The 243793-nt window shown below is 47.6% G+C and overlaps 9 protein-coding genes, 3 long non-coding RNA genes and 1 other non-coding gene across 31 annotated transcripts; 7 read left to right on the top strand and 6 right to left on the bottom strand.

Annotated features, from left to right (window-relative positions):
- The first annotated feature begins 392 nt into the window (after nt 1-392).
- On the top strand, nt 393-19188 carry LOC129736803 (uncharacterized). 5 transcript variants are annotated; one of them, XR_008733882.1, is made up of 5 exons: nt 393-515; nt 1189-1236; nt 1982-2182; nt 2547-2666; nt 13595-19188. It is a non-coding gene; the product is annotated as an uncharacterized LOC129736803 (long non-coding RNA). The 5 variants fall into 5 exon arrangements; XR_008733878.1 differs by lacking the exon at nt 1982-2182; XR_008733881.1 differs by lacking the exons at nt 1982-2182; nt 13595-19188 and adding an exon at nt 11194-12117.
- A 653-nt stretch (nt 19189-19841) lies between these two features.
- Nucleotides 19842-28126, bottom strand: LOC102049475 (cytochrome P450 2H1-like). The gene is made up of 9 exons (XM_055720714.1): nt 27890-28126; nt 26305-26467; nt 25296-25445; nt 23357-23517; nt 22838-23014; nt 22266-22407; nt 21788-21975; nt 21180-21321; nt 19842-20740 (listed from the first exon to the last, which is right to left on the bottom strand). Exons 1-9 carry the CDS (start codon nt 28055-28057, stop codon nt 20559-20561), a joined length of 1473 nt encoding a protein of 490 aa, XP_055576689.1. The 5' UTR covers nt 28058-28126; the 3' UTR covers nt 19842-20558.
- A 9334-nt stretch (nt 28127-37460) lies between these two features.
- On the top strand, nt 37461-42626 carry LOC114016492 (uncharacterized). The gene is made up of 2 exons (XR_003560954.2): nt 37461-38508; nt 42041-42626. It is a non-coding gene; the product is annotated as an uncharacterized LOC114016492 (long non-coding RNA).
- On the top strand, nt 38904-38988 carry LOC114016495 (small nucleolar RNA SNORD45). The gene has a single exon (XR_003560962.1). It is a non-coding gene; the product is annotated as a small nucleolar RNA SNORD45 (small nucleolar RNA).
- BLOC1S2 (biogenesis of lysosomal organelles complex 1 subunit 2) lies at nt 42466-46144 on the bottom strand. The gene is made up of 5 exons (XM_055719795.1): nt 45993-46144; nt 45039-45155; nt 44078-44197; nt 43512-43616; nt 42466-42994 (listed from the first exon to the last, which is right to left on the bottom strand). The coding sequence occupies exons 1-5, from the start codon at nt 46042-46044 to the stop codon at nt 42963-42965; spliced, it is 426 nt and encodes a 141-aa protein (XP_055575770.1). The 5' UTR covers nt 46045-46144; the 3' UTR covers nt 42466-42962.
- Nucleotides 46145-47090: 946 nt separating this feature from the next.
- Nucleotides 47091-67687, bottom strand: LOC102049650 (broad substrate specificity ATP-binding cassette transporter ABCG2-like). 2 transcript variants are annotated; one of them, XM_027808758.2, is made up of 16 exons: nt 67538-67687; nt 64046-64329; nt 63410-63469; nt 62011-62125; nt 59490-59642; nt 58582-58739; nt 57328-57479; nt 55450-55566; nt 54348-54613; nt 53715-53797; nt 53256-53345; nt 51865-51989; nt 51344-51498; nt 49818-49907; nt 48480-48592; nt 47091-47572 (listed from the first exon to the last, which is right to left on the bottom strand). In XM_027808758.2, the coding sequence occupies exons 2-16, from the start codon at nt 64327-64329 to the stop codon at nt 47425-47427; spliced, it is 2109 nt and encodes a 702-aa protein (XP_027664559.1). In that variant the 5' UTR covers nt 67538-67687; the 3' UTR covers nt 47091-47424. The 2 variants fall into 2 exon arrangements, with proteins under 2 accessions (XP_027664559.1, XP_055575769.1); XM_055719794.1 differs by lacking the exon at nt 67538-67687 and adding an exon at nt 66522-66734.
- On the top strand, nt 64899-79996 carry LOC114016493 (uncharacterized). 2 transcript variants are annotated; one of them, XR_008733781.1, is made up of 6 exons: nt 64899-66453; nt 69388-69519; nt 70338-73401; nt 77545-77662; nt 78724-78863; nt 79909-79996. It is a non-coding gene; the product is annotated as an uncharacterized LOC114016493 (long non-coding RNA). The 2 variants fall into 2 exon arrangements; XR_008733780.1 differs by having other exon boundaries at nt 78661-78863.
- On the bottom strand, nt 75866-103177 carry PKD2L1 (polycystin 2 like 1, transient receptor potential cation channel). Of its 4 annotated transcripts, none has more exons than XM_055719793.1 (16): nt 103021-103177; nt 96173-102562; nt 92154-92267; nt 90695-90822; nt 89299-89555; nt 88248-88472; nt 87661-87889; nt 87131-87301; nt 85126-85307; nt 82849-82969; nt 82071-82169; nt 80352-80473; nt 79894-80011; nt 79538-79674; nt 78598-78745; nt 75866-77592 (listed from the first exon to the last, which is right to left on the bottom strand). In XM_055719793.1, exons 2-16 carry the CDS (start codon nt 96465-96467, stop codon nt 77380-77382), a joined length of 2559 nt encoding a protein of 852 aa, XP_055575768.1. In that variant the 5' UTR covers nt 96468-102562; nt 103021-103177; the 3' UTR covers nt 75866-77379. The 4 variants fall into 4 exon arrangements, with proteins under 4 accessions (XP_055575768.1, XP_055575766.1, XP_055575767.1 ...); XM_055719791.1 differs by lacking the exon at nt 103021-103177 and having other exon boundaries at nt 96173-96530; nt 96837-102863; XM_055719792.1 differs by lacking the exon at nt 103021-103177 and having other exon boundaries at nt 96173-97291; nt 98812-102863.
- A 14994-nt stretch (nt 103178-118171) lies between these two features.
- Nucleotides 118172-140654, top strand: SCD (stearoyl-CoA desaturase). Its single transcript, XM_055720859.1, has 6 exons — nt 118172-118543; nt 122293-122578; nt 129953-130083; nt 133963-134168; nt 135427-135659; nt 136913-140654. The coding sequence occupies exons 1-6, from the start codon at nt 118517-118519 to the stop codon at nt 137110-137112; spliced, it is 1083 nt and encodes a 360-aa protein (XP_055576834.1). The 5' UTR covers nt 118172-118516; the 3' UTR covers nt 137113-140654.
- A 24895-nt stretch (nt 140655-165549) lies between these two features.
- Nucleotides 165550-179678, top strand: WNT8B (Wnt family member 8B). Its single transcript, XM_027808754.2, has 6 exons — nt 165550-165642; nt 172000-172033; nt 173341-173479; nt 174867-174992; nt 177173-177315; nt 177738-179678. Exons 1-6 carry the CDS (start codon nt 165584-165586, stop codon nt 178293-178295), a joined length of 1059 nt encoding a protein of 352 aa, XP_027664555.2. The 5' UTR covers nt 165550-165583; the 3' UTR covers nt 178296-179678.
- A 3646-nt stretch (nt 179679-183324) lies between these two features.
- SEC31B (SEC31 homolog B, COPII coat complex component) lies at nt 183325-221635 on the bottom strand. Of its 10 annotated transcripts, none has more exons than XM_055720042.1 (28): nt 221525-221607; nt 218491-218596; nt 216346-216434; nt 213569-213692; nt 212596-212791; nt 211701-211796; nt 210491-210631; nt 208962-209104; nt 208621-208720; nt 206506-206667; nt 204394-204546; nt 203436-203666; nt 201891-201965; nt 201210-201293; nt 200143-200251; nt 199560-199738; nt 198745-198871; nt 197011-197156; nt 195787-195960; nt 194951-195139; nt 194052-194265; nt 193334-193660; nt 192227-192265; nt 189346-189404; nt 187928-188074; nt 187395-187511; nt 185930-186001; nt 183325-185196 (listed from the first exon to the last, which is right to left on the bottom strand). In XM_055720042.1, exons 3-28 carry the CDS (start codon nt 216422-216424, stop codon nt 185017-185019), a joined length of 3663 nt encoding a protein of 1220 aa, XP_055576017.1. In that variant the 5' UTR covers nt 216425-216434; nt 218491-218596; nt 221525-221607; the 3' UTR covers nt 183325-185016. The 10 variants fall into 10 exon arrangements, with proteins under 10 accessions (XP_055576017.1, XP_027664546.2, XP_055576016.1 ...); XM_027808745.2 differs by lacking the exon at nt 221525-221607 and adding an exon at nt 219720-219808; XM_055720041.1 differs by lacking the exon at nt 218491-218596 and having other exon boundaries at nt 221525-221635.
- A 1887-nt stretch (nt 221636-223522) lies between these two features.
- On the bottom strand, nt 223523-227464 carry NDUFB8 (NADH:ubiquinone oxidoreductase subunit B8). The gene is made up of 5 exons (XM_055720487.1): nt 227319-227464; nt 226889-227015; nt 226177-226276; nt 224431-224586; nt 223523-223752 (listed from the first exon to the last, which is right to left on the bottom strand). The coding sequence occupies exons 1-5, from the start codon at nt 227416-227418 to the stop codon at nt 223660-223662; spliced, it is 576 nt and encodes a 191-aa protein (XP_055576462.1). The 5' UTR covers nt 227419-227464; the 3' UTR covers nt 223523-223659.
- A 672-nt stretch (nt 227465-228136) lies between these two features.
- On the top strand, nt 228137-238010 carry HIF1AN (hypoxia inducible factor 1 subunit alpha inhibitor). Its single transcript, XM_055720486.1, has 8 exons — nt 228137-228358; nt 229518-229768; nt 231028-231176; nt 232907-233052; nt 233533-233639; nt 234035-234098; nt 234334-234444; nt 235630-238010. Exons 1-8 carry the CDS (start codon nt 228185-228187, stop codon nt 235672-235674), a joined length of 1047 nt encoding a protein of 348 aa, XP_055576461.1. The 5' UTR covers nt 228137-228184; the 3' UTR covers nt 235675-238010.
- Nucleotides 238011-243793: the final 5783 nt, after the last annotated feature.

The raw sequence follows: 243793 nt of genomic DNA, 5'->3' as shown, positions 1-243793 counted from the left end.
TTGCACAAGTAAGCCATCTCGAGCTGTTGCACGATTTAACCTCTTGACTTCATAGCCGTTCCCTGTGACGGGAAAGCGAGGTGTTACCAGAACGAAGGGGTGCAGGTGGGCCAAGGGAGCGGGGTCTCTCCTACGCCTGCCTCTCCCCCCGCGCCCGGTAGCCGCTCTCGGCGCAGCCCGCACCCCGCGGGCGGCCCCCGCAGAGGCCCGGGGGCCGGCTCGGAGGAGCCCGCGGTGGCACCGAGCCCCTTCGCGCCCCGGCGCAGAGCGGGAGCCCCAGACCCTCCTCGGCCGGTTCCGGCCGCGCTGCGCGGCGGGCCGGGGCCGGGGCCGGGGCCGGGGCCGGGGCCGGGGCCGGGGCCGGGGCCGGTGGGCGTGGGCGGGGCCGGCGGCCGTGGGCGTAGGAAGGTGGGTTTATTCCCGGCCACGCGGCGCCCTGGAGCGGCTGTGGCGGTGCGGGGCCTTCCCCGGGAGCCTGGAAGGCTTTCGGGCCGGGACGTGCGGCGGCGCGCTGGGTGAGCGGGCGGGCTGAGGGCGGCCGGGGGCCGCGGGCGAGCCCGGGCCCGGGCCTCGCCGGGGGGCAGCGGCCGGCCGGGGGGGGCGTGGCGGGCCGGCGCTCGGCGCGGCGGGGAGCGCCTGGTGGCGGCTGGGGCGGCCCGGGACCGGCGGGGCTGCCGGCGGTTCTCGACTCCCCGGCAGCGACGGTGGTCAGCGGGCTCCTCGCGGTGCTGCTTTTTTTTTTTTTTCTCGGCGCACCCCCCCGCCGCCTCCGGGCTGCCCGGGCAGCCGCCGCAGCAGCTCTGCGCGGGGCTTCGTCTTTCCCCCAGCCGCTGGCCGTGGCCGTGGCAGCGGGCTGGGGCTGCCGGCGCCCGCGGGCCGCAGAGGCTGCCTTGGGCCTGCTGTAACGCTGTCGCAGGGGGGTGGCTCAGGCGCCTCTTCCCGCCGTCTGCAGGCGAGAGAAAGAAAAGGAAGCCGGCGGTGGGATCCCCACCCGTCGCCCCCGATTGCTGATTTCTCTAAAAAGCATTACAAAACGGCAAGCGCTTAGCTACCGGGGAGGGCTGGGAGGTGTCTCGCTGATCCTGTGTCTTGACACAGGCAAGCTCCTGGGCCAGAGCAGCCGAAGGGGAGAGGCCTTTTGATTTGCTTCCGAGTGAAACGGGGCTCTTGTTTTTTCTTTGTACCTAGGTTCGTCCGGAACCGTACGCTGACAAGTCAAGGGGAGCTAAACTGGAGGTCAGTCTAGATGTTACTTTTCCACATATGCCTTGTGCTTGTGAGTCGGACTGCTGACTGTGGAGGGATAACGTCTGTAGCTGCCGAGGGCCCGCGAGGTCCTCGAGTGTGCCCGCTGCTTCAGAGTGCTGCGCTGCTGCTTGGGCAGCAGACTGGGAGGAATTGGTGGTCGCTCGTGGTTACGCAGCCAGGCCTGCTGGGCGCTTAAACCAGCGCGCCCAGTCGGGCAGTATTATTTTTCTGGATTGTAAACGAGCCTGAGGTATAAACCCACTTTACCTTTCTGCATGGCGGTGTACTTTGTCAGAGAGCTCAGCCGTACTGACAGAGCTGGCACAGAGTTCCCTTGGGACTCCACATTTGACTGCCTTGTTGAAAGGCTCGAGAGCCTGCTTTGGAAGTCACTTGGCAAGGCACAGCTTTGCCGTGGTTTTTGTACTTGAATTGTGACTGTAATGCCGATGCCACGGGTTAGCCTTTCTCCAGAAGTTGTAAAAGCAGAATGAGCGTTAAGAATCTGATTACCTTTTAACTAAATTCAAAACAAAGTTTTGTGGGATGAAGTGACTGGAAGTCCTGCAAGTCTGACTGGGTATTACTGCCGTGCACGTTATCTGCCTGTCTACCGATCGTTCCTGCCTCTTGTTCTGTTGTGGTAATGCGCTGCGCTCTAGATGTAGTGCATCTTGACTTCCTCCTGACCCCCCGAGTTGTTATCGGTCTTTGCCTTCCTCACGTTTAACAGGGCGTGGGAAGGCCAGAGAGACTGGAAGCCTCGGCCGTTGTGTGCGGAGAAGCTGTCGGCCTTCTAAGAGAGCGTGTAGCCGGCAAGCGCATCGTGGTGCTTCGATACCGAGCTGACAGCACAGGCCTCAATCTTTTTTTGTGAAAAGGGATCAGCAGGAAATGTGTTGATGTTGAAGGGGGAAAGGTGGTGGGGGAAGAGGTAGGAGGCAGCTTTCAACCAATTTTAGTCTTAACTCCTGTGTTCCTGAGAATGGTTCTGGGCTTTGAGGGGTTTGCTTTTGGCTTTTTGCCCTAAGCGCGTCTACCTTTCAGGGTAGCGCTTTCTTGGAAGTGGGAAACGGTCCTTCTGGGACACCAAACCCTGTACCCGAGAGGGCCATCTAGCCTGCTGCATCGTGCGTTTTATTCCCTGTAGGTCACTTGGCCCTAGCAGTACACGCTCTCCCGGTTTGGCGCGTTTTTACCCTGCTGGCTGAAAGGTTCTGTCTTTGCACTTCCTCAGCTTGCCGCAGGCCGTAACACTTGCATGTTCATAGACCGCTTTCCTTGCTCGCTGCTTTCAGATTTGAGCATCGATGCCATGGACGTAGCAGGCGAGCAGCAGCTGGACGTAGAGCACAAGCCGATTAAACAACGCTTGGATAAAGCTGCCAATCGTGTGACTCCAGAAGCAGAGAGACACGGTAAGATGCTATTCTGCCATTGTTGGATGCATGTTCTCTTAGTCTTTCCATCGCCGTATGCCTGCTGTGAGATTCATGGGAACAAGGGACGGCTGAATTCACAGTGTTTTAAACACCACAAACTCTTGAAGAGTTGATAGGACACAAATCTATTACCCTGGCAGATCAGACAAGCTCGTGTGTGTGTATAATGCTCGGTACTTTTGCGAGGCAAGTCTTTGCCTGGTCCCTCTGAAACTGAGAGAGGGACTCGTTGATGCATTTCAGGAGCAAAGCTGCTGAGTGGCTAGGCTTTTCCTACTAGGAATCAAGCAGCTGTTCTGGCAAAACTTGACTCGGGTTGCATCTTTAAAGCCTAGGAGGCTGACAGGTGGGACGAGCTGGTTCGAGGAAAGAGCCTCTCTCCAGGGAAGGCTCCACTGGACTTGACCCTTAAGCCTAAACTATCATCTTACTGCGTTTACTTTGTGTGTGTTAATGCATACCTGATAACTGATGTATCGACTGAAATGTATTTAGTTACAAGTTGGAGTAAGTGGTCCTCTGCTACATAAACCTCTCGTCTGCATTTTTTACATGTTATGACTTAATTGTTTTACTTGAATACAAACCAGGAACGATTCTGGTAGTGTTGCAATGGAATGGTAATGCTGTCCCGACTTTGTCTTTCTAAAACGTGAGCTCCTTATTATCTGTTCTGGGAGATAGTGTAGTTCCGTGTATTGGCATGAACTAAGTTTGCTGATTTGTTGTAACTCGGATTTAACTTTTCTGTTCTTGAAGCTGAAAGGCTAAACTAAGCCAAGAGCTGAACAGTGGGTAGGTACGAGAGCTTCCCCTGTTGTCATGGGGATGTGGTGATGGAGTTCTTGCTGTTGTGCCACTTAGCAGCCTTTCTGTATTCAGAGGCTGTGGCGTTACGAATGTGATGTCTGGGGTCCAAACCCCGCTTTTCTGTATCTAATTCTCTGTTGCCACATGTAGGCCTCCTCCTTACTTGTGTTGCCAGCCCCCGCTGGGATTACTCGGTCTGAACCGGTTGTTCTCGCTCCTTACATTATCAACAGAGAGGAAGAGAAACTTGCAGGGAGCAAACAGTCTCATCCGGGAGAGGCATTTTGAAAGCAATCAAGTTCCACTGCCCGCAACAAGCGATTTCTTCTGCCGTCTGGAAAAGGGCCGTGGCTGGTTTGATTGCCATCACCAGTGTGGCATGTTTAGATTGGAAGTGTCCACCCGTCTTGGTGAAACTCTAGGATTCTCAGTTTCTGTTAGTAACACTTGCTGTTCGGTCAGTTATTTGAGGTGCAACTGTAGCAGTATTGTCTGTTAAAGGAAAAATTTACACCGTCGTAGGTACCAGCTGGGCTTGCTTGAGTCACAAGTCAGAGCTGGGCCACCACCCCAGTGAGTGGCAGAGAACCAAGGGATACAGCACAGCTTATATACACGTGTCAAACCATTAGTCAACGTCTGAAGTTTGTAGGCGTTTCCTTTGGTCCTGTCGGTGCTGCAGATCCATCGCCTGACTCTGTCCCAGGTGATGCATCTTCTCAGTTCCTAGCTCCTCCTCGAGTCGTGATCTTCTTTCTGCCTGCTTTAACTCACATGCTCCTTCAAGCGCGCTTCGTCTTTGAACAAGCAATTCGTTTACTAAATTTTCTAAAAACACTGGCGTTTCTGAGGGTGCCTGTGTGCACAAATTGGTCATCTGTTGTTTCTCTGTTCTCCCACTGATCAACTGGACTGGGTTTTAAACCACCCTTGGACGAGGCCTGGTTCTGCCACTTAGCTGCTTCGGCGCTTTAAATTTCTTAGTTAAAAATACATTTTCTTTACCATTGACCTTAAGTATTATGGAGTAGTATGTGGAGGCTTTTCCTGATCATAGTTGCATTAAAATAGGTAATAGCTTAATGATTTCTGTGGTAGGCGGCGTTCTGTGCCGGGATGTCATCTCATTAATTCCCATTGGATGGCGATAGAGGGTTGAATGTTTAAATTTTTTATTATTGTCATTTACCGTTTCCTTCCTTTTAACACGGGCCGAGTTTTCCAGCGTCGTGTGTCATATCTGCATGCAAGTGGAGGACCATGGTAACAGCATGAAACTTTGCATGTGGGGTTTTACGTACTGCGGTTTCTTTATGGTATCTAAGGTGTGTGCGGTACCTCTGGGTGCTCTCGGAGACAACTCGACGGGGCAGCTACCGATTACATTCGGAAAGCTGTTACTAGTTGCTGTATCTTGAAAGACGCCGTGTGTTGTACAGGTGGTGTTCTTCAAATGGCAGGAGTCATGGCTTTGACAAAGCGTAGGAATTATTAAGCTGCATTCTTCCTGACACTATCTTTTAGTGTAATTACAGGATCAAAACCCATACTGGTTGAATTCTTAAGCGTACTTTCAACTTGTTTGAATGTTGGAAGCTGTAGAAAGTGAGTCTGGTACAGTGGTTTAAGAATGGGTATACTTTCCTAAAAGTTCGTATTTGCTTGGTCATGACTACCATAAAGTATTTGATGAAAGAAGCGAGGTTAATGATTGATTTTATGCATATTTCATACTTTCTAATTTAAATCTCTCTTCCCCCTCCCCCCCGTGGCTAATACAGATGTCTTTAATACTCACTTCTGTCCAGCTGGTCTGCCTCCCAATCTCAACAAAGAGGGTCCCGATAACATTTTTGTCCCCTCAGCAGTGTCTGCGTTATCACCTGCCCCGGCCTTAGTTATCCAAGAAGCCACCTTTTTGAGGCTCGTAAGAGGGTAGTGTGGCGGTGCCTAGACAGTGAGCCTTAGAGGGCTTTTGTAATCCAGCAGACTTGGTCCTGTCCTTCAGGATTCGTGAGTGAAACGGCCTGGTTTTCAGGGGCCTCTCCTAATAGGAACCCGTGGTCTTGAAAATTTTAGACGTGCAGTTCCTTGGCTCGCTTATTCCGAGCTCCAAAGCTTGCGGACCTTTTGGTATTTGTTTTGGTTTTTGGAAAAACAGAGGTCCTGTTTGAGTTTTCTGGAGGCATGTCTTGCCCTTTGGTGGGTTTCAGCTGTCACCAGCTCTCATCTCCTCTTTTACGAGTCCCTCTGCAGCCTTCTGCACTTAAGAACATAAAACTCCGCGGGTTTGTGCCCCAGCTGTACTGTGGCTGTGCATTCAACACACAGGCGGCACAGGCACTGGCAGAATTGTAAAGTCGTGACAAAGACAGAAATTCCTTGGAGATTCTAGCAAGCCAGTGGTTCATGTGTGTGCGTTGTCAGCACCGTCTTTCTGGAGGACTGAGTGTCAGTTTTCCGCTTGGGAGATTCCCACGCTGATCTAGCTCTGCAGCAATGTATAACTGTGTTCCCTGTGTATCTTGGGACGGGATTACGCGTTACGCGCTGTTGTCTGCTATTTGAAGTGGTGTTTGTGTAACAGGTCCGGTATCAGTTGCAACTTGCTGTTTGGGTCTGCTTTAGACAAAGTCTTAACAAAGCCTTTGTGCAAGTAACATCTGACCGGCGCCCCAGCAAGGCTTTCGGGTGGCTGGCTCTTTCTGTGGAGGGTGTTCTTCAGATGGCAAGTGCTGCTCTGCTGCTTGATCTTACTTTGCAGCTCAACAGGCTCTATGCATTCTTTCAGGTGAGCTTCGGGTGCAGGATGTGCAGATTCTGACACAAGATCATTTCATTCATGTGTAGAACAGTTACTGGGCGTAGAGCGGAAGTACAGGATAGTGTTTCTAGACGTGCCTCGTCACCTTGAGTCCTCTGTTGTGTTAGAACTGGGGAAAGAAGAAGAAAAGGCGTTTGATCCAAATGCTTTGGATGCCGATTGCTGTGAAAGCTGTTACGGGGCAGAGGCGGAGGACATTCGGTAACCTTTCCATCTTCTTAGTGCTTGAATCGGTACAGCTAATGTGGCATACGTGTTGGGTTTGGTTTTTTTTCTTTTCCAAAATGTCTGTGAAAGTCCGTGCAGTGAAATCCTCCTGGGCACCTGTTCGTAGAATGGGGAGAGCTGTTGTGTTTTAGTATGCCTGTGCTGCACTCACGATTTGTTCAGAGCGTGCAGAGTTAGGTTGTCTGTTTTGTCTGCGTGCCTGTTCAAGGGCAGTAGCGCAAAGATTGTATCTTAGCAAACGGAACCTTTTCTGGGATTGCTTGGTGTCCAGGGGGGAGCTGTGCAAACTATTTCACCGTTCTGCGAGCTGTCTTGGAATAAAACCCGGTTATGGCTTTGCCTTCTCGCTTCTGCTGCAGGCTTTGCATCCTTATGGGAGCAAAGACCAGACGCCTATCACTCACACAAACGACGGGTGTCATCTGGTGTTTCTCATTCCTTCTACCTGCAAATTTGTGTAAGAATGGATTCGTGATAGTCTGCAGGTTCTGGACTATCCTTAGCTATTATTAGCTCTGTGTGGTAACTTAGTTTGTCACATCTGTTGCAGGAGGGGGCCTGGGAAGCAGGACCACAAGTAACAATCGGTTAGTTGAAAGGAAGGTGCTTGAGCTTGTGGGCCTCAAGCCCTGGTGATAAGGGACATGAGAAATTACTGAAGGGTATAGAAACGGGGACTAAATGCCAAGTTGAGACTATCCGAGAAATAAGGTGGTCGGTTTGTCAGTTTGCTCGAGGAGGTGGTGCAAGAACTGCAGACATTGTTGAATTGTTGAACTGTTGCTGAATTGCTAAATAGCTAGTGTGAGATCTTCGCGCGAGTTGCCACATGGTCCAAAAACTTGCGTATTCTATAACTAATCGGAATAAGATGTAACAATCGCTTATGTGTATATAATAATGCTGTTAGGCTAATTGAAGTGACGCTTGCTTGCATCAAGCTGCGTCCCGTCTCTCAGTCGCGGCCATCTGTCAAGTTGCGTCCTTCCCCAGAGAAGTTTCCATCTTGAGGGATTCATGATTCCGGCCTTCAACTTTTTGTCTTGTCTGTCTTGGTTCCGTGTTGCGCTGGACAATTGTTGTTTTTTTTTGTGGTGAGCGAAGATGTTGTCCAGAGGTAGAAGAGCAAGGAAGAAAGTTTGGAGGCAGGGTTAACAGCAATGTCGGCAGTCTTGCCCTTAAAACAGAGGAAGGGAGGAATAGAAACAGGCAGATGCTTTGTTCACGTGGGCAAGTTCCAAGCTGCTCAGAACTGTGGGAGACTGATGTCGTTTCTGCAGCAGATTTCTTTGCCGAGGATTGACTTGGCTGTCTGAATGGATGGCTAAAGTCCTCTTAAGACTTAAGCGCTGCATTAAAGCAGCTTGTGTCCTCCTGCCAAAATCTCAAAAAGTACGTCGGGAAGCTCAAGCTCCTTCAGGAGCGTTGGACCACCTTTCGGTGTCCAGTCCCTGATGTTTGCTTTGTTGATTTGTTGAAATGAAATCCACTGGGGACTGGAGTCCTGAGCTGGAGTGTCTCTTTATTGCTGTAAAGATGATAAGATGATGACTGTGCTCTTGCAGGTGCTGCGATACTTGTGACGATGTCAGAGAAGCATACAGGCGACGAGGCTGGACCTTTGGGAACCCGGATAGCATAGAGCAGTGCAAGAGGGAAGGATTTATCTAGGAAATGCAAGAGCAGAAGAACTGCCATTTAGCTGGTTCAGCACTTTACATTCCTTCATTCAAAATACATTTTCTTTTAATGATTTTCTCCTTCTGTCTTACTATTTCCATTTCAGGTACGGAATATCTCAGCTATTAAACTAAGTTCTTTCTTGTAACTTTGCTACTAAGCCAGTCACACAAGTTACAGAACATTGCATTAGTGCAATCACAGACACAACTATAAAGATCACAACAGGTATTGTAACTATCCGTTTCTTTAACCATGTTGATAGGTCAGGGAACAAAGATGTTAATTCCTGGATACCAATATGCATGGTTTCTCAAATCTGAAAAAGAATTCCGCAAACCCAATAAAAATCGGGTTACCTGTTCGCCTCCATTCAACAAACTTGTCTTTGTGACATAAGTTCCTGGTAGTGCTATAGTCCTTCCAAAAAGAATTTCTGCCGGAGAAATTCCAATTGGCTGCCTGGGAGTGTTTCTTACATCCCGTAAACCTGAATTTAACGCTTCATGTCTTTTTAACCTAGTCTGTTTACAGACTGATAAATTTCTCTTTGAGAGTTCTATTCATCCTCTCTACCTGTCCTGAGGATTCTGGATGATAGGGAGTTTGTAATTGTGATCGAATTCCTAACAAATGATAAATCTGTTTTAATACAGCTGCAGAAAAATGAGTGCCCTGTCAGAATTAGTTAGCTCTGGAACTCCCTATCTAGGAATAATTTCCTTTAAGAGAGCTTTAACAACTGTTTTTGAGTCGTTTTTCTGAGTAGGGAAAGCTTCCGCCCACCCTGACAATTGATCAACAACAACAATATGTGAACCCCGTTACTTCAGGCATTTCAGCATAATCAGTCTGAAGGTTTTGAAAAGGATTCTTTTGTTGCTGAAGGTGTCTTTCCCAGCAGTGTCTTCATTCTTAAAGAGGCAGATTCTTTACATAGCCAACAGCCCTCACAAATTCTTTTGGCTGCTGCATAAATTCCAGGGGTTGCCCACAGTTGTTGGATTTCAAGAGCAATACTTTCTGGCCCTTCGTGAGCTCTGTTGTGCTGCCAGCAAGTGATAGGTAGTAAATACCTCTTTGGAAGTAGTGGTTTACTTCCTAATAGCCACTGCCTGTCCCGTTGTTGTGCTCCTAGTTTCTCCCAGGTCTGTGTTTCTTCTTCGGGTCGATCTTCGTAGAGATGAGTTCCATCTGGGAGTTCAGCCTTACCCTGCTCAGTCAGAATCAGAGTCACTGCTCAAGTCACTTGCCATGCAGCAGCTTTTGCTGCTTCATCAGCCAAGGCATTTCCTTGAGATACATTGTCTCGGCAGTTGGTATGAGCCTTTACGTAAATCACTGCCAATTCTATGGGCACTTGTATTGCTTCCAATAATTCTTCAGTTAAAGTTCCGTGTGCTGTGGTCTTACCTGAGGAGGTAAGAAACCCACACTCTTCCATAACATACCTGTAGCATGACAAGCTCCAAATGCGTACTGAGAGCCTGTGTAAAAGTTAACTTGCAGTCCAAGTGCGTATTTTGCAGCCTCAGTGAGAGGAAACAACTTCTGCACCTTGTGCACCTAGATTGTGAGGTAAAGGTCTGGCCAGCAAAACTTGAATCTCTAGTAACCGTGTATCCGGTACAGTGCCAGCCGTCTTCACAGTATGATGATCCATCTGTAAAAAACCTCAAATCTGGATTACCTAAAGGTTGATCTGTTAAATCATCTCATGGCTTACTTGTTGTGGTTACCCCTTGTTAACAATTGTGATCATCTTTTTCTCCCTCTGTAGGCAGTGGCATTAAGGTTATTACATCTTTCAAGTCTCACACTGTCTGCAGGTAAAAGCACTGCTTCATATCAGTGTGTACTTTATCACTTTATTGAGAAAGTGTTTTTTCTGTATGTTGGTTCAAAAGTATTTTCACTTAATGGGGTACACATACTGTCAGGGGGTGTCCCAGGACAGCAGTCAGAGTTCTTTCCACTAGCACAGCAGCAGTTGCTGTAGCCCGTATACAAAGGGGAGTTCCTTTAATTACTGGTTCTAGAGTACAAGAACAATAAGCTGTCCTAGACAAAAGTTGTCATTTGGATAGAGATGCGCGGCATCCCTTTTTTGCAAGTCGTATACACAGGTATTCAGTGTCTCTCACACATTCTTCTTCTGTATGACTGGCTAGAAAGATCATCCACATATTGAACTGAAGTAGAATGTCCTGAAAAATTTAGGGTTTTAAGATTGTTAGAAGAGTTTGCCGACGGTGGTATCTGAGTAAGTATTAAATTAGACTCTGGAACTATCGGGTGAGGTAACATGCTCATTCACCACACACAGATCCTGAGCAAATCTATACTCTGGAGTCCAATCTTCATCTATTCTGTGCTTACTTACAGGTAAAATTGGGGTATTGTAAGGGCTTTGGCATTCTCTGAGAATTCCTCTTTTTTTCAGGAAAAAATAAAGTTGTTTTTGAATGCTTGGGATTGCTTCTGCAACAACAGGATACTGTTTAATAGAGGGGAGAGTCCCTCCTTTTGTTTTTATTACCACCAGTCCTGCTGATACTAATAATCTCACATCCTCACTCAAGGTACTCCACAATTCCCAGGGAACTGCATTCAATCCCAATGGTATTTAAAAATGAAGTTCTTTATTTTTTTAAAACGTGCACAATTTCAGAAACCATAGGGATTAAGCAAATCCCGTCAGGCCCTTGAGATACCAGTGTCCCACATTTCCTGCAACAGGTGTCTCCCTAATAATGATATAGGGTGATTAGGAGAAACTATGAATCTTCCCTATGCAATTTTTCCAGCTAAAACAGTTGGAAGGGGTGTCAAAAGGTATTTCACCTCCTTGCCTACTACCCCTTTAGCAATAACTTGTTTCTTCTGATAAAAAAAATTGAATAGAATTCCATTTACCTTTGCAGCAGTTTGTCCACACTCATTTACCCCTGTTCCTTCCAGGTTCATCTCTCAGCAGTTCCTCGAGAATCTTATTCATCTGTTGTGAGTGAGGCCATGGATGATGTGGGGGTGTCAATCCTTGTTCTGAGATTGTCGGGCAAAGTGGGCATTCCCATTGCCTATGTCCTGAACTTCCACAAAAAAACCATGCTAAAGTATTAGAAAGTAACAGAGGCTGCCAATTAGGATCTTGTTTGGGCCAAGGATTAAGTCCTTGTCTTCTCTGAGCAGTTTTTCTATCTTTCTGAAAAATTCTTTCCCCCTGTTCCATTTGGAATAATACTCTCAGAGTTTTTCTAGCATTCTAGCTGGGAGTATAATCTGTAACAATTCCCAATACCATTTGTGCACATCTTTCAGCATCCTCTCTCCATCTCGGCATTTTACTCTGCCAAGCGACCACATTTCCATCTCCAGTGTTCACGTCTCATGACTACAGTGACTGACAGAAGGAGCCTCTGGAGGAGCCCCGGGTCCTGCTCTGGGGTTACGAATGTATTCCAGCCTCAAAGGGTACATTCCTGCAGTGGGAAGGTCAGTTTTCTCTGTCTCTGGGGTAGAGGCAAGTGAGCTTCCCCTTGTTTTAGGTGATTTACCTCTTTGCTGTGCCCAATGATACTGTATATACCAATAATCAATATCCTGGCTGTCAGTGTCTTCTAAAATAATTCCCAAAATTTTTTGTTTATGAGGCTTACAAGTTCCTCTAGGAGGTCACATATCCATCGGTCCTCCTCCTCCAGTACAAGTCAGGAATGGCCATTCGTCCTGGCACAAAATAATCTATTTTCATTTCTGCAAAGCCTGTGCCAGGGATATCTTTCCAATTCTCTAAAACCTCAGCAAGGGGCACCCCCTCTTTCAATGCTGGGCATATTCCCAACCTTATTAAATTTATTACCTTCCTCACCAGTATGTGATTTTTTTTTTTTAAATTTAAACACAGGAGCACTTTCAGGTCTGTGTCTGGAATTACCTGTGTCTAAGTCTCATCAGGTGATCTCACCTAGTTGCCGGCAGCAGAGCGTTGTTAACAGATATGTCCAGAAGAGATTCCTGACTCCTTCCTCTTGTGTCTTAGCGTCCCATCTGGGCTGCCATCTGTTAAAGGAGAAACTCACACCGACATGGGTACCAACACCTGGTCACTCTCCCGTTTCCTTAACACATAACTGAATGTCCTCATTCCAGCTGGGGTGCCAAAACTCATGGTTCCACAGTAAGGAGGATTCACTGTCACTGGGGTCATAACATCAGTCTTGCTATGTAAGTTTTGAAGTGGCCAAGAAGAACAGCACGGCTCTCCTCTGTTTTGTGTTTGTACCCTCTAGCGCTTCCGACAGCCTTGGACCCAGTAGGACACCTTTTCATCTTGAGACCATAGGAGGCACATAATAGTAAAGATGTTTCATGGCTGCTAGTCTTTCTTAAAAGAGGAGATGGTTGTGTGACTCACCCTTCTTAAGCATGGTTTAATGTACCAAGCTTACCCTGCGGCAGCAAGGCTTTCCTTCCGTAACGTGTGCCTGGAGCATGCTATGTTGCCAAGGGCAGCTATGGACATGGCAGCAGCCCAGTACCCAGTAGGAAGTTTTCCTAGCGTGGAAGTTGGACATAAGGATTGTCTGTGTTTGGGCAGACAGGGTTGTAGCCAAGGACAGGCTAGTGCTAGCTAAGAAAGAACACATTCTCAGGGGCACAAGGGTTAGAGGTTTTCCTCCGCTCAGCAGAGAACTGGAAACTTGTGACTAAATAGATTGTGACTGTACAAAACACCCCTCTGGAGTACACACATAGTAGCTGTAAGCCCTAATCAGCACTTAAGGCTCCAAAGACATGTCTGAAAGCAAAGGATGCTGTCAGGGTCATGACTAAAATTGGGATGGTGCCCTCTTAAGACAGTATCCATGCAGCTGTTGTTAACAGCTATTGCTCCTCACTCCTCAAGGCCCAGGGGGATCGAGGGGACGGAGTGACAGTGGATAGCTAAATGTGGTCACATGGAAGTAAACCCATTGTATCGCATTCCTTCTGTACTTGCCTCACGTGGAGAACGCTCATTCTGCAGGGACCTTCATGACCTGCCCCATCCCACCTCTTCATAGTCAGAGTCCCAGTGTCTGGTTTCTATGTCTATAGCAAGGCAAAGAGCAGGCTCAAGAATTGGTTTAAATGTACTTCAGAGACACTTCTACGTGGGTCTGGTTTTGTAGAACTGCTGGCTTAGCCGTGTCTTGTTTTAGCCACAGGTGCATTTGATAGTTGCTTTGATGAAGAGATCCACTCACCACATGCAACCCAGTGTGCTGTTGGAAGGTCTAGGAATCTCTGTGATCGGGGCACTGAAAATTTCAAAGAAGAATAACGTGGCATGTCTCTTTTCTTTGTGTTTCCCTGACAGGATTGCAGGAGAGCCCCAGGGGAGCAATGTGTCAGCACAGAAAACTTCCGCAAGCTCAAGCAAGAAAGGCAAAGGACCAAATCTTGTTCCTGTTGAAAAAGTTGCTTTTCTACGCATAGAAAACACAATGCTATTTTGCAACCACAAAGATGAAAACCTTCAGGAACTCTGAGGATGGAAATCCATCTAGCCATGCATTGCCAACAAGTGCTTAGTGTTTTCAGTGGAGAGCTAAGAAATAGCAAATTCCTGCACAAACTCTGAGTATCCCACCTCCAGGAAGCAGAAACGGGAAAGACGTGTCCCACAAGTGACTCGACTGGGAGGAAATTTAAGAGACTGACTACCTGGCTGGCTGGAGGATTGCGTGACAGTGACATCCCAGTTAGGCCGAGAGCTGACAGCTGTGTTCCCGGTTCTGTCTCTGAGAAACTACTCCCCTCTCTGCTTGAGGGTCTTCTGTGTGGCTGGTAGAACCCAAATCACGGCAAGGATTGCAGATCTTCGGAGAGCAGCACCATAGAAGAGCCATACCTAGGGGTGTGTGAACAGCATTGTACTGGGGAAGTGTATAGTCCAAAAGCAGAGGCACAACTTGGTTGCTGCTCAAACATTTTACCTGAGGAGTCTGTAAGATATTCCAGAGAAGGTACCGAGGTACAGAGGGAGACTGCATCTCCGTCTCTGCAGCATTTTCTGGTGTAAAATACAATAAGGATGTAGCAGGTGCTTGAAAGGAAGAATGCAGAAGAGAACAGAGGAAAAGGAGGGCTGACAGTTGAGAATCAAGGGGCAAAGTATCTCATCAAAGCAGTTTATGCAGCTGCTTCAAAGCTGAATCAATTCTTGAGGACCTGGACTGCAACTGCAAACCAGGGAGTGAAAAACAGCCTAGCAAATACAGCTCTTTAAGCAGAAACAGAAGAGTTCAGTTCCAGAGGAAGATTTTTTTTCCCCAGTACCTCAAAACGGTTCTACCCAGCCGCTCTAACAAGTTATTCTGAAGTCATCTAACTTTCAGAGCAGTACTTCGTGGAGATGCCCATGGTTTTCAGAATGGGCTCTTAAATCATTAGTGGAAACTGCAGCATGTCCAACAGCTGAAAAACGGCTCTTCTAGAATGAAGTGTATACTTTTTAACCTGGTACTCGTGTTCAATAGAAATGTTAAAAGATATCCAATGGGATGGTAATCGTAAGTGTATACAATGGCCTGAAGATAACTACATTGTTGTATTTGCAGCATCTCATCAGAGGACAGACCTATAAGCAACAGTAATAGGCAGAAGACAGGCATGCTATGAAAGTATGACAGGGTTTGTTAATGATGAATGTTTGTCCCTGCTTTCTGATGTTACAGTAGAACAAGGTTGACCTTAGAAAAGGTCACAAAGACTTAAAAATTAAAGTAGTTCATCCAAGTTTATTAGCAGTGAATGATTCTTTTCTGCCTAAAATGCTTAACCCAGAGGAAATGAAAGGAGCTATGGGTTTCCTTTGCACTGCTGGTTTTACTGTAGGCTTCATAAAGTGAGCCTTCCAGGATGCAGCTTCATCCCTTCCTGATCCCACACCCCTGTTCTACTTTGCAATGGAATCTCCAGGAGCTGCAATAATTTTCTCGCTGTTTTGCATTGTCTGCCTTGTCTGTTCAGCGCGGAGGAAGATGTCTGAAACAGGGAAGCTGCCTTCTGGGCCATTTCCTTTGCCCCTCATGGGAAACATGCTGCAGCTGAAGAATAACTTCCCTGAGGCAAGTGGATGTAACTTAAAAGCTGTGTTCTTTTTTGTTAAATTGTTTCAGCTCAGTTTGGTCCCACGTTCACAATACATTTGGGCTCAGTATGTGCAGTGGTGTTGTATAGACCTTATGTTGTAAAATAAGCTCTGATTGATTAACAGAGGTGTAGAGTTCAGTGGAAAAGGACTTATGCCACTCTCCCAAAAGTTCTCCATAGGAACAGGTACTTTTCTGTGAGGCTTTGCCTAGGCAGAGGTGTTCTTTTGGGAGGATAAAACTGAGAAGACAGAAGCGGGAAGAGCTGATGTTTCATTTAATATGGGAGCAATGCCTGGCAGAATCTGGAGAGATCTTTGGCTCACTGGCATTAAATGGTCCTAGTCTCTTTCTGCTGTAGATGATAGCTGTTGCACCTTGTAAGGTCTGGATTATGACCTGGAGAGCAGATGGCTGTGGTGGCATCCTCACACAACTTTCCATCCTTGTAACTGGGTATGTCATCCCAGTGGTACAAGTAGATCCTAAGGTAGCCAGGGCTACTTTCCACCAGGGGCTATTGGCCTCCCTCTCTCTCCCCCTCATTTTCAAAGAGTTGAATTAGGAACAAAGGAAATTCAGGGAGGCTGCCATAAAGAAACTAGGCATCTTTCTGACATGATAGCAAGTTAAAGAATTTTACTTAAAGGCACTGCATAAGGAGTAGTTAAAGAAAGCAATGCAGTACAGACATGATATAGGAATGCTATGCAATAAAATAGGATGCACTGTTTGAAATTTGAAATATAAAACGAGAATCAATGTGACAAGTGAATAGCTGTTCAAATTTAAAGGTAAACGTTACTTTGAAAGATGCTAAAAAGCATTTAACCTGGGAATTATGACAGGAAATATTTTCTACCTCACCTTAGTACAGAGGAAAAATTTCATCTGAAAAGGAAAAGCCAATGGAAAGACCAGTTCATTTTTACCTTCTGCAGTTTCTTACAGCGAATGTTCCCCGGACTATACAAAAACCTAAAGCCTTGCTAAAGCGTAATTGTCCATACTGGTTACTCATGTTTCTAACCTACAGCATGTACAATCATTTTATTCTCTCTCTTGGTAGAAAGCATATGCTGTTTCCTATAAAGGAGGCCACATTTTAGCCTATGAAGAGAGTTCAGGTGAGCCTCAGAGCTTGTTATTTCTTGCAGTGCATGAGTACAGCACAGGAACATCTAAAGGTCATCATTTTTGGGGAATTAATCCACTTATGTAGGGTTTTGGGGATTTTCCTTTACTTTTCAATAGTATTTCAGACAGCTGCAAATGGAACCCATCAGGAAGCTGGGGCAGGGAGTCAGCTGGAACAGAAATCAGATGCCACAAGCTAGGCAGTAAAATCCATAATCTGTCCTTTGACCCCAGTTCTGTGGGCTTCTTGATTTGAACAATCGGTAACCAAAGTGTGTTCATGTGTGTGGGAGGCTATTAAGAGGGCCACACATTGCAGAGTGGAAAAGCTATGCTCCTTGGACTGAGTCTTCAGTGAAAGCAGCCAAGTGGGGCAGGTGAGCTTGAAAAGGCAAAAACACAAGTGTGAAAACTCTCCTTGGTTCCCTCAGCTGCAAGAAAGTTGGAACCTTTGCTCTGTGTGTGCCTCTATTGAGTGCACGGGGCATATACCACAGCACACAAGTATTGTGAGTTACAGTTGTGATGCATGTGAAAAACGTCTCTGTTGTATTTGTTTGGCAAACAGATGATCTGTTTAGAAAGGTGGGTCCCAGATCCAAAGTTCTTCAGTGTTAATCAGTAATCCAGCAGACAGCTTAATCTGTGATACAAAGCTGCTTTCAACTCTTGGGTCTCTAGAGAGTCATATATAGCTTAACATGCTACTGTATAGAGGTATCAAGGACATCTCAAGAGGTCAGAATTTATCTTTGTCACAGTTTAAGCGCAGCTGGCAACTAAGTACCACGCAGCTGGTCACGTACTCTCCCCAGCCTGGTGAGATGGGGAGGACAATTGGAAAAAGCTAAAACCCATGGGTTGAGATAAGAATAGTTTAATAACTGAAATAAAGTAAAATATACTAATAATAATATAATGAGAAGGGAGATAACGAGAAGAGAGAGAGGAATAAAACCCAAGATGCACAGTACAATTGCTCACCGTGCGCTGACCAATGCCCAGCCAGTCCCTGAGCAGCCATCGGCCCCTCCCAGCCAACTCCCCCCATTTTATATACTGAGCATGACATTCTATGGTATGGAATAGCCCTTTGGCTAGTGTGGGTCAGTCCTGATTATGCTCCCTCACAGCTTCTTGTGCCCCTCTGTGTTGTCAGAGCATGGGAAATGGAAAAGTCCTTGACTTAGGGTAAGCACTGCTTAACAACAACTAAAACATCCATCTGTTATCAACATTATTCTCCATACTAAATCTAAAAAGCAGCACTGTGCCAGCTACTAGGAAGAAAACTAATTCTGTTTCAGTCAAAACCAGGACAATCTTTGAAATTATAACTGCGAGAATCACAAAGAACTTTGAGAGCTGTGCATAAAGCCACTATTTTCATAACTTTCCCTTTTAAATGGTGTGGGAATTCACAAATGTCTCAGCAGCCTTCCCTGCAGCCTACAAGGGGTAAGTAACATACATGCACACATGAGGCTCTGGTATGCACTCTGCCCACTACTTTTTCCTCTTTAACAAAAGAAATCAAAGATACCTGATTTTACACCTGGCTACTCTAAAGTGCTTGTATTCACCTTTGATCACTCCATCTCCCATCACCCACATCTATCCTTAGTGTCCAGACATACAATTAATTATGCGCGTCATGTTAATTTACAATAGTAGCTCAGGCAAGGGCTATTGCCCTGTTATGGGTAAAATGCTCAAGTACGTTTGTTTGCCTCATGGGTTGCTTCCCTGAGTTTGTCACTTGGGAACACCTTTGGTGCATTTGAGAACTTGCCAGTTCTTTTCTTTGCTGGTGCTTGCCCATCTGACTGTTGCTTCTGTAGCTGCTTCCACCTTAGGAACGTCTTAGAAACTTGAGCTCACAGAGGTGCTTGCGTTCTGTGAGAGGTATTTGGGAACTAATAGCAACAGTGCACAGAATGGATTAATTGAGTTTGAAAGCCACTTTTTCACATGGTCAAGTGACAGGACATCGTGTCAAGTTTGCCATAGAAAATTCATATAGCCCTGCCTAGGGCACTGCAATGCACTGTCTGTAACAGTACCAGCAGAAGAAAAAGTCTAGGCAGCACTGAGTGCTAGCAGGCAGGGTGAGAGTGAGCAGTATGGCTTTGTGGGGGATGTAGAGCTTGCTAATGATGGTTAATTTTTTAAACTGATGATTTTCAGTTTTGTGGTTAACCAAGGTTGATGAGGTAAATCCTATCCATTAAATGTTTGAAATTTTAAAAATCTGATCCTTACTGTCCCAGGAGGCGGTAGGTAACATTACTTGGCACTAAAGCACCTAGTGAGCATAGTTATAGGTTATCATTGCACTGCTTTTTGTACCACAGGCAACACAAAGTGAGGCTTCAGGACGCAGCTTTAGCCCTCCCCTAATCTCAAAGCCCGCTGCATATCATGGTGGAGTCTGTGGGAGCTAAAGCTGTCGTCTTGCTGATTTGTATTGACTGCCTCCTTGTCTTTTCAGCATGGAAGAAGACGTCTGGAACAGAGGAGCTGTCCCCAGGCCTTTTGCTTTGCCTAGCTTAGTCATGGCACAGCTGAAGAGAAAGTATGGAGTGCTTTCTTTTTACCTGGTGAGAAGACTTGTAATAGTTGATCCTCTTTGGTATATGGCAATAAACTAGATGATATTTTCATGTGTCTTTCATTCATATTTCCATGTTTCTGCGGCATTGGTGTCTTTTGCCTTTGCAATGTTGTGGTATTAGCCCATGGTATATCTAGCTTATTAATACTTTGAAAGGAAGGAAGTTGTGCCTGTTACACTTAAACGGTTAAAGCTGTTACTGAAATATTACAGTTTCTGTCTTTTTTCACATAGCAGATTCAGGTGTCTGTCTTCACTGTAATCACTATAAATTACACGTTACAGGGAATGTGATCAAATTAAGCAATGCCAGTCCTACACCTGTATGTATATGCTTGGTGACTCATGTAAACCTTTTTTATCTGCTTTTTTTCTCCTGATTGTAACATTGCTGAAATGATCTTTACGCACTTCATGAAATAATGGGGAAATGCAAGCTGCTGTTCATCTAGTAAATGGCACTGCGGGGTAGGGTGGTGGCAGGGGTGTCCCAGTATTATTTAACTTGTCCTCTTTTACCGCAGTGGACAGCTCTGTAACCACAGTTGGGGTTCTGGCAGGTCTCATAGGGTCAGTCCAGCCTTCTCCCATGTTGTTACTGAGAACTGAAATTTTATAGATCATTGGCCAGCTCCATCTTCAAGCCATAATATACTCCATATAAACAATTGAAATGAAACAGTCAGATATGTACAAGACTTAGAAGACATTGGGGAATATAAGCTTTGTGGAGGCAGGTTTTTTACTAAAAGATGTTGTTCTGGGATATCAGAAAAACGACAATTCAGTGTACTACTTTATTTTGCAATATAAATTATAATTTCACAAACCTGCTTTGTAATCACATAAGAGAGAACCCACCTGCCCAGTCATCAATAAACCACATCCCCACCATAGGAAAGAATATGTACTGGAGCAAGAATACCGTAGGTGATCATCTTCTAACAGGAAAAAAAAACCCACCACTGTTTTATGCTTAGTTTTACAGATAGGTCACAACAAAGAAAATACAGAGGAGAGAGATACCTCAAGCGGAGTCTGTGGAAACCCTGGAGTACAAGACCTGTTCCTGCTGTGCTGAGAGGCTCAAGTGATAGGCATAGAAGCAGCAGGGCTCTCGGTGCACTAGTCCACACACCCTGACATGTCAGGTTGTCAGGAGCCAGATAGAAACCTGAGCTAGGTGAGGTACGTTCAGAGGAGACCCTATATAATTTTGCACAGGGAGCATTCTCCTGCCCTATGCAATTTCCTACTCTGTCTCTGTTTAGAGCTGGCTTACAAAAGTATCATGCAATTTTATTCTCTAAGCACATTTCTCTCCATAAAGTATCTAAGCAAATGATCTGAGTGTTTCAGTCTCAACAGATCGGAAAGTTACTATTGTTTAACCAGAGCTTTCATGAGTTTCAGAGCTGGCAACTATCTTCACTTGGCTAACGCGGAAGAAAAGAAACCTCATAAGGTCGAGGTATATTTGCCAGACTGGTGGCTAATGGGGAAATGTCAATGTCCTTGGGATCCATAACGGGTTTCAAAGTAAATTTCTGCAGGATGACTGTTAAAAATATGAATAGCTCCATCCGGGCCAGACCTTCTCCCACACAGATGCGTTTTCCTGCAAGCAAAAAGTAATAAAAAGTAAGGTGGCAGTGAAGTGTTTTGCTGGTAACTGATTTTAACCACTGTTCCATGAGAGTTCAGGAAGCAATGGGGGGCTAAGTGTCTAGAACAATGAAAGTGCTCAGTGGGCAAAGGCAGTTTGAAGGCTTTGATTTCTCATATTCTGCTGCTTTTTGCTGCTAGGTTTGGAGAGAGAGAAGTTGCATGGCTGAGTCCCACTTCATACACCTCTTCTTGCAGAATGCACTGGAGCAGCTTTTGTGATGACTAAAAAAGGAGGTCAACTGGCACTCCAGTACAGGAGTCAGAGCTGCCCGGAAGTGACTCTAGCAGACCACAGACATCACTGTAAGGACCACGGTGACAGCCATTAAAATCCTCAAAGCGGTTCTAGGAGACAATAGTCTAGGATCTGAGATAGAAAGAGGTGTTACCTGCAGAAAATGGCATGAAGTAGTCACTCTTTTTAAGGGTACCATCTGCATTCAGGAAATGTCCTGGGTCAAATTTTTCTGGATTTGGAAATTCCTTGCTGTCATGTAGGACGGAGTTCAGCACAGGGAGTATCATAGTGTCCTGAATTAGCAATAAGAAAGTTAAAATGGAGACATACTGAAGCAAAGCAGCACTGAGAAGTTTCCAGAGCTAAAAATAATGGTAGTCAACATTTAGCCCGTTTAAAATTACTTTAACGAATAAAAAAGTATGCCATTGGTATGGCAAAGATTTTTTAAAATGAATTTTAATAGTGAGTCTGATTAGAGTATTTAATATTGCTTCCAGATAATTTAGAACTTTGATTGCTTACATTTATGTGAAAAAAATAGAAAGCTGTGTCTCCCTCTTCACATAGAGGATGAAAAGTCCTTTTTTTGTCAGATAGAAAGGGGTTGGACTCAACTGCCAGAATCCCTTTTGAAACAGAATTATTCCAATTCTATATCACATTTCATTGGTTTTGAAAATTAAATTAAATTAAATTAATAGAACACATCTTTGTTTTCAAGAGATTATGACCTTTCTCAGACATAGTGGAACAGACCTTGGGGATAAAATAGTCTCTGAACTTGGTGTCTTTGATCACAGCATGTGGGACATTAAGCGGAAGGAGATCAACAAATCTCTGGATTTCACGGACTACAGCATCTGTGTAGGGCATGCGGCTCCGATCTGCCATGCAGGGGCTTCGGTCTTGGCCGATCACAGAGTCAATCTCCTTTTGAATTTTCTCTGTCAGGAAATAAGTAAGTGTTGAATGGACAAGTCCCCCATCTGTTTGCCTAAACCTCTCCCCATATTTACAGCAAAACTTGCTTTTTAGTGCACCAGGAATATATGAATGTACTTAGTCTTAGTTCTATTCACAGTAAAGCGATACTAGTACTAACACGTTTCTGCACTGCAAATACATGTTTCCTTAGTTGGGGGACCATTGCTACATGTGGTAGTGACAGGAAATGTCCAAACTGATCCCATGACCTATTAAAATTTTTACAATTGTTTATTTCCTTTTCTATTACCTACTATCTCTGGGTATTTCTGCAAAATCAGAAATCCATGTCTTAGTGTGATGCTGGTGGTCCCTGTTCCTGCAAGGAACAAGTCGAGCGTGGTCCTCCTCAAGGTCTCAGTGGTGAATTCTGAGCGACCATTCCCTTTCTCCTGGAGGAAGATTTGGCAGAACATTCTGAATGACAAAGCTAAGCAGCCTGTTTAAAAAGGAAAGTCCTATACCCATAATGTATGTTTTTAAGCCCATCTCATGTCCTTTCAAAAATATGACACTCACTCTCCAGAACAGCAGCATTTTTTGTACTTTTACTAAATAATATCATGAATCTTTTTTAATATGGGAGGAGCACTGAATTACCTCAACCAGATTGGTCTCCAGCTTTCCTAACTTTGGCTAGTACTGTTAATCCTGTGTTTAAAAATCCTTGATAAGAAAATGGAGAGGAGAGAATGAAGTGCCAAGAAAATTAAGTTCCCCTCTGTATTTGCAAAAGCCCAGTGCCCTGCCACAACTGAAAAGATGCTGGGATTCAAGCAGTGTTTTTCCTATAATCCAATAAATCTCTTGCCCTTACATCACCTGTTCCATTTTGTTAATAAAAGCATCAATAAAATCTCGAGGACAGGTGGGATCCAGGGTTTCCTGGTGTTCTGCTATAATTTCTGAAGTAAAGTGATCAGCTTCTTCAATATTTTTTGCCAGTTTTTGATGAGGCCCAGGTAAATATTCCATGATATTTGGGAAGAAATTGTACAGCTGTAAGAATAAAATGATTGAAATTGAATTAAACTGTTTTGGAACAGTAGGTCCTTATTATTCAACTGGATTTTAATGCCTTTTACTTTATGGTTTGACTATATTCAAGGATAGATTTCAATTGAGCAACTTTTGCAATTACATCCTTCTCTGGACATACAACTCCATAAGGTAAGAAAAAACAACAGGAAGTGGTTATTTCACTGCCTTTTTGGCTTTTAAGAAATGTCTCTAAATTTAGGAAAATCCACTCCAATTAAAAAATAATTATATGACTCAATATTAATCAATAAAATCTTACAATAATTTAAATATGTATTAATTAAATAAAGCTTTACACACCTGTGTTTGTATAGAGTTCTGGAGCTTGCTGTTATCCTCTATCAAATCAACCAAAGTTAGAAATTTCTTGTCCTCATAGTCAAACCGGTCCCCAAAGACGATGGAGCAGATGACGTTGGAAACAGCATGGACTAGGAAGTTTCCAGGGTTGAAGGGTTGCTCTGCAACAGCAAGAATAAAAAACCTCTGGTATCTTTCTTTCAGTATTTCACATAGTCCTCTCCTCTGACACTACAGGGAAGTTTTGCATCCTCTCGAGAGCCAGAATTTTGCAGTCCTTGGAAAAGATGGTGAAGAGTTTATCCGATTTATTCCTCTGTACTTGAAGTGAACTAATTTCCCTGTTGGAATGGCTGAGTACCTCTTCTGTTCTCAACAGAACACTGGCTTATAGATTGTTTATTAGAAATGGCCTAAAGATCACCACCAAGACCCAGTGACCCCACAAGGACTTTGTCTGAGCCATGTCTTTAGGTTATTGAACCCTGTTTATGAGCTCTATTAGCGTAACCTCAGCTGTATAACACTCTCTCAGGGGTTCAAGTGCCTGTGAGCAAAGTCTAGTTTTGATAGCAGAGTTACATAAGTTTGTAAGAAGAGAACTGCAGTGTGAGAAAAAGGTGAGATTAGACCCAAGAAAGAAAGGAAAGGTATAATTGCAGACAGTGATAGGGTGCATCTGAAGGTTTCAAGAGGAGGAACAACAACAGGAAAAGATACTAAGTTCTCAAAGAAAAACAAGGAGTCAGAAAATGGCAACTTGGCAGCATTGAGGATCAGCCTGTTCCAAGGAGGAATGGCACCAGCCCTTCCCTGCCTGACTGATGACTCCCTGGCTATTGAAGACTCAGCAGATGTCTCATCAGGGGTGATGAGTATATTAATGCTGAGCCTAGTAGATAACTAGTCCTAGCTACTTATTATTTGCAGTAAGAGTAAATAATGGCTTTATACTTTTCAGTGGTATATATCTTGTTTGCAGAGTCTTTTAGTACACAGTAAAAGATGCTGTAACAAGGTGAGCCAGAAATGGAGGTTTGCAGTAGAGCATAGGAAATACAGTGTTACCGTGCTAGAGAAAGGGTAAGAGCAATGCAGGTGAGAGTGTTTTCTTTGATTTGTAGCAGGAATGTTTATCTATGAAACCAGAGTGAATTTTCTAGTGAGTCATGAGAAACAGTGATGCTGCAGCATCCTTTTAGCTCTACCTGCTTCCCACCCCACCCCCCTCATCCCCCCGCCTCGGCAGAATGAGCACACATTGAAGACTGGCTGTGGAAAGGAAGCCTGCAGTCCAGTCTGGTACTGTGCCACTCTCCGGGGAGGTAGTTATAAGTAATGTGGTCCTACATACTGCCAGAAAACACATTTATAGGTTGGAACCAAGGGGGTTACCTCATGGCCTGCCCTCAAAAGCAGCTTATAGTCCCTGTTCCCATTGCACACCCCCACCAGTACTGGGACGTATTGTCTAGTGTTCAGATGGACTGGACCCAAACCCAAGTATCTGTAAATGAGTTCTCTGGTCACCCACTTATTCAGGATCCATTTACTTGGAGCTGCAGGAGGCAAGCAAAGGAGTGCATGTTGCTTAGCTACCTGGCAGTGCCCAGCCCTGTCTCCACGGCTGAATTATACCACATCCTTGGCTTTGGGGCCAAGATGTTCCCTTTGCCACTTCCTGTCTTCTTCCTCAAGCAGAACAAGATAAAGGATGCTTTCCAACGCCAGTCTCCAACATTTGCCTCTCCATACTGTCACAGTGCCTTTGACCGACCTACTCCCAGCAATGATAACTTTGCCTATTGGAGCAGGGAGCAGAAACAGCAGCCACATTCCCACTTCTTGGGTCATAGATTTGGTGAAGCAGCCCCACAGCCCTCATTGTCTCACTGCAGATATGCAGAGTGTCCCAGCAGGCACAAAGTCTGTGTCCTACCATGTGTGTTCTTGATCCTCTCCACCAGAAAACAAGCTTCCTCCTGGATTCGCTCCTCGATGCTCTTCTTCCCCATCCCAAAATCCCGCAGGGTGGTGAGTGCAAATCGTCGGAGTTGCTTCCAGACCTCACCATTGCTGGTCACAATGCCTGATACAGGAAGGAAAAACAGACCTTCATGAGGAAACAGGTTTGGGGTTTTTTCCCCCCTGAATGAGACCTACACAGCAAGTACTCAGCATGCAAAGACACCTCTCTGTGGAGTTACACTTCAATTGCTATCTGCCCAAAAACAACTTCTCTGCAGTTCTGGAGCTGACAGATTTTATCTGTCACAGCACTTTGATTAAAACTGAGTCTATTCTCAGAATATGAAAAACTGTGATAGGACATAAATAAGAAGGCAGCACTGGTACTGAGTAGATCTTGGCCACAGACACGTGGCCTTTGCACTGACATAACTGCTCAAATGTTCTACTGTGTGCCTTCACACAGAGTATCATTATTACTTGTACTATAGCACCAGGGAACAGGTACTTTTACCCAGATAAATGCTGTACTGGGAACTCCCCTGGTGAATAATCTCAGGGCCTAACCTTGAACGTGGCTCTTACTGGGATGACCTATATTATTTTGTCTTTGTTCTGCTGTGGACTTTCCTTTTGCTCGTTCCTTAACCATGTATATGTAAACTGTCAATATTTTCAGAAATGGGAGAATGAATGTAAGATCTTAGAGGCACACCTAGTGAACAAAGTTTTAGCCGGAATTTGAAGCATGCTGAAAATAGAAAGGCACTCAATGAAGCCAGCCTGGGACCTTAAGCAGTTCTCTAGGGGACCAATTTACTCCATGGTCCAAGCAACGAGTTGGGCTTTTAGTCTTCTATTCCTATTTGTATGCATGAACATAGTAAGTGAAATACGCCATTCCCTTCACATTCCTCTCAGCTGTGTTCCTGAAGTACTGAAAGCATTGGCTTTGTATGCTAACATTACCAGGGCCATACCTGTGCCTTGGAAGAGTTTTCTTAACAGTGGTAGACTGCCTCTTCCACTGAAGTCATCTGCCTGATCGATCAGAGCTTCTTTCACAACATCATAGCCATACAGCACCACAATCTTTTGTGGGCCTACATATATTGTGAAGACAGAGCCATACTTCTTGCTGAGCTGTAGGAAAGAGGAACAGAAGGAACAACATGTCTGAATGTTAATCCTATGAAAAGAAGTTTGTAGCAAAGGGGTCTGAGGGGCGATGTGCCATTGTCACAGCATCGCTGAGGTGTGGCATTGGTTAGCAGCACAGAGATCCTTCAGCTATGAACTACAGCCAAGGGAAGAGGGAATTGTACAAAAAACAGGGGATATGAATGGAAATGGTGAGGTGTCAAGCCCAAATCCCAGAAAAGAAAACAGTTAACTATTCACAGGGCTTGCAAAACAGTCTGGAATGCTTTTCTACAGGACACAGCAGGTAACAGTTTACATGGGCCCAAAAAGCAGTTACATATACTTAGGGAAACAAGTGCCTAAAGGGTTTTTGAGCACAAACATAACCACAGCTGTCTCTAAAATCTCCTGGGCCACAGACCTCTGGAAACTGGGCAAGTATGTCAGCGGAGAATGACTGCATCCTTGCACTAGTCATGTGCTCTTTCCCAGGCATCTGCTTTTGGCTACAGTTGCAGGAACATTCTTGGGCTACTTGATCTGACCTGGAACACTTCTCAACGTTCGCTTTTTAAGAACAAACCAGATAGAGTCCCAGTCTTTTTTATGGTGGGAAACTCAATCACCTAGTGCTCTGAAACAAAGCAGAATGCCTGAGGGTGCTCACAATTCTCAGCGTTCACAAGCACCAAAGCAAAAAGGAGCTCGTATGGGTATGTGTGCCTCTGATGATAGGCATGGTGATGTTTGCTGTCACCACAGTTTTGCTCTGAAGAACCCAGGGACACCTGCCCTGCCCATCCATCTGTCACCACCGCCTCACAATCCCTTAAGGAACAGATATTCCAGATTAACTCCCTCCATCCAACCCCTCCCAGGCCTTGCAACACACAGTTTTTGTTTGACAGATGGGTAACACCAGCTAGGGGAGGGAATGGACAGCACAGTTCACCTCCAAACTGTTTTGTTTCAACCCCTTCACTCTCTACTTCCACTCCCAGGAAAGCTTACCTATCTGCTAGGGAACAAAGGCAGCAAAATGAAGCAGGGTCCTCCCCGCCAAAAAAAGGGCTAGGCCATGTTGCTGGCATGGTAAGAAGCTGGGTACAGGAGGAGTATAGTGAATATTGCAATAGCATCAGTGCCCTGATTGCAAATCCACTGCAAATTGCAGTACTGCCATGAAGTCAGCACAGGACTCATCTTCACCATAATTTTTGCAAATATATAGACTTGTATATGTAGGTTATTGCGATACATAGACTTCAGAAGTATGTATTTCTGGGAGACCTTTTGTTTCTGTTTGAGTCTGACATTTGGTCAGTGCAAAGTAAGCTCGCGAATAAAGCTGAGACAGTCTGGACCAGACTTTGTTTTATATGCAGTGGAGACAACACAGGAAAGAAGAGGGCAGCCTCTTACCTTCTTCAAGCTTTCAGGCAACTTCCAGGGATTCAGCTGGAGTATGTTTCCAAGAATGGGGACCGTGATGGGACCAGGAGGCTCCTTCTCTTTTTGTGATATGCTTCTCCATGTGGCAAAGAGAAGCAGAAGGCATGAGATGCAGACCAGCAATAAAATAGTGGTCATTCCCAGGAGCCCAATGGTAGGCTGAGGGAGAGAAGTCAAGTGTCAGAAGAGCCTGACGTTGGACCTGTAAATCCATGCCTATTTATATTCTGTGGTATGAAAGCATATGGATGAAATTAGTCAATAGTGCCTTCCTATTCCTGCTGAGATGTGAGGCTACTTATTAACCTGCTCTAGATAAGAATGAACAAACTAGGGATGAACTTGTTTACGCACTGCTTTTTAACCTCTCCAGCTTGTGTTCCTTTGGGTAATCATTCATGTAGGTCTAAAGAAATCATGTTCTAATGCTGACAAAGAAACTCAAAATGCAGAAATATTTGGAGTCTAGCTGCTATCTATATGCTTAAACTCTTACTGTTTGCCCTCATGTATACATTGACATCTGCCAGCCCTTCTAGTATCTGAGCACAGCGGAGGTAGGTATGGTTGAAAAAGGGCATCACTCCAAGTTCTTTCGAGGCATTTCACCTCCACTTCTGGAATGAAATTATGAAATTGTACCCAAGTCACACATGCAGATTTTGAGGGATACACCCAGCTTGTCCTAATCTGATATTTTAACCAAACAAACCATACTGTCTACAGCATTTGCATGGTCACAGATTTTCCCCAAACCAGAAATTCCTACAGCAACCTGTAGTCTCCTTTCTGATGTTTCTAGAAACTAATTGAAGATCCATGGAAGCTGTGAAGATCTGTGAAAGGTAAAGGCACCCTGAACAGAGCTTAATGGAATGGCCAGTTTAATTAATATTGTGTATGTAAAACAACGTAAAATATTAAATGAAATATTATGCTTCCCATTCCTCCTCCCCACAGGAATCCAAAACCCTAAACAGGGTGAGAACTGTGAGTGTTTTCTGGCAGAGAAGTAGAGCACAACAGTGATTCAGTCACCAGAGACTGAAGAGCTGATTCTGGGACTCTGTTGTTGTTTGTCTGTACATCGTACAAAGTGTCTGTAAAGTGCCAGCAATCTACTGTAAACACTGTACTTAGATTCCTACAGCCTTTTGTGTCTGAGGTGCCCCTCCACTGCCATTCCCCAGTTTCCACTCAGACCCAACTACAACGCATGGCATTAGGCTGTATATTTCCTTTTTACATGACTTTATGTAAGGAGCTACTGGTCCTCTCCCAGAGCACATTTGGCCATGGTAGCTATATGGAGATGGATGGAGCAAGTCAGGAAAGCCTGGAGGAAACACCACTGCGCAAGGGGATGTGAAAGGGACTGTGCATTCAGCAGGCACTCAGGCTTGCTGCTGGCCAGGGCGGGGTGGCTAATGTTTTCTTAAAACTAAGTAGGTATTGGAAGGTGTCTGAATAACGGGTACACCTTTCCTACACTAGACATAATTACTAAACAGCATAGCTCAAGTTTCAGAAAACCTGTAATGCAGTAAACCAATGAAGTAGGTACAAGGTGAGAAAAAGGAGTTTAGTAGGTGCAAATTTATTATACTTACTTTCTGATACTGTTTAAGTGACACTTAGCATGAATTACTCGTTGGTGATTAAGATTAAGGCATGTTACTGAAGTTGACTTTTGTGAGTCATGTAATAGTCCTAAAGTCATGTTAATTCAGACCCATTGAAGCCCCAGCAGGGAAACAACAAGGGAAGAGGATGTGGGGTGTGGAGAATGGGAGCTGATAACACCTGCAGCTCAAGGAAGGGAATGGGAACATTACTGGGGAAAAAAAAAACCCAACTAGTTTCATCACTGAAGGAAGTCTCTGTGTAATAAGAGAGAGACATGAAATTACCGTTAAACTCACTCTGAATGAGAATCAGTGCCAAAGGATATTATTTTCATGTGTACCTCTGGTTAACAAAGGTCAGATATTTCCTGTCTATGAAACTGGTGCTCAAAGACAATGCAGCGGATAATGCTGGAGCGGATCAAACGGAGTTGCTCTGTAGCAAAATTTACCTGGACAGCTCTGTTTGAAACAGCTTGTCTCCGCTCCGCGCCACCCCCGCCCCCCCTTTATTTTTCTTGCCTTCCCCCCTGCCTCTGTGGTTGAGAAGCTTTGTGTTTTACAACCCAAGATTCCCCAGCAGGGCTGGGAAGTCCCCATTTCTATGCTCCCTGTGTAGATCCTGCTCCACAGAAAAGCCCAGCACCCCATGGGTTCTGGTTACACTGACCACTCCCCCACTCTTCATGTCAGACATCCAGGCCTCTGTCTAGCACCTGTTGATAGTGGGTGAGCATTAAATGGGTGTCAGTGTCCTCCAGCAGTGCCTATTTCTTCCCACACAGTAGAGAGGGAGCTGTCAGACAGATCCCACACAAAAGACCACATCAGGGACCATTTCAGTCACTCCAAGCCAGCGACACAGGCTCTGCCACCTGCCAACACATTACATCTTTTGAGATACATGGCCAAAATGATGCTTCATTTGAGTGCTCACATCTGTACCTTCATGTCTACAAAACCAGCCAGGTATACTGTGGACACCAGACTTTGTTTTCCACTGAGCTCTCAAAATGGCATTTAAAGGATGGACAGATCTTATGTCTGGCACAGTTAGCTGAGGACTAGCAGATTCTACAGCAGTGAGAAAAAAAACAATTCCCATCTAAATTTAGATATGAAAAATGTAGGTGTACAAATCAGCTAGTCTGCCTTGTTAGTGGAGAAACACTGATGCTTCCAGAGAGCCAGTTGTCTGACTTTTTTTACTGTGAAATGAGTCAGTCATTGGAGAGGTTTATTTGTTTCCCTTGACTACAAAAGGAGCCTCAGGAGACTTGTATAGATTTCCATGTCTGACTTAGGGATCTCTTTTGATGCAGATGACTCTGATTCCCTGTGCATCCCTCCTGATCCTAACGATGTTCTTTATCAGCAACAAATTCTGCAAACCATGGTACAAAAGGCACTGCTCTGAATACTATGCACCAAAGGTATTTAAAACCAGAAGTGGGCAGAGGAATGAAATTGAGAGGAGCTTTCTAGGCCATGTTTGAAGGGATGATTAAATCACTGAGAACAGTCAGTTTTATCATTATCAAAGAAAAACTCAAGTTGCTTGCATGTTCCTTCCCTTTACATTTGGAGATAAGGTGTCTGGAACTTCTGTATTGGCAGCCTTGAGGGTGAACAGCTGCTGTAAAGCCCAGTGCACTGGAAAAACAGGGCTTTGCTTGCAGCATCGCTCCCATGTCTGGACATGGCTTTTCTATTATTTATCTAGTTACTTGCATAATCATTGAAGGGCTTCAGAATGGTGTTGGGATAAAGCCAGAACCTGTTTGGAGGGTTCTGTGTGTTTCACTGGAAAGAGATATAACTGCCAAAGACCTTGGGTCACTTTCAATGCCAGAAAGAGAGGAATTATTTGGGTATGAAAGACTTATTGGTGTATGAAAGACCCATCCTGATACAGTTCACATTCACAAGAAGCACCTGCAAGACTCTGCGAAAGTATCGGCACCACGAGCGCCTCTTTACATAGGCCAAATTTTCCATCTTTCCCTAGCCTTTACAAGGACAAAGCCTTTCTACACTTTCCCCTTGCTAGGGTGAGGCTGGAAGGTGGCTGGGAGAAACAAGACTGGCAAAAGGAGTGTGTTGTGGCAGCTTCGCCTTCCTGCTGCTGTGGAGTGCAGCCCCTGGACAGACAAATGCAAGAGGCTCTACAAGTGGTGAAGCCTGGAAATCTGCCAGTGCTTCTAGAGAACATCTGGTACCCTTTGGGCTTTTGGGAGATTGAGAACATGGAAGAAGAGACCATGTCAGAGTTTTTATTCATTATTTTTTCCTCCACCCTGGGCTGGATATGAAGGGGGCTCTATGGCAAGTAGGATGCCCAAAAAAAGCGAAGCAAACATTAGGCATTATTAGAAAAGGAACAGAGAACAGAAAGGGCACCTCTTTACACCACCATATAAGCCTATGGTGGACTTTTAACTGGAATTCTGTGTGAAGCTGCAATTCCAAAAGGATGGAGTAGACCTTGAAAAGCCTTAGCATAAGGCCCTTAGGATGACTTAAAATCTGGAAGGACTCTTTAAATGGACTAGGTCTCTCTGGTCTGGAAAATATATGAATGGAGTGGATATAGCAGATACCTGTTAAACTGAAGGGTTTGGAGAAGGTGAGAAGGGAATGACTGCTCATATTCTCTTCCTGCATAGAGCTATAGAGCACGAAAATAGCAACTGGCAGGTTTTAAACAGGCAAAAGTAGATGGTTCTTCACACACCATGCCCTTGAGCTATGGAACACCATTTTGCAAGATGTATGTGTACAAAAAGCAACAGGGCAAATTCATGGGAGAAAAATTATTTGAGGGTAATCAGACACAAAGATACCACCAATGGCTCAGAAATCACTGGAGACTGGAGCAGTCTGAAAGCATATTCCTCTGTGGTTGCCATGCTTTTATTCTGTTCCTTGGGAACTCATTTTTAAGCCACTGTTGGACAGAAGTCTGTGCTGGCTTAACTACTGTCATGATCCAGTACATCCATCCTCAGGCTCCTATGTCCTTATGTTATAATGTGACATTTCACTGGACATTTTCATGGAGCAGGTGTTGTGGTTTAACCCCAGCCAGCAACTAAGCACCACACAGCTGCTTGCTCATGCCCCGTGCAGTGGGATGGGGAGGAAGAGAAGTGGAAGAGCAAAAGGGAGAAAACTCATAAGAATAGTTCAATAATTGAAAAAAAAAATGCAAGAAACTGATTACAATGATGATGATGATGACGATGAAGAAGAGGAAAATAAATAAAAATCCCAAACCATGCCTAGAGGAATGAAACCTTAGACAAGTGATGTAAAAACCATTGCTTACTACCAACCGACCAATGCCCAGCCAGTCGCTGAGCAGTGGCTCCCAGCCAGCTTTCCCCCTAGTTAATATGCTGAGCGTGGCATCGCATGGTATCCCTTGGGGCAGTTGGGGTCAGCTGTCCCAGCCATGCCCTCTCCCAGCTTCTGGTGCACCCCCAGCCTGCTCGCTGGTGGGGTGGGGTGAGGAGCAGAAAAGGCCTTGACTCTGTTAGCGCTGCTCAGCAATAACTAAAATACCCTTGAATTATCAACACTGTTTCCAGCACAAATCCAAAATGTAGCCCCATACCAGCTAGCACGAAGAAAATCAATGCTACCTCAACTGAGACCAGCGCAACAGGTTAGCAGAGTAGCCTGTGGAAATCATCTTGCCTGTTCTGCTGTGAATAACATCATCTCAGCTACTCAACTCTTTACTATTTTTAGATAGGCTTTCCTTGGTGTCTTGTAGAAAATCACAGTATCAACCTCTGCCTTATTTCTGGCAGCAATTTGACAAAGGATCTGCTGTGGTCAGCAGGTATTAAGGTTGAGTGATAACTTCAGCATTCAACAATTAGTATAACACCTATATTAATAACATGCCACACAGGTAGTACTACAGATAAGATACAAATCACATAATTAGTTTTCAGATCGCAGAAATTACATTTGACCAGCTAGCTCAAAAAGCTTGGTTAAATATTTATATATGAACTCACTGGACCTCAGACATAACTCAGCTGAAAAAGGATGAAGCCAATGAAGCTCATCAGTCATTTGCAATACGTGGCAAATAGACTTGCTTTGTCACCAAAGGGCCAAGGAAATTAAGTTGGTAACAGCCCTCCTGTGACTCCACCAACACTAAGTTACTTTGTCGCTGCTGTACCCCGTCATCTTCAAATAAAGCCAAGGTGCTTAGCTCTAGGCTATGGTCAGCATCAAGAAAGAGCCGGTGCTTCCCCAAGCCAGGCAGAAAAAAGTCAGGAAATGGGAAAAGTCAGTCCCAGAGCTATACATGCTGAAGAGAGGCGTGGTAGTGGGGGCTGCCAAATTTCTGAGCCTGGCAGAGCTCCTGAGATTGCTGCTCCCAGCTGCCTGCATGGGTGGCGAGGCTCCTCCTGAACCAGCTGCAGAACAACTGCGGTGTACAGGAGACCATCTAAAAGGTCCAGGCACTGCGATATAAAGGAGTGAAGGGGCAACTTTATCAGCTGTCCCCAGCTATAAGACCATCATCATGGGGCAGAGTGCCCACCATACCTTTGCCAAAGTCTGAGCAGGGAATCTGCAGTACAAACAGGACCTGAACACAGACCTGCTGAAACTTGGGCCTTAACTAGAGGCATTCAGCAACTTTAAAAAGTTGCTTATCATCATTGCAGAAGATCATGGAAACATGTGACTTGCTGATAGTCTGTATGTTCTGAAAATGGTGAATGCCATAAAGAAAAGTGACAATGGAAAGATTCACCAACTGACAATTTAAAATTCAAGAAAAATTCAGCAATCATGAAATTACAAAACCTTTGGCTACACTTCATGATACAGGTAATGTCAGTGATAAGGAAAACATATGAGAAATTATGCCTTTAAAAGGTGAAGAAAAAAATAGTGCTGATGCCAAGTGGTATAACATATGCCTTCACTATGTCTTTCAGTCCTGCCAGGCGCAGAGGCAGCGGAGGCAGCAGAGTGGCTTGGGACGATAAAGAAGGAAATCAAAGAAGCAGCACAGCTACAAGAAGTGACTGCACTACAGTGGCACAGCCAGCGCTAGACTGTTCTAGCAGGAGGATGGTGGTAGAAGAGGATTTTTCACCGTGGTGACACTATCTCCCTGTCAATTTTGCAGAAAGTCAGGCTCTAGCAATTTCCTCAGTATCATGCAAGAAACCCCTAGTGCGACACAACACAGGTGTCTGCAGGAGAAGACACTACTGTCTTTCTTCTCATCAGGCTAGTCTTCCAGACAGGTTTCCAACTGATGGATTTACGTATTTTCTTATCATTGGGGAGGCTGGTTTTTGAAGAGAAAATTGCAGAAGCCAACAGCATTTTGATTTCAAGTACAGGCATTTGTAACTGGTATCTGTCACTCGGGCTTTTCTCCTAACCATGCCAAAATACAGCATGTGCAGTAAAAGTGTAAATCATGTTTTCCTACTCTACATGGTAACTGAGGAAGTGTAGAATACTTTGAGAAAGATGGGCTGTGTCAGAAAACTGAAGAAAGTGAGGGAAATGTGTTTAATATACTGCAGGTCATACAGAAGTGCAGAGAACCCAGGACAGGGTGGAGGGCACTGCCTGGGAGGGTCCTTTCTCTGTAGAATTCAGTGCCAAACAGCTAGCTGGTGTGTGTGCAGGGGGTCTGCAGGGTACAAGGACACAGACAGGTGAGACAGGGAAGACTGGTGGTTGCCTTGGCCAAAGACCCCAAGTCATTCCCTGTGTGAGGGCCTATACCAGCCACATAGTGACAGAGGGAAAATGAGAATTTGCAGGATTGAGGGGAAATTTCTGGGACATCTTTTCTACCTGTCGTGGTGGAAATCAGCCATGAAATGCTCTGGCAGCAAATGGTGGACTGATACATGACCTGCATCCCATGAGGAACAAGAACTTGTATGAGCTCACAAGCAGTTCCTGGGTGGCAGAATAACAGACAGTGCTTTCCTGGCAGGATATAAGAGCAGTGGCTTGGAAGGTAATATAAACGATGAACTTGCCAATGAATCAAAGCCAGAGTACACTCAATTAAAGTAAAATACATGTGCACCCCCGCCTGCCTCCCCCCAATTTCTCTGTGAAGTGGTGGCACCTGTCTGAATGAAGGTTTTGATTTTCTCACCCCCATCCCACCGCCAAAGCATGTAACAAGTTCTTCCAGTCTACTCCCCCTAGGGTTTCATGCGTGGGAGCACTTCTGCTGCAGCTCTCTTCCTTGCCTCCCTTAAGGATGAGAGGTAGATCATTCCTTCCTCCCAGCCATCACCTTCTCCTGCACATATCACCTGCTCTGGAAATGATGGTGCCTAATGCATTCCCTCTCATAGACATGAAAGGTCTCCCCTATCCTTTGACTTCAACTCATTTTGAATAGTGGAAAAAGGAGAACGTAAACTGTCATTTATTTTCCCCACCTAAAGGTGTGAAATATATGACGTTGCAATGAAAAATTGTCAGTAAAAAATAAGTACTCCCCTACGTGGCTTCAAATAGCGTTATTAAGTAACTCTCCCAGTAGCGCTAAGGCTAAGGATGCACAATAGCTCAGACAGCACAGCCACTAGAAGTAAAACAAGTATAAATTGGAACATACGAGACACATTGCACAGCCTATCTAATATTTCACAAGGACTTGGCAAGAAGGATATTTGATTTATCAGCGCAGATGGGTTGGTTAAACATTTCTTAATGAACTCAGTTAATCCAGGCATCAGCTGAAAGGGTCCAACATCAGACTTTCTAAATAGCTTTCCGTGAAAAGGGTGAACGTCTGTGACCTCTTTCAATGTACCATGACCTCTTCCATTGTACCTTTCAATGTAAGGTAGAATGACTCCTCAGATTAAAAGCTATTAAGGAAGCACGATTTTTTATTATTTGATCCGGCAATACCACCTGGCGGCCAAGCGTCGGTACTGCAGCCCTGACGCCGCGCATGCGCGGTGGCGCGTCCCCCTCGGCGCTGCCGGCAGTTGTTAACGGCATCGCGATGCCGCGCTGCCTGCGGGGTGGTGCCGCGGGCCCGCTGCTGCCTCCCGGTCCGCTGGCGGCGAGCCATGGCCGGGGGCTGAGGGGAGGGAGGCGGGGAAGCAGGAGGCCGCCCCCCGCGGCCCCGCTCGCCCCGTGCCGCTGCCCCCCGCTGCAGCATCTCCCCCGCAGCCGGGCCACAGCCCCAGGTGCCTCGGCGCTGCCCGGCCAGCCGGCCCCCCGCTGCCGCTCGGGAAGGGCTTGCGGCAGGAGCGGCTCCGGCCAGGGCCGAGCGGCACCGGTCGCGGTTACTTGTGCTTCTGTCCCTTTGCCGGGGGCCGCGCTGAAGCCGCCGCGGGCTGTTCCCCCCCCCCGGGGATGCCGTGGGCTGCGCCGCCTCGGGCTGGCGGGGTTTGTTCCTGCCCGGCCTCGCCCCCCGCGGTGCGGGTGCGGGTGCGGGTGCGGGTGCGGGAGGGGAGCGGGGGCACGGCCCGGTGTGGGCAGGAGCTGGGCCGGCCGGGGAGAGGCGAAGCAGAAGGAACCCGGGGGCAGGCGGGCAGCAGCTGCCTCCTGCTGCGGGCACAGAGGGCCAGGCCCTGCGGAGGGGGGACCAGCCCCGCAGCCCGCAGCAGCCGGGTGCCAGCGTGCACAGCGGGGTCCGTGTGTCACCCGCGGGGTCCGTGTGTCACCCACAGCCTGGGGTGGCCCCGGCGCGGGAGGGAGCGACGCGCCGCGTCCGGGGGGCCGCGTCTTGCGAGGAAGAGCTGTGAGACACCCGGGGGTTACCGGGGGGGGGGAGCCGAGCGGCCGGCGTTCTGCGGGAGGGAGGGAGGGAGGGGAGAGGGGGAAAGATGCGTCTGAACTGTCACATTTTCACAGCGGTGCCAAAAGCGAGAGCTGTGGTGAGTCCGGGTCCGTGGGACCCTGTCTCCTCTCTTGTGTGCCCCAGGCGCCCCTGCCCCTCCTCTGCGCCCCCTCCCCTTCCCTGTGCCGCTGTGATTTTGTGTGTGTGGGGGGGGGGTGACCCGGGCTGGACCGAAGCTGCTTTTCCCGCTCCCCCTCCTCCGCTGGACAGGGGAGGCAAAATAGAACAAAAAGCTCACGAGTCGCGGTAAGGATGGGGAGAGCACTCAGCCATTGCCTTCGCGGGCCTAACAGGCTGAACTTGGGGAAATGAGTGCGATTGATTAGCAGTCAAGTTGGAGCAGGAGAATGAGCAGTAAAAGCAAATCTTCAAAGCACCTTTGCTCCAGCCCTCACTTCTGCTGGGCTTAACTTTACTCCCAATTTTCATGTCTCCTCCCGGCAGGGGAACAAGGAACAGCAGCTGCGGTCAGTTGATCACACATCTGTCTTCTTCTTTCTCCTCCTCAAGCCTTGCTGTCCAAACCCATCCTGTTTTGATTGCCTGTAGCTCTCCGTTCTGTTCTTCCGCCCTGCTTCCTCTTAGCTTGTGCCTTTATATCTCATTCTACTGCTCCCTTCTCTTTTACTCTCTCCGCTTTTGTCCTGCTCCCTCTCCTTCTCCCCTTTTCTTCATCCTGTCTCTGTCCTGCAGCCCATTGCTGGTTTTCCATTTACATCTCTGTCCTGATCTGTATCCATCTCTTTTTAGGTTTTTGTGCCCCCCCCCACCTGCCTCCCCCCAATTTCTCTGGCCTGTTCCCTGGCGTTCTTTTCCTCCCTGCACCTGTACATGCTGCTTGGGGTCCAGGGAGATGTCTGGAGGCGGGGGGCACCTCAGGAAGGTCTGTGTCCAAACAGGCACTTACTACTGTGGAATTCCTGACTTCCCGCAGGCATGGGAATCTCCCAAGCCAACACCAGAACTGTTGTTTTCTTGGTGGTTTTTAAAGGTGACACCATGAAAGGATGGGGTAAGAAAACCTGGTACCCTGAGCACATCATTTCCAGAGAAACATGTTGCCTATACACCTTCATTTGGGGGGAGGACAGGTGAGTACGTTAAGTGTTGACTTCTTTCAGTGCAGCTGTGCTTTTATTAAGAGGAATAACCTCCTCTGTTGTTGAGAGTTAGGGTTTGCTTTTTTCTGAGAATTCTGCCTGTCTGTTCAAAGTCATTGATCTGCGTGCTTTTCCCTTGAGGAAAAGGACCACAACTCAGTCTTACTTATTCACTGTGGCGTGCTCAGTTATAGAATAAATTTCTCACCATAAAACTCTGGTGCTTCCAAACAGCAGCATGGTTGTCTGCATAATGTATCTGTAGTCCCGTCTCAAGGAACGCATTAATGGTGTTACGAATTATAAATAAGGTAGCTTCCTGCCGTAGCAAGACAGTGTGTTGGGTTTGAAACCTTTGGGTAGGACAGAAGGAGGTTGCCACCCTGGGTCAGTGGTGAGTGCGGGCATGTGTCGTCTGATCTAGAGTTGATGGCTGTCATCACTTTAGCTCTAGAATTACTTGGAGACCCAGGGAACTCCAGTTCCCTTAAGCTGCAACCTTGGAGCTTTTCCAGGCAGTGGGATGAAATTCCTGTCACATGCTCTAAGGCACCTTAAAGAGAAAGGAGGCACAGTTTGAGTTTTCTTCCGTGTAGGCATCAGGGAGGTACAGCTCTGAGCTTAGTACTGGCTGCTACTAGGAGACGCTTTCAAGTGAACTGAGTGCGGCTCTGGATACCCAAAGCTGGACAGGGTTGGCAAATGCTGATGTAGAGTTTTGGTGGTAAACTTAACCAGCCTGTCTTAACAAGCAGGCATGTTCTTTGTTCGCAAGCACTGTTTAGTCCCGCCTAGGCTTCCTGAAAGTTTGAAGGGCCGTGGTCACATCTTCCCTTGGTCACAATGAACAGTTGCCTGTGCAGATTTGCTTTTTAAGGAGCATGCTGTGGTTGTATTTTCTCTCTTTGGCTTTGCATTTGGGAAATAGTGTAACAGTTACAGCTCAACTGAAGGAGCACGATACCTCATGTGGCAGAGAAGGAGACGTGTTTTACTAATTTTTTGGTGTGTGTCAGTTTGACCCCCAAATGACATTGTGTCAAAGCTTGTGGCCAGGTTCCACTGTAGATGTTGACTTGTGGTATGAATGACTCCCAAGTGTACTTTAGGAGAGCTCTGTTGGTATAGATGTGCTGAGCAATCGTTCTGCTGTGTGTGTGCCTGTTCTGGTTTGGCTTCCAGGTATGAGCATGCAAAAGATAACTTGCAACTGTAGTCAGCCTTGCTCTAAAATCAGAATGGTTTCTACTGCTGCCTGGATATCTGAGAGCCTCCTGAACGTTTCAGGCAGGCCAGGAGTTGTGCCCCAGTATTTCTGAGAGTCCACAGCTCTGCAGTTCTCTAGAGGAGCACTACAGGTAAGGCTGTAAGATCCCAGAGCTCTTTGCAAGTTACACTAACGGAATTTCTTTGGATATATATTGGGATACATATGCCAGCTGAAAAGGTATTGTTTGCTTTCGTGCCCAGTAAACACAGATCACTTGGGTGGTCATGTACACTTGTCAATTACTGAGGAAATTTCCACCCATTGGATGGAAAAGGAAACAGTTCAGAGGCAATGTTTAAGGTTTGGAGGGGTTTTTGTTTGCTGTAAACCCTGGGGTTTTAGCATTTTGTTCCATATTGTCTGTTAAAGAAAATGTATTTTGAATTAAGAAATGTAACGTGCTAAAGCAGCTAAGTGGCAGAACCAGGCCTCGTCCCTAGCGTAGCCCTAATCCAAGGCTGGTTTAAAACCCAGTCCAGTTGATCAGTGGGAGAACAGAGAAACAACAGATGACCAATTTGTGGACACAAGTGCTCCCAAACGCAGGTGTTTTTAGAAAAATTGGTGTATGTAAATAGGAATTGCTTGTTCAAAGACTAAGCGGGCTTGAAGGAGTGTGTGAGTTAAAGCAGGCAGAAAGAAGATCACGATCCGAGGAGGAGCTTGGAACCAAGGCAGAGACTGGAACCAAGGTGGTCAATCAACTGGGACAGGTGATAGATTTGCAGAACTGACGAGACCAAAGGAAACTTCTAAAAAACTTTGGACATTGACTAATGATTTTATAAGTGTATATAAGCTGTGCTGCATCCCTTTATTCTTTGCCACTCACTGAGGTGGTGGCCCAGCTCTGAGTTGTGATTAAAGCGAGCCCAGTGGCACCCACATCTATGTGAACTTTTCGTTAACACTGGGAGTCATCTCAAGACAGAGCAGGGCTGCCATATACCCAGTTTGATAACACGGCATGGATCTGTGGAGTCTGTCTCCCATTGAGGGTCTGAGCATATACTCCTCATCCAACAAGGGGCGTGGACTTGTAACTCACCGGCAGTGTGCTGCCATTAGAGCATGGACTGTGTCCACGCCGTGTTCCATTCTATGTTCGACACTTGATTTGGAGATTATCTGCCGTGGCCAGAACTTACTTGGCTTGCTGCCATGTGATAGGACAAGACACTGGCACTTAGGGCTTGATACTATTTTTATCACATGGAGACAATCACAATTCTCTAGACAGCAAATGGCCAGCTCTCTGCTGTAATTCCTTGGGATACAATTCTGTCACCCTTTCTGTGCTGGTTTTGGCTGGGCTGGAGTTAATTTCTTCGTGCTAGCTGGTATGGTGCTACATTTTCGATTTGTGCTGGAAACTGTTGATAATTCAGGGGTGTTTTAGTTATTGCTGAGCAGCGCTTTCACAGAGTCAAGGCCTTTTCTGCTCCTCACCCCACCCCACCAGCAAGGAGGCTGGGGGTGCACCAGAAGCTGGGAGGGAACACAGCTGGGACAGCTGACCAAAGGGATGTCCCATACCGTATGACATCATGCTCAGCATATAAAGCTAGGGGAAGGAAGGGGTAGACATTCGGAATTATGGCATTTGTATTATACACGATGGAACCCTGCTTTCCTGGAAATGGCTGAAAACCTGCCTGCTGATGGAAAGTAATCAGTCGATTCCTTGTTTTGATTTGCCTGCCTGCACAGCTTCTGCTTTACTTATTTAAACTGTCTTTATTGTAACCCATGAGTTTTCTCATTCTTACCCGTACGATTCTCTCCCCTATCCCACTGGGGTGGGGAGGGGGTGAGCAGCTATATGGGGACTTGGTTGCCAGCCGGGGTTAAACCTCATCACCTTCATCTTGGCCTCTGCACCTAGCTAGAGTGCAGGGCCAGCTGCATCCCTGCACTGGGGAAACAACCCCTTTGTGTGCGCCAGCATCCACTCTGTCCCTCTAGCACCATCTTCCCAGAAAGAGCTGGTAATCAAAGAGATCACTAGGCTGGAAGATCAGTGGCCTTGTTTCAGTCCTAGAACAACCTGTCCTGATAAGCATTTCGGTGGCTGGGGAGCTCTAGATGATGTCCATCTATCCAGAACCATTTCCAACCCAAAGTGAACCTGTAAATTTTCTGTTCTTAAGAGATGGGTAGAGGCCAGGGAAGGGGACTTACAGGGCATCAGGGATGAAGCTCCCAGCCACATGTAAGTGCTATATGTTATAATGAAAATCTTCATTTTTCCAGGGAAGAGAGGAGCTCCAAGCAGCACCCTCAAGCTTTTACATCAGCAGCCAAACATCTGTGATTCTCGGCAAAGAGAAAGGATGATACTATTAAAAACATTGCTGAGTCTGGATGAATCCTGTCAAGCTCTTGGTTTCATCTACAGATACATGAAACACTAGAGAAACAGGACTTTTAGACTGTCTACCACGTTGTGGTACCACTTCCCAACATCAGAGATCACCAAGCAGGCCACTGTTCAGGCTGCTGCTCACATGCCAGTCAGAGAATATAATTGCAGGAATACTTGATAAAGAGTTTAAAATGTTCTCTTCCATGGTCTCCACTAACTGGAAGTTTATTAACAGACCCTTTGGGGGGTTGGGCGGGGGGAAGACAACTTACATAATCTTTCCAACAGGAATTTGAGATTCCAGAGAGACAAATGCAGCCAGTTGTTTTATTGCAAATTTATAGTACTTCATCTCTCTATTTCAAACAGATAAAGGTGGATATCAAAATGAAGTGTTTCCAACACCATGCTCGTGACTCCAGAGGCCCAGGTATCCTCTCAATGCAGAGCTCAATGAAGAAAAAAAAAAAAGAAGTTTAGGTCCTGCTGCTACTCTTTATAGATTATGGAGGGCATTTCCCAGATAGAGTATTTCATGTGGGACACAGGACTTGCACACAGATAGCCAATATCAACATATGGGTTAGGGACAGGTTTCTACTTTTCACTGCAGAAAACTGAGGCAACAGAACCTCTTGAGAAAAGGAAAATATTCAGTCTACTGAATACAGCCTACTATATTCAGTAGACGGAAGTTACCAGTCTTGATGTTAGCTGGAAGCAAATCCTTGTCAACATACAGAATTGCTGTTGTGCAACTTAAACCAGTCTGACTTATAGCACAAATCCAACTTAAAGATTGTTGTAATTTCATCGTTTCTCCAGTTTTTTGTACTTGGCTTCTGCAGAAGGAAAAAATAACAATATTTTAGGACTAGATAAGTAAAAGCTTTGAATCCTGTAAGCTGCTATACATCTTAAAATTCAAGTTAATTTACAGTAACACTCAGGGTCACACTTTATTACAGCATTTAGGCAAATATAATTGTACAATAAATTTTTTTAAGAGCCAGGTGCTTGTCAGACAACTAATACTTGGGTTCCTGGTGGAACTGTATGAATCCCTCTACCTGCAGAATTAAACATTTGTCTTTAAAATTTGGGTCAGTGCATATTGTAAAAGACAAATCAAGCCTCACTAATAAGTTGTAGTTCAATAACACCTGTACTTGTCCACCTCCATAAACTTGTTATATTAATCTTTTCCCAACACTTACACTTCACATAAGATGTTCATTGCTCAAAAGCGGCACAGGCAACTCGGCAGCTCATATTTGTTAAGTAGAGGAGATTTGCCTTTTTAAATCCCCTTGCAAGGGACTATGCTGCTAGGTAGTAACAGTAGAGGACAACATTTACCAAGTTTTTTGGAATATGCGTCCAATTTATAAGCTGCCTGCTCCAGAGCTGCAACCTGTTCCTCAATTAGGTTGATTTGTTCCAGATATGGCTGAAGAGCAGCATCTTGAAAAAGGAGAAAAATCATACCTGTCAGTTCTCAGTAATTCACTTCCAAGAATGATTCACACTTGAAACACAAGAACTTTTCATTACATTCTTCAATTAGAACAATTTAAAAGCTCCTTCCTTCCCCCGCCCCAAAATCAAGTGTCAGTACTGAGAGCCATGTACTGGCTACAAGTAACAATACAATGTGAATCAAAAGAGGTGTTACTTTCCATCAGATCCAAAATCTGGGGTAAAACAGGACATAAATTCAGACGTGTTTTCTCTTATGCTAGTCTACATCATGTATATAGCTGTAAAGAAATACACAAGATCAGTACTGTATAGCAGCACATCTATTTCAGTGCATTTTCTTTCCTTCATCCCCTAATAAAGAGTGAAATATATGACTCTCAGATGCTTCATTTCCCAAACAACTGTACTGTTCGTTAGACCTCTACCTTATTCGGTCTACTTACATTTTTGATTTAAATCCTTCAGATTTCTACTGATGTTTATAGCAATATCTTTCATTTCTAGGTACTTCAAGCTAGTCAGCTTATTCATGTTTTCCAAGAGTTTGTAGTCTTCACTGGTGGCTTAAAAAGAACAGAGTTTGTTTTAATTAAAAGTTGATGTGGTTTGAATTGGGTGCAGACTCTTCAAGAGGACAAAGAGATTTCAAACCAATAGCTGAACATAACCAAGAATAGTATCACAGGTATTAGTATAATGCTCTACAAAAAAGAGAGGTAATGTTTTGTGAATTGTAAAAATCAATTGGACTGATGAACAGCTATTCACTTGCAATTTGAAAGAAAAAATTACTGTTTCCTCACATTTCTACTCTTATTCTGTCATTTAAACACTTATGTTTACAAAGCTGACAGCACAAATCCAGACTGGAAATCTGTACCATAAACCCTTCAGGTCCATGCACATCAGTAGTGCTGTGGAGTGCTTTCGAAATTAGAGCCTATGGAATCCACTAACTTGAGCAGTGTACTTTGCTCCCATTAATGTTGCACAGCAGTTTATTCTAAAGCATGAATGTTAGAAATCACGCATATGATCCTTGCTCTCACTCAGAGACAAAATAGCTGCATGCGTTCCACTCTCTACTGTGCTTCTCTTCTAGTCCTTCTTAACCTAGACCCCTTTTGTTTGTTTGGTTTTCCATGCACAAGCTTCTGCAAGACTAAAAAGAAGTATTTTTAAGTTGATGATATCCCGCTGAATTATCTGTGCTATTCCCGGACTTAATTAATATGATTAATACCAGTGTTGTTAGTCGTCTAGCAACATGCCAGACCTGAAAAGCCAGTCTTGCTGGATATGATCTAAATAGGTATAGTTTAGACAAACTACACAACAGATTTCTTTAAAAGAAAATGAAAAGAAATAAAAACTTACCCGCAGGTCAGTATTGCAGTGCCTTACCTGTAAGTTCACCTGTTAAATAAGTGGCCATTTTGTTGAACATGTCTTTACAGAGTTCATTGATGTCTGCCTCTGCTGGTTCCTTAGCTTCCTCTGCTGTTTCAACAGCGGGATCCTCTGATCAGGGTACAGGCATGACAGGGTTAGGGAAAAGTTGGCAGGTACAGAAACACACCATCAAGATTGCATGGGCCCGTTTTTTTCCCCTTAAAATTGACTACACCTGCTTCCCATACAGGTTGTCTACCCTACTGAGGGGTAACAAACCTAGGCGGCTTCCTTGAAGTAGCATCAAGATTATTTCAAAATAAGACTTTAGGAAGCATTTAAGAGGAGACAGGCACCTGGCCAGACCACACTTTCAAGTATCAGCCATCTCCCATGCTTCAACGACAGGAAAGGAATCTGGGGACCACTTCTGGGTGACGGGCACAAGGCTACTGATGTGTATTTGTAGTCGCTGATTCAGAATAGAAGAACCGTCCCCCGGCCCGTTTCAGGAGGGGCCACAGGTCCCCGCCTGTGGAAAGCGACAACCGCCGCCTTTCTGCTGCAAGCCCCTTTCTGCCACGGCTGCCTCTGCTCCGCTCCCCGCGGCTCGGCGGCCCCTCTCCCTCAGCCCGACGGGTCGCCCTTCCCTTCGCCGGCCGCTTGTGCCAGCTGGAATGCGAAGCTGCCCCGAGGCCGCGGCTCCCGGCAGGCGGCGCGGGGGTCGGCAGGCTCACGGGGGCGAGCCTCCGCCGGGCTCCGGGGGAGCCGCCCTCCGGCCGAGAGGCAGGACGCCATGGGCCCGCTCCGCACCGGCCCGCACTCCCCCCGCCGCGGGGCGGCCGCTGCTCCGCCGGCCCGGCCCGGCCCACCCCTCGTCGCGCCGGCAGCAGCGAGCGGGCCGCAGCCCAGCGGCCAAGGGCCTACCTGGAGACCCCGACCCCGGCCCCGACCCCGGCCCCTTACGCTTGGCGGGCCGCGCGGCAGCCTCCAGCAGACCCTCCGTCGCGGTCGCCATGGCAACAGGCCCCCTCCCGCGGCGCCCGCTTCCGCCCTCGACCCCGCGCAAGGCCGCGGCCCCGCCCCTCGCCGGCCGGCCGCATGCGCGCCTGCGGGCGGGGCGGGGCGGGCGCTGGCGTCAGCTGCAGGAGTAAGCGGCTTTCATCGCGGCAGGAGAAAGACAAACCGCGGTGTAAAAACGAGTTTACTTTCCACCAGGTGTAAAAGGCAGCGAGGCAGCACAGAAGCAGCGCGGCTTGCGCTTGGCGTGGCTGCGGTGCCGGTTTCATCGTTTCCCTCTAACACCACGACTGAACCATCCATTGCAGGAGCACCAGAAGCACTTCCGCACTGCAGACCAGTTCCAAGCGGTGTCGCTCGCCCGGCCCTCAGGGAGACTCCAGCCTTCTGTTTGACGGCGTTTTCCTTCGGCTTACCCGGTCCCCTTGCACCTGAGGGTCTTGATGCAGCTTAAAAACAGCTCTGCTTTTGCTAGTGGTGTGGAGACAACTGCCAACACGCTGTACTCTGTCCTGGGGCAGCTGTGCTTAAGTGTTGCTGTAGTTGCCACAGCAATGTCTACAGGGTTTTTTTAGTCCATACTGTTAGTAGCACTATATATAGATAGTGCAGCTAAGCATTAAGTCTGTTAAAAAGATTTGCCGTTGCTAAGCCTACAAATATTTATTTAAAAAAAAAAAAAAAGGGGGGGGTGTTTACTCCCCTCCTTTGAAGTAGTAAATATATTTTGGGAGGGGGGTATTGTTTCAGTTGCTGTGGTGGGGTTTTTTTACAGTACAACAGTATATATTTCTCACTCTTCTCACATGAGCTGCCTTACACCACTGCTGTTCACTTTTTAATCAAGCAAAAGTTGTTTCTACAAATAGCTTCCATTGAGAAGCTACTAGAAGTATAACTGTTCTTGCTTGATAAGAAGCACTTGTTCCCTGTACTGACTTCAAACGCATCTCCAACATGCTGTGAATGGTCTCTGGCTCTCTGATGATCAATGCCTAAACGCCATCATCACCTTATACCATTTGTGATGGAGAAGCTCACATGTTTCAAAAGAAAATGCTTCCCTTTTATATAGGAAATGTTCAGTTGGCCACAGAAGAATAATGCTTTACAATATATAGTTCAATATGTACTTAAGGAATTATGAGAATTATATTCTCTTACCAAAAAATCACTTATGCAATGTACATTCATGCATTTCTTCTTAGAAATCAAAATCATACAACCATGCAGAGATAATGCTCCAGAAACAAGGGGACAGGGTTCCCATCTAAAGTCCAGTGAAGTCAGTTGAAATCTTTTGGCAATCTCCAGCAGGCCCTAACAAGCTTTGCAGTTCCAAGACCAGAGAAGCTGCAGGGCAAGGCAACACAGGAGCCTATGTGAACTTTCTCATAAACCGGAGTTTTGCATAGGCAACAATAAGGAAGATAACAGTCATACAGAAGAGAGCCACTATGTTTTCCCACATTTCCCAGCTGGTAGGTGAGATTCCTTGGCTGCACAGGTATGCTTCACCAGAACACCTGCAGAAAAGCATGGGACAGAAGTTGGTATTACTATGTGGTGCATGTCTTCAGGTGTCCTGTTCCACAAAGATCCTTCTCCCCTCAATTCTGCAAAACAGGTGCCAAAAATATAGTAACTTCATAATCTATCACTAAAAAAAGCTTAAGGGACAAACCTAGATCTCTGGTTGTCATAGTTTTTCAGTAGTATCCTAATTGTTTATAGATAGCTGGCAATTTATGAGTAAGCCTCAGAACCACATTAAACCGTGGTAAGTACAAAAGCATTAGTTTCACACAGCAGTCACTGGGTATCCATAGCAGGAGTTTGGGGTCCAAAAGCTGTGGAAACAGTGCTCTAGCACTGTTCCTGCAATAACCTGAGTTTTCCAGCCCTCCAGCATGTGTCATGAAATACATGCGTTGCTACAGCTTAAGGTATCAGTAGTCAAAGAGTATTTCAAATGGGGCAATAGCACTAGGAAGATAGCTTGGCGCTCTGCTGTATCTACAGAGAGCTTAGTATTTATGAACAAGCTCTGAGGGGCAGGCATGATCGCAGGTTTGCTGCATCCCTACAACTTTGTAGCTGCCCACACATTGCATTTCTATTGCTAAGTGACCCTGGGCTTCTTTAAAAAAAGAAGACAACCAAACTGATAAGCCAGGGCTAGGCTATCAAAAACAAAATTTAATGTAGCTCATCTGCCTATTTTTAGGAGTAAAGTTTCATCCCTACTTCACTCTTGGATAATTATGAACTTTTACTATATAATCCTAAAATACATTATTTTGGGATATACTGTTGAGACTGGCCTGTGAGTGGTTATTCTGTGAATAATACAGAGATCTGAAATAGTCAGACTTCTCTTTAGGCAAGCCATCACAGTTCAGGCCCAAGAACCACCATGAGTTAAAGACTTACATTTCTCCTGAAATACTGGGGGAACAAATGCCTGCATCTCTTGCAGATACTGTAACATTTGGATGCTTCTCACCACAGAAGTAGAGATCTCTGAACTCATTCACTTGAAGAGCCTAGGGAAAGAGGTAGTCATCAGATCTTTAGAATTAGTGATTTGAGGTGCTAAAACTGAAACACTTCAAAGGAACTTCATTATTAAAAGACACGTATCACCATTCTTGTATATGTTCCTTTTTATTTTGAAGCTCTTAATCACCATCTTTCTGAGAAACTGCTCCAGGTTCTACATGCAGGATGGTTTGGTGTCTGAGTCTTTGCCTTCAAAGTTACAGTTCAGTGATTTAGCTACAGGTTTCTGTCTTGCCAGCCACAAGTTCCTGTTCATCCACTTTCATCTGGGTCAGTTTGCTGACTCAGAAAACCATGTGGCTGCTGCTGACACCTCAGCACCAGCACACTGAAGCAGATGGCAGTATCAGCCAAGGCAAGAGGGAAAGAGTTCCCTTGCACTGGCATCCTGGGCTAAGTGCAGTCTCAGGCGACACTCCCATGTTCAGCAACACTGATAAAATATCTCAGTGATACACTAACAGGGGAGGGTCTCACATCTCCCCCTTTCTTGATCCTACCCTTCTCTCCCACTGCTGGTCAACATGGTCCTGCCCACACCAACCTGCACCAGCTCTGGCATTCATTTCACTCATTTTTACTCAAAGGTAAGAAACTATTCCTCCCAAATAGGACTGGCAAGGATGAAGACAGGAGATGGAAGCACAACCCTTACCAGTGACCAGTGGTGACCTGCTATGTCTAGTTAGTGTGTTTCAAACAGCTGCACCCTTTGCTTTCTGGTACCCCAGCTCCTTATTCAGAAATGGCAGTAAGTCATACTTCACTTAGAGGAAGCCACGCTGAAGACTGAGACACCTGAGCACTATGGCAAATCCTTTAACCAGCTGGACAGTCATTAACTTGAGACTGGCCACTCACACAGCAGTCTCTGGGAGAGGCTATACAATATTTGACTTTATTCTAAACCATAGGGATCAACTATTCAGGCTAGAAAACTAGCATCTCATGGACAGCTCACTCTGCTGCTTGTACAACCAGCACTAATTTTGTGGCACTGAGGATTTGCTCAGTCTCTGAGACTTCCACCTCTCACACTGAGATTAACTTTTGCTTCCTTTTGGGGGTTGGCTAGTTTGTCTTTTACCACGTTCATGCAAGAAAGAAACCAAATCTAACTTTTGAGGTAACTAATTCATACTCAAAAGTCTCCAGGAAGCAACAATGTGCCTACATTACTCACAGGGGCCGACGCTACCTTCTACTCACAGTGAGGCCGTATCGTGGGATGCTGAAGTACTTGAGCCAGTTCAGCCAGCCCATTACGGAAGGGAGGTTTACTAAGAGGCCTGAAAAGATCTGAAATAGAACAGAAGAGACTCAGAGTCACAGACTGTGGTTTTACTGCAAACAACGCCACTCCTGCACAGCTAGAGGTGCAGTGGTATATAGATGGGCCTCCTACTGCTGTTAGGCCTGTGCCTACAGGCACAAGGTCAAACCAAACCTCACAGCAGCCCCAGCCAGCTGGCCCAACGGCACACCCAAGTACTCCAGCTGAACTGCTAGCAACGAGGTCACAAAGGTTTTCTACATCCACACGTGAGTTAAGTATGTATGCTAACAACTTCTTACTCTGGAGGACTGTATCCTATGGTAGAGTTAACCAGAGGCTAAAAAAGGATGACTGGGAGGTGAAGTGGAGAAACAAGAAGAAAACCATAGGGAGCCTTAGAGACTGTTACCGTTTCAGCTTTCTCCTCTGACCTGCACCTTTTACCTGTGCTCCCTCCTGCCTGGAACAAGGCTTGCTCTTTTACTTCTTAGTACAACTGGACTTCACAGCTAAACATTATGCAAAAGTGTTTTTGTGCTAACCCTGCTGTCTTTTCAGGATGTGCATGTGCCATTCCTTATATACTGTGACTTAACTCAACGTACATCAGCTGCTTGTCATTATGCATGCACATTTCTCACTCGCAGCAAGCATTTGATGCAAGACACTACCACTTAGCTTACTGCAAAAGCAGGTTAAGCTGCAAATCAAATAAGGGATGCGCTGTGGGCTCAGAATAGGTACACAGGCAGCTACCAGGAATCACCTGATAGGAGGTACTTTTTGCTCTAAGGTAACTTGATAGGCCTCACAGTCAAGAATTTTCATCACTGACATTACGGCTTTGAAAAAAACTTCACATCACTCATCTGTGTCGTCAAAATTCCTCTCTCTCTCACTTGCTCTCTTCCTCAGAAGTCCTTGAAGAAGAGTATTGAAGTAATTTCTGGAACCCAAGGGCAATACTGAATTAAAATAAAGGGAGAGTATGCTCCTGCTAATCCCACTGGGCAACAAAAATTAATGCAATAAAATCAATCTATCTAAAGTTTATTTCAAGATTTTTTTCCTTTTAATTGATCTAGTTGATTGCTTAGATTTCTAATGCTGGAAATGCAAGATTTTAAAAAAAAACAAACAGTTTTTGTAAGGACAATTTAAAAAAAATAATTTCTTTTCGGGGGGCGGGGTGTGGGGAGGGGTATTTACAACGTTTGCAAAAGCTCTGGTGGCATCACACCTACAGAACTGCACCTGAGCAATGATTTGTACCCTACATTACAAGTTGGCAGAAGTACATCTTTGGCTGTAGTGACAATAAAATCACAGGCATGGGGTTGACATGCTACTGGACTGTGGATTCTCAGCCTGCTTAGAGCTGGCTCAACCCAGTCCTGTCAGCCTATCTCCGCTGCTCCTCACCTCCACCAAAGGAGCACACACATCCTTATATACTTACAAGCATCAGGACAAAACAAATAGTGATGAGCAGATTGGCCACAGCTACCACATCCATCCCAGCACTGATAGCCAGAGACATGGCTGTGGCAGTGTAGGACACCAGTACCAGGGTCAGCATGAAGAAGAAGAACCGGCCTGTAACAGCTTGGTATCCTGTCAAAAAACAGAAAGGGAAAAATGCAGCAAACCACCAAATTATCGATCGCAGGGCAGTACCCTTGGACTCCTACACAAGACAGGGGAAGCAGGAAGAAAGACCAAGTCTGGAGCTGGCAGGAACTATGCATGCTCTAAAGGCCCAAAGAGCATTACCAAAAGATGTGGTCAGACAGGTCCCTGTCTTAGATTGCTGGTTTCTTTGCCCCTGCCCCAGAGTCCTCCAAAGTTGTGATGCCAAGCACTTAAATCAGTTGCAGGTTCAATGAGTTTCATGTTATAGATACAGGAACTGAACTCTGGCAAATCAGAAATCAAATGTGTTAGAAGGTGGCAAGTTCAACAGAAGCATCAATTCTTTACCAATCATCCAGTAGCTGATGCATGAGAATATGATGGCTGGAGCAGTTCTCATGGGCAGCAAATCTCCTATCATCAAGGCCAGGAAGTAGGCAGACACACGGTAATATCCACTGGTGTACTGATGGCTGTGAGGACAGGGAGGAGGGGAGTTGTACAGGTTCAGAGGTTCCGCATGAAATGTCTGGTTTATCCTGATTCAGTTTCCGTTCTCTCTACCACTGAACTTCTCTATATGCAAGCTGCTTATTTTCCCACTTTGTAAAGTCAGAGCTGATCTATCTCATGGGCCCTGCAGTTATACTGAGAGCCCTCCGAGGAAAGTGAATGGAAGGCTGTGTGACTGCTAAGTAACATACTAGAAAAAATGCTCCTGAATCTCTTTTCAAAGACAATGATCCTTAACACAAGGACCTGGGAAAGTATTAAGACTGCTATTAACCAGAGGAACACTTCATCCACAGCTAACTCATACAGCTACTTCCAGGGGAGAAGGAATGACACCCAACAATGGGAAAACACCTTTAAGACATCAGCTCACCTCTGGTTTACAAGGCAATTAAATATCATTACGATTGTTTTGCTGCTTAATGGGGCTTATGAAAAGATGCTTTAATTGGTGAGGTGCCAAAATCCCTGTTGACACAGCTGGTAAACTAAGCTGGTAAGCAGGGCAGACTGGCAAGGGATTCACTCCTGAGCAGCTGTTAGATTGCTCTGACCAGTCTTCAGTCAGACATGCACATTCCAGGCACAAATTCCCTAATTCTTCTTTACTGCATAGGATCAGTCTCTTGCCCTTTTATCCCATGAGCTGGAGACTATTCCAAACTACACTTTCAACACATATGTGTATGCATGTAGTGTGTATATAATATATACATGCATTTATATACATATGCACACATACAAACACACATAGAGAGATGCACTTGATTATTATGGAGCTCTTGCAAGCCAGCCAGCAGCCCTCTTCATCTAAGCATCCCTTGCGAAGCTTGTCCAAAAACTCTCCCTTCATCTTTGCACAGTCTTACCACCTTAGGACCACAGTAAGACAGCGTTTCAACCCTGTCAGCAAGAGGGCAGGCAGGATTCACTGTCTACAGGATTCACGTGCAGACTTCAGAATCAGCTGTTACCAAAAGTGGGTAGGAAACACACTTCTAACTGTGACATAGCAAGCGAGTAAAAGCATTTTATTTCTCCCCTACTTCCCCACGTCTTAGCATTTCAGCTTCCTGCTCTACAGACCAATTCAACATTACTATTACAATCTGATGTTGCAAGGGAACAATCAAGTCTTTGGTGGAAACCATTTTGTTTAGCCTGTAAGATACATCCTTGCCGCCTCACTCCTGAGTATGAGACAGTCTAAGTGCCTCACTACTTACACAAACAGTTTCTTGTGTCTGATAAACAGCTCAATTGCAGAGACACTGGAAAAACACTGGTTTGTGGTAACAAAAAACAAGGATCCAACCCTAGAAGGCAAAACACAACAGTCAAAAAGTGAGGAAACAGTCTAGATTAACACTGGCAGCCTCAGACATCATACCATCAAGCCAATGCTTTTCTGTCTCTGTCCATAGAATAGAAATATTTAATTGTGCTCCTGTAGATCTTAGCTGTGAAAAACAGGTTTACACTTTTCACACCTCCTTTGTACATATGTACAAGCCTGACAGAACTGTGGTCCCTTTAGGACCTCCAGCAAAACCATGCTGCAGTGCACTGAGGCTTGCGAACCCAACACTCCTTTGTGGTCCAAGTGGATCTCAAGGCCTTCCCTGTGGCTGGAACCTGTCTGCTACAGATAGAAAAATGAGCAAAGCTGCGGCTTTCCAACTTACCGGTTCTGAATGCCACTTCGATCCAACTTTACACCAAAAAAGATAGCACCCACAACCAAAGCAAGAATTACGGTCACTGCAATCTAGAAATGGAAAGAAGAAAGGGAAAAGGGAATCCTTCAGATAAGTAAATAGGGACAAACTTATTATTAAGGCACATGTAAGGTTTAAGACTCACACCTGCCTAAAACCGCTGTTGTGAGTCAATGTATACCTATGACACACACAGTTAAAGGCATTATGGCAAATTTTCAAAGTTTATCCTCTTCAGTTTTCTCCTTCCTCTGGTCAGGATAGTTTAGTAGAAGCACACTCAAAAGAATAACCCAGCTTAAAATGTCAAGTGAGGCACAAAATTAATGCCACCCTAAAAGCTCCCCATGTAAACCAGAGAACGGAGCATTTCCCCCACTCCCCAATTTTCAGTGCAATAGCTCTTGTGCTAAACTAAAACAGAGGTGTTTTTTTCAAAGGCGACAAAGGTAGCTGGGCATCTCGCTCCACTGAAGTGGCAGTGGTACAGGACTTCCCTGCTTCCCTAGCTGCCTTTGAAAACAAAAGTCTGTCCTATAAACTGCAGATTGCAGGACTGGGACCAGAGGGAGTCTGAGACTTTTAGCAGTTGTTACGTACTTGTGCAATGGAAGCCTGTGGGTTTCTGATGAGGTTTTTCAGGGAACACTTGGACACCCAGTACAGCTGGGTGACAAATCCATTTGCATAGGTAATCTCATGCCCCTGCTTGGATACTCTCTGCTTGCTTCCCCGTTCAAGCTCTACTTTCACCAGTGCTTCCTTTGTGCCCCGATACAGGCTGGAGTTGAGATATTTCTGGTGCAGCACATCTACCACACTGCTGTCCACGTTATCTTCTGCCACTCCATCTTCACTGCTCATCTCTGAGTGAGAAAGACAAGATATGGCTCGTGATTCTCAATGAACCCTGCCTTCAGATATGGCCCATCAACATGCTCAGCCAACCTTAGCGGCTGAATAAAAAAAGCATGAATGGCCAGAGAATTTGAATTGTTCAAGCTTTAGCTCTGAGCTTAAGAGGCTAGCTTGAATGAGAGGGTTCCCCAGTTTTTAATCAAACCTAGCTAATCTGCCTGTTCTTTGTGGCACAAAAAGTACCATATTCTTAGAATGAGGAACCAGAAAACCTGTGCTTCACTGAATTTTGGGGAAAAAAAAAATCAATGTTTGCTCTGATCCATTTCCCCATCCCCAAAAAGCACCATTACGAAAACTGTTCCCTTATAATCCTTCAGTCATGGATATGCTATAGCATCCCCAAACAAGTATTTCCCAACATTTCACTTGCCGGATTGTAAGCAAGTCTGTTCTTTAATCTAGTTCCAATCTTTCTCACTGCCCTGTAAATCCCTTACTCATTAGTCTATCTACTCTGTCTTCTCTGCAGCAGCCTCTTGTGTGACTGAAAACTTCTGTCTTCTGTCAGCTGTCTCTTGAGACTAAGCAATTCTAGTTTTTCAGTTTTTCCCACACAGGTTTTGTAAATTACTGATATTTATCATTGCTCTCCTATATTACTACAGGAGAAAAAAAATACCTTTTAAAAATTTTAAAGCAAAGTGTATCTATTAGCAGGAAAAACAAAAAGATAATGAAGTATCCTTAGACTGGAAGAAATGCAGAGAATGAAAGCCTGCCATCACCATATACAACTTCCCTTCTACACCAGCCAACAGTGGATTTCTCATTCACAATTTACCTTTCCCTGTGTTCACAGGTCTGTGATCTTCCTTGCTTGCTGCCACAGCAGTTGAATCACCATTTATGATATCAAGGAAGAAGTCAGCTGGATTGTTGAAGGGTTCACACTCATATCCTTAAGAAAAACAAACCCAAAACCCACACATGCAACATCTTGGTATTGCACAGAGCAAAGCTTGGAAGGTCAGGTCTAATACTGCAGTGCTCTTCCACAACCCTGTTACAAGAAAACTTCACTGTTTTCCATAAACATTACTTTACAGCAGTAGAATGGACAGGATTTAGGAGGTGGTGAATCTGAGGTATCTATAGAGAACTTCAGAGTCTCTTCTCCTCACCTGAAATTAGTGGAGAATAAATCTGTAACTTGCTTCTACAGAGCTCAGCATGGATAACTCCTGCCTCCTTCCCAGTGCTGTTCTACATGCTACTCTGAAAGACACACAGTTCCTCAGTAGAGGCTGCTGGATGTCTGCTCTAGAGCCACAGATGCTTGCTCTAGAAGCCAACTCTTGTCTGTGTTTTTTGTCACAAGGAAGAGGAAGGGCTGTCCAGGAGTGGCTTCTTATGATATGGTTCTAGCTATGGGACGAGAAAAGAGGAAAAAAAAAAGCAAAGATGCTTATTCTATAGCATTCCTGTGAGAAAGGAAGTGAGGTGGGATACTGAGAGGAGAAGTAGAAGTGGCATGCATGGCCAGCAGGACCAGGGCAATGCCTGTCCACCTGTACTCAGCACCACCAAGGTCACACCTCAAATGCTGTCTCCAGCTGTGGGCCCCTCGCTGCCAGAGGGATGCAGAGGGGCTGGAGCATGCCCAGAGCTGGGCAGTGGGTCTGGGGCACCAGTGTAATGGGGGGCAGCTGGGGGGGTTCAGCCAGGAGAGGAGGGGGCTCAGGGGGAACCTTCTCCCTCCCTACAACTGCCTGACAGGGGCTGTAGGCAGGGGGGTTGGTGTCTTCTCCCAGGGAGCAAGGGACAGGACAAGAGGGAACAGCCTCAAGCTGCACCAGGGGAGGTTTAGATTGGATATTAGGAAAAATTTCTTCACTGAAAGGGTGGTCAAGAACTGGACCAGGCTGCCCAGGGAGGCGGTGGAGTCACCATCCCTGGAGGTGTTTAAAAAAACACGTAGATCCGCAGGTGGTACTTAGGGACATAGTTTAGTGATGGACTTGGCAGTCCTGGGTTAACAGTTAGACTTGGTGATCTTAAAGGTCTTCTCCAACCTAAATGATCCTATGATTCTAAGTAGTGAATAGTTAAAGCATCTCCCTTAAAGCCAGGGAAAGCTTACAATCCAGTATGTCCATGGCTGCATTCAAGCTAGACTGGAAATTCACTCCACATTCTCTGTCCAGTCAGAAACCTTCACCCTGCTTACTTGGAGAGGGACCAGCCACCCAACAGTGCAATTATTAACCCATCTTAAGACACACCATTATTTTGTCCTCTCTGTTGCCCACCTGCGTTTAGACTACAGCAGATTCTTAGACCAGCCCCTACAGATTGCTGCCCACCTGCAGGCTGTGGTTCAAAACCCACTGGGTCCACCACCCAGGCCTGGTAAAACTACAAGCATCATCTTGTCTGTTGTACATCATGCTTCTGAATGTCCAAGCAATTCTGATGTTTTGTCCTGATGCAAGGCAAAACAAAGCCAGGAGAAAGCCATGCTCTGTTGTCTGAAAAATTTCAGTTTTATCATTTTGTCTGTTCCCTGTTCTAACATAGCACTGTCCAGACTGCACGTGTACAGCCTCTAGCACCCTAGTGATAAAACAGCACACGACTATTAACCAGTGCTAGGGTAAGAATCTGCCCACAGATTAAACTCATTAGCCAGTTGCCTTTGCTCTTAGCACAGAAGACTTACCAATAGAATTAAAGTACTCTAGGGCCTGCTTTGCAGGCCCATGGTACAGCACCTTTCCCAAAGCTAGTAACGTCAGACTGTCAAACAGCTTGAATATGGAATAGCGGGGCTGATGGATGGAAAATACGATGGTTCGTCCTCTTCTTGAGAGCCTGAAATAGAAATAAAACACCTCTCAAATACACCACATTTTGCATTTCAGAAAGGTCATGTTACCCAAGTGAAAATTAAGTATTGAAATCCAAGGCAAATACTTGTCAATTTCTCAAGGTCTCAGAAAAGGTGTAGTTCCCTTCTCTGTCACTGTGTCAGATGCTGCCTGCAAGACCTTAAAGACAGCACCCCTCATTACAGCAGGCCGTCATTGCAGTCCAGGTAGACAAAGCATTACGCTGTCTGTAGCTAGCAAACGTTGAGGCCACAGCTGTGCATGAACCCTCCTTACATGTTTTCTATACCAGGCTTCAACTTGACTAACAGGAACAGCCCTACTGCACTCAATGGCAGTACCAGGCTTTACATACCAGGCTGTGGAAGTCTGGCCAGCTGAGATTTCTTTTAGCTGTTCTATTGAAGACTTAGTCTCTAGAAAAGTCAAAACTAGTTTTGTTTCAGGCTTGTCAGATGGTCTTTCAAGTAGGCTTTAGCACTGATGCCCAACAAGTATCCTTGCTGCTTAAAGACCACTATCCAGACAGAAGAGCTAAATGTTGTCGCCCCCGCAAAACCAGACATGCTACAAACCCAGGAGGAGGGTCAGAAACCCTTTCTCATTAAATAAGCCTCGTCTGGTCCTCTTTGTACCAGAAGACAATTCATCTCCAAAACCTAGGAGATGAAGGTAAACACTGAGAGTAATTTGCAAGTGAAGTCTGGTCTGAGTTCAAGCCTGCTGCCAGAGCAGAGGAAGAGACATTTTAATAGACTTATCTGGAAGGCCAAGAAATTACGATTACAAGGCCTGACCTCCCAGCCCACCCCTCTTTGGGCCAAAGGGAAGCTGCCCAAGCTGCCTCTGCATTTTGGGCTCCAACCCACTGCTCGCTGTGGAAAGATTCCCATCAATTTCAAAAGGCTTTAGACAAGACCCAAATGAATAATTTGCTACCACATCTGAATCTATTTGTCTAGCTGCTTTTTTTTTTTTTTTTTTAAAAAAAGACCACTGTAGCTACTTAGTCATAACAGCATTCCTTTTTCTACTGATGAGCTGACAACAAAATTGAAGCAGAGCCCTGAAGAACTGACTCTTACTTCTTTAAGAGGATGAGAACTGCATTGGCTGTGCTAGCATCAAGGCCAGTTGTTGGTTCATCCAGAAAAAGGACTGGTGGCTCTGTGATGAGCTCCATTCCAATGTTGGTTCTCTTCCGTTCCCCTCCAGACACTCCCCGGATCAATTCGGTTCCTACCTACAAGCAGAAGAAATCAGATATTTGCAACAGGGCCTGGTCAGTGCATGTCCTGGAACTCAAGGCACTCTGCACCCAGAAGCCCTTTTCATTTTCAGAGTCCCAGTAGTGAACTCCACAGCCAGCAGAGGATGATGGGCCTGACTTAATATGAGGGACTGTGTAGCAGTAGCAGAGCCCAATTTTCAGAGGTTCCAGGCACCTTATGATTTCAAAGAACAAGGATGACACTGACAAACAAGAGTCAGAATGAGGCCGCAGCAGTCAGAGGTGGTATTGGTGTTCAGGGATGCCTCTTGTTGGTAGCTTGTCTGCTGCTCAAGAGTAGTGTAAGTAATGTAGAAGTAAGAGTAAAACTGCTGCTGGCAGGAACAAGCTCTGCACAGAACTTCTCCATCACAGTCCAGATTTCCATCCCTCACAACTTTCAGCACTGTAAAAACATTTCCATCTTGTCCCACAAAGCCAGAAAGCGACTGAGCAGCTTTCCAAGGTGCAATGACTAGGCAACCTTTTTCCCCCTCTGAACTTAAACATGCTGGACGTGGACCAAAATCTTCCCCTTTTAGTAAGAAATACACATACCTCTTTCCAAGTTACCTTCTGAGCTGGAGACTGATGTGCAGTATGGTTTAGTCAGGCTCCTGCTTAACTTAGTGTAGCTGCACTATATATGCATACTGCCCAGAGCTGAGCAGTTCAGTTTCCAGGGGTAGTATGATTTCCAAGAAAGATATTCTCACTGCTCACCTTAGCATCAGCCACTTTGCTTAATCCCAGCTCACTGATTATCTGGGTGACTCGCTCTTCCTTCTCTTTAATGCTGATGGAGCTGGGGAGTCGCAGGGCAGCAGAGAAGTGCAGGTTCTCCCTCACCGTCATTGTGCCCATGACAACATCATCCTGAAAGTAGCATAAATGGACAGCTGGAAAACCTCCTTCTCAGTTAGCTAACTGGGCACCAGAGTCCCTGGAGTGGCAGCTGCTGGATAAACTGTTTGTGGACCACAGTGGAAACTGAACTGAGGGACAAAAACTTGCTTCAAAACTTACAAGACATGAAATTCAAGGTCGTTCAGTAGCAGTCAAAGGGAGAATGCAGCTCTTCAGCTCCCAGCTAACACCAAGCCTCACCTCAGCCTGCCTTCAAACCCACAAGTTCAAGTGCAGACAATGCCATTTTATACCGCAAGTGCATTTTCCTTATCAGCCAAAGGGAGGCAGAGCAGGCAGCTGGTTTTGTAAAGAGTTAAGCCTCTGCCAGTCCAGCTGAGGTCCACAGACATTGCCAGTGCTCAGTGTTCAAGGCAGAGGGGAGTCACCAAAGTCAGCTCTGCTCGAGGTTACAAGCCATTATCTTGTGGTGGTCCAGAGCACCTGCCAAGTTCAGCTGCCAACAAGGAGTTCTCCCCAGCTCCTCGCTGGCAGCAGCTCCTCCGAGAAACAAGAACATTTCACCAAGTTGCTCCTGATTTTTTCCATGTCTCAACTATCTATAACTCCTGGGCACGAGACCTTACTCTAAGGCCTAGCCCTTTAGAAAAGCTTCAGCTGTCATGTGCGTTTTGAGTAAGAATCAAACCTATCCAGCTGATGAACATCTGGGCAGCCTACACCAACCTGTAACAACCATGAGCCAGAGTTGATGTCACGTCTGTCCAGAGCTCCATGCCTCCCCATCATCCCTGCTATGACAATAGAGACAATTCTGCATCCCATCTTATGACAGGAGAAGGGCTGCAACACCGGGCAACTGCTGAGAAAAGATGCCTGTTAATCGGCCACCTTTCGAATCTTGTGCCATTTTGGAAGACCCAGCCACTAAGCTCCAGGGCAGCAGATTCTTGCCTGCTTTGGGACTCTTTCCACATCCGATGCAGTTGATAAGCAGCACAAAGGACATGCCAGCCAGTCACATTTGGTACTGGAGTTAAGAGAGGAAGACTGAACGTGCTGCTCTGCTAGAAGTATGTGACAGATTGCTCGGGGTGTAGTGTTATGATAAACTGACTTTGCTGCCAAAGCTGGTTTAGGAATTTCCTGCTGTCACCTCCCTCCCCACACACCCTCAGTCTCTCACTCCAGCTTCCCATTCTCCACCCTCAGATCCACCAATACAACTGCTGGGTCACCACATTGGAAACTAAACTGTAAATAAATTATGATTCTAATTTTAATTAAATTAAAATTACCCTAGTACCAAACAGAGGCATGACACCTTCACTTGCAAGGCATAAGTGGAGAGACCAACAGCAGTTTTATAGGGATAACACATGACTTAGCACGTGTGTATGCTCACCTGCAGAAAACTGACCCTCTAAGTATGTATGTATTTAGGTCCTAAGTGTTGTCTGTAGTCTTGGGCCATCTTTGTTGATCTAGGGAGTATTGCACAGGGGCGGGAGGGGAACGAGACCATTTAATGTCTCACCTGGCTGCCTATCATTTGAAGGTAAAGTTTGGTTGCTTTCAACATTGGAGAGACAGATGTCTCAAACTGGGACCACTTGCAAGAAGCTTCCTGGCCATTCATGAAACACTGATGATTTGGGGATCTTTGACCTGCAGGACCAAGACTCAGCATCAGTCTCATCACATGCACTCTCCCAGAGCCCCATAGCTGGCAGATCTCAGAAAAGCTGCCTGCTTCACATCTGTCTGCAGTCAGAAGCCTGGATGGTTTCCAGATTTGGCTGCTCATATGGCTGCCAAGAATCCCCTTCTCCTCAGCTCCCCCAGGGCTTTGAGGGTCTATTATTGGTCCAGGCCTCCACCCACTTCCGCAGATTCAGCTGGCTTTTCCTGTCTCAGAGTGGAACGAAGCTCTGTCCCAGCCAGCCAGAATCAGAGGAAGAACAGCAGGGACCTATTAACTTCCTAGAATTATTGTCTGATAGCTTGAAGGTACTTCGGCCAGCTAGAACTGCTTTTGAGTTTTACAACAAGAGATTTTGGGTGTTGCAGGTTTTTTCCTTGCTTTTTTATGTTTTTTAAACTCTTGCTAGTACTTCAGGGAAGAGCCCAAAGAACAAATCACAGTAGCCCAGTGGTTTGGGCATCTCTGGTAAGACAAACACCTCTGTGATTAACTTAGTTGGAGCAACAGATTGCTCCCAGAAAAATACTAAATACTGTAATGTTTATAAAGTTATCAAACTAGACTTGGTAGGGATCACTGAAAATTACCTAACCTAGTAGTTCAAGCTTTGCTCATCTTATGTGCTCTTCCCTCCCAAGGGATCCCAGGCTGCCACTGAAGGCAGTTACTCACCTGCACAACATACCCCGAGATGCACTTGAAATTTGGAGGTTGTGGAATGCCATCTATAAGCACTTCTCCAGACAGGCCTGCTGGGTCCTTTCTGGCAGCCAGCACATCTAGGAGACTTCAGACAAACACCAGGCATTAGGTTTTGCCACAACAGCTGCTTTTACCTTTGACTAAGTACCACCAGTCAGGACCACAGTTACAGCCTGCTCACGGGGCAAACCAAAGGGCACAGAAATGGGCTTCCTCTGCTCGAGGGCTTTAGCTCTTTGTACAGAAAATCTGGTGTAGAACACAGGATTTCCCAGCACAAGGTGTGCCACAGCAGTATGGTAGTATACAGACCTTCACAATTCACAGCAGCCAACCCCCTACAGACATAAATTCAGTCTCCGTATGAACAGCTAACCTCAAATACACAGACACAAAAGCACCCTGCCAAGTAGCTGCAGCCTGCTTTCCAGCCAGGGGAGCACAAAAATAACTACTTTGATCTCAAGGATATTAATCCAAATGGGTATAAACAAGACTAGCGTTAAGATTAATTATGTAAAGAAATTTTCTTTTCAAGTATCACTGAGTTGTCCTAACTGCCAATGCAGAGGCCAGCCTGTCTGCTAGCTAAGTAAACACCACCCTGATGAAGTGCTGTTCTTGAAAACACCCTGATTAGCCAGCAGTCTCCTTACAGAGAGGAAGATCAAGGGTCATCACAAAGACACATCTTGTGTGAACCCTGGCCGTATCTGCCAGTCTCTGACATTCTCAAAGGCAGAGAGTGACAAAGAGCTCTCTTACCGTGGTTATATGTGAGAGAAAACAGCATCAAAACTGGCTGGAGACAGTCTGCAGGGTATTTCTCTGTGCTTTCACCCGAAGAACTCCAGCACCCCCCCACCAGGCCACAGCCAAGCTGGGGTGAGGATCCAGAGCATCCTATAGACTGACATTACACCATAAGCCTGTCAGTTTTCAGAGAGGGGTTTGGCCTAACACCTTCAAGGAAATCTTGCTGCAGTGACTTCACAGGGGATGACATCTCTCCTGCCCCAAGGGAGCTCACATCCCCTCCCCACCCCATTACAGGTACAGGACAGAGCCTACACCTGAGCTCCAGTCACCCCAGTTCAGCCTGGTATCTTAACTCAGGCCACCACCAAAGGTACTTGCAGTCACCTATTGACCCCCAATTGGAGCAGATGAGGAGTTGTGACACCACTGCAGGGGAAGAACTCCAGCAGAACTGACAGAGGGACACAAGGTCAAACTGCATCACCAGATTTCTCGCAGGCATGCAAAGGTCTGAGCCTGCAGATCCCTCACATCTCCCCCAGCCCTCAGAACCCCAAATCCTCTTTGAGCAGCTGCCTGTCCATTTGAAGGAGCAAAAGAAAGTACTCACGAAGATTTGCCACTCCCTGTTGGCCCGAGAATAGCATTCAAGCCCGGCTTCATAATGCCACTGGAAGAAGGAAAGAGTTATTTCCAAATGGAGGCCTGTTCACATGCATCTCATTGCAGAGGTAAGGTGTGAACAAAATGCTGTTGAAAGGAAAACTTAAGAGATTGTTAAAAACTTTTCCTTAAATCTGAAATCAATAAGTATTTTTCCTTTCTTGTCCCAGACTGCCAGTCAGAACACAACCAGATCCGGGCATAAAAAGCAATCTACAAAAGACAGAAATTGTCTTCCCTGCTGAGCTGAGTCTTGAAAAGGAGAAACAACTGCTCTCTGCTGCTCATTTCCTCTGACTGCAGCTTGAACCATAGTTAAGGGAACCCTCAGCTCTTCTGGCAGAAGAGGTCACACAAGTTTGGTCCTAACTTGCTCAGATCAATAACTGAAACTGTTCCAGCTATATCCCAGCTATTTTGCCTAGAAGCAAATTACAAAGGGCTCACATGAAACTGCAGGCTGGCAGGAGAACAGTCATTTCTTTACCAGCACAGCTGGATCTGGAAGGTGGCATTGGGGTCACTGATTCACAGCGGCAGATTAATACCTGCCCTCTGGTATTTCATTTACGCAAGAACTTACTAAACATTGTGAAGGATCTTCTTGTCCACAGTTTTCCGTTTACAGAGGAATCCACTGGACTGCTTGACAGAGTACTCGATATTATGGAAACTCACAACAGAGCCCCGAGGGTATCGGAGGGACTCTCGTGTTGGAAGAGAACGTTGGAAATTGTCTGCTCCTTCCTGTTCTCCAACAGAAATAATGCTGTGATCAAACGTGTCTGCCATCGTGTCCTTCTTACACAGGTTAAGCTCCACTGCATGAAGTTTTTTGAGGTCACTGTTGTTTTGAGCAGTTTCCATCTGTTGAGACAAAGAACACAAAAACATGCAGCAAGGGAGACATGCCAGCAAAGATTTTTGCAGAAAGTGTCTTGGAAAAACAAGTTCACACACACTGCACCAATCCTTACATGTGCCAAGTTCCCAAAAAGATGGACATCCTCATTGGAAGATATCCAGTAGTCCCCAATGGCATAGAAACCCACAGATCTAGAACAATACACATAGCCTTTAAGAACGAAGTACATGTGTTCTTGAAGTGATACTAACTGAAAGAGCATCTAACGAGGTAAAAACTAAGCCTGTCAGTGATGGTCACCATCTTGCTCAGCACAGTGGGGACTACAAATGCAAGGTGCTACCACTTCAGCTAAAGCACCCCTTCTTCAGGTGTAACACGCTTACCCTGCCTCATACCCCCACAAAGTCAGCAGAGAAAACAGATTAATGAATCTGTATGAAGAATCACAGGAAGAAAAACAGTTGTGCTTATGAAAACGAAGGCCAGTCACATGCACCTAGTTTGCTGGCACAAGGTCGTGTCAGAGATACCGATATGATCAAAAGAAAAATTAGACGTGCTGCTTACTGTGCTTCAGTCACACCAGTATCAAGACACTTCACAACTACACTTAGGAAAAGCAATTTGGATTTGTCCACAGCCACCATTTACCCTGAAGAACAGCAGGAGCTCCCCCTCCCACAGGGAGGGATGTGGGACATGCCACAGTAAGAAAAAACACGGTACAAACTGGTACGTTAAGGAAAATTAACTGTAGTATGTATTCGTAATCACAAAGTTATAAAACATTCTGGCTCATGCAGACAAGCTGCCTCTGTAGCTCTGGAGTACCTGGAGGCAGGATATGTGAACAGCAAAGGGAGAAACTGTTCTCCCCATCCATGCATCGGAGCCTACATTGTAGGAAATACGTCATTATGGGTATGACCATTAGTACTCACTGATTCACATCTTAGTCGCAGCAACAGAGCTCTCTGGTCAAGGGGCTGCATCCCTTTCTGTTGCTGTAACTGATGGAGACCAAGTTTGGATCCCTTTACTCATTTAAAAAAAAGTTTAAAGTTCTTGCCTTGATGTTGCATGTGAAGAACTTGGAAATCCTGCAGGCCCCAAACTCTGCAGCCTGTGCAAGGCCTGAGCATAACTTGCACCCTGCCTTTCAGCCAGGTGCCCTTGCAGCCATAAACTTTCCTGTCCCCTTTCCAGGGATTTACAGCAAGGAAGAGAGGAACTACTACATGCCTCTTCTAGAAATTGAACATTACAGACAGAGTAACACAAGTTAGTCTAATCATTTACTTCCCTTCTACCTACTGACATGAGGGTGTTCGTTGGAAAGCTAAAGATCTACCGTGATGTTGCACAAAACCAAGCTGGTTACCAGGCCAACTAAGAGAGCAAGGACAGAGACCTGTCCAGGAAGCTGTCTGTTGCTACTTACCTGGCTTTTGTGGGAAGGTAGATACATCCCACCAATCACCCTTTTCCCACCATCTTCACTTCTTTCCTCCCAGGACCGAGAGGCTGATAACCAGCAGGACCAACAATATTCACCACCGTGGGAGTACTGGATTTCTCAGGGACAGAGAAGGTCAGCCTTTTAAGAAACTGGAACTACAAGAGCCAGATTTAAAGAAATAGGAATTGCCCTTTCCTCTCTGCCTCTTTCTAAAGTTCAAGAAGCTATAGCAGATTTTTTTTTCCTGCACAAGTGAAATTAAAGTGGCCGGGAGAAGGAAGGGTTGTTTAACTTGGATACAAGCTGAACTCTAAGGCTGGTGACCCCTGGGAAAGCCTTGCTAAGGCAAAACAAGAGAGGATGTGCTGGTTACATCAGCAAGAGAAGGCTTATATGTTTGGAAGGTTGCACAACAGAACAGAAGGAAAAAACCAGAATGGTCAGGATGACAGTGACACAAGGGTCAAAGACTCAGTTAGACTTTTGAACATTTGGCTGCCTCGTATAGCTCACATCTGTTTGCAAAGGTTCTGCAGTTTACAGCACCATAAACCCTTCCACACGAGCTTTTGAAAGCTGCTGAGGAGCACCGGCAAGCCACACCACTGCCGCGGGTGCGCGCAGGGCTGGCAGGCGGGTGGGAAAAGCTCCGTAGAGGCTACAGGTAGGGTCGGACTGAGAGCCCCCAGCTCCCGCCACCCAGCCGCCCGGCCACCCGCCCAGCGCCGTTACCTCCCGGCTGCCGCTGCGCTGGCGGCGGCGAAGCTCTAGCGGCGGCGCTGCCTCGGCGGCGTTTTGTAAGCGGCTGCGGGCGGCGGGTTACATAAACCGGCGGCGAGGAGCGCCCGGCACTGCCCCGCGAGGGGCGCCGGCAGCGAGGGAGCCCCGCTCCGCCAGGCAGCGCGGCACAGCCCCGCCCCCGCCCCGGCCCCGGCTGCGCGACCCCTGGCGCGGCGGCGCTGCGGGAGGCGGCTCCGCGCGCCCCGACGGCCCCGACGGCGCTAGCTCCGCGGTGGCTGCGCGACGGAGCCCCCGTGCGCCGGGGCGCCGAGCACTGCCCCCGTCACCCCGCCCTCCCGGGGCGGGGAGAGCAGGGGTCGGGGGAAGGTCTCCCGTTGAAAATACGGGTACAAAGGGGTACAGCTGGGGCGGGGGGGGAGGTAGCACCCCACCCCTGCGCTCACGCCTTCTGGAATGGTCGTCACACCCAGGGGTGGGTCCCATCCGGCTCGGTGCGCTGGGGGTAGAGGCGGCCGCGGGAGCACCCCGGGGTGGCACTGCCGCACTCGTTCTCACCCCCCAGAGGCGGAGTGCCTTCCGGGGGTCTCCCCGCCGGCCGCGGCAGGCTGCGGGAGCCACCCCTCGCCCATCGGGCTGCCCCTCCCTGCTCCCAGCTAGGAGCATGTGTGAGCACAGGAAGATCGGATTCCCTTTGGTTTGTTGTCGGGGCCTCTCCTCAGCCTCCTGTTCCCAAGCACTATTGTCTTTATAAAGAAGCTCACTCTCCCCAGGCTCCTTGGTGTTCTGAAGGCAGGAAACACCCACTTTTACAGTTTATAAATACGATTTATAGAAGAGCTGTCAAGTCACCACATCGACTGCCTCTGGTCTGACTGCCCTCTGCAGTTCTGTACGCCATTGCTGTTTTCTAACACCACCCCTTGCTAGATCAATGTAAGGCTCTGCTAAGACAAAGGGTACCTCTAGCTACCCAGTCGATACCAATAATAAAAACTCCAAAGGCTCACCTATCCCCTTTCCAACACCTGCCTCCCTCCTGGTGTGCTGAGGCACTTGATGCCGTTGATGCACCAGGCAGAAGACATGTCTCGTGCAGCTGTGTAACTCTACAGGGCTGACAGGAGTCCAGAGCAGGTGGGATTATGAGGGTATTGGAATAGCCTTGAGGATTTGTCAGGAGAGCAAGGTTTGCCGTAGGTACGCCCAAGGATCAGGCTTGCTGAATAAGAATATTATCTCCAGTCACTCTGTGGGCCAGAAGGGGACCTGTGTTCCTGTTTCATTTGTGATTTCGCTTCTGCTTTCGAGGAAAATCTGCCTACATTGAAGACTTTTGTCCTAGTGTATCATCAAGCATGCTCATCTCTCTGTCTCCAAGCATATTTCAACCTTATATACTCACTACCCCTCAACGTGCTGCAGTGACAATCCACTTGCGTACTTAGTACAATGAGGACAAAAAGCCTTTGTGCTTGGGAGCAGAGGTGTTTTCTGAGTTATGAACCTGCCACTCCACATAGCACCTGAAGGAGCACGATTAAAGGTTCACGTTCCTCTTGATAGTTCCAGTTGCGCAACTGCTCCTGAGACAGAGGTGATGGGTCCCTCCATGCTGGTAATTTCAGGAAACTGCTTCTCCCACACTTCATGGAATGGAAAAACCACTTCTCTGCCACTTGTGCCTAAGCACATCCAGATAGCCAGGAAATAGACGGAGACCCAAGACACGGGGAGGAACGAGATCAGCCAGCTACAGCATCTGGCTGGAGGCTCTGGCTTTCCTCTAGCCCATTCTTTAAGCAACAGTTTTCTGGGCTTCTTCAAGGGCCTTTTGACCTTCAGCCTGTTTCATCTCCCACCCCAGCTGGGAGTATTTTTCAACTGTATCATTTTACTGATCCAGTTGATCTAGCCCATGCTGTTGCTGAGGGAGAGTTCTGCCAACATGGGTAGAAAACAGTGGCCAGGGCTGTGGTTCTTTAAGATGAACACTCCTAACAAGCCTGAGGAGAGCCTGGTGCTAGGCACTGGACTTTTCTCTCACCGCAGCACTCTGTAGGTTGGTGGGTGCCAGTGCTGCTTCGTGCTGCTCATCCACAGAGAGGGTTGTTTGCCTTGTAAACTGTCAGACTTTACTTCTGATTAAAGGATGTGGTCTTTACAGAAAGACAACAAAGGTGTTAGTCAGCCCAGCATAAAGGTCTAGCAAGCACCAAGCTACAAAGCCCGATTTTTTTTTTACTGAGTGACTTTAAACAAATAATGCTACAAGCATTGCCTTGATAACACTGTGATAGCAAGGCAAAAGCATCTTGGTCATGTTTCAGATCTCATGCAGGTTTTAGCACAGGTCTGGGGTCTTTGCTCTTGCACTGTAGGCCCTGCTGCCTTGAGCCTCTGATCTGGCTGCCACCACAGGGCCGTAGGGCTGGAGACACCTTGTTACTGTCCTGGGCATGGGGGAAAGGACCTCGCAGAAAGTGAGGCTTTGAGGCTTTGAGGACTCCTCCCAAAAAGTGTCATTCTCTTTTGCAGCCAATTTGAACATTACTCCTTCCCTATGGGTTCTGGTCACACTAGACATGTCCAGCACACAGAGTGGATAAAAAGTTACTGAGGACTATGAGTTCCACTCTCTGCTCAAGGTCCTGGTCCCTTCTCCCCGTCTTCTGGCAGTCATCTGCATTCTACAGCATCACAAAAACATCTGTTTGAAGGGGGTACTGAGGGTTCCTTCTAGTCCAGCTTTCCACACAGGCTGAGACTTACGACCACCACTTGATCAAGTCAGACATGGCTTTACCTAGCGGAATTGCCAGACACAAAATTTCCAGAACTGTTTCTCCACTGCTTTCAGGATGCTGCTTTCATTGCCCTGAGGATCCAAGGTGTTTCTTAATTCTGCCCAATGCTGAATTTCATAAAGCTCATAAAATATCATCCAGGAAGAGAGTGCATGAGAAATATGCTCAGAAGGAACTGCGTGCTGGTGAGTCCTACTACTGCCTTCTACTGAATGCAGCAAGAAGCAGATCCCAATGCTCCCTATACAAAAGCAGCTCTGAGATCAGTACAGAAGACAGCAATATCAGACACAGTGCGTGACTGAGAATATTTCCTAGCTCTTCTTTACCAAAACCTCCAGTAAACCTTTCTAAAAGACACACTCTGCACAGATGTGTACACATATGCTGAATCTGCTGCATCTACAAATTCACGACCCTAGGCACAAAAAGCCATCTTACTGTTCCTTTTCCACCCTGATTGCTCATCATGTCAAAATTTGTGCTGACTGGCCTTCTTTACTTGGTTAAAATGCTGTTTGTGTTGGGGAAGTTGGCTTTTGCAAGACTTGTGGATTATGTAGAAGAAATCTGACGTAGTCAAGTTTTGTTAATTATTTAGTCCATTCATAGTAGCAGTAAATTCTTAATTGGTTAAAGATAAGAAAGGATTCAAGCAAATCTAAGAGTAAAGAAAATCAATATTGATCTAGTGCACTGCAATGAGATATCATGGGCTTGACTGACGAAAGTCATTAATAGCGAAACTACAGGATCAACAGAACTACACTTGGGTGTTATTTGGGTAAAGCAAGTAATCAAACAAGGATATAATATCTGTACTCGAAAGTATCTAGCACATCTAAACCATCGTTGCAGTTCATCAGTAGTTAGAAAGCTAACATGATAAAGGTGCTCAGATATTTATAGCTCCAACTTGCTGTTTTTAGTAATGTCACAGAGAATCTTGAACTACCATAAGATGTACAGTAAAAATACAGAGAGACACTCCTTTCCTTCACAGTCTAGGTAGATGAAGACTGGAAGAAAACACGGGTAGAGGGAGCAGAAATGGTAAAGTCTGGTGAGAAAGCTGGAAATAGAGACCTAGAGCAGGGCTACATCTTAGCCACACTGTAGAGCAGCTGCTAGGAAGGTAAGCTTTGGGAGCCTGGTAAAAAGAAAGGAGGCTCCCATGTCCTCTCTAAGAAAGCACATCTGGAGAGACAACAGTCATGACTGCCCCATGTTCTTACACCTTTAGGACAAGGCCTGGGACTGCAGACTAAGAAGCAGCACCAAGCTAAGCTGGGGCAGCAACCCACGTTCCCCAGTGCAAGATTCTCCCATGCTCAGCCCACGCTCCTGGAACAGGACTCCCTCAAGTACTGTTTGCATTGCTATTTGCAAGTCAGGGATGGGCACTCCATCCTTCTGCTTCCCTTCTGAGGGCCTCAGCACCCGGAGGAGGTTAACAGGATTAAAGTCTGTTTTATCTGTCCCAACTTGGCACTCCAGAGGTCAGCTCCCTCCCTAGACATGAATGTTGACAAACATAATAGTACATAGACATTTCCCCTCCTTCCTCAGGAGCAAAGTCCAGGCTGTTCCACCAGCCATTCCTAAAAACTGTTTAACTTTTATCCACTCCCAAGGCCTGAGCTACTGCCCTTAGTATTTGTTGTGGCATCCCCAAAGAGATTTAGACTTTTTTTGCAGTAGATGCTGTACGCTCAGAGTCCCTTCCCCAAAGCGACACCGCACAACAGCAGAACGTGAGATAGTGTGACAGTAAACAGCTTGTATTCTGGAGCAGGAGACACAAGAAACTGAGCTGTCTCACCCATAACTTCCTTCTTTCTTTGTGCCTTCCTAGATGCTTAACAGTGCTGTTTTGGAGATTTTTTGGTTTTTGGATTGATGGAGAAGTACCATGCCACATCCTTCCAACACAGGCCAGAGCATCGTGATGGGTGAAAGAAAAAGGCAAAGTGCAAAGACTCAGAAATCTCAGCTGTCTCCTACTCTGATGCAGACTGCAGGAAAATCATGTTTACCAGTAGGGAAACTGAGGCAGAAAGGCAGGAAATCACCAGGTAGCAAGTGTTATTGAAGAGAACCCAAAGCAGCAGGCCAGACTAGATGCTTGGATATTGGTCTTGAAGATGAAGGCGGTAACACAGATGAAGGGGAGAACAGAAAGTAGGAAGCGCTTGGTGGCACAGCTCACCCAGTAATGCCACAGGAAAAAGCCCAATGCTCCTAAGCTACGTATGCCAGAGTTCTTTGTACTCACCTTCCAGCTGGCCCAACTGGTTATGTTTGACTAGGTCCCAGGTGCACCTCAATATTCAGCTATTTCTTTCAGCAGAGCCACTGCCTGGTGTTTGTCTTGGGCACGGTGTCTCAGGGGTTTTTTTGACAGTGCTGCTCTTCTCCTCTCCTGATGGAATTTTTCTTTCCTAGTTTGGAAACTGCTGTGTAAGTGGAGATGACTAGCACATGCAAAAGGGGCAGAGGGACCCCAGAACTACACAGGAACCACTGAAGGGTGGCTAGGTGTCCTAGGGCAGGAGGCAGTTGGCAGAAATTCAGGAGAGGCAGAGGGAGTAGAGAATCGTAATAGAAAAGCTAAGATAGGTCTGAATGGAGAGTAAAGAGTCTGGGTTGTGTGTGTGTGTGCATCCATGTATATGGAGTTTTTCTATGTCTGAGCTGGCCACTTGTTGTTATTTCTGATGCTTTTTGCAGAAAAGGACCCCGCAGGTGGCCACAGCCGACAGAAGTGATCACTTGGCATGGCTTCTCAGCCCTTTCTCAGGCAGCACAAGCACAGCCAGCTTCAAGCTCCTGCCTTGCATGTTGCTCTGATGGGCTGTTTCTCAGGCTGCTGTGCCTTCTGGCACTGGAAGTGAGCAAGCCAGCAGAGAAATGACTGGTGTCTTCTGGGGACAGCACCGGTCAGGATACAGCATCAACTAGAGCTGGTTTGGAATATCCTGTGCCGTAGACCCCTGTCACCGCCAGGCACATGGGCTCTCTTGGGAGCTTGCCTGCGTGACCTCAGGATGGAGGCCCGTCACCTGAACACGCACATACCCACGCTGTTTTGTCAGCTGAGCGATTGCATTCCTCCTTTAGCACTCCTTGGCCAGGGTTGGGCCTTACCTCACCACACCCTGTGGGCCAGCACCCCTTCTGCCACCCGCTTGGGCACCTGGCATGCATACAGCATGGCTGGCCGGCCACGAGCTGCACCCGGCATTTGCCACCTCTGAAACTGGGCCATAAGCAGGGCTTCTTAGTTCCTTAAGCGTCAAATTCTGCCACCTCTCTCCAAAACCTGACATGTTCGTTTTGACATCACTTGGCCTCTGAGTTCAGGAGGCGGGCTGGAGACCTGGAACCCACTAAAATTCATCCCACTTCCAACACCCTCCTAGCACCAGGCTCCTTGCTTTCAGGTTTGGAGGCCATGAATTAGGGCTTTTGTGACCAGCAAACGGATGGCACGGCACTTCATCTGAGTTTGTAATCAGCTGGCTCATCAGATGGTGCTTGCTTCTCTGTTCCCTTTTCCCCTAGTTACTGATAAACTCTGTGAATACCCACAGTTGTCCCCTGATGTTGCTCTTTTCTTTACAAGTGACTTCTGCTAGGATGTGTTTGTAAAAGAGGCAGGGGCAGGGCAGTCTCCAGCCAACAACGTCCTGTGCTAAAGGCTGTCCAGGTAGCAGCAGCTGTAGCATAATAGTAGCACTTATTAAGGACTTTTCACAAGACTGCAAAAAATGAGCAAAAGCTTGTTTACAGGTCGGAGGGAGAACTGTAACCTGCCAGAGGTGGACAAAGTCTGCAACAGATACTCAAGTGGGAGGATCTAGTATCATGAAATGTGTTTTGGAAACCCTGGATTTTGCTTCTTTTTGCCACTGACAGACTAATTTTCCTGTGTCTCAGTTCCTCTCAGTAAAACAAATGGGAGATTTGCTACCGACCTCCTCTGAAAACTGAACAGAGGTTCTGCAGGCACGACGGGTTGTGAGTGGTGCTGACTGACATCTGCTGGGAAACTCAGCGTGGTTAAGGTAACTCCAGAGGCTTGGCTGTATTGGGGGTGGGGGGCGTGTCTGTCTGGGGATTTAAGCACGAAAAATTAGGTTTGCTTATTGTTGAGACAAACGCATCGTATTCTTGAAGAGGCACAGAGAAGTGCCACCGCCAGGAGCTTCCCATGCTCACAGCCATGGCAGGCTGGGGCTGCCCCCGGCCACATGCCTGGGCCTGCCTTCAGGCATCTCGGCGTGCCCCTCCCTGCGCTCAGCAGCGAGTCTGTCTGTGCCTTACCCGTGCTTTGGCACCACGGTTGGGACACTGCTGTCTTCCGCCTTGGTGGGATCTGAGAGCACGTTAAGGCAGCCTCTGCTTTGGAGCGCACGCAGCACCTACCAGAATGGGGCTCAGGCGCCAGCCACTGTGACTGCCAACTCAAATAACCGTGGTGGCGATATCTCTTCAGAGCACCTCATACTTTTTCAAACCTCCTCCCGAAGATTTTAACCACCTCAAGGCTCTGCTGTGACACTGCAGTTTAGAAGCCCCACCCCCCAGCCCCCCGCAAATTGGAACAGAACAGAGTCATGCACCTACTATTGAGGAAAAAATACTTTACTTCCCCCATCAGACAACTATCATCTAAATAATACCAGCTCCTGATGTGAGGCCTGACAACGCACATCTGAAAAGACAAGCTGTATGAACTTACCATTCAGTGTATTTATGTTATTTCTCAACCAGATTGAAGACACAATTGACAATTATACACAACTGACAATTATACACAAGCGATTCCTGGGGGCAAGGCATTTCCTTGCCCTATTCTAGGACACATACGCCGTAATGTATTGACAAGGAACAGAGAAGACACAGCTGCACAGAGATGAACAAGAGAAGACATTAATGCCGGCACAGGCTTATACTGGTGACAGAACTTGTTTTACACTGGGCAGCACTGGCACCTCCAGAATCACAGCACAGGGTGAAGGGAGCAGTCCTTCTGCCGGGAAGGGGGAAAGGAGTTTGCCGACCTGGCTGTTGATGGACCCCGCGGATCACCGCAACCTGCGGTTTTTGCCTGATCCCAGCCAGAGCTGGTTCAGGGCTCCTCCACAGCGCCGGCTGACTGCTGCCCTGCCAGCCCGAAGGAGAGGAGGCTGCCAGGCTGCTCCTCTCAGCGGGGAGCGGGGAGCCCTGGCAAGCTGGGCTTGCGGGTCCTGCAGTCGCCACGGGCAGGCAGAGTGAGGGGCAAACACTCCTCCCAGCAACGGCCCTGTGGAGGCCTCCATGCTCTCCCTCCGCAGGGGAAAGCTGCCTTCCCCGGTTTCAGGCATGAACAAAACCTGCAGCACAAACATGACCATTTTGCTCCTCCGGCTGCCCTAAAGAGCAGACCACAGTGCCTGTGATCTGGTTGCTGGAGGCTGGTGGGCACTGTCCCGTGAATCCAAGCCCAGCTGCCGCACTGTTGTGCTCTTGCCTCACCTGTCTTCCCTGACACTTATGGGGGTCCCTGTGCAGAAAGGAGCAGGGTGGTGGAGGTTGCACCCTGGTGTGCAGTGACGGCAGAGCTCTTGCACTGAGCTGCAGTGGCTGCAGCATCCCTGCCTCACTAGTGAGTTATCTGTGGGGCTGGCTTTGTGGGTGTTTGGCACAGCTCAGGAGGAGAACAGCAACACTGGGCATTGCAAAGAGGGAGGTCTTCTGCCTGCGAACAAACAAGCAACACTCCCTATGTGGAATCTGAGGCTGTATAAAGCCAGGCCTTACAGATAATCACTTCTACCTTCATTTTCTTGGCAGGACATGATTTCAGGATCCTGTTGTCCTCACAGCAGTTGTTGCTATGTTAAGGAGCTGAGGCTCAGCCAGCAATGTATCTTCCACTGACTCTATCGGCACAGAATCACCCCCCTGAAGCAGACAGTTGCTACTTGGAGCTCTCCCATGGTGCCAGACTTTGTTCTTCACAGATCAGTATCCCACGTACTTGATAACTATGTGTAACACAGACTCTGGACCTCACCCAGTATTCTGAGTCTATGGCAAAGGCAGGCGCTCCTTCAGGGATTTCAAAAGAGCAGCCTATATTTCTGATTTTGCAATTAGGCCTCAGTAACCATAGTCTGCTATTGAGAAAAGATCTGAAACAAAGTCTTAAAATGAATTTGAGAACCTTCCTCTATGCCTTTCAACACAGAGAGCATGCAATTCATTAACTGCAGAGGTCTGTGTGCACTTTTCAAGCCCGCTAAAGACCATGTCACTCCTGTCTTGAATTACAGTTTAGCATATGGATTTTCTGTTTACTTAAAATTTGGAGGAAAAAAATAAAAAGGCGTATTTCAGGACGCTCTCCTGACATAGGCTGTTTCTTCTGAATAAGACAATAGCTTCAATGCTGAGAGCAGGAGGTAAGCAATGTCATTGTTCTGAGTTCAGCTGGAAAAGCTGCAGGCAAGAAGCTCTTGCTCAATTCTGAATTCATTGGAACTGGGAGTCAAAAACCATGGCAACGTCTCACAGGTAAGTCTTGTGCACAACAGCAGGACCAGCTGATGGGAAGTGAGCTGTGAGACCCTGCAGTTCCTGCATCCACAGCTCCTGGCTGAAATCTAAGCTCCTTGTGGGATGGGTGATAAGGTCTCTCAGCACCTACTAGGTTCTGACAGCTGAGCGACCATCTGCTTCAGTTTATCAATGGTACCTTGTAGCTGTGATAGCCCCAGAGCCTGGGTCATCTGAGGACAGGGCTGTTCCAGAGGTCCTTCAGACATTCCCAGGGGGGCTTTCCCCCAGAACATAGCGACACATCCATCTTAAAAAGGTGGCAATACATAATGCCAATACACAAAGTCCCCACTAAGCTATCACTGCACTGCACAGCACACTGAAGTGTAGCACTAGTGAGAGTTGTTAGCAGTGGTTTGGTGCAACTCACATTTCTATTTGCTTTAAGCCTACAAAGCCTATTTGAGGTTAACTATTGTGGAATACCAGTGATTAAGATATTTGAAATACATTTACGGTGGCCCCATAACAGCAGTGATAGTCTGTAACAACTACAAGGAAAGAGAAGTCAGCAAAGTAAAAAATGGCTGGAAAAGAAGTATTTTGCATGTGGTGGAAAAATTCACATTCATCTGATTTTCACAATATTCTTCAACTCAAATGGTGTCAGCACCCACAACTGCAAACCAAATTGTTTCCTTGACAAAAAAGTGAAGCATCGCAACTTTGTAAATATGGTGCTAGCATTGTGAAGTACCTTGAAATGCAATTTAAGGAGCGTGAAAATAGACAACGTAAAGAGATTTCTTAATGTCAACAGCAGTGTTAGAAACCATATAACCAGAAGTCTGTTCCCTAATGCGCAGGCCTAGGACTCTGCCAGTCACAACTTCTTCTCCATTTATGATATTTCAGATCTCCTCCCAATTACATTGGGAGTCAACTCTTATTTTAGTATCCTCTTAACATTAGAATCTAAGGTACAGAGTGGGTTACCAAAGCATTCTGGAAACAAGCTACAACAGAACAAATCTGTTGGTAACCACATACACAAAAAACCCTAAATTTGTCCTTTCCATTTCACGCTAATGATTATACTCTGCTTTGTTTACATGAAAACCACATCTTTGTCCTGAAGGCAATTGTTTGTGCTGGGAACAAGTCACAATGTGCCGCTCTGGACACAAGTGTTCACAGTGTTCCAGGGTCTCTACTTTTTGGGAAAGGATAGATAAAAGACTTTGCCTGTCCAGAGGCAGAAACCCAATACATCACCTGGTTCCAAATTTCCACCTACTCCAGAGATACATGGGCAGAAGTTCTAGCTCTGTGACATTATACGTCATTACACTGGAAAATAGCATCCCTGATTTTTCACATCACCAGTTCCTGGCAACAGTGGTGCCTGTGTCAAGCTGTCCGGATTATTCTAACAGTAGGGAAAATACTGACTGTGACTTAGTACTGTAGGAGTGAAACTGGGAACACTGGGCTGTTTGCTAGAAGCGCACATCAGACTGTTGCTGGGTATTCTTGGGGATCTGAGGCCCTGGCACACTTGACCTGGGCAGTATGGAATAGACCCTGCTTCGGGAAGAGTTGCCACTCAGGTTGTTCCCCTGTATGTGTTCCATCCCGCAACCTTCTGCTGCTTCTTTTCCCAGCTGGTCTAGGCTCTGGGGGAGCAGCTCTTCCTGACTGGGTTCTTCCTGCTGTGAACCAGAAGAAAGAATGACCTGCAAGCCAACAAGAAGTCTAGCAACACTCCAGAAGAGAGATAAGGTGTGCATGATACTTAATTATCTTCCCATATTCTTCCAGAAATTAGTACAAGCCTGCCCATCTATTAAAGGTCCGATATACTGTTTGCTGCAACACTGATGAATGCACATTCAAGCATCAGACAAATGCGGAGAAATCCATCCTTTTTCACCCTCTATGAGAATGTTCACAAAAATGCTGTGGCAAAGCAAATCTGCAAACACATACTTGAATAAGCTTTCAGGCATGTTCACATGAGAACTAGGACCCCTCAAAACACTATCTCAGATGGGAAGCGATCACAAGACTACCCTGCAAAAGACAGGCTTCTTTCTGACTCAGCTAGGTCACTTAGTGCTGTTTGGCTGTTCTCATTATCAAAGCCATAAAAACATGAAGTAATGCCATGGCTCCCATATGCCTTGATGTCTTTGACTTTAAAGCTGAAAACCCAACATATGCTGGTTGACTGGGTAAAGGAAGTCTTTGGCAAAGGTCACAATTGTTCAATGAGATGCTATGGGAACACTGCTAATAATCTTCCACCTCATGTGTGATAAATAATCCACAGGCAAGATGTTAAGATCCCAGTCCACAGCACTGTCGTTAGCTACTCTTGCTGGGAAGGACAATATGATTTTTAATATTTTTTATATATTTGAGGATAAGTGGGTACAAAGCAACTGCCTCCACTGCCATGGGAATGAGCTTGGCCTCAAAGGAGCTGGAAGGTGTGTTTAAAGGAACCATGGTTAACTGAGGGGACATGAAAGCAAGAGGCTTTGTGTCATTTTGCTTGAACAGAACAGGCTTGATCACACAAAATGCTGACCCTGCCCAACCCTTTCTGTCTTATGTCAATGGGTACTGGAAAAGCCAAGATGACACCCTTTCACACAGCAGGGCTGGTCACCTGCCCTGAAGCTGGTTCAAATACATGGTGGAGGACTACCAACCTTGCTAATGTTATCCATTGGCTTGCCCAACAGTTCCTTCCTTTTCAGCTTGTTTCTTTCCAGCATGTCTAGCTTGCTCACCACTGCATCAATCTTGGAGCCAATGCTGTTTATGGACCGTTCCAGCTGCAGCACACGTTGCAGGAGTCTGGGGGAAACATGGAGAGCATTTGCAAGCTTTTTCTTGTGATAAACGGCAGGATTTGAAGCAGATATCTCATGGACAATGGGCCAGACCTCAAACAGGAGTGAATGTTCCACATCAGGTAACTAATTCATACCCACTAAAGACATAACTCCCTGCTACATTGCGTTTTCATCTATAATTAGTGGTTCTGCTTATGATGGGTCCCAACCAGTTTGGATCACAGTCCAGCCACAATATAATCCCATTATTAAATATTGCACCTGCCTCTCCTTTGATATGGCCCTATGTGGATTGCTTAGTGTTTCCCAGTAGCAGAATCAGGATCTCCTGATTCTCTGTGCTGTATTTATCCCATGCTCCTCCTGTGGAAGAAACAGCCGAGTGTTATTCTCAGACCTGGAGAATGAAGGCCAGCTAGGCTATAAATCAAGAACGTTTATTCCCACAGGACCTTCTGTAAAGGTATCAACCTCCCCTGGCCCAGTTATCCGAGCTACCTTCTGAACTGAAACATGACAGCATATTGCCAGTGGCCAGCTGACAGCTGCAGAAGTTATTCAAGAGGCAGAAAACAAAATTTCTTACCTCAATCTTTTACAGGAACAAGCAAATTACATTACAAGAACTGTCCCAGTTCTCTCTTGATCTGCTCATTTACACATGTGCAAGATAAAAAGGGGCAAGATCTTACTGAAACTGCTTAACACCAGTGTAAACAGTTAGATAAGGAAGCAGCAGGAAATCAGACCCCTCATTTGCAGAGGGATTAAACTACTGCCAGCACAAACATACACTTGGAACTCTTCTTTGGAAACCCAGTTGGCTTTATTTGCGTGGTTATTTGTTGCTTCCATGTAGGTCAGATTCTCATCCAGGTTGTTGTCACCACAGGATTTCCCCAAATTTTCGATCTCTGTATTCAGGGCAACCTAGAAGATAAAGAAACTGCTGCAAAGTCAAATATTAACACTGTCAGCTTCACTGTGAATCACACTGAGCTTCACAGGCAAAGATACGGTCAGCTGCTATCCAGGCAGGGATGGAGCTGTATTTGAGTTGCCTGCTTAGTTTATACCACAAGCTATGCTTAGACCACTTTGGAGTGATCTCTGCCAGACAAAGGGTTTCTTTCCTTGCCCTTTTTTTACCCTTTTTGCTTCCAGGTCATGCTTCAACTGCTGTTGCTCCTCTTCATCAAGAATGCGGTTGCCATCTTTGTCGAACCTGGAGAAGGCTGCTGTGATCTCATGGTCTGGATGGCCCAGTCTGAAAAAGAATAGAAAGAGAAAACTCAAAGCGCTGAAGTTCTGACAGTGCGGGAGTACCCTTTTTGAAATCAGTGTATTGTTTCCTCCTGCCAGTGACAAACCTAAAACATGCCAAATGGGAAAAGAGACAGTAACACAAACCTATTTAGAACAGGCAATTAAACATGTGAAGAAAGATGAGAACTCTTTGGGGATTTTTGTTTGGCTGGTTTTTTTGAGTTTTGCATTGCCCAGATCTGAACTAACTGCTCTTCCGATCCTGAAAACCTGAGAATTTAGATTACCTGTATTACCAAGAGAAAGGGCTAAGCAGGTATCCCTCAAGCTGACTCACTTACTCCTTCAAGCTGTTCTTGAAGTCTTCAAAGTCTAGCTCTTTTGTTCCATTCTGCAGTGCTTTCTGCACATCGGAAATCCGCTCCTTCTTCAGCTTCAGCCTCATGAGTGTCCGGTTGTAGCTCTGTTACCAAAGGTACAAATGGACACAGAATCATGCAGGAAGAACAGTGAAAAATAGGGCAAAATGAACAACACAATATGGGTCAGCAGTTACTAAGTAATATAGGGAGATTTTAAGCTAAGCAGAAGTACAATACTGCTGAATGAGCCCCATTTCTAAACCAGGATTGCACCTTTAAAGCAACACCAACATGGTGGCCAAGTGTAGAGGAATTATAGAGGAATGAAGGCAGGTTAATTAACATTAATAATATAGAGCTGTGGGTTTGTTTCAGGGGCAGTGGGTTGTCTGACGTGGATAATGTACAGCTGTGACTAAGTGGTTAAATAGCTCTAAGGGGTATGGAAGAGGAGCACCTGTAGAGGAATGAAGCTGGGATAATTAACATTGATAACATACAGCTGTGGGCTGGCTTCAGGGGCGGTGGGTTGGCTGGTGTAGATAAAGTGCAGCTGTGGCTGGTTCTGTTAAGAGGTTGGGCAGCCAAGGAAGAGAGAGGAGGAAGCAGCAGAGAGAAGGGAGAGCAAGTGAGCGCGTGTGTGCTGGGATGAGGAGAACCTAGGAGAAAGCAGCAGAGGGACTGGCATGAAGAGTATCTTGGTATGAGATGGTAAAAGACCTTGTTGCAGCTTGATAGTTTGGAGAGTGCTGCAACAAGCACCAGATGAAGAGAGACCTGGAAGAAGCAAGGGGAGGAGAGAGAGTGCACCCCAGATGTAGGAGAGACAAGGAGAGGCCCCACGAGAAGAAAGGGGCCTGGATGAGGAGAGGCTGGCTGGAAGAGGGCCCAGAGAAGGAAGAATCCAGATGCAGCAGAGGCAAGAAGCAGGGTGGACTGGCCTGAAGGGGTGAAGAAACAGCATGGACAGTAAATGAACTGTTGAAACCTTGTGGGGATTGGCGGCCATGCTGGGGCAAGGCGCAGGGAACTACTTATTGAAGTTAACCTGGGATGGGTTGGTAAAAGCCTTATTGCAGCCGGCTAGTTTTGGGAGTGCTGCAACAGCCAAGATCTCAGTGAAGTTTGAACTCTGGTTTTCTCCTCCTGACTCTCCCTTTATCTGATCTCCCAGTCATCAGCTGTTTAAGATACTGTCTCAAATACTATTCTATGCAGAATATTAGGCCCATAGTACATAGGTCACATAGTTGTGACCTTCCAGGACCTCTTCTGGGATATGCCCATGGGAATCCAAATGTAACCCACTAGATTTGCACCACTGTAATAAATTGCTAAGCTGTGCACCACTGCGCAGCTTAAAATACAACATGCTGTTTTATTGACCAAAGTATGCTCTCTCAAGGACTGAAAGAGCTTTGTCCAGAGACTATCCTGGGAAGAAGTCTCTCAGAAACACTACCAGCATGCTCAGGGAACAAGATTCCCCCAACCCTTGTTTTCTCCTCTTCCCATTTACAAAGGATCTGCAAGCTTGATTTATCCCAGAAAGGAACTGTAATGTCTGTGTGCACCAAGAATGCAGATCTGAAGTGGGCAGCCATTGTTTCTCTCTAGTAAATTTCACATAGGTCAGGGACCTCCAGAAAATGTTTCAGGATTTAGCTAGAAAGTGGCACAGCTTTCACTATCCATCACCTGCTTCAAGATGTCTGAGAGCTGCAGCTCATCCTTCTGGCTTGAGAGCTCCTCCTTGACTTCTGAGTAGGTGTCATTGATGATGGCCAGAAACATGTTCTAGAAAAAGGGAAAGAGAGATCAATAAGCACGAGGCATCTTGCCTGTTCCAGCAGCTGAAGCAGCAAGAGACAGATACAGATGTGCAGGGCTTCGTTAAACAAAGAGCTGTTTCTACACGGGGTATCCCGCGGGTGGTGTGGAGACCCACTTTAGCCACACAGTGCTTTCTCACTGGGGAGGAGGTCCCTGCAGTTAAAGCAGTGGCTGAAGGTACATTTGTTCCCAGCTCAAATACCATCTTTGGTAGCCTCTCCTGCAAGATCTTAGGTTAAATTTGGATTCCTGGCACTGGGTGTTCAAGCTGGTCATTAAGAGCATCCCCCTGCACCCATTGCCTAGGAAAGACAGACACTGTACCCCACACTTTGTTCGCTGCTTGCTACAGAGCAGCTTAACTGATCTCATTGAATTCAGTTACCTTATCAGTAGTATTACCAGTCAGTTTTAGTCTTTACCTTAAAGGATGTGAATATGGCCCTTAATAGCTCTGATCATCAAATCCCCCATTTCAATGACATCCTCTTTGTCTACCTTGGCCTATTTACACTGCAAAGCTATTGTAACAGAATCTTCCTTTCTCTCTAAGCCTTTGCACTGCATCTAACTTGGGGATTATCAGAAGTGGTCTCCCAAACACTGCTGTCAACGCAGGGTCAAGGAGGGTGTTCTTGCTTACCAGGAGCACAAAGAAAACAAAGAACACATAGGTGACAAAGTAAATAGGCCCAAGGACCCTGTTGGCATTGTCAATGGAGTTGTAGTCAAAATCACCGAGAATGATCCGAAACTGGGTGAAGCTGGAGGAAAAAACACAAGGTCACACAAAAGCACATACATTTATCCTACATCCTCAGACAGTCCTGAGGTGAACCCTGAACCTGTCTGCAGCCCAGATGGTCACAGGCACAAGCCAGAGCAGGGTCTAAGTTACTCAGTCCTACTGGTGAGTTAAATGTACCCATAGTATTTTCAAGGGTGAAGTGAGCTATCTGGTTAAAGCAAGAGCTGGCTGGAAAGTAAAACATAGTTTCCACATAAATTTCTGGTTGTCCAAAGGGTGTTTTGGTCCAAACAGGAATTAAAAACAACAAAAAATTTCCCTTATAAACACATTTGACTCACTGAAGCCTTCTCTGGCACAAGAGTTCATGAGACTGTGAAGGTGATGTTAGTGCTCTTCAACCTTTTGTAATTCATAGCCTCTATAAAAAAGCAATTTTAAGTCTATTGATCAGAAATTTGCTTATACTTGTAGACCCCTTAAAGGCAGGACCTGGATGCCAGAGGTCTGTAGAACACAGGCTGAAAACCATTGCTGTAGCAGATACTTCCCTTAACATCACGCGTTGCCTGAGTAGTCCCATGGACTGAAAGACTGTCTGAGATCGGATATCTTAACTCACTTCCCCAGCACCCCCTTCTGTGCATGCTCATTCACCCTAGTCATCCCCCATCTCAGGTATATTGATACGTTGTCTGTGGGACTTCTCTGGAAGCTGATCAGTGAAATGACCATTGTAAAAAATACCCTCAAATTAAAAACGAAAACAAAACCAACCCCCCCCCCCAAAAAAAAAAACAAAAACCCAGACAGAAAGACACAGACTGTGAAGTCACATACAGTGAAAAGGACCTTGAGAGCCCAGAGCCTGAAAACCCTCTGAGAAATGCAAAGCTCCATTTCAGATTCCTTGCATTTGGACTGTTTAGGGGGTTGGGAATGTTTTCCAGGTCTAAGGAAGGGAATATTGCATTGCTTCCTCTTCTTTGGTTTAAATTGTCCCAATTCAGTGATGCTGATTCCAGTAAGAAATTATTTTTCTGTCTTCTGCTTTGAAAATGTCTACTTAATCATTTTTAGACTATTACATAGTGTATTTTAGAAAAGTTAATGCTGAATTTGTATTAAAATTAGCATATTATATGATTACCAACTTCCAGAAATTAAGTGGAGCTGCTATCTTATCAAAATCAGATATATTTATAAATAATATAAAAACGAAGTTTCTGACTTTTTCAGTGATTAAAGCTATCACCTTGACAAGATTCATTACTTCTGTGAATACCCTGCAGCAATTATTAATTTATTATTCATATTAGTATTAATTCATACAAAGATTTGGAAAGAAAATGCACTATCAGATGAAAACCAGAAAATTTTTCATGCAGCTGTTGTGCAGACACTGAAACAACGTGATCAGCAAGTGTGCTTGGAAGCCAGAGAATTTCAGAGCTTCTACATGGGCTTCTTTCTCACTGAAAAAAACAACCACCCCTCACTCTGAGCCTACCTCAAAACACTTGTTTTGAGCTATTCAGTTCTTACTACCAGAATTACAGAGAACTTTAACCTAACTAGGCCTAAAGCCATCTGCTGGTGTATAAATTCACACATTTTCCAAGGTCTTAGTGACAAGCAGTGCCATTCTACTGCCTTTACAGACCCATGACAGGTGAGAAGGTGACAGAAGGTCCTGCAGAACAGAAACTAAATTATCAGCTGAGCTATGATGCTTTTCTGCAGAGATGTTAAATCACTGCATATTGGGTACCCTTGGTGTACCTAACAATTCCACATCAAGGGAAAGCTGTCTAGGCTTCAGGAAACTGAAACTTTTCATTAGATGCTCCTGTGAAAAGGCTGGGATTTCCATTGAATTGTAGGGCTGCAAGGAGTCTCCAAGTCTGGTAGAATCAGCTACTCACATCACCCCTACTGATAAAACACCAGACAACCAGAACTCTGTCTGTAACCCTCAATTTTCTCACCAGGTCCCTTTGTCTGTGAAGACGTCACAGCTGGAGGACTGTGAGCAACTTATTAACCATTGTGGCTTTATTGCAATGAAATACAAGAGGTGTCTGACTGACGTCCAGATTTGCAACTGGAGGGAGGTTGGAAAGCAGTTAAAATTCTTTTGATGAAGTGATGGAAACATGGTTCTGCACTTACATGCATTTAACAAACGTACTGAAGTTTTCCACTTGTGTCCCAAATAGAAGGTAACCCAGCTGGGCATAGGCAAAGAAGACAATGAAGAACATAATGGCAAAGCCCAGGATGTCCTTGGCACACCGTGCCAGCGTGGAGGAGAGCTGTGTCATTGTTTTGTTAAAGCTAATATACTTGAATATCTGCAAGAAGAAAGAACAGGGACAAATTTCGGCCAAACCACCAGCTAGGTCAGTCTCTGTCATATATGTGCACGCTTACTAAAAAAAAAAGTTCGCTATAGTACCAAAGCACTGAGAAGACACTGAGCTAGAGGAATGGTGGCTAAGTGTGCAGGCTATTTGTCCCAGGTGCGCCACCACCTTCCCGTGGGATCAGAAACATACAGCTTTGTTCCCTGTGTCAAAGGAAAACATAAAGAGGGACTGCTATAAGGACAAATGTCTTGTGGCTAATGAGGAGCCCCAAGTACAGTGTGGCTTTCCAAAGTGTCAGGATGCTTTGGTTGAAATGCAAAGTCCATGCCAACAAACAAGTCATTTCCAGTTGTTGGGTGGCCATCATGAAAGGAAAACATAGTTTTCCATTTATCATCCAAAGTACTAAAATTTGGATGAACAAAGTTACATTTTTGTGGTGCTTTGACCCTGGCTGAATGCCAGGTGCCCACCAAAGCCACTCTAACGCTTCCCTCCTCAACCACACAGGGGAAAGAAAATATAACAAAAGGCTTGTGGGTTGAGATAAGGACAGGGAGATCACTCAGTAATTACCGTCATGGGCAAAACAGACCGGACTTGGGGAAGATTAATTTATTATCATTCAAACCAGAAAAAACTTCCCCCCACCCCTCCCTTCTTCCTGGGCTTAACTTCACCCCCAAATTCTCTGCCTCCTGCCCCCAAGCAGCACAGGGGAACAGGGAATGGAGGTTACAGTCAGTTCATCACATGCTTCTGCCGCTCCTTCCTCCTCACACTGCCCCTGCTCCCGTGTGGGGTCCCTCCCATGGGAGACAGTCCCTCCATGAACTCCTCCAGCGTGAGTCCTTCCCGTGGGCTGCAGGTTCTTCACACACTGCCCCAGCGTGGGTCCCCCCACAGGGTGCAGCCCCTCAGGCACAGACAGCTCCAATGTGGGTCCCCCACGGGGGCACAAGCCCTGCCAGCAAACCGGCCCCAGCCTGGGCTCCTCTTCCCACGGCGGCACAGGTCCTGCCAGGAGCCTGCTCCAGGGTGGGCTGCCCCACACTGTGGGCTGTGAAGGGTCACAGCCTCCTTCAGGCATCCCCCTGCTCCGGTGCGGGGTCCTCCACCAGCTGCAGGCATATGTATCTCTGCTCCACCGTTAACCTCCACGGGCTGAGGGGACAGCCTGCCTCACCATGGTCTTCCCCATGAGCTGCAGGGGAATCTCTGCTCCGACACCTGGAGCACCTCCTGTCCCTCCTTCTGAACTGATCTGGGTGTCTGCAGGGTTGTTGCTCTCACACGTTCTCACTCCTCTCTCCCTGCTAGTGCAGGGTGTGTGCGTGTGTGTTTCCCCTTCTTTATATGCTATCCTAGAAGCACTACCACTGTGGCTGATCAGCTCACCCTTGGCCAGTAGCAGGTCTGTCTTGAAGCCAGCTGCCACTGGCTCCATCTGACACAGGGGCAGCTTCTGGTATCTTCCCACAGAAGCCACCCCTGTAGCCCCCCTGCTACCAAAACCTTGCCACACAAACCCATTACAATTGTACACAGCATCCTGTAAAAGCACTTTTACACCTCAACATCTGAGCTCATCACCCTGTCCATTATCTCTAAATAAGTGGCCTCAAAATGCAGGGTGTAAAGTTGACTGAATTAATTGCAAGACAGAGCATATGACTTGGAGGAAAATCACCTGTGATACAGCTGTTACCCTCATTCACTCAGAGGGATGGAAAAGTCAACCCCCAAGCTGTCTATAGGAAGAGGTCTGAGACTGGAGGCCTAGCACCTATTAGACCCCCTAACAATACCTTAATCCAGGCAAAGAATAAGTTGACTGCATTCATATTGTTGTACTGTGTCTGCCAGAATGCCAGGAACTCAAAGTCTGCGTAGATGTCCGGGTGTTCCAGTAACTCTCCCAACAATCTGTTCACCTCAATGGTGCGGAAGACGTGAAACCCAATAGCAATGATGGAGAGCTGCAAAAAGGAAGAGAAAGAGTCTGCAGCGACTGCTGTACCGATGCTTTCCACAGAAATTGAAGTGTCCACTCACAACTGCAGTCTACTGGTGGGGGATGGAAATAAGGTCTTAATGCACTGAATAATGCCCTGATTTCACAGCCTCTCAGGCATCTCAAAGGAGAGAATTTTCTCCTAACAGCTCATAGAAGAGCGTGTATCCATTTACTCTGCTAGTTCATTTTGCTATTAGAGTAAAACATGTGCCAGCTCTTGTCTTATCTAGACCAGTTTCCCCATTCCTTCATTTATTTTGGCTCTTATACCTCTCTGCTATTACTCCCCCTCCAAAAAAAAAAGTCTGCAGGGATCCTCACCAGAATGACCACCACATCCAGGATGTTCCAGATGCTGGTGAAGTACTGAAGCTTGTGGATACGCAGCTCCAAAATCTCCTCCACCACATAGTAGAAGATGAAGACACAGAAGACAATTTCACAGGCAACAATGAAGAAGTCCCATGTGCTGACATATCGTATAAGCTTGACTGTCCGGATTTGCCAGGAGGGAATGGCACCACCAGTGGCTGGAAACTCAACCACTAACCTTGAAGGGGACAAGAAAACTCTGATAACTACAGACAGGGGAATGAAGGCTCTTAGGTAATTTTAAGAGGCATCAAATATGAGCATGAGCTATCCACCAAACCATGAGTGGAAGAGTTGTGTATGTGTTTCTGCAACCTTCTCTGCTGCTTCACATCCATGATAGGAAAGGGTGAAAGGTGAAGAGAAGCGTAACTGGTTGTATCAGGAAGACCAAGCCTTCTTACTAATCCATACAATATCTACTGACACCACTCAGTCCTACCCCCCCATGGACCATATTAAAATATTTGCATTTTTAGAAACTGCAGCATTGAGGAAGAAGCAAGAGGCAGAATTTTCAGGGGAACTTGGCTTACCTCAGAACGCAGAACAGATTGATATTTGCATTATACACAGAGAAATCAATGAAGACAACTCGTGTACCCCGATCCAGCCACAACTTCTCCTTCAAGACTCCCAGGGCTTCAGCACTCTCTTCTCTGGTCAGCTTGAGGTCTATGTAGTATCCTCCCCCACTGTAACTAGTTAGTCTTCCCCAATGAGATGAGCCACCCAGCTCCTCCTCAGAATGATACCTCCACCTGCAACAGACAACCCATAAGCAAAGGCATCACCAGCCCACAGACTTGAATATGACCTTGTAGCCAGAGGAAATTAAGACCATATCTTCAAAGGACAGAGCAGTTTTTATTCCAGACCTGAGCCTACATCACTTCATCATCATCATTAGATTTCTGACCTAGTGCTTCCCAGCAGTGACACAACATGACTTGTGATACTATGGAGAGAAAATGAGAAAATTCTGCAGGTTTGTTGGCTATGCCACAGTCTTGTTTGCATGAAGGTTACTCCCAGAATCTGTTTTATGACCTTCTACCACATTGTGCACAAGCCTCTGCTTAGAAAACACTTGCACTCATATTTCCTTATGAGCAACAGCTTCTTGTTCACAGACCAAGACTCATGCAGCAAGCAAAGAGTTATTAAATGCAGCTACCTCACATCACTATAGAGAAATAAGTTTTCAAGATGAGAGATGCACTCCCCTCTCCCTGGGTCCTGAAATCCAGGAGGGAAGCAGATAGCAACATCCATTTGATAGAGCTGGTCCCACAGGTCTCTATCCTCACCCTCTTAATAAAACAGGAAACAATTTCTACCTAAATCTCCACCGGATTTTTGATGTCTTTCCCAACAGGTCCCACTCTGCCACTCATTACGCTTTTCATTAAACAGACACTTGGCCTTACCGACAGACAAAAAGGACTTGCTGCCTCTGACTGCAAGGAGAATTCCAGTCTTATGTGAGAAACTCACCCCTGGCAGCCTGCAGCTCACCAAATCTTATTTTAACTAGAAGAGACCTATTTGGATTTTCTAATTCTGAACAGCAGAACATGTACTTACGCTGTTCCGTTGATGAGCCCAAAGGAGACCCTTTCTTCCTTGTCATCTGAGTATACGTCATAGCAGCCTGAGATTTCCTCCTTGAAATCATCATGGACCACGCAGGAATTATTCTTCACCTTCAGCTGTCGCATGCGCGGGACACCCAGCAGCAAGTTCTCATAATAGATGTATGACTGGGTGCTGTGTGCTGCTAGGGACTCGTTGTTGTACCACTTTGTCCAGTAAAGATTATCCAGAAGAGGCCCTTGTGCATACTGCAAGAGAGGGAGAGAACAAATTCATCATAGCCCACATATCAGAGGAATTTTCTTAGCTTGATATAGGAAGACCTGACCCACCCCTCTCTACTCCCCAAGGCAAAGCAGTAGAAGCTTGTGTTGGATGTATGCAAAGGAGGGGAAAGACCTGGTGGTAGAAGAGGGGTGCTGGGCAGCAGGGTTGTTGTTGGCTCCTCACAGGCCTGTAACACAGTTGCTGCACCTTGCTGGGCTATGAAGGTACAAGAGCCCTACAAGTCTCTTTGTCCTTTCCTCTTCAGTGAACACAAGTCTCAAGGAATTGTTTTGGCACAAGGTGCGACTTACGAAAATGGAGTGTGCCAGTGCCCTGGAAACAGTGGGGAAAAAACAATAGTGCTATAGATTGCTGTGGGTTTTTTAATATGACAGAAAAAAGACAAAGCTGAAAATTTCTGGCTGACTGTCAGAGATAAGTGATTGCAATATCTCAACAGCATTCTCTGTGGCTCATATTATTCCTTCATGAGTTCTTTGACAGAAATGTGTTAGAACCCAGACATCTTTTTACCTCTTTATTCTCTTTGATAAAAGTCAGTGCAAATTTTAATCCAGCTTCTTCATAAAGAATCTATAGATCAGACTAGCCCAGGCATTAATTACAGGCAGGTTAAGTATGCTGTTCCCACAATTGCCCCTGAAAATGGGCATAGGCCTATTACTAAGACATCAGCATTAAGACATTGGACTGCAGGATTCAAACTCATTTCTACCACAAGGAAACCTGCAGTAAATCGCTTGGCCTTTCCGAGCCAGTACTCCCTATCTGTGTAATGAGCATCATGCCACAGCAATTTCTTTTTGTTATGTCCTGCCTGCTTAGTTGGTACGTTACTGGGGAAGGGGCTCTTCTGGGCACACATAACACTTAGGCTAGCCAGTATTCTGGCTGCAGTGCTCAGAGGGATAAATCGTATTTTAAATCAGTGGAATTTTTGCATGCAAATGATATTGTAGCTAGTGCTAGTAGCTGGCAAAATGCTGTGGCAGCAAAATGCCTTACTGAAATCACTAGGTAGCGCATTCAGAGGGAACTGAATAAGCCAGTCAAACTGAGATTTCCAGGGCTCCCCATGCAAGGCCAGGTTTGTACTTACTGCCCAGAAGTCAGCCATGCTGCCGATGGACTGGAAGGAAACACGGCCATCTGAAGAGGTCTGCAGGAAGAGCTCAGACATCACTTTGGTGTAGTAATAGGCATTGGAACTTGTCATTCCATATGTCACTAAGAAAAGACAAGAGGAAGGTCCTCCCTTATACCTGAATATTGGAGCTTGATATAAATACATTCAAATATTCACTTTCTGTGTAGCTTATATTATCACAGGTAAGATAAGTAAGGCGCAAGAGATGAAATCTCGGGAACTCTATAATCATATTACTTTCTGCTTTCTTAGGGATTTACAAACTTATCTGTTGCATGTTTCAGAATTTAAACTGTCAGACTGACAGACTGTAAGAGTTTAGAAGCCCGAGAAGACCACTGGGTGATGCAACTGAGCATCCTGGGTATTAATTTTTGTCCTTGGACAATATTTCTGAGGGAAATTTTCTTTTTCAGAACAAAGTCCACAATCTGTATTTTGAAGTTCTGATGTGAAGCCATGAAGGTACAGAGACTGCCTCATTTTCCCAAGTGGAAAGCTCCATGTAAGTTCTCATTTGCCAAGAAATCTCTAACAGGATTAGGCTCCAACTTCCACAAACACGTTTCAACTCTGAATCAGAAAAACATCCATCATGGTGATGATTAAGAACACGTCCTACTCTTGAAAGGGCACCATGAAAATAAAGCAGCTGACATTCAAGACCTGCCCCCTGACAGTTCTGGATGAGTCAGTGTGCGACCACACATATCTGTGTGCATGTCTTGGTTCTTTAGGAAGAGTGACTGAACCTCTGTCTCCCTGGGCCAGCGTGATAATAACTCCAGTTGGTATTGTCTGTCTATCTCTCCTGCCACAGGGTCCATGAAATGTAATCTTCTCCACTGCCCCATGCCACAGGTGCTCATTTGTGATAATGAATTAGCCTTCCCAAAAAACAAACAGCCATTGTTCTACCCACACAAAATCAATTAGCATTCAGTACAGGGACACATTAAATTCATCCAAGAACAACAGCGTGAGCTACCATCTGCTTTATCACCTCAGTCACCCCTCCAGTCTCAGAGAGGAAAATATGTCTGAACCCTGTGTCTTTGATCCCAGGAAGTTTCTAGAGATGCTCTCTGGGTCTTGAATATTTGCTGCAAAACTAAGAAAAGACCCTGAGTAGATTCTCCCAGGACTGTGGGATCAATGGCCAGTACCGATAATTTGGATCAGAAAATACTGCTTAAACCTAACCAGTATCAATTAGGTCTACAGCAATGGTCAGTTATTTTACTTTTGTGTGCAGCAGCTATTCTGTAGATTAACGACATACCTGCTTGCTGCAGTGAGTGCATTTAAAATAAATTTAATGCCTACAGCAGAGTAAGGAAGTATAATAAACACATTATTCCCCTCAAGCTGCGCACAAAAAAGCCACCTATAAGATATGACAGCTACTTACATAGACAGATGTCCACCAAAAACATAATATAGACTAGGAGCTCTCGCAGCGTGGTCTTCACATAAAGCTCTCTGTTTTCAGCTGTGTTTTCAGTCAGTGTAGTGCCCCACAGACCTGTTGGGTGTAAAGAAGAAATTGAAGAGTTTGGATGGCCCTTCTTCAAAGGCCATGAGAGAATCTGAAGTCCCATTCACAAAGAACACTGCTGGGAGTTGGATTTTTGTAATTTTGTCAATAGGCAAAACCACTTTTCATTTAAAAACTTGACTAAAAGCTTTTAAAATATGTTAAATAACCCCTAAAAAGAACGATTCCAGCACAAACAAAAGATTTGGGGCTGACCAAAACTGAAATTTATTTGCTTTCTTACTTTACTAAATCACTCTCCAGTTTTCTGTTCGAGTTCATTATGGACTCTTTTATCTTTTCATGCTTGTTTTTCAGCTTACTCTTTGCAGAAATTCAGTCTTTGTCACAAGGACTCTTGAAATCATAAAACTGAATCTCAGTCATCCAGATGCCAACAGCTGAGCTTCTGACTGGACTTTCCATAGCAGAACTGTATCTGATGTTAGCTTTACAACTGTTAGTCCTTTTAGTGTGTATTGAACCATCAGACCCCAAGTATTTGTCCCTTGCTTACCTAAAAACTCCTGCAGATTTCTTGTAGGTCATAAGACTCAATCAAATAACCCAACTCAATATTCTCAGCATAAAATTTAAAGCCAAATAATCTTCAGGATATCTATCAACGGAGCTCTGCTGAATTCAGCACAGTTGTGTCAATTGCACCAGCTGGTGATCCAATTTTTTCACTCAGTGAAAGCAACACATTAAGCGGCATCACGGTTGATCAAAAAGAGAGAAAGGCTTCCTTTAAAAGAAGCCTTGATATTTTGGGTTTGATGAACTGCCCAATACCATTAGTGCATTTGTTTGCTCTTTTTGTAATGGTTTTCTGTTGCAATTTCTGAAATGCTCCTGAAGCTGAAAGGCATAAGAACTTCCACTTCAAAGCCCAATGATGGAAGCCATGTCAATAACACCCTTACCCTTGCTGCTTTCTGCAGCTCCTAGAGAGCTCAGCCCTGATGCCCATCTCCAGTAGTATGCAACAATTGTCTTCCTGCAAGCCAGGATCAAACCTGATCAAAGGCCATATGTTTGAAGTCATCTCCGGCAGAGGACAAAGTGCTTTTTTCTTTGAAGAAAATAAAAACGATATAGTGGTCTGTGTGCATTTACTCCTGTCCTTTTGACAGCTCTTTTGCATCTCAACAGATTAGAGAGCTTTTTACACCATCAGCTACCACAGTGACTGTTGCGGCATCCACCCTCACCCCAGATAGACAAACCAGTCGCTTGTTCTGGACGTGCCAGACCAGTAACAGAAATAAGAGCCTGGAAAAGATCTGGATTCACTCATGTGCAGGCAAGAGCATCATATGGTCTACAGGAATCTCCACAATGGAGAAAAACAAGGGGAAATAACCCACCCATCAGGTGGGTTCAGGTCATTTTTAAATGACCCCCTTCAATTCTAGGTACGACTACATCACAATCTTTTAATAGGTTTGCTTGTTTTGCCTTGAGGCAGGGAACTCCTACTATCCACATATTGGGAACAGAGGCATAGACCTTCTTTGCTTTGGGAATAGAAGTGTACTCAGGAACACCTAAATTCAGGGACATTCAAATATCTTTGAAAACTTGGTTCAGAGATTTGCCCAAAATTATACCTGGAGGGCATGAGGCTGGCCCCGTACCCTTTCAGATCGCATCCAGTAATTGTAAAACTGTATCAGCTGAGTTTCAGCTCTTCAGGAAACATGCCATGAAAATATACCACCTCACACATGAAGTATGTCCCCACCTGTGTCTCCTTCAGCACCACCTAACCCCTTTGGGATGCAACTGTTTTGGACATGACATTTCGAATAGAAGGATACTCGAGACTAGAAGACATCCAGGCTTCCTTACGGCATCTTGCTTGACCATCCAGCACTTACAAGGTAGAGCAAAGAAAAAAACTCAGAATCCCGAAAAAAAGGCAATCAATGCAATTTGTTTGTAATTCTTGCCTTCCTGTTAGTAGTAAGTTACTGGTAACAATTAACGTTAACATCTACATTATTTTCAGAGGCTGCTTTTAAACCAGACTTGTGACCCAGGTGAGTGATTAGATTATGGTCTCGGGTGCAACCGGAGATCCTCTTCCAAAGGCAGTGGAAAACTCATTGGCCCTCATGCCACCCAGATACTCAGCAAAGTCTGTCTGCAGGCTGGCCGTGAAACAGTTGAGATGGCAGGAGGCAGACAGGAACCAGAGGACACAGAGTTGCTTGGACATGGTTTAGAGCAGTAGCACTAGGAGCAGCAGCTACTCATTGGTAGTCCAGCCCAGTAGCTGGTGAGGACAAGAACTCAGTAAGCCAACTATGACCGGTAGCCCCAAAGAGCCATGGACCTGTAACCCCAAGGAATGGTTTTGAAGCAAAATACCCACAAACTGTCCTTGGCTAAGCGACTTATCTTTACCACTTCCATTTTCCATGTGAGACACTAGGGCGATTAAATGGAATGGAAGAGGGAGAACCAGAAATATTTGGAAAGGCAATGAAAAATAACAAGGACCTAGTAAAGTTGTGAAGGAAGGATGCAAATTCTTCATGGAAGAAGTCCCCACCTCTGCGAGGCTGATAGAGGCCTTTCTTCTGGCTACACTGGCTTTTGGATCTCATCTTTCCAGTTCTGGTCTGTCCTACAACCCTATTTACCACGCTTGCTGGCAGGACACTGCTGCAACAGTTACAGAAGAGAGAAACACTGTAGGTCCCGACAGGTATTTTTATTTGCATACTCCAGTTTCAACCTTGGCATCTCACAAATGGAACTTTGATGTTAAAGTATGGATTTGTTTTTCCTTTTTAAGTGTCAAACTGCCTAGAAGAAAAGGATATCAGAATAAAACAGGTAAGTGATACACTGCCTCTAAGCAATCTGTAATTACCCATCAAGCCCACCCAGCACTGTTCCTTGGCCAGGAGAAACCTCTCAAGCCTCAGCACTGGCTTACAGTCTAACACTGTTATTTCACATGGAACTGCAATGACAAGTAAGAAAGAATTGGTTATAGAGTGGCTGTGTAATTCAGGACCAGGCTATATTGTTATCTACTCACATGTACTCTTAGAGAGTGCAGCTCTGAGAAATACTCTTGCCTTCCAAGTCAGGAAGGAAAGACACACTGGCAAGAAAATAATAATTTCCACAAGAAATACACTTTCTTGCTTTGTCTTCCCTGGTTTTACAGAATTAGGACTTTATACCTTCTATAAGAAACTGTTCAGCAAATGCTCTTGCCCAGGGCTGTATCCTTACCGGACACCTAACTTTTTACCAGGTTTTTGATTGCCTCTGAATAAGCCTAGATAATATCTAATTGCCCTTTGTCTTTTAAACTGGAAACTGACACCCCTTTCCTTCAGCAGTCTTCAAGCAAAGTCTTGTCTGATACGTTCCTGTTACCCTTTGCATTTCAATCCTGACAGCGCTAGATTTTCTCTGGTGGATATTTACATCAGTTTTTAAGTTACTGTAACACAGGGGCCAGTACCACTTCATCTAGAAAATGCATACAAAGACAGAATAGTCTCATCACCAGAGTGATGGCTCCTGTGGATTCAGGACACCTAAACTCTGTCCAAAGCTCTGCCAAAAGTTTCACTGCTTGAACCTGAACACACCACTAAGTCTGTCTGCACCTCCTGCTCTGTAGTAAAGATAACAGGACAGACCCCACAGCCATGGCAAGACACACGGAATGAGGATGCTCCTTCCAGGTCAGCCAAAGATGATCTCTGGAGTAATGCTAGTCTATACGGCACAGGTTCCTGGGCTACACAGACACTATGAGGTTTTTACCTTCTGCATTGCAGTCACGCACCCCACACACCCCCATACCATTGACTTTCCCCAAGGGCTAGTAAATCCTTTCTAGTGAGATGTCAGAGTTTTACCTCGGATGCCTCTGAAGATGTAGAAGCAGCACTTGAGGAAAGGACTTGTCTTCCCATTGACAGCTTTGCTCTGCTCTTCCTGGTAGGGCAGTGGATCCCCCACCTCTTCAAAGTTCTCATAGGGATTCTCCAGGATGGACTTGGGGTTGTAGATGGTTTGAATCTTCAAGGAGGTAGTGGGAGAACCACTGTAAATGGGATTGTCCCAAGCTTTCTTCCCCACTGCTTCCAGTTCATGCTCCTCTGAGGCTCTAAAGTGGCTGTCAGCTCTGTTGTTTAGACGAGATGAGCTCATAGCTAGTTGCTGCCAGCAGTACTTTTTAACGGGGATTGAGAAGATTGCCTGCCCAGGCTGGAGCTGTAAGGTAGCAAAGAGAGACTCAGTCAATGCCAGATAACTTGCCTGCCTCAGCAACCAGGGGAGGGCACATCGACAGTTTCCCACAGCTAGCACACATCCTCTGTCTCTTATAGCAGCTCAGCTAGTGACACCTGTCACAGGGGTGGCACTACCCATTGTTAGGAACCACCATCAGCCCTATTATCCCAGGGGTCCTGGGAACACTGGCACTTCCAGAAGGCTTTCTCTGCTTCCCAACAAAGATAACAGACCTAACTGCCATTGTGAGAAGAGGAGGCTGCTAGGAGACAGCCCGCAAGTTACCCTGGCGGTGGAAGCGTCTGGGATTTAGTTGGACCCCTCAGGCAGCCTGCGGCCCATATCGGCTCCAACTCTGGCGGGGCACAGCGAGGGCTGGTGGCCGCAGTGGGAGATCGTGCAAGCGTCGTTGGGGAGCAAGGCCATGCGGGGAGCCCTTGCTCCGAGGGTCGGGAGAGCCCCAAGTTTCCTGGGAAGCCCCGAGAGCAGAAGCACTCTGCGCAAGCGGCAGCGCGAAGCTGGGCAGGCGGTGGCGCCAGCAGCCCGCGCTCGACTCCGGCAAACGTGATCCCCGTCAGCAGTTTCCACAGCATCCTCTTTGCTATCTCACTGTTAAAAGCAGGAGCAAAGAACAGGAGTAAACTCCTAGTGTTCGTTTCGGAAACCAGGGACTCGATTCTTCTGCTTTTGCAGAATTTCCGTAAGTCCGTCCTGCAGTGCCTGCTGGCCCCGAGGCAAGCCTGTGAAAAAAAACCAGGATTATAGGCAAAACTGGAAATAATAGCAGCTAGGGGTTGCCAGCATTCACCCACTGGCTAGCAGCAAGTAGTCCCAGGTCCCAGAGGTGCTGGAGGCCTGGGACTGTACCCCTGCAGGAAACGGTCAGGTGATGGCTTAACCCTGGGACAACAGTCTTGCTGATGAAACGATAAATGAATGTTTAGCCAGAGCCTGGTCCTTCCTCAGGTCTGAATACACCATTTGGAAGAGATGCCTCTCTGCGGGCACCGACGGTAATTTTTTCTGATGTTACCCAGGGAAGCAACACGACTCTTGCACCTGCAGGACCACAAGGCTCAAAGGTACAAGCAAGGGTGTTTTCCCTGGACTATAGTTTGTATAGGTGATGTTGCCAGGCCACTTGGGATGTGCAGCAATGTTCCCTAGATGTCACCTACCTGATGATGGCACTGAGCAATTGCTTGAACAACAATCAGGCAAGACCTAATTTGTCACAGGATGCTAAGAGGGCAGCAGCTAGTTGGAAGACCAGGCCAAGGATCCAACCCAGACTGCCTGTGAATTTGGTATTATTAGGGCCTGTTGTGGCTTACTGCTTCCTATCAAAATGAGAGCAGTGGAATGGAGTCAGTGGGATGAATGGATGGAAAGCATTTGCAGAGCTCTCCATCAGATGGAACACTGAGGAATGAGACCACAGTGAAAGGCCGCATGTGAGGGCCAGGCACCCCATCGCACCCTGGGGAGCATACAGCAGATATCCCTGCCCACGCACAAGAAACGTGGCTTACGGTGCACAGCTGCTGCTTTGGGGGAGCATGCAGGTTTTTTCACAGTGCATCTCTTGCTGCCTGTGGCACAGCACCGCTTCACATCAGATCACATCCCTCAGGGCCCAGCTACAATACAGGTCTGCCTTCTCACTGGCTAGGGCACAGAGCAGGTGGTGAAAGGGAGGACCTTGATCTGTGTTGAAAGACTGAGTCACCCACCCAGCTTGGAAGACAGGTCACATCTATGTCACACGATTTTGAACAGCCTAACACAAGGCAGAACAAAAAGAACTCTATAATTAAGGAAACACATGCAGTGCTTTGCAGGCAAGCTCCGGTGACTCATGTGTTTATACAGGTCTGTAAAGGTCCTTTTCAGCCAGTAAACTTGAACTGTACTCTTAGTGCATGCTTCAGTCTTGGAGGGGAATCTAGGTGGGACTTGAGTTGTATAACTTTGAGCCTTGCAAAATGGTACAAGCACTTCCTCACTAGGAGGCAGGATATGCATTTGCATAGGAACCTGCATTGTTTTACACTAGATAGCACAGGGAGATGTCAGCTCATGGAGAACATGACCCAGACTTTAAGACCTCGTAAGTCACCATGCTATGCATTGTCCTCTGTGGTGTTTGATGTAAAACCCTGTGGAGCATGGACCAGCTGGCTAAGGATCAACACGTCTGGTAACACCTGTCAGCATTTACCTCATCTTTATTCCTTCCAGTGCCTTGGGACTTACTCACCATCGTTTCATTCTTGTGAAAGCCAGCCAACAGAACTTCTCTTCTCCATTATTTTATTTTCTCTTTTTTTTTTCTGAGGTCCAATTTTCAGCAGAAATCTTTCAAAAGTACACAGGGAGGGCTGTTTCTAAAACCAGAAACCACTATCACAGTGGAGTTCAGTATATTAGGATAAGAAAAAGGAGCACAGACCCAGAAGTCTTCCTGTCAATAAATTCCTTAGAATACAATGAGGGTCAGAGCAGTTCCTGGACTGACAACCCATTTGCTGCACGCAGAGGTTCCCCAAGCAGAAGAACTGTCAGAAAAACTGCTCACACCCAACTACAAGCGAACAAACACAAAAAAATCATTATGTATTCACTGCATTTATGGTAGAGGAACTCCAGGTTTGCTGCTCCTTTTTTCACTGGCTTGTTTCTAAGAGTCAATTCTGATACTGAGGGGAGCCTGGAAATCTATCCTGGGGCAGAAGCAAGGACCAGGAAACAACACAGTAAGTGTTCTGTGGTATAAAAAGCCACTGTGAAGAGATAATTTGGTTTTTGCAGCTGCAGAGATGGAGGTTTAATTTAGACACCAAGGGAAGCCATTGCAAAGGTGAGAGGAAGAAAGCCATGGAAGACTCCACCTCAAGAGGGGATACATTCTCTGCTGTGGGAGAATGTTGTTACGAATAGGTTAGGTGAGGGTCTCTTAGAGATGATAAAGAGAGAAAGAGAAGGGAGGTGGGCTAGATGATCTCTAACAGCCCTTTCCATAATGGAATTAGGTGATGCCAGGATTAGGCGTCCAATCCCTGTCAACTGGCCAGCAGCTTCATTAACTTGTGAGCTATTCATCCTGAGCATCTTGAGCTTTGCAATAGGCTACAGCAGCATGCTGCTGGAACAGCATCCTGTCAGCTGGCTTGCATTCACCCGTGAATGAAACAGTACTTCCATGCTGGAGGGAATAATGACTTTTTAAAATTAATTAAAAGATTTCATCTATTGGAAATCATGTGAGAAGAAGAGTTACATTTAAAAAAATCCAACAAATAAATTTAATCATGGTATATTGTTTGCATAATGTTGTCAGTGCTCTGATTTCATTCAAATTGCTGATTCAAATGGCTAATTGAAACAAAATGCTTTACATAAAAAAAGTTATCTTGAGGTACACACAAACACCCCCACTGCAATTTTCTGTCGGGAACCCCAGCAACTGAAGGCCTTAGAGCCACCTCTGCAGCACTAAATAGAACAAAACATAAAGATACTGTCTACTAAGTAACACTGCTATCACAAAAAAGTCAGTCTGTAAGAACAAGGAGTATCTTTCATTATACTGACATAGTCAGGAAACAATGGACTTGCTTCTGCGTGCATAAACCCTCCTTCAGGTTCCTGCAATTCCTCTCACTAACACAAAATAAAAGGCTTCCATTTCTAGAAATATGTTTTCCCAATGATATCTTCTGGCCTAATACATTGCCTTCCCCATGCCCCTTGTCTTGTTTATAGCAGTAACTTAGCTCGTGAACAGCTCTAACAACTCTACTGCTGCAACAAAGTTAAATGCTACAGCTCAGCATCAGCTGGGCAGGCATTGCAACTGTGCGGAAGCTTTACAACCTTTAGAAACTGTTCTCAAATAATCCTGTGCAAAGATGTCCAGAAACAGGACAGAATGTGACAGTGGGAAAGGAACACACGTGCCAGCTATACGCCCAATGCTCATTACTGTTTAGCAATTGCACGCTTTAGTATTCACAAATTTCATACATTACTGTGAGCCTGTAATCAGCCTGTAATCTCAAAAAAAGAGACCTGCCCTTTCTCACCGGCTTGTCACAGGGTTGCGAGCTAATCTCACTGGAGTAACAGAATTTTTCTCTCAGTGGCATCATAGTTTGGCTTACTTGCGTTTGTAATTACAGGGATATCCTCTCAAAGGTTCTCAGGAAAATTGACATTACAGCACTTAAAGGGTGGGCATGCAGGAGCTTTTGCAGTTTTTGTGCAGTGGTGTTTGGTTTTTTATGTTTGTTTTTAACTGTTCCTCTATATGGCTAATCTATGATGCTTATACAGTACAAATAAATCTACCGTGCATCTCTGCGGGAGATGACAATTTGCTTTACAACAAGTGATTCAACCTGCTATAAAAAAGTTCAACCACCTTCTGTACAGCAAAGGATAAAAGGAAGTATGGATTTTTGTCACATCTAAAAAATCCAAATAGCAATTAAAAAAATACATTAGCAGTAGGTTCCTTCAAACATTCACTGTGAAATTAGTGCCTGTCATAATCATTATATTGTTACATATGTAACTGTTTTACAGGGGAAATAGAAGGCACAGATAATTTTGCCATCAACTTGTAGTGCGATGATTACATGATACACAAGTGCGGTGAACACAGGGCTGCCTATGCAGAGCCAAAATAAAATTCCTTTTCAAAAAATCCAAATTAAAAAAACCTTACAAATAACATAAAGCAGAGAAAAAGAGGAGTGAACATGTATAACGACACAATTAGAAGCTTCTTCAGTTTCATGATATGCTGTTTTCCTAAACAAACAACAAACCAAAAAAAAACAAAAAAAAAAAGTCCAAAGGAGTAGATAACCTAGATAGCAAACAAGTTATGCAGCAAGTACAGTTCCTGTTACTTGTCAACATGAGATTCATCCATTGTAGCACTGGATGTCAGGCCTTAGGATACACAGTACATTGGGAGGGAATCAATCACAGTAAAACACTCAAAGATAGTGAGATGGCAGATGTAATTCTCATTAAAAAGTACATGATTGTTGCCTCTCTTCAAGTTTGTCCTAGCTATACTGGAATATCTCTATTAATTCTAATTACAATAATGTCATAAGAATTAAGTGGGGACAGAGGGCAAAGCTTTGTTTTGACAAAGTGCAGTACAGCCTAAAACGTAATTTGGGAAACAGACCAAGTGGCACATTTAACCCAATCTGCCTGGAGAGAGGAAGAATTCACTGTCCCTGTATTAGACACTATCACTCAAGACCAGATTTCCCCACCTTGATATACTTTCTCTGGAAAGTGCAGATGTTCAAGCTTGCCAGGTGCTGCTCCAGTGGGGTCTCATAACACTGCAGGCATGGGCAGCACTCCCTAACCCGGCCAGGCAGCAGGAAATTGTCTATATCTGCCATCTAGCCGGATATTGAGTTTTAGGGTCACCTGTAAAAGCCCACTTCTCATAGCTGTCCATACCAATCCAACTGCACCACACAGGCAAAGTCAACTTCACCCTCTACCCTACGCCTAACTTGTACCTGTTCAAATCCACATGCTCTGCAACAGTACTCCAACATCATTAAATGCCTACGTAAAGATTTCCACTGTAACACTCCAACATCAAGAAGCTCTAGCATGAAAAATATCACTTTCTCCTTAAGATTCCACGCTACACTAGCTACTGATGAACACACTGTCCTCGCCAAAGCCAAACACTACACCAACCAGTGCCAAGTTCAAATCACACATGCAGTGCAATACTATAGGTGTCAGTTAATGCAGAGGTGGGCTTGGAAGCTGCAGAGTGTGCACCCTATGGTTTAAAACAGCATTTTATTTGGGAATCTGTGTTCTACCTGGGAGAAGCATATAAGCAGAGGCTGTTTAAAGGCAAGCCAGGAATGGCCCTCCATGCCTCTGAAGCTGAGGGTAATAAAAGGTACCTGTGTTGTGGCACAGGATCTCGTTCGCTCGCTTTTCTATTCAGTCAGGCGCTGCAAGAGAGAAATATTTAGGTCAAGATTAGCAACCTCAACATCCCTGTCCCCAAGCCTGCAGGTTTCCTAGGAGGCTTGAGCAGAGTTCTGCCTTCTCCCACACTTTACTGGGATGCGCTACTGCAGAATTTTCTGTCCTAAACACAGTCTTGACCTGAGACGCTTCGAGGCTCCTGCCCCTGCATCCCTTCTCTGAGGTACTTCAGCATTTCCTTCTAAAACGACGCCTCAGCGCCATCCCCTCCCTGAGGTTCCTCAGCACCTCCCACTGAGGCTGAACTTCCACCGATTGTGTCCCTGCCCTCAGGTTCTTCAGCCCTTCCCGCCGAGGCCCCTCCGGCACTGCCCCCCGCCCGAGGCGCCGAGGCCCTTCCCGCCGAGGCCCCCCCACTGCCGCGGCCCCTGCCCCTCGCGCGCTCCAAGGACCCGGCCCGGCGCCGTTCCCTCGCACTCACTGCGCTGCTTCCACCCCGGCGTCATCACGGGCCTCACCCGCAGCCGCGCCGCCCGAGCCCTGCCCAGCGGCCCGCCCGGGGCCACCTTTCCCTAAAGCCGCTCCCGCGTTTCCCGCCTCTCCCCGTGCCGCGGCGGCTGGCGGAGCACCGCGGCAGCTTCCCGCGCCCGGGCTGCCCTTCGCGCCACACGCGGCAGCAGGCGCGCGCGGGCCCGAGCGCGCCGGCCAATCCCGTCCGGGCCCGGGCCCGGGCCCCGCCTCCCCCCGCGGGCGGAGTCGGGAGGCTGCGCCACCGGCAGGCCTGCGGCTGGGGCGGCGGGGTTTGCGCCGCTTGCGGTCTCCGCTCGGAGCGCTTCGTCCTTCCAGCTGCTTTAGCCCAAACCGCGACAAAAATCCCCGTTGCTGGCCGCTGTGCCAAGCAAACGCACCTCCGGACAGCGCTCCGCTCTTAAGTCCTTAGTGTAATGCGCAGAGAGCACTGAAGACTTCGTAAATTCCCCAGACCAGCAGTACTGAACACGGGATGGGAACTACAAAGCTTTTGGGTTTCATAGTCAGGCAAACATTCAAACAGTTTGCAGAGAGCAGGCGCTTGCTGGGACACCGAAGGTAAACGTGCTTGCCAGGCAGGTCCAAGGGGACCACCTCTCCCGGTGGTCCGGGATGATCGGAGCTCATCAGCCACTGCCGAAACACCCCTGCGGGGAGCTTTGTCCCTTGGTTAGACATGATGCTGGGACACCCGTGACAGGCCAGCTCTGTGCTGAGCAAGGACTGGGAGCCCAGCTCTTCCTCAACCTGCCCCCTTGCTGGAGGACCAGGACTGAAGCTCTATATAGAGAGCTGCTATCTGGGTCCTGAACAGTCCTTTTAATTTTCTTCCAGGAGATAGTCATCACAGAGGTTTAAGGTTTCCCATGTGTCTCATTCCTGAGAAACTTTGTGCAACAAAGTTATAGCACTACACAGCATACTATAGTCACTCTTTGCTGCAGCTAAAACAGGGATACAGCCATGGATAAATAATTCTACACCTAAGTTCCCATTTCCTTATTCATGGCACTGTGTTCATTCTCTTGGCAATAAACCATTTCCAGCAGCTTCCCATGCAACACAAGCATTTAGTTCCCACTTCCAAGCAACATCAGCTGAACTAGAGCTGGTGGTTATCCCTGGGGATTGCATCAGGATGAGAGGATGGGAAAGTGGTGGTGGCAGTACTAGGCAGCTGTTAAACATCAGAAGTAAAAACAAGACTTCCAAGCAGAGTACCTTGGTGCTGAGTAAACTGTTTATGCTGCATTTTGAAAACTTTCCCAACACAGTGTACAAACATAGATGTGTTTTCATCACTTTTCATTTAAACCAAGCCTTCTCTGGCTACTTTGCATCAAATGAGTGGATTTTCTCTGCATTTGAATTACTTGATACCATTCTTATTCGGAGAATGTGCAGAGGCTAAGGTATCCAACCATCTCATGAGAAACTTGCTGAGAAGCCAACACGAAAGGTGAAAGCTGCTATCTGCAGATCAAGATGTAGGAACTGCATTAGTAAACACTCCTACGTGTCTCAAATCCGTCAAGATAAAACTATCTGAGGAGGAGGAAGAAAAGGTGAAGAGGGAGAGGAGTGCATCTTAGCCAAGCACAGATTGAAACTGAGTTATGGAAACTTGTTAGTGTTGTACAACTTAGCAATAAGTTTTCATAAACAGTTGTATAAATATATATTTATTGACATTTATATATTTCATAACACACTGGAGAGCTTTCTTGCATTCGTGTAACTGTGCAGTGGCCCTCAGTGGGGATTTTACTGGTTGGTTGCAAGCTCACTGGGAACGGCATGTGAAAATCTAGCTGAGTAGAAAGAAGCAGGTGTAGGAGAACGTTACAAGGTCCTTTACAAGACAATGGTCATTTTTCCTCATTTCAGAACATAGTAAATAAATAGTCTTGATCTGTTAGTATGATTTTGATGATGAATAACCTTTACTGTTGCTGAGCCCCAGGGTATTGTTTTCTTAAACCTCCACTGCAACACATGCAGATGTGTATACGCGTGTGTGCATGTTACCACACACACCTACTACAGAATTTTATGTTGAGTTCCACATCAGCTAAAAACTTTAAAGCCTGCACTTCCACTCACCATGCCCTCTCTAAACTTGAGGCCTTGCAGGCACCTTCCCCCCTGGTTTTACCCAGGACGTTCAGCTTGGCAGCCTCAGTTTGCTAAAGTGAATGGGGTCTGGGATGGGACCCTCCATGCCCCATGGCTCCCACTGGCTGTTCAGGGCCTTGAGCACTCCTGCACCAGTAACTCTCCAGCAGCCACCCAGCTCCAGTAGCCCCAATCCCAGTGGGGCTGGTCCAGCCTTAGTGAACCCTGATGTGACATGATGGCAATGAAAGAACAACCAGAAGGTGGCTAACCACTCTGATGCTGCATCTCTGCAGCAAGCATGCTCTGTGCTCCTAGGAGCTGTCTGGGCCAACCTTGTACTGGCATTACTGAGAGGAAAGTCTGTCTCTGAAACGCTGTGGGCAGGGATGAACACCCAGGTGGGCACCACACCTAAAGAAGCACAAGAGGCCTGGCTTGAAAGCAGAAGGTACTTCATCCTGTGCAATGTAACTAACTGGCTCTGGGGTGGCAACCAACCAGCAGTTCACTCCCAGAGGTGACCCATGCTTAGAAAGTGAAGCGGCTTTCTTCAGGGTGCTCAAAGAGCTGCTGCCCACAGGCTGGGCTGCTGTCAGTGCCAGCGGCTGTTTAGTTACAGGCTGCTCCTCTGGCTCAAGTTCAACACAGCCAGCAAGAAGAGGGACACATGCAGCCTGTGTCCCATAGCATATCACAAGCAAACACTTTCCAGTGTCCCTGGAAAGGCAAAGCAAGACTCAGATCAAGAATTTTTTCCCCCAGCTCAGCTATCTGCCAGATGCAGGTGAATCCTGGCATAATACCCCTAAGAACAGAGCAAGATGCGAGCTTGTGCTGAATAAGTATGATGAGAGAAGGGGTTGCTGATCACTCTTCCTTGGTTTGCTCCTGGAATGGCACTGGTTGGTTTTTAAACACCTGTTTGGAAGGCCTGTTCCTCTGAACTCTTCACCCTAGCCACTGGCTATTCAGTCAGACAGCTTGCTGCTTTCCCTCAGCATCTCTGTGCACAAAGTGAAGAACCAGCCCATAAGCGGTGTGTTAATACAACTAGAGGGAGTTGTTATACCATAAAGGCCTTTCCAGCAATCAGGAATCCTTCGGCCTTGCATAGCCCATTCCTTTAGAGGACGCACAGGTTACTTGAATAGGAAAGAAAATAAAAGCAGACACAGAGGTGAAGAAACTGGCTGGATCTTCAATGGCAGACAAAGACAGTAGAGAAAGGAAGACCTCTAGACTCCATTCCCACCAGGTTCCTCGCAGATGCAGCCTGCCTTTCTATAGACCAGTCCCAGAAGGAAGAGGTCTTTGTCCAAAAATTTAATCCCTTGTCTGTTTTGTCCCAAAGCGGCTTCCCCTAATAGCACTCAGTGTGCTTCTATAAGGTAGTGTAAGGAACAGTGTAAGTCTACAGAAGTAGGAAGAGCTAGCTGAAGAGAAGAAGCTTACAAGATGGTACAAGCCTAAACTGGTGAACATTGTGCTAATATATAGGCTAACACACAGGAAAAAATAACAGGAGGCATCAATAACAGGGGGCACCAGAAGCAAAAAGTGAGACGGGAGTTCCCATCAGCTATGTTAACAGAGGCGAGCATGGTGGGAAATGGCATCACTACACCCAGCTTCCTCATGGAATGCCATTATTCTTATCATGGGAGACTAGTAAAAGGAGGTCTCTGTTGTGACATTGTTCCTGCTGAGCTCGTGTTCCTGCTGGTGTTCCCACCTTTAGATGCACCAGCCCTTTTTAAAGCATTTCGTCTCTGAAGTATAGGTAAGGCCAACGCTCTTTTCAGTTTATTCACAGTAAATCTTGCACTGAAATATTGTACTATTACTTGTACTTCAGAGCTTTTCACCTACTCACCAATTACACGCTTGTTAGTTTAGTGAAGCTCTTAAACTCACTGTTGTGACTACCTAGGTTTGCTGGGCAGCTCCCAGGGATGTTGCAGCGTGTGGCTCCTGGCTACAAAACTGGCACAGGGCTGCCCTGTTTGGGAAAGCTCACTGGGAGCATCATGGAGCTTTTCTGACTTTCTAGACGCATCCCGTGGGGACGGCGTTCAAATCCCTTAGCAGTCCGGGCCCGGCTTGCCTCAGACACTCCTCCCCTCTGGCCGGGGTGCAGTTCAGCCGCTGAGGCCCGTGGGATGCTGCAAGGGCTGCGATCCTATCCTTCCGGTTTTGCTGCGCTTCGGCGACCCTGCGGGAGTCAACGGACCAGATCCGTTGCTCGGTTTCTCCCCTTTCGCCCGTAAACCGCCACCACGTGGAGCTACCGAGGGCCGCGCGGGCCGCGGGCGCGTGGCAGCACAGGACCGCACCCCACACCGGGCGCCGCTCCCCTGCCTGTGGCTGCCCGAGGAGCCGGCGGCCCCGCTCCGACGGCCGGTGGGTCCCCCCGGCCCCGGCCACCGGGGGGCAGCAGCGCTCCGCGCTCCCGCCGCGCACGGCAGGGCCCGGCCCCGCACCGGCGGCTGGCCAGCGGAGTTGGCGTGTGCCGCCCGCTCGCGGGCCGGGGGGCTGCCGCGGTGCTGGGCCGAGAGGGAGACGGTACCCCGGGGGGACAGCAGGCCTCCTCGCCCGCCGAGCTCCCCAGCTGCCTGCCCGCGTCAGCCCGGCTGGGGGGCGCCGGCCGGACCACAGCCCGGCCGGCTGAGCGCGACTTGCCAGCCGGGGCTCCGATCGAAATCTCACCGCAACGTAACGAGCTGCCCCTCGGCCAGCGCAGGGAGGAAGCAGGTCATCGCCCCCCGTCAGCCTCGGCCTTGCCTCCCCTCACTTCTCCTGAGCCCGCCACCAACCGGCTCCTTCAGGCTGAGCACACCCCCTCCTGTTTTCCTCACCCTCTTCTGAACTGACCCCAGATTCGCTCCCTCTTCGAGGGCATCGTGCCCACAGCTGAGCATATTTCTTCAGCTGGTGCCTTCCCGGTGTCAGGATGACTTCACACAGGTCTGACCTCTGCTGCTCCTGCTGCCACAGCCCAAGCTTTGTTAGCTTATTTAGCAACTCTCTGGCACAGCTGACTTGGGTTCAGCTGCAGCTCCACAAAGCCTCCTGGGTACTTGCTGCCTTGTCCCCTTTGTGCAGTTCGCCATTCCTGCCTGCGTGCCCCCCTCCTCAGTTGGCTCCCACTGCCTGGGATCACATCCCCCAGCAGCCACAAGCACTGGGAATCCCAGTCCCACCAGCACTCATCTTCCACACCAGATTGGTGGTGTCCTCTGCCAAACTCAGTCAGCTACTGCCTGCTCTGTCACTGAAGTAAAGAAAGTCAAGATGGGCAGAGCCAGCAACAGCCCCAACGAGACCCTTTCTGTTACAGCCAGGACAGAGCAGCGGAGACACTTGCCAGCTAGGTAAGAAGCAGCCAGCATTCCTCAAGAGCTCAGCAGAGCACTCGGCTATCAGTCCTGCTTGCAAGTGCAGGTGGGATGAAGGCAGTGCAATTAATTCCACCTGGGAAAGCCTTTTCTGCCAGGTTGCTGCACCCAGCACATCATTCACAGACTGCAGCATGAGTAGCAGACGCATGGCATGGAGGATATACCACAGACCCCACCAGCAACCACCACTCACCTGCTGAAAGTTGCTGGGTTCTTAGCAGTTTAATCATTGCATGTTGAGAGGGGCTGGTCAAGAGACTTTGGGAACACTTCCACCTCTCAAGGCCTTCTGGTAGGGGCTGACAATGCAGATATCCCATGCAGATAATTTAGGGAAAGTCCAAGGGATGGAGCTGAGGGGATAAAACTGGATTAGTCATTCAAACTTACATCCTAAGCACTGGTTAAGTGTCATGTAACTCATTCCTGGCCAGGGGAGCTCACCCTGCCTGTTCCTGCCGTGCCTGGAGGAAACTTTATCAATGAGACAGGCTGAGATCAGGGACCTCCAGAGCAAAACCCTGAGCATCTCTGATGGTTGCTGCAGGAGTATCCCTCTCCCTCTGGGGTCAACTGCTGATATTTTGGTGCTGGTTTTCCCCTGGTCTGTGACTGAGACTCACATTAGTACCCACATGCTGAAGAGGAGAGACCTTGTCTCCAAGGGACAAAAGAAGTGTCTGTGACCGATCCAGCAGCACCAAGGGAAGAGCTGGGTCCCTGCACTTCAGGGCCTGGTACCTCCTGAGTTCCAGCTGTGAGCCCCCAGGGAGGAAATGCAGAACAAGGAGTTCTGACATCTTTGGTAACCAAGGCAGGGATCCTCTGGGCACCAAAGAGCGGCCCTAGTCCTACCCAAGCATGTCCCAAACTCACTCCACTGATTTTTGGGGGGATGGTGCTGGCAAAGTCCTGGCTAGAGTGCAGAGAGCCAGATTTCTCAGGAGCTGCAAATGATTCACCACCTTTCTACCTTTGCCCACCAGTTTTATCCAACCAAACCATTGTTTAGATGAGGATCATTTGTCCGCACTACAATTACATCAACTCAAACTGCACAGTCCTATGCTGCACAGTACTTGTTTTCCTCTATTATTCCTTACTGTGTCATTTCAAATAATCCATGAAGGCCCAGTTTTATAGGTAGGAAAACAAGATAAGAAAGGCTCAGGTGGTCATTTGAAAAGCCAGGGGCTGGCATCAGTTTTGGGATTAGATGCTACCTGTGCTTGATATTCAGGGATGAGCCAATCACCTGGCTGAGCCAGCTCTTTAAGAATAAACTTGACTGATTGAGAAAGAGGAGGTGAAGAAGTCAGGGCCCTACCAACCACTGGCAACTTTGTGTGTTTGCACACCAGCTAGCTGTTATGTGTGTTCCAGCATTTTCCAGACTCATTCTACCCCAGCATTCAGGCATGTTAACTGGGATCCTGAGGCCTCTGTGGGGTGCTTTCAGCATATTACAGAAGCTGTGATCAGGTGGGGACATCCTTGGGAGACGATATTGCAGTCTGTTGTTAGTGGTTTGAGAGGTGCCGTCCTGACAGGTATCTATTTCCCCAGAGCTGCACAGCCCAGTGCCACATGTGCAACTGAAGCTTTGCTGGTGCAGGACAGGGTAAATTTGCCTAGATGCTCCCTGCATGATATTTTTTCTGTTTGGGGAGGCTCTTTAAATTTTAGGGTTGCTAATCTTTAAATGTAATCCCTTTTGCAGAGTTGTTATTCCCAAGGCACAACACAGAGCCAGCAGACTATTTAAAAAGCAGAATGGCACAATGGACAAACAAGCAAAACCTCATAGTTAAGGTGTCCCCAGTGTCAAGCAGAACCAGACGGTTACTCCATGTGTCTTTCCTATGCTACTATTTCTACATCTACAGTTTGCTCTGCTCTCCACTGCTGCCTCCAGACCCTTATCTGCAGAACTGCTATCTCACCAACTTATTCTCCCACTGTAGGTTTGGACAGCTGACTTTTCCCCTCAAGCTAGAACTTTGTACTTGTCTAGTGAATTGCATCCTATTTGTTCCAGTCCGGGTATCCCATTTGCCAAGATCTTATTGGAAATCTAAGCAGGGTGACCTCCAACACGTTTTCCATTCTTCCTAATGTAGTACAGTCTGCAGAAATAGAAAGCTTGATCTGTCTTCTGTCACATACATCAGCAGGAAAATTCAGAGATGTGCTGCAGGTATGGATCCCAGAGCCATTCCAGCAACCCTCAGGCTGAAAGTAGGTAATCTTAGCCCAGTTTCCCAAAACCTCCACAACCATCATCACCTAGGCAAAATTAAGAGGATAAGCACAGTTGTGATGATGTCATGTAACTCTACACCAAAAGCCACACAATTCTGATACTTCGCCCTTACCTTACTTCCTTTCCTCAAAGACTCAGGCAGTCTGGCATTATTGACTAAAGAAGGCTGAAGTAATTTCTGTGCCAGTGTGGTTGTTCTTGAAGTTTATACCTACACTCTCTGCACACATGACCTGCTCAAACACAGCTCAGATGAACCAAAATGCATACCTTCTAAAGCACACCAAATGCCTGTTGTGTGACTGCACGTGGTGGTGGATCACTCATCCACAGCAGTTCTCCAGTGCCATGGGGACCAGACTTTGTAAAAGGCCTCTGTAACTGAGTTTTGGAATGAGATTCTATGTTAGCACCGTCACAAATCTAACATGAACCCAGAGGTCTGCAGCACTTTTCTTTAAGTGAGGAAGTAGATGTGGAAAAGGAAGAGTGTGTTTCCAGCTCCATTCTTGAAAGGAGACAGGGTAGACAGGTTCTCTAAAGACCTGGAAAGGCAGCAAAACCAGGCAGGCAGGTAAGGGCTTCATTCCCTGCAAGGAGACCTAAAAATGTTTCTGGCCAGAAATGTAACAGCCTGTAGCACCTCTCTCCTCCATAACTAAGAAAGTCCTTTCTTTGGCCAGCCACACACACTGCTGCAGTCTGTCACACACCATGGTGGAGAGGCACTCTGCACAGGTGGGAATCCTGAAGGATTTTCAGTTGTAAATGGACTTGGAGAAAGGACACAGATACCACCCCTGTTTTGCAGACACAAGAAAATGCTGCTCACAAGATAAAACTCTTCACTGGGATAAGCAAAGAAGGAAAGGAGGAAAGCAAGGCTGGCTTCTGGAAGAATACAAACACAGCTCTGCTCTAGTCCCATTGCCCAAGAGGAAAGAAAGCATTCACTTTAAAGGAGACTGAGGTATGGATGCAGGCAGAGTTGGGGGTGGCAGACAGGGAGAGGCACACCCCATCTCTGAGGTTTTCCTTTGTGTGCCACTGCTAAGCCTAGAGTAAGGAAAGCTGGGACAAGGGTCCAGCAAGTTCCTCCTTTGTCCTCCCTGCTTCTCATACCAGCAGCATGTAAGTGTTCTCTGGGCAGCCCCACCAGTTTCTCCCTGCCAGGTTATGCCTGCTTCCCCTAACAGGAGTCTATCAGAAACGTCCCCAGAAGGAGAAGAAATATCTGGGATTCAACTGGAAGCTCAGGAGGGAGATGTCTCCCCGGTGTCTAGATCCCAGGTTATTTTTAACTTTGGGAAATAACTTTAACTTTTTAACTTTGTTTTTGTTCTCTTAAGTGTTGGGCAGCCCCCAAATGCCTAGGCTGCTATTGCAGCAAGGAAAGAGGGCCAAAAGCAATAATGCAGAGCACACACGCGCAAAGATGATGCAGAGTGGCATGGGACACTGCACTTTGCCCAACAGGACTGGCAGCAAACTGACCTTGGATGTGCCCCCAACCTTTCCCAGTGCTGCAATTCGCTCCTGCCTGTGCTGACTATGTGGCAATACATCCCCAGGGCTCATGCTTACAGCCCCGCAGCATCGTCTCTCTCCCCACACACAGACGGAGATCCACCCTTAGATGCAGCTGGCATCTTGGACGTGTTAGCTGTATCCAAACCTGGGTGACACCATGGAGCAGGGGACAGCGTGGCACTGCCCACGCCACCCAGGCTGGGTCAGGAGATCTGCCGCTAGGAGGTGGCATTTCCCCAGGTCCCTGCCTGGCGCCTCCACGGTGCCGGCAGCAGGGGATGCTTGAGAGGGTGGCCTCAGCCTGAAGAGAGGGGGCAGGAGGTGTGGGAAGGCAGGCACAGGAGGCCTGGAGTAGGAGAAGGGACAGCTGAGGTGACCGGAGCAAACTGCAGCCCAAAGAAGGGAGGCTGCATAACCGCAGAGGCTGTTGCTGCCCAGTGAGCGCAGGCTGGGGCGGGTGGGGAAGGGCGCTCGGCATGCCGGCTCCTTGGCACCTGGCCTGCCGTATCTGATGTGGGTAGAAAGACACCAGAGAGCACCAGCACTGAAGAGAGGGTGGCAACACAAAGACTGCTGTGTTCCTCTGCTCCCCATCCCTTTCTCCCCCTCCTCTCCCAATTTATTTACCCGAGTTCAGAAGACAGCCTCACAGTCCCGAGGGGCTGGCTGAAGTGGCCAAGGGGTGGGCTGTGAGGTCATCTTTAATGAGGGCAAAAATCCAGTGTCAACAATGCTGCCCATTGTATGGCCCTGTTTAGACAATACCGGCTGGGTTCTTGCTTCTGGCAGCCCAAGGACTGGGAGCAAAGCCTGTTTGGGGTAACAGGAGGGGAGGAGGATGGGCAGGGGGTCTGGCACTCAGTCAGGTAGCAAGGGATGGGGCAAAGTGCAGAGATAAGCACCCCGTCCCAGTCATCAGTGTGTTATCAACCTAATTCTCAGGTGCTGATAAGATTACTGCATCAATGGCAGGGGATTTAGCCATCCTGGTCACAGCCTGGAGGCATGGCCCATCAGCCTAGTTACATCTGCTTTCCCTTCTGACCCTGGCAATGAGACATCAGTGATTACTGCCGCCTTACCACTTCCCTCCAACCCCACATTTCCCACACAGGAGCCAAAGTGAGCACCAGCTTCTTTTTTCACCCCTGGCCCTTCCCCAGGCAGTTGTGGGAAGGCAGCTGGGGGTCTGGCCACAGCCACTCTCTTGGGAGCTCCCAACAGCAGCTGTTAGCTGAAGAGCCCAGGTCATCCATGTTGAATTTAGCCATGCCTTAAGGGTGAGGATGGAGCAGGGGATCTTCAGGAGTTTGTGGATCCTTTGAACTTATGGAGCAAGAGATGACGCTTTAAAGAGGCAGGGAAACATGCTAGAAAGCAAGCAAGTGATGAGCAAGATGATGCCAGTTCTCGTAAACATAAATCTCACTTTTGTTAAATGCCATGATATCAGACTCCTCGAGCCTCAGTTTCTAGAGCCAGGTGACTACACAAGAGTCTTAGCTTTCCACTTCAAAAAGAAAAGCCGTTTGCTGCCTCTCCTGGACAAGGAACAGTGTGTGAAAATACAACACAGGGTCACTAGATTCCAAAAGAAAGCACAGGGGAGAAAGCAACATTAAACAAGGGCAGCAACCCCGTGAGCTGGCATCTGAGGTCCTGTGACTGACGATCTTGAAAGACCTGCAGCTGCCATCACCTTTTGAGCAGGCATTAGCTCTGAACTCTGGTGGTCTGAGCCAGGTCTTGTCCCAGCTCATTCTGTAGCCACAGACCCCCATCTCAATTCTCTGCAACATAGAACTGTGCCTGGAAGCCAACCTGTCAAAACCAGGGGGACCATTAACTTCTGAAACAGCTGGCAGAAGTAGTGGACCATGTTGGTGTTCATCTGCTCTGCAGAGAGAGCTCAACGCCTTTGAAGAGCAGGTTCTCTGCAAGGGGATGGGGAGAAAGAAAAGAGGACTGGTGAAATGACAGAAAATGACCCCTGCACTTCTTGGATGAAAGGCTCATTGGCATGGTTCTCCTACCCCCAGAAAAAGGTCTAAAGCTGGAATTGCTTCATACCTCTTCAGGAAAACAATGCAAGAAATGCAGACAATAATCCTAGGATAATTTTTGCAAACCTTTATTTTTGGCAGAGGGTAAGGGATAGGGGGTCAGCTCTTTCCCTAGTTTTTAGCTTATTCCCTCTTTATTTGAGTCTCCTCCTTTTTTCAACTTCCAGTTGTGAAATAGAAGAAAAAGAAAAAGGAGAAGACAGGGAATGCTGTTAAAGAAGATAAGCAAACAACATGAAATAAACTTTGCAAAGCCTTTGCAGCAATCTTTTTTTTAGTGTTTGGCTTCTTCAACATTTTTGGAGGGAGTAACTGACGAGATTCACTACAATTTCCAAGATGCTGACACCAGATGAAATCTGCTTGCAAGACTTACTGTTAAATGGAGAACCAATACTTTTTTCTTTTTCTTTTTCTTTTTCTTTTTCTTTTTCTTTTTCTTTTTCTTTTTCTTTTTCTTTTTCTTTTTCTTTTTCTTTTTCTTTTTCTTTTTCTTTTTCTTTTTCTTTTTCTTTCTCTTTCTCTTTCTCTTTCTCTTTTTCTTTCTTTTTCTTTTTTTTCCTTTTCCTTTTTTCTTTTTTCTCTTTTTTTCTTTTTTTTTTTCTCCTGAGGGGAGAGTAGGAAGGAAAATGTTTTGGTGAAACATCCTTAGCTTTGATGCTTTTCTTCTCCATCCTGGCATGGTGGTAGCAAACCCAGGCTGATTAGTGCACCCCAGGAGAGGAATGCAACCCTTCTTTCTCATGTGGGCTCTGCTCACAGAGAATGCCTTGTGATAAAGCCCACTGCTGGTTTGTGCCTCTCTTTTCCCCAACCTTGATAAAAAACCTCTGAGAGCCTCTGAAAAGAAGTACTCTGCAAGAGCTTTTCACTAGCACAGTGCCTCAGTTTGGTCATGAATCTGTGGGGAGGGCTTCTCAGTAAGGCGGAAACAGCCTTACATGAGACCATGCATTTCTAAAGAAACCCTGTGCTGAAGTTCATGGCCTGTACTGCCCATGGCATGGCTCTGCTCATCACTGCCACGGCCCTGGCATTGCATCAGCTCATTTATGAAAGACCATGACCTTAGGCAGCAGTCACCAGGTGCGGAAGAATTGATTTAGTTTCCTGAGGATGATGGCTGAAGTCGAATCTTTGCTAAACAGCATCGGTGAACTCCACCAGGTACGTATTTCTGCTGAAGGCTCAGCTGGGCAGCTCTCCCTGGAAGGAGGAAAAAGTCTGCCTGGAGAGATAGAAGCTAGAGCAGGAAAAGCCCAGTTTAAGCTGTATTGCTGTGTCTGTACCAGACATTTCTGGTTTCCCACCTAGGCTGCCCAAGGACTCCCCCTTTTGTCTCCAGCCTTAGGCAGCAGAGCTTGAGCCAGGAGTCTGCAGCAGAGATGGAGATGGGCAGGGTGCTGGGTGGGGGGGGCAGGGGTGCACAGGGTGCTGGCTATCACCCTGGCCAGCAGCCCTCCGCAGGAGGGAGCCTGGCTGGCACCCCGCAGCCAAGCCTCCAACCCACAAAGGGCCATAAAACCTTTTAACAGCCAAGGCTGGAGCTGCTGCAATCTAAAGACTGGGAAAGAAAACTCCCCTGCGTACCTTGTCAGGATGTCAGTGCCTGAACCTCGTGGCCATGTTTGGGAGCGTTAACCTGTTTCAAAAGTGATCACACTGCCAGCTGGAGAAACGGGCCATGCTGTGAAGGGCCTTCCTCAGGGCTGTCCCAAGCATGTGAGACTTGAAACCTGGCAGGTGAACACAGCCCAGATGATGGTCAAGATCCATCTCTTCCTCTGTGCAAGAAAAGTGTGATGGTCACCTCCCACGATAACCTAGCAGGAGAATATTCATAAAACTAATTCCTATTGTGTGGGAGCAGCCAGACACGGTGTTAATGCTAGAGGATGACAAAGTCTAGCTGTCCTGTACGTTTCCTCTTACCTGCACACCACATCAGAGGAAAGAAACTGGTGGGAAAGGGCAGGGCTCTGGTGGGTCTGACTAGCTGCAAAACTGCAGACACTGAATCCCCAAAAACCTCACTGTCACCCACTGGTATCATTGCCAGTTCTCCCCCTGGTTCATGGCATTTTGATTATTTTTCCCTATGTGGCATGAACTGCAGATTATTTTTTTTAAATCCACAAGTATCAGCACCTGCTTTATTTTATTATTAATAATAATACTTTAATAATAATATAATATTAATATTATTATTATTTCCTGTCTGTTTTTCTTTTGGAAATAGCAAGAGTAGGATTTCCTTAGGGTAGTTTATAGCACAGTTTATAGTTCTTCCAACACTCACATAGAAAGTAGGTAGAATTTTTATTTAAAACATCCTTTCTCCCCAGTGTTTGGTAACCCTATGTTGTTAACCAAACGTTTAATGGAGAGTCTTAAAAGGGACGGTTAAAAGTTTCTCTCTGACTCATAACAGCTTTCACCATCTAGGAACATCTTCTGACACGGGCTCCCTGTTTCAGTGCTGTGTCTCCAAAAGTAGGCAAGACACAAGTTCCTGATGTAAAACTTAAACACCGCCTCCTCTCAGACCTCTTCATCCATCACAGTGCAATGAAAAAGGAGAGGCATATTCTTCCCCCTTTCTGAATACCTCTAAATGCAGAGAACAACTGGGCTACTGTTATTTTTCATTGTCGCTTTTCCCTCCCAGCGATTACAATGCAGCTCACTTTTGACAGCTGCCACTGAATCAGCCCTGCTACGTCTGAGCAGGATCAGCCCAGGGACAGACTCTGCAAGGTCTTGGTTGCCCACCTGCACCTCGCAGATCAGCTCCACAGCTGCAGGGTAGCCTCCCAGGCAGGACGCATGTGAGGGGATACAGGCACACTTTGAAATGGCTTTTGACATCCTTGTTACACTCCCAGAATGACTCATGTGTCAGCGGGGGACAGAGATTGAACACGGGACACAGCATGAGTGGGGGAAGCAGCTGAAACAGGTCCTGGCCAGGGTGGTGGCACTAGGGCACCCCAAGCCTTGGTGCCAAGGGGCTGAGGGTGCCTGGCACAGCGACCACATGGTGGGGTTAGGGGAGCCGTCTCCAGGCTCTGCCACGGGCAAGGTTGTACTTGTAATAGCCCTCTTGTTCACTTGTAATGGTGAAGGTCTCCTTGGGATAGAGCTTGGCTTTTCCTGTTGCTGGCATTACTGGCTAGTGAGCAGGTTTGTTACAGAAAACAGCCGACAGCAAACTGAGCGGCTCCTTTTTCCTTCCACCCTCTGCCAAAAGGGACTGTTTTCTGGGGGGAAACGGCCAGGATTCTACGTAAAACGTTACAGCCAACATTTTCCAGACTGTTGCTGCGTATCGAGATAAACACCTGAACAGAGTACGTGCTGACCCGGACACACAGCTGTGGGTGTGCTTTCCCTGGCAGAGATGGACCATTTTTACTTACTGCATGTGTGTGTGTAACACGCTTCTCACGCAGACCCCCTACACGGCGCGGAAGTTTTGCGCTGAAGCCCCCTCCCTCCCCGCCGCAGCAGCTGGCGAGGGGGCGCCCCGACACCCCCAACGGCCGCGCGGGGCCGGGGCCGCGCGGGGCGCGCGCCGCGGGGAGCGAACAGCAGATTGCGGGCGGCCAATGGCGAGCGCGGGCCGAGGTGGCACCAAATTTCCCGCAGCCAATCGGCTCGCGAGGAGGAGGGGGAAAAAAAAGAGGAAAGAAAAAAAAAAAAAAGCGAGGAAAAAAAGCAGCCAGGCATCATGAGAGAGCCTGGCCCTCGCCATCCTACTCTTCCTCGGCATCCTTCCTCCCGCCCCCCGGCGCGCCCCGCCCCCCCTCCCCTCCCGGGCACGCCGAGAGTCGCGACTCGCCGCCCGCCGCGCTGACCCCGCGCATCCCCACCGTGGGCAGGGGGTCACCGGGAGGCCGGGGCGCGGAGAGCCCAACCCCGCCAGCCCCCAGGCGAGCAGCCCCGCTTAAATACCCCCGCGCCCGCCTTCCGGCCGCACAGCTCGCCGGGCGAGGGGCCGCCGCCAGCCTTCTGCCGCCGCCGGGGACCTGCGCGCCCGCCTTCCGCCGCCGAGGACCAGAGACGAGGCCGGCCATGCCTGCGCACTTGCTGCAGGAGGAGGTGAGTGGGGGGCTGCCGGCGGGCCGGGGGCTGCCGGGGCTTTGTCTTCCCCTCACCCCTTCCCCCTTCCTCCCCGCGGCGCCGGCGGCGCTGCCCGGCGGCTGTCTTGTGGGAAAGGGGTCTGGGCATCCACGCGTGTCCGTGCGCGCTCGCGCACGCGTGTCCGCGCCGGTGCCCTCCCGGTGCCGCTTCTCGGTGGCGCGGCGATGCCGCTCGGTGCTGGCCTGGGCCATCGCCCGAGCCTCGCGGCGCAGCGTGCGCGAGGCCGGTAGCGGCCTCGGGGTCCCTGCCCGCGGCGCGCGCCCCGGGCACGCCGGGCGTCAAATGCAGGTTTGTCTTGGAAACTGCCGTCGCGGCATGGTGGTAAAGGCTGTCCGGGAAAGGCTTTTGTGCCAGGAGGTTGTGGCGGTTTTGGTAACGCTCAGGCTGTGATTATTTTTTTTTTTTTACTATTATTGTCTTAATTTTTTTAATGATTATTTTTTACCAAGAAGAGGCTTTCACTTGCAGTGTTTCTAAGTCAAATGTGGCAGCAGGGAGCGTCTCTAGGACAGACGCAAGGTGAAAGCAGCCCAGATGAAATGAATGACTGTTGTCTGCATTGCCTGAGCTGAGCAAACATGCAGTGGGGAGACTGCCCATTTTTGGCATAAGAAGATCTGAGTAACAGCCCGGCACCAGGAAGATACACAGAGCTGTTGCATCTTTAGAGATTTTCATTTTATTTTTGCCCTTCCTGGCAGCCACCCTTTGCCTAAGGGGAGGCAGGGGTTGGATTTTGGTATTCCTGCTCCAGCCTTCTCATCCTTCCCCCTTCTGCTTGTGCTGAGGAGTGGAAGTAAATCACAGCCCTGCTGTCTTGCCTGTCACCAGCACACAGGGTCTCGCCCTGTCCTTTTGTGCACGTGCTGTGACCTTCCAGGGATGCTGTGATGTAAAGAACTTTACTCCTCTGCCCACCCAAAACGCATGCGAAAGGCAGTGAGCTCAGACCATGTTTCATGGCCTTGGCATGCATTTTAGGGCATATCCTGGAGGCTGGAAAGAATCCTGTCCCTGGGTCACGTTGGGCATATTCAAATATACTGGACCTGAGATTCAGTGCCCTGGGGCCCCAAGGCTGAACCCAGCGTGGGAGCCTTTGAGCTGCAGTTGGCTGGGTGCCAGGATCACCTATGGTGTGTTCAGCACTGGTAGGGTGAGGGGGGCAGAGGGGGAGATGGGGAACACATCTGTTCTGCAGATGAGAGCTGCAAAGTCATTCAGAAATGAGGGAGAGCTCAGGAAAATGGTTTAGCTGACCTCATCCCCCTCTCAGATGCAGACTCTGGATCAATCATATTCCCATTTTCCTTGGTGGAAGCCACAAGAGCTGCTATGGCCATAAGGGGGTAAAAATCCTCTTTCTTCTTCATTTCTCTGGTCTAGCTAAACGGTTGCCCACTTTCCCTCCCACTTCCCCCCCCATGCTCCCCCCACCAAGTCTGTAATGATGGAGCTGTGTTTCACAGCTGCTTTATAGCCCTTCTGATGTAAGGGTAGTTTACATGTGAGAAATGACCGGTTCAATTATATCAGTGTAATTCCAGCAGCATAGGTATGCTGGTAAAATTCCTCATGTTGTGGCTACTACAATTCTGGAAGAAGAGTTTGGTTTTTTTCCTCTGCTGTTTTCTTTGCACTCTCCTTCGTCCTCCTCTGCCCCGTGTAACTTTGACAGTGACATAAGCTGTTGCAGAGGAGAAAAATGCAACACCAACCCCACATTCTTACTCTGGAAGCAGCATGTCCATATGGGGAGTTACCCATCTAATTATACCACCAGATCTCTCTGGGGATTTTTTCCTGCATAGACAAGTCTTAGGTCTTTTTGGTAGATTGTCTGCCAGCCAAGGAAGAAAATTGTGCCTTCCTGCCAAAATGCCAGATGAGAATATCTGACACTTTGGAATGGGCAGGACTTTTTCTTACTAATCTCTGGATTAGAAGAAGTTTCTCACGGCCCTTTTGGTGGGGGGATTGCCTCTGAATTTGCCAGCAGCTCGGAGTATCGTACCCTCAAAGCACTGACTAGGAAAGCAGGCAGAGATGGCCAGCAGTCAGGATGCAGAGGAGCTGGTCCCAAGCTCAGCGGCTGCCTGGGTTCAGTGACAGCAGCAGGATACTTTGTGTCCAGTTTTTTTCCCTTCTAACCTTTGATTCCAGAAGGAAAAACTTACGGGGCTCCTTCTGTAGAGATAGTTTTACTTCCCAAAGGTGGGGAATCTGTCAGCTTTGCCAGCTCCTCCCTGTAGGAAGGTGTGTCTGTAACCCTCTCGTTTCAGCCCTTGGGAAAGGGAGGAGTTGGGGTGGCCACGTAAGCTGCCTGGCCTGATTTTAATGCCTCCCTGAAGAAACCAGGCCACGGCAGGATGGTGGTCTTTTACAAATGCCAGGTGCCTGGGTGGAAATCTGCTGTTGATTCAGGAGAGACTTCTATTGGGAAAGGAGCTTTCCCAGCTTGGCCGTGCTCCCTGGAGCCACGGTCCCGGCTCCCACTGGCCTTTAGTGCCCCTTTGCGTGTGGAAGTCGTGGTGCGGGTGTGGGGGGACCTGTCCCTGGGGCAGGTTCCCAGGAGGCCAGGGGTCACATGCGGTGTTCCCTCCCACCACTTGTGTCCGTGCACTTGGCACCCCATGGGTCAAGCCCCGCCGGGGCCAGAGCTCCGGCCTGACAAAGGGCTGCGAGCACCAGCAAGCACGCGGCTGTCATGATGGAGATGGAAATCAGTGATTCAGGGTTCAGTGACCTGTCTCATTAGGGCCAGTCCTGCCCGCTCCTTTCGTCACGCATGCCTGGTCGGGCAGGCTGTCACTCAGCCAGGGCAAACAAGCCTGTGCAGAGGGAATGTTGTGTCACGGTTACAGGAGGGAGCCAGGAGCCAGGCTGAGCCAACTTGCAGCTTAAAACTTCCTGTCAGCGTGCTCGTGGCCTCGGCTCAGAGGACAGCCTTCCCTGCCTCGCTTTGTCCAGCGTGGAAAGTGGGAGTGGGATAAGGGGCTTAGAAGCAGGCATGGGGTGGGAGTCATAGGTCTATCACTCGGCTGCTTCTGCCCACTGATCTCCGAGCACATCAGCCTCACCATGTCCCAGCCTGGAAGGTGAGGCAGGGGGAGAGGAGGAGTCACCCCAGAGGAATCCCCCTATGGATGTTCCCAGTGATCCCTGGTGGGGTGACACAAAGAGGCAGGATATCAGGAGCGGCCCCATGATTTACAATAAAACTGTGTTTCAGACAGGTTTTATTTATCTCCCTCCTCTTTGTTCATTCACAAGATTTCCTTTATTGTTGTCTGCTTCTACACAAGTCCAGACCACAAGCCCACCTAAAAACGCCCACTAATAAAACCGAAGGAAAATGAAAAACCTTGCAGCCTGCAAATGATCTCGCCCAAGCCACTGTGGAAAAAGGACTGGCTTTCAGGTCTTTTTCTGTGCCTTCTGCACCCTGTCTGCCATATACCTCCTCTCCCTATAACGATCAGGCCCCTTCCCTCTCGGGCCATGACTCCATGGGGCCAGAGCATGCTCTTCTCTGTGCCAAGGGCTCAGCTGAAAGAATGGAGCCTGCCAGGGAGATGGCAGGCTGTGAGTCTAGGTAGTGCCAGCCTAGCTGCTCGTGTTTCTACTCCCTGCATTGGTAACCACCAACTTCTTGTTTTGTTTTCCTTTTTTCCTTTCTTTAAAATGTCCATTGCCACCTCTGCAAGGAGTTCTCCTCCGCTTCCAGCACCACCACTGTTGGCACCCTTACCTCCCGGGTGGCCAGGAATGGGGATGCCATCGTGGGAAAGGACTTAATCAATCATGAGGACTTGGCAGGAGACCGGGGCATGATAGACGATCTCTTTGATGAGACCTACCAGGAGAAAGAGGGCCCCAAGCCCCCTGTGCGATACGTCTGGAGGAATATCATCCTTATGAGCCTGCTGCATCTAGGGGCCATATTCGGGTTGATGCTGATACCTTCTGCAAAGATCCAGACACTGGCATGGGGTAAGCATGTTCCTCTGTTTGTTTCTTGGCATCTGCAAACCCAAAATCTGTTGGGTGGTATTTTTTTTCCCTACAGGCCCACAGACTCAGGGAGGAGAAGGAAGTAAGTGGAGAGTTCCTGTTAGAAGAAGCTGCTTGGGCAGCTTCATAGCAAGTTGTGGGAGGTCTTGCTAGTGTCTCTTGGAAGGTCACGTGTGAGGGGGAAGGATCTGACAGGGGACTGCTTGGCTGCCAGAGGAAGAAACTGAATTCACAGGCATTAGGCTTGGAAGTAGCCCACACCTGAATGTGCAGCCACTTGTGGAGCGAAGCACAGAGAGTGTTTCATGGAGCACTGTGACAGTCCCAGAAAGCTGGGAAGAAAGATGCTAGCAAGAGCACCTTAAGGGGTGCCTGGGGAGGCAAGATATAGGGTGTGATTTGGCATGAGGCTGCTGCCCAAGGACAAGACCCATTCCTGTCCTTGCCAGGGGAGGGTAAATCCCCTCAGAGCCTCCACGTGAGTCTGCGGGGAAAGAGACAAAATACAGTTGTGCTGAAGGTAAACATCAAGAGTTAAGTCTGAATCTCAGGTCTCTCTATCTTAAAAAAGCATGGATTAGACCCCATCATCCCAGAACTAAGCCTGACAACTTTCATAAAATAAATAAGCGGCTCTCCAGGCAGCAAATTCCAGCGGAAAGGACAACCCAGCAGAAGGTAGCTAGGCAAAGCTCCCCTTTCTCAGAGACCTTGCCCTGGGTAGGAACCAGACTTCTCCTTTGACTACTTGAAAGGCAGCTGGGCCCAGGGCCCAAGCTGTGGGGGAGCCTTGCTTTCCATGAGCCTTTGTGTGGACCCCTGGAGGAGTCAAGAAGTCAAACGGTTTCCAGTGGGGAGGTCAAGAGCCTGCATCCAGCCCCTGCCTTCCTGTGAAACAGAGCATCCTGAATCAAAAAGCAACAGTCTCTAGTTTGAGACTTGCTGGCACAGCTTTCAGTGTCAGTGGTGCTCCCACAAAGTCACACCCTCAGGGTCACTTGGTCGGTCAATGGCTTTGAGCAACAAGCATCAGCATTGTGGCTGGACTGGCTGGCCACTGCCTCTTTTCCTCCTGGACCATCTCGGCCTCCTGCAGGCAGAGGCCTGGGGGATGAGCATCACTGGGAGCCACAGGACTTGCTCAGAGGCTGGCTGTAGCATCTGCAGAAGCAGAGACACCGGCATGTTCCCTGTGCAGCCCATGTGGCCTTTCAGGGGGTCATTGAGAGAAGACTTTGCTGGGCCTTTCCCTTGTGGAAACCTGACAGGCTGCCCTCCTCCGTGGGGTGGCAAGGCTGGACAGAACACGCAGCCTCAGTATGACCTTGGAGGAGTGTTTCAGGGCTCTTGGTCTTGCTCTACATGTTCTGTCCCCAGGCTCAGAGCTGACAGCCCGGGTCCTCCAACCCCACCCAGATATCTTCAGGGCTTTGCGGGGAGGAGGAGGAGGGAAAAGGTGAGTTGGGTTTATTAGTTTCATTTCAAGCTGCTGAGGTGCACCGTGATTTCCAAATCCATCCAACCCTTCTCCCTTGAGCTCCCCTGAGATGCTTGAGTGTGCTCGAGCATCTTGATCCAGAAGGTTAATGCTGCTTTGCATTCTGCTAATCCCCAGTTTACCTCAAAATGGTCTCTGAGGCAGCGTCTTTGCCACCACGAGCCTGTTTGAGATGTCTGTATGGCGTCCCATGGTATTTCGTGGGCATCTGCCTTGCTTTTTACTTGATGCCAGTCTCTCCTGCTCTCCTTCCTCAGTAAACTCTGATGTGAAGTGCCAGTTGCTCTCCTGCCACTGTGAGGCACTGTGAGATTCCTTGGTGGCTTCTGGAGTGACAGATGTTCTGGAAATGGGAGAAGGACGTGGAGTTTGGGGGAGCCGCACTGTTCTGGGCTGGCTGGAGATCCATCCTGCTTTATTAAAGCTGGAGTAGCTTCACAGAGCTCCCTGTCCTGCATCCTTGGCACTTGTTCTGGGAAAGGGCCACCCTTCCCTGCACCCTGCCACCAAATCGGAGCTTTCCCCTGTAGTCCATTCTCTTGTAGTGCTGACCAGAGCTGGGATACTCTGATCCTCCACAGGTCTGACTTCTCAGCAAGGCTCCTTGCTCCTTTTTGCCTTGCCCTTTTCTTGGTTCATACCTTCCTTTAGCACATGCAAGGCACCTGTGGCTGTCATCTTGGTGACTTGCTGTTATTTTCCCAGCGCCACCTGGTAGTGAGGAGAGGACGACAGTTCCCATTTTACGCATAGGGATAGAGCAGCAGAGAGTTATGTTGCTCCCAGTGATACACCATGAGCTCATGGTGGAGAACTCTCCTAGTGGTAGTTCCGGAGCTGCTGGGGGTTTTGCTTGTTTGTTTTTTTTTTCAGATCATTCCTTCCTTAGGCTGTGTACATACGATATAAAATTAACATGGCCCCAGATGTTCTCTGCTGTGATGTTACAGGCAGCTGTGGTGCCTGGAAGCTGATCTACCTTCTATATTCTATTCTAAGGAGCAATCCCTTGCTTACACTCTCTTCATCCAGGCCACTGTCTCCTTGATGTTCCTGTCCCTCTGAAACCAGTTATATTGGTGACTGTGTCCTCTTTTGTTTTCATTTCTCTGTGTGCTAATTCCTCTTTGTCTCTCAAGCTCTCCAGCCCTGCCTTCATCATTGTTTGCTGTTCTGCGTTGCTGTGTGCATTGTATCCCCTGATCTCTTTTCTGGTACAGAGCTTCCCAGAATGAGCTGGGATTGATCAGGTGAGAGCTCACCATAATGAGAGCTGTCCGAGCCCTGCCAGCGCTCGCTTTCTAGCCAGCTCCCCTTCTATTTACTGTCCTCTGTGCTGCACTTGACAAAGTCTTGTAGTCTTCTCAGGGCTCATGGGAAGATTTCCGTCATTTGCCAAAAGGCACAGAGACCAAGGCTGGGAGGGCAGGACACAAAGGTGATTGGCAGTTTCTCCTCTAACTGCTCTGAGCCTCCCTGGAAACATGATTTGCAGGTTGTCTTCCTGGCCCTCAGGTGCAGCAGACTGACGATACTTTGTGTTAACCCCCTATTGGCCTGGTCAACAATGTCTGTAAAACAGTGATGGTTCCTCTTGACATGGTGCTCTGACACCTCAGTTTCCTGCAGTGCCAGAAACGTGGGGTGATACCGTTTGCTGTTGCTGCTGCATCGTCTTTGCACCAAGGGGAGTCTTGCTGGGTAATTTAGTCAACGCTGACAGCCTGAAAATCTCAGCTAGTGCTACCCCCGGGGATGTTTACAGAAGTTAGTTGTTACTTTCCCATCAAGACTACCTCTGGCAGCACCTCCCCTCTCTGGTGTCCTCTCCAGGCTTAACTAGCAGGTGGTGTGCTTCGCCTCTGAGTGTGGAGGGGAAGTTCTGTTTTTGCCAGATTTTACAGTGGAAAGCTGTAGTTTTCCCTTGCACTGAGCAGAAGCCCAAGGACACCTGCTGGAGCAGGGACACCTCTTTGTGTAAACATCCTTGGTGTTGACTGCAGGTGACAATGCCTTTAGCACATTCCTGACTTCCCATCATAACTTGAGGTCTGAATCTGGGCCCTAAAGAGGTAAAGGCTGGTGAGTCATATAGACATGACTGAATCTGGAATGTTTTGGGTTTAGTTTTTGGAGCACTGGGTGTATATTACTGCCAGAGGTCATAATTCTTTGTATTTCAGTTGAATGGGTCATTGGGAGCATCACCTGTGAGCTGACAGTCTCTTGGATACTTCAAAGCCTGGTGTGGAAGATGACTTTGAAACCTCAGCTGATGGAGTCCTAAGTCCTTCAGTCTGGGGCAGCATCACAGGGCAGCTGTGAAAATCTGTGCTGCTTTGTTTCACCTCTACTCTTTCCAGTTTCATTCCTAGTGGATGATCTTGGAGGAGCTTTTCTTCTTCCCTGTGAGATGCTGATTCCCTGGCTGTGCAGTGATCATTGTTGTACTTGTTTGTGGGGATGAACCCTCTTGAGTCATTAGGGTGCTGGATTCTTCTGTTTTCCACCAGGCTTTTCAATCTTGCTGTCTATGTCTTGTCACTGTCACAACTCCTAGGTATGGCTGCTGAAGCTAATGGTCCCCAGGTAGGGCTTGGGTTTCCGCGGGGCTGGGTGCCTGGGACTGGGGATATGCCATGTATGTGTAGACTGAGAATCAGTTCCTTTCCCACAAAAAGTGTCTGCTCAGTAGATAAACTACAGCTGCTGTATATGAGCAAGAGGAAAGGCAGCACAGGATTATAATTAGAGTTACATTAGAGAGGCCATTACATTGACCTGGGACGCAGCTCCAAGAGAAGTCAACGTGAGCTGTGGAGGTTCATGGGCTTTGGATGAAGGCTGTGGCTGTTCTGTGCTGGGGCACCTGAAAGCAGTGGATATTCCTCCAAATTTCTAACAAAAGCTTTCAGGCAAGGCTCCTTGAAAGCAAGTACTAGGTTGTGTGGTTTCTGGGTCTGTTGGTATCCCCCACTACACATCTCTTGTGATTCCATGTGCTTGCTGATATTTCTTCATTGCTGGTGTCATCTTTTCCTGATGTTGATATCCACAGGCAAATTCTGAGAATTGCCTCTATAAAAGAGACACAGATGAGCTTCCTTCTTGCAAAGCTGAAATACCACAGTCCTCTGCCAGGGTTGTCTTCCTGGAGGCCTCTGTTACCAAAAAAGTCCCAGTCAGCATGTGAGGATTCACCAGAGAGGGAAGCCTGAACTCAGGACTATAAATAGGGCCTGTACTCACGTAACCTGGCATTTACTTTCTAGCACTATTGAAGATCATGAATGATTGCATAGTTAATTTCTGTCCCCAGTGCACCATTAACTCAAGCCTATTTGCCCCACAGTGGAGAGCTGGACTCTTTCCCTAGCAAGTTGTCCCCCACATCCAGTGGAAGCTGCCGTTGTTTATCATGGACTCCCTGTCTGGTGTTTTTCATACTGTGTAGGCTGGAAGTTAAATCCAGCCTCCTGGATGCTGCTCTCAGCTCTGCCATAAACTTCTTATCACCGTTGGAAATCTACCTCAGCTACTGGGGTGTGCACTGTAGGCATGAAGTTGCCCAGAGGTTTTATGAAATGTGGTTTGCAGGGTACAGCTGCTTATGTTCGAGGGAGAATGGTGGTGAGTCACCCTTCTGCCGCAAGTAGGAAGTGTCTGAAACATCCAGGAGTGGGTTTCATTGTTATTGCAGTATCTGAGGCCAGAGAGGCTCTGCAAATCAGAGTCGTATGTTAGGTACTTTTTCAAGGTTTGCTCTTCTGTATGAAGCTGTGGGGATAGTAACTGATTTAAAATGAGTCTCAAAATCTAAAACCAACAGGGAACTGGTCGTGAGTCAGCGTCATGGGGCTGTGTGAGACCTTCAGGGTGTCCAGCCTAAGTGCTGTCCTGCCAGTAAGGCCAAGGGGAGACCTGAACTAAACGCCCTGCTCCAGCATCCCTCCCTTCTCCCTGTGTAGGCTTGGCCAGCTCTGTGAGCTTTGCTCAGCTCCATTGTCTCTTGCAGAGGCTGGATCCTGCTGTATTTGCATGCGTTTTCATCCCTTCTTGCACCCTGTAAATCTGCTATGATCAGTGAGTGTTTGGCTCCTCCAAAGGACTGCAGAGGTGCGCAGAGACATGAAGCAGGGGTGTGCTAGTCTGCGGCTTGCACCGTGTTCAGTAGTAGGTGGGGAAGCTGAGGGAGAGGATGAAGATGGGACATCAGTCAGATCAGCAGACAGGGAACATCACTGTTACACAGCAGGATGGGAATGAGGAGCACTTTGTGCAAGTTTAAGGGGCCAGAAGAGGATGTTAAATCAGACAAGACAGACTTTTAGCAGATAAGAGATTAGGTTTGGAATGTAGAAAAACAAAAAGGAGGTGACAGAAGGAAGACAGAACAGGAGATGATAGGAAATACAGCCTGGGTTATTTTGAATGAAAGAGCAGGGCTACAGTGCCTTGTCCATGTCTCGGGGCTCTGATTCCAGACAAGTTTCTGGCAGAGTACCTATTTCCTAGGTGTGAGATAAGCTTGATTAGAGGCATTTGGCTGGACTGCATGGTATTGTCAAGCATACTAGCGATTCCTATCCATGGTTTTATGAGTAAGAATAAGGTGCTGTTTTCATGATTGATCCAACTGGCTGAAATCTGCAAATTTATACCAAGGAAGGTGTTTCCCCAGGGGGACTGGTAAGAAGGCATCCCTTCCCCCAGGGGACTGAATGTGGATCAGTTGACCTGTGCACAGATGTGCACCCTTCCCTTTCCATGTCTGAGCTTGCAGGGCAAGCTGTTGAATGTCCTCCATCTTTCTGCCGAACTTCCTGACACTTCCTTCCTAGAGAAAGAGTTAATCTTCAGATCAAACTTTCTTCTTATCCCCAGCTTCCTAGTGTAATGCTGCTATGACTCTGTTTGGGTCTCTTCTCCATTTTAGTTCTAGGACCACGTGCTGGAAGCCAGGTTAAATTACAGAGGTTGCGTGAACATACAGACCAGGGTGGACATAAACACATGATCCAGAGGGAGAGGGATGTGGTTTTTTTTCCTGGCTGCCAGAGGGGCAAGGATTTCCCTCTGACCTGTGTGGAGAGGGAATGCATGAAGCACACAGGCATGGCTTGCAGTGAGTGGTTGGCCTTGAAGTTTCCTTCCTTAAATGGTGCAGGAGCTGGGCAGAGGTGGGGATCAAAAAGACCCTGGGAACAGGAGCCTCTGGGAAAATTTTAAGTCAGTGGCGGAGCTGAAGGTGAAGCCCAGACTTCAGTGGGATGGTAGGTTAGATCTTTCTGGAGCCAGCTTCTGCTCAGAAAGGGAGCAGAAGAGAAGCCTGACCCTGGGCTTGAGCTGTCCCCCTGAAGAGCTGTAAGATGATCTACTACCTCCAGGTGAAAAGAATGCAAAAGAGGTTAGTGAGGAGTGGTGAAACAGGAAAGCAGGACTCTTGATTATTTGAGCTGGGAGGAAAGGGAGAAGCTGTTTCCTGGTGGACCACAGAGCAGTTACCAAAGGGCTACATGGAAGTGGTGGCTTTGTACAATTTTGGTGGTCCTGCATCATGACAGACGGCACTGTACTGAAGCACCAGCCCTTGAGATAAGTCTTGTAAAGGGGAGCTTCCTCCCTTGTCAGAGATGAAGAGCTGAAGTGATTTGCCCCACGTTGCTCAGGAAGCCTGTGGTAGGGTAGCTTGGGCACTCTCACTCACACTTTTATTGCCTCAGTCTGTGCTCTCCATGGGTGCCTCTCTTGCTTATACAGCTTTGGGGGACGGCCTGCCTTTGAGTTGTTCTGCCTGAAATTTTGCTGCAGGCTGACTTGCTCTAACTGCTCCAACACTTACTTTTCCTCTTCAGCTGTTTTGTGCTTCCTGGTGAGCGCTCTGGGGATAACAGCTGGATCTCACCGCCTCTGGAGCCATCGGTCCTACAAAGCCACGCTGCCCCTGCGGATCTTCTTGACTATTGCAAACTCTATGGCCTTCCAGGTAAGCATCTCCTCACCTGTGCCACTGGTCCTCAGAAGGCAGTGCCCCCCTGAACCCTTGTCTCAGATATGGGGCACAAGCTGATGGAGAGGTTACTCTCTCCTGCTGACTCTTGTTAGGAAACAACCTGCCCTTTCCATCTAACACTGCGATGCTGGAGTCCATCTTGTCTTCACCTTTTCTAGTACAGAGGGTGACTCTGAGACGAACTGGGAGGGGAGAGACCTGTCAGCCAAGACCAGGGGTAGGATAGCTCTCCAAAGCGGGAATGTACCCTTCCCTCAAGGTGTAGGCTCCCTGTGCTTGGTGCAGGTCCTGTGAAAGAGGTGTGGAAGTGCTAAGTGCTTTCCTGGTGTTGCCTCACCCTCTTGCTGCACAGCTGATAAAGGGGGAGAATCTGCAGGGCCTGGGGAGCCAGGCTGTGGAATTTGCTGCTGCAGAAGGATCAAGAACTTGCTGAGATCATACCGTTAGGGGGATGCTTCTTTGGCTCAGAAGAGTGGTATTTAGGAATAACCCTGTTATTCCTGAACAGTCACACCAGTGGCTTTCATAGTCATCCCAGGTCAGTGGTGTTTCAAGGAGAGAAGGGTTGGGGCCACTGAGAGTGGCACAAGTGACTGCAGGCAGCTGATAAGCACCTCAGGATATTGCCTAATGCTAGGAGAGCACTTCAGAGTCCCTAACAAAAACAAACCAGGAAGTCCTTAGGGACTGTAGAGTGTAGCAGAAATGGCCCTTTAGAAGAAGCCAGAGTGAAAACCCAGATTGGCACGGCACAGAAAAATCCTGGTGGTCTGTCTGGTTTGCTGCTGTGAGGCAGCTCTAGTGGCACTCCACCTTCCAGCTGTACCTCAATGGGTTTCTCACAGGCTTGCTCACGTGCAGGAGTGTGCGCAGAGACACCCCGCCCCCCATACATGTAATCAAAATAGGGTGGGAATGGTTTCTTTTAGCCTTGAAAAACTTTCTAAAACATCATTGACTTCCCTATCCTTCGTTAGCACCAAACCACAGTCTTTCATGAGGAAGAGGAAGGACCAAGCTGCTAATTCCAGCTACTGGTCCAGCACTCAGAAAGGGAATGGGATGGGTTGCTGTGTATTGGCTAGTGCTGTACAAAGACCATCTTTCACAGGGTTATAGGGCAGAGGGGGAAAGAATTTGCTGAGCTATTGCTGTAGGGGATAGCAGCAGACAAAGATGAGAGACAGACAGATATTTCAGCTTCAATAGGAACTAATCCAAAGTTTTACTGAAAATTCAGTACCATTCCCCATGGATTTTTTGGTTTTTTTATAACAGTTACTTTCAATGACTTCAAGAGAAGGTTTGTTTTCAATTTACCTCACTCCTGTTGGCGGTAGCAACTCTTAAGACTGGTAACTCTTAAGGCCAGAGAAGACTATAGTTCATCTTACCTGAGGTCCCGCAGAAAATGACTGTTGGCTACTCGGAGACCTGTGGCTTGTGATCTCAGAGAATTTGGGAACTCTGCCCCTAGTCAGCTCCTCCACCTGTGCAAGACCAGGCAGCGGCAGCACAGAAGCTCTCCTGGTTATATAGCCTGTAGCTGGAAACTCCCAGGGAAGGAGGCATTCTCCCAGGCTTTGCTTAATGGTCTCAGAAAGCCATGATATTCAGACAAGGTTGTAGTTAGAGATGGTCCCAAAGTAAGATCTGTAGAAAAGATAACATGCTGAAGTTTGGGTCAAGATAGTGACTTTTCAGCTTTGACACCCCTGATTGTGTTTGTAGACAGGGTGTGGAAGATGAGGTGGTACCACGCTCCAGCTGCGGTGCATGGTCTCTTTCCAAATCTGTGTCTCTTGCCGTCAGCAGAAGGATTTCCAGAGACAGAGAAAGCCTCCCAAGATGTGCAAGCCCAAGCTGTCTGTCAGCTTTCAGGCTGCACTTTCTCGTGTTAGGTGACACTATGTATTGTCTGGAATGTGAGAGGCTTTGGGTCACAGGTGAAACATTCTAGCAGGAGTAATGGCCCTGTTTCTCTGCTTACATCATGGTTTAACCTCAGCCAGCAACTAAGCACTACACAGCTGCTTCCTCACTGCCTTCCACGCCCCCAGCGGGATGGGGAGGAGAATCAGGGAAAAGGTAAAACTTGTGGGTTGAAATAAGAACAATTTAAGAATAGAAATAACATAAAATAAAGTAATAATAAGAAGAATAACAACCGTAATGAAAAGGGGGGGGGAGAGAGAGGAATCAAGCCCAAAAGGAAAAAAAAACCTAAAGCATCAAACCAAAACCCACCAAGTGATGCACAGTACAACTGCTCACCACCTGCTGACCAGTGCCCAGCCAGTCCCCCAGCAGTGATCAGCAGGCCTGGGCCAATCCTGCCCCCCCAGTTTTTGTACAGAGCATGACATTCCATGGTATGGAATACCCCTCTGGCTAGTTCACTAGACTAGTTGGCTGGACAGGTCACCTGTCCTGGCTGTGTCCTGTCCCAGTTTCTTGTGCCCCTCCAGCCCTCTCGCTGGCATGGCCTGAGAAATGGGAAAGTCCTTGACTTGGTATCAACATAAACCATCAGCAACTAAAAACATCAGTGCGTTATCAACGCTGTTCTCACACCAAATCCAAAACACAGCACTGTGGCAGGTACTGAGAAGGAATTTCACTCTGTCCCAGCTGGACAGTGTACTAGTGGGGAATGCTGAGTGACCGAGCCCTGGCTAACATCAGTAAGGGCTGGTGACACTTGGAGGTGCTCAGGATTTGGCTGGAAGGAAGGCAGCAGTTCCCAGTGTTTGGAAATAAGTGAGACTTGAATCCTGGCCCGTGTCCATCCTTGCTGTGTTGCGTGGCCTGCAGGTAAATCATTTTATCTCAGTTGAAGGAGGAGGGGTGGTTACAGCACTTGAGAGGGATTTGAGCTGCATCTCTGCTACAGGTTCTCTGCCAGGCAAGAAATAGGGATGATTATGCAGCTTCCCTGCCTTCAAAGTGTTTTCAGGAAAAGTCCTGTGTACTTAGGAGATTAAGGAGCAGGCAACAGATGTGTGCTTGGATCTGTGTTTCATGTTTTGTAGGATGGTGTAAGACATGGCTTTAAGCACATTGAAATCCTGTTATAAAGGAATGAGCACAGGCTCATTAAAATCTATTCTCAAAACTGGCCAAAATAATCATTTCGTAATACAAATGATGAAAGCTTTGACATTTTCCAAATTGTATTGATTTTGCAGCTTAGCAGAATGGATGTGGGGCTGAAGGGGGTATTTTTGATGACTCGTCAAAATGATATGTTTACTCTGTTTCTGAAGAGGGGCCTTAATTTTAAGACTATTCAATTTCCAACAGGGAAAAAAAAAACCACCAAAAAACTCACCCCCAAGTTAAACAGATCTGATTTGGCAATCCTGAGAAAAGCAAGGCAGGCTGACCCATGGAAGATGTCAGGAGGAATGGAAGGGGCAGGTCGATCAGTCCCAGCTGGCCCGTGCAGGCATGGGGACAGGTGACCAACAGGAGCCAAACGTGTGAGGGAGGAGGCACTGACCAGCCAATGGGGGCTCGTGGTTGCAGGGGCTGGGGAACAGGCTGACCAGTTGGAGCCCGTGATGCTGCAGAGGGTGTGCAAAGCAGAGCCCGAGGTTAGCCTGTTGCACCGAGAGAGAAAACGCAGCTCACCAGAGCAGGGGGTTTCAAAGACAATTGAGCTGATGCAGCAAAGAAGACCCAACCTCTTGTTTTAAAAGCCAAAACCCCCAGACCCTAATGAAAGATAAAGTGACTGAGACAAGTTCAGGTCAACGGAGCTTAGGTGTCTGAATGTTTCAGGCCCTTTTGTTAATTTGAAGGGAACATCTCCAGCCCTGGCCCTAAGTCTCCACTCCTGTTGCCTTGCAGAATGACATCTACGAGTGGGTCCGGGACCATCGTGTCCATCACAAGTTCTCCGAGACAGATGCAGACCCACACAATGCCATGCGGGGCTTCTTCTTCTCCCACATTGGCTGGCTGTTGGTGCGCAAGCACCCGGATGTCATAGAGAAGGGCCAGAAGCTGGACCTGAGTGACATAAAGGCCGACAAGGTGGTGATGTTCCAGCGGAGGTGAGTGGTGGGGTCAGCCCCAGCGCAGAGCCATGAGGGATGGAGTGGGAACCCTGCGAATGGGCTGGGGACCCCAAGCACCTTTCATGGAGCATGAGGGGATTGAGGGCATCATGTGAGAAATGTGCATATTAGGTCTGCCCAAGGCTGTGCTGTGGGATAAACTGAGAAATGAGCTGTGCCTCTCCTATAGAAAGTATTTAGGAGCAGGTGCTACCTCCTGCCCTCACACACCCCTTTCTTGCCCGCCTACCCTTTAGCATCTTGCCAGCAGTGAGCTGAACTTCCCACTACAAAGCACCTCCATAGCCCAGCTGCTGCTTTGGCTGGACCAGAGCCTACCTGCAGTGCCTCTGGGCCATCCTTGAAGATGCTGTGGTTCACCTTCCGGGCCATGCCTCTGCCCCGCTCCCATCAGTCTTCTGGAAATAGTGTGGTGAAAGAGGACTTGAAAATGGAGACATGAGAGAGGTGGTAGCTGGGAAGGACAGTCTTGGTTCACGGGTGCCTCTTGGATGGGGTATCTCTCAGCTGTCTGGGGCTCTGCTGGGACTGATCCCCAGAGGAGGCAAGCCTGTTACCATGGCTGTGGGGATGAGGGACTGAACCCATGTAGTAAATACCCTCACTTGAGAGGTCCCTAGTCCAGTCCCAAACAAAACAAGCAAGATTTATGGCTTTCCTCCTTATTGTGCCTGGGATTTTTCTTGTGGGTCATCAGAGAGGCTCAGCTTCCTCTACTCCCATCTCTCTAGTGTGAGGGACCCTACATGTTCGTCTGTTTGGTGGCACAAGTGTTCGTTGCTTGCACTTGTTCCTGGGGTATATTGGTAGGCAGGGCCAAGTCTGCAAGGAGGAGTTGCAGCACTGGGCTGCAGCGGGAGAAAGGACCTCTGCAAGCAAGGGGCTGCCTCTGTGGGGACCAGCATAGTTGAGAAGCAAATGGCAGATGAGGCCAAAAGCAGCAGCTGGTGTCTGGACTTACGGTGATTGGGACATTGCCTTGTGCACATGTGAGATTGAGACAGGGAGAACAGGACTTTAGTTTGAGCCTCCTGCCCGATGACAAGACTTGGGAGTCTCTAGGCATGGCTTCTGCGCATCCAGGACAGAAGATGCGGGCTTGGGGGTGAGGTATTTCTGCACTTGATTTTTCCCTGTACAGCCGAGCGCAAATCCTCCAAAGGGAGGACTGAAGCAATCCCTCCTGTCCTGCCTGTGCCACTGAGCGCTTTCCTCCTGGTCCCTTCCTTTCCAGATACTACAAGCCTTCGGTGGTGTTGCTGTGCTTCACGCTGCCCACTGTAGTGCCCTGGTACTTCTGGGATGAATCCATCATCATCAGCTTCTTCATTCCAACCATCCTGCGCTACACCATAGGGCTCAATGCCACTTGGCTAGTGAACAGTGCTGCCCACATGTTTGGCAACCGGCCGTATGATCAGCACATCAACCCCCGGGAGAACCCCCTGGTCAGCCTGGGGGCCCTAGGTATGTTGAACATTCATGTCTTTTGCTGCAAGTAGACTATAGAGCAGAGACTGCCCTTAGGGGCTGCAGCTGCTTCTAGGAATTTCTGTGAATCCAGGTGTCCCCATTTCCTCCTGCACCCTTCCCCTCCAGCCTTTGCATCTGGGGGTGCTTTCCAGGCTGGCCAGTGAGTGCATAAGGGCAGTGGGGTTATCAGCTCCCACCAGCCTCTCTCCAGGCTGGAAGGGACTCTGCTACACTTAGCACCTCCTTATCTCAATAGCAATATTTTATTTACCCTGCTCAAAGGTCTCTCTGCCCCATTCACCAGACTGAAAAACATGCTGCAGTCTCTGCTTCTCTGTCTTAGATTTCATAGAATCATTTAGGTTGGAAAAGACCTTTGAGATCAACTTGAAATCCAGCAGATGCACATTTGGATGTGTTCTCAGGGAAGCTGGTTATTTTGGGGGTACTTGGGGATGAGACAAGCGAGATCATCTCATGTTTTTTCCCAAAATTTTGGGGACATAGGAATGTACATCCCACGGTCAGCGTTTGGCCTGAGTTGTTCTCCCAGTCCCAAACCCTCAACTGGCTTGCATCACTGTACATCACTGGGGCTGCACTGGTTTCCACTATCAAAGGACCTGCTTGTGGATTTTTAGTAGTGTGGGACTTGAACTGCAGAAACTCAGCAGGGTTAGGAGCAGAAGTCCAGGTGATGTCCCTGAAGGGGTGAGCATTGAAACCAGCATTGACAGTGGGTGGCTGACTGGGGTAGATAATTTTGTAGAAGTCTATCTGCATTATTCCCACCTGGAAATGCCCTTTGGATTTGGCATTAGGACTGCCAGTATTGTAGGAATATTGATTGGCTTGGCTTGTTGGGGACTTGCTGCAGGTCAGGCTGGTAGCTCAACCAATACCAGAAAGTGTCTCATGGTGGCAGAGGAAAAGCTGTTAAGATTTCCTTGGTGGTTTAGTGCAGCTGGTGAGCCTGAGCCTTTCTCAGTTCCTCACCACATGCTTGTTTTCCTCTAAGGCACCATAGGTCCTCTGTGACTGTCATTGCCTCCTTTGGGTCAGCCTGGGCATGCTGGATCATTCCCAAATGCTATGTGGTAGATTGTAGAGAGGTGAGATGGGGCTGAGAGGAGAAAGGAGCCTGGCCTCAATCCAGAGCCTGTTTTTGGAATGTGGTTCTTTGGGCCAAGATAAAGGGGCCATCACCTCGAGCTTCGCGACATCCTCTCCCTGGTCATGTTTTGCAGGAGAAGGCTTCCACAACTACCACCATACCTTCCCCTATGACTACTCCACCAGTGAGTTTGGATGGCGCTTCAACGTAACCACAGCCTTCATTGACCTCATGTGCTTCCTGGGGCTGGCCAGCGATCGCAAGAAGGTCTCCAAGGAAGTCATCCTGGCTCGGAAAATGCGGACTGGAGATGGGAGTCACAAGAGTGGCTGAGTTCCTGATCCCCTTCACACACACATCCACACCTCTCTTTCCTCCCTTTTTTCTCCCTTTCTCCCTTCCTGACTCCTCTGAACACGCTGGACAAAGGTTTAATGTTCTGTTTACTAACTACTGAATAATGCTACCAGTTTGCTTAAGATAATGATAATGAGTTTTAACTCCCCTCCCACACTGTATTTTACGTGATGTATTTAAGATCTAGGACTCTGCCTTTATAATGCAAGGCCACCCCTTCCCTCCTGTGATCTCCTTTTCCTTTCCATTCTTTCTTTCCAGCCCTGCTACCCTGTCTCCCACTTCACATTGCCCCGGTCTCTCCTGACAGAGGAGCTGGTAGGCAGCAGCCGTCGCAGCCAGCTACATACCATGGAGTTATGAAAGCCTGTACCAGCCAGTTGAAGAGTTGAGCCAAAGTCAGTGACCCTCTCCCCACCATTTTGCCCCCAGAATTCCTTCCTCTGTCCCTTCTACTTTCTCAGGGGCAGCTGACAGATGTGGCATGGCTAAATCGCTCTCCCTGGGAAAAGCAACCCTGTCTCCCCTTCCCTTGCCATCAGAAAAGAGAGTTGTCTCTTTCTGAGATGCCTCTTGGGAAGCATTCTCCCGCACTACATGGCCTCTCTGGCTGGGGAGAGGAGAGCCTCCAGACTTCTGGAGCTCCAGCCAGGTCCACCGTTGGCTCAGGGGAGTCTGGTGGCAGCAGCGGGCTCTGAAGGGTGGTCTTGGTGACCTTATTACCTCCTCCCTCTGGCACTACAGCCTCTCTCCCTGCACTGCCCACTGTGTGCTGTGCCAGGAGGGACTGAAGGCAGAGCCTGGCCCTGGGCTCCATGGCCCCTTTAGAGAGCCACAGCGAGGAGGGGGACAGATGGAGGGGTGTACCACTGGCTTCTGTGGGGCAGCACCAGCCTGGGGTGCTTCTGTTCACCACCACCACTGAGATTTTTGCCAGCAAATGGGAGTTTGCCAAAACAGAGAGGGAGAGAAGGATGTAAACCAAAGCTCTACAGCGGAGTTAAGCTGCTTTATGAGCTAGAAGAACAGGGTCTCTGGTGGGTGGCAGGTGGATGTCCTGGTGTCCGTACCTGCCCTGCTGATCCGCATCCCGTGCTGAGCACAGGGCTAGGGAGTGCCTGCAGGCATAGGGAGGGGTGAGGGTGTCCACACGCGTAGGTGGCTCCGTCCTCTAGGACTCTGCTCGGTCAATTAACAAGTGCCTGAGAAACAGCGATGCAGAGCCAGGCGGTACAGGGTCTCCGGAGAGTCAAGACCTCCAAGGTGAGGCACTGCTGCTGGTGTGGGCCACCTCCAGGCTTCCCTACCCAGGGTCCACCGAGGTGATTTGACATTCCCCCTTGCTCCTCTGAGGGAGTGGGAAGGGGAGGTGAAAGCAGCTCCTTGTTAGTCCCTTAGCTTGCCTCCCAGTCCCCTTGGCGAGCTATTTTGCCACCTCGCTCCTTTGCCGGTGAGGAAGGCAGCGAGGGTGGCTGAGCCTGCAAAAAGGTCAGTTATATCACCGAGCCAATGTGGGTACGCAGCTGGAGGGCATGCTGGGGAAAGAAGTCCTTGTGGGAGCTGTTTCCTGCAAGTTGCAGAGACTGCAGCTTGAGTTCAGGCTTGGGGTTAGGGTCTGTCTGGGTCTCGTGGTGCCAAGGCCCTCGCTGGGCTGAACGTGCTTTTTTCCCCCCCAACTGTCCCCATTATTACTAATTTTTGTTCTTATTAGTTGTACCAATAGTATTGTTTTTGCTTAAATGCATCAAATGGAGCTGGAGGAAAGCACAAGAGGTGGCCGGAATGAGGTGACACTGAAGTGGGGTTTGCAGTGTCTCCCTTACTGGGGCAGGCTAGGGAGGGCAGAAACGAGCAGAGATGGATGCCAGCATCCTCTCTGCAGCTTTGCTTTCTGCTGCTGTGCAACGAGTGAGGAGCCAGGACAGCTCTGTGATGTTCTCCTTAACAAAAGCACATTTGTTACTCAGAAAAGGCGGCCGCCTCCTCCCCTTTCCTCTCCCTGCCACCACCATGGCCTTGTTATTGCTCAGCAACGGGACCTTTCAAACTTTTGAGCCGTCAGGAGCGATGTGGTCTCCAGCCAAGAGGTACAACAGGAAGGAATGGAGCAGGGAGCCCTTTAGCAGCTGGTGTCAGGAGACCCTGAGCATCATGACTGCCTGAAGGCTGGCTGGGGCTAAAGGGAGTTGTGCCTAGCGTTGTATCCTACCACTTAATTAAAAAAACAACAAAAAAAAATAGAAAACCAAACCTCAAAAAGAAGATAAACTGTTAGCTCTGTAATTGCTGGGTGACTTCGGTCTACTCTAAACCCATATGAACTCATAGTGATATCCAGAGAGGATGAATTTGCTCCAGCTAGTCAATTTGAAAGGGGTGTGGGGAGGGGAGAAGGTGGGCAGAATGATTTACTTGCTGCTGGTGCCCCTAAGGTGTTGTGTGACGTACCCTACAGTAGAGAAGCATGCTGTGACATGCCGCAATATTTCACATCCTGTCAGCAGAGAAGCAGGGTTTGACATCAAGGGTTCCTTTCAAATCTGAAGTGCTTCTTGGGGTCCAGAATCTGGAATTAGGGTGGAAGCTGAGGAGCAGCAACCAAACAGTCCTGGTGTTTGCCCAGTCACTTTAACAGTAGATTGGCAAATATCTCTGGGTGCCTTAAATCTTTCTTTAATATACATAGAAGTATTGACAGCTATTTGCCGTAACTTTTTTTTTCTTTCTGAATTACGAACATTTAAGGGGTTTCTTAATTATTTAATTGCCTACATTGAATTGTGGGTGCAGGTGATTTTGAATGTATTTGAGTTAGAATTTTTGTTAGATTAAGAAACAGATACAACACTTTAAGTAGAACTTTGTTTGAGATATATATATATCACACATCTATAAATATATATATTAATTTTTTTTGGTGGCATGTTTGTATCCTGGACGCATTGTCTGTATGTTTAGCTTAAGTGAGTCTGTGAGAGGTGGAAGCGGAGAAGGCAGCAGCGGGACCTTGTGGCTAGAACAGCTGTCTGTCCTCCTGGGACCTGTGCCCAGCCTGGCTGCTTGCTCACTGCATGACATGAGACTAAGTCACTTAAAAGCGCTCCGTGCCTCAGTTTCCCTGCCTGTAACAGGGTTGTGCCAGCCTCCCGGCGTGTGGCGAGGCTGGGAGCCGCCTGGCCGAGTGCGGCAGAGGGGGATGTACGCACTGGCCCGTTTGTTTTCCAAAACTGTTCCCAGCCCCGCTGGTATTTTGAAGAGCAGATGTCCAAGTGTTGGGGTGTTCAGGGATGGATTGGAAAGTTGAATCTGCACATTGTCTGAGCTCTGTCACTGTTGAAATGTGAGTAGGATATGATTTTTCACAGCTTAGGGATTTCTGCATAGTAGTATCTCTGTTTTGTGTACTGGAAAAAAAACCACCCAACCTTTTTGAAATAATTTCTACTAATATGGAAACAGACATCTGGTTGTGCTGATCTGAAATTTTATTTGTTCATAATAAAAACGTTACTTTAAAACGTGTTGGACTGATGGCATGGCGGGCCGGGCTCCATAAAGCAGGCCACGCCTCACGGGGCCGGAGAACGCAGCGTTCCAGCTTCCGAACTCTCCTCGCTGCCAGAACCCGGGAAAAACACCCCTGGCTCTTTAAGCGCGGTGAATGAGCGGATTATCCCGGCCTCCCTACGGCCGGGCAGGCGGCCCGGCCCGGGCTGCCCCTGCGCCGCGGGGTTACTGCCGGTTACCCCGGCCGCGCTGGGCCAGCGCCCCGCGGCCGCACATGCGGCACGACACGTAACGCCAACGCCGCCGGGCCGGGCCGGGCCGGGCTGGGCGCCACCGCCGGGCGGGTTCCTCAGCCCCGGCGAGCGGGAGCGGCCCTCCCGCCCGAGCGCTCCCCACCCCCCTGCGGCGGGGGGAAGGGGAAGGAGAAGGGGGAATCCCCGCAGCAGACCTCACTCGAGCTGCTGCCGGCTTCCCCGCTCCCCCACCCAGCCGCCTCGGGCACAGCTCGCGGCAGCAGCAGGGAGCGAGGCCACCTCCGCACGGCAGCGGCTCGCCCCACGCAGGAGCCGGCGGAAGGCAGGGCCTTTGCAGCAGCCCCGCCGCCCCCAGCGCCCGGGGACCCCCGCCCCGGCCGTGCTCGCTGCGCTGCGGCATGCCGAGCTCTCCGCCGAGGCTGCCCACGCGTGCGGGGCACCGCCGGGGCCGCCGGGGGGCAGGCGGAGCGTTACTGGGGAGGAGGGCCCGGGCTCTTCCACCGGCCACCTTCTCCCACCTGGAGGCGGATGATCGGCCCAGGCAAGGTGATGTGCGGCTGCCCCGAGCTGTGGAAAAAAACCAACGAAACGTTCTGGCTCATCTGCTGGCCACAGAAGTAGGTCCCTGGAAGTGTCGGAGAGGAGCTGCTTCTGATAAGCCAATGCACACTTGACCCCAGCTACACCAGCACAGCCCCTCCTAAAACAAGGGAAACGGCAAAGGCAAACCTTCAAACCTGATTATTCAGCCAAGCCTAAAAATAAAGTTAATGATCCCTTCTGCTTGGATTTCATGAGAGTGGAACTCGGATCTCGGCCTCTCCCTCTTTGTGAAAGGCTGTTATTAAATCCCCTGCCTAAAATATATTTTCCTATATTATCAAGCCATCCAGCGCCAGCTCAGTGTTTTGAGCTCACTGCCTGGAAGTGTTCCACACATGGTTATTACTCCTGCTTTCCTATGTAATCCATGGATTTGAGCTGCAATTCCAATGCACCCTGACTGCTTCTCTGAAGATCCCCCACCCACCACGGATGGGGAGGGAAGGGAAGGGTTAACGGGCCAGCCTGCTCCGCTGGGTAGGAGAGGACAGGCAAACAAGTGCCTGCCTGTTCATGCCCAGGCAGGGAGCGCAGGGAGGGCTGCGGGCTGGCCCAGAAGGCTGTCAGCAGCCAGGTGGAGAGTTTGCTGCATCTTCTTGCTCTGGACTCAACATGCAGGAGATGCCAGCATGGTCTTTGCGGGGGGGGAACCAGGTTCCAGCTGCTGCCCCTCCCCAGAGCCGGGATGCAATGACCACAGCTGTGAGAAGCCCTCTGTACTCAGCCCAGGTCCCCGGGAGGAGAACCAGGGAGGGCAGGGGGTCCTGCCAGGAACCACCCAGCAGCCAGGGCTGGGTGCCAGCTCTGCAGCAAGCCATGGGTTCCCACCTCCGCGGGAAACCAGCAGCTGCCCTCCAGGAGGGGCGAGGACCCCAGGAAGGCTGTGCAGACCTCCTGGGGAGCAGGGGAGAGAGCAAACAAACTCCCAGGAGGCATGTGGAGGAGAAGGCACTGCAGCAGCCCCACCTGCCAGACAGATGGAGCGGGTGGCATTTGCTTAATAACCCCCCGACCCCCCCTTTCAGACCCACGGGTGTTAGTTGTGTCCCAATCCGGTCATTCTGTGACTGTACTCAGAGCTGGTATTGCATGGAAACAATCAAACCCTTGCTTGCTTGGAATTCTTAACTGAAAGAACAACCTGTAAAACTATTTCTTTTTAAACTGCGTGGAAAGATTTCTTCTTTGCAGAAGAAAATAGTATTTCATAATGGAGGCCATAGTGATAACAGCTGTTACATGCCGGTTTGGTGTTGTAACAAACACAGCTGCTTGTTTTGCCTTTTTCTTTTTTTTTTTTCTTTTTTTTTTTCCTTTCAGTTCTCCTGAAATAGCTTTCTACAAGACCTTGGTTCTTCAGCACTCAAACAGAAGAAATGCCTATCCCCATTGAAAATGCCTGTGACCTTCAGTCACTTTATAACCTGACCAAATGAAATTGTCATTTTAACAAAATGACTATAAATATCCCTTCAACTACAGAAAGATTTCACATTCTGTCACATTTACACAGATACATAACATTAATGGCTTCTAAGTTAATCATCAGTTCTGGTGGCACATGCCATGTGAATTTTAACATTCAGAAACAGGGAGAGACTTACATGACCATAACATTGCTCTTCTTCCTTGCCTTTTTGAGCTGCCTAATTAAATACTGGTGATCCAAATATCATGCATTTGACTGCCATTTTCTCACCTAAAATAAATTTGGCCTAACCCTGAATCCCAAAGAAACTATGCTTAAATACGTTGTTCCTGGGTGACCACTGGGAAGTCCGTCATTAGAAACCCAAGATAATTAATTTAAAAGCCCTGAAAGACTACAGTTGTGGCTGAGGTCAGGATGTTTTCCAACCTGAAGCAGGTGATGGAGCATCAGGCTACCCTGCAGTCACCTGCCCACTATCCACCTTCAGCCAAAATTCTTCCAGGATGACTTAGAGTTCAGGTGTTTCTTTTCACAGAACAAAGATAATGGGGGCAGGTTTCAACAGACTTCAGCAGTTTTAAAAGTAGGTATGAAATCCACTCTCGTTAAATAAGCATCCTCTAGAGTCAAGACAGACAGGGAGGCGGTTCCCACAGTGACTCACAGCGGCCATCTGAGATACCTGTTTAGAAAAGGGTGAATCATCTGGTGGTGCGGCATCTGTAACTTCTATATACGGATACCTGAATTGCTGGGTGCCTATCTTTTAGATGATGAGTTTGGTGCAATGAGTTTCACATCTGGATTTTAATGAGGACAACACTCAACTCTCCAGCAGCAACCCACGAAAGCACGAGCTCTGAGGACTCAGAGTGCAAAACGTCCTCTGAGGTACCCTGTGGCTTTGGTCTGTGAGTCGGCTTCCTTGTTTGGAGCTTCAGAATGTCCCAAGAATTACTGGAAACTTGTAACTGGAAAATTTTAGATGTACTTGACAGATAAGAGTACTTTTGTTTTTTAACAAAGGAGTTGATAAACTTCTGGAAATAGTTGCCACAGGATGTCATGACAGCAGACAGCATCAACAGGTTTACAAAGGGTTTAGAAAGACTCACAGTAAATGAGGTCCATAACCAGATGGTAAAAGCAGGGATGTGCCCTCTTACATACACGAACGCAAAAGGCTTGTGGACACAAGTCTGAGGGGAGCAGACCTCAAACAGTCCCCAGGCTTACAGCCCCCCCCTAAAACAGCCGCTCCAGTTGCCACTGAGGGAGAACACGACATGGTGCAGGATGGATCGTTGGCATGAAGGCTTCACACCATTGTCAGGCAGGTACAGTGGGATGAGGAATAGTTGCCAGTAGTTACCCTGCTTTAAATTCTGCTCTCATGATGGCCCCTGTCACAGCATGGGGACACAGAGGGCTGGAATCACAGCCCCAGGATCCCACCTGACTTCGGAGGCAACACTCCTATTCCTCTATGTATTCCTTCCAGATCTTCCAGTTTGCTTCCCCCAGGCTTTGTTTTTAATACTTGGAGCTTCTGAGAAGTTCAGACATCAAGGTGGCTGATGGCACACAATAAATACAGAATCTTTGGGAATGAAGCTCATAACTTAGTTTGCCACTCCTGACTAACGAACACATCTCAAACTCATAAATTAATATGTTCTTCGGACTAATGACCGCATAACGTGCTGGGATTGATGTTGTGGAAGATGTTGCAGACACGTGGGAGTTTTCAGGAAATATCAAGGCTCTTTAGAACCGCTACTAACAATGCACTAGCTTTGTTTTAATATCCATGTGGGATTTATTTTCTGTGTTTATGAGATTTTTCTTTGTCTCTAGTCTCTCCAATTTCAATTAAGCTGAGTCATGTACAGGCAGACCATAAGGGATTGTATTAGAGGAGCATAAAACCTGGAAAATTTTGTTTCACAGGAATCATCTATATCACTGCTAGCTTTCATTTGGATTCAGAAAGGTGAAAAATTGAAAGGAAAACTTCCCAGTCTTTTTGGGTTTATCTGAGGGCAGACAAAAAGCTGAGATCTCCTGGCTGTCTTGTCTGGTTGATTGCTTATGAGGCGGTTCTCTTTTTCAGCCTTAAAACAGTGTCTTCCTTCCTTCCTTTCTGGTTTGACTCCTTCGATTACAATACACATAATCAGCACCTTTGCACACAAATGCAGCTGAAAAGTCTTTTCCAAGCGAAAGCTAGAAGCGTTTATTTTTGAAAATACCCAAAGCAGAACATTTTGAAACGGCCAGAACATTTTTTCTCCTGTAAGATACTTCTGGTTTCAGGCAGTGCTTCAGTTATGATGACCACATTTTCTGCTGGCGAGAATTCCCCTCAGTGGAATTTAGCTGGTCAGAAGGATGATGCAGTTTTATACTCCTTGGGCTTGGCCAGCCTGGAGTCTGACACATTGCTAATACATTTGTTTGGTTCTCACTCTGCTGTTGGCTTCTGACGTGATACTGCGCAGGTCTCCTAATCCTCCAGGAATTGGTGTGGATGCTGCTTTCCTCCTTTCCAGATTTTCTGCTGTGCTTTCTGGAGGAGAGGCTTCACATTCCACATCTAGCACAGGGAAGCCAGTGTGTGGTTAGGGATGTTATAACCCAAAAGGCTGTGGTAGAAACCTTCTGTCTTATCTGCTCTGTTTAGAGTTCTGCCGTTGCTGTTTCTGTAAGGTTCACAAGGCAGGTCCATGGGCCATCCCTCGGCCTTTGGGGAAAACCAGAGCAGGATAGTATCCTGTCCTTTGTTACTGCAGAAACCCTTGCCAGGACCAAACTCCTGTGCGATGAGAGATGCTGGAACACTGAAGCTAAAGCACCCTCTCCCAGGAGGAGCACACACAGGTTTTTCTCTCAAGAGACTCAAATCAGTTCTAACTGCACGTTTAAATACTTGATGCTTTTGAATGATTGATGGGTCAAGGTATAGCTCTCCTAATACCTGGTTTGTTTTGTGCCTGCATCCTCACCTGGGTGTCCTGAGCTAACAGAACAGCACAGACTGGTAATAAATGCTTCTGCTATGGGAACCAGACACATTTCATTCCTTAGCAGCGCATTTACTGTCAGCTGCTTCTGCCTGAGCAGGTATAGGACATACTGCAAGGATCACTAATTGCCCGACACATCTTTGTCAGTAACGAGCTCCGCTGAATTTTCTCTGCCCTGCTGAGTTACTTTCATTCATCCCCAGTATCACGTTGTGCTCTAACAGATTCCGTTTGGATGTAGAAATCCTTCTCTGCCTCCTGCCCAGCCATGCTCGGCTGCCCAGCAGCGCAGTCACTGAGCTGGGGCACAGGTGGGCTCTGAGCTCAAGGAATGCTAAGGACAGTCTCTTTGCCCTTTAGTTGCATAACAAAGATACACCTTCCTTGCATATGGCCAGCACATACAGATATTTCTAACCCAAATATTTTCCTGGTATAGTGTATGGTGTCAGTGCCAATGGGCTACAACCTTCTCTGGGGCCTATGACCTTCTCTGGTCTCCAAGAGGCAGGGCAGATAGCTTTCCTGGCCTCATGACATCGGCTCTAGCACAAACACATACTTGTAAATGTGCTCGCTGTTCACTGCTATACCTAAATGCATAGGACTGCTCAAGGCATATCAAATAGTAAATATTTATAAGGTCAGGCTGGGATCAGACATTGCATCTTTCATGCAAACCCCACTTTCAGAGCACATTAGCCTGTTAAATGCATTGGCTTCCCTTCTGTAAAAGGCTACTGCGGAGAAAAGAATCCATTTCTGGTCATGAGGGGGCCCCAGTGCCAGCAGCAAGAGAGCAGTGACTTAGCTTAAAGAAAATTAACCCACTTAAAGATAATTCCCGCAGTCTTCCGTGAAAGGTACCGAGACACTCTCGATTGGCTGGCACAGATGAAGCACCTCCCAGTACGAGCTCAGATTTGTATCTACTGAAAAAGCGCCTCTTTCCTCCTGTACTTGGAAGTAGCTTTTCCATGGCTGAGAGGACAGGATTAGGCAGCTCTTCCTGTTGGGGGAGACAGGGACATTGACACAAAAATGTTCTTACTGCAAGATAGCGATTAGGAGGGTACCATCTCTGAGAAACACGCAGCAGAGGCTGGGAAACAACCTGGCTGCTGAAGAGCTGTTTGACTGAGCAAGCTGGGAAATGGGAGCGAATTCCAGTTAAGGGCATGACAGATAACAAATGGTGCAGTTGCCGTGGCTGGCAGGGTGTCTCTCAGAGTGACATGAACAAATAAAAAAAGAGAGAAGGCACTTGGCACTACAAACCCTCAGCAAAGCCCGTGCAGAGCATGGTCTGTCAATAAGGGCTGCACGTGCCTCTGATTTCCCAAATGACAGCTCTGTACTAAGACGGGTAGGAAACTTGGCTTTGTGCAACAACCTGTAGCACTTAGCACCTAGGTTCACAGCCAGTGACTCTTCTTTACTGACATGTCGACATGGCCTTTTCATGCTTTCCTGCTGGTTTATGCTTTTTATCATACGAAGCACAACCAGCCAATTGTTTTACATTTATAATTCTGCATGGGACTCTGCTGGCATTTTCTGTTAGGTTTCAAAAGCATTCAATGTAAAGACATGCAACATATGGTAACCCACACTCCCGCCGACCTCACCTCCACCCTCACAAGGTAATAGCTGCACAGCTAGCTGTCAAGTAGAGCAGCACAACCTTCTCAATTTTCCCCACTGTGTTGTCTGAATGAAGTTATTCATTCAGAGTGTTTCTGCATTCTGGTTCCTTCTAAAAAGCCAACTCCTCCTGTTTTCTCGGTTACCCTAGTCAGATCCCCGGTGTGCCTCCTGACTGCCCTGCAGCTGACATGACATGGGGCAGAGCATTGGGCTGCTGGCAGACCAGACTGACTAGGTCCTCTCTCCCTGCTGGCTGCTCCAGCCGCACGGAAAGCCAGTCCTCTGGGTAAGATGGGGAGCAAGACCTGAGGGATCCTGCAGTAGGGAAGGGCTCATATAATGGTGATCAGGAGCCCACAGGCTTCGTTACAGTGTCCCTTTACCCAACCCCTATTCCCAGCCACTTTGGCTGCTCAGGGCAGGAGCCTTTTTGGAGGGTCAGACTCCATGGAGGAGAAAAGGTAGGGCTGGAATTAGGAAGTTTCAGAGCACTCACCCCTTTCCTCCACTGTGGACACCCAAGATGATCAACACTCCTTTCTCCAGGCTTGCTGGCTGGCTTTAAATTCAGGCTTGCCAGCTACACAGCATCTACCACCCAGATTTCTCTGGAGACCCTTGCTGTGCAGCCAGGAGGGCTTCCTCTCTCAGCAGCAGGAGACCAAGGCTCGTCTGGGTGAAACCAGGGAAAGCCAACCAAGACCATTGGTGACGCTGCCAGACTGAGCCAGTGCTGTTCACAAAGGAGCCAGACTAATTGAGATCTGCTAAAGGAGTAGACTATCTCATTAACCACATGTATAGGAGAACCTCAAGCAAACCTATTCATGAGTAACCAGCGCAGCATGCCGTATGGCTCAGATCCCAAAGATTTCTCTCCTGGTTTGAAAGCTTGGGCCATCCCACTCTGCTACATTCACACATATGGCAGAGATGTAATTTGCTACCTGCTGGGTGCCACACAGTTACAGTGCTCCTCTTAACCCTTCTAGAGACTGCAGGGAACTCTGTTCCTCACCAGCAGTCAGGCTGGGCATTACAACACAGCTATTGGAGAAGGGCATCGCTCCAAATATGAGACAGCTGGACCACCAGGAAAAACCTCTTAATGTTCAGATTCAATTCCATAAAGTGTTAGAAGGAGTGGCCTGAAGACAGAAAGGCTGAGACAGGACGAAAGTCCATGGACACCATTAAAAAACAGGAACCAGGCTCGGTCTACCTGAAATTGTTCTGTGTTTATATATCTCTAAAGGGTATAATTGAATAGTTTTGTTCAAAAGGGGAGCCAGGAACATTGGTCATATGGTTGGTCACACGCCCAAGCACACACTTTAAAATGGGAAGGGAATTACATCTTTGTGGATGTAGAGATCCAGGGAACAGCAAAGGAGAGGGTGACCCCGAACAGTCTGCAAAACGCAAAGGAGACCTGTGGCAGAGACCCTTTCTTCATGTCACATATAGGCTCTTAGACCAGTTGGAGTAGAGAAATGTCAGCTCTATCCATGTAAAGGTGATGGTGTCAATATATCTGAGTACTGATCCATCCAGCTTATTCCCTATGAATTGGAGCCCACCTCATGCCGCAGTATCACATACTCTGCCAAGGGCATTTTATCTTCTACCACCCCAATAAAGCACTACCTCCTAGTATCATAAATTCCCTCAAGTTTGTTTGTTTAAGTTCTATACCTTTCTACAGATTTGAATGGAGAAACAGTTACCAGAAAACATCACAGGCCAAAGACAAGAAAGATACGTGCTAGGAAGATATTACGTGAAACTTCCCCAAGGAGTGATAAGCTTTGGAGACTGATGAATTTGCAAGAACTCAGACCACCAGACTCCAATGCTGTACAAGGCTGCCAACACAAATTAGCATCTACAACAGGTTGTATAAGTTGGATCACACCCTGGAGGGCAGTGGCTGCTATACACAGCTAAAGAATACAGAGTTATGTATAGAGCTGGTGAAACAAAGTGCCCTCTAAAGGAATTTCTAAAGACGTACCTGGAAGCCAATGGTCTGTCAGGATGACCTTCTGCTTCTCCTGAGTGTGCACATTGGGGCTGGCCTCCCAACAGTTGCTCCAGCTAGTAAGTTAACAGGAATGAGTGGTGTGTTATGTGAATAGTCACCTGCTATTACTGATAACACCTTGATTCTATCAACAACAGCAGCTAATGAATAAAAGATATGTTAAGAAATAGCAGTTGTAATCTGTGTTTTCCCCTAACACTATCCCCTATGAAGGAAAAAGGAATTTACACCACCTGTTTGAGGGAAACATGCTAAAGACAGTGTGGCATTCATACCTCTTCATGGCAGGACCTGCAGACCCAGCTAGGACAGCCAGTGTTAGCACAGGACAGCAGCTTTGACCAAACAAGCCACTAGCCATGAAACGGTTTGTTGAAATCCCAGCGATTTCCCAAGCCACTGATTGCTGGAGGGAATTGGTGGCTGTGAGGAATATGTTCCTCCTCCTGAAATGTGCTATAGGAAATTCGGTCAAATCCAGCCCTGCAGAGGGACTTGACAGGAGCCATGTGCACGATTGTATGGGCAAGATCTATTCAAAGGGAGAATGTCCCACCTAAGAGGCAGCTAACCGCTGTCTGCTCCATCACCCAGGCACTGTTATCTCTGCATGCTTCAGTGCCTGGCTGGGGACCATGAACTGGCAGACCCAACTGCCACTTAGTTGCTCTACAGACATGGGTTGTCGCTTGCATCTGCTATTTTTCTAAACCATTTCCATAGGTGACGCCTCGTGGCTGCCACTGATGTCCAGAGAAACTGTGCAGACTCAGCACTTCTAACGCAGAAAAAACAAGTGTTGCAAGCCACACTGCTGCGAAAAAATGAGATCCACAACATCTCAACTTGTAAGCCTGCCTCTTCAATCTGCCCCCAGGTAACCTGCATTCCCATCTCTCTAGGGCTGTCCAGTCTGTACCTTCACTTCAGGAACAGATTTCTCCATCTATAAAAAGAATGTGAGGATGTTTGAGTAACTATTGCAACAAAACTAGTTTTATTATGTCAGACCAAAAGTATCATTTGATTAACCACAGCCGGCAGCAGATGCTTAGAGGCCTATAGAAGAAGAGTCAGATTATATCTGGACCTTTGTTTTTAATAACTACCAACGGCCTCATCCTCTGTGAAGCGCTTCTTCCATGTAAGTGCTGAAGGGCTTGAGCCTGATCACACGGTCTTGCAGGTCTTGCCCCAGAGAGAGTTTATAACCCAAGAGACAAACCCCCTGGTATGCAGATGCAGGCTCAGAGCTGCCTTGCAAAAGGCAGCCCAAAGCATTCACGGCAAAGCTGAGAATCAAATACAGCCTCTTGACGCTGGGTTGTGTTTTCAAAACTATCTGTCCAAAACATGATGGAAATGATTAAACTAAAGAAACAAAGGCTTTGTCTGGTGAAACTTCCTTCCAGATTTTCTGGTGGTGTTCCAGCCTTGATCGCTGAAATTTCACACTCACACCTGAGCTCTGCGAGCACATGAGCGTGGTGTTAACACAAGCCTAGCTGAAACGCCATTCAAGCAAAACTTTCTGCTTGGTGAGCGCATTTCCTGTTGTCTCCAGTAACTCCTTTAATCCCAGCACGTCTATATCAGCAACATCATGATTTATTAAGACATGAAGCAGAGTTTTTCCAGTGATTCCCCCCCCCAGCCCCCGCCATTGTCATCACTGATGAGGTCCTGGCTTTGAGAGCTTTCTGGGTTCAGGCAGCAGGAACTGGCACCCCCGGCAGGCTGTGGTCAGCAGAATTTGCAATCAGCAGCTGACTTCCTGCTGTCACCCACCCGCACAGGCAAAGAAACGCTTTGCTTTTTTGCCCAGCACCTTGCTTCAAGGGCAAAAGAAGGTCCCCCAGCCAGTGGGACCTTCTGATCCCACGCATTGCTTACAGCCACTGGATTTGTTTAATGTCCAAGCTAAATTAATAAGCTAAATTGGGTGTGATCAAAGAACAGGGGAAAAGTGAGCTGGCTCAGCTCTGGTTAAGTGATATTAGTCATGAATTTTTATTCACTCAATGTTTTCAAAGCTTGCTTTCCTTTTCCCCCCCTCTTATCTCTTCAATCTGTGTGAAACACTGGTGATGTCAATCCTGCTGAGATCGTCCTGAAAACATTGCTTAGCTTTGACACTTCCACCTCTACCTCAGACTTCAAGGAAAGCCTGTGGGATGTCAGCAGCTGTAAAGCTAAAGGGACTTCTTTTCCATCCTTTCTACCAGTGCCAAAACACTGTCAAATCCCCACACTTCAAGCAGAAGCCTTCCTACTTCAGAAAGCAACATGCCTTTCTCTCTACCTCACCCTGTGCATCAGCAAGCAGGGTAGCTGATGGCATGGCTCCAGCGCCCTCTGCACCGCTGCTGCCAGCAACCCAAGCAGGTGCCATCTCTGGTGGCATTTGGAAAGCCATAGGGTATCAGGTGAGAGTTCTCCCAGGCTGTATCACCAGACTTGCCAGGGAGGAGCTGGCAAGAACTTTAGGATTAAATCCCATCACTTTACAAGTTAAATTAATTACAGTTCATATGGAGTGGGTGAGGGAACCCGTACGAAGTAATTAAGCACTACACCTACTCAAGTTAAACCCCAGTGACATCCACGCCCTCCCCTCAGAGAAGTGTCTCCGATCTGAGCCTATACACAACAAGGTGAACATACTGGCTCCTCCACCAATGGGGTAGAAATTCCCAGCTCCCCTTTCCCTCTGTCAGTCTCATAAGGATAAAAGTATTTTTTTCTTTTTGACCTGATGCATGAAACGTGAACTGGAGTGAGGCTCAAGAAATGTGAATGCTCATTCCCACTCTGCCACTGACTGGCTGAGCTACCTCAGCCGTGTCCTCTTGTTCCTTCTCCACAAAAAGGACTAATCCCACCTCACTGAGCTTTATGCAACACCCCGCTGCTGCACAGCTTATGTGATACTGATGCACCCAGTAAAGGAGTAATTGGACCTGTCCTAGGTTGCTAGAGGCTTGGGAAATCAGTTTGTTTTGAACCATCCCAGGACCTATTTGATTCTACATTCTTGCCCAAGACCTTTTTGCAGATGGAAAAAAAAAAAAGTCTATTTCAGATCAAAATGCTTTTAAAGATTTGACATCATTAAGGAATATAAAGGTTTGCAACTGGTTTATTTGCTTAATGATAAAACTGCAGAGGATGTAGCCACTGGAAGCCTTTCAGCTAGGATATCTGCTTTTCAATATCAGAGAAGATATGATACCTCTTCCAATCTAGTAAGATTTCCTATGGATACTGTTTGAAGATCTAACATCTGTAATTTTCCCTCAGACAGGGCATCCTGCCAACTGCCACAGTGACATGGTCATACTACCAAAAGTGCCAGATTTTCTGTTTGTCTGCAAGCACCAGAGTTGCCAAATCTTTGGCTGACCACAGAAACCCAAGAACAGTAAACTTCGTGGGTGATAAGATTGATGCCAGGCAACGAGGAAACCGCTGACTGATGCACGCCCCATGGCCTCTGACACGGGAGGAGCAAGGGGTTACTTCAGTGAAATGACCTGGTCGGGCACTGCCAGCACACAAACACCCGCCAAGGCTGGAATCACCCAGCCAAGATAGCAGCCCAGCAACAGGCTGCATCCGAGGGTGGCCTCAGCCTCCAGCTCCCTCACATGACAGTTCCTGAGCTCTGCCCCTCCACCCCAGTACCCATGAGGTCATATGCTAAGAAATATTCCTGACTCAGCCAAAAAGACCCTGCAGCACACCTGCTGTGGCATAAGGCAGAGCCTACAGATTGACTATTAAGTTGTTCAGAGACTTGGGGGTAAAAGCTGCCCTATGCCCCTAGAAGAGGGCACAGAGGCACTTAAAATAGCAGCTATGTCCCCAGAACTAATTAATGATCTTGTAGATCCTAAATATGTCCCAGCAACAAACAGAGAAACGCCACACCAGAGATCAGACTGCCACATCACCATGAGGAGATTGTCACAAGCCTTCACTGCACGTAAGGCCAGGGACAAAGGCACTGCTTTCCTCCAGGGCAGAGGACTCTTAAACAGTCAGAAATACTTGCAGGCTCTGGAGCCTCAGGATTGCTTCAGGTTCCTGATACCAGAACCTAAAAGCTTCTCTTTCACGCTACACAGAGCATAGCTAATCTCAGAAGAGAGATGGAGACAAGGGAGAATTCCAGAAGATAACTCCCTACTCAAAGCATACTTTCTCTCCTGAGAGCAGACCGTGCATTGCTGTGCTCCTCTTCCCCTACACTGTACCAGTTGCAATAGGTAGTTTCCAAATATATCTGTTTCCCCTTTTCTCGAACAGCTGCTTTACTAGCCTTCTTCAACTGCCTAAACCACAAACAGCATTTCTGAGGCTTAATCTCTAAACCTGCACTAGAGTTTTGGGGCAGCCCACCATTTTTCTTAGCACATAACATCAGGGACATCCTACATACTCTCACACCTCCAAAAAAACTTTCAGAGACCTTTGTCCCAGCAGGCTTCTTTTATAGGAAAGCCACACTATTCAGCTGCCTTCCATCCTCTCCCAATCCCCCACACCTGGAAGAGGGAGCAGGCGCAGCTGAGGTTTAGCCCCAGTCCCCATGAGGGGTCAGGCCACCTTTCCTCAGCAGAGAAGTTACAGCTTATGCTAATTTCAGTACAAACTCTGCAAAATGCACAGGCCAAGATCCCAACTATGCCTGAAAGAATTTATTAATGTATTTGAGTGAGCCTAAGAGAATGATCCACCGTCTTAACTTTGCATACAGGACATCCAACCCAAGGTTTATGCATGCAGAAGGTGATTTTGGAAATCCTGCCAAAGATACTGTTTTCAGAGGGCAGTGGCTATTAGAAAGGGCTTTATGACTGTGGGTTTTTTTCCTTAGATGTTTCTGAGTTCTGCTCCTGGAAACCCACCAGTAATCACTAGTTCCTTGGGAATTCTGGCTTTTGTCCTCTCAAGATAACTCAGCAAAGAGGGAGGGAGAACAGCTTCAGATAAGTTCATGCTACATACCACATATCTGTGGCCACTTTTGCCCTGTTTTTATAGGGCTTAGCACATTCTGAATGTGTGTGCTTTGACTCAGCTCAGGTGAAGTCCCAGCAGTGTCTGCTGGTGGTCCAGACCAGCAAAGCCACTCAGCTCTCCATGAGGGGTATCACACATAGGACATGCTGGAGCTGACATCATGAGAAGACATGGCAGTGGGCATGGTTCCCATTTGTTGGGACCTTGAGGGCAGAAATCTCAGAGGAGCGAGTGATTCTATTGGAGGTCCTGCAACCTTCCATGTGACATGTAGGACAGTTGTTCCTTTGATGCTGGACATGGTAGGATGCTGCTGAATTCTCCCCTACTACATTATTAATGCAGTTGCTGTGGGAGAGAAGGCGGGGGGAAAGACCCACCAGTGTGGTGGAAATGCTGACAAAGTCCTGATAGCAAGATCCTTCTTCTGAGAGGACACTTTGCTGTTGGGGTCAACTTAGCAAATAAGATGGCTTTGATTAGTCAGTTGTTTTCTGGGCTGGTATGGCCACAAATGATTGCTAACTGCTCTGGCTTTGGCCAGACGTTTTATAGCGTGCCACATTATACATTTATTAAGGGAGTGAAGAAATCATAACTGGATAAAAATAGCAAGGCTTGGATTAGAAACTGGCTAGCAGATGAGGAACAGAGGTTCACTGTTGCTTCAGGATGCCTAGTGTCGCCAGAAAGATCCTGCACAGTGTTGATGTGGGTCTGCTAAGCTGGGGCAGAGGAGACACAGAAAACACAAGACTGACCTGAGGAAGCACGGTGAAAAACACCACCAGGTCTTTCTGATGACTGACTGATGTCTTGATCAAGAGAGGCAGTAAGCTGATGACATAGGTGCTGTCTGGTAGAGACCGCACACAGGTCTGCTGGCAGCCCAGCAAAGCTGGAAGACCAAGCGCTGGAGGTGAGGTGCGCAGTGGGGTCCACTCTGCTGCCATGCAAGATGGGAAGTTCACTCTTTTAATGACAGCTGGAGCAGCATTATTGGTGCTCACATTGTTTATGGGAAAAGGACAAAACCTCCTGTTTAAAATGTCCTTTGTCAGGCTTCTTTTAGTCAAAAGGGAGTTTCACTTATGAACTGGTACTTCCCACCTCCCGTGGTGTTTCTAGTGGGTGGCTGAAAATGGAGAAGGGACTGGAGGGTCCAGTCTCCTCAAACCTTTGGCTTTTGCTCCCTCTTCAGATGGGTCAAGGGTATCCCTTTGTAAGGAAGGTACCGGTTCATTCTCTAGTGCCAGTGTGCTTGTAGCCCTGCTCTCTAAGGAGCTGCTCTTTGCAGAGAACTGCCACAATTACTGCAAAACCGCACTTGGAGATCCAAGTCCAGGAGCTGACCTCTTTTTCCTATGCAGCGGAAAGCTTCTGTAAGCAGCGGGGAGGGCGCACACATCGTGCCTGGGGCACAGTGCTGCCACCTGAAAGGCAATCAGCTCCTCTCGCAGCCCCGATGTCACACCGTCCGTCACTCCAAATCCAGAAAGTTGTTTTATATACACACACTTCCCTCTGTCACTTCTTATCACACATGTGATCGGGAGTCAATGTGGCCAAAAGATTGTTCAGGTGAATTAATTCATATCAAGACTTTGATGCTTCTATTAAGATAGTAAGTGAAGGCTGCCATCAAGATCAAGGTCTCCATTGTGCTGGGTGCTATAGAAACCGATGCTGGGAGATACCTGCTGTCTCCAGAAGCTTACAGTCAAAGTAGACACTTGCATGAGGAGGGAGACTGAGGCATGTGGAAGAGGAGTAATTTATCCGCGGTCAAAGGCTGAGCTGGAATTAGAAGCCCCTGTGTTCTGAGCAGGATCTGCAATCTCCTTCTAGCATCACCATTTGCCAATGACTGATAGAGTCTGTAAATGCTCATAATGAAAAGCCTCCCAGAAACAAGCCACACAATTCTTGAGGACATTTTGTTCTTTCTGTGGTACAAACCATGGGCGGGTCAGGGCTGTTCCAGCGGCTGCATGCAATGCTTTGGCCATAGCAACAGCAGGCAGATCGTGGCTGTAAGAATGACTCCTGTCATATGCAATCATCTAGCAGTACACCCTGTGGTGCTAATAAAAAAAGCCCTACACAGAATGCACAGTGTGCATTATTAGCCAAAGTAAGAGCTGAGGCAGCATCACCATCCCGATTTGGAGAGGGAACTGCAGAGAAAAGGGGTCCAAAGTTGGTGCCTTTGGTGCCACTGTGTGTTACATATTTTTCTCTGCTCACCCGGATGGGATCAGGTCTGAATCACGTTGCTCTATTTCTGAAAACTGAGGAGAGGAAGGGTGGGACTCTGCCTCTGAACCCTGACTGCGATGAAATCTGACAGCAGAAAGTCTGGGTGTTAGCACAACTTTCACAGTGGCAACGGGTAAGGACAAAACTACCTGAAGTACATCATCCCAGAAAATACTGCCCAGTGATGGATTAATAAGAACATTAGTTTCTACTAATGTGGTGGCGGTTGGGGTTTTGTGCCACCTTCTCTCTTCGTGTAGCAATGAATGCCTTGACCTCTAAACATAGGGCTTGTTCCTACTTTGAATGTGTTATGTAAAACCAGTGCAAACGTTGCTGTTGATTTTCATGCTGAGGCCAGACACAGGTCCCCATATAAACTCTGATGTGTGGGAAGAGCTGACTACACGGGAGCCTCTGTTGCTCCTGAGGCAGTGCCATCCCCGCATACTGGGGTGTCAGCCCCTGGCAGCCTCTGTCCAGAAGCCAGGATGTTCCTGCATCTTCTTCGGTAGGGCATCCCCCTTCTCAGCACTGCCATGTTGTGGGGGTACCCTCAGCCACCTCTTCCTCTCCCTAGTAGCAGGTGATGCTCTGGTCTGTTTTCAGTGCAGATGTATCACACAATACACCATCTTGCTGCCTGAGCCTGTGCAAGTCATGAGCTGTGCCATGCCTCAGCTACCCGTCTCTAGTCAACGCCGGACCTTTCGTAAGTGTACTGAGAGGTTGCAGTAGATCGTGTCCTGGGATTCTGCAGTGACAGATGTCAGATAAGGCTGACTTCGTAAAGCATTCATACAAAGCAAGCTTGACTGCGGTCAGCTGTGGCAAATGAACATCACCGGCCAGCACAAGGTTTGCCATCATGCATTGACCACCAAGCAGCACCTGACCAGTGTGAAGCCCTCTTTCCTAGCTGTGCTTCAGCAGGGGCACTCAGACAACAGTGATTATTTCTAGATACATTTCTCTTTCCTTCACTCTCTGGGTCTCTGTTTTTTAGGGCTCAGTGGAAAATCTTGATCAGGCCACAGACCATATTCTTAGCCTGTAACCAAAATGTCTGGTCCCTTTAGACATGAAAAGAAATACTTCCTTCAGAGTGTTAGTGCTTCAATAAAGCATCTCTTTGTGGTGGCCCTCGTCAGCAGTAAAACCTTGTCCAGGCTGACAGTATGAAAGCCAAGGAGCTTGTCCCCAGCAAAAGTGCTGCTGTATTATTTATGTAACAGCTTGTTTCTCAGGACACTTACAAAAGAGGTCAGGGTTGTCCAGCAACAGTGTGTCCACAACATTTTTTGAACAATCAGCAATAAAAGTGCCTCACGCTTAAGACACTGACAAGAAGCTGGATCCTGGCTCTGTCAGCAATGGCATTTTGCAAAGGATTGGTGATGGATTTTGTGGTGCCAGTTTATCCTGACCACCTTGGGGCTGTTTCTTAATCTTGGCTGTCTGATTCAGCCTCCAGGTTCCTCGTCATCACCATTTATTGGGACTGACTATTTTGGCAGAAGAGATGGTGCCAGTCAGTGCAGATGACACTGGGAAATGCTGGAGCTGGAGCCAAATCCTGAGCCCTGGGTTTTATTGGGAAATGATTCAGCTTTCCTTACAGCTCATTGGGGGCCACAGCACCCCGTGGGCTGATCTGATGTTCACCAGTGAAATGCAGCCACTCCCAAGGTGAAGAGTAGCAGCAAGCAACACAATGAAGGCCAAGAGAAGTTCTTGGCCAAGGAGAGAGCAAAAAAGATCCAGTATTTTAACGCAAGAATGCTGAAGGCTCGAGATCTCTCCGGCACCACAGCCAGGACCCACGCTCAGTTTTGGCCAATGCAGAGAGGACCTATGTGCCTTCGCAGCCTTGCTACCTCCTGAGATTTATGGCAAGCCTTTCGACATTCAGTCTTCATCAGCAAGCCTGATCGCCTGCAGCCCAAGACTCAGTTTGCCTTGCATGCGAGAGAACAGCATGTTCCCAGCCCAGCCAATTCCAGAGGAAACAAGCCCCAGGAGTACCTTAAAGGCTTGGACACAAATAGCTCTCACTGTGTATTATTTTCAAGCCAGTCTCATGATTCTACAGGCCTGGCTCATTCCGGGTAAATGCCAAGGGTTAGTTATATTAGTCATCCACAGGCAAAGAGGAAGGACCTCCCTGGACTTAAGCCAGTGCAGTTTTTACCACTGTTTTAGGGCAAAGAGCTAAGCCAGATTTGCAGGCCCCCAGCCTTAGGGTTTGTCCTAGGACCCGTTAGGGGTGCATCAGCAAAAAAGTGTGGCTCCCAATGTTCTGTGCATGCTGTACATCCACCTCCCTGCCAAGGACTGCTGAGCACCAGGTCCATCCCCAGCTAAGGCTGAGTGTTGGTGAAAGACTCACTGTGGTGGTGGTGGCTGGCTGGCAGGGTGGTGAGCTGTGGTGAGGGGCAGCTGCACCATGGCACACTGCGGCACTGAACCACTCATCATCAGCTTTGGACCTAACCCATGCTGAGGCCTCAGGGTGCTTGGTCTGGAGAAGGGGGCAGGAGGAAAGGAGATTTCTTAAGCCCAGATTTGCTGCAGAGCCTGCTGGCTGCGCTGGATGCTGCAGTGCCCAGCACGGGCACTTCCCCTGCATCCCTGCGACCCGAGGATGCTCTGCAGCGGCAGCACGGACCCAGGGATGCTCTGCAGCGGCAGCACGGAGCCCCAGCCGGTCTCAGGCCAAGCCAGGAGCACCATCTGCCGGCTCCGAAGCAGTGAGCTGGCTCACCGGAGGAATAAATTACAGGATGATTCAGAGCTATGCGTGCCACTGCATGGTCATTAGACCACGTAGCAAATTGGAGATGAAAAAGATCACAGGATTGCGTAAAACCCTCAGCTAAACCTCCTCCAGTCTATGTCACTAAAGGGGCTCCAAATAAGTCAGTCTGTCTGCACTAGAGCTGAGCAAAATCACTTGGGTGAAGGATATCCAGTAGTAAGTTGTCTGGAGTTATTTACAACTCCTGCAGAGCTTGGGGATGGTTTCAGCTAAAACAAAGTCAAAGCATGTCACTGGGCAGTTTTCTTAATAAAAGGGCTTGATTTTGTTCGGTTTGAAATGTGGTTTTGTATTCAAATATTCCTGATAATAATATTGAGGGGAGCACGGGGAGCCTGAAAGAGAAACAGAACGTGTATCCCTGGTGCAACAGTAGACCCATTTAAGCAGCTCCTGTGCAGATTTTTCTTGGGTTTTTCAGGTCTGCCAAAGACACAAGCTAGCAATTACTTACACCATGCTGCTGAGCCATCTTCCTGCTTCACCCACCTCATCCTCTGGTCCACTGAGCTCCACACACCTCTCAAACCCATAGCCCTTTACACCTCCAGTGAGTAATCGTTCTGTCCAGTACAGCAGGGTATCTCTGCCTTTTATCTTTCTTTTCTTTTTTTGTCTTTCTTTTTTTCTTGCCATGCTCCAAATCTTCGCGTGCAGGGACTAAACATGTTTCCCCCTTGAGAGACAGAGCCCTTGTGGGTGCTGAAGAGAGGCTCCTCTTGTAGAGCCACCTGCGTTGATGGCTGTGACATTTACTGCCTGTGACCCTGAGCTTGTCCATGGTGGCCCAAGCAAGGCTCTCTGGATGATGGCAGCTGTGCCCAGGATGAGCAGTAGCACATGGCCTGGGCTTCTGGTCCCCAAAGGGCCGTGTTGGGGAGCACTGCAGCTGCCACTCTGCATAGGAGTGCAGTTTTTCTTCGAGGTGCATGGGGACAGGGGCAAGGTGTGGCTGGCAAGTGGCCAGGGTATGTTGCTAGACCTGGGAACTCAGTATGGTCCTTCTCGCCTCCAGGGTTATCTCACCTCCTGCCAGCCAGCCAGGAATGTGCTTCAGCTTGCTCAGTCCTGCTTCTCCTAATTACACCTTCCTGGAGTACTGTACATAATTTCCCTCCTACCCTTGCTGTTCTTTTTATCCAAGGCAATCCTGTTTGTTCTTTAATGGCCCATCACCCCTCACTTTCTTTTGATTTTCACCCCCAGATACCCCACCTCTCAGCGCTTCTGTCTCTTTCCCTTCCCCAGTCCTCAGCTGCCTGGTTTGGTGGGTGCTGGAACACGATGTTCTGGACCCATATCTGTTTTCCGGGCTTTCAACAGAAATACTATCAGGCGCAGTGTGAGCCTGTGCAAGTCACTGGCATGACAAGTCAAGACCATTCAGAGGGAATATCCTCTAGCACTGCAACTGAGAACATGTGATAAAGGAATCATTGTAGCCCAGGCTAAAGATGAACCAGAGCTTTTGAAGTGCTTGCTCTAAGCTCCCTTGCTCCAGGGCACAGCCAACTTCTGTGTACCATGGCTAAAGAGGATGTTTCCCTAGGGACCTTTGCCTTGAAACTGCCTGCCTTGAACATCAGACCCATCAGATGGAGGCTGGGGCCAGGGCACAGGAGGCTGGATCTGTCCCCAAACCGCTGCCCAGCTCTGGGCCTCAGTTTTGCATCCTGTAAAATGGGAAGAGTGTGGGAGCTGTTTCACTGAGACACACAGAACTGCAGGATGCAGAAGCGCTGCGTAGGTGTCCATGCCTTGAACCAACCCTCTGGAGCCACTGCAGTATTTCTGACCCTTCTGATGTGACATAATTTTCTTGGTTTCATGTGCACACCTTAAGCTTTTCTCGAGCAGCTGAAGAACAGCCTGAACATCTGACCCTCCTGCCATTCCCCACAGTCTAGCAGAAATCACCTTCTCTGAGATGTGATGGATGTGTCCAGTCATGCAGTTCACTGCAGTGGGCTGTCCCTGCGTGATCCGTGAGGGAACCTGCAAAAATGAGGGTACGTTCAGTATTGGTAAAGCACAAGCAGACCTTGTGGGAGGCTGCTCAGCATGTCACCCATGCAGGGGGCAGCATTAGGGACCAGAAAGGCTATGAGGTAAAGCTTTATAGCAAAGAGGTCACGCGGCTGTTTGTGTGTCCTGGTGTGTCAACACCATCCTTAACGGCACAATCTCAGGTTGAGATATCTAAAAAAACCCAATTAAACAGACAAGTCTCTGGGCACATCAGCACCTTTCCTGCCTTTTCAGAGCCAAAACGCTCAAAAAACTTCTTTGCTTCTTCCATTGTGTATCAGTCGATCTAATAAAAGCTGTTCATTTTCCCCAGCCTTTGTCTGGCTTTGTTTCTGGAACTACTTGACTGTAGGAGCAAAATAACACAGGGCGTGTCCAGTGCAGGATTGCAAGCAACACTGAACACTTTCTTGGGGTGCTGGGGCATTGCTTTGACAGGTGTTAGGCACTATCAAAGCCACATTTAGCTGGTGCAAAAGGCAAAGCTGCAGGCAATTCAGTTGAAATCTGCTTACCGCCCTGGGGAGCCGGACCTTCCTGAGACTTTTTCTGCTCTTTCAGGGTTGAATTCTGTGTTTCCTAGACAACGTTAATGTCTTATTTTGATCTCACACTTTTTGCATATTTTATAAACGAAGAGACTTCATATTCCCTCTTGACCTTTAAAAAAAAATAAAAATCTGTCCTTTGGGCGTTTTGCATTGACACCAAGAGACTTTTGGGATATCTGTGAACCAGACTTGGAATTTTTACCCCCACTCCTCAGTCTCATTTTTCATATCCATCAATTGCATTGGCGCCAGGGCAGAAGGCAGCGAGAGCGTTAGAGGCTTTATTTTTTAGTTTTTCTATGGTTGCTTGTACAAGCTTTTTAACAACAGTTCAGATCTTTGCTGTACTCTGGAAATTAAGCCTAAACATATTAATGTTTTAGTTTATCTTTTTAACAAACTGAAAAAAATTTACCACAGATGGTGGTAGGTTCTCTATCCTCCGTTGTCCTCAAACCCTGCCTGCCATTCTGGGAGATGAGCAAATCATCAAACACACATTACAGCATTCAATGCAAAGCTCAGTAGAGAACTGTATTGGCTAATGGGTCAGATGAGATATTATACTAGCCCTTCTGGCCATAAAATGTATTTTAATGCTCTCTGGGCCCATTTCAGAAAATTTACAGCACTTTTGTCTGTAACAATAACAAAATTTGAGGAACATTATGAAACAATTTTGCATCCCATTTCTTTGGGGAGTACCTCATAGAGTCTATTAAACAGCCTTTGAGAGCCGTAATTAAGTGCTTCGAAAAATGTTTGGGACCGTTTTGTTTCAGGCTTTGCCTCCAGCCTTTTTGGCTTGAAAAATATGCTTGTTTCTGGGAAAGTGACTGTTGCATTTAATTGAAGTTAGAAGTTGACTGGGGAGGCTGCTGGTTCTGAAGCACCCTGGTGCTGCTGGTGCTTCTGTGAGCTTGGAAGAAAGCCTAGCTGCCTCTTGTAACAGCTAATAAAAAAAAAAAAAATCCTCCTCTTCCACCTACAATAATTTTTCCCCCTTATTTTTGCAATCCCCTTACTTAATTTGTCCTGGAGTAAACAGAAATAGCTCACCCCAGAAAACCCAATGGCATCCTTCCTTTCCAGTTGGTCAAGACACGCTTGAAGTGTTGCATGATTTCAAAATGCTGTTGCTGCTAGACCTGAGGAATGAGAAAACTCTGGTTTCAGAGTCCTAAAACAGACACTTGGAGACTTACAAGAAATAACTGGAAAGTCTTCCGCTTCCTCCTGCTGTTGGAAACCAACGTCAGTTGCAGGGTGGCAGCATCCCTCGGGCACTGTCCTGGTGGGGCTGAGCCCCCGCAGGGCACTCAGCCTCTGGGCAGCCCCTCGGCTCCCCAGGGCAACTTCAGCCTCTGCAGCTGCTCCCTGCACCAGGTCCGGGACAGCCTCTGCTGGCAGGGAGAGCGCAGCTACTACTGGTGCTTGAATTAGGCCACGAAAACCATTAAACTGTGCTAAACATCACAGCACTGACATTCTATTTCAATGTAACAAATACATAAATAATTAAAGGACTTATTTCCCTCACCTTTCAGTCTCTCGGCCCTTATCTTCTGGATAAATATGCAAGCTTTTTCTCAGTAACACCTTGGTTTTTAAAATGCTCACAGCTCTAGGATCTGGGGCTTTAATTAGTGCAAATACCGTCAGCCTTGCTGTAATAGGATGCAGCTGGGAGGCACAGCTGGCCCTGGGATTAGTTGCTGGCAGCTGCTTTTTCTCCTCACCTAGGTGCTTGCACATTGCTTGGGGCAAGGGTCCCTGCTGCCTGGGTGGGCAGTGCCCTGGGCAGAGGCAGTGTTTATCCATGGTGCCCAGCTGGACTGGGCACGGGGTGGCCAAAGCCTGGCCAAGAACACATCTCCCCCAGACTGTGCCGGCTGGAGGGACCTTCTTTCACCTGCAGTGGCCCCGAGCAGAGCTCAGCCTCCGGCCAGCTGTGCCTGGTGGCTCTGCTCTAGGGTCTCACTCCCCTTCAACTCCTGCCCTGGTCCAGTCCTCCTGCCTGGCAGCTGCACCCCGCCTGAGATGAGTTTGACAGGTCTTTTAGCTGATTACGGCCACAGCACAAAAGCCTACCATGTGCTGCGGAGAAGATGCTCCTGTGGCTGTGGGACAGGGTGGCAGAGCTGGTCCTGCTGAGCTGGAGCCAGCTGGAGCAGCCGCTGTGGGTGGTGTGATGCTGACCTGGATGTCCCACGTGGCCAGGAGGCACGGACTGGATACACTTGCAAGTAGCTCCAGCAGCTCTCGTCCTGGGAGAAGCCCTCACTGGGACACTGCTGACCCTCCCAAGCTGAAGGGCCCCCCCCCATGCACTGCATAGGAAACTCTGAAAGCAAAAACTTAAGGGGGAATGGGAAGGTTTATTCTGAGGCCTTTCTCCCAGAGTGACTGCAGTGTGTTGCAAACAGGAGGTGGGAAGAAAGAGTGGATCTCTGTGATAAAGGAGGAGCAGATGGAGGTGGGAATTGGCCCCAGTTCCTCTTTGACTCTCAGGGGAGACTGAGGCAGAGACGATGACATTCAGGTGCCTGTTCCCTGGCTTTGTCCCTGTAGCACGCTGCATGCCTGCAGGCAGCGGGCACAGGTGACATGGACCCAAGCCCGCACCCCAGGGTGCTCCTGCCCCAGCAGTGGAGGAGGTGAGCGTGAGCCGCGAGCAACCCTTCCAGTTGCCTTTGCAGGGGATGGAGAGGCAAAGCAGTGCTGGTGGAGATTGAATCTAGTGATTACTTTAAGGGATTTGCTGTCTCTTTCTTTATCCCCCCCCCCTCTCTTTTTTTTTTCTTTTTTTTTTTCCCCTTTTACCTCCCTCTTATCCCTTTCGTGGTGCATTTGTCTTCGAGGAACCCGGGGTGTTCTTTTCATCAGTTCAATCTCTCTCTGGCACTTGAGTCCTGATTGGCTGAAAGACTTAGGGGAAAAAAAAATCTTTAATTAAGTAGATAATCTCTTCTTAGGAAGTTCTGCAGCTCCATTTCACCAACCCCCTTTAGCTCTTACTTTAGGATTGGTTACCCTTTGCAGAAGTTGAGATTCAGGGGGCATATTCCTCTTCATCACACCAGGACTGCCAGGTGGAAATTAACTCCAACCCTCCCCTAATTTTGTTGTGTTTCTTTTTCTTTTTTTTTTTCTTCTTTTTTTTTTTTGTTCTTTTTCTCTGATGGTGGTGGTGGTACCCAAGGTTTTTTTTAGGATCTCCTTTCTCCCTCTTTATTTGGATTTTGTATTTCACATGGACCCTTATCTGGGCATCTTCTTCCTCACTCCCTTCTTCCAATCCTGCTGTGCTTGGTGAGTATTGAGAGCACCTTGGTCTGTGTCCCAGGCAGGTGCTCTTCCCGGACACCCTAAGGAAATTCCTCTTCACCTTCCTAAATGCCCCCTCTTTCCCACTTAGCTCAGTTCTGGTCTTTAATGGGACCAGGTATTTAACTAAGTCCCAACACACTCATTGGCAGAGATGTTAGAGCTGAGAAAGTCCCCCTTCTGTCCCACACCTCCCAACAATAACTAAATGGGCCAAATGATGAGCTGGGGTAAAACAGAGGAAAGCAGACATGGAGGATCTAACCCCACACTTCCAACTGGGAAGACAACCCAGTGGCAGAGCCAGGGATTTCTGTTTTTCCAAAGGCTCGCAGTCAGCTTGTGTCTTGTCTTAATCAAATCCAGTGGGGCTTCTCCCGCGCTCCCTGAAAAGGACAGTCCCCGATTAAGAGTTCAGAGCCGGCAGGAGGGAGTCACATCCACAGGAGCATCCCTCCGGATGAGCAGTCTGGGACCCGGGTGCCTTGGCAGGCACAGGGTCAGGATTACACATGTCTGAAATTCATGTATTAGGATTTCCTGGGGAGAAGCTTTTGATACAGAGATTGTTATAGCTTGGTTCCCAGCCACCTGGGTCCCACCAGACCAGTTCCCCCCCAAAAAAACCTGCAGTCATCTCCTGTGGGCCCCTTGCTCTCTCCTATGGGTGGTTTTGCATTTTTTTCCAGAACCACTTTATAAGGGCAAACAGAAAGAGATTACACTTGCCTTAAGTCTTGTATCATTCCTTGCGGAGTGTGTCTGTCCCATGCCCAAATGGAGAAGGACTCAAATGTATGGCTCTGTAGGTATTTTTTCCTATGCGATTTTTACCGAGCATCCAAACTTTATTCTCTGTTTCTGTGATGCCGCAGAGAATCTGCTCAGTGGGTTACAGACTTATCTCTAACAGCAAAGAAAGTCTTTTCCTCTTCAGATGCTAAAATCCCCTGCCTCTCCCATAGCAGATCTCTAGGGTTATTACCATGGGTGAAGAAATCAAAATTACTGAAAAGAGAAACTCAAGAGTAAACGAGAACTCATTCCTGTTAGACTAGGAGTGAAATTTATTTTCTTTCAGAGATTTTTCTACTCCCTTCATTAAAACAATGTGCAACAATTTGCATACGGCTAAACATGACAGAGCAGCAAACTCGAGATAGATCTCCCTTCTGAAACAAGGGGAATACGTATGTTACGTGGAAAGGCTAGGCAGGAACTCATACTGATTTTATTGGGTTTTTTTAACTCCTCTGTGTGTGCCTTGCTTATCTCAATACAAACAGGTTTAGAATACTTCAAAAGATAAAAAAAGAAACTGATGTTTTAAAGAAACCATTCCAAGATGAGTAATTTCAGAGCACAAAGTAGAGTTAAATACAGAAATTCTAGGCATTTTCAATGGAAGTTGGATGTCTAAGTTCCCTGTCTGCCTTTCAGAAGTTTTTATCCAAGAGAAAAGTTTATGGATCAAGATAGACCTGCTTCTCTCCACATGTTGCTCACAGGTCTTGATTTTCTGAAGGAAAGGAAAATTGAAAACTTTATTCAAAATGATCTTTTTACAGACCCTGTCCCTTAACTCTTGAGGAGAAAAAAGCAAGGTTTGTGGGAATCATAGAATAATCCTGCCTGAATTTTTTCCCGGTCTTTATCTGACTGAGCAGCTTAAAATGCAGTAAGATTCTTTCTTCCTGTGATTTAAGCACAAGAATTGGGAGGGGGGGGGGCAATACAGATCGACCACAATTTTGTTATGTATATATGTGGCCATTTCCCTTCTCTGAGCGTAGATTAGATTCTGCCGTGTCAGCTAGGTTGAATGATCAGCGTGTTTCTAGATAAGCAAAATATCAGAGCCACATTTAGGAACTAAAACCCAAATAAATATAACAAATAAGAGAGAAATGAAGGAAGAAAAAAAAAAAAGTAAAGCTTAAAATGTTAATTAATTGCTTCACAGTCTCCTATCTCGTGGGAATAATGTAACAATCTCTAGTGCAGCAGTTTGTTTTTACATGGTTTTTTACACTTTAGCTGTGGGATCACCTTTAGGTTTCAGTATCATTGGTTTTCTAGTAACTTGGGGGAGTTTGTACTTGAGGACAGAACTCACATCCCGAGTGAAATTGTATCCATTTTCTGTATTTACAATAATGACAGTAAAGATCTAAATACGGGATGGGATTTTTTTTTTAAAATTTTCTAAAGAGCTGAACCAGCAGCACAGTAGCATGAGTGGGTGATAAGGTATCAAATACTTTAACAGAGATTTGATAAGGCTCTTGGGACACATTAAACTGGGGATGGGGGCGGGGAGGAGTGCTGATACAGGTTAAAGTTGTAACTGAGCAGAAATTATCAGAGGCTTGTTAGTATTTGGTATACGTAAAATATAATGGGGCAGCTGCTTGGCAGGTTTATTTGCTTTTGGGTTCAACAAAACTATGATGGAGACCTCCTGCTATAAATATTCATTAGCCTTGAGATAATTTCCTAATACCAGATGCAATGAAAATCACTTGCCCTAGATTTTCTTTTTACCTGGATGCACAGAGTAGCAGCAAGGGAAGCAGTGTGTCCTGCTCTGGGCCCTGCATGGGCTGGGAGGGGGCTGAGGAGTTCAGTGGGTCTCATCTCTCAATCTGCTAAGGTCTGTCACTGCTCCATGTCCATGTAATGCTGTCCTGGAGTTCGAAGGTGGAGGGAAAGGCTTTAGATAGCTGGAAACCCTGTAAACTTTCTGGGAGGAGAGAAATATTTTTAAGCCTTTCTTTTCATGTGTGTGATTTCAAAAAGTTCTGGGTTAGTGTGGTGACACTGAAGTCATGGGAATGGGACTGGTTTGGTTCTGTTGTGGGTGCAGCTAGCTAGCTAGTTTAGGATTACATTTGACTTTCCTTTTTAGTGGTATGGAAAATCCATAGAAATAAATAAAGAAATAAAAGTCACGCTACAGACACAAAAATGAAGAGAGATTCATTTTCAGAATGATTCCTATTTGCAGCCCAGAGGTGACTCTAGCGGTATTGTCAACATATGTGGGACAAGTGGCTTAATTACTCTCTGCCTTTGCTGGAGACTATATCCAGAATAGACATGCATTTTTCTTAGCTAGATCATACAAGCAAAGGCAAAGCACACAGATTTTTGTCTCCATTATTATCTTTCCTTCCCTCTCAGCATAAGTAAGAAAAAATTTAGCTAGCCTTCAGCCATACAACAGTCCTGTTGCCACCTCTCCCAAATCTACTTGTAGCTGCAGGAGTTGAATGTGGGGGGGTTAAGTGTACCCGTCTAAATGAATCCTTTACTTGTCTAAGTCCCACAAACCTGCCCAGCAGCATGCCTGCCTGTTGATCAGATAGCTCAGGGAAAATGCCTTCTGTCTCTCCGACTTAATAAAAATGTTTAGAATATCCTGCTGGGAAATTGCTACTGTACCATTTGCTCAGCTGCAGATGGTGCATTGGCATATCCTGAACTTGGCCTTTTTGTGAACCTTGAGGTTTATCCTGGGAGGATCAGATGCTCTGCTTCAATGCAGTTATGTCAACTGACACCTGCCAACAGGCTGCTTTGCTGTAAACCTTGAACTTGTGGATAATCATCCTCCTCCAAAAGCCACCCTTGCAGTGGCTCAGATGTTCCTAATCCAAGATGAGGCTAGTGAGGGTTTGAAGCAAATCCTTCCTGCGCACTGTGAATTTGGCTTTTCCTACACAGGTGGGAAGCGATGCAGATGGGATATATCTCTTGTTTTGGCCACAAAAGCAAGATAAGAGAGGACTTGCAATTCTCTAGATCTTGCCTGCACAGGGGCATTTTAGCAGAGTTTTGTCACAGCTGCTATCAGGGGCTCAGATTCACACTCACACCATCCTGAGTGTGGTCCCCGTAGCAAAGCACTTAAGGTCAAGGCAAAGGACAGGAGGGAAACCAGATGGAAAAATGACTTGTTCATGCTGCTACCCAGTTGCATTAGGATGGGGACCCATGGAGCTTACACAGTCTGAATAGCCCCAGGTTCATGGCCCTGTGTGATTCAGGTCACCCAATGCTCTAATCACCCTGCTACAGATGCTGTCTCTCCAAGTCCCAGGAAATATTTAATTAGCTGTACAATGCAGAAGCAGCTCCCAAAGGAAAATTCCTCTGCAAAACAGCCATCGACTTCATGCTAAAGTACCCACAGGGGCTGGAACGCAGCCGGGTCTGAATCCCAGGCCTGGAACAAAGGGATCTCCTGCTCTCACAGTGCCCTGGCAACAGCCCTCTCCCTCCGGTTTTGACCCAGAGGAATCTTTCCCAAAGTAAGCTTCATCAACATGGACACACTTACACACACACACAAAAAAAGAAAAAAATAAAAAAAGAGGTCAGACTTGCCAGAGTGAAACTTTGCAGACTAATTCTCTCAAGTCTTTCTAAATTGCGAGGTAAGAGCAAAAATCAGGGTTTTTTTTTCATTTTGACCAAGCTAAAATAATGAGACCTGCTTTTTGTGGTATATCTCAGAGAGGATCTCCATGAGGGCAATTCTAGCAGAGGTAAAACAGGCTTGCTGACCACAGGGGCAGTTTTCCAGGGCAAGGAAATAACCGGTCGAAATCTCTCATGCATCTGATGTCTCCCTGTGTCCATGGCAGGGCTGCAGCATGGCAGCATGTTGTCCCTCAGCTTGGCACAGCAGTGCCTGCCTCTGCCTGCACTCAAGCCCACCCCGAGATGCCCCATACTCTCTGATGGATTTGTAGCACAACAGGACAGTGCCTTCCTCTCCCTTATCAAGGGTACCTGTGGCTCCAGACAGCATCGCCTGAAAACACACAGGGAGGAAAAACCTTGTCCTAACCCACACCTTTCTCCCCCACATCCAGCTGCAGTCCACCCAGCTACTGGTACTTTTAGGGAATGGAGTGGAGCTAGAAAAGCAGCAAGCATCATTGCATGGCGGGGAGCCCAACTGCAAAGCAGAGCGTGCTGCTGTGCTGCAGGGACAGTGTGGGTGGATGCTCTGCGAGGGCTAGCTGAAAAGGAGAGGCACCCTTCACTGGGGGACATCCAGCATTTGGAGCAGAACATCATCTTGAAAAGCAGCTGAATAGTCTGGTTTCTCTCAGTGTGTGCTCTAGCTTTTTCCCCAGTTGCTCAGTCACTGCAAGGTCTCCATCCACTCATGCCACCTCTCTGCCCTCAGCATCCTCCCCTGGGGATAACAGCACTCACCCATCTTTCTGGAGTGCCGGCAGGGAAGGTGCTCCAGTCACCCGTGAGAAATAGCGATGAGGGTTATTTTGCAAACCTGGAGAGACTGAAGTGTTTGCAGGAGAAACCTCCCTTTTTTTGTTTCATTTCTGGCTAGGGATATTTGGGGTTGGCTCTTGGGCCTTTTGAAAGCCTTGGTCCTTTCTGCCGTGACATAGTTAAGCTGGATTCACCCAGCCATTCTCCAGATCCCTGATGGTGGTCACTGCACCACATGGAGCCCTCACACTGACCAACCGCTGGCATCAAAACAGTCTTTCTTGCTGGAGAGAGACTCAGACTGACCAGCATCGGCTCTGCTCTGCAAGCCCTGGGGAAAGGGACAGAGACCAGCCACACTACCTTGTGGCCCCTGGAGATGATCCCTCCACACCTCCACTGCGAACAGCAAAAAGTTTAATTTTGGCTAGGACCGCTCCCCTTCCCACACCCCCAGTCCCCCCCCATGCAGTGCCCAGCAGGATGGGGAGGACAAGTGTGTTTGTGCTCAGCCATTACCAGGACATGACCAAGAGGAGAGCATGGGCAGCCAGAGCCGGCACCACAGGAAAGCAAGGGACAATGACCTGGGGGGCTGGTGCCAGAATGCACGCTGTGAAGGAGTGTGGCATGACCTCCTCCTTCGCTCCGTGTGGTCCAGCAGGGAGAGCAGTGCTGGCACATGGTCCAGCTCCTGGGGCAGGGGGCAATGCTACCCTGAGTTAAGTGAGCGGCAGTTTGGTAAGGTAAAAAGCAAGGCTGGGAGAAGAGGAAAGCACTAAAAAAAATGGGGAGATTGGTACAGAGGGCAGCTGTGCAGAGGAAAGCACCAGGAGGGAGCAGCAAGGGGGCCACAGCCCAGCACAGCCTGGTTCAGGGAGTGGGGTAGCAGGAAGGAGAGGGCACCATCCTGAGCAGTGAGAGGAGATGGGGGGAGACCAAAAGTGCCTGCAGCCAGGAGACAAGCAGGCTGCGGGGGGAGGGGGGGGGGGGGGGGGGGGCACGCAGGGTGAGAGGAGAGCCCTGGGATGCCAGGCATTCCCCAGGCCTTTCTGCCATCACCCCTTCCCTGCTGACACTGTCTCTGTCTTCCAGGTCAGTGAATAATTTCCTGATGACGGGCCCCAAGGTAAGAGAAATCCCTTTGATCTCTGCCCCTGATTCTGCTAAAGCCAGGGACAGGGGGCTCCTCCTTCCCACTCCCCTCCACCCAGCCCGGCCCAGTGCTCCCCTCACCCCCTGCTTTCCAGCAACAAGGCAGAGGAGGACCAGAAATGAGCTGCAGCTCCCCAGGCTGTGTCAGCCCTGAAAAAAATTGGCCCTCTGGTCCTTTCAAGCTGGTTGTGGCCAGATATTGGAGATGTGTCTATTGGCAGCAGCTGAGGCTCTCAGCTGTCATATATTGCTTCCTGATGATCAGGTTAGCATCAGGACCCACATTCATAGAGCTGGAAAGGTACTTTCTGTAGGGCCTGCAAAATGCACTTCCCAGGGAGCACGACAGGAATTGCCAAGACCTTGTTCAGTATTTTTGACCTCCTGCCTTGTTGCACCTCTCTTTCAGAGGCTTTTTTTTTTTTTCCTAGACAGGACCAGTTGTAAAATTTGTCTGATTTCTGTCCTGCCCGTTCCACAGGAACACCTCCGTGCCCACCTAGCTCTTTTTACAGCCTCAGTGCTATGGTGGAGCGACCTTGCCCTGAAGCTCTGGCTGTCCCCCTAGGGCCACAGTGAAGGAGGAGGCAGGCTGAGGTGCCTGCCAGCCCGGAGCCCCTGGGCTCTGAGGAGAAGGCTCTGCCTTTGCTCTTGCTGGAGAGATCAGGGGTTCCCCACTGCAGGGGCTGGCTGGCACATCTCCTAACATGGCTAACAGCCGATGGCTCAGCCTTCTCCCCCCAGGAGGCTCTGGCTCTGACCTGGCACAGCAGAAAATGCATTTGCTGCTGCTGGTGGCAAGCTCTGCTCCCCAGGGGAGCCAAACCTGAGAGACCTCCTCAGCTCTGCACATCTTGTCTTTGTAAGATGGCATGAAAGTTGTTTTCAGTTGAAGGCCAGCCTCCTGGGGAGCCCGGGCCCATGTTCTTCCAAGTGTTTTGCGCTGTGCTTCACCTCCTGTCTAGAGCTGAGGGCAGCAGGACCCGCGGTACGCGGTGCAGAGCAGGGAGGCTGTGCCTGCACCGGCCCCACGCTGCGCGGGAAGCGGCTGGGGCCTCGCCAGCTTCGTGTTGCCTGTGATAGAAACTAGGGCTGCTGGGTGACTCTCCTGGGCCCTGAGAGCAGCCTGGTGACATTCCCAACCTGTCACCCGTGGGGCTGTCCCTGCATGCTGGCCTACGCGTCCTGACTCAGTTTTGCAATTTAACGCTGTGGGGGGAGCGGAGGCCGAAGCGGGGCTCGCACCATGCCCCCTCCTGACCTGCTGCTCTCTGCTCCTAGGCCTATCTCATCTACTCCAGCAGCGTGGCGGCTGGGGCGCAGAGCGGCATCGAGGAATGCAAGTTCCAGTTTGCCTGGGACCGCTGGAACTGCCCTGAGAGGGCACTGCAGCTCTCCAGCCATGGTGGGCTGCGCAGCGGTAAGGAAAGCATTGGATACCACTACCGGGACCCCCTCGCTGCAGGTTAGAGCCCATGGGCCCCTCCTTTCTTCCAAAGTGCCTCCTTTTCTTCCCCATCCCCACTTGGATATGCCTCTCCTGGGACTGCCCCAGAGGGATCTTTCCCGGAGGCCCTTCACATGGCAGCTCCCAAGCACGCGCTGGGATCTAGCTTCCAGGCAAGGCAGCCACATGGTGCCCGTGTCACCTCCGGACCTGCCCAGCCCCGGCTGGCACGGGACAGGAGTGTCCCCCCAGCCCTGACACAGCTGGCTCCTGCCGAGGCACCACGCCGACCTGTGGCACAGGCTGTGGCACGTGCTGTGCCTCAATGGTGTCTCTCACCAGGGTGTCCCAGGGAGGCTGAGAACCACCGTGGTGTGGCAGGGTGGCAGTCAGAGGGATGTGGCTAAAGCGAGCAGTGAAGGGTTCATCTCTGGCTGTGCTCTGGCCGACAGGCAGGAGAAAAGTCTTCCCACAGCTTCCAGATGTCAGAGTCACCTTGGGCAGAAGTCCAGCATCCATGACCGGTGCCACTGCAGGGCATGGGGCTGTGGTCGTTGTCACTGTACCCCATTCCTTACCTGTCTGCAGGCGCCAGGAAATGTTTCAGTGCATGCCTGCTCCCCACGTGTGATGCCAGGCTGAGCTCACACCTGCCCTGTGCAGGCAGGACCTGGCTATGCAGGAGAGCCTGGGGCCTCTGGTGGGGCTGGCAGCAGATGAGGGACCAGGGCCCCAGGAAGAGGTGGGCAGAGTTTTCAGAGTGGGGCCTTGAGGAGGCCATTGCAGCACACTCTGGGGCTGGGAGCAGGTCCCTGAACCATTCCCCTCAAGGTTACCTGCTCAGATCTGGACCTTGCTGCTATTAAACAAAAGCCAAAGGCTCAGTGAAGCCAGCTGGTGATCATCACACGGATCCTGGCGGGTAGGTATTGTCACAGCTCTGAGCCCTGGGCAGTGTCCAGCAGCAGGTAAGGCTCGAGGGGGCTCTGGGGAAGGCCTCTGATCCTTGGAGGGGGCCTCTTCTCCTCTGGGGTGTGTTAGTGGGGCATGAGGGACACCTGGCTGGCTGTGCTGCATCCCCACTGCTGAGCTCCCACAAGGACAGCCAAGTGCTAAACTTGTCCACAGCCTTGGAAAAGGCAGAAGCCAGCCCGGATCAAATTTGGGAGCTTCTGTCTTTGTGCAGTTCAAGCGAAAACAAAGCTAATCTGACACACAGGGCCCCCTCTCCACCCCACAGAGCCCAGCCCATTGCAAATCTCTTCCTGCACAGTCTTCTGCATGGCAGGAGTAATTTCTAACACTGGTCTTGCTGTGAAATCTTCAGCACATCTCCTCTCCTTGTATTTCCACTTGACAGCAAACCGAGAAACTGCGTTTGTCCATGCCATCAGCTCCGCGGGCGTCATGTACACGCTCACCCGGAACTGCAGCCTGGGGGACTTTGACAACTGTGGCTGCGACGACTCCCGCAATGGGCAGCTGGGTAAGGAGAGCTGAGCCATGTCTCCCTCTCACGTCCCAGGCAGAAGGAGACAGCTCCCCACCTCTCCTCCATCAGGGCCTGCAGAAACAGCTCCTCTTCCCAGTCCCCGTGCCTGGAAATAATGCCCAGAGCAGAGTTTTGCCTGGCTCAAACAATGGCAGCTCAGTGGAAGCTAACAGCGCCACGTGCAATTCACACCAGCTGATGCCGAGCCCTTGATGTTTTTCATTGCTTTCTAAATGAGCAGGAAAGTCGAAGGGGGTTGCAGCTTCCCTGGTTCAAATCTAGGGCAACTATTTTAAGCTGCTGGAGGGAATGACTGTTGTACAGGCAGAGGGGAGGATCCGACGCCGTGCATCTAAACAGCAGGTCTGGTTAGAGCAGTGCTGGTCAGGGACCATGGGACTCCCAAGGCCTGCAGGGCCAGGGTGGCCCCAGAGCAGAATTACCAGAAGGGAAAGCAGGGCAGCATTCATAAGCCCCTCCAGCATCTGTCAGCGTGGCAGGCATCTGGGCACATAGCCTGCACCCTGCTCCTCTCACGGTGGTACCCAGGCTCGCAGCCACTAAATACTCCTGGGGTGTGTGTGTGTGTGTGTGTGTGTGTGTGTGAGCCCCAGGCTGTGCTGCTTCAGCTCTCCACTCAGCTTCCACAGAAAACACTGACGTTTGGTCTTTTGTTTTAAATGGGAAAGGGCCAAATTTCTAATCATCAAAATCTTTTAAAAGCCATTCCCCACACAGACACACTGGGCAGTCAGTATGTGTCAGTTTATGACAAACTTCTCTAGAGTGTCCGGTATGTAGTAATAATAGTTTTTAAAACAGCCACTGCTGCTTAGGTGTCCTGGGCATGGGGTAGCCCATCTCTAGCAGAGCAAGACTTTTGGCCAATGACACACCAAATTTTATCTTCTCTGGAAAACTAATTTAGTCATGCTGCATGCACTTCTTTTCCCCAAAACATATCTGTTTTTCATGAAAATTTTCCATTGTGAACTTAAGACCTTGGAAGGCAAAGGAAACTTTTGGGCTTGTCCAAAACAGTGTGATTCAATCCTAAATGCTGTTGCACTAAATGGAAGTTGGTGGAAGGTTTCCATTCTCCCTTTGGTTCCAGCTCTTGATTTGACCTTTGTCATCTGCAGCAATTACCAGCCTCCCGTGAGGCACCCCTGCCTTTCCCTGGGAGAGGGCAGAGCAATGCTCTGGGGAAGTCCAGGCAAGAGCCTTCCAAGACAGGCACAAGGCCATTAAACCACAAGTCCCAAGATGTACCACCAAGGCATGTTAGGGTCAGAATGTTCCAGATTTCAAACCTTCACACAGAATTTAGCATTTCTCCCTAGAAGGAGAAGCAGCAAACCATATGACACATTTCCAGTTAGCCGAGCTAAGTTATTGAGCTCCCATGTGCTAGGAGAAGTACCTTCCACATCTTGCCATGCAGTTTCCCAGTTCAGTGCTGACTCCTTTGTTTCTTTATGATAACTGGAAAATCAGACCCTTCTGAGATACCAAACATTGTCCCAGGATTCCAGGTGTACCAGAAAGAGGGCCTCCCTGATACGTGTGTGCCAGGCTTTCGTTGTTTCCCGGCAGAGGAGAATCTGTTCCCTCTGATCAGAGTGCCTCCACCAGGTTGCTAATCCACGGTAGCAAGTTGCTGTCCCTGTGAGTCAGGCTGAACCAGCTCAGGTCGGGGTTTGAGGGAAGGTCATTAAAGACCCAAAGCCTTATCTATATGGCTACTAATGCATGATAAATACTAATGCATGCATCTCCTTCTCTGGAGACATTCAAAACCTGCCTGGACATGATCCTGTGCAACCTGCTCTAGGAGAACCTGCTTTAGGAGGGGGTCGGACTAGATCTTCAGAGGTCTTTTCCAGCCCTGACCAGTCTGTGATTCTGTGATAATTCTGAATCCTGCTCTATAGAAAGCCTGGAAATCCCTGTTTGTCACTTCAGACACGTTCTTCCCCACCTGCCTGAGCCACTCACTGCCCAGACCTCAACAGTAACGGCACGAGCCCAAGCCGGGGGCAGCAGGGGATACTGCCAGGCAAAAGGCTGGGTTTGCTCCACACGTTCTGAGACCCTTTCTTGTCCCCAGAGCCACAAGCCAGGCAGGCATGGGGCTGATTCTCTGACAGCACACATCTCATCTCCTTTCCTAGGGGGGCAAGGCTGGCTGTGGGGAGGCTGCAGCGACAACGTGGGCTTTGGGGAAGCCATTTCCAAGCAGTTTGTGGATGCCCTGGAGACTGGACAAGATGCCAGAGCTGCTATGAACCTGCATAACAACGAGGCGGGTAGAAAGGTGAGCCCCTCTCTCCCTCCAGACCTGGCAGCGCATGCCATGTTGGCTCTGGCTGTTCGCTGTGGAGAGTCACAACTTGCTGTGGCTAAAAAAAAGAAACGAGAAACGACTGCCTCACTGAGGAGGGGGCGGCAGCAGTGCTGACACGATCGGTGGTGGTTGTTCCAAAGTAGCAAACATCCCGCGACTGCGCTGTTAGTGGCTTCCCGCTGTTCCCTGTCTCCCAGTCAAGGGGCAGTACCCTGGGGAAGCAAATTTGCGAGCTTTAAGCCCACAGCCCCCGGCAGGAGCGCTGCACAGGCAGGGCTGATGGCAGACCCTTCTGCAGGCCTGGAGCAGTGTTTCTCCGTGCACTGCAGCACAGAGGTGACTCCTCTGGGCTTTCTCCTGTACCCCCCTCCCTCTCTCTCCTCACCCTGTAGGCTGTGAAAGGGACCATGAAGCGAACCTGCAAATGCCACGGCGTATCAGGGAGCTGCACCACCCAGACCTGCTGGCTGCAGCTGCCCGAGTTCCGGGAGGTGGGTGCTTACCTCAAGGAGAGGTACCACAAAGCCCTGAAGGTGGACTTGCTGCAGGGGGCAGGGAACAGTGCTGCCAGCCGGGGAGCCATTGCCGAGACCTTCAGCTCCATCTCCAAGAAGGAGCTGGTCCATTTAGAAGACTCTCCTGACTACTGCCTGGAGAACAAGACGCTGGGGCTGCTGGGCACGGAAGGCAGGGAGTGTCTGAAGAGGGGCAAGGCACTCAGCAAGTGGGAGAAGCGGAGCTGCCGGCGGCTGTGTGGGGACTGCGGGCTGGCAGTGGAGGAGAGGCGAGCCGAGATGGTGTCCAGCTGCAACTGCAAGTTCCACTGGTGCTGTGCCGTGCGGTGTGAGCAGTGCCGCAAAAGGGTCACCAAGTATTTCTGCGTCCGCAAGGAGAAGCGGGAGCGGAGCAGGGGTGCTGGGGCCAGCCGCAAGCTCAAGAGAAAGCTCTAACTTGATTCTACTCTTCCATGGTTCGTTCTGCCCCTCTCCTCCCCTGCCCTCCCCACCAGCCCCCAGCACCACTTCCCTTTGGCTTAGTTTTAATCTCATTCCCAACGCCACCTTGCTGGGGCTCAGGCAAGGTGAAAGAGCTGGCACGAGCCCCTGGGCCTTGACATACAGGGCACTTCCCATCAGTGCATGGGTGATAACTTCTGGGAAGAGCCTCAGGTGTTGGCAAAGCAAGACGAGATTTGGTCTCTTCGATTCAGAGTCACTCTGTCCAGCAGCTATGGTTTTACCACTGCAAACACCGGCGGTCTCAGTGGTTCCTGCTCTTTTGAGCTCGTCTGTTCCCCAAATGAGCACCTGCTCTGGGCTTTTGAGTAAGTGAGATCAACACTTAGGAAAACACAGGGAAGCTGAGATAGCACCACCAGAGCTTGGCAACTCAGCAACTTCAGAAAGAGAAGAGGCTTCTTAAAAAAAGAGAGGCACTAGAATAAAGTTGTTACTGCATTTATTAAGCCCTGTGCTGTGAGGGAATAGAAAAGGCACACAACTCCTTCCCACAGCCAGCCAGCCTCCGGGAGGCCCGCAGCATTACCGCCCATCCTTTGGCAGCTTTACTAAACTCTCCAGGCCTTTACTTTCCCCACATTTGAGATGGCAGCAGCAAAATTGACACGGCTACTTGACCGGTTCATTAAACAGCTGTCCAAAAGAGGAGTCCCATCACTTGCTTTTTACATGCTTTCTCTGTAACGCCCAAGCCTCCAGGTCTGGTCTCCCCAGCATCCCTGCCAAAGCCCTTGCCTGATGCCACAAAGATGCTTTCACACTCCTCCAGTCCCTCTTCCCTCCCGAATCTCTCCCAGAGAGGAGCTGCCAGCTGAGCCCATTCCCCACCTCCTGCTGTACTTGCCAAGCACTCGTAACCTGTCAGCTAACTAACTAAATACTTCCCCCTAGTCTGAGAAAATAATGTCAGTTACTATTTAATGGTGTTGTAAATAGGAAAGTGAAGCACTTTGAAGTTTAATTTATTGCACAGTTACTGTGATGTATACGTAACAGTTTTTCCTCTACCGCTTGTTGTATATATTCTATAAGCTAAACAAGCAGCAGGAAGGTTTTGTTGATACATCTCCATTCCCTCACCATGGCTGGGGTAGGGAGGGAAGAAGCTGTCAGCTGCAGGACCTGGGGAAGGTCACCGCACATCACAGTGACATCCCCAGGCTGTGAGGTTATCGTCTGCTTTGCTGTTTGAAGTGTCCTTTGGCCAGATGAGAAGCCAGCAGAGCTAAGTTACTGGCTATTAGACCTATCTTGTAGCCAATATTTGTAAACCAATAGCCAATGCAATAAACCAGTAGCCAAGTGCTTGCAAAATGCTGTTGTGTCTGAGTAGTTGGGTGTTTTTTTTCATCCAGCCACATGTGTGGATGTGTGTAGTTAGTTCTGGAGACTAAAACCCAGCTGCTTACCTGCCTGTTTAGCCTAACAAGAGGTGACCAGTTCCCTCCACACAGCACCGCTGCAGTTCCTACCAGGAGGGGAAAGGGCTGGCTCTCTCTTTGAGCTTGCTTGAGGCTGCATCCAACTGCAATGCAGCTGCCAGGAGGAAAGCGGGTGGGAGGGGGCAGACGGGGCCCAGTTGCCCACTTCAGAGATGGTACATTAAAGCTGCTCCACAGTCTGTATGTTTCTCTTGGTTATCAGATACCACCTCAATCTCAGGGCTACTTCGTTGGGGGTGGGAAGTTGGACCCAGGGCAAGGTGGGGTCTCAGCAGAGCAAGAGCATTCATGTCAAGCAAGAATCTGGCCCTTCAAAAATGGCAAGAAAATATCTTGGCCCATTCTCAGGGAAACCTGAAACACTTCCACTTCACACACAAACCACCAGCTGATTCCACAAAGGTCCGTATTACTACAGTGACCCTTCCCTCTGTCTCCCTTGCGTCTCCGTCAGCCGTTCCTCCATCTCCCTGTAGTGAGAACACATCCCTGCACAGGAATTGACAAGATGGTAAGAACCTCTTGCCCAGCAGCAGGAGCTCCAGCACGGGCTGCTTGAGGGCCACTGCAAGGCGGAGAGGACAGCTTCTACCTCCTCATCCCTCTGTGCCCCCCGAGTCCACAGCCAGCTGGAAGCATAAGAGAAGATGTGGAGGCTGTTTCCCATTTCGGCCCGTTGCCCAGCACATGGCAAGCTGCATTCCCCTGTCCTGGCCCTGTGGCTGAAATTGCGGCCCCATGGCACAGCCCGGGATGTGCCCACCGGGGCACAGTGATGCCTGTTGGTGATGGGCACATGTGGGGAGCACTGCGGGTGCAAGCCCATCACCGCGTGCTTCTTTCCTCTGGAGAAAATGGCGACCAGGCAGCTGCAAAATGTGCTGACCTCAGCAGCGGGTCGGGGCTGGAGGGTCCCCCCTCCCTGGTGCACTGAGCTCTCAGCCGCAAGGGCCCTGCTGCCATTGTGCGGCAGGATTGGATGCTTCCATGTATTCATTTCTATTTAATGAAGGCGCATTCCTCAGAGGAGAAATATTTACATTCAGCTTCCCAGGTGGTCACCTTCGCCCAGATGACACACAAACAGGCAGCCCCCCGCTCCCTTTTCCAATCCAAACCTCTTTAGAGGGCTCAGCGAGGAGGGGAGGGAGGGGAGGGGGGCTGCTGGGGAAGCAGAATAGAGAAGGGAACAAAATGCTAATAAATCAGCCAGCCAGCCCTTATCCCCTCCCCTCTGTGGAGTCAATGGAAAGTGTCATTTCACATGCTAATCCCCCTCCACTCTCTTCACAACACCTTTTCCGAAAAGTGTTTGGGAAAAGTCCTTGTGGCCCGTTTACAGCTCCCTGCCGCTTCGGATTCCTTCTTGTCTAAGGCCGCGGCCCCGTGTGGGTCTCTCCCTCCAGCAGGGCTCCTTACAAAAAAAAATCTCAACAAAGACTTTGGAGTTCATCAGCCTCCCACTGAAATTCACAGCTGCTGAACAAACTAATCCCCTCTCTTGGTCTTTCTTCCTTTCAATGGGTTCTTGGCTTCAAAGACACTTTGGGAAAGGACTTTGTGGGGACTCACACTGCTCCCTCAATAGAAGTTAGTGCAAGCATTATCTTCAGAGCAAGTGGCTTTACAAACAAATACTGCCTAACAATCTCTGCCCCTCCAGCTCCCCCAAACACACAGAAGCCTAGCCTGCAGACATGATGTTATCTGCAACAGGATTAAAGCTCTGTTCTCTGTGCCCGGGGACCCTTTCCTATCACACCCCAATTCTTTGTCAACCCAAAGGCCTTCTCACCCAGCAGAAAACGCTTTCTCTGCCGAGTGCTGCAGGGATGCTGTAGTAGCATGTGCCCACGCAGGAAGCAGCAACACTGAGGAGCCGCTGTCCATAAACCAGCGGCTGTTACTGGCCAGCAGAGACAGTGCTGTAAGTGCAGGAGCACGGGGCTTGAGAGGACATGTACTGCACCAGGGCCACAGACACAGGGCTTCCACCACAAGCCTCTCAGAGTCCCTCGCATGGGTCACCCCACTTCCCCCTGCCTGGTCTCCCTACCAAGAGTTTTCGGGACAGCGCTCTCGCTGGGGAAAACCTGAAGAAAACTGAGCAACAGTGGGACAAAGGGGCAAGCAGGAAGGACTGGCAGCACAGGCTGGATAAATAGCTGGTCTCTGCCTGAGTCCATAGGCAGCGGAAGCTGTGTGTGCTGGAGGGAACTAAAGTCAAATGCACCCGAGAAGTACATGGAAAAATCCGTACTTACTTCAGTGGTACAAGCAGCCCGAGTTAAAGAAAGAGAAGGGCTGGACTACACAGGGTACTCCAACTGGACCCAGAAAGGCGGAATCTAAGAAATACCAGGCTTGTTAAATGATCTCAGAAAGCTAGGACTTTCCTTATATGCTCATTAAGCAGCAAACGTGTGCCTCCAGGGCTACCTGCTCACCTGTATAGCATCAGAAGGGTTTATAACACAAGTACTGCCCTTGAAAATCAGCTTGCACCTTCCTGATGGGGGACAGCTGGGAGGCCAGACTGGTTGCTAACTGCTCCCAGACTGGGCTGCAAAAGCTCGGCAAAACTCCTTTGCACTTGGCATTTGCCTCTGCCAGCAGCAGATGTGACAAAGGCTGGTTTTCCCTGAATGCGTGTGCTGTGTCCTTAACACCCCAGAACTCTCATAAACCCTGGTCCCTTCTCAGCAATGGCCCCTTCAGATCTTCCCCATCCAAACAATTTTTCTCAACCTTTACTTCCTCCCAAGTCCTCCACCCACAAGCCAGGTAATAGTCCTGCATATTTCAGAGTCTCCCACACACTGACTGGCTGGCCTATACGGACATACTAGCTAACTGCCAGCAACAAGAAAACCAAAAACTTTTTGAGATTACATCAGTCGTTTTGCAGAAGCTAGTTTGATTCCCTCCCAATTTTATCTCAGTACTGATATTTCACTTTAGCCTCTTCACCTCCTTAAAAGCTTGAATGAAATCAGCCAACAGATTCAGAAGTTGTTAGCTAATGGTAAGAGCTGGCAATTCAGTGGTACAAATCTGATTTCCACACAGGTCAGACCCTCAGCCTGTCTGCAGTGGCATGGCTTCAGTGGTGTAACATCTCATCAAAGGCTCTCTCTTTACTTACTGACACACTGGCAACTCCAGATGTCAAGTGTAAAAAAACCCAGCACTGCTGAGACTCCCCAAGAGAACCTCAGCCATCCTGGGCACCTTCTTGTGTCTGACGCAGAGGAACAGTCACAACTGAGGTAGGTGATCTGAAGAAGATCGGTTCTCTTGACCCTGCAAGCCTTAGGGCGCAGGTACAGCTTGGGGTCACACCACACCAGGAAGGCTGCTGCCCATGGCAGCAGAGCCCAGAACTTGGTTTGCTCCATGCTGTTCTCAACTGACCCTTCACCAAAGCTGAGAACTCAGCTCGCAGTGGGTGGCCCTGCAGACTGAGGGAAGTCCCCTGTAGCCAGAGGTGACAAGCCTATGAAAAAAAGCTAGCAGCATCACAAACCACAGCTTTTATTTCACGGTTCTGTGATCTCTCAGTGCATCAAACCACAGCAATAGAAACAACACAGCAGCAACAAGGAGGCACTTTGACCTGGAAAGGACAGAATGAGACATGTCCACTCCCTTCCTTCGCTGATTCTCCTCCCTCCTAAGTTTCATGGTAGAGCAGGCTGACTCGTGTGAGTCGCTGAACCACAGGCCCACAATGGCATCATCAGTCAAGCAGCAAGCAGAGGCAGCAGGGGCTGGCTGCAGCCAAATGTTGGGAAGAAGCCTTGCTCCCCGCTAGGGCCAAACGATTACGTTGCCAGGTTAGCATGAAAAAGGGTGAAAGACAGGAAGGCAAGGAGGGTGGAAGAGAAGGGAAGACACACACACAGAGATACGCCCCAAAATCCCACCTGCCCTTCCAGAATTCTTTCCCAGGACAGATATACTTCATTTGTCTATTTTACCCCAGAGGAAATGCCAGTGATGAAAAGCCTCCACACAGCCATATCCTCGAGACCTAAAAGCATCACCTCCTGCAGCGTATCTCTACCACCGTAGTGCCAAGGGGCCTTTCAGAACCACCTTGGCATGTATTATTACTGCAGGCAGAATGAATGCACTACACTTGGAACAATGAGCTGTCTCCCCCTGCTCAAGTCTGGGCTGGTCAGAGCAGCCAGAGGGGATTCTTTATGAGACCTGAACAATCCCTGCTGCTCTTGAAGCCCCTAGATAGTCTGGAAAGCCCGATGTAGGAAGCCTTTAGATAACACCAGTGGGTAAAAACCCAACTGTGCTAACAAAAAGGAAGTGAAAAAGGCCAGGAGCCAGAGAGGGCAACTTTGGGCTAAAAGTTAGCCCAAAACCAGGATGCAACTGGCTTTGAGGAGGAGCACACTGAGCAACCCAACCCGCTAGCACTCCTGAAAGGGAGAGTCCCAGGAGCTGGAAGGGGGAATCAGCCCTGGGCCTGAAACATAAAGGGCTGAAGCCTGCAGCTTATGAGGGAAAAGATACGACGGGACAGAGGGTAAACAGGAGACTTGACTATGAAGAGAGGGCTGGGTGAAGAAAGAGAGAAAACCAAAACTAGCCCAGAGCAGGCTGGTAGTTAGCCCTAGTTGTAGCAGGATATGAGTGCAGGTGGGTGAGAGGGTGAGTTAAAGATGAGAATGAAGAGAAAGGAGGAACAAGAAGAGAGATCTTCACTGCAGCCCAGCAGAGCAGGGACACCCCAGCTTGGCTCCCTGCCGTCACTCAGACAGTTTACACTGCAGCAGGGAATAGAGCCCGAGGCCCTTCTGTCTGAGGGCACTGCAGGTGCCAGCCCTGCTTGTCTCCTAGAAAAAGCAATGTCAGCCTGGGAGGGAAGGAGTTTCCCCTTTGTGCCAGGGATATAGGGAAGAGGCAGGATCTCTGTGCAACCTGGATAGCCTGAAATTGAGATCCCTTGGGCTGGGAAGCAGCCTCAGACTAGTAAGAAAGGAGAGAGAGAAAGAACAGTCTCCAGGAGTCCTGGGCACCAGTGGGCTGTCCGAGGAGCGGATGGGGCCAGGCACACTGGCCCAGCACGGTCCCAGGCACTGGCACAGACTTATTTCTCCAGTCAGAGGGAGAGTCCACAACCTGCAGCACATCAACAGCTGAGGGAGTCCACCAGCTCTCAGTGCGCCCTGTTCCAGCTACTCCACACTTCACACATTTAGCTTGCCAGCAATGGTCATGAGGACTTTCAGGATGGGCATGAAACCAGACACCTCACTGAAACTGCTGCTGCTCACCACTTGGGTGTGAACCAGGAGACCCTGTTGGTAGTTTCTAGCCTCAACGCAGCGGGCAATTTCATGGAGACCCATGAGGATGGCTGGAGAGAGCTGTGGGGAGGGAGCAGAAATGAGTCAGCATGCTCAGCACTGTAACACAGGCCCCCCTCCTTTCCTCCACTCCCTTCCCTCCCATTCTCTACCTCATCCTCACCAAACAGCACCTACACAGTCAAGCCCTGGCAGGAAGGATAGCTTGACTCTTCCTTTGGTTTCCCAGCCTACAACAAATGTTAATTTAATACCCAGGCTGGGTTACAGTGAATGCAAGTCCTAAGTAACAACATTTCAGCACTACTTGAATATCTGATGTGTTTGATGCCATAGGTCCATCTAGCACAGATTCCTGTCTCTGTTCAGGCCTAATATGGACACAGAGAAAGCATGTATGTTAAAAGGATTCTTCCTTTGAAAGCTATCCCTCCAGCAACTGGAATCAGCAGCTTCAGAGTTTTCTAACCCAGAGGCTACACCAGGTTCACACTTCACTACCCCCAGTTGCCCCTTCCCATCTGGAACCGGTCTATATGTCAGTATACCTCCTGCAGGTAAAAGCACCCTGCAAATACCTCCCTAGCTTCTCCTTACACTATGTCTGTGCCAAGTGTAAGGAAGAAGAGATAAGGCTTGGATTCAAGATGCGTTATCAGGTTTTGGCACTCCCCTAGCTTTCTCAAGAGGATATGCGCTGGTAACACTGGGATGGACACCAAGGCCCACAACCCAGTGCAAAGATGGGATCAGGAACCCGGCTGGACCACAGGGAATGGTGGCATCTACTTACCGCCTGCTCACGGAGCTTCTCATACAGGCACTCCAGACGCTGCAATGCATCCTCCAGCTTCCTTCGGGTTTTCTGAAGTGAAACAGGTATTGCTAGCTCTGCCAGAGCTTCAAAGCCACCTCTCCCAGAACTAAGCTGTTCTTGCTCAGTCCGTCCCCACCTCTGTTCTTCCCACAGCACCTTACAATTCAGCTGCATCTCAGCCCCTGCCAACCAGGGACTGTGAGACGAGCCAGCCATGCCCTCACCGTGCACAAATACATGCAGGCATTCTCTCCCCAACACAGGAAGCTGGATTTGCCCCTCTTCCCATCTCCCAGCCTAGGCGTTCCTCCCTTCTGCCAGTGCTTGCAGACCACAGGACAGAGTGACTACTTCCAAAGCTTGACAAACACCCACTAGTTGAAGGCAGCCTCACCCTGACTGCCCTAAGCAACAACTTCCTCCTGGTCTCCTTGAAGAAAAGAGGAAATATCCTTCCCACTCTAGGTAAGCACCAAGGGCCCAAGTACTGAAGCTCTGGTGGGGCTGACTCCATTAACGCTACCTTAGGTAACCCACTCACAGGTAAATCATACCATGGACAGGAATGCCTCGCTCTGGGAAACACTGAGACACACGTGGCAGCCTTAGGAGCTCAGATGCACTGCTTTGCTGTACCAACCCAGCTATTCAAACTCCACGTTAAGCTGAGTGCTTAAGCCCAACCCAACAATCCTTTCTCTGTCCAAAGAGGTAACCTTTAGGTCATTCTCGCAGCAATTGCTACACTGCACTCTCAGAAAGCACACAGCCAACATGCCGAAGCTGCTGCCACACACAAATTGTCTGACTCTGGGACAGCAGTTTGGGCTCAGTGTTCATCCCAACACCCAGTAAGCAGAGGTATTCCAAAAAGCTTCATCGTGCCCCCAAGCTCTGGGAAGACTTCGCAACTTCACACAATGCTGCAAGCACTGCTTTTCTGCTTCCAGACAGTCTGGCCTGATACATTCGTGCAACGTGACATGTATACAAACAGCCTTCCAGGAACCAGCGTGGAGAAATTACAGTGACTTGGACACAAAGATTGTCTGGCCTTCTTTCTAGCCAGGATAGCTCAGCTCTTCCCCCCAAGTTCTGAGGATAGCTGGTAATACTAGCTCTGTAGGAACTACCTACAGATCAAGCTGGTGAAAAATGAAGTTGAATTAGTTGGGTCATTGCTTCTACTTTCCTCAGAGAAAAGAGCCAGGACAGAACCATCGCTCCAGAAAAGCAACAAGAAGCAGCAGATAAATGCTAGAGAATGCATCTCAGCTCCCAAGAGATGAACAAGCTTATGGCCTAAAGGAAGGAGGCAGAGAGATATTAACTTGATTATAGGGACAAGACTCTTCCTCTCTTTTCCCAGCCAAAAGAAGGAAGCACCAGTCAAACATCTATGAGAGCAAAGAAGCCAAAGATCAGAGAAGGGAGGACTTACTGGATCAGTGGCAACGGCAGAGCAGCGTCGCACCAACCCTTCAAATGTGGCCTTCAGAGCCTGGTGCTCAGGGGGCACCTCTTTCCTCTCAACCCTCTCCACGGGTAGCTGGTGATACTGAGAAGAGAGAGAAGCAGCTGAATGAAACAGGAGCATGAAAGGCTGGAGCAGGTAGATACCCCTCCTGCACTATGAACAGAAAGCATTTTACCCCTTTGCAAATCCAGAGAATACCTGGAAGCACAGAGTTAGATTATCATCTTCAGACTGTGGTATAGCTTCAGGCCTCTGCGGATTCTCAACTCCAAAAACAGGCTGACAGCCTGCCTGGCCTCCCTCCCTCGCTCCCAGCTGTGCCCAGGTGTCATTTCCACCCTGGCAATTCCTCTAACACTCAGGCAGGGATGTCTTATAAGGGCTAGGGAGCAACACAAGCCCTGCAGCTGCCAACTAATAAGAATCTCAAAAGCTGAGTTGCTTTTCTACTTGACAGGGACTTGGTGGCTGGGGAACACCCCACTTTCCATGGGTACCTGCACGCTGCCTTCCTTTGGTGCTCCAGGGGGTGACTGGCCAGACTCTTGCAACCTGGACAGCTGAGGATGGATCCCTTGGGGCTCAGCGGGCAGGCTCATTACTGGAGCCGTGATGGGGGCTGGAGGAGTAAATTTCTCAGGCAACTGTCAGCAAAAAGAAAAGAAAAGAAAAAGAAGTATCAAGAAAACTAAGTCCAAGGAAGAAGGGTTCATTACACTCTCTGCAGTCAAATTCAACTTCCTTTCTAATTTGTAGAGTGCCCAGTTCTCAAGATGATGTGCAACACATCCCTGTTCTTTCAGCTCCCTGACTGAGAGGGGGGGCCTTTCCTCTTGCATCCTAGATGAACAGTCAAAGCGACAGCAAGAAAAGTCCTCTGGAATTGCTCAATCAAACAGATCCGATGCCCCTGAAAGCACTAGTCCTCAGAAAGCTGCCTTGGCTCTGCGACGGCACGAGTCCTGAATGTAGAGATTAGCAGCAGTAAAGTGTCCAACAGAGCAAGTGTTGGGGAAAATCCCACAACATGGGGGGAGAATCCTCTTGCAAACACTTCATCATGCCCCTGCTAAGCCAGAGAGTCAGGACAGATTCACTCCGACCGGGCGAGATCAAAAGGAGATGGCTTTAACAAGAGGCTAATCCTGTTGTAGTGAGCACAGCCTGAAGCAGGTTCCCAGCTATGCTGCCAGAAAAAGGGCGAGAAGTCTGTTCCAAGATAAAGAAGAGGAGTGGGGGGTGGGAATGGTGCCAAAGAAGCTTCTTGTCACACCTGCCAGCAGGCAGTAGTGGCAGAAATGGGGTACTGAGAGCATTTGCTGCAAAAAAGCTCAGTTCACGGGTCCTCCAGTACAATCACTACAAGGCAGAGAGCAGCAGGGCAGGGCCAACACGGCAGGCAGCTCACAGCTACACCAGTCCCAACCTATTTCAGCAGAAGCGGCGCCTTATCAGTTGGTATCAGCATCTGAGGAAAATGACCGTGGAACTCACTGTGCTGAGGGGAAATGCTGCCCCCAGCTGTCAGGTGTGAAGTGAGCACCATCTCCCCAGCCACTACAAAAAAAGTCGTGGGCAAGGGGGTAAGAGTCATTCCATATTTCCAGCAACAAGTGACTGTACTCAGCCTGCAAGTACTGACAGAGGATTCAGCATCAGGGATTATAAACATGTTAAAACACAGCTACACCACCCGCCCCCCCCCCCCCCCCCCCTCGAACAGCACGTGGGTTTGGAAGGCAGAGGGTCAAGACGGCTTAGACTCCAGCCCAGGCTATGCATGTAATGCAGAAGTAGACAGAACAACATAGAATGAGACCTGCTGAGTGTGACAGGGAGCATTTATAGGAAAGTATTTGTTGCGTGGAGCTCCCTGGCTAATTGCAGCTGACATACATTGCCGCTGAAAGCTTACCTTCTTCTTTTGAAGGCCACCTCTTATAGCAGAGGGATCAGTCCAAGATTCCTGAGCTGCTAGAAGAGACAAGACCCAAATGTCAGACTTTGAGAAGGTGGCCATAGCAACAATTCATAGTCACTTGCATGGCTTGGAACTCCCCTCAACAAAAGGGCCCATGGCTCCAATTCCCCCATCATCCAGTTCCCACGTTCAGACCATTTCAACCAAGGAATTTCAGGCCCAGCTCACATGCGCAAGAACTGGTCTTACTTCCCTTTCCCTTTCTTAATTACATTCATGCACAGGTTTCATGAAGCGATATCCAATCAGATTGAACTGGCACACACCCACTTCCCCTTCCCCAAAAGCTTTTTTGCAACTACCTGAAGCCTTCCGCATTCTGCACAGGCTGCAGAATTCAACCTCAGGGTCAGGCCTGAACCTTGGTTGGGACCTGCATGAGCGTGCACATCAGGGTTCAGAGAATTCCTGGGGTTCCCCAAACATAAGGGCTATGTTATGGGTGAGAGAGGACTTCTCACCAGCACTCACATGAGTGCCTCATGGTGGCAGTCCACAGCAGTGCAGAGTACTGTGATAAAGGGGGGAAAAGTTTGACGTGCGTTGACATTTTCCCTTTCCAAAATAATGTTCAGAAACAATGCCTAGCAAATTTTGCCGGCTTCTCAACTAAAAGGGAATAGACAACCAGCAAATGCCTTGGGAGCAAAGGGGCGTCTCATCAGATGCTTTTGAGGTATCTAGCCTCTAACCTCACTCCAGGTAATTAAAAAAATCCATCAGACAACATGATATCAAAAGACTTGTGACCACACTTCATTCTGTGAAGGTCAAATTCCAACTACTTTGTCTGCTGTTGTTCTGTAAGGGTACCTGCATCTCTAGACAAACCCCCAGTATTAATAACCTCAGGCCCATGAGACAGGAATAATCTGTGAGAAAGCGGCACAATTCTACGCGGCAATATCAGAGTTGCTGGAGCTCAGTGCCACACTTAATGAGCAACTGATCCTGAACTGAGCTTTAAAAATCACAGGGGAAAGATGCAAAAGGTGCTTCATTACTTTAATTACCTTTATTATTAAAATTCTGGCAGCTTCTTTTTGCCCTCCCTTTTCCCATGATTTCAAGACTCACTCTCTGATGAGTTTGGATCAGTAGTTTAATTAAGTTGGCACTTACTTCTAGCTTGGGGATTCTGTGCCCTAGAACTCTGCTGGCCCCCACTGAGCCTGTGGCCTAGCGTCCCTGGCACCATTCCAACCCAGTGGCACTTTGAATCCTCACAGGAAACTGCTATTTAAATTATAGCCTTTAAGCCAGGCACTTAATCATCAGACCTGAGACAGCAGGACCCTGCTCCATTTTGCTGGGATGAAACTCTATCTTGCCTATGCTACTTGTGAACCAGGATTTCTCGCCAGCCCTGAAAGGAGTACGCCACAGCAGTCTCTAGCAATGCCTGTGCTAGAAAAAAACAGATCATCACAGGCTGGGGTCAGGAATTATCCCAGCCAGAAAGGAGATCAGCCAACATGTTGCTGTCCTTCATCCTGCCCCTGACGCTTCCCACAAGTGTGGGATTTCTGCAAGTGGAGATCTCTCTCCATTGCACTAATGAGAATGTGTTCCTGAGCTGTTCCAATCACGCTCAGGAATTTCCAAAGCAAATGTGGCCAGTGAGATTGAATGGTCATACAGTCCCTTTCCAGGCTAAAGAAAAGTACCCATCAAAACAAAAACAACAGTAGTAGGCAAGAACTTAATGAAGCCTGTTTGCACTTCTGATCTGGGCGTGCCTTATGCTGCCATGAAAACTGCAGGTAAATGCTGCCAGGAGAAGTGAACTTCCGAGCAGCAAATTCCCACAGGGCATCTTCAGCCTGACAAAGCGCTTGAAATCCTTGCTATGGAATCATATGAAAACACTGGGGTCTTTTGTTTCTCTGCTGAAAGGATAACTCCCTTTCTAGAGTCCCACTCCACACAGCAAGGCTTGCTTGGGTACCGAGTACTCCGATTTCCTGAATAAAGCTGAGACTCCCTAGATAATCTTTTGTGCCTGGCAGATGGTCTTTGGTGCAGCAGCCACTGTGCAGAGACAGTCCACTAAGACACTGAGCCTTAGCCCACTGACAACAGACTGGAAGATACCTACTCTCCATCATCAATAAATCCCAAGGACAGAAACCAGCACAAAGCATCAGTCAGAAAACCTCCAAGTTCCAAATTCTCCCCAGCAGATGGACTGAGATTCACAGCCAAACCTTGCCCTGTAACTAAAAGCAAAAGGGCTTTCCAGTTCCCCTTGAAACAGAGCCCCCAGATACTGCTCAGGAAGCTCTACACCACTGCTCATTCTGGGATCCACCTCTTCCAAACCACCTGGGGAAAGCATAAGCACAAATAAAGCCACGCATAAGGCTGGGAGTGTAACAGGGAGAAAACAAGGGATGAGTTACAACCACTGGCCTGTTCCTTACCTAGAGAACCAAGAAAGGAAAAGGGGCTCCTTCCCTGTCCTGCTGGCCCAGCAACTGCCTGAAGAACACAGAGACTGAGAATGCTCTAATTCCTCCACAACTGGATGAAAGTATAGAAGGAAGAAGCTGGAGTCCCTGCTTTCTGTATCCAAACTCATCAGTAAGTAAGAGTGCAGCACTTCCATTTCACTTCCAATATCCCCAGCTGTCTCTCAGTAGTTCTCAGGACAAGTATGTCCACTACCCCAGCTGTATAGCTCCCCAGGCATGCAAGGAAACAACAAATAGCAATAAGCATGCATACACAGTAAAACATGCGCACATCCCCCACATCTCACTGCAAGCAGCAACACTGTCTCCCCCACAGATCTGGGGGCTTCTCCGGATACTACCTGCATGATTCCCGTGGGGATCTAGCCAGGGGAAGAAACCTGAAAATCAAGGCAGGGTGGAAGTGTCACCATCACCAACAGCTTTTACTCAGTGAGCAATTCCCTGGACTACTATCCCTGACAGCTTTTGAGAAGGAATTTCTCCAGCTGTAGCTTAAAGCCTTTGTGTGGTCCCCACAAGCTTCACACAGTGGGATTTGCTAACCTTGGTTAAACACAGCTTAGCAAAGGATTCCAGCTGAAGGCAAACCTCAAATCCCCAGCTCCTTCACTCTCTGAATACATGTGTCTTGAAGAGTCACCTGCTCAAAAAATCTAAGGATCATCAGCCTTGTTGTTAGGGATCTCCACAGCCTGGCTAAGCCTGTCCTCCAAGACAGGAAACAAGGAATTTACAAGCACCAGATGTGTTGATGTTTTGGGAAACAGAATGAGGGAATGCCCATCTGCTGGGAACTAGTTCCAACAACACTCTCCTTTTCTTCATCATGCTAGCAAATGACTTCACAGTACTTGCAGGCTGGGTTGGATTCAAACTACAGACCCAAAAGGGAAAAGCTCCAGGTCTACACCACTGCACAGGGGAATCCAGATGTGATTCCTATGCAAGCACTTTATGACAACAGGAGAAAACAGGAAGAACTAGAGCCCAACAGAGAAATTTCATCCTGGAGCTAAGCAAGGGGTATGCCACGGACAAAGAAACAGCACCCTGCTCTCCCAGGATTTCACATGCACTTCTTGTGCAAGTGATATAAGCAGAGGCAAGATCAGTAAGCCTTCCAGCAGGCATTCCCTGGGAACTACCACCCTTTCACTCAGAGCATATGCCTCTGGAGTGGATGACTCAGGGTGCGCTGGGGACGTGAAGACCCAGCATCTTGTAACCACAGCCTGGGGGACAGAGCAGATGAACAGGCTGAATGAAACCATCATCACTGCTGCGCTTCACCACCACAGCAAGACTCAGCACAATGTGCCTGTGAGGTTAGCTTTGGCACCACATCCAGCCTTCATGGTGACACCCCCAGACCTCAAAAAAGTCCCTGCCCATTATATACTGCAAATCCCAGCCAGGAGTGTCCTGGACACACAAATGGTACTTACCTGTGGGAGGAGGAGGAATGCTGGCTGCTGGCAGGGGCTTAGTAGATGGAGCTCCAGGACCTCCCTGAGGGTAACCCATGTTCATGGGGCAATTGAAAGGTGCTGAAGAGAAACCTAGAGGAGACTGGCTTGCCACAGGGAGAGGACAAGCTGCAGGAAGCTGAGATGATGGGACTGAGGCTGGAGTGAAGACGGTGGGTCCAGGTGGTGGAACACCAGAAGGTGTCATGGGCATGGACTGTCCTGGCAGAGAAGGCTGGCTAGGGAAGGGAGCAGGACCAACAGGTCTGACTCCTGATGGTCCAAATGGTTGAGACTGTGAGACAGCTACAAATGAGAAAGAGAGTGTATCAGCTTCGCTTGTTTCATGTGCAAACTACTCCTGACGCTCTCCTTCAGGCTAGTAAGTCTCCTCTTCTCCAAGCCATACCTAGAATATCCATGCTGGGTGTATCTCCCATAACCTAGGCTAGATCAGTCAAACTCTGCGACACAGTTAGCTGTGGCTTCTCCACCCTTATATATGCTTAATATCAGTGGACATGCAGCAACAGTTGCTAGAGCTAGATGTTTCAGAAGAACCAAGCCTCTCAGACAGCTGACTTGTTCTTTGCAAGTACAACAGGCCTGTGAGAAAGAAAGTAGAGGCGCCATCTATGCTGAAGGCTTTAGTCTAAGAAAACCTGGAGAATGGACATGACTATGAGACAATGCTTACCTTGCCCTGAAATGGTTGCTGGAACCAAGCCTAAGTTGTACTGTGGGTATGGGGACCCCCTGGAATAGACACCTGTTTGTGGACCCGTGCTGTCCCGGGGAGGGGTGACATGGTGAGGTGTCATAGACATCGCTGGCACTGGCTGAGGCGTGAAGAGGGAAGGCACTGAAGGCTGAGAAGGTGCTGAAGGGGCAAATGATGACTGATAGTTGGGCTGCAATTAAAAAACAAAGAACTCGCGAATAGCCCACAGTCATGTGCAAGCAGATGCAGTTTCTATCCCTGTTGCTTCTTGGGCAAGAGAAGACGCTGCTGCTGTCAGTGCCCTGGATGGATTGGATCAAAGGCCCCCTCCCACCACATAACTTGCTCAACAAGCTGGGCACCACACTTCAGAATATTCTGTGGCTCTCAAAAGGATTAGTCCTCAGCAGCCAGTTCCCATACAGTGACTTCCTGGAAGCACAACCAGAAGAAACAATGAACCAACAATAACGAAGCAGTAGAGGCTGAAAGCAAAACTTCCTGAACAATCTTCTGGTGCAAGAACTGAGATGAAGCCACACTATGCTAACGTTACTGAGATACGAGGGCGAGATGGGCATAGGAGAGTGAACTACAGCCCCCATTTCCCCCAGTATGTGAGATCTCAGTGGATCACTACACTTGTAACAGACTCCTCTGGTGACTACATGTGGGACAGGGCCTTGTGAAAAGTTGCCAGACAGCCTACTTTTGGATTACCACAGAGCTTGTGTTTGCTCCAGTGAAGGGCATCACTGATGAGTTCTCAATGATGCCTGCAGTGTGCATCATCTCATATGACTTCATACGCCTTCCACAACCCAGTAGCCTTCCTCCCCCTTCCCAGGCCATGAATACCTGAGTTCAAGGCCTACCTTCTCTGGATGTCTGGGACCTGTTTTGGAGGCTGCTCCTTCAGGGGCGGAACCACCTTTGGCTGCTGGAGATGTGTGTTTAATGACACCCACATTGACACGAGTGTAGGGAAAAGGGGGTGGCTGCTGATCACCCACATTTGCTCCTTGAGCATGGAAGAGCCGGTCTCGGAGCTGTTCAATCAGGAGCTGAAACAAACTATGCTTTAGGAGAAGTGCCTTGAGAGTTTTGGATGGAAGGTGCTGGGGATGTATTCAAAGCAGACCCTAACGTAAATGACTGAGCATCAATCTGCAAAACTACCCATTTCTGCAACAGCTACCAGGAAAAAATAACCCACAAACTGTAAGCAACAATCTGGGACATCACCTGCCATACTCCGAGGCAGATGAAGTCTCACTGATCCTCCCACCAGTCTTTATAGAGTATTTCCTCCCCAACCCCTATCCATGTTCGGAAACATAGATTTGTTTCAAACAACAAGGTGATCTCCCCATTCCCTTCCTCTACCACAGCCAGTTTCAGAAATAAATGCAGCTTCACTGGAGAGCTGCTTCCCAGTGTTGTTCTCCGGGAACCATTTTACAGTTCTGTAGCTCCCTTCCTTTTCCATGAATGAAAGGCACTACACAGAAAAGGCAAATGAAGACAAAAGCTGTGTCCTAGAAAAAAACCCACCAAAACAAACTAAAAAACCCAAATCACACCTCTATTCTCAAGTTACCATAATTAAGGTGAAACCTTAAGTCCTGATGCTGATGTCAAAACCCAATCTCTCATACACAGTATCATTTTTCCCTGTAGACTGCCCTTTTCCAACCCATTTCTCACTCACCTCTTTAGAGCTTCTGGGTAGGTAATCCATTGCAGCTGCCAAGCATCCTTGTGATGCCAGGAGACTGGCATATTGAGTGATCCTTTCTGCCAAGACAGGGCCTGGTGCTGGTCCTGCTGTGCCTTGGAGCATCTCAATGGACCTGTTCAGCACCATCACCTTCTCTATGAGATCCTGAATAATCCAGGGGAAGGAAGAAATAGACCACTCAGAATCTGACTCGCTTTACTGGTCCATCTCATGCTGAGACAGTATCAGATGGCTCTCCCCACTTTCAACTGACATCAGGTCCAATGTGAACAGAAGTTACTCTACTCTGCACCAGATACTATCACTAATGACAATTTCTTCACGTGCACTTCTCAGAGAAAAACAGGAACCAGGAAGCAAACCCTGTCACTGCTACCTTTACAGTAAGGGAAAAAAGAAAATCAGAAGCCACAAGGGACATTCCAATCAACTGTGATATTTTCACTAGGAAGTTACTACTGTAACTCTAGGAGTTACAAGCTATCAGTTTGGAAGAGGAAGGATTAAAACCATACCCGGAGAAATTCACCAGGAAAAATTGCTACTGCTGACAAACAGACCAGAAGGTTTTTAGTTACTTAAAGCTCCTTCAACTCCTAGAAATCAAGGTAATGATTATATCTGTAGAATGACACATGCATCACCGGCTGATAACTGAAAAGTGGGAGGAGGTCAGCTTCAAACACAACCAGGAACACTGAAGATCCCTTTCTGTTGCTGTTGTTCACTACTGGGGTTGCAAAACCAGGGAACTCTGTAGTAGAGGGCATTACCTGCAGATACCAGAGCGGGAGACTTGTTCTAGTTCAGTCTAGTGACTGGTGGACACAACAGGGGTTAGTGACTTAGCCAGGACTGGTTTACAGGTAGGTAACCACACTGGCTTAGAAGCCTTGATTCACCTGCAAGCTGACTTCCCATACATGATCATTCTACTTGCAGTGGGAGTAACGCAGCCTAGACTTTGAATTTATGTGCAGTGTAACCAGCACTCTCTAAACACACAAGCCCTTAACGCTTAAGGGTACAAGCTTTCTTTAGACACGAGCCTGTACTCGAGGCTAGAAGAGGATACCTTGCAAACTACGAACAGGTCTTCACTGTGCTGGAAGCCAGATACTCCGATGGGATAACGCAATCAGGTCTACCAGACAGGTCTAAAGAGGAGTCAAACCAAAGTTATAGCACCTGTACCTGCAGGGCAAGGGGTGAAGAAGTCTCGTGGTTTTTTACCCAGCATTCCACCAACCTCTCCACATTGCCTGATGAGATATAGCAGAGGCAGGCATCATTGGAGAGGCCTGCATCTCCCTCTGACTCTAGGCGGGCACCCAGCATGTCTAGAGAGGAAGAAATAACAGCCAACATTTAACACACTCTTTTTCAAGAGCTCATTAATCCTCAATGATCATCTTTTAGGAGTCATACTCTGGCTTGGCATGAAAAGTTATTGTCAGCTTTGGATCTGCACCTAACTAGAATAACAGAATCATAGAATCATTTAGGTTAGAAAAGACCTTTAAGATCACTGCGTCTAACCATAAACCTAACATTGCCAAGTCCCACTAAACCATGTCCCTAAGTGCCACATCTACATGTCTTAAATACCTCCAGGGATGGTGACTCAACCACTTCCCTGGGCAGCCTGTTCCAATGTCTGACAACCCTTTCAGTGAAGATATTTTCCCCAATACTCAATTCAATCCTCCCCTGGTGCAGCTTGAGACTGTTTCCTTTCATCCTATGACTTCCTACTTGGGAAAAAGAGACTGACACCCACCCTGCTACAATCTCCTTTCAGGTAGTCAGAGAGCAGTAAGATCTCCCCTCAGCCTCCTTTCCTTCAGGCTAAACAACTCCAGTTACCTCAGCTGCTCCTCCTAAGACTTGCTCTCTAGACCCTTCACCAGCTTCATTGTTTAATTCTTGGATAACACAGAGAAATGGGCATAACTAAGGAATCCCAAAGCCAACCTGGTTGAAAAAATAATTTTTTCATCTATCTGCCAATTTTTATTTGTCTACTGAGACATATAAAGCAAAGAAAACCCCTAAACATGACAGATGAATTCAGTGAAAAAAATCTAACTGTTTTTTTCTCTCTCTAAAGAGGTGTGATAATCTCCAGGCAACAGTAGTGTCCAGTGTCCAGGGACAGCTAGTAATCTGGCAGCTGTCAATGTTTATCTAATGACATAAAAAAGAAGATAAAGATAAGCTGGAACCATGTCACTATCACCACCGCCACCACAGCCGCTTTCTACACTTACAATCTGGTCTGTAAAAGTTGTCATGTTTTCTTGCATTTCAAGTTGTGTCATCTTACTTATACAAAGTGCTAGCATTTCTCCAACAGCACTTAGCTGTTCCTGTAAGCCAGGAGCTAGTTCCCAGCCAAGCAACATAAGTAACTCTTATCACATTCAGTCACTAGATTGCGTCCTAATTCTGACTCTCAGCACAACCAGTTGCTGAGCATCCTGGACTATTAACAGAACTGAGGAAACTACTGAAGCCATCAAACTTTCATCAATCCCTGTTTCTGAGCTTAAAAGGGAGGGAAATGTGCTGGAAGCATAAAACTCTTTCAGATGGAGTGAAGTCACCTGACCTTTTACTGTCAAGGAAATCCCCTTTTCTCCCCAGAATAAAATATAAATATCACTCTCTTAGTGTCTCAGCCTATCCTGTTTTTTCCATGCTATTGGTAGAGGTGACAGGAAATATCAGCATATATAACTTTACACCATGACTCTCAGCTACACATCTACCGTTCCCTAACTCAACAGTCCATAGTTACTAAGTTCCAGCTCGCTGTAATGAGTAAGGAGTGCTTTCCTTCCTCCACTGCATCCACTTTTTTCCGTAATCAATCCAGGAGTGCCCTCTCCTAAGGGAAATCGCATCAAAACATAGTACACTGCATACCACAGAGCTGGGTGTAGTCCTCATGCTTTGAGTATGTTAACAAGATGGCCAGGGCCTCCTTCCAGCTCTGTAGATTGCACGTGCAAACAATATCTTGCCACTTCTGCTGCACAATGGAGGAAAGCAGCTGTAAGAGAAGCAGAAGGCCTGTTAATCACTGAAGACAAAAATAAGCTGACTGCTTAAGCAAGTGCACCCACAGCAATAGCTCAGTTTCCAGCACACTTCCCACTATGCAGCAACTACCTCACTGTACATTAAGGTCCAGCAATTCCAGCATCCCAGTGCTAACAGTAATTGGAACCGGACGCCTCTAAAGAAAGTAAAAGACCCTGACAAAGCACTTAAGAGAATATGAAAACAGTTGCACTAGGCAAGACTAAAGATCTATCTAACATATCCTGTTTCAGAGCAGCTAGTATCAATGACTGCAAATATAATGTTAGGATATCCCAAACCCTGTTACACTTCCTCATTTGTAAATTAATAAGCTAGGACCTTCTTAGCTGAGCTGTAAAGGGGCAGTATGCTCCACAGGTTACAAGCTTGGGGAGCTGAAGCAGAAACCATTAGAATAAAAAAAAAAAGGGGGGGGGGGGAAACAAAGAACACAGACATTCTAGGTGGGCAACATGAAGTTGTCATAAAACTACAAAGGTATGAGAGTAAACGTTGAGTCAAGAGAAGACACACAGATTCTGCTGACACTCCAGTTCCTGCCAAAGCATTTCCACATATATTCAGACAAATATTTGCAAAGATATCACACACTTTCCCCAGCTCAGTGGGTATGGGTACACAAAACTATCACTTACCACAGAGAGTTTTGTCTTCTGCTTGGCAAAGTAGTGTTTCTGGGTCTCCCTTAGGAGATTCTCCCCACCAGCTATAGCCAAGATGATGGCATCAGCAAAGCGCTCTGCTTGCATGCACAGCTCCACCGCACTCTCAAAATTCCCCAGCAGAAGGGCTTGGCTGATGAGTCCATCTGTATCTATGGAGGTGAGAAGCAGAGTCAACCCACAGGAGCATCATCCATATGCATTGATGATGCTGATTTACAAGAGCAGGCAGTAAATACCAACAATACGTGGAAGACCAGCTAAATGAAAATCTCAAACACAAATCACGTTTTGCACTTTTAAAAACCCACTGACTTGACTGTAAGTCTTTCACCATCTAGAAGATTATTCTATATTTTTAATGGGTCTCATATCTGGGAAGAGTTATTTCTCTGCACAGTGCTGAGATACGCTGCATGACACTGGGAGGGATCATGTGTTTTAAAAGTACCCATCTGCTGGAGTGGACCAGATTCTTCCTGGTCTCTCCAATTTTCTGGTTTTCCCTCCTCTACCCTTTCCCTAAGTGAGCAGAAACACACTTCATGTAACATACCTTCTGTGACAGGAATCTCCAATGTACTTATATTCTGTGGGATGAGGTTGTCAAAAAAGGCTGAAGAGGAGGAAGCAGCAGCTACAGCATCACTGGAATTTATCAGAAGCTGTGCAAAGAGTGCAAGAGGCTAATTAATTCACTGAACACGCAGATTCTACCCCAAAGTTTAGTGGATTACAGAGTGGGATGGGGCTGCTCCCATTTGCTTGAGCATGCTCATATAAATCTGATTTCAACTTTGAAAGCCATCATGCCTCCTGTCACCGCTCTATAAATCTGCACAGTTTCACCAGGGCAGCAACAAGAGCAGTGCTGCCATCGACAACGCTTAGGAGATGGATGATATAGACAGGCAAAGCCAACAGTATTACTGGTCAGCATTCATCAACTCAACTGCCAGCCCTTGAGCAAGCTGAACAATTTTGGATGGAATAGGGACAAGCCCAGCAGGTGGTATCTGTAACTAACAGGTAGGATCACAGCCATGCTTTGTGCTCTACTGAAACGTAGGACACAACTGCTGCTCCTAGAATATCTCAGCCAGTATCTCAGGTTTGTGAAGAAGATTACTAATTTGAGGACAGCAGTTTTAGATACCTTAGAGGAGCAAAATTTACAGTGCATGGTGAACCAGGCCTTGGAAGGCATGTGAAGATGTACCCATCCCAAAATTATGTGAGAATACATTTCAAAGGATAGAGGTGAAAAGGAAAGAAATGCAAAATAAATACCACAACAGAAGCTTCACAGAGGAAATCCAGAACTGTAGCATGAAGTTAAGCTGGGGTGAGGCTAATTCTATCACTGAAGAAATCAGCACTGGTGAAGCAAGCCTTCTCGCAGTGTTAACAGCCAGGAGTCCATCTTCATCATTTGCTGATTTGTTTTAAAGCCAGAAGAGACTGCTATGATTGTTTAGTCTGACCCTGAGAGGGTCTGACAGGCCTGTGAACTGCCCTCTGCAATGGCTGCATTTAGCCCAACAACTTGCAGTTGGAATTAAACCTTCCTGTTCATTCTGCCCTCCACTGCTCTCCCAGGCTGGCAAGATGTATAAAACATACCTGATCTGGCTGTGCAGCATTTGTCTCATTTGCCTCAGGAAGGGGCTGTTTATCTGGGATCCCATTACTCAAACAAGAGGTAATCTAGAAAAGTAACACACATGTACAGTGAGACCCTTATAACACCTGGGCAGCAAAGCTACCACGTGACTGGCAAGCCCCAGACACAATTCCCCCAGCTCTTTCACCTGTTCAAAAAATTCCACCTCTCCCTATTCCTGGCTGGCTGCCTATCAGAGATTAGTTATCCTTTTCAGAGCATTGTCCATGCTGCTGCAAGAGTTTCCTCCCCTGCAGCTCCATCAGTGCTATGCCAGACTGTCTTCATCTGTCACCTTCTTCCTGGCTGAGGAATCCCCTGAGATGCAGAGAGCTGGATGCTAGAAGCAGCTCTCACAACTGCACTGTTGTTATACACTTCCCAGAGCGTCAACAACTGGAAGCAAGGTAACGGATGTCAAGACCCCTTTGGTTTGATCCAGCACAGATAGTTATACCCTTACAAGGGCTCACATTTGCTTTGTAATGGGGGATACTTGAGGTACCTCCCGGCTAAAATTTCAAACAGTTTGGTCTTTTGTGTGCTATGAGATCACTCACTCATCTCAGTAGGGACCCTAGAACTCTCCTGCAGCAGCTTTAGTCCTATAAATGTTTCCCGCTATTGGAAAGACCCCTTACCTTCTTTTGCAGGTCCTCTTTACTGTAGCCCAGCAGCTTGAGGAGTTTAGTCCTGGACTCCTGTTCCAGATTCACCTGAGTCCCAAAGGATATTAAAAAGACAAGAAAATACGTAAAATCCTAGAACATCTACACACTGCCAACAGTTGGCTGTTTCTGGCAGCAGCAAAGTTTAGAGCTCAGTTTATAGAGAAGAAACTCAACTATGACAAGCCCACCTAATGACTACTTTGGGGAAAATCTATGCGAAGTTATAATCATGATAAAAAGGTGAAATTCAACTTTGTCACATAGTCTCAATTGAGGTACGACTGTGTATCAGGGCTATGACTGTATGAACACCGAGTGTATTTGGTCATTAATTCCCTGGACAGTCTAGCAATTGCCAAGCTAATCTCTGCAGAGAGACAATGGACTGATTTCAGTCTAGATGAAAGTGAGACAAGGTGGTTGCCTGAAGTCCTAGCTGGCTTCACAAAATTAGTTAACTGTCACAGAAGATCCCTGAGTGGGGATTTCAGACAGGCCAGAGATTCCCACAGGCTGCATGCAGCCTAATTGACAGGTGCTATTTATAAGCTTTAATGCAAGATTGACATTCTGCAAGGAGAATCTGTTTGTCTCAGTTAAGTCCTATGCTGTTCCTATTACAGAACTGATCAAACTGTACACAGATAAGATACTTGTAAACAGTCAGTAGAAACTGCTCTTGAAGATGCAGAAATGGTCATGCAGAACAGTCTTTTGCACAGAAGCTTGGTCTGTAGTTTAAGACAATAGTAATAGATCTTGAATGTACCAGAGTGGTCTCACAGGACCATAGGCCAGCTGGATTATAAAAAAAATAAATCACTAGAATGATAGTTCAATGTAACTCATCTGATTCAGCTGAAAACATTGTTGGAATGACTCTTGCAATGGAGACTACTGTCACCACCTAGACATCACTCAGCCATCCTATTCAAGAGATAAGATTCCCCATGCAAATGTAATACTATGGAAAAGATCCCAGTATTTTGCCACACACACAGTCTACCTATGAGTGTGTGGAAGCCACTACCAAGACTAAGCCCTCCCTGTCCAGAAGGGCAGCCACTCCTCATTACCAAACTTTTTCATATTACTGAATTGTCAATGAAACCATCGTCCTATGTAGGGCTACAGTCAGTCCTCATACCCCCACAGTTCTCTCCCTTATTCTGGGGAATCTCATTGCTCATTTGGACTTTGCCTTGAGAAATAGTAACAGACAGCATGCAGATACAGCTTGGCAGTGGGCTGAGATGAGAAAATCCTGTTTAGCACCTTGACAGGAAGCCCAAATGAGCCCACTGAAAAGACCATTCCTACTGAAAAATAAGACAACCTCCAAAACCTCAACTGCAAAATTTTTTCTTTAGACAACTAACTAACTAGACTATTCAGTTCCATTTTAGTTCCATCTTAAAGAACACGAACATAAAGGGCTAGAGAGGACCATAATGAGCACATTTCACCCAGCACCGTATAAGTACTGACCTCTGTGTCTCACTAGAGCCATCCTACCTTCAAGAAATTCCAAAGGTTCTCATCAAATGGCAACTTGGCTGTCTGGATCTTGCCCTGGCAGTAATCAAGGAGGTTGCCTGACTGCAAAGCCATCTGCAGTTCTCTGGATCGGAGCAGGAATTCAGTTTCAGTAGTGACTTGACTGATGAATACTTGATGTGGGTAAGTCTGCTGCATTTGCTGTCCCGGAGCTTTGGTAAGACCAAAGGTAATCAATTTTCCTCCAAACTGAGAAAGACAGAGGGAGACACAGTCAGCATTCTTACAAACAAAGGTAAAAGCAACTCGCATAGCTCTTCATTTAGCAAGGCTATGATCACAAGGAATCCAAACAGTTTAATGTGTACGGATAGTAGGAACATTGAGGGAGTTCACATCACAAGCCCTTCAGCTAAAAGTCAATAACCATGACACTCCTGTATGTGCTATCAGCCTAGACAATTACAAACGCCAGAGAGGCACAGAGGAAAAAAGTACCATTTGGAACTGTTTGTTCTTTTCTGACACAGAGAGGCAGGCTGCAATGACAAAAACTATCATGTGAATGGCAAGCACTAGAGAGACAGAGAACAAGTCAAGCCACAGGCTAAAAGAACCATTCAAGCCTTTTGATTTAGGAGCAAAGAGGTGAAGAAAATTAAGTAACTGGTTAGGAAGAAAACAGAGAAGAATGAGAATGCATGTCCTGCAAGGACAGCTTTTATAAGTCTTCCTTAGCTTTGTTAACTCCTACTTAAAAGCTCTCATTCTCTGCTACAGGACTCTTTCTTGTTGGAAATAAAACTGAATGCTGAGCAAAAGACCTTTGTTCCACGGGACACCACACTGCAACTTGAACAGACATTAAAACACCCAGGAATTGGAAGATAAAAGATTTCTCTAGTGTAAGAAAAGGATCATGTCAACAAATGACACATCTATTGCAGTTTAAGCTAAGGATGCCCCATTCACTTACTGCAAATGAAACCCCCACAGGTCTGCGAATCCACTTGGGTGGCTTTTTTAATGGTGGAATCAAGGTGGTCTGAGCTACTTGCTCTGGCACTTGCAGAGGAGGAAGGATCTGTCCTGTGCCAAAGGGATCCAGGTTGTTGAAGGAGGAAGAGATCTAGAATCAGAGAAGAAATGAATAAGATATAACTCAATCCCTCTCCACACAGAGTAAGCACAAAAAAAAAAAAAATTACTTAGTAATTAGTTACTTTCCTTGCTGATGAAGAAAGAGGCTATTACAGCACCTCTTCCTGGAATATCACCAAGTCCCTATGTGAAAGAAATGTTATTTCCAAACAGTCCCAAAAACTATTTCTCAAGAAAGCTTCACCTTGACAGGCTTTCAAGTAATTTTTCCTTTGCAATGTGCAAATTACCTATGAAATGCTTCTTGGCCTAGCACCCAGCTCATAAATACAGGAGTTACAAAATTACTTGCCTTATGCAAGACAGTGACAACATACGGTCAAAAGTTGTCCAACTTATTTCTTATTTTGCTCACAAAAGAATGCTGACTCCCCTTCTGTTGCTGGAGTCTTTCATATGTGTTAGTTTTTTAGGACTGTTCCATGCTTTTATAGTTTAGATGAGGCTGGTGAAATACTCTCTCCAGACCTTCTTGCCTAGACAAGAGAATGTCAAAAGTGGCCCCTGATCTGGATTTCTGACATTTAGGAAGTCAGTGAGCATACATACAGTGCTATTCACAAGCATTCTTAATTTTTAACATTGTTGGCATGGACCCTTTTTGTTTGCTAAAGATAACCTTGTTCAAGTTTGACTAGGCCATAGGGCATAGCTCCAATTTACAGCTGACCAGCATACCTGAAAGGAACCAACATAAGGCTGATCAAGGTAAGGTTGCCAAACAAAGAATCACAAGCAATACCTACATGTTTTGTCTTTCAAGACCTTCTTATGGAGAAACCAATTTCAAAGAAAGACCACTTCCTGGAGGACCAGCTTATACCTAACAGATCGATCACGCTAAACCTTCAAAAAGTAAATACATACTACTAGGGTACCAGTAACATCAACCATCAGGGACAGAGTTTCTGTCCTGATACCATGGAATCCAGAGGAAAGAGACATCCTGGTCATGAACTCACCACCACCATAATTGTCATTATCTCCTCCTATTTGTGCTCTTACTTGTTATTCTGTTTATGTAGAACTTATTCTGCCCTACTGTTCTCCAATTTTGAACAGTGGAAGTGTGGCACATGCAGATGAAGAATGCACAGAAAGAAAATTCTCCATGGGTTAAATAAACCCTTGATCTCCCACAGCTGTAGCTTGATACAGTATTTTCTGTCTCTTGCAAATCCTAGGAAACTGAACTCAGTCAGCTGTAAACGACTATATAAATAACAAAAGCCAGCTCATACTTCTATTCTGTTAAAATCTGTATTGTAAGGCATTTGTTGGCTGGAAGAGAGGGAGGGAATTAAAAAGACTAGACAACAGATTAAAACTAAAATTTTAGACAGTACTGACATTTAATCTGTTCAGAGTTCGTCCATCTATTTATTTGCTAAGCAATGAGTTTCAGTATCCATGTATTAACATGCTCCAAGCTATAGTCAATTGACTTGAGGAAAATTGCCAATAGTGGCTTATAAGCTACTATTAAAAATTCTCTTCTCAACTAAAGATTAACATACTGCATTAATTAGTACCAACGTATTTAATTTTAGCCTAATGACAAGACAAACTTGTTTGTTACTCTAATAGGTGTGCTGCTTTATTTTTAGTCTAGTAGTAATAACCATAAAACATATATAACATCAAAACTACACTTGATCTTGGTTCTCTTTACACACTTCCATGAATTTTGCAAGAAATACTGAAACATCTTTGTCAAGAGGCAATGTAGTCCTTTTGGGACTTGGTGGATATTATTAAGTCCCCACACAGGTAGCTTCTGGTTCCTGTACCATACAGCTACGTCCCGGTGGGTGGGACAGACTGCATCACTTAAAAATCATATTGTTATACATGCATACTTCTAACAACTCTCAGAAGTCAGGTAACTGCCAATCTGCCAATCCATAACAAATTCACAGGACTTTACCTTGTCAGCCTGCGTCTTCTGCTGAGCTTCTAAGTTCCCACCCATAACAGAATAAATGTTGATCCACCCATCAAAAGTGGCAGCAGAGAAGACTGAAGGATTCCTAGGACACCACTGGACATCAAAGCACCACTGACTTCGAATGGGCAACTCGTAAACCACCTACCACAGAACGAGAGAAGGCAGAAGCACAACACGCATAGTCCCCTGCTTTCCCCAAATTACTTTCCCACAGCAAGTGTGTCACACTTTATTTACATATCACCATTGTATACAAATGTGTTATTATTGCTTCTTGCAGGACACATTTGTAACCAAGTTATAGCGCACTGAGCCCAAACAGCAGAAAGCTGCCATACAACAGGATTCTGATTGTAGAACAAAATTCAAAAGCAAGAAGCCAGCTTTGCCATGCCATGCTTTCCAAGTACTACTGTATCAAAGTACTACAGCATTGTCGCACCTGCTGTTGACAAAGGCAGATACATCAGAAAACAACACTAGAAATACAGAAGCCAAAAGGCAAGAAAGCGTCATGGGCAAGAACACGTAAACAGAACATGTAAACAGAACAGAGTAACAAGCCTGACACAGGAAAATAGAAGCCTATAGAAAAAAGTAGAACAACAAAAGAGGGCTATGATAGCTTCAGTTGAACTATGAAGGATATTGCAGCCAACAGGTTTCTGGTCCAGCACTCAAAAATTCAAAGTTCAATTCATGGTCCAGTCACAGACTTCCTGCCTGATGTTGGGCAACTCGCTAACACAACCTTGACTTTGACCCTCCAGTTGGCAACATGAAGAGCTTTCCTTTATGCCTCACAGACACAAAGCAGGGAGAATGACAGCTTCCTTCTCTGTGAGAACATGATCTGCATTTTCTGCTCCCAAGTGTAAAACATTGCATTTGCTTATATTAAAATCTAGACTGCTAAATTAAAAAAAAAAACAAACACAAACCCCAAAAAACCCCAATATCCCCAAATAAAGAAACCAACTCTTCCCCCAAACTTACCAGATCAGCCATTCTATATAACTGTATTGTCCCTGCTACTGAAAACCTTCCCAATTTTTGTACCACCTGAAACTTTTCTGTTCATTGGTACTAAGTCAAGAAGAGTCCTCTAACAATAGTTTACACATAAATGTCTAACTTGAATTTGGAATCTGCAAATCTACAGCAGCATGCATAAGGATGAGGCAGCTGCACTAAAATTGTTTTTTAAAAATTTTCTGCTAAAACACAGCAAAAAAACTGTTGTAAAAATCAGGCATCACAAACATTTCAGAGTCTAATTCCCTTCGAATCACTAGACATCTGAACAGAGTAAGCATCAAATCCCATGAAAACACAACAGCATAATTTCATACTTTTTATGAAATGGATTGATTTTTTTTTCCATGCCTCCAAGGCAAAGGTGTTCAGCTAAGTGAAACTGTCCTATGAAATAAATCCAACCTGGGGCTGCCAGTGGGACTTTGTTCAGTATTGTTACTTTCCCCATGTTATCATCAAGATCAACTGTATGAATTTTCTTCAAAGTTCAAATTTCATTTTGATCCAGAAATTCAGCACTGAGTAGATGTGCAGAAAAATTTTTTACAAAGTCCTATTTTAATTCAGGTGATACCTAAATACTTCAGAGTTGGTAATTTTGAGATACATGACTAGATAAGTGTATACATGTGAAACCACTGTACTACGAATAAAGTTTACGCACATTTAATTAATTGTTCCCCTCTCAATGACTGTAACAAATGCTCCTCATTCTCCTTCAAGTTTCCCCCCAAAAACTAACTACCCTAGGAAAAGGAAGAAGAAACAAATGGACACAGAGAACACTAACGTGTGAACATAGCAAGAGCAATCAATTAGCTGAAACTCAGTTTTATTTAAAGCTTTCTTCCCTCCATGATCTCTGGACACTGCCTGTCTCTGTTGGTTTTAGTCTGGACATGGACATCACTCTTCATACACTCCAGACAGGAAGAGTGCAGAAGACATACTGGAGGAAATGACGTTGGCCCTCCACAGGGATACAGAGAAGGGACACACACAAAGCACACAACTCTATAAAGCAGACCCCATGTACTTATAGCTGTGGTTATGTACCTCCCCCATGTTTGGGTTCCAGCACAAGATCCGGTTGTCTTTGGCGCTACTCAACAGCAGTTCAGGGTCAGCCTGGCACCAAGAGACAGAGAGAACTCCCCTAAAATAGATTAGAAAGAAATCAGTCATATTTCATAGCCCACCCACTCTCCCCCCCGTCGACAAGAAAGCAGCACGCACCATCACTTAAGCTTGGAAATTCTAGTTCTCATGCTTACCCTCAACCCAATTCACCTGCGAAACAAAGCAGGCCTAGCAAAAAATCATAGTTCTCCTAAGGTGATGTCTGCCTTTCAAAGATGGAGATCCTTGAAAAGGCAATACAACAAGCAGGCCCTCACCTTGTGTGCCCTTCCAGCTGGCTCAGCGGAGAGGTAGCAAAACGCAAGTCCCATATTTGGATCACTGGCAAGCGGTCATCCTCAGAGGAAAGGACTAGCTGGGTTGCAACTTCTGGATGCCAGGCCATTCCTGAGCAATGCATCTAGGGACAAAAATAGCATAAGCTGAAAACTCAGCAAAGCGAGCTGGCAATAGCACAAACGGCCCAGAGCCACATCATACACCACCAAGCTGTCTGGTGCAGTTGGCATACTGGAGTGAAGCGATGCCATCCAGAGGGACCTTGACAGGTTTGAGAGGTGGGCCCATGCAAACCTCATGAAGTTCAACAAGGCCAAGTGCAAGGCCCTGCTCATGGGTTAGGGCAATCCCATGGGCTGGGTGGAGAATGGATTGAGAGCAGCCCTGAGGAGAAGGACTTGGGGGTGCTGGATGACAAGAAGCTTAACATGACCTGGCAGTGTGCATATGCAGCCCAGAAAGCCAACCGTACCCTGAGCTGCATCAAAAGAAGAGTGACCAGGTCAAGGGAGGTGATTCTCCCCCTCTGCTCTGCTCTCATGAGACCCCACCTGGAGCACTGTGTTCAGCTTTGGGGCCCCAACATAAGGAGCACAGAGACTTGCTGGAGCGAGTCCAGAGGAGGCCACAGAGATGAACAGAGGGCCGGTGCACCTCTCCTATGAAGACAGGCTGAGAGAGTTGGGGTTGTGCAGCCGGGAAAAGAGAAGGCTCTGGGGAGACCTCCTAGTAGTCATCCAGTACCTAAAGGGGACGTACAAGAAAGCTGGAGAGAGACTTTTACAAGGGCAGGTAGTGATAGGACAAGGGGCAATGGCTTTAAACTGAAAGAGGGCAGATTTACATTAGATATTAGGAAGAAATTCTTTATTGTGAGGGTGGTGAGACACTGGAACAGGCTGCCCAGCAAAGCTGTGGATGCCCCATCCCTGGAAGTGTTCAAAGGCCAGGTTGGATGGGGCTTTGAGCAACCTGGTCTAATGGAAGATGCCCACCCAATTGGCAGGGGGTTTAAAACTAGTTATCTTTGAGGTCCCTTCCAACCCATGCCATACTACGATTCTATGATTCTGCACTTAATTTGCCTAGAATGCTTGACATAAAGCAAGTCTAGCAATGTCTTGCTGTGGGAAGCAACTGCTTCTACCTTCTCTACACATCAAAAAAACCACTAACCATACAGAAGTTAAGGACTAGTTCAAAGCTACCTAGGAAGACAGCTGGGATTAAAACACAGGAGGCTTCTCATAAATGAACTGCAAACATAAAAATTGAATGCAAGATTGCCCCCCCCTTTTTTTTTTTTTTTGGAACAGCTAGGGGTCTCATTTCCCCATTTCATTAGGGGAAGAAAAAAATGAGAGGTGCTTTGATGCTACAGCTCCAAGAGAACCAGTCCCAACAGCTCCCACAATAAAACCACTTGATCCCAAGAGCCTGTGCCCCTGCTTTGCAGTCACATGTGGCATGTTGTAAGCCAGTTAGAAACAGCCCTTCTGTCACTCACTCTGTTGCTGTGGTCACTGACTTTGATGATAGGCTCATTCTTCCTGAGGTCCCAAACCACAGCCTTGCCGCTGGGGTGAGCGGAGGACAGGATATGCTGCACCTGCCGATTCCAGGACACCACACTGATGTCTTCATGAGGCTGCCGAGACAGGATAGGCCACACATCCATTATCCCCATGCTGAGGGAACACTAACCACAGGATTCTGCCACTAGGTTAACAAAGGGGTTTGATGATATATAGATTCCTCTCTTCAGTTACTGGTCAACTAACTGGAAATAGCAGCAGAACTGACCGAAAAAATTAGGAAGCATGGAAAGCCCTTTACTCAGAGAGTACAGTGGACAGTCAAATTCTAAGGGGGAAATGTCACCTGAAAAAGCACCTTTGCATTTTGGGAGCAGGTACTGGACTCTGCATTGGCCAAATGTGTTATAAATCAGTCCAGAGAGAACTGCAGCTGAGAGAACACAGACGCTGACCACCACTCTTGTGATGAACTTCAACGGAAAGATGACCTGGTGCAACATTTCAGAAGTACAGTGAGATGGAAAATGATGAAGCATTCAAGGCAATTGTCATTACTGTATCTACCACAATGCAGAAGACAGGCAAGGAAATAAATGGGAGGCTTACTGAAGGAAAAACTTGGCCTGGCCTGCTTTTAAGCAAGTTTACTATAATTTTTCCTCTTTCAGGACTTGATCACCCTGAATAACATAGTCAGCACCGGATGACCAGAAGCTTCTTCCTCTTCAAACTCAGGAAACATTATCTGGGAGTAATAGCCAAGATGTATTAAATGGCTCACTGGTTCTGCTAGGGATATTACTTTCATGAGATATGAAAAGCTTCAGCTGAAGCCTGAAATATATTCATTCCTCAGAGAAGGTCCACTAAACCTTCTTAATCCATCACACATGCCCCAGCTGGATCACAAGATAAACTGGTCAGTTACTTGATTCAAATCCACAAAAAGCTTATCCATCCATGCAAAGTGCATCCTTCCAGAGCTTGTCAGTCTACCTCCCCTCCCTTTACAACACTCTTTCCATCTCCCCAGAATGAAGGCGATCAGTCACTTCTGATTCATCTTTCCCCTGACAGACATCAAGGTCATTCTCCCTTCACAGACTGACTAAACCAGGATGACTCTACACGCTCACATATAAAACTGCAGGGGTACTGCCCAGAGGAAAACTCATTTACCTGTGATTTAGCCCCTGGAGTCATAGGCACACTAAAGTTATTCAAGTCCCAGATGAAAATTTCAGAATCATTGGCTCCAGAAGCCAAGAGGTTACTCTGCAGAAAAAAAGAAAAGCTCAGCTGAGTTTCCTGCTTGCAGGGAAAGAGGATGGATTGCCTAAAAATAAACGCAAGCAAAAAAACCCAGAGTCTTCCAAAGTCGGATGACAGTTGCCTTTCACAGCCACTGGTAAGCAGAAAGATACTAATCGGATTATAAACCAAGCACATCTACGGCCTCCATACCTTCAGCTGTACCATGGTACAGACCTGTTTAAAATTTGTCTAGCAAGCTACATGTGCAGTGGCTGCTGTTACTCATCATGGAACTCTGCCACATGCCTAGAAGCCACTGTCTCTGGCCATTTAAGCCTTTGCCCTGCATTCTGGCACCAAGGGCATTTTTTCTGAGAAGACGCAGGCTTCCCAAAAGGGTCTGTGGATTGTTTTCTATTTGCCTTTGTGCTACCACAGGAACCTGTGTCCTGTTCACTACTTGCTTATGTTGCAGTCCTTTCAAATGTGACCAGAGCCCCACTGAATTAAACACCAACTGGACAAATTAAAAAAAAAAGTTCTGATTTCAAATTGGTAATGATCTAACATGTAACACTATTACAAGACACAGTTTTACAAAGAGGTAAAAAGCTTGATCAAGGTCATGGGGGAATTCAGTGGCAAAGCTGTGAAGAGAGCCCAAATCTGAGTTCCAAACCAGCTATCACAACTACCATGCCTCCTGCGAGTTAAAAACTGTTCCTTCGGTTTAGAAATCTCTATACATAAGGGAAAAAAAGTGTATTTTTTAACATGAAGGTTAACTTTCTTTTGTTCTAAGTATCTTAGCGTTGCATACCTGGAAAGGGTTGAAGTCAAGAGCTCGAACAGGACCTGAATGCTTCTCTGTTTGCCCAATCACAGGCTCGCTCTTTGAAGCCAAGATGCGGTGCACGCTGTACATCGTCAGTACACCATTATCCCCTCCACCAATGATCACTCCAGAGGATTCTGGAGACCCATTTCCAAAGTTACCCCAGATCAGCTTATGAAACCTAAAAAAGAAGAAAATAAGGCTGGCATAGGCCACAATATCTGGTGGAAGTCAGAAACCCTCTGCATTACCAAAAACCACACCCATGTTCTGACCTATCAAATATATCCATCAGTGGGCATCTTAAATAACTGTTTCCCTTTTAGGAGGACTGTGGCTCTTGCATGCAAAAAAAGACAGATGCTTCCTGCCAAAGATGCTTAAAGGGAACTCACAAAGGAAGAGCTTATCCCTCTGTTTTGTTTAAAACATTTAGGTCATAATATGGGATTTGGTGGGTGAAATCCTCTAACCTACACTATACAGAAAATCAGATTAGAGGACGATGTGCCTTCCTTTCTAGAGCTGTTACCTGAAAAATGTTACCCCCTTTAAAATTTGCTAGTTAGAGATGAAGGCTGTGTTTTACACTGGGTGTAAATGTCACCCACTCTGGTGAGCCTAAGCAATCACTTTGTATAAAAAGCTGGAAGGTGATTTTCACTGTGCCTCTAGTCTATTGCAAATCATTAGCCCCAGCAACTTCATATGACACAGAACGACTCTACTGACTGACTACCACAGAAGTCCTTTCAGATATCTCCAATGGTCCAACTGCTCTACTTTTACATCCAACATGATCTGTGTAAACAAAAACATTCTGTTCTTGAAAACTGAGGTTAACTGATGCAAAAGATCTCTTTATACCCCAAACCCATGATTTCCTCCTCTCCTTTCTTGTATCGGAAAAGCCCTTTACTGTTCCACTGATTGATACATTAGTATGAGTCCCTAGTACCTGTTTGAGGCAGGAAGTGTTCCTTTCTGCTTCAAGTCCAGGGAGGGATCCCTGAAGTCAACCTCAAATATTTCCAAGGTGGCATTTGTACTGAAGGATGCATCCAGTTGCTGGGCAGATGTTCCTAGCAGAAGCACAAGGGCAACACAAGTGGGCACTTTTTCCAGGAACATAAGACACAAAAAGAGCAAGGCACTGGAAACCTATTCTTCAGAGTCAACACAACCTTGGTACCGTGCCTGTTCGAAGGAGGACATGTCTGATATATATATATATAATTCATATACCCTCTTCCAAGCAAGCACAGCTTCTGATATTAAGTCCTTATCTAAATTACAAATGCAGTCACATCATGAAATCCAGCTACAATTATGATCCCAAATACTCCTGTATACTGCTCCTCAACCATGATCAGGTGTCTTAATAAGACCTTCTAAACCTAGCCTACAGCTAAAGTTCTTCAACCTTAGACAACTAAACACGCCCCAACGACCCACAGAGAGCTAGCAGTCACACGGTAGTGGCTTCCTTCCCTCTCCCTAGCCTACCGAATAAAAGCTAAAAATTGATTTAACGTTGCCTAATGGGACACTGCCAGGCAAATAGTCACCCAGTTACAACAGGAATGCTTTATAATTGCCTATGGCATGGAAAGTGCCCAGGAGGCTATTAAAAAGCAGTTCCAAGTTACAAAATTGTGCAGTTTCTGATCTAAAGCAGACTGAAGCCAAGACCTTTGGTTCAACCAAAACTCTGGTCTTTTTAGAGGAACTCAAAATAGACTATCTGCCCCAAAAAGGGTAATGTTGTTTTTAAGGCAACAGTTGACATTTTGTCACTTTTTTTTGACAGTCAACCCTGAAAAAAAGAATCAAAACAATATGGTAGTGCTGCACAACCCAGGCAGGAGACAAAGCTAACTAGTTCTCATGTTGGGCAGACAACTGTGGTGGTTTGACCCTGCCTAGATGCCAGGTGCCCAAAGCTGCTCTATCACTCCCTCTCCCCAGCTGGACAGGGGAGAGAAAAAAATAACAAAAAGCTTGTGGGTTGAGATAAGGACAGGGATGACAGGAACATCACTCAGCCACTACCATCATGGGCAAAACAGACCAGACTCGGGAAAAATAGTTTAATTTATTACCAATCAAAATCAGAGTAGAATAATGAGAAAATGAAAAGTCTTAAAACATCTTCCCCACACCCCTCCCTTCTTCCTGGGCTTAACTTCACCCCCAAATTCTCTATCTCCTCCCCCCCGAGTGGTGCAGGGGAACAGGGAATGGGGGCTTCGGTCAGACCATCACAAGCCGTCTCTGCCACTCCTTCCTCTGGGGAAGGGCTCCTCACACTGCCCCTGCTCCAGTGTGGGGTCCCTCCCATGGGAGACAGTCCCTCCATGAACTCCTCCAGCGTGAGTCCTTCCCATGGGCTGCAGGTTCTTCACACACTGCCCCAGCATGGGTCCCCCCACAGGGTGCAGCCCCTCAGGCACAGACAGCTCCAATGTGGGTCCCCCACGGGGGCACAAGCCCTGCCAGCAAACCGGCCCCAGCCTGGGCTCCTCTTCCCACGGCGGCACAGGTCCTGCCAGGAGCCTGCTCCAGGGTGGGCTGCCCCACACTGTGGGCTGTGAAGGGTCACAGCCTCCTTCAGGCATCCCCCTGCTCCGGCGTGGGGTCCTCCACCAGCTGCAGGCATATGTATCTCTGCTCCACCGTTAACCTCCACGGGCTGAGGGGACAGCCTGCCTCACCATGGTCTTCCCCATGAGCTGCAGGGGAATCTCTGCTCCGACACCTGGAGCACCTCCTGTCCCTCCTTCTGAACTGATCTGGGTGTCTGCAGGGCTGTTGCTCTCACACGTTCTCACTCCTCTCTCCCTGCTAGTGCAGGGGGTGTGTGTGTGTGTGTTTCCCCTTCTTTATATGCTATCCTAGAAGCACTACCACTGTGGCTGATCAGCTCACCCTTGGCCAGTAGCAGGTCTGTCTTGAAGCCAGCTGCCACTGGCTCCATCTGACACAGGGGCAGCTTCTGGTATCTTCCCACAGAAGCCACCCCTGTAGCCCCCCTGCTACCAAAACCTTGCCACACAAACCCACTACAACCCAACCCATCAGTTCCACACAGTTCCACAGTCATTTCCACACTAAACTCATCTACTGCTAACTCAGTGAACAGGCCAGCTTTGTGCTTCAGGAAATAAAATCACTGTAACCATAGCGAATAGTATCAATAAAATGCAAATGTAAGGTTTTGCAGAAGTATTGAAAATTGAATGTGAACTGTAACAGGCAACTTTAGGGAGAAGAGGTTTCTATTATTTGATTGTCAAACCATGTGATAATGGCTGAAGACCAACAAAAGTAAAAGTGAGCTTAAATGAACATGACTAGAATGAACTCCCCCCTGCCCCCGCCCCCTGCCATACCAAGTACGTAACCTTATTTTGTTTTCTTTTTCATAGCAAACAGGTGTTGGGAGTTCATACAGACCTAATTAGATCCAAAAAGCCACATATTCACTGTTTAAAAAATCATTGGCCTTAAAGGTGTCAAAGTTGGGTATAAAAGTAATCCTCTACCAGTCACTTATTAAAAAAAAAAAAAAAAAAGAAAAAAGGCTGTAATGTTTTTGGTATATCACTTATAAGTTGAGATATTCCCAGCCTTAGTATTAAGGTGGGGATTGTTGAAAGTTAAAACCAACGTAACTGTACATAAAACCTCTCTGTGGCTCATACTTTAATATTCACAAATTGTAAAGAACTGTACCTGTTGCTAGATAAATGGGGTGGTTGTTTGCTGGACTCCATGCCTGGGCAGCTGTTCGCTCAATTTCCTTTAGCTTCATTTTCTAGACTCTAGAAGAAATTTGACACAGTGGTTAGAACAGCCAGATAAAATCAACACGAAAATAATCACACCAGTAACAAAATATCCCCCTTACCAAGATATCACAAGAAAAAATTGCTCTTAATACAGAGAAGTTACTTGCTACTTCCTGAGGTAGTGAATACAGTTTTACTGAAATTAATTAGGGTATTTTAGAATTCATTAAAAGAACAAAACAAAACACAATTCCAACAGTCTGATCCTAGATCTCCTTCCACATACAGCTCTCTTTTTCGTATACCCCAATTACAGGAGAGTTTTAGAAAAAGGAAGAGGATCTAAATTAAATGACATACTCAAGTTTTCAGGCTGGTTTAAATCAGCTGCAGAAATTAATTTAAACAAATTATTTGCAAAACACTAGTTGCGCTCTCTGAACAAACCAATGTCAGTATCTACATAGACAAAAAGAGAGCAGAAGGAATCTCAGGGCAGGCTAAATTCCAGGCAGAAAAGTGACGTGGCAAGAAAAAACAAAGTGCAATGCTATCATGTGCCAATTCAGTTACCGTACTTTGTTCTCACTCCTCTGAGAAGCAAAAGGAAAAAAAAAAATCATTTGACTTTCTGGTTGAGTTTGTAAATGGTAGGTGAGAAGAAGTGATACAGAAGTAACTGCTGGGTTTCAATCTCAGCTCTAAACCCGATTATTTTTATTTACTCTGGATAGATCCACTGACACCTGTAAAATGGGAATACAATTTCCCCTTGAGAGAGATTAGTTGGGTAATAACATGGCAGTATAATTGAAAGTCAAACATCAACAGCAGGCAACCAGGATGCTACAAAACTGAATATAAATACAAATTATTGTTCCACGTAGGATCCCATTCTTGCTGAGGAGAAAGCACACAGTTCCTCTCCATCTCAGACCATGCCCAGGCCTTCTAGGTATGTCAGCAACATAAATGATGTGTGGACATAGCATTCACAGGCTAGTGGGGTCATTCTTATCAGCAGTTCCTAAACCTTTTGAGCTTGGCCGCAGTGCAGTCTTTTAACTTCAGCTAAACAGCGCTCCTTAGGAGGCACTCAGATGATACCATGCTGAATAAAGCAAAATTGTCAGCAGGCAGCACAGCAAAACACTCTGCATCTTGCCAGCAAACTGTGATTAACCTCTCCTGGTTACTTGACACTGTCTGCATTAGCCAGGCTGACGATTAAACCACAGTCTGCATCACATGGCCTTCTGTTCAGATGCAGGGCTACAAGTGTCAGTGCTTCGCAGTTTGGCTGTACTCAGGCCACAGTACGGATGTTTATTTGTAACTAAGTTCATAAAGGTAGCTTGCTGTGGCCAGCCTGCTGTCTGGCCAAACCATCAAAAAACCCAACAAAAAAACCCCAACAAACCAACGCAATTTTGAAAAAGCCTTCTGTCATCTTGTGGCTTACATGAAATTATGGCCTCCTGAGGCCCACACAAGGGGAAATCTGGTCAGCATTACCTCCTAGCTAATAGCTCCACATCCTTTTTAGGGTTTCTTCACCACCACCAGTCAGAAGACAAGGACATCCTCCCTCTCCTGCATGCACCATCAGCATATGCTGTTTGATTAGAATTTATTTAATGCTTTTCAGCATTAGCCTGCAGCAGTATCTCCCAAAGTTCAAACTGCCAACTTAGCTGAGGTCCAAAGGAATCTGAACGGAACTTTTGTACAATAAAACAAGTGCAACTATTTCCTCACTCAGCCTAGGAACAGAGGTAAACAGGTCATCTCATCATCATCACTATAACAGACCTCTAAAAAGCTTACTTGCCAATCTTCCAGCACATATTTTGCAGGGTACTCATTAGAGCTACGCCACATTCTCTCTGCCAAGAAGCTTCAGCACCTACTCATCTGTCTCGCATACTAGTGCAAGAACACTGTCCAGGTCTCCTCCCTTCATTGGCAGAGGAGAATGAAAATATCCCCAGGAGGAAAGTCAGGCAAGCCTGCTAGCAACAGTCTACTGCACAAGGTACTACCTGGCTTCACTGATGTGGGGAAGCAGGACAGCTGGGATGTTCCTTACCAGTCCCTTTCCTGCCTCTTCTGCCTCCAGTTACAATCCATCAGCTGTAGAAGCTGGCTGTACATACAGGCCTCACTGCTTCTTGGCTTTTGAGAGGGCAACTCCCCTGCAAACATTATTAGACAACAGCTGAGTCCTCTTCCCTCTAGTAAATTAACCGGTAAAGAAACAATGAAGTGCATAACCATCACAAACTGAGCCAGGTGAATGGTACAAGCTCCCACTCCTCACCCTCTGTGTTGGGCTGACTGCACGGCTAGCACAATTTGCATTTAACCTCACAAAAAATGTGCAGAAAAGTACTAATCAATTGTCCAGCTTTTCTTGTAAATAGGGCATTTTGCAAGAAAGTCAACATTACTGTTCTCTTTTCACAAACTTAAGTCAGGACAGAACATGAAGGTAAAGTGCTGTCCTGGTTTCAGTTGGGATAGTTAATTTTTTTTTTCTAGTGGCTGGTGCAGCGCTGTGTTTCGGATTTGGTGTGAGAACAGTGTTGATAACGCACTGATGTTTTCAGTTGTTGCTGGTTTATGTTGATACTAAGTCAAGGACTTTTCAGTTTCTCAGGCCCTGCCAGTGAGAGGGCTGGAGGGGCACAAGAAATTGGGAGGGGACACGTGACCCAAACTAGCCAGAGGGGTATTCTATACCATGGGATGTCATGCTCTGTGCATAAACTGGGGGGGGAAAATTTGCTGGGGCCTGCCAATCATTGCTCAGGGACTGGCTGGGCACTGGTCAGCGGGTGGTGAGCAACTGCACTGTGCATCACTTGTTTTCTTTTCTCCCTTCCCTATGGATTTCATTCCTCTCCCCTTCTGCCTCCATTTCATTTTAACTGTTATTTTTATTACCTTTTTTTATTTTATTTCAATTATTAAATTGTTCTTATCTCAACCCTTGAGTTTTACATTCCTTTCCAATTCTTCTCCTCATACCTCTGGCTGAGGGGGAAGTGAGTGAGCAAGTGAGCAACTGTGTAGTACTTAGTTACCACAACAAGTGTCTTGATTGCTTTCCTATGTCTAGATGAGTCACAACAAGCAAGGCGCTATTTAGAGTGGCTCAACATCAAAAGAACTGCAGAAGTGCTGGATTATAGGTAACAAGTACACAGCGTCCCTGGTCCTCAAGGTAAAGCAGTAGTAGTGCCAACAGACTGAGGAGGCCCACAGGAGATACACAAGAAGCCAAAAGGTCACAGTATCACTCCATCTCTTAAGCACCTCCTCCTATCAGTCCAGCTCCATTGCAGATGAGGTTCTGCAGGGATGCAGCAGCACCTTCTTCTGAAGTCAGGTAGGCTCCGAGTTTGGAAGGGAAAAAAAAAAAAAAAAGGCTGATTTGCATCATTCTCTTAGAGAAGTGATCCTTATATATGCTGTGCATGTCTGTACCCAGGACAGGACTCATGATCCTCAAAGCAGGAAAAAGCCCTTCCTTAGCAACCTCTTGTGGCTGCCTGAGAAAAATTCACAAGTATTGAACTCTTCTTCCACAGGAGAATTTTTAGGGAGACGTTGCCACCTGCTGTCATCTCCCAAAATAGCACCTAAGACTTCTGAGAAGGCTCACGCTTTTCTCAGGACCTCTGATTAATCACGACAATTCCTCCTCCTTCTACAGACACCCGATTACAGCTCTAACGTATTAACGAATCCCAGCCCCAAAGGGCGTCGCAGGACAGCAGTGGCGTTTCCCCGCAGCCTCCCCAGCCACGGTACCTTAGGAGGTACCAGTGCCTGCACAGCCAAACCTAGCAGGTCAGAGCACCCCGCACCAGTGGGAAGTGGGAAGCACACAACTGAGCAGTGACAAGTAAAAGCACACGTTCTCAAATCATGGTGGACCATGCAAATAGGGCTGACAGAGGCAAAAATTCCTCACCTACATTAATGTGAAATACTTGTGGCTTTAGAGTACTCTGTAAAAGATCATGGTGGTTGTTGTATCAGTTGACTAACCCTCACAGCTGCTGCAATAATCATCCCTGGTATCACTCTAGGGAGGCCTTTTTGCACCACTCGAACACTGCCAATTAGAAATCCCCTCCTACTGACTTTCCCAATTCCCCTCCTGCCACTGGGAACCCAACCGTTCCTCTTCAACCAGCTCCTGCCGATACTGGGCTTCCAGCACAACATGGCACATACAGAGCTCACAGCCTGACCCTCACCCTAGCTAAAGGTGAAACTCGGGCAGAAGAGACAACACTTGTCCAAGGTCACCCAGCAGCCACTCTTGAGAGCTGAAAAAGTCCTCTCAGCCACGACACCGCAGTTAAGACACAAGCCATCCCACCAGCCTCCACCTCACGACATCGATCTAAAAATCGCTGTCCTGCCCCTCGTGCTGCTCCGACGCTCCTCTCGCAGCTCCCCAGCGCGCTGCAGCCAGGCTGCTCTCGTAAGTGCTTATTATAAACCCCAATTACAGGAGGCAGAGACGCTAATCCCAGCTAATCGTCAGTGCTTGCAAGGCGGGGCGGTCGCAGGGCAGGGCTCTGCGCGCTCCTCCATGACAGCTCCCACGGAGCACAGAACTCCCCGAGGTCTCCGAGCGCTTTCGGAAGCACCGCCCGGTGCCACGGCCGGCACCGGCGGGAGCGCACACAGGCGTGCCTGGCCAGCCGGCGCCACGCAGCGGGAGGGCGAGCCTAGAGACCACCGGCCGCGGGCAGGCTCTCAGCTACGCTGGAGGCCTCGCCGCGGCCCAGCTCAGACTGCGTCGCTCCCTCCAGGTGCCCCGCTGCCCAGAGGCCGGCCCGCGGCAGAGGGAAGCGGCTCCGGGGGCAGGGACGGAGCCGTGGCACCGGGGGACGGGCCACGGGACGGGCAGGATAACAAAGGAGACCGGGCCAGGGGGGATATGGGGGTGAAAGGGCCCGGCCCCGGGTCGCGGCAGGGCCGGGCTGGCCCCGGCCGGCCCCCTGCCCTCTGTGGCGGGGCCGGAGGAGTGGCGGGGCCGGGGCGGGAGCAGCCGCTCGCATCAGACCGAGCGCAGCGGGCGAGGGGGTGCGGGCGGCCCTTACCGGCTCGCTTGCCGTCCCAGCCGCTCCGCGACCCGCGCCCGGACGGTTCCCGCAGCGCAGCCCTCACGACGGTGGCCGCCGGGAGCCGAAAAGCCGCCGCCGGCGGAGCACCGCCCCCAGCCCCGCCTCGGCCCCTCCGCGCAGGCGCCAGGTGGTCCGTTCCGGGGGGCTCCAGCGCCGCCGCGGCGCTCCGGGGGCGTGCGGGGCCGCGCTCGGTGGCTCCCGACGGGGTTCGGGGCGTCCCTCCCTCAGCCGCCGGCCGCCTTTTCTGGCCTTCAAGTACCTGAATTCGCCCCGTGGCTGGTCCGACAGGCCCGCGCGGTGGGAGCCCCGCAGGCAGGGCCGGGCCGGCGCCCCTCTCGCAGCCTGCCTTGGCTGCCGGTTTAGGCTTTCCTGAGAGGGAATGCAGCAGGGAAAGGTGCACAGCTTAGGGGTACGCTTTCCTAAAGGCATTTTAGTTGCCAGGGAAAAAAAATAACGCAGAAGGACCCAGACCTCCTTTCTTCAACTCTTTCCTGTTTTGAAAAAATTTGCCTGCGCTACGAACCCCATTTTTAAGGATTTCTGTGCCATATTGCCAGCCCAGCCCTTTATGCCTTCCACATGAAGAAAAACATGAAGTTACGGTTAGGGAGGGATTTTGTGCTGAACTCCCCAAAGGAGGCGGCAGCCACGCGGGGTGGGCCTCAACCCCCCTCTGCGCAACTGCTGCACTGTTGTCTTACATGGCAAGATAACGCATCTATTACTGCTTCGATCGTTTTCATTGTACTGGAAGACTCTCACAACATCGCATATGGTGCTGTCATGTAACTGCTGTGGAATGGGAATTCTTACTCAAAGTCGTAACTAAGGAGAGTTTTCTCCTGCATAATGCTTTGTAACAGAACTCAGTTTCAAGGCCCCTGCAGCTCAAAAAATACTTGAATGACCCTTCTGGGGTAAAAATCATCATCCGTAACTTACAAGAAAGCATTTCCGTTAACTAGAAGGTGACAGCTTACAAAAGCCAGGAGGAATGGTGACTGTTCAGCACCTCCAGAGAGGTTAGTTTTAGTTACACACATACTTCTAGCATGTAGTGACATAATTCCCTTGAACATACACCCTTGCAGAGAACCCTGCACAGAGCTGAAGCTAACTGCCCTTTAGAATCTGGGGTTAAAAATCTTCATAGATTGAAAATTCATTAATCAGTCTTCAAATATATGCTTCTCATAAAGCACAAAACTCTGAGTCGTGACGGAGTGTTGAGAACAGAGTACAACATCCAGTTTATAGGAAGCACCCAGAAGAGCCAAGCCCTTAGCCTCCTGTGATCACCCACTCCTGCAGCCAAACAGCAAGGCCTAAGACATAGCACAGGGGAGCTTAAAGAACTTTCACTGTAGATCAGTACTGAAGGCACCGTCTCCTCCAGTAACAAGGGGAAAAAACTTATGTTAAAGGAAGAGTGGAGCTGGACAAGTCTAGTAGCTTAATTTTATGTCCAACTTTCCCAAGCAAACTGCTGATGAAGGCACAGGAGGCCCTAAACCAGTGGTTTGCAGCAAGACAGGCAGACTTCATGGGTCAGACATAACTCCAGCCCTGGACGACAAGCTCAGGCCATACAGGAGCAACTTGGGCATCTGTGCTCTTGGACCAGAGCCCATGCACAGTAGAACAGGACCGACAGTTATTCATGTGGTACATGACTCCCGAGCACCGTACTTGCCAGCCTGGTTCTGCCCATCATTTCAGATTAAATAATGGCACTCCAGTTCACCTCCAAGCAGGACCTGCAACAAGCCACTTGGTAACAGGCAATACCTCCTACACAAACAGGCTTAGCTAAGGAATGTTTGTGCACAACATGCATAAACTAGAAGCAGTTTTAGGACTACACTCAGAACTCTGCCCCACTGATACTAGCCCGTTTAGAAAAATAGCCGAAGGTCATTCGATTTCATTGGCCATTGTTCAGTCTTCTCAAACCAACAGCAGACAACTAGCACAGTAGATATCATCGATATATTTCACTGAAGTTAGTGGTTGAATGTTGAAGAACAAGCATTAACATATGCCACAGTGAACAGTTAAGATGCCATCCCCAGCAGAATTGACACAGGAGAAACATAGCGCTTCAACAACGTTCAGATTTCATAGTGTGTCACCACTGGTGGCTCTTTATTGGGGTCTCCTCCTTTCTCCAGATACAGGTCATTGAAGGGATATTGCTTCGGTCCCTACAAGGAGCAAGAAAGAATGACAAATTCACCATATTTATCCAAGCAAATAAAGGGGCAAGGGGAGAATGTCTCATCCCATCCCACCCAAGTCAAGGCTTGTCATTTAAGACTTAAATTTGTATTTCTTAAGTGCTTCGGCAGGAATATTACAGTACAAGGAAAGTAAACTCAGAGATAGAGTTCCTTGTATAAACTCATGTCCTTCAAAAAAAACATCAGGGTGGTCTGGCATTTAATCTCAACCAACAGTTCATCTCGTTCGTCTCACAGCACAGGGATAATGTATTGCAAAAACTGTCTGTGTATTCAGATGCATTTTTCAGGAGTACATTTCAAATGATATAGACCATGAGGTATAACTAAAAACACAGGGCAAGAGACAAGATAAAGCATCTCTCTTGAGCAGATGCACACAGTGAAGGAGAATTACTAGATCAAAGAAGGGATACTGTAAGCAGCACAGCTTAAAATTAGTTGCCTGTGAACAGGAACTCCTCACTATGAAACAGAACCTGTCAGCTGAGCCAAACCAGTTAAGAGAACAACTCAGGCTAGATGAGGCTGCATTGGTCCATCCCCTGCCAGCAGCAGGGGTTTGCATTCATGCTGATCATGCAGCTTCAGCAGCAAGAAACACAGCTACTTCTCCTCCCTTTACACAAGGGTGTCACTCACCACAGGCCTGTAAGATGGGTAGATCTCTCCAAGACCAAACATGATCAGCATGGTACTCAAAAAGACAAGGAAGTGTTTGCGCATGGTGTGCCAGGCAACTGGAGTGGGGGATGTATCAACACGGTTCCGAATGTACATGTCAAAGTCCCAGTGCATCTAAAGAACAAAGAAAAAACGCTGCACGTTTACCAACTGTGCTCAATCTGCTTTTATCAAGGAAGAAGTGCTTTACAGCATGCATGAAACTCCCAGAAGCTGTTTCATCTCCACCCCACAAGTGGAGATCAAGCCTCAGAGGAGGCAAGTAATTTACCTACAGTCACAGCAAGTTGTCACTTACACATTGGTGTAACTCAGGACTTCAAATTCCATCCTATGCTTACACCAGACAATATGCTTAATTTTAGGATAGCAGCAGCTTTTATTTATATACATAATCACCCCACCTTAGATTTGTTCCAAGCACTGTTGAAAAGGCATGGTATAAACTGGCACCCTCATTTATGGAAGTTCAGTCACATATCCAAAGAGAAGTAGCAGTGTTATTTCAGAGCAGCAGTTACCTTGCCACTTAGAAGCTGGTTCCTCAGAACACTAAGAGCACCTGCTACTGTTGCTCTGTGACAACAGCCAGGCTGGTAGCAAGCCTGATTGACACACAGAGGTGTTCAACCTTCTGCCTTTAAGTATACATAGCAAAGTCCCAAGCACGTTCTACCTATAGCCTCCCTTCCCATTAATGAAAGCAGAGAACTCATTTACAGCTCAAGCACTGCCTCTAGCTCCCCAGCTTTCCCCTCTGCACAGAGCCATTTGCTGTCAAACCCAGAGCACCAGACTGAGCAGAACCCAGCTGCCTGAACAGAGGCATCAGCTGACCCCTGGAATGCACCAGCATACTCCACCTGGCCCCTCACTGCCAACCCCCTGCAAGGGCACCTGTACAAGCCTTACTGTACCAAGCACCACAACAACACCAAATCACCGTGGGTTTTTTCTTGTGCTTTTACAGTTGTTACATGCCCTTTGCTGTGGTAAGCACGCTATGATGCTCTGGCATGTTTATACTATATATCACATACACATGCTTACATAATCTCTGCTTTTAGTCATGAGAGCTCAGGTCAATTACTAAGTTCAGTAGTCACAGCTAGACTGCAGTCATTCACAGACAGACTCCACACTAACTGAAAAGTTACTCCTGACACGGAGTATGAGGAACTTAGATTTTGAAAGTTAACATATATGCTCTATTCACCCATTTCTCTTACCGATATCTTGCAAACTTTCTTCAGAGAAAACCTCCCTATTTGTATTCTATCCCAAAACAACCCTGGAGTAATAAAGCAGCAATAGGCTACTTCCATTGTACTGAAAGGACTTTACTAAAAAACAGCTTCTTTGCTAAATCATTCTGAACTAAGCTCTCTTACTGAGTTCAGATCAGGTAAAGAAAATGGAGGAGACTTTCCTATTCCTACAGAGAAACTTAAGTTTGTAAAGTCTCCCTCCTCATATGTAAAAAGGCGTTAACAGTCCTCAGCACTTTCAAAATATTTACACTGATGGCCACAGCCTAACTTTCCTTCCGACTGACTGTCCCTGCTCACATAGGCAACACACACCTGCACTTGGCGATGCAGTTACACAAAGAATTAAACAGAAATCACTAACAAGATGTGCATGTTATTGTTTAGTAACAGTAGCATTGATCGGCAGCTTGAAAAGTGCTACTAGCATTCCTACCGGCTCTCCCCAGTTATGCCTCACGTCTGGCTGGTCCCACTGGTACCAGGGGTCTCGCTCATGAAAAGACTTATTAGGGAGCTTGGGATAGTCACCATACCTGTAAGAAACAGATAAAAAACCCCAAGCATACAAGAAATCTATATTAATGTAGATATGTTTTATAGGAGACACTATAGGACAGGGCTATGGAAATCAAAGACTTAAACATTACCTTGGTTTTATAGCTCCTATATATACAACATTTTTATAATACATACATGCAACTAGCACAACGATCATCACTGTGATACCAGCTACTGTAACAAACAGCATTCCTCAAAGGGGGCTTTTTGGGCTACACTAGCTGGAAGAAAACACAGGCTTAACTGAAGTACAGAACCCTAGCTCTCTTGCACTTTGCACATGTCAAAGTATTTTCCAACATTTAAACATCTCCTGAAATCTTTATTCCAGAGATTACTTCAGTTCATCCCTCTCAGCCTTGCATTCCAACAGCCTATAAAGTCTCTCGTACAGTATTTTATTCACACAGGCCTCCAGCTCATTCCATTTGTTCCTGTTATAAAACTCCGATGTGTGCCTTCAAAGCTCCAAGCTCACGGCACAGCACCTCTGGGCATCGGACCGAGCCTGCCAGCGCCAGCCCGCAACGCGGAGCTGCGGGCCTCGGCCTGCCCTGCCCGCGGGCACCGACACCCCGGCCGCTCACCCAAAGCCATCGTCGGGGTAGGGCTCGTAGTCCTCCACCCGCATGTTGTACTTCCTTGCAGCGGCTGCCCGCTCCTCCGGTGTTCGTGGGTACGGCCCAGGCATCAGGTCCTTGGGCGCCTCCGAGGCTGGGGGGAGAGCCACGGGGCAGCCTGGCTGTGGGCTCGCCGGCAGCCACGGCCAGGCCGGGGAGGTCGCGCCACCCCAAGGGCCCCGGAGCCACCGGCCCGCCGCCCTCCAACCGGCACGCCGCCCCCCAGCCGCCGCCGGCCCGTCGCCACCAGCCGCCTCGGCCCCGCCGGCCCCAGCAGCCCCCAGCCGCCCCGGCCCCGCCGGCGTCCCGCCGCCTCAAGGACACCTGGCCCCGCCACCTCAAGGCCCCCGGAGCCACCATCGTCCGAGCCCCCCGCTCCGTCCCCCCGCTCCCTCACCCGCCCGCGCCCCCATGGGCGCCGCCGCCCCGGCCCAGCCCGGCCGCAGCCCGGCGGCCGCCCGCCGCCAGAGGACACCGCGCAGCCCGACCGCCGCCATCGCCCCGCCGCGCAGGCGCGGCCGCCGACACACAGAACCCCGCCCGAGGCGCCCCTCCGTCCGCCGGGCCGCAGCCAGCCCGCCGCCGGGGCGGGGCCGGGGCGGTGCTCCAGGGCTGCGCGGCCGCCCTCGGCGCGTACCGGTGTTACCGACGCTGGTACCCACGTGTGACCGCCCGGTCCCCGCGGAGCCGGGGAAACGCAGGCGGCTGCAACGGCTTGTTAGTTTAGCGGTGCTGTTCTTCAAGCCTAAGCAATGCGTTACTGTAGAGAAAATCGATACGAGCGCTAAAGGACTTTGCAGTTTACTTGTTTAGTTCATTATGTAAACTCTGCGGTACTTGAGCTCGTTCTCCTTCAGGTAGTCAAACGTCTGGCTTTGAGGCACGAGCATCTGCGCGTGTGCTGCGGGGCAGGCGGGCGGCTGGCCCCGAGCCCCGCACTCAGAAGGGCGCCGCAGAACCGGCGGGGCGGGCGAGCGCCGAGGGGCCCGGAGGCCCCGCCCTGACTCCACAGCCGGCCCGCAGGGGCCATTTCCCGCCCCCGGCTCCCACTGCAGCCCGCAGCCCTTGGGACCGGCGAGAAGACAGAGGGGAGCGGAGGCCACGCCCAACCTCCCGCCGCGCAGGGGCGCTGCTCTCCGCCGCCGCCGCTCCCTCCTGCCCTTTCGTCTGCCTCCCGCCGTCTCCCTTCACTTCCGGCGTGACCATGGGCGGGCAGCTTCCGCTTCCGGCTTTTTAGTTCCGGGTTCTCCGGTAGAGGCGGCGATGGCAGCGGCGGCCTCCTCCTCGGCGGCGGCCGCGGGCTGCCAGGAGGGCCCGGCGGTAGCGGCAGGGAGCGGCTGGAGCGAGTCCCAGTTCCGGCGTTACTCCTTCGAGACGCGGCCTATCCCGCGGCTCAGCCACAGCGACCCCCGCGCCGAGGAGCTCATCGAGAACGAGGTGCGGTGGGCAGCGGCGACCCGGCCCGGCGCTGGGGCTGCGGCGGGGCCGGTTTGCGGCGCGGAGGCTGCCCGCCTTGCCCGCCAGGCCCGGCGGGGCGGAGCGGAGCAGGGCCCGCAGAGCGGCTCGCAGGCAGCGGGGCGCTCCGGGCCCTGGTGCCGTCCCGGGGGCGCGTCCCGGCCCTGCCTCTGAGGCTACCGCGCTGCCCGCCGTGGAGTGCCTGCCGCGCCCCCCCGCCCCGGCGCGGGCTCGGCTGTGGCCGTTGTCGCGTTCCTCTGAGCTGTGGTGGGCGCTTTTCGGTGCCACAGCGCTGAGAGAGGAAACGTTTCCTGCAGACTTCAACAAAGTGCTTTGTTGTCCGGGCGAAAGTCGTGGAAATGTTGTGTAAAACCATGGGCATATGCTTGTTATTTTCTAAGTGAGAATGACTCCAGGTGTGAATGCTGCCTTGCAGAGCGGCTCTTGTATTTGTTCTGGATAAGCCCGATTTCGTTTTGGTAAGATTGCTAGCTTGTTGGTTTTTTTTTAAAGAAATCCTGCAAGAAGGAAAGTTGTGCATGCATAGCTTGTAAACACAGCAGCTATCAAGAGTTCTTGTTTAGGTTGCATCTATTTATAGGTGAGGAGATAGGTGATGCCCTTTGTCTTCTTTTTGTAGTTGTTGCTTTTTTGGTATAGAAGAGATAAGGTAGTATTATTTTTTTGATGGCTGAAGGTTATCTGCGATCCTCTGAGAAAAGACATGAGTACTGTCTCTGTTTCTGGATTCAGAAATACCTTTCTGCCAGTATTTAGCCCTTCGTAGCTAGGCTAGAAGGGACCAGGCAGAATCTACTGTGTTTCCTTGCTACATGGCAGGACCAAGTAGGCCTAAAACTGTTTCCAGCTAGTGTTTGTCTAACCTCACATGTTATAGAGATTAGCTAAGTAGATAGTGGAATCTGTCCTGTTACTACCAGGAACTTGCTGAGGACACTTTCTCAAAACTTCCTATCACATTTTTCTTGGTTTTTTTTCCTCAGACCAAGGTACCTGATTACTCTTAAAGCCTTTTCCAATTCCCTGTTTCCAAAGCGAGCTTAAGTGATTGCAGTAATGAATGTGATCATTCTCAAGTTCAAGAGGGTCTTGAATCAATGGATTTCTTGTTCCTCTCCAGGAGCCAGTGGTGCTGACAGATACGAATCTGGTTTATCCAGCTCTGAAATGGGACCTGGACTACCTTCAGGAAAACATTGGCAATGGGGACTTCTCAGTGTATAGTGCCAGCACACACAAGTTTTTGTACTATGATGAGAAGAAAATGGCCAATTTTAAGAACTTCAAACCCAAGTCGAGCAGGGAAGAGATGAAGTTTGCTGAGTTTGTGGACAGACTCAGTGAAATACAACAAAAAGGGAGTGCTGAGAGGTAAGTAATACTTGAAGGTTTCTCCATTTCTGCAGGTCTAAGTAGGGAACAAGATTCTCTTCAGTGAGTGTTGATGTTTAAAACCTCTCAAGCTTTTCTTTTTTTCTTTATAGCCCTGCTTTTCCTGCAGGGCTGCTAGTTGACAGCAGCCTTGTTACCTGATTAAAATAGTCATGCCATTAGTTAATCGAACTGTTTACATTGTCTGCAGAGTTTTGTTTAATTTTTTTCTCTGTCTGAGGCAAGGTTTGCATAGAGAAAGCATTAAGCTTCACTTTCTTTTGGCAGACTATAGTATTGATAGAGGAGCTTAGGTATCTGATGAAAAGGTATGGGCTATAGCACTCAGCCTTTTTTACAGAATACCAAGGCAGCTGGTGCTAACACTCTTTCAGAAAAATGAGAAGAGGTTGCATATGTGCAGTGTATTTGCTGGTGTTGATGGCCTGCACCACTAATGGAGCTGTAAGTTACTGAGAGGAGCTTCACGTTTATATGGAATATAATAACTATTAGCAATGTAAACCCTGTGTTAATTTTGTCAGTCACCAGCCCTCTAACTTATGGATGCTTAATTGTGTCTTAATTCGAAGCAACTCTGTGTCCCTGTCCACTTGTCGTCTGTACCTTTCTATTCTTTCTCAGCTTTGAGTGTGCTTTTTCCAAGAGAGAAGGTAGTCCTTGAGCTTAAAAATGCATTTTTCTTCCAGCATTGCAGACAGTAGTCTGTAATACTGTGATTGTTAATACAGATGTTTGATTCCTCTGGTCCTCTATGTCTAAAGGTAGGCATGGCTTTAAAGTAATTTGATGCTGAAACGTGCAGGATTTCCTGAGCCCTTTTTTTCCCTCATGCACTTCTAGTAGAAGAGGTAATTCTTACTGCAGATGAGTTGGAGTGGTGTCATTTATCTGGGGATTATTCATGAATGTGTTTGATATTTGACAGTGGCCAGCCAGTGTACAGTTTCCTCCTCCTGCATTACAAGGGGGATGTTTTTGCTGTAAAATTCTCCTTTTCCCTTACGATTATTCAAACAGAATTGAGTTCTGTTCCCTTCTGTACCAGAAAACCTTTCAGCAAAGTTTCAGGACTTTTTGAAATGCTTTCTTTCTACAGGTGTTTATGATGTGTGGTGGTAGAACAGAATCTGTAGGAGTTATGTCTCTTTGTTTTGAAATCTTTCTGAAGAGATGCAGAAGTATGTCTTTATCTTCATGGCAAAGCTTGATTTCTCTTTATCTCTGGGAAAATACAGGCTGTATCTGCAGCAAACACTGAATGACACAGTTGGAAGGAAGATTGTGGTGGATTTCCTTGGTTTCAACTGGAACTGGATTAACAAGCAACAAGGGAAACGTGGCTGGGGTCAGCTGACTTCTAACTTGCTTCTTATTGGCATGGAAGGTAAGCAGCTACCTCTGGGAGAAGATCTGGTCAGCAGTTCTGTATTTCAATTTCAGAAGGTCTTTCAAATGGATTTTCCACCAAGTGTTTCTTCAGAGCAGGCAGTTTAAATCTTTAGTTTGTGTGGAAATTGTTGTCACCGCTTAACTTGGGTTACAGAGAGGAAACAACCAAAGGAATAGCCTGTATTTCCCCAGGGATGCACTGTGAATGCCTGGATGTAATCTGCTCGTGGAAAGACTCTGTGTGATGGTGGTAGGGCTGTGTTTTCGGTAATTGCTAATCCTATTCTGAGAGCTGCTTATTATTTGAATGCTTCAGATGCTGTAGATGTAAAATGCTCAGAGCCTGCAGGTTTGAATTGCAAAAGGATTTACAAGTTGAGCAAAGTTAGTCTTCTGGGCTTTTCTTAGCGTGTCCAGTGTCTACCCAGGAGGAAACGTTGATTATTCTGTCAGGCATTTGTTCTTATTTGAGCTGGTACACTGTCGGGGAGAAATTCTCTTAAGAGCTGAATTTCTTCTTGAAAGTTAGAGGGAACTGAGGAACTTGGAAGATGGATAAATCCCAGAAATATCTGGATAGAGGGTAATTCCAAATCCATGTGGAGACTTATTCATAGGCAAATGCTTTAGAAGACAGAGGTACCACTACCCTGTTGACAAGGAGAGCGTTCCAGTAGAAAGTAATATCAATAACTGGGCACAAAACTGTGTATGTTTCTTGAAGTAGGATGGCCTATAATCAGTGTGGTCATCACATCCAATTATAATTATTTGTTAATTCATGGCTATTCAGTTCTGACAGCAGATGTTTTTCCCCTTTGCAACAGGTCATACTCAACTTACAGCTGTTTGTCTTTGCCACTTGTTTTACTAGCTGAGAGAAGAGAACTTCACATAAAAGCAGTGCACCAACAGTTCCCTACAGGTCATACATAATGTGATCACTAAAATCCTGTTATCAACAGGTTATGTGCAAGAACCAAGGGATTGTCTTGAACCAGTGTGTACTAGGAAAAGGAGTGTCTTTACAGGAGCATTTGATTTTATGATACATTTAATGAAGTTGCGGGGTTAATTGTCATCTTAATTCTACTTAGTGAAAATACATACAAAGAGCGAGCTAAAAGAGTAATATCTGAATTGCAAGCAGCTTAAAAAACATACTTGTAAGGGGTACAGAATGCCCCATTGTATTTAAAGGTTTGATTAAATTTAAGATCTAGTGGTAACAGTCAAGCTTCAGAACTGTTAATCAGACTGAGAAGGTGCTGTTGGGAGCCCCAATGACAAAAAAATATTTACTTGTTTTCTTGCAAAACTACTAGGACTTTTTTCAAGATCAGGCTGTTAGACTCCTTTTCTCTAGACTGATAATTTCCTAAAGTCCGTTCTAAAACTTGTCATCTAAACAATGTGTTTTATGAAGAAGCTTCCCATCAACATTTGCCATCTGCTGTTCATGGGAACAAGCTGGAAATTCTAATCCTGTAAAGCGTGAGTTGCTGAATATGGATTTAGAATGGAAATTAAGTGGAGTAGCAACTGCTCAATAAAGGCTGACTGATACAGTGATCAGTTTGTAACGTTTTTGTGGTCATTTTCCATGTTTAGTTTTCTGAATATGTGGAAGTGTATTTACTGTCTTCATCAAAGAATGTAACTTGCTTCCATCTTTCCTACCTGTATGTGAGTGTGTCTTGATTATCATCTTTTCTCTCTCTGTAGGGAATGTGACACCAGCTCATTATGATGAGCAGCAGAACTTCTTTGCTCAGATTAAGGGTTACAAGAGATGTATCCTGTTCCCTCCTGATCAGTTTGAATGCCTCTACCCTTATCCTGTGCACCATCCGTGTGACAGACAGAGCCAGGTGAGAGTAGCAGATCTGTTCTCTGTTCCATGTCAAAACAGGACATTTGTGAAGGTGCTAGGTGGGAGGAAGCTGTACTGGAATTAAAGCTGCTTTTGCAAAACCTGTGTTCAGATCTGTTAACTGGTGAATATGTTGAGAATAGATGGAAGGCCTGGTAGTGTTTCTGTTTGTGTCTGGTCCTGACTTGCAAGAACTAGGGCTATAAACACGCTCTTACTGATAGCACAACTGGGCTGCAGTTGGTACCTTTTCTGTTTCATTGATGACTTGTCAAACAGATTTGCTCAGAAACAAATTGCAGGACTCCTACCCAAGTAGATGGTACTTTGAGGGTACTGCAGGACATTGCAATGGAGTTAAGACACAAATGCGAATATGAAAGCCATATAGGGAAGGATGATTTGATACTGAGAGCCAATAATGAGGACTGTCATTGCAGGAAGTTCTTCTGAGTTTATTAATGTTTTCCTCTGTTAGGTGGACTTTGACAATCCTGACTATGAGAAGTTTCCAAACTTCCGGAGCGTGGTTGGCTATGAGGCGGTGGTGGGGCCAGGGGATGTGCTATACATACCTATGTACTGGTAAGAGGAATGGTGGGACTGCACAGTGACCAGCCAACAGAGGTTTAAAAGGTCTTCTGCTTGAAGTGTTGGGTTGGCTCTTAAGATAATTCTGTTTCAGCTTCATCAGCGAGTATGGTATTTTCTGTGATACCCTGGGCTAATCTGCTTCTACTTCCTGTCTGTTGGATGGGAATGGTAACTCTCCCTGACACCATGTTAATGGTGCAAGTACTCCATTAATGTGTGTGAGAAGAGGATCTGTATTTAAATACAAAGACCTTTCCGGTAGTTCTGAGGTCTTGATGATGGTGGTGTAGGGCAAGGCTTGTCTAGTGCTGTCTGAACTCATCCATCTAAGGTATTTCACTATAAACTACAGCAATAGTGTCGTCTTCTTTGTGGTTTCCATGCAGGTGGCACCACATTGAGTCTCTCCTGAATGGGGGGATTACCATCACTGTGAACTTCTGGTACAAGGTGAGTACAAGCACTTTCCTGCACAGCTTGGATAGCTCTATCCCAGAGGATTTTTTCAGTAGAGATGTATTGGCATGTGTTGTCAATATGAGAACTTCGTTGCACCAAATCCTTTGCTTTAAAGCTGAAAGTTGCTTTCTCCCTTGAGTCGTGTGTGAGAGACTGGGTGGCTGGTAGAAGGTAGAATTATCTGCCAATTTAGGAAGCATGACATGAGCTATTTCTGATGTTTCAGGGTGCCCCAACCCCAAAGAGAATCGAGTATCCATTAAAGGCTCATCAGAAAGTGGCGATAATGAGGAACATTGAGAAGATGTTGGGAGAAGCCTTAGGAAATCCACAAGAGGTACAAAACGGAACCATATAGTCACTGTTGTTGAATTTGTTATGGCTTAATGCAAAACTCGAGATGCCAACTATTTGGCTCTGCAGGTATCACAGTGAGGGTAGGAGAAAGCAGGGTTGCTCTGTTGCTGTGAATGGTTCTTCCTGCTGTCTTCAGAAGGTCCTTTGGCTACAAAAAGGCAAGCTCTTTACATTTTAATTCTGGAGAGGACCACTACAAACAAGGGATTAATTGTTCTTGTATGTGGGGGAAGGTGTTTGGCTTTGGCTTTGGGCACTGCCAGGGAAGTGTTGCTCCCAAACTCTCCTTAGCCTTCTGTGCAGCAACGATACCCAGTGTTTGCCAAAAAAAAGACACTGTTTTACCTGCTGAATCCAGATCTCTTAAGATAAATCTCTTCTAAGTCATGTGTTTCCCGCTTAACACATGTCTCTGTCTCTGAATTCTTTGTGGTTTTAATCAACTGGTATTTCAAAAAGCCAGGTGGAATTACTAAGAGTATGCTTTTGAAGATCTCCTGCTGATCTGAAAGTGAAAATACTGGCTGTGAATAGAAATGTTTTCATGGTCTGTAACCCTTACCACTGTGCACAAACTTCTTTTTAGTGCCCTAATGTAAGATGAGCCTCTCCCCTGAGATTATCTTGCTTCTGTAGCGTGTTGAACTTCCCTCAGTGATCAGGCAGTGCTGAGAAATGGGAGTGGTCTTGACTGAAAGCAAAACCTTAGCAAAATTATCAGCCCTAGTCTTCCTTCCAAGTGACCCCAAGGACCAGAGAGGATTCAATGAGTAAGAATGTTCCTTCTGTGCCCTGCAAAAAGCAACCCCTGATGACTGTTGACTCCTTTTAATAGTATCTACTGAGAAATCACAAATCTAGGGTGGGAAGTGAAAAGGTTTCAAATACCATGGATGCAGTGTTTTGCTGACAGCTACAGTTGGGTGTTGGTAGAGAATGCTGCAATTTTGGTAGGGTATCTGAGGATGTGCTCAAGGGTGCCCCAGTATTTATCTGGAAAATACTTTGAAACTGATTCAGTGTACCTTAGACTCAGTTTGTGTGCTGAGATCCTCTGCCCTGGGCTGCTCAGCTCATAAGGTGTTGTGATGCAGAGGGAACAGGCCCTGCAGTTGCCGTTTCTGAGTAACTGTCCCAGCTAACAGTCTGGTTTTGTTTTGAACAGGTGGGTCCCTTGTTGAATATGATGATTAAGGGACGGTATGACTAATGCCTGCCTGCCCGGAGTGACTGATGTTGGAGCTGCTTTGTTCACAAGCAATGGAAGATACTGAGCGCTAGTATTGCACGCGGCACTTAACAGACTGATGGGTTTCCTGGCCTATCCTTGCCCCACTACAATAAAGGGGGCTACTGGAACTGCAAAACCGTTAGTACCCCATTCATCTTCCACTCTCATCTAACCGAACCTCCCAAGAAAGAGTCTGCACTTATTGGAAGCTGGATTCATGCTCACTAACTTGTTTTTTTCTCCCTCTACCCTGTTTGCCACAACAAGGAGCATGGCTTCTGGCACTGGATGTGTTGCTTCAAGAATTTCAGGCATTTGAAGAAAAGCTTGGAGGAGAACCAGGAGTGATCTTGTTTCCTCAGCCTCACGGGGTTTGGACTTCCTGGCTGGGTTTATGTTTTGGTGCCTGCAGTGGATATAAGGTGGAAAGTGATAGGTTTCACAGTCCTCTGTTGTTAGAGGACCTGTCCATGCTCAACTGTGGCACCTTTTTGTATAATGGAACATGTGAGATAGCCTGTGTGTGATGAGCAACAGGATAAATGATTCTGTTTCTTCAGCTTAAGACATCTATGCTTTGGACTTAGCACAGGGTAGAGATCACAGTGAATTCATCTAGTGTGTGAGCGCCAAATCCTATCCTCTCCAAATAATGTGTTGTAGGAGTCTAGATAAACCTCTTTTCTGACAGCTTTCTCTGGGAAGTGAAGGCTGCTCTCCTGCTCTTTTGAAGCTGCAGTATGGTTAAAAGGGGATGTAGCATTATGAAGGGAGGTGCATAAATGCCAGGGCATTCTCAGAGTCTTGGAACAATTAAGCCACATTTTTAAATAAAATTCCCCAGGGGTGCTGAGCCAGACTGTCAAAATGCAGTGTCAGATAGGTACAGAGCTTCCCGTCTCCCCACCAGGGGTGCTGGCTCCTTGGACTAACATGGGAAAGTGCCCTTTTTACTGAAACTGCAAGAACTCAAGTGTGTGTGGCTGCGCACAGGTGCGCATGTTTGTGTGATGTTGTGTGGCTCCTGTCCATCAGTTAAATCCATGCCAGTGTGTGGTTCCCTTCCTTGTACAGTCATGTGAAAGAGGTCAGGGCTTTCTGTTTAAATGTGGTTAAGGTTATCTTGATCCTTTTTGTGTGCTGGGACTTGACATGGCAGGCTGGGAAGTGACAAGACTGGAGCACAGGAACCAGACAAGCCTCTTAAAGAGTCCTCAGCAATCACCCTGAAAAATAATTTTGCTTTCCACTTCCATGCAAAAGCCTTGAGCTCGTATGGAGGCTGGCTTTTGCTTCCCTGAAGTGTGCTGCACTGCTCTCCCTGGTTTGGGGGGTGGTGCAAGGTCTTGTGTATTTGATGCAAGTTGTAAGGATCCCAAGAGCTTAGATGTAGGAGATGTTTCATAGCCCGTTAATCTCATCCCAGAGAAGTGGGGAATTTGTTCTGTTGAGACTTCCCAATGTTTTTCTCTGTTCTTCAGGATTTGTTCTGACATGGGATTCTCATAAGAGTGTTGAGAACATGTGCTCTGTCTTTTGTTGGGATGGCTCATGCACCACCTGCAGTGAGCTTGCCTTGCACTAAGCTGAGAGGCCTCTCAAACAGGAGGTCCCAGGGGCTAGTTGGCTGCTTTACAGGTCAGAACAACTGAAGTGTAATTGGCAGCTGTGGGGTCCTTGTTTAAGAAATACATCTGTGTTACTGAGTAGTGTGACTGCCATGTTACTTGTTACAGACTCTCCAGAGCTGTGGTTACATCCAGGTGAAGGTTGCTCAGCTGGATGCTTATCAATGCTCAGCCTTTGGGCAGGTGGGGAAGAACGCTAAGCTGCTCACTCTGGCCAAAAGCAAGACCTTCCCAGGAGTACTGGGCACATGCCTGTGGTTGAAAAATGCTCAAATGAAATCCCACCTCTGTGCTATTTATTCAGCACATGGTAGTCTCCAGTACTATTTGTTGGGACACCGTCAACTCTTGAAGCTCAGGGTGGGAGTTCATATCCTATGTGGAGAGAGAATGGTACTTACAGAACTTCAGAATCCTTTTGTTTTTTCTTTATTTGCCAAAGGTCTAACTTTTAAAGTGTCTGAACAGGTTTTGCTGCACTTGATTTCGTGAAAGCTTATTCACAATGCACTGATGGACTGACTCCCCCCCTTCCCTATTCACCTTGTGCTTTCAATGCCCCTTGCCATGGTATTGGGAAGCTGTGTGTGTTCTCTGCTAGGGGTGTGTGTGCGGGGGGTGGGGCGTGACACACACGGTACCTTCTGAAGTGTAGTTCTTAAATACAACCAATGTTGAACAACAGAACTGTGTGGCTTTTATTTTGTGAGTGGCTGTACAGGAGAGCTGTATAAGGAGATACACATATAAGGCTACCTTTCAGTCTTTCTAGTAACTCCATGTGCGTTCTTCACTGATGAAAGCTGCTGGTCTCCAGAACTGCCTTCAAAGCACCAATACCAACTGCATTATTGTGTCTTCACAAACTTTCCTCATGCTACTTCCTTAAACCTGAAAGGAAAGCTAGGAGTAAGATGGTATCCTTGAACCCTGTCAACAAGTGTTGGTAGGGAGGGAACAAATTATCCTCCCTACTGACTCGAATGGTGTCACCATGATCTGGTCACTGATGGGATGACAGAGTAAACTACACTATTAGGTCTAATGAGTTCTATCAGTTGCTTGTCCTTTGGGATATCTTATCCTTCATTTGGTCCTTTATCTGATTCATACTTTGGTCAAGGAGATTTTGGGTGGAGGCTTCCTCTGTGTACCTCTGCTGTAGCAGCCTTGGGTGGTGGAGTTCTCTCTACCTGATAAAGACACAAATTATTTTATGGTAATATTAACTACAGCAATCTTGGTACCTAACTGTCAGTGAAATATTGGCTAAATCTGAACAAATTTCTAATGTGTAGTAAAATGGGGAAGAGCTGAATATATATTAGAGATGGTGGGGCTGGTGAGAGGAGAGAGAGGCAGCTGTCTAAGCCTTTGGTACCACAATTGGCATTGTCTCCTCATGCCCTTGGGGAACAGGGTGAATGTGGAGGGAGTGGAAAAGACAAGAGGGTAAAGTTTCCTGTGACCGTGGGTGTTCACCCTTCCCTCCTGTGCCTGCTGGGATCATCAGCGCTGAACACTCATTTGCTTCTGTTCCACTGAACTTAGTGGTCTGTTATGGCTGATCCTGTAGCCTTTCTGTTGTGCACATGCCTGTGGGTAACATGCATGGCTGGCACCACAAAGCTTACAGATGTTGGGTTGTGCAGAGAAGTGGAGGAAACAGAGGGATGAGGTCTGTGTCATTTGAAAAACAGTCTCCAGGATTTTTCCCTTCCAGTTGTTTTCTTGTTTGCTTTTACTACCTTAGGTCCTTCTGTTTTGCCCACTTCCCTGTTCCTTGAAAAGTGAGATTTCTCTGGGGAGAAGTGACCTTTCTCTTAATCCCTATAGATCATGGCTGCAGGATCTTTCCCATGGAAAGAGAAGAGTGTGGGTTTTCAGACTGATGCACTGTCTTACCTGCTTTGTGATCAGGCTCAGCTCGGCGATCACCCAGGAAATTTGGAGTGATAAAGCAGGTGCAGAGTGAAGCCGGCTGGTCAGGATCAGAGCCATGGTGGAGGAGGTATGGGACATAGCTGCAGTGCAGGGGCCAATCTAACACAGGTGGGGGTGAAGGGGGAGAGACCCTGAGCATCGAAGCAGCTCTTGGGGGAAGGGAGGGGCAGGCCTCCGCCAAGACTGCTGTTTCTTTTCTTTGCAACACTTCTTACCGATGAGTGAGCCAACAGTGAATGCTGCCGCTGCTCTAGTCCTAGAATGGGGATGGTGCGCCTGGAGTTTTGACAATCTCTTGGCAGGCCTCTGTTGTTGGTGCACGGTTGATCCATGCTGCCACCATCCCAGCCCAGGAAGCAGAGCAGCAACTGCAGCAGCGGGTGCTGCCTCTGCACGTGTGTGGTTTTTTTCAAAGTGCTTTTCTCTAAGCCTCCCTTCTACCCCGTGTGTGTGAGGAGCTTCCTTGCGCTCTGGTTTATGGTCTTCATGTTCCGTTCCTGTTCTGGAGATGACACCTCTCACCAATGTCCTGGGAAGTCCTGAAGTCACAGTCTTCCCTGGGCATTTTTCTGCATTGGTGCTGTTGCCTGGAAGGAAAGGGAAAGAGATGCTGTTACTGTGACAAACGCATGCAAAGTAAGTTCTAATTACTGCCTCGCAAAGTCAAATATTTGTTGCAAGCAGAGGACTAATTGTGGGGGGAGGGAGCGGAAGTGGAGGCTCTTGGAGTGTAAGTGGAACAGATGCCCGGACGCCTTGGGGAAACGCAGCTTTCCTCTACAAATCAGAGCTTTAAATTACAAGGCTTTTACCAACGAGAACAGTTGTGGGAAGTCGTCTGCTCTCATTTGCGTAATGGCTTCTGTCACTGGTGATTAGACACAGGATGAAGGAAAAGAAATTTGACAATTAGGAATGAGTGATCATTAATCAGAATCTTTGTTAGAAGGAGGGAAGGGGGGGAGAATATTCCTCAAACAGTGGAGGCAGCCACTGGAGCCACAGCAAAGTCCATGAGATGCATAACTCTCAGTGCTACTCTTGCTCTGCAGAGCTCCCTCTGCCTAGGTATGAAGCAGCAGCCAGGGTCTTGGCTGGGTTGGAAAGCTTGTGGAGGAAGGCAGCTAGACAAAATCCTTCCTGTGCTGTTCAGTGGTTCTTGGCTATCTGCTTAGTAAGGGAAAGAGCGCATTTTGGAGCACTCTCCTTGCCCCAACGCCTTGCACTTCCTTCTTGGTGCTTGGCCACAAACTGCCAGCAAAACCCACAGAAACAACTTCTTAAATTTTTGCAGTCTCCTTTCCCAAACCTTACATGCAGCCTTGAAGTTTCTGGTGCAGAGGAGACCAGGCACAGGCCTTGACTGGCATGCAGAAAGATTAGGACGAGCAATATGAAAGAAGTTCCAGGCTCTTTTCCTATTAATGTCATTTCTTACGAGAGCAAGGAGGAGCCTGATGGGCTGCATGACAGGTAAAGAAGGCAGTGGTGACTTCTCTGTGTCTGTTGTTTGCTGGCTTAGCTCATCACCCCACCATGCACAACCCAGTATATGCATTTGTTTGGGTTTTGAGGGTCTTGATCAAGATACTGGTATACATGAAATCTGTTACCTGTTTTTCCTGCAGCCGTCATTTGAAGTCTTGTCAGGTTAAACGTTTTGGCATAGTTTACTTGAAGAGGCACTGCCTCTGATTAGATCAACAACTATAACTTGCGAGGGGGGATCACAGACCGCTTGTGGGGCACATGATGTTGGTTAATTCATCTCAAGACTTCAGCTTACTGTATTAATTGATTTCAGTGACAATTCCTGCCTTTGCAAGGCTGGGTCTTTCTCTTGAGGCAGGGGTCTCCACCGCAGTGATTATTCTTTCTGTGACTGGAAATCAAAGCAGATACCTGCAAAGGGAAGATCTGAAGCCATGTTGCCTCATTCCCAGCTGGCTCTAAGCTCGGATAAATGACAGCAGCTTGGATTTTCAGCCTCTTCCCATGGCTGGCGTTGTTCACCACAGCAACTGAAAATGAAGGAGAAAACAGCATATCTCAGGACAGCATCTAACAATGCTTATCACGAGAGAAGGTAGGAGAATCACTGGTCGCATTGTTCAGGGTGGGGAGATGTGTCAGGTAGTGACTTTTATTCCCTTTTAACTGCCTGAGAGAAGGGCTGCTTCTCATTCACAGTTGACATTTAAAATGCATGTTTCCATTCGGAGGAGTGCACCTCAATGCTTTTTGTGGAGAGTAAGGCAGCTTCTGATGTTGTGGGGTTGCTGTTGGAATTCACCTCACAAACTTGCTGTAAGCCCTGAGAAAGCCCAGGCTTTGACACTGCGGGGTACTGCCCTGGCTGCAGGAAATGTCGCTGTGCTGGGTGGCAGGAGCCACAGGTGTGACCGTCATCTCAGTTTCAGTGGTGTGTTTTTTCATGAATAGTCAGGTTTCAGCATTGAATGCCTTGACAGGGAGGACCTTCGGGTGTGACTTGAAACCCCTTGGGAAGCCAGGAAGAAAGGACTGTACGCTGTCCTGTGTGTAGGTGATCTGTGTTATGAGATCTGGTGTGCGCACTGTGGTCCCTGAGCTGCTTAAGCACCGCTGGCCCCATGCAGTGAGCTGTGCGAGGGCTCCCGCTGAGCTGAGGGCAGCTAAAGGGCTGAGGTCAAATCACTTCCTTCTCTGAAAGGACAGTCCCCATGCCCACAGAGAGAGCACGCGGGGTTATAACAGCATCCAAGGGGGTTGTTTCTGCAGGAGAGCTTAGTATCACAGGTGGTGGACTGACTCTGCCCCAAGTTCCTCTGACAGTCTCTCAGAAGCTGCTCCCATCCGTCTGTGTTTCACTGGAGCAGAATGCTTCTCGCAGCAAGGAATGGTGCTGATGGGTATTCAGGTTGAATGCCTGCCACTACAGGCTGTGGAGCTGGAGGGCATGGGGCAATAGGGCCTTGCTTGGCATTTGAGGTAATAAGCTTCTGGTTTCTCGGCTCACGTGAGCTGCGGAGATTTATAGAGCTGGGGAGTCACAGGGCTGTGTTACTTGGGCTGTCAGGTCTGATGCCACTCTGGCAGGGCAGACCTCGGTGCTCTAAGCCTGTGTTCAGGGCTGGTGCAAACCTGTGGCGTGAGCAGGGGTGGGAATCTGCAAGTGGGGCTTGGGGCTTTGAGGGACCTGTTCACCCCAAGCACAGCCTGGGGCCCCTTGCTTCGACCTCCTCCCCAGCATGGAGGCAATCCTATGTCTCCTGCTTTTGCTGTTTGTTTATAGCTCTCCCCATCCCATCTGTCTTTCTCTTCTCCTTCCTCCTCTTCTTTCTCCCTCCCTCTCCCTCCTCCCCCTCATTCCCTGTAAGCGATTAATCATTTTGACAGGCTCGGCGATGGCCTTTATTTCCTTGAGGCGGCCAAGAAATGTCTTTGAGCACCTTCTCTGACACCCCTCGTGTTCTCTCGCCAATCAGATCAGCCACCTCGCTCAGAGTGACACCACCAGAGATGCGGGGAGGGGAGGTGGGGGGGAAACTTCAGCAGAGCCAGCTGGGCAATGGGCAGTGGGGCAGCATCTAGTTGGGGTGCCATGTGGGCCCCCGTTAGCTGTGATGAATATGTCATTTCACTACAGCTTGAATGTGTCATACTTCTCTCCCTCCCTCTCCTTAGGCTCTTCTTCAAATCTTGGTTTCAGTGCAAAGGCAGTTGGGAAGAAATCTGGGTGCTCGGAAAAATACCAGCCTCCAATAGAGTGTCGGAGAAGAAAGAAGAGCAGGCTGGGATCATCGAGGGAGAAAGAATGGGGATGATTTTGCAGATGGATGTGGAAGCCTTCCTAGGAAAATCCCCTTTGTCTTGTGTGGGAAGGAAGTTGCCTCTGAGTCTCTGTCATGGTTCACTTGGACTTGTCACGTTGTCATGAGGATGCCTTCTGTTCACCTGCAGCTAAGGGAGCTCTCGGGCCACAGTACATACTATTGCAAATGCTCTGCCACCTAACCAGAAAGAAAATGGGGTGGATTAGGGTGCATGATGTTCCCAAAAGGATTTTTTTTCTTGAATCTGCTTTAATCAAACTTTACGGCATCCTCTGTCCCCTTGACATGGAACCCGGGAATACTGTGCCTCCTAGAGTTACTCTTTCCTTTTAGCATGAAAACAGGTATTCTCCGCAGGGGGAAGGAGAAGTCCAGGAATAACCATTCTGCCCAGGGCCTCTGGGGATGTCTGGAGACCCTTTGTGCAGAGCAATGGATTGTAACTAACATTTACAGAAATAGAAGAGATGGTGAAGGGGAGAAAGAAGTTGAAGATGATGCACCAGGAGTCAGAATGTGATGTAAAGAACTTGCTTAAGGTTGTCAGGTATCCTAAGGCAGGAGACTCAATGCAGTGGCCCAAGGGATACTCTCTAGTCTCACGTTCCTATTAAGCAAGTAAATAAGCCTTGAGTTGAGCTTAGAAGACAGTGAATGGGCTCATCCTGAATGAAAGGCCCTAGAGTAAGACTGCCCCAACTCTTCAAGTAG

Source organism: Falco cherrug, chromosome 9 (genome assembly GCF_023634085.1).
Source record: "Falco cherrug isolate bFalChe1 chromosome 9, bFalChe1.pri, whole genome shotgun sequence".
In the NCBI taxonomy this organism is placed as follows: Eukaryota; Metazoa; Chordata; class Aves; order Falconiformes; family Falconidae; genus Falco; species Falco cherrug.
The sequence above is the reverse complement of the archived record's forward strand: the minus strand, read 5'-3'. Positions and strand labels throughout refer to the sequence as shown.

Excerpts from the sequence above, each read along its gene's own strand:
- LOC102049475 (XM_055720714.1), bottom strand. The coding sequence starts at position 28,057 with ATGACCACTATTTTATTGCTGGTCTGCATCTCATGCCTTCTGCTTCTC. Across the intron at positions 26,468-27,889 it reads TGCCTGAAAGCTTGAAGAAG|CTCAGCAAGAAGTATGGCTC; the intron begins GTAAGAGGCTGC and ends TCTTTCCTACAG. Across the intron at positions 21,322-21,787 it reads GAGACTATTTTATCCCCAAG|GACACTATGATACTCCCTGT; the intron begins GTCTGTTCCACT and ends TTGCTAATTCAG.
- BLOC1S2 (XM_055719795.1), bottom strand. The coding sequence starts at position 46,044 with ATGGCGACCGCGACGGAGGGTCTGCTGGAGGCTGCCGCGCGGCCCGCC. Across the intron at positions 44,198-45,038 it reads TTTAACAGGTGAACTTACAG|CCACCAGTGAAGACTACAAA; the intron begins GTAAGGCACTGC and ends GTTCTTTTTAAG. Across the intron at positions 43,617-44,077 it reads GAAGGATTTAAATCAAAAAT|ATGCTGCTCTTCAGCCATAT; the intron begins GTAAGTAGACCG and ends TCCTTTTTCAAG.
- LOC102049650 (XM_027808758.2), bottom strand. The coding sequence starts at position 64,329 with ATGGAAACTGCTCAAAACAACAGTGACCTCAAAAAACTTCATGCAGTG. Across the intron at positions 51,990-53,255 it reads AGACACAAGAAACTGTTTGT|CCATCAGTACACCAGTGGAT; the intron begins GTAAGTAGTGAG and ends CTGTCCTCACAG. Across the intron at positions 49,908-51,343 it reads TTTGTTTTGTCCTGATGCTT|ATCTTTTCAGGCCTCTTAGT; the intron begins GTAAGTATATAA and ends GTTCTATTTCAG.
- PKD2L1 (XM_055719793.1), bottom strand. The coding sequence starts at position 96,467 with ATGAGCTCATCTCGTCTAAACAACAGAGCTGACAGCCACTTTAGAGCC. Across the intron at positions 88,473-89,298 it reads GGGCTCATCAACGGAACAGC|GTGGAGGTATCATTCTGAGG; the intron begins GTAAGTACATGT and ends TGTCTGTTGCAG. Across the intron at positions 87,890-88,247 it reads AATCTGTTCTGCGTTCTGAG|GTTAGTGGTTGAGTTTCCAG; the intron begins GTAAGCCAAGTT and ends GTCCCCTTCAAG.
- SCD (XM_055720859.1), top strand. The coding sequence starts at position 118,517 with ATGCCTGCGCACTTGCTGCAGGAGGAG. Across the intron at positions 118,544-122,292 it reads CGCACTTGCTGCAGGAGGAG|GAGTTCTCCTCCGCTTCCAG; the intron begins GTGAGTGGGGGG and ends CACCTCTGCAAG. Across the intron at positions 135,660-136,912 it reads GGTCAGCCTGGGGGCCCTAG|GAGAAGGCTTCCACAACTAC; the intron begins GTATGTTGAACA and ends CATGTTTTGCAG.
- WNT8B (XM_027808754.2), top strand. The coding sequence starts at position 165,584 with ATGGACCCTTATCTGGGCATCTTCTTCCTCACTCCCTTCTTCCAATCC. Across the intron at positions 165,643-171,999 it reads TTCCAATCCTGCTGTGCTTG|GTCAGTGAATAATTTCCTGA; the intron begins GTGAGTATTGAG and ends TCTGTCTTCCAG. Across the intron at positions 177,316-177,737 it reads ACAACGAGGCGGGTAGAAAG|GCTGTGAAAGGGACCATGAA; the intron begins GTGAGCCCCTCT and ends CTCACCCTGTAG.
- SEC31B (XM_055720041.1), bottom strand. The coding sequence starts at position 216,424 with ATGAAGCTAAAGGAAATTGAGCGAACAGCTGCCCAGGCATGGAGTCCA. Across the intron at positions 201,966-203,435 it reads ACCTTTGGAATTTCTTGAAG|GTGAATCTGGAACAGGAGTC; the intron begins GTAGGATGGCTC and ends TTTGGGACTCAG. Across the intron at positions 188,075-189,345 it reads GTGGCCTTCAAAAGAAGAAG|TTGCCTGAGAAATTTACTCC; the intron begins GTAAGCTTTCAG and ends TTTTGCTGACAG.
- NDUFB8 (XM_055720487.1), bottom strand. The coding sequence starts at position 227,418 with ATGGCGGCGGTCGGGCTGCGCGGTGTCCTCTGGCGGCGGGCGGCCGCC. Across the intron at positions 226,277-226,888 it reads TACCCCGACGATGGCTTTGG|GTATGGTGACTATCCCAAGC; the intron begins GTGAGCGGCCGG and ends TGTTTCTTACAG. Across the intron at positions 223,753-224,430 it reads ACCCATCTTACAGGCCTGTG|GGACCGAAGCAATATCCCTT; the intron begins GTGAGTGACACC and ends TGCTCCTTGTAG.
- HIF1AN (XM_055720486.1), top strand. The coding sequence starts at position 228,185 with ATGGCAGCGGCGGCCTCCTCCTCGGCGGCGGCCGCGGGCTGCCAGGAG. Across the intron at positions 233,053-233,532 it reads CGTGTGACAGACAGAGCCAG|GTGGACTTTGACAATCCTGA; the intron begins GTGAGAGTAGCA and ends TTCCTCTGTTAG. Across the intron at positions 234,099-234,333 it reads CTGTGAACTTCTGGTACAAG|GGTGCCCCAACCCCAAAGAG; the intron begins GTGAGTACAAGC and ends CTGATGTTTCAG.